We start from the raw sequence: 229,297 nt of genomic DNA on the forward strand, positions 1-229,297 counted from the left end.
GTGGTAAGCGAGACGTTGGAAAAGTATGTTGTCACTGTAAAATGTATGGTACAGAGTACGACTTTAAGCCCATATTTGAATGCTTATTCTTTTACCGTGTGGGAGCTGTATCGTATAAGTGAACTACGACCTTTAAATGGCCTATACTTACTGACTATCCATGACTAAACTACAATCAAACGTTCCCATCTCTCTCTGCCTATTCCCCATTGCTGAGGGGCACGATCCCTATTCGTATCCCTAATAGTAGGAGTTTTCTTGAGTTTTTTGGGTTCCGTACCTCAAAAGGAAAAACGGAACCCTTATAGGATTACTTTGTGTTCTGTCTGTCTGTCTGTCTGTAAAGAAACCTACAGGGTACTTCCCGTTGTCCTAGAATCATAAAATTTGGCAGGTAGGTAGGTCTTATAGCACAGATACAGGAATAAATCTGAAAACTGCGAATTTGTGATTACATCATTAAAAAAAAAATCTGTTTCAATTTTCAAAGTAAGATAACTATACCAAGCGGGGTATCATATGAAAGGGCTTTACTTGTACATTCTAAAATAGATTTTTATTTATTTTTATGTATAATAATAGTTTTTGATTTATCGTGCAAAATGTTGGAAAATATACCCGAGTACGGAACCCTTAGTGCGCGAGTCTGACTCGCACTTGGCCGGTTTTTTCTTTAGAATATATTCTTTAGTATGTGCATAACAACTTATATATAAAATTGTAAATATAATATTAATATAAAATGACTGTAGGTAATTACTACCAGATGCTTTTTGTACTTAAACAATTGAATGTTTAATTTTGCGCTCGGTAATGAAACGCTATTTTTGGACACTTACGTAAAATCAATGTTGCATTTAAAAGGTATTTCCGCTAGTCATATAGACTTAAATCCTACTTCTATAGAAGTAACGATATATTGGTAGATTATATACACGTAAAATACAATAATTGTGATATTTCTGGAGTATTCCAGTGAATAGATTTAAGATATTTTTTATGAGTGGTTCAAAACCAAAATTATTGAAATCAGGGTTCGAAATCTTATTGTATGTACTACGATTTGTTTTGTTTTAATTTTTTAATATATTTTGGAATGAAATTGAAGCAAATTGTATCAAAGCTCAGTGGCAAGCACACAAATGCGTAGTTTTAGTAAAAAATACTTTATGGTCATATAAATAGGGTCGTAAGTACTGTAACTAGTGTTAAATTTTTATGTAACTAAGATAGGTAGGTAGTTTTATACAATTTGTACATGAAAATCCTTCATAATCTAAAACAAAAGTATTTTTTTAATTAGCGATACCTAGATCGTAGATTAAAATAAATAAATTAACTTTCTTGAAACATTGTAAGTAGGCATTTATTAAATGATTAGGTAGTTGGTAAGAACACCTTTAGAATTAAGTTCTATATTATATTTTTTACGTGCACTTCATAGTATTATGAAAATCTATGATAATTGATGAATTATGAAATAAAATTGTTTTATATAAAATATATTTTTTTGTTTTATTTCTAAGGGCCGACGCAAATGTGGCGGAGCGCAGCGCAGAGCATGTCCGCGAAGTTTTCTAATCGCGTGACACAACGCGAATGTCACCAGAGAATGCGCGAGCACGCGCGGGCCTGCGCGAGTATCCGCACGGATGCACAATTGATTTTAGATATTATTTCAATGATGACAATGTCGATAATACTTTGACTGTGAAAAATGCTCTGCGCTGCGCTCCGCCATATGTGCGCCGGCCCTAAGAATTCTTCATATTACAGTATCAAGACTTAAGAGTGCATGAAGTATCTGCCTAGCATCTTTCATATATTATACTACTTACCTAGTGTCAATCTACATCGTATGTTCATTGCCACTTATAATTATGTACATTTGGGTATGATCAGTGGCGTAACAATAGGGTGGCAGGGCTGGCAAATTGCCACGGGCCCCCGACCCAAGAGGGCCCCGGCCCAAGAGGCCCCGAAATCCCAGACAAAGAGAAATTGTTTTCAAAATGCATGATAACTAGTTCTCGAATTTACAATCTATCAAAAATTTTGCGCTCGCTTCGCTCGCGATTTTTTATTGTATTAGATTACCGGACCTTCGTTCAAACCCCGTGGAAATTCTGATTTTTTGGGATAAAATACCTATACCAATTACAATGCAAGCTACCACTGAATAGTACCAAATTTTGCCCAAGAAGATAAGCCCTGAAAAGGTTTTATATCACACTAATATTATAAAGGCGAAAGTTTGTATGTGTGTGTGTATGTGTGTGTGTGTGTGTGTGTGTGTGTGTGTGTGTGTGTGTGTGTATGTTTGTTACTCCTTCACGCAAAAACTACTGGACGGATTTGGCTGAAATTCGGAATGGAGATAGATAATATCCTGGATTAGCACATAGGCTACTTTTTATCCCGGAAAACCAAAGAGTTCCCACGGGATTTCGAAAAACCTTAATCCACGCGGACGAAGTCGCGGGCGTCAGCTAGTATTAATATAGATTTTTGTAAATACAATTAATAAAAATTTCGCTCTCGCTTCGCTCGCGCTTTTGTTGTATTAGTTGTTATTGTAGTACTTACCCGGAACTTCATCCGCATGGGTTAACATTAATAAATATCCCTAGAAACTCTTTATTTTTCATTAGAAAAGTTGAGTGAGGTGCTTTAAAACATAACATTTTTTATGGCTGAGCTCGTTCATCTCTCGCTTTTTTATCTGTATTAAACAAAATAAATTGCGCTCGCGCTCCTATATCTTGTTGTTTTCTATCTTGCTGTCAAATTGAAACGGCTGTCCTGGCTACGGCCTTGCCTATGGCCATTAGTGGGATATGTAGGTACAATGTGTAATTGAGTGGCCCGTATGCTGAAACTCTCGAAGTTTATTAAAATTAAACTGAGTACAACGTGTCGATTTTTACTGATAGGGCCCCATTAAAAGAATTTGCCACGGGCCCTAGATGATATAGTTACGCCACTGGGTATGATATAATAATAAGCTGTGATAGCCTATTGGTTACAGTCTAATCGGAGGGCGGAGGTTCGATTCCGGGTAAGCACCACTAACTTTTCGGACTTACGAGCGTTTAAAAAAAAATTAAATATCACTTGCTTAAACGGCGAAGAAAAACATCGTGAGGAAACCTGCACACCTGAGAGTTCTCCATGCAATCCGCACTTGGCCAGCGCGGTAGACTTTCTCCTTCTGAGAGGAGACCTGTGCTCTGTAGTGAGCTGGCGATGGGTTGATCATGATGATAAGTATAATAACATAAATGCTACCTACGTCAAGCTCTTGGGCTGAGACCTATAGAGCGCAATTTGACTTTGCTCAGGCTTGAGACATTGTTAAAACGAGACAGCGTTATACCGCTGGATAAATCTGTCTCTTTTTAACTTAAGTCTAAGCTAAGACAAAGTGGACTCTATAGATTTCAACCTTGGAGTACCTACAAATGGTTGATAGCATAGATTCGAGGTTCTCGAATGTAAAGCAGAGAAGAGAGAACGAGATGTGTTCAGCAACCAATCAAGATCATGGATCTCCATTCTACCCTTTACAACGACCCATTTTACGCACGGTAACGCCCGGCAACTCGGTCGACGGCGATCGTTAGAATCTGTAATTTATATGGAAGTCGCCGTGTCTATGCGCACGAAGTTGAGAAAGTTCTTTTTTGATTTTTAAGATTTTTGTGAAAATTAAGTCGTTAACCTGCTTGTTTTTCGTATGTTTTAGATAGAACAAGCTATTTTCTAAGAATTAACACCAAAATGAAAGCGTTAAATCAAATAGTTTAGGAGTTATGACAGTTTGAATATGACCTTTTATGAACATCCTGTAATATGGACGGAAATAAATAAAACGATTTACGATAAACGATGCAGAAAATTGTAATTTTCTGCTAAATTAAAAGCCATATTATGATTGATATCGTAAATTAAAATGGCTGCCATTTCCACAAAGTTCATTAAAAAAAATCGGTAATCAGACACTGTATAATTTACAAATTCTAACGATCGCCGTTGACCGAGTTGCCGGGCGACCAGTCGACCGTACGCAATGGTTTTACTGAGGAGAACCAGCAAGAAATTCGGCGGTTGCTCTCTATAGTTCAAAGACGTAAGTACATACTTTACAAACCAGGAATCGAACCATGTAACCAAATTCCAGCCCTGGATTTCAAACACCCACTCATCAAGATGACTGCAGAAGATTTTTCGGCAACTGCTATAAGAGGTAAGAAAATGAGGGTAGGTAAATAAAAGAAGTTGTAAGAAGCTTAATCTATTTTTTATTTGTCGGTTTAACGTACAGACTTAAGGCAACCTCCCATCATCTCATGTCATTGGCACACAGAACCATCGATACATTACAATCGCCTAAAATCTCTTAATGGCAGAAACACATTCGCAACATACAACGCCACGCCTAATGACTCTAATCAAATCCTAGTATCTGTATGTTCAGAAACACACTACCAACATCCAACGTGACTTTATGTCGGTTGTTAATGATTTGGCGTTTCTGAGCAAACACTACAAGAAATCCATTTTAATAAGCTACTTTTGATATTTTACTTATCGGAGTAGGTACCTGCAGTCACGTTATATTTTTGAACACCGAAAAATTACTCTTACCTATACAGACAAGTGCAAGACAATTATATATTAGACCCTTTATTTCCAGTTTCAAACAACTCTAAGCGCGCATATTTTTTGCCATACAACTGTCAAAAGTGGCCTACTATAGGATTTGATTTGCGTTCGCGGCGTAGTATGTTGCAAATGTGTCTCTGACCTAACTGAGCATAAATATCACGTGACCACAAACAATATGGAATGTAAACAGTTTACACGAAACACAATGGAATGCCAAAATGTAAAATTACAATTACAAATAATCCATATAATAAGGCTCGGACCCAAGCGTCAAGCATTAACATCTATGAGGCTCTAGTAACTTTTTGGGTTAACGTTAACTGTGCGTAAATCGACCTCAATTATAAGATGTGAAACTAGACATTTACGCGTCCATGTCATATAGTTATTTATTTTTAACCCCCGACCCAAAAAGAGAGGTGTTATAAGTTTGACGTGTGTATCTGTGTATCTGTCTGTGGCATCGTAGCTCCTAAACTAATGAACCGATTTTAATTTAGTTCTTTTTGTTTGAAAGGTGGCTTGATCGAGTCTTCTTAGCTACGAGTATAATCCAAGAAAATCGGTTCAGCCGTTTGAAAGTTATCATCTCTTTTTCTAGTTACTGTAACCTTCACTTGTCGGGGGGGTGCTATAAATTTTTAATTTACAATTTACATCTAGCCTCACAGGAAAATCCCTAATTCGCTAGTGTAAACACATCTTTCAAAAATGACTTTGAGTATAGTTAAAGTTACTTGAAAAGTTGCTAGAGTTACTGACTAATACAGGTACCTACTGACCTTCGAGCTACGTAAATCATATCCACTTCAATTCTTTGTTACACGCAATGAAAGTTGAAAGGGGAAGGAGGGACCTAAACAAATCAGATATAGATTCAAATCCACGAAGACGCGCCCCACTCATGATATCTATGATGATGATATCTATAGAGGGCACTTTGACTTTACTTAGACTTATGTTTCAGTTAAAACGAGACAGATTTATGCCAGCGGTATAACGCTGTCTCGTTTTAACATCTTAGCCTGAGACCCAATCAGTTGCACCGTATTCACAATCATTACTAGGTCTCATTAGTAGTACCAATCAGATTATTGAAAAATAACGTGACCCTACATTATTCTGTAAAACGCTGCTCATTTTTCATACAAATAAATACGAAGCTTGGTCCGAGCCTTAAGGCCTGGAAAGACGTAAAATGCGACGGCAGAACGACTAATGCTTAGAACGAAGCAAAAATACTATAAATTCTGCCAATCACAGCAATTGAGACAGCAATGGATGCAGCTTTTTCGTAATCGACGTGCTGTAATATGAACGGCTTTATACAATTAATACTCGTGCCAATCAAGAATCGGATCTAAACGAAACCGTGATAATCATTGCGTCTCACTTATACACTACACTTGGACGTAATGTGCGAGCAAGACGCAATGGCGGCGTTAATCTCTCTCACTTACACACTACAGTACCAGTCTAGTGTGTAAGTGAGAGAGATATATTCTCTTTATTGGCACGAATAGGTACACCTTTAGGTCGTGTTGCTGTCGCAGTTTATAGCAATCCAAGCCATTTTTCCGCCATTCGCCAGTCCGTAACCACTCAAAACACTTGCCAGATTACAATATTAAATAAAAATATTTCAAGACTAGAGTTTTTTTTTAAGTAAACGCGCCGTGAATCTCGATATTATTTACAGTGTACAAATAATTCATAATATTATAATAAGTTTGTAATAAATTAGGTACAACAAGAAAAACGTTGACAAATCCATTATGACAGAGATTCGTGATTTTGTTACGTATTAAAAAATATAGATTGGGTACATTATAGTAAAGCAAAGAGGAAACGGTGCTAATTCTGCGCCGTAAAATTATACTTTACAGGTCTAAATGTAGTGCAATTTAAACTCGATATGAAAAGGATTTAACCGGTGAATTTAGTTTAAATATTCGTACAACCGAATTAACACCATAGTTTCATCCACAAATTGACACAATGCCAGCTTTTAAAGGTTAAAAAATTAATTAAGAAATGTGAAAGTCCGCTTGTGTATGATTTCCACATCATATTAAACTTCATTTTCTTTACAATTTAAAGACCTTTAAGTTGACCCTAAAGTCGAGAGCTACAGATTTACTTTTACTTTGCTCAGACTTAAGATATATTAAGATCAACTTAATGTAAAGTCTCAACAAAGCCAAAGTATGCTTTAAAATATCTCAGACTGAAATCTCCTAGAGCACACTTTGCTCAGGCTTAAGACGAAAGAGTTAAAACGAAACAGACTTATATTTCTGCATAAGTCTGTCTCGCTTTGACTTAAGTCTGAGACAAGTCAACGTACGCTCTTTAGACCTCAGCCTAACCTAAGCCTCAACATGTGACATACTATAGATGGCCCTCTTAATAAATTATATTCATAAGTAATCAAAAAGAAACTGCAAAATTGGCACAGAAGCTAACTTCACACCTACCATAAATAGTTCATACGCACAAGACAAAAGTTTTTATAATATTTTAAATAGGAATTTTAAATACTGTACTTAAATACTGTTAATTCACGACGAATTTCACAAATAATAATAAAAAAATAAAAATTATAAAAAATAATGGACGCAAACAATTACCACATATTGCACGTAATAAAAAATAAATAAAAATAATCTTTATATAGCGTGTTACTTTTACTGGCCTGGCCGCATAATAAGACCTGGTCAAACAAGACGCGATAGCGGCGCCGTGCGACGGAAACTGCTAACAGGACGTCCCAGTTCCCACTGAACGTTATAATCTCAGGTTTACACCAAAGAAGTTGATACTATATTACTTTTCGACATATCTTGACAGAAACATGTAAGTATAGTCCTTACAAAATGAGAAAGGTTCACCTTTAAAATAAGGATTAAAATGTTAAATTTGACACGACAGTTGACACAAAGCTAAAATGGCGAGTGAGTTCTAGTTTTGTACGCATTATACTATCATTATTTCAGACTATTTTGCCTCCTTCATAATATTGTTAACCACGTTGTAGAAATTGTTAAGAAATACTTATAATTATTTTAGAAGTTTTGGAAACGACTGCTGTAACTTTTTTCTAGTGTAAAAATCAGCTGAGGGAAAACGTCGTCACAAAATTGATAATAATAAATTTGCTAAAAAATTAGAACTTAGAAAGAATGTAGAATTGTAATATAATTTTTAAAACGCAAAATTATTATGCATCTACTGCAAAAAGAAAATAAACCTACTGTTTTGAAAATTTAAATAAAGAACACTTTTTTAAAAGTCTGTACATACTCTTTTTTACCCTCTCCGACTTAAGATATAGTTTATTGGAGCTACGTTTCGGTCGCGTCGCGCAGCCATCGCGCGTTGTTTATCCAAGCCTTAATTTTTGAAAATATTTTCAAAATCCACATATCCATGACGAAATCTCATTAAAATCGTTCCAGCAAACTTTAGGCACTGGTTTATTCGCTAATAATATCAAAGCTAATTTTAATATTTAACTTCCCGATATACATACATCTTATCGATTAATTTTGATCTCATATTTATGATATTAGGAGTACGTGAGAGTACGTTTCGCCCCCTTAGGTACTAATTTTTAAAAAATCAAATCACAGTAGCCAATCTAATCTAAATCTAATAGAATCTTTTCGGTAGCAAAATCTTACCTTATTTGGTTTGTTTAAGGGGATATTGCAGCATTTAACCGTCAAAATGGACCTGCTATCTAACCTGTTTAATTAACTACATATCTGTTCTTTTTTGTGGTACATACAATAACGGCCGCATTCACAATCATTACTATGAGGTCTCACAGTGCGCTCGAACGCATAGTGTAGGTTCCACCAATCAGATCATTGTAAATTGACGTGATACAGTCATCTGATTGGTGGAACCTACACTGTGCGTCCGAGCGCACTATGAAACCTCATAGTAACGTTTGTGAATACGCGTGTAAGTGTTATTAATTCATTTTACTTCAAGAATTAGCAATTTATTAATTACAAATGTACATGTAGTAATTACATATTATGTACTTTTAATTTTCGAGTAAAATAACTAGTTTTCTAAGAACAAGCATTTTAATAAAAAAAAAGCCTATTTTTCTCAATTTTCAATTACACGTAAGAAAAGTAGGTTAGTGTGAATCGACAATATTGTAGAAAATCATGAATAATTAAAATTGCAAATTTTATACCAATAAAATCTTTATAGAGAAGCTACTGTGACGATTTTGATAAAGTTTTCGGGTTACGTTAAGCGTAATATCAAATACAATTTAATATCATTTTTTTATAGCCGTCAGAAATACCTATGTACCTCGTGCTAGTCAAATCAACTTCTGATAAATTTTTGGATTAAGTACCACCAAATTCAACCAAAAATGGTGATTATTTCACAAACACAGTTTCAAACATGTTTTTAATCATGTTTTAAACAAAACTGCTTTGTTTTTTCTAACCCTGGTCCTAACCCACATGAGTATCACAGTACTTTGTTTAAAACAATGCTAAACCCTGGTTAGGACCTTTTTTCAAATAACTTTTTATAGTTCGATTGGCTATTATATTTTCTAGCTGACAGTAAGTAACACAGATACTTTTGACGTAGGTATAATATATGTGGATATGCAATAATCTCGACTAGGTACATTTCATTTTACTAGTGTACATTTTCTTGTGGGATACAAAAAGCTGCCTACGTTTAAACTACGTTCACTTTTCTCGATATTTTAGTAAAAAATATCATATTTCTATATTTGATCTTTTTTGTATTTTGTACAAAATGCATACAACTTACTAAATAATTAGATTTACACGATATAATGTTAGTTCAAATATACACACAATTGATTACACGTAGATCCGATTTGATAACGCCATTCGGCATTTTCGTCCAAAATATACATAGTGAATGGATACAATCTACAATGTGTACCAACAATATTGAGAAAACCTTCAACTTATTAACTCGTATAAATTCGCCAAACTAGTGCCAGCAGCAATCATTGCTTGATTAAAAAAAAATTAAGGTATGTAAGAAATCTAACAATAACATTCAAATTTACGTCAAGTTTTTAAAATATGGCGAACACTTGAAGATCGAAAGTCATTTTGGCGAATTTTTTCTCAAATATAGACAAAACCGATCGCCATTATCACATCAGATCGATTGTACACGTCAATAAAATCTACAGGATGTCTTAAAATATATTTGTACTATGTATAAATCAACGTAAAAAAAAAAAATTAAAAAAGTCGCATTCTATGACGTAACGTAAAAACAAAATGTCGGTTAAATAAAAAGCTTGTACAGGGCACGCGGTATTTACATTTGTACAATTATTATTTTGTGCCTAAAGTATGTAATATGCGCACACAACCGCGCAGTGACCAGGCAGGGCAGCGTGCTCGATTGCGGTAAAATGACAGCTGTCAATGTCAGGATCACCTCTTAAAAAAACTTTCTTTTATAAAAAAAACTTAGTTTTGAACAAAATTGCTAAGTTCTTTTTAGAAAAAAAAAACTGTTTTGTGTCCAACCCTGCCTATCGAATGCCTGTTCAGTTGTGTGTGAACAGATAAATCGGGCGACCCTGGATAACCATTCGAAAATCGACGCATTATTAAAAAAAAAAACTATGATTTAAACACAGTATAGCAATCTATATATCTTGTTTTCTGGTCTTCTTTAATTTCTGGGATCGAACGAATGTTGTAAGCTCTAGACTATACAATATTATGTAAAGATGACGAAAGCTACACGCGTTTTAAGAAATTGACCTACTATATGATTGCTAAACTGTGTTTTAAGGCTCTCACTCATCATTTGAAGAGCTCTTTTAATATCCGTTTAAGATAGTTAAAATATTTCTGCCGATACTTGAAATTTTGAGTACATTTGTTCATTTTCCGACAAAGCTTTTTTTTACTTTTATAGTTACTATAACGTATAATAGAGTCTCGACTATAAATGTACGGAACCCTCGATGCGCGAGTCTGACTGGCACTTGGCCAGTTTTTTCATACATATTGACATTTAACGCAAACTCAAGTGAACAAGTTTTGCGGATTCCCAATCGAGACTCCGGTTTACACATTAGACATGTCGAGTTTAATATTAAAATAATAATTATTCGATTTAGTTTTACAAATATACAAATAAACTACAAAAATATGAACACAACGTTTAACTGCCATTTAATTCATAAGGTCACCGTATTTTGATTAATTTTTAAGTTGAAGAATAGATCATAAGTACGTTTTTTTAAATAATCCTTAGGTACTCTTAACTTTTTTAATATACTTTTAAATTTATCGAATAAGTAGATTATTTGATATCAATTCCATAATTTTATTTTCATTTCCAAAATCGTTACGCGAATTTAAAAAAAGTTTCATCAGTAAAAAAAATATATCCCTGAAAATAATAAAAGTACATATTTGCCAAAAAGAACACCTTACTAAAATATCTCGAATATGGCTAAACTTTGAACAGTTTCTCAGGAAATAAATTATGCGAGGTAGAATTACTTTGCAATACAATTTAGTTTTTTAAAGGTTATGAAAATTGAAATAATCGAATTTTGACCATTTTACACTATTTTAAAAAAACTATCTATACACAATAAAAAAAATACGCACTGATTTATTGAGAATCTTTTTTTTAATGGTCAAAACCAACAACTATTGCAACGTTTGCGTATTTTTACCAAAATAATTTTCATTTTTTTAATAACTTACTAGCCGGATACCCGGCGTGTGCTACTGCGCTAAAAACTCTTCGCATTATTGCCTTTCTAATGAAACCTGTTTGGGGCACATTGGTTGCATGGTTTCAAGACAGGTAAGTAGAAAAAAAATTTGTGTTTTATATAATAAGAAGATTGACTAATCACAATGAGATGACTAAACTAATATACACTTTAATTTATCTCGAAACCTTACAACTAAATCCATTGCAAAGTAACACCAAATCCCCGCCAATCCACAACACAATAAAGTCAAAAGAACTCGCACTCACTTCGCAAATACATTAAAAGCCACTTCCAGCGTCCAGCACGTTCCGCGCACTAAAGACAAAAAGCGTTCCACGCTACCCGCGAACTACATTTCTAGATGGTGATCACCGATCATTGATTTCCCCCGGCGGTGATCATTGATGCTCTGTGATCATTGATGCGTGAAATTAAACTCCCAGATACTCATAGTAACTTACGAAGAATTGTAATGATCATTGTGATCAATGAATAATGATCAAGTGATCATGAGAATCCACAGATGGTGGTCACTTGTGATAATAATTGATCACTAAACTCCCGAAATCGTGACATAATCACTTTACCAGAGTTGTGATCACAGATGTGTAATGATCATAGCTCTTGAGATTGTGACTGATACATATAACAAATCTTCTCAGGTGATAAGCAACACCCTTCTTACGTGATCAATGATCATAGCATTGGGGCAATGATTGGTGATCGCAACGATTGCCAGATGGTGATCACCCTCCGATCATACGAGGTAGTCGTCGAACTTCTTAAGCCTTCGCTACGAGTGTCTCGACGGTCGCCTTTCAGTCCCTAACGCGTCCGGGCTGAACCGGACTCGGGACGCCGAACCACTGGACGCGTCCCTCGCGGACACATAAGAACTGTCTGTTTCACTCAAACTGTCCGGGGGTGTCGGATTGGTGGGTGTTCCCCCACCAGAACTCCCCCCAGAAGCACTCGTTTTCTTATTATACTTTTTAAGACTAGACCGTAATTTCGTCGGCGCTAATTCTAACCCCAAATTCGCCGGTCTCTCACTCTCTTCCTGAGATTCTTGTCTAAAATAATCTCTTGGCAACGAATAATCGTTTTTTCTGGGATACTCCGGCGTTCGGAACTCCTCCTTTCTGTCCTTGGGAAACTTTTCCCTGTACTGTCTTGAAGGGGAGAATTCTTCGGGATGGGAATTAGTTGCCGAGGAATTTGAGGGTGTTCGTCTGTGGGTTAAGAACTGGGGTCGATAGTCTGACGTGGGTTCTCTATAGTCGAATGAGCATTCGTCGTAGCCGTAGTAAGGGTGTTTGACAACATAATCGGCTGTTCTGTCGAAGGCGTAAGGTTCTGCACGATAGTAAAAATCCTGAACGCGATCTTGGGAAGGTGAAGGTTGGAAATTTTCTCTATAGTTATGGTATAGGTCTGCCAGATGGTCAGAAGTAGAGGAACTAGTCCGCCTAGGGGACGGGGTGGGTTGTGTAGAAGTATAATTGGTGCCAAGACCAGAAGTTCCGGAAAGGGGTTGGACAGAATGCCCGTAGCCAGATGAAGAAGATGGATGTGCATAGTGTGTTGGCGAGTCTGTAAACCGCATTGGTTTTTGTTCCTCGGCTTGGAGACTCGTTATCTGAAATGAAAAAAGGCAAGCTTGGAATTTACGTTCTGGACATTTTCGGTTTCGAAATGGGTCATAAGAAATTTCACAAATAGTTGCTGATGTGTCAAGATAGGAGTTGGTTATAACAATTTTTTCTAACCAAGAAATCGGCAGTCGCTCCCTTTGATCTAGAAAAAAAAGCTACAGAGAGCCAGACGTAGAGGGAAATAAGGCACTTACAGGAGAGCCAGTAATGGCGTTGAGGGGCGCCCGCAAGTGCCGCGTGGGTCCGTGGTAGGTGTTATGTGCAAATCCGTACCCCTCGTAAATGGAAGGGGGTATCACTTCCGTTTCTAATTCTGCCCTGAAAACAGAAAAATATAACGCACAAGATTAGAAAACTATGTCCACTAGTAGAGATTTATCGTTGTGTGACGTTTAGATTTCATCGTGCTCACCTGTGGGGCTGCAGCGTGGGATGCAGTGGGCTGACGTTGGACACTCTGACGTCATAGCCGGCCGCCACGCCGCCCAGTAGAGCGGCCATATTGTAAAGCACGAGCTCTATTATACTAGGCTTCTTGTATTTATAACCTGAAATGTGTTAAAAGCAAAGCTTTAGACAACACTAAAACAAAGAAAAGAGAAAAAGACATAACAGCCTATAAAAATAAACGGAAAAGGCGGACTTTTATGATTAGGTACGGTTAAAGAACCAATGTGTACCTACTTTAGTTTTTTAAGGTCTGATTTTCAATCTACAAAAAATTTATCTAAAGAATTTTGATGTTTTGACAGATTTTCTATTCAAAAACTGTTAAAACTTAAATTTATTCCTCAGATAAAAGTTATTTGACGATTGAACGATCAGCCCTAAGTTCATTTTACATTAATATATTCTGTGAGTTTTTTATTTGGTATTCATAAGTTTTTAGTTTTCGAGGCAACTCTGACAATACAGATGAGCTTACGGAGTTACAATGATATTCGTGAGAATGAATTATCGAAACTAATGATTCCAGAATTTGAACTTTTCGTTTTTAATCTGAATCAAAAATTTGTGTACTCAAAACGTTCATATTCTATCAAAGGCGAATGTTTTTACATCAAAAAGCTATTTCAACATTGTGCTTTCCACTTATAATTATTCGTCTTCTACATTTTTTGTAAAATGATTTATGGTGGAAGTAGTTTTTTGTCCAGAAACAAAATAATAATTTACCTCCAAAAAAAACTGTTGCCATCTAAAATTGTTGACTTCGGAAAACACAGGGAAGAGATAAAAAAACTATGGGATGATCTCACCTTCAGTGCTGTAGAGCGTGGGCATAGGTATCGTATACCTCGAGGAGGAACTGAGGGGGAATTCGGGCCCCCAGTCGTCCGGACTGAAGTCTGTGTAAGGAAGAAAACAACCTAGGTGAATGAGAAACATACCAGTTAGTGGACCATAGCTGTAGACGGGTCATATAGATATCTACTATCATGTAAACAAGACTATGACTCGTTATTAAGGTTCCATACCTCAAAAGGTAAAAAGGAACCCATATAGAATCATTTCATTGGCTGTCTGTCTGTTAAGGTGGAGCGCGCCTGCCTAGAAGGCCTTTCACTCTTCTTTTTCACGATTGTTCCCATCTTCCCCAAATACTTACTAAATACTTTGTGATGAAAAAACTGGTTGCCAAATATATTATAAAACAGGGGTTAGGTTTCTGGATACACAATTTTAAAATTAATGTTATATGTTTGATGCACAAAATCTTTAAGAGTTGGTAAGTACCACAACTCAAAAAAAATATTTTCAATATTTTCAATTTCTTTTTCTCCATCTAATGATGAGATCCCAATTGAAAATTTTACTGATATCAAAAGATACCAAAGATGTATGTTAAAATCCATAAAAAGTATTGATAATTCAATTTGAATAGTGCAAATGTACTAGGTTATTTGCTAAATAAATAAACGAAATTAAATCATCGACCTTAGTGTCTCTATTCAAGGCAACCGTAATTTTCGAAATAGAATTTCGAAAACTTTGTCCATTTGTTTACATGATCGAAAATTTCTATACGACCAGTACTTAGTGCGTGCTACGATGAGTGTGTAAAAATGAGTTATGTGATCACAAACATAGAGTTCAAAGTCATCAAGCAAATTTATTAAACTAAAGCTTTTTTACGTATCGTAAACACATAGCGAAGAAAAAAATTTTATCAAAAATTTTACTTAATATTAAATTAATAAGATATGCTTATTATGGTTAATTTTAAAACTGTCACATTTCATTTTTACATCGAAAGTAATAAAAAATTAAAATATAAAATTCACCTATTTTTGTCAAATAATATAACAAGAAACATAATTAATTGTAGGTTTATATTAATGTTATAAAAGTTTATGTTATTGTTAATACAATAACTTAAAATTTCAGTAAAATTAAATTTTCCATACAATTAAAACATTCTGTGAAATAAAATAGGTTAAAGTGGGACAAAAAATTACAATAAATATAATATATAGATTTAATAAATGCAATGATTACAATCAATCGGTTCATACATTTTCAAGTAACAAATATGCCCTGTTGGACACAGAATAAGTAAAAAAATCGTACAACAGAAAAAAATACACAAAAAAAAGTATTTTTAAAACTCGCCTATATAATCTACTGTTATCAAACTACATGCAAAGTGTGAAAAGGATGACTACGCATGCCAAACAGTTCATTCTAAAATCTAAATAATAAGCAACATAAAAAGCAACAGTATAAATAAATCAAAGTTTATCATACTTACATGTGCGAAAAAACTTTGGTCATGGCACTTTGTTTAAACTTCGGTAAATATTATTTTTTGTTAATATGTTCATTGATATAAAAACCAAAGATGCACAGTTACTGAATTTAAAAGAATACTCCTAAAGGTGATCCTATTTTCTTACACATTACATATTTTAGTGGAAAAACAAATCCTCCTTTTATATTATTTGTTATATTTTTTTTTCAAATATTATGTCACGAAAGTAATGACTTTAATTTATAGCTAACGTCTATATAGCCTAGCCTAATTTTAGTAACAAAATAAGGGCTAAATTATAATTTTAGTCTCTGTGAGGAGAACATTAGAAAACTGTATATCTTAGGTTTTTTTTTATATTTATCAATGTTTAGTTATTAATTTGTAGAAATCTTCAGATTTTTGCCTTTCCCTATTAGATAGCCGGAGTGAGATAAGCAAGCTGTTTTATTTATTTTTTTAATTTAAATTTTCAACATCTACCTTCACCGTTTATTATTTTTTTAATCATTTTGATTCTGTATTTCGGTTCTGTCTATGGCCAATTCGGAGGGTAGGTAGGTAATTCTATAATATTTTTTTAAATGTTAGGGGTAAGTTAGTAGCTATTAGATTAGTAGACCCATGTTAAAAGAATAACACCAGCGTAGATTTTATGGAAAAGGTTTATTTGATATATAAAAAAGTACTAATAATTATAACTATAGAGAACCAGATCACCAAAGAGTTTTCTTTCGTCTATAATCAATTTAACAATAGACAAATTACTTTTTTAAATATTTACTGCTCAGTCACCCTTATTGCCAAACTTTTTATTCAATGAAATTTTGTTGACACATTGATACTAATATCTGCCTGTGATTTGCCAGATTTTCGTTAATAATAGAAATATATAGTGTCAAAGTTATTAGGGCTCAAAGATTTATATAATAAATCAAATCGTATGTAATTGTAAATATTTGTAAATTAACTTCTTCTTAATCTTAATAAAAATCTTTGTAATTACTTTTTTACACCGACAGACAGCAGTCTGCAGAATATTTTTTTTTTTAGTAGTCTTCGATATTGTAGATGTTACGACCGAAAAACCGGCTCGTCCGCTTTAATATGAAGTGCGTTGATATTGACTCACTACATGTATTTAGGCTGTGGTTAAACAGAAAGACTATAAAAATGCATTTTACAGCCAACAGTGGAAAAATATCAGCGGGAGATGGAGATTGTCGCATTGATTGTGACAACGTTTGGCAATAGGGGGCTGGTCAATATCGTCTGAGCCTCTCGTTTTGTCAATTCCACCACCAGAGGAACTGTTATCGGATGTTACAGCGGATGTTTTGTTTTGTACTATCATATTAAACATTTTTTACCTACCGTTAAAAACTAGTTTTGGAAGCCTATAGGACTCATCTTAGAAAAAAATGTTAAAAGTAAAAAATAATTTGCACAAAGACAAATCTTATGAAAAAGGTGTGAAATAATGTGTGACGTCACTTGTAGTTGTAGTGTGACTTTACTTTTAAATTAAAATTTTATCATGCGCATAATAATATAGCCAGAATAATAATAGTGAAACGTGCTTCTTTGCCTAAATTATAAATTTCAATTTGTCTAATCTTTTTAATTTTTAAATTAAAAGATTGATTTGTCAAAATATCAAAGACAATAATTCATCGATTAAGTATATTTTTACAAAAATCATATAGACTTCCAAAATCATTTAATTATTACTATACCATTGTAAACATTTGAAAGCGTGTCGGGGGAAAAGAGTCGAAGCGAAAATTAACTAACGAATAAGTAAGTACGACAAATACATATATAATAATAATATTTGGACTTAATATAACGTATTTTAGCGTAACTATGAACTGAAAAGCATGCATAGCAACTTATTTTAAACTAAATATACGAAAATTCAGGCCGGAAGCAAACAAATGCTTACAATTTACAAATTATAAAAAAAAAACAACTGTCAAACTAATAATATAAAATACAGATACAATAAAAATACGATAAAAACTAATATGATTCTACGTAAAACGCACTCAAATATAAAACAAATTCGACGTATCACACAGCATTCATTTTTAAAAACAAAATTTAACCTAAAATATAGTTTTTCATTTTTTGTTTACATTTTAAAAACAGCCAATATTTAATAATTTTGTAAGCACTTTTGTGACATTATTGTGCGGTATAGTTTAAATCAATCAATTTCTAATGATGTCGTCTAGCATTCTAGAAACCTTTGGAAAAAATTAAGATGCAACATAAATAATTTTGGTTTAGACATAATCTAAACAAAAAAAAAATCCTCCTTTTTTGGAAGTCGGTTAAAAACCGTTGATACTCAATAAATTGTTAAATCCTTTTAAAATCAATAGTAACAATCAAATATATTATTTAACACATTAGTTTTTGTTTGGTTACTACTGTACATTTATAGTTTTTATCTTTACTTTTGTACTTGAAGAAAATTCATTAAAAAATGTTGTGTTTCTGTATCAACCGAAATTATTTACATCACATAACATTACAGCAAAATATAAATTTGAAAAGGCAATATATGTACTTACAAGGGTATGGCAGATTATCTTGAGAGGTTCCTTTAGTGCAGCGAGAAAACAAAACAAAAATTATTGAAAAAAAAAACTTTATCTAGGAATAAATAAGTTACTGTGCCATCGAAAAAGGTTAATAACAAACTTTTTTTGTCATTTTTTTTCTCTATTTTCTTGCTTGAACTAACCTTTTAAAACGCAACATGTAACTTTTTAAACTGGCAAGATGCAAAAGTTTATTTCAGTCCGCCTAAATTAACATTTCATTCAAGTCTTTAATAAGATTTTCTAACCTATAACTCTACGCTATAATATGCTAAAACACCAACCATTCTTACCAAACATTTCTAACACAGCAAATAGCCAATTTTTTTTTAAATTTCCGATTTTAAATCAAAAGATAAAATAATGGCGACATCTTGAACACAAAATATTATAATCTAAAAGTACTCAATCAACAATACATTAATACCCTTAATCTAAAACCGGATTTCAAATCGACAGACAAAACAAAAAGTAAGTCTACACCCAGCACAAATAAAAACTTTAAAAAAAATCTAGATTTTGAATCTTTTTAAGGGGGTAGAATTTAAATCACACCTAACTGATGCAAAAACCAATATTGGTACTAATTCTGAGCGCAACTAAATTTTAGAGTATTCGCATCTTTTTCATACCAATGTAATAAGAAAAGGACAGACAAGCCTAATTTAATTTAGAACAGTCAAACCTCGTGACTTTAGGTGCCAGTCGTGAGCCTATTAATTGTAGAGTGCACTAAAATTCAGTCTTTAAATTTAAAATTCATCTTCTGTCCTTTTTTAGCACTATTAAAAAGAAACAGAAAAAAATTTGAATCGACGCCATTATGTAGTTAATTTGAAAAGGGCAGTTCTAATAATCGTTTTAATTTTTTTACATTTTAATTATAAACACCAGGTCTGATGATGCAACCCGCAGTCGGGTTTTAAAAACTATTATAAATTACTTGTTTTAAATTCAAGTTTAGCATAATCTGTTAGTGCTTGCTTTTTTAAATTTTGTCTGTTGAATAGAAACCCAGTTCAAAACTATACCTAGTGAGATAAATGCGTTACAAACGGGAGATATTTTAAACGGGGAAGCTATGTTTGAATATAGACAACATTACGCCAATTCCTTTCGTATTTATACCGGTTGCAACTTACAAAGTAAGGAATTATTGCATTTCAATCAATGTTTTGGGGATATAGTCTGGGAGACACGGACAAAACACTGGTTCTAAATGCTACGACTAATTAATATACCTAAGAAAAATAAGTCTTTTTTATTTCTTTTTTAATCTTAAACTAATCTTATATACTAGTATCAAATCCTTGGAACTTCGAGTGAAAATAATTTACATTACACAAAATGATGCTTAGGGACGAGTAAGGTTATGATAGTAAAAGTATTTCATTTAGGGACTATCTATCTATTAATTACGTCACAGAAATTTTGACCCTATTTCTTCATGTTGCCTTGGTGTTGACATTGAAAACCGTTATTTTCAATAAAAATTACAAGTGTGGTAATAATTAATAAATAACAGAAAATGTCTTTCATCATGTACAGCAAAGGGCATAATATTATGTTTACAAAACTTAAACTGACCAAAAGTTAGCAAGCAATTAGCATTGGCATCCTTTTCAAAATATAAAAGGCTAGGAGTAAAATGAAAACATTGTTGAATGGGCGTGAAGAAAAAAGTTACTACGACAACCATCTTAGAACGTTATTCTATTGCGTGTTGTTCCGACGACAAGTGCAAATTAAAAATTTTCAACACCCCCGACCAGTGAAGGTTACAGTAACTAGAAAAGAGCTGATAACTTTCAAACGGCTGAACCGATTTTCTTGGACTATTCCGCGCCTACGATCCAAAGTATCTGAGTTTTCCAAAACATCATTTTCAAATAAACAATGATGTATATCTAGGCAACGTTCATCTTGACAGCTTGACATTTGTCAATTGACACTTGAATATTATGAACCTAAGGGTTATCTAACCTTCTTTTCTACAAGAAAACTAGAAAAGAGCTGATAACTTTTAAACGGCTGAACCAATTTTTTTGGATTATAGCTAAGAACACTCTCGATCAAGCCACCTTTCAAACAAAAAAAAGTAAATTAAAATCGGTCCATTCGTTTAGGCGCTACGATGCCACAGACAGATACACAGACACACAGATACACACGTCAAACTTATAACACCCCTCTTTTTGGGTCGGGGTTAAAAAGAAGTCCATACTAAGCGAGCGTTTTCAGGTTTGATAAAAAGTTGCTGATTTGACTAGTAGTCATCATCCCTATTATTAGTTTTAGGATTTTTCATAAATCAAGGTAATTTTTTTACGTGTGACGTAATTAAAATTGTTCCTTTTAAAGACATGCCGAAGTTTATATTGTTGAAGTGAATAACAGGGCAATTTATAAAGAAATCAAATGCAAATTGTACGAGGAATGTTAATAAAATGATATGTCTTTGATATGGCAACAAAATTTGTACATTCGCTTACTAATTCCTATTCAGTGTTCATGATAGGTTATACCTGTCTGTTCAGAGTTCAGATATTTTGCTAGTTTGAAAAGAGTTGATTTATTTTTTTAAATAAACGTTACAAATTAAAAAAATCAGAAACCTCCAAAAGATGTGATGCTATAGCTATATAGATATACTCGTATTTAAAAAAAAACTAATATTTCTTACAATTTTTTTGTAAAAAAAAGATAGAAGAAACAATAATAGTTCCTCTCCAAAAGTTTTGAGCTGTCTGTACTAGATTAGATGTCTGTCCATCTACCAGAAGTCATTCACCTATAGATATGATCAGTCCTATTCATGTGAAACCGGGGCAGATCGCTAGTAAAAAATAAAACAACTCTCTTCCACTAATCAAAATCAAAATTTTCAAAAAAAAAAACCGTCCTATTTTCTTCTAAATATTAAAAAAAAAACCTAGTCGTCCCTAAGCAACTCAGTTGTTTCAGAGGATAAATTCCCCGCCACCGCCAACAACCCAGCCAAGCTATTCGACCTTATGCTTTTCAAGAAGTTCCTCTTGACTTCCCCGCTTCCTTTACGACATGGGGGAGTGTCGAAGACCGTGTCGTAGTGGTGGGGTAAATCGGCGGTGGAGGTGAAGGTGGGGCAAAGAAGGAATCGGTTCTTGCGCGGTTCGTTGTCGTGGAGGAGGTCGTCGTGGCTGCCGGACCTCTTTTTCGCCATGTCGGCCTTCTTCGTGGTTCGTACTTGCGATTTGGACTTTCGCGGTTTTCGCTTCGTCTCCTCGATCGCGCCTATTGCTATGTGCCCTGTGCCCGCGGTTTATATTTATAGTAAGCAGTTTAATTCGTATTTTACTAATCCTTTGAGAGAAGCCTAAAGTACAGAATAGGGAAAAGTTAGACGGAGTTTTCGGGAAAAAGCATGTTTATCAGTGGGATCCTTGACAATCCTTGAAAGTTTCGTTTTAATCTATGTTACTATTAACTACTTGGTACTTAAACATCACGATAAAAGATTGCGGCTTTAATACAGCTGTTCTTTTAGGCGGGCATTTTCGGTGGAAATGTGATTATATGTGGCAGAGATAAGAATCTATGGCACTAACTACTTGGCACAACGTCAATAAAAGATTGTCAAACAATTGTTCTGTTTGGCGGCCATACTTTGGCCACCAAACAGAACAACTGTTACACTGTATAGTGACATTTGCACGTTACTTTAGTCTGAAAAAAGATCGAACCTACTCTAAATCGCGGAAGTTTTCAAAAATGCAAAAGGTTTAAAAGAGCAGAGGTTCCACTACCATAACTTAAAGTAATAATATTTTAATATTGTTTTGAGATTTTCATGGCCTGACTGAAAAGTCAAAACAATATTATACTACTATATACTATATACTATTTCATGCAGTGGTATCTTTCTACCTTTATCGGTCTATCTTTTCCCTTTATCTGCCTTGCTAAAAAACGTTGTATAGCGAATGAATAGTTACTCTTTCTGTCGTCAGTAAATTGACACTTGAAAGAAGAAGACAAAACACTAATACGATAAAGTAACTATGCAACTACTATACTACATTTACTAGGTATGTAAACATACAGGTTGATGGATTTTTAAACAGATATTTAAAATGGTTGCATACCCGTCATTATATCTAAAGGATTATAATATATTTATAATTTGGTTTCTAAAGCAAATGTTTAAATTTTTTACGAGTTAAGGCACCCATGGCATGTTTCCCAATTTTTTTTTAAATAGCTTGCAACATGTGATGTATGCCCAAAAGCGAGCAACTTATATGTTTACTATGAACACATATCAATAGACAAGTTAGAATATACAGCTAGTCGATCTAATAATTCATTAAATCCATAAATCATTTAGATGTTCTGTATAAATATTCTGAAAATTATTGGATAAAAAGATTAAGATACAATTCATATATATAGTAGTAAGTGGGTTATCATTCTTTGAGTGTGGTATAGTGTTCTACGGGTGTAGTGTGGAATATGGTGAGCTGTGAAATGTGGTATGGTATGAGTGAGGTAGAATTGTGTTGAGTATAGAGTGTGGTGTGGTGAAGTATGGACAGTGGTGTAGTGTAATACAGTGTGGTGTGTAGTGTGGTGAGGTGTAGATTGTGGTGAAGCATGCATAGTGGTCGATGTGTGGTGAGAAGTGTGGTTGGTGTCGATTGTGGTCAGGTGTTGAGTGTAAAGTGTGGAGAAGCATAGAGTGTGGTGTGGTGTGTGGTGAACTGGTGACACATGCAGTGGTTGGAACTTGGAGTATGGTGGAAAATGTGATTTTTAAATCAATATAACTTTTGGATATTTACATAGGTTCTTAACACCCGTAAGTGGTGTCGACTTAAATTATGTTGTCTTAGATGTCAAGTGTGGTATATGATGAAATAATATATGGAGTGTGGTTTAAAGTTTGTTCAGGTGTTGAGTGTGGTTGGAGTGTGGTGAGGTGTGGCATGGTGTGTACTGTGTAGTGTGGCGGGGTACCTGTGACGGGCGGCGAGGCGCGCGGCGCGTGCGGCGGCAGGTGCGGCGCGGAGGTGGAGGGGCGGTGCGCGCGCGGCCTCAGCGCGGGTAGAGGCAGGTGGGCGCGCGCACGCTGGTGCCCCGTCGACGGACCCCAAGTCTTCCCCTTCACGCCGTCCGCTGGCACTGAAACAAACATATTTTATTGAACTGAAACTTTATTACTATAGCAGATTTTTTAACTAAACAAGGCAAATTAACATTCCCTGGGTTGTTTAAATTAAAATTCGACTACATCTTTTTCAGACCCAGACGCGTGTCTGAGGGCCGGACTGTGAGGGTGTGCCGGAAGTCGAGTGGGGATGAGATCGTGTGTACTCACGAGCAATAGCCCTCATGATGGCGGGCGAGCCCGGAGGCGTGTCTGTAGCGACTGCCACCAACTGCTTCACGCTGGACTCGTCGTCTGAGGGCCGGACTGTGAGGGTGTGCCGGAAGTCGAGTGGGGATGAGATCGTGTGTACTCACGAGCAATAGCCCTCATGATGGCGGGCGAGCCCGGAGGCGTGTCTGTAGCGACTGCCACCAACTGCTTCACGCTGGACTCGTCATCTGAGGGCCGGACTGTGAGGGTGTGCCGGAAGTCGAGTGGGGATGAGATCGTGTGTACTCACGAGCAATAGCCCTCATGATGGCGGGCGAGCCCGGAGGCGTGTCTGTAGCGACTGCCACCAACTGCTTCACGCTGGACTCGTCGTCTGAGGGCCGGACTGTGAGGGTGTGCCGGAAGTCGAGTGGGGATGAGATCGTGTGTACTCACGAGCAATAGCCCTCATGATGGCGGGCGAGCCCGGAGGCGTGTCTGTAGCGACTGCCACCAACTGCTTCACGCTGGACTCGTCGTCTGAGGGCCGGACTGTGAGGGTGTGCCGGAAGTCGAGTGGGGATGAGATCGTGTGTACTCACGAGCAATAGCCCTCATGATGGCGGGCGAGCCCGGAGGCGTGTCTGTAGCGACTGCCACCAACTGCTTCACGCTGGACTCGTCGTCTGAGGGCCGGACTGTGAGGGTGTGCCGGAAGTCGAGTGGGGATGGGATCGTGTGTACTCACGAGCAATAGCCCTCATGATGGCGGGCGAGCCCGGAGGCGTGTCTGTAGCGACTGCCACCAACTGCTTCACGCTGGACTCGTCGTCTGAGGGCCGGACTGTGAGGGTGTGCCGGAAGTCGAGTGGGGATGAGATCGTGTGTACTCACGAGCAATAGCCCTCATGATGGCGGGCGAGCCCGGAGGCGTGTCTGTAGCGACTGCCACCAACTGCTTCACGCTGGACTCGTCGTCTGAGGGCCGGACTGTGAGGGTGTGCCGGAAGTCGAGTGGGGATGAGATCGTGTGTACTCACGAGCAATAGCCCTCATGATGGCGGGCGAGCCCGGAGGCGTGTCTGTAGCGACTGCCACCAACTGCTTCACGCTGGACTCGTCGTCTGAGGGCCGGACTGTGAGGGTGTGCCGGAAGTCTAGTGGGGATGAGATCGTGTGTACTCACGAGCAATAGCCCTCATGATGGCGGGCGAGCCCGGAGGCGTGTCTGTAGCGACTGCCACCAACTGCTTCACGCTGGACTCGTCGTCTGAGGGCCGGACTGTGAGGGTGTGCCTGAAGTCGAGCGGGGATGAGATCGTGTCCTTCTTGAGCAACTTTATCTTGCTGAATTTGCCTGCAAATTTAACAATGGTTTTACATAAATAGAGAATTGAAATAATAGCACGTTGTCTCACGATTTAAAAAGTTTAGTTAGTCAATATCTCTACTATCCAATGCAATCTCGCATCTCCAGCTCCCGCTCTTTCTGGCTAAGTTCTGTTCCAGCAGTGTTTGTTGTAACCCCTCAGAACATGCTAGAAGTTCAGCCACTCTAACCCTCGTATTTAGGCTATGGTCGATCTCCCGAAACTCCATTTCACGCTCTTTTTGGGCTAATTTCTATTCGTCTAGGTTTTGCTGTAACTCCTCAGATCATGCTGAAAGTTCAACCAACTCACCCTTGCGTTTATTGGGCTGCGGCGGCTGGCTATGAGACATGTTGCTCGCAAAGATCAGGATATGAAGCTCCCGAGCGGCGAGGTCGATCTCCCTCATCTCCAGCTCCCGCTCCTTCTGGGCTAGGTTTTGTTCCACTAGCCTTTGCTGTAACTGCGCCCGGGTGAGTTCCTCTTCACGACACCTTAGCTCCTGAAACGATCGTTTTAGGAAGGGTGTGTTTTGAAACATTTTAGACCAGTGTACATGGTATTTAAGCGTCGGCTCAAGGTCGGAAGAAGACCTACAACCCATAAAAAAATACACTAACGGAACTAGAATGAAGATTTAAAACGAAGCTTGTTATAGACATGTACAATACAACGAACCTCTAGCGTCAGTCAGATGTTTATTTGTAATGTATTGTGAACTTTTAAAAAATACAGGAATCTTTTCAATTTAGTTTTTAATGTCATAAAAATCATCAGTAGGTACTATATTTCGTTTTGCTGTTCTGGTTAACCCCCGTATAACACTCTGAATCTGGTCACAAAGCCTGGTCTACTTTGTCTACTTGGTATCAAACGTATATAACAAGCTTAGTTTCAAATTAAATCAAAAAGTATCAAAATAAACACTAAACATCAATAACAAAGCGAATAAACATGTTTAGCGAAAGTAAACATAAGAACCCAAGGTGACAACATGGTACACTAACCTCCTCTATTGTTTTGCATTCCTATGTTGCATTATGAAGGAACATACAGGCCCATATTAATAACAACGTTTTCATGTTAATCAAAACATTTACAATTTTACAATGGTATTATAATCAAACTAACTTATGCCCGCGACTTCGTCCGCGACTACACAAATTTAAAACTCCTATTTTAACCCTTCAAGGGTTGATTTTCAAAGATCCTTTCTAAGCGGGTGTCTACGTCATAATAGCTATCTGCCTGCCCAGCCCAATCCGTCCAATAGTTTGAGCTGTGCGTTGATAGATCAGATCAGTCAGTCAGTTAGCTTTTCCTTTTATTAGTACCCATAATATAAATGCGAAAGTGTTCTTTTTTTTTTTAATTACTATAGGTAAGCGCTTGACCACAATCACACCTGATGGAAAGTGATGATGTGGTCTAAGATGGGACGCGTTTACCTAGAAGGTGCCTATTCACTCTTGTTTTAAAGATACCCGGATTGTAATTGGTAGGAAACACAGATCGCGGAAGAGTATTCCAAACCTTAGCCATGCGTATGAGGAATGAAGACGTGTTCGTTTGTTGGTATGTTGGTTATTTATTTAACTCAACGGATTGACGTGATTTTTGCATGGGTACAGTTAAAAACCTAGACAGTGATATAGGCTCCTTTTTATTCCGGAGTATCACAGACTTTCCACAGGATTTTTAAAAATCTATATTCACGCGGAAGAAGTCGCGGGCATCAGCTAGTATATAAATATTTAAATTGATTTTCACGATTGTGGTTTTTCATAGAATATTTTCACTAAATGATATTCCACTACTATAATTACTTGTCAGTAAAGCTTTTTCTAATATAATGGAATAAGATGAAATTTTACATTAGGTACATATTATGAAAAATCTAGCAATAAAATATTTTCTAAATGTTTTTTAATAGCAAGAATTACTTTAATTAATTATTAATCATGAATATACCTAGCTGTCTTTTAATTCTCTCAATTCTATATTGGAAATTTACTATCCAAGAATAAAGACGGACGGACTTGATTGGTATATTCGCTTCCAAAAATGTTATTATTTAGTTTTTTGCTCTTACCTGCTCCTTTCTCCTGAGATCCCGTAGAACCTCCTCGATCTCCAGCCTCCATCCATCTTGCATGGTGTGGAAGGATTCGTGCGGCGCTCGCGTGAACTCTGACTGCCGGATCCTTTCCAACTGTTCCAGTATTTCCGGGAACATCGGCCGTTCCCGAGGGTTGGAGCGCCAGCACGCTGGAGGGAATAAATTTTTCGAAAATTTAGAGACAAACAATGGGTAAAGGAAATATGTTCAACACAGTTCTAGAAAACAAATTATCATAATTTATTATCTGGATAGTAAAATGTACACTCAATTTGAGAGAAACACTAAAGTTGCCTTCAAACTACGGAAATATAATATAATATACAAATATCGCTCACCCTACGTTTAAATGTCACTGTTCACACTGTTAGATGTAGTATATTACATCTAACAGTGCCAGTACCGGAGGGACGAGTTGCCTAGTTATTACAAAGCATATCAATCGATTGTGATTGTTAAGCAACGTTGACCCTAGTCAGTAACTGGATGGGTGACCGACTTCAGAGGTCCGAATTTGGCCTTACCGTTTACTCCGTGCCTCAGAGAGCACGTTCAGCTATCGGTCCCGGTTATTATCACTAACATAACGCTGATAATAATTACTGTTAATTAACCTAAGAGTCGAAATCTCGTTCTCTTAGTAGAGTTGTATGCGGAAGGACCATTATAGGATTAATATGGAAAGCGGTCACGACCCTCAGTATTGAGGAATACGACTATAGAGAGAGTTTCCAGTTCAATACTACGCATTCAAATAAGGTAAACATGTGATGAAAGTTTGCTACATAAGAGTTTAATATGATAGATACAAGGTCGAGGTCTCCCTCCTAAGCCGGCCTTAACTCTTTAAGTGACTTAAGAAATGCTTACGCAATGTGCATACTGCTGGTGAAATGCCATTATCTACTAATGGGGCAACTATGCAATACAATACTACGTTTGAAATAAAGTTCAATTCAAGGGCAAGGGAATTTCAAAGGTTCAAACGATTTTAATAGACAGCACAATATTCACCTTGGTAAGGCCCGGTTAGCACTTAAGATACTCAGATATTTAATCATAATCATCATGATCAACCCACCGCCGGCTCACTACTGAGCACTGGTCTTCTCACAGAATGAGAAGGGGTTAATAATCTACCATGCTGGCCAAGTGCTGATTGCCAGACTTCACACACCCTTGAGAACATTATGGAGAACTCTTAAGCAAACAGGTTTCCTCACGGTGTTTTCCTTCACCGTTAATAGCCTAGTGGTTAAAACATCCGTCTCCTGATCAGAGGTCGGTGGTTCGATCCCGGGCACGCACCTTTAACTTTTCATTTATGTGCATCTTAAGTAATGATGATGAACATGATGTTAAATTTAATAGATGACGAAATTTTTCTACGCCATTTATTAAGAATCTGTTTGCTCGACTTAACAAATCTCCCATTCACTCCGCTTAGTTGGAGACCAGGTTTTATTCGTACATGCTTCCAACCATTGACATCTAGTTCTTAAAGAATATAGCTCACCTTCCATCAGCACTCTCCAAGATTCGGGACACGTGCTGGGTATTGGTAGTGTTAGTTTGTTGACAGCCACCCCGTATGCCACAGCCATGGCGTTTATTCCTTTGTATGGCGTTTCTCCTGTGAGTAACTCCCATAGAAGCACACCGTAGGACCAAACGTCGGATGCGTGCGAGAAAGTTGAGTTTTTTATCACCTGGAATAGAAAGGGTTCGAAGGTAGTCGGAATTTGGGCAAATAGTTTAACTTTTACTTTATTTCTAAATTGTTATGTATTTATTTGTTATTAGGGTTGTTTCTTTCCTTCCAGGCACTTCGTGGAACCAGATGCAAGTACAGAAAATACAGCTGGAGGTTACTGCCGTAGATTGACATTTGATAGCCATGAGTATTACGATCGCAATAAACTGATTGGCTGATACTCTCTCACCATTGATTAAAATGCACTGCTGCAGCAAGTATACCATAAATTCAGCCAATCACAAAAAATGAGATTTTTTAAAATTCAGATACAAGTTAGCCCTTGACTGCAAACTCACCAGGTGGTAAGTGATGAAGTCTAAGATAAAAGCGGATTAAACATTTAGGGGTATGACAGTTTTTTACTAAACCCATACCCTTTGGTTTTTACACGCCATCATACCGCTAAATTGCTTGGCGGCACGGCTTTGCCGGTAGGGTGGTAACTAGCCACGGCCGAAGCCTCACGCCAGACCAGACCAGAGATTTAGAAATTACAAAATTCCAAACCCCTTCCGGAAATCGAACCCGGGACCTCCCACTAATAAACCACAGCGCTCACCACTGCGCCAGGTAGGCCGTCATCACCTGGTTAAATACTGGCCATATGTTCCGACGAATATATATATATTATATAGCGTTAATAGCATTTTTCTTTCTTACCTCAGGTGGCATCCAGGCATACGTCCCCGCCGCCGACATCCTCGTGGTCTTGTACACCTCCCGCGCTAAGCCGAAGTCTGTGATCTTCAGGGTTTTGTCTTCGAGCGTGTCGTCTGTTAAGATGGCCTCGCTCAGCAGAACTGAAAAGAATGAAATAGCCAACATTATAATTTATGTAGACTTCAAAAACAGGCTTCCATATTCTTCTAGCAGTGCATACTAGAAACATGGAAGGTAATCACTTCGTATGGTTCCGTGGAATTTCGATTATATAGGGGCAGACCTGTACGATCCCCCGGTGTACGAATATAAAATTAAATAAGCGTTGAGATTAGCCAGCGTTGGATTTTTATTGGGTAAGAATCACACAAAACCCAAATAACTGCAACATTTTAACCAAATCCTAGTAAGTAAGATGTCCCTGCGCCAAATTATCACCACCATCTTTTTTCCACGCACATACCTACAAACTGTGGAACAACACCCTTCGGCAGTGTTTCCACTGGATTTCAACATAGGGTTATTCAAGGGACGATCAAAAAATTCCTGAAAGGCATTGGCGGCTCCTCTAGTGCTGCAAACGTTCATTTATGTACGTAATGTTCATGGACGGCGGTAATCACTTAATATCAGGTGGCCCGCCTGCTTTCCAAATTGAAAAAAGGTTTTCAGTAATTTCACCGATAAAAAGTGGGTGGGGTAGCTTCTTTATAAAATCTTATTCGAAGACAGTTGCAAGACAAATATTGGAATTTCTCATTTCCAAGAAATTCTAGGAATAGGTTTGACCTTTATCAAGCAGCCAATTTCTTCAGCTGAAACTTTCATTGGAAATCGATTTGTGACATTTGGGTCAATCGCTAGAAGTTAGGGCCGAACTAAACATAGAAATGCTATAAAAAGTCTTTACTGGAACCCAATATTTGCAAGGTCTGCACTTTATTGACTTGTGCATTTTTATCTAAATAGATGTTGGTACTGTTTCTGCTAAGCAAAGTAAATGTTTCTTGACTCAATATTTAGGCAAATACACATACAACTTGTATTGCCTTGAGTCAAGAAACACAATCTTCTACAAGTTCGTGAGCAACTGAGTTTTTAATGTAAGTTTTCTGACCAAAGGAATGATGGAAATATTATTATGTCTAATCCAGGGTTCATTTATTTATCTTTTTGTGCACAGGAAGACAATACAAGATACAGAAGAAACTCTACGCAAGGGTGCAAAGACGATCTATCTACAAGACAACCTCAGATTTTCAGAATTTGTGAATGCTTTGTGTTATAATATGTAGATGCGTGATTCAGTGGGAATACAGCTTGTAACGGTATGACTGTGTTTCTATTCAAACCTCTCCCGAAAGCCTAGAAATAATACTTTAATGCCCGTGTTAGAGGCGCTGGGATAACAAACCCTTAGATCGGTACAACTGGTGATGTGTGGCACAACTTTCAAAGAATAAGCGTTTTTTATTTCTTTCCTTCTTCTTGAAGTAATCTCAATAGGAGCTTACAATTTCGAATAGAGTGCTATTAAGGAATATTTAAGTATTTTAAACGGTAGTATTATTCCATAATAAGCATACTTTTCATATTTGATCGCTTCCTCTACATATTATACGAAATCTTTAAGCCTATTATGTTGTTCTTCAAAAAACACTTAAAAACAGTTACGACTCCAAATACAAATAAGATACAATGTGGTTTCGTGGGCGATTAAATGGTGATTAAAACCATAAAAGCCCAAAGAAAGAGTGACCTTCGGGTGAACAGTTAAGCGCGCGCGCGTGTTTCCCGTACCTACATATTGTGACGTGAGCGGTGAACATAACTAACGGCTTTACGAGCGCTCCGCATAGGATCGTAAAACTGTGGTCGTCTCATTGAAAATTAACATCTTGGCGCTTTTTAATGTTTCAGAGACTATCGATTGACCACACGGAGGTCCGAATCGTATCCATACTGAGATTAAAAAAAAACCGGTCAAGTGCGAGTCATACTCGCGCACCGAAGGTTTCGTATTGTCCTCGCGTATTTTTTCGACATTTTGTACCTACGATAAATCAAAAACTATTATGCATAAAAATAAATAAAAACTTGTTTTGGAATGTACAGGTAAAGTCCTTTCATATGATACCCTATTTGGTAGAGTTATCTTACTTTAAAAATTGAAAATACTAATTATTATTTGTTCATTAATACATATTTCTTTTGCGATCTAACAACTAAAATTCATGGTTTTCGGATGTTTTCCTTTACTTGTGCTATAAGACCTTCCTACCTGGATTCTAGGTCAACAGGAAGTACCCTATAAGTTTTCTTTACAGACACGTCAGGCGGAAAGACAGACAAACAGACAACAAAGTGATCCTATAACAGTTCGGTTTTCCTTTTGAGGTACGGAACCCTCGAAAGCACGAAAAAAATATGTTAGATAGCTATTGTAATAATAATAAGACTATAAACTAATTATACATTATAATTAGGGTCAATTATCAGGGGGAGTATACCTCAAATATTTTATTTTTTTCAAGGGTTTGCATGTAAATATATTTCTTAACTGCAAACCGTCACTCAAAGTTGTTCTTATTATAACAAAGCTCTCCAGTACAAGTCAGCATAAAGTACTACAATATCTCGCGCGTGAGATCGATTCATACGTCCATCACGGAGTTGCACAAAGAGGCGACGGCGCCTGCCGGCTGTCCTACTGACAGCTGATCGTAATACTTTACATGGGACTAAGGCTGCTCCTCCACCAGAGATGTGCTATACAGCTATACTGCAGTTCACGACAGTTATAAAGCTTGTCGAGGCTTCACTTACATTGGCAGACGTCAAATGTAGATACTTAGTCTACTATTATAAAGGCAAAAGTTTGTCACGTATGTTTGTTACTCCTTCATGCAAAATTCAAAACCACTGGACGGATTTGGCTGAAATTCGGAATGGAGATTGATAATATCCTGGATTAGCACATAGGCTACTTTTTATCCCGGAAAACCAAAGAGTTCCCACGGGATTTCGAAAAACCTAAATCCACGCGGACAAAGTCCCGGGCGTCAGCTAGTAGTTTATGAAACGACTGTAGTGCGCGTCAGTTTGAGATGGCAACCGGGGTTGGTACGCCCCGCACGCTTATCCGTTGCGGATGAACGCCGGTGACGTGCGGGTGTGCGGGGCGTCCCCCCCCCCCCCCCCTCATACCCCGATTACCATCTCAACCTGTCGCGTACTTTACTTTAATAATGCACTCAACCGGTTTTTTAGACAAAGTACCTATCCTACTAGATACTAATCAGTACAGTAGACTACAAGCTAAATAAGTCCACCATGCAGTTAGTACTTGTCTCTCCTAAACGACAAGATCTTGTCTGAGAGGCATTTAGGGTATTCTCATTAAAAAGCTTTACTACGAGAAAAACGGTATAAGCTTGCGTTTGAAGTCAATCAAATATGTTTTCGTTATGTTTCAGTCCAAAAAGGCGTTTACAAGCTGTTTGGAACTGTCAGCTGTCAGTCAGTTTGCGATAATATCCGGTTTAGAATGTTGGCCATAACGAGAAACTGCATACTTCGTGTAGACTTGCCAATAAGTAGCAAATAGGTACACTTAGCTCCATAGCCATGGTGTTTACCGTTTATCATTATTCATTAAAGGTTTATAAGGCATCTGTCCTCTTTGAAATACCGCACCATTACCATACCTTGTTTGAATAAGAAACATACATGTAACTAAACTCGAGCCGACGTTACGTGAAAATAATGTAGTTGTATAGATCCTTGAAGGTGTAGTAGAATGATCCACTAAGCTGTCTAATCATATAATATAACAGTATCCTTACTCATCACTAGGTATAACTGATATCATGCAAAAGTTTGTTTGATGGTTTGTCCTTCAATCTTACGTAACGGAGCAACGGATCGGACTTGATTTTTTGTATGGATAAATAGGTATATTTAAAGGCCAGGAGAGTGACAAAGGCTATTTTTAATCATATATTATAATATATTATACAACTCGGATCAAATCTTTGGCAAAAATGTTAAAAAGAACAAGAGTTCAAGAACACTTTAATTACCCCAATGCATTGGTTTGCGCTTGATGAGAGCCTGACAAAAACCTAATGAGTTAAAATATACTAGGATTTCGTTTCAAGATTTTATCTCGTACAATGTGATTCAAATATTAGTTTAGTCGATAATTATCATGATTTGACGTTAAAGCGGAATTTACATTACGAAATTAGTGGCACGAAATTAGTTTCACTATATAATTTCATTATCAATTATTAATAAGACTAATAAGGTTATTAAGTCTTATTTATAAGACGTTTACACGTGCAATTGATAACCGTCTTATTTATAAGACGTTTACTTTACACGTGCAATTGATAATGAAACTAATTTCGTAAAGTGAATTCCGCTCTATAGTCACGTCATCCTGTGCAGTGGGCACAGAACTTTACACAGTATCTCAGCTTAGTCTTTTAAGATGTCACAGATTTCACAAGTCGTAACTATTGTTATGAGTATGGCCGCAAGCCAGAATGTGTTTATTAATGGTATGAAGATGCAAATAAAAACAGTTAGTGTTGGAACGTTTTAAATTGTGATACTCTTTGTTTCGGCATTTAAGCTTTAAAATAATGAATGTACTCAAATATTTTTAATGTATCTTCATTTGTGTTTTTGCTTTGAACATAGTTTTTGATACAGTAGCATATTCCGTTGTATGTACTTACATTTCATATTTCATCTCAAGTTTCCTGTCTATCGCTACTCTACAGGATATATATTTAGGAGAGTGAGAGAGAAACCGACCTCTAAGGTCTTCCTAAGCATCTTTGGCCCCTGGTTTGCTGTCCAAAAACTTTTTGGGAGGTTTTTGCGTCCATACTTTACATATGCCGTGCACATTGTATTCCAGTTTAATAGTTTTGACAGTATTCTAAGGGTTATTAAATAAATAAATAATGGTTTATTCGCTGGAACGTGTGTACAAGTAGGTCTTACATTCATTGAGTTACATTACACATTCTAGCAGGTATTGGTGTGCAAATAGATTAGTGAATCTTATATGTAACATTAAAATTATTCTGGTTCATTACAATATGATGAAATTAAATGTTAACATTTAGAAGAGAAATCGGATATTTTTTCCGTTCATACATTTTGTATGAAAACCCGTATTTTTTTGCAGTTAAAACTTAGTTTCCATGGAAATTCACACGTCTACCCATATTCAGTGCATGGGTTAATACCCATAAATAATGTATCCCCTGAGGATTTAATTCGGATATTTTAATCGTCTTGAAGCCTCCTTTTTGGGTGGTCACTTATAATCGACGCTGCCTTTCCAGTGCACAGAGTTGCAATCAATTATTTTTAACGATTTATATAAATTCTCCGCGTACCTTATAAGTTGCAACAAAATTATGGTTGATATATTACAGAGCAAAATCTGGAGACAAGAAAAATAATAACGTAATATTTCGATAAATTATTTATTGATATTGTTATATAACATAATTGATATGTTATAACAGATTCCAACGTAGTAGACGGGGAGGTCGGCGGAGACGGTAGAATTGAATGATCGATGTTCGTGGGTTACACGTATCTATATTCATACCATCGTACGAGTAAGTTACGAGAGCCGCGTCCCTTATCAACGTCTCACGCAGTGGAAGCGAAGTTCGGAAGCACGACTAGACGATCGTCATATACCTCACGATCGTCCCACAAAAAGGAAGGGAATGTCGGAAGTACGACTATGTAGAATTAGGAGTCCGGCAAGTGTCTCTATAATCGGAAAGCGCTTGCTGAAGCACTGTAGACTCGTGGCTTTTCCTGCATGTTTAGCAGTGGGAGGGCGGGTGGTGTATCCCTATCGCATGCTGCGTGTTGCACCATACAGATTTGTGTGGTTTAGCGGATTATAGTAAATTGAACTTTTGGTTTCTTGTATATCATGGACTTCCACAAAGTAACGCCTGCTTCTATACAATATTATTATGGTCGTAAAGTCGTTAATAAATCGTTCAACTCCGTTCCTAGACTTATTAAAGGCTTGCGACTGGGGTGGACCGGATCTATATCCTGTTCGTCTTCATATCCCGACGCACGCCGACTGAATTATTCATTACCTTCATCCGAGTGCAACGAGTCACATACCGAAAGGGAAGACGTGATCCCTTCGGTCTTTGCCCAAGAATTAACTTTTTTCTCCTGGAGCAGGAAATATTTCTTTTTAGGTTCAGTGTCTCCATATAAAAAAGGAACCCTTATAGAATCACTTGTTTCTCTGTCTATCTGTCTGTCAAGACCCGTCAAAAACTAGCTAAGGATAGTTCCTGTTGATCTAGAATCAGGCAGATAACAACGACTTATAAATGCAATGACTTATACTTGCTAAAATCAGAATCCTTCCTTTTGGCTTTGCCGTAGTTGGGTTAAAAAACGTTTTTCAAATCCTGGTTCCATTTGCCTCAAATTAACCGCAGCGGACTTTCGTGATCAATCAGACATCAACAACATGGCATCAAACTTAAGGGTGCTTTGAAGCCATTTATTTTGATGACAAAGCGGATTGTCTCAATCGATATACAGGGGGATTCAGAACAGGGAGATGGTGATAGTTCCCTCACAAAATACGCCAAACGGAAAATTGAAACTGTAGACTGCAAATCTTGCACAAATAGACTTTTAAAAATGTCTGTGAACTTACTTCTGGCTTGTCTCGTGTAATCTTAAGTTTTAGATTGGAAGCACTTTTTTTTTTTTAATTATCAAACAGGGAATGTTTAGCAAGTCTGCTTTTGACACAACGAAAAAACCACTTAGTTTTACGTTATGTGTGTCATTCCGTCTACTTATCAATAGGGTATGATAGTGCTTCCATAAAAAGTATACATTATTTATAGAAACACTAAGTAATGTTACAAGATTGTTATATTTATTTATTTTTTAAATGGGGATCGTTACAATTAGTTAATAGAGAGATGACTTCAATCACTTTTATACATGGCATAATATATATCGCAATTCACATCTTTTAAAAGAGCAACCGCCGAGTTTCTTGCTGGTTCTTCTCGGTAGGAAGGGCATTACGAACCAGTGGTAGATGCGTTTGACGATTCAAAGCACTTGTAAAAGTCTAATTGAATAAAAATAATTTGAATTTAAGATATTTTACCGTGATCGAGCCCCCGAGTGTCACTTTTGAAGAAAACTGTGTAAATCCATTATTTACTTAAAATTGCATGGGATTATCAAATCACCATATTTTACGTCCCATTCGCTTTCATAGTAAACGACAGATTTACGCTCAATTACCGTTAACTTGAAATGTTAACTTAGAGCCTCAGTGGAAGAATTATTATTATTGGCTTTTCAAGTCGCATTTCAAAAGTTCAATTGAATCGATTGTTATCGCTGATTGTTTCTGTTTTGATTGTATTCTTTAAAACGCACCATATAAATGATGATATTTATATGGTGTACTGCACTGTACTTTTTATTTTTTTAATTTGCAAGGCGGCCATTTTGAAATTTTTGTTATTTGTTATTAGAGCGGCAATAGAAATACACAATCTGAAAATTTCAACTCTCTGCCCATTACGGTTCATAATATACACACAGACAGATGGACAGAGGAGCTTTGTAATAGGGTCCAGTTCGCACACTTCGGGAACCCTAAAAATAGCAAAAATATGTTTACGATCCTTTCGAGGCTTGGTGTAGCGTGAATTCAGCTTTACTCCTGTTAATGATCCTTTATGCCACGCAATATTTCATCGTTAGTACATTAGTGCAGACTAAAAATCTAAAAGTACCCTCATTTGCTATAGAAATTAACTAAGCAAATATGACCTTTATTTCTCAGCAGTTAATACTCATATTAGCGTGAACTGCATGTTTGGAGGGTGAACGAGGAGTGCAACTTGGTAGACATATTGGATGTACTACAGGGGAGGATGGGGTGTAGAGGGGCATTGTTATCTTTTTTATTGGCAACGTAGAGGAATGTTCGTGCAAAGGGGTAGATAACATGGTAAGTAAGGTGTTTTCTACTTTGTACTGACTGTCATAGGAAACATTGTGTTGTTGTTCTCCAATTTAATTTTACAATGCTTTAGGGACAAGTGTAAATTAAAAATTTATTACACCCCCGACAAGTGAAGGTTACAGTAACTAGTAAAAAGCTGATAACTTTCAAACGGCTGAACCGATTTTCTTGGATGATAGCTAAGAACACTCTCGATCAAGCCACCTTTCAAACATAAAAAACTAAATTAAAATCGATTCATTCGTTTAGGCGCTACGATGCCACAGACAGATACACAGATACACAGATACACAGATACACACGTCAAACTTATAACACCCCTCTTTTTGGGTCGGGGGTTAAAAAACGATATGTTTACGGAAACCTGTAACTAATAAGTAACGCGTTTTCTTACTTATATTATAACTTTAAATGGCACTTCAGTTCCTACTTTAGTAGTTTGTTAAAATATCACTTAATAAGCAGAAGTTGTCAATGTTTTAGCGAGTGCCTCCTGTTTCCTTTATCCGTCGTCAAATGTTTTCCGAAGGTCAATGACTAATAAACTGCTTAGCTAAATAAGTACCACACTTATATTAAGCGTCTAGCGATTACTTAAAACATTACATGTATTTATTTTGCGTACAAATCAGTAGTTATTGCGGTATTTAATAACCCACAAGTTAAAAATTATGACACGTAGACTGCAAGTTTTTTTTTATAAAGACCTGAGTAGAAACGTGACTGAAAACAATTTTTCTTACAAAGAGTAGATCCTTGAATCTCTTCCAAAAGTCGTGATTATTTTTTTAATTTCCTGTAACGGTAATTTTTTTTTGTACTTTTTTAAATAGTACTATAAGTAGGGTGAACTTAAAATATAAATCAATGGAACAAAATTTAGAGAACTATGTAGATGTGCGTATCCAAAATATTGAGAATTATTAACACAAGAGCCCAAGACCTGCTGCTCAAAAGACCAAATCGTTCACGACCGCCTCAGGGAAATAGTCAAATGATGATGCTAAAGGAATAGAAAGGACGAGAATAGGATGAAAACATCTTTATTTGGAGCAAAAGGTTCAGTATTTGGGACATCGTTGTAGTCAGTTTATTTCCCGTAGCACATTTTATACATTGCAATAGGTATTGCCCATAAAATATCTTCTTGCACGAGGCGGCTGCTGAATTTGTTATTTTTATAGAGCAGTGCGGCACGGTCGACGTTTACGATCAGGTTTCAGGACCGAATTTAGGACTTCTTACTTTATTTTCGACTTATTTGATAGAAATGACACTCATAATAATACTTTTCGCCGAGTTTCTTGCTGGTTCTTCTCGATAGGAAAGGCATTCAGAGCCAATGGTAGATGCTTTTGACGATTCAAAAGAACTTGTAAAAGTCTAATTGAATAAAAATATTTTGAATTTGAAATGTCAGTTCAATTAAATATTCGACCAGTAGTAGGTACTTACCTCACACATTTCAGTAGATAGTTACTGACGCAAGTAACTAACCGGCTCCATGCGGCTGTTTACAAACAAAATGGTAGGTAGTCCATTCATTCACCCGCAGTGAAGGCATCGCCTTCACTAGCAAGCTTCCATATTGGGACGAGTTTCTTTTCAAGACAACTCTGACAAACACACGGACAAAGGGATTTATTGAGAAGTTTTACTGCTAATGAGGCAACGATTTCATATCTAAAGATCTAGAGTTCTAGAGTCTAGACGCTTATGTTATACTACTGTACTATTTCATACGAATTGAGTAAAGAAGATAAGTAGTTATAGTTCGCGACGGCAATCGGTGTATGTCCGCACTCGTCAACACCGGGTCAGCGAGGGTGTGCGGGGCGTCCCCACCCCAATTGCCATCTCGACCTGTCGCGTACTATAAGTACTTTCATAACAATAAATAGGTACGTACGACCGTACTTTATGTCTCTAAGGTAAGCTTACTTTCTAGAATTCCGTACCCGAAGGCCAATGGGATCCTTACTAAGTTTCTACTATCTGTCCGTCTGTCTATCTGTTAGTAGGCTATATCTCATGAAACGTGAAGAGCGTCTTGTATTTCTTCTGCCGTTATAACAAATATGGCGTCCATGCAAATTAAGAATAAATAAAAAGTACACAATCTTGTACCCTTAGATACGGAACCCTTCGTGAGCGAGTCCGGTTCGCACTTGACCGGATTTTTGCAACATTCTTTGAGGTCGCGCCGCGGCGCCCGTCGCTTTATCTATCGCCCGTGCCATAATCCCACGCATAGTTTGAATAATAGGCGCATACAAATAAGGTATTATTAAGTTATCATAAAATAATATGCCTATTGCAATATTATTGTCAATTATAAATTAATAATAATGAGAAACTGACTGACTGACATACCAATCTACAGTTCATACGTAAGTTGCTGGTCCCAATCCTTATAATGTCTGGATGTTTGTTGCTTGTGAAAACCTCAAGACGTCAGGCGAGTTTCCATCCTTATGTCGTCGACATTTCATCTACACCTGTGATCTACACGCACGAAACATTTTTGCCTATTTCTCACACGCATGGCTAAGGTTTGGAATGCTCTACTGCGAACTGTTTCCTACCAAATATGATCCGGATATCATTAAAACAAGAGTTAATAGGCATCTTCTAGGTAAACGCGTCCCATCTTAGCCCACAACATCACTTTCCATCAAGTGTGATTGTCAAGCATGTGCCTTTAATGAATTTAAAAAACGCACATGAAGGTTTCCGTACCATCGTACAAAAAAAAAACAATTGTTTTGACGTAAGCACAAATTCACAGTTATCGGATTTTCCCCTTTACTTGTGCTATAAGACCTACCTAACGTCCGAATCCCATGATTCTAGGTCACACGACAGACAGATAACAGAGTGATCCTATAAGGGTTCCTTATTTGCTTTTGTTGTACGGAACCCTAAAAATTTGAATTCTGTTTTTAAGTAATTTAGTAGTTCTAGAATGTATCTACTTAGTTAAGAAGTGAGAGTATCAAAAGGTTGGAACTGACTTCAACTTTTCAAACAACGCCAGCAATAAATCAGGACCCCGATAAACAAACAAGAAGCGGGGCGGTGAAACTTTTAAAGTGCTATAGTTTACACTGCAGTCATCGACATCGCATGCGAGTGAAATACTTGAGCGGGTTTTCATTAGACAGATCCGAATAATTTCCCGTGCCGTTTTAAAATAGAAGATAATCATCAATACTATTACTAATAATATTATAAATGCGAAAGCGTGTCTGTCGATGAAATTTGGTACAGAGTAAAAAACATCAAAGAAAATCAAAGAGTTCCCACGGGAGTCTTAGAGGCCCATCTGTTTACCCGATTCATATGTTTGGTACAGAGGTGGCTTGAGTCCAGGAAATTGCCATAGGAAATTTTTTATCCGGAAAAATCAAAGAGTTTCCACGGGATTTTTAAAAACCTAAATCCACGCGGACGAAGTCGCGAGCATCATCTAATTAAATACATATTTTTATGTAGACGCCGCGCCGCTACAGTAATAATGAGAACGCGCTATAAGCCAGAATCCTATTATGGGATCAAAATAAATTATTAATAAATAATCCAACGTACACCGTTATGGACAAACTGGAAGAATAAATTTAATGCAAAGATAACGTGGAGTGATAAGGTGGGTATTATACTGGCTTCCCACGGTGCGTGATTCTGCAGATTATCACGCACGGCCGACGACTACGGACAGCCACGCACCGCGCAAACGGCTCGGACGACGCCAACAATGCGACGTATAGCTACGCTACCACGGAGTACGGACGATACTCTTCCAAGGCCACGATGCGTCGATCTACAATATCAACTCCGTCGGTGCGTGATAATATTACGGACGGACATGGACCAGCCCGCACCGACACACCATACTAAGAGTATCGTCGGTAGTAGCGCAGACAAGTACTCGTCATCGTGTGAGCCTTTTGCGCGGCGCGTGGCTGTCCGTGGTCGCCAACCGTGCGTGATAATCCGCAGAATCACGCACCATGGGAAGCCAGCATTAAAATATATCGAGAGAACGTTGGCTATATTTAGATATTTGACAAGTGTTCTGTCACTTTTTAACGAATTAATTTGACTTTTGAACGACAGGAAAAAAACAGTCTCAGAAACGAGACATTTTCTACATAAATCAAAAATAATAATGTCTGACTAAATAAATCAATAAAAAGCTAAAAGTTAGTGAAACTGACTTGTAAGGTAAAGTTGACTTTACCTTGATTACAATATGTCGCACTTTTAGAATTGTAAACCTACCTTATGCCCGCGACTTGGTCCGCGTGGACTACACTAATTTCAAACCCCTATTTTACCCCCTTTGGGTTGAATTTTCCAAAATTCTTTCCTAACGCATGTCTACGTCATAATAGCTATCTGCTGCCAACAGCCTAATCCATCCAGTAGTTTAAGCTGTGAGTTGATAGATCAGTCAGTCAGTCAGACACCTTTTCCTTTTGTATGTAAGTACTAGCTATGCTCGCGACTCGGTTAAGACGTCTGCCTCCTCTTCAGGAGGTCGGGGGTTCGATCCCAGGTACACCTCTAACTTTCCGGAGTTGAAGGAAAACATCGTGAGGAAATCTGCATGCCTGAGAGTTCTCCACAATGTTCTCAAACGCGTTTGAAGTCTGCCAATCCGCTCTTGACTAGCGTGGTGGACTATGGCCTAAACCCTTTTCATTCTGAGAGGCGACCTTTGCTCAGCAGTGGTCAGACAACGAGATGATCATGTTAGTGATGAATACAATCCACTCGTATGTCTTGAGAGTTAGAATATACCGGTACATGTAAAAAGCATTAATTTGCATACACCCGACAGGTAGACACCTTCATAAGACAAAGGGCTCATTAAGATATTGGATCACTTTCAAGATGCGCCGCAAGTGTTTGTAAACGGAAATCGCGGTTCAACGCCCCGCGCCGTCTCGGATATTGTAAGCTTTGGCACGTAAACACTCCAAAATTGGATAAGTCGCGACGAATACGGACCGCTACGGATTCACGCCGTTATTGAGATCACGAGAATATGGCTCCTTTCGAAGTTAATAATAAGCATCACATGTACACTAGTTAGCCAAAGCCATATATTTTTTTTTTTAATCCCCCGATTTCAAAAACCGCAAACACTACAAGTTGTGGTTTTTTTTTATTTCACAATTTTTACTGGCCCCACTGAACTAAAATATGCTATGCCTAGTCAAAAACCTACTGTTTTCTAAGTTAATACACTGATCGCGAGTAATTTACTCTTATCCATTGCGGAGTCCTGTTTTCTATCTCCGAAGATATTCATCACATCTTCACCAAATTTATATGGGACCACCTCCATTGTTAGTTATTATTATGATTATTAAGTGTGACCTAACAAACAAAAAAAGGTTCATCAAAATGAATTAATATAATATTGACGGAGTTATCGTGTAATAAACATACAAAAAATATACAGTCGAATTGAGAGCCATCTCCTTTTGAACTTGTTTAAAACGCGTCATTGTCGCGAACAGACATTACACACACGCCCGTTTAGATATGTAGTTTGAACACCTTGAAAGCTTTTACATGGAAAGCGACGAAGGCCTTGCCCTAGCTACTGCTTAATTACCGAACACCTTTCTAAGAGCCGACGCCGATAGACGCTTTCTGTTGCCCTCCGGAAAGGTCGCTGCCCACTGCTTCGATTGTACTACCAGTTAAATAACTACAACAACATATTTATACTACTAGTACCTATTATAAATGCAAAAGTCCGTCTGTTTGTCAGTCCTAACAACCTCCCTGGCACAGTGGTAAGCACTGTTGACATATTAGTGGGAGGTCCAGGGATCGATTCCCGGCAGGGGTTTGGAATTTCATAATTTCTGGTGGTAGGAGGCTTCGGCCGTGGCTAGTTACCACCCTACAAAGCCGTGCCGCCAAGCTATTTAGCATTCCGGTATGATGCCTAGTAGAAACGTAAGTTTTCTACTTTTTAAGTAAGATTACTATACCAAGTGGGATATCATATTATAAAAGTGCTTTACCTGTACATTCTAAAACAGATTTTATTTTTATGCACAATAGTTTTTGATTTATCGTGCAAAATGTCGGAAAAAAATTCCCGAGTACGGAACCCTCGGTGCGCGAGTCTAACTCGCACTTGGCCGGTTTTTTATAGAGATATACAAAGTAGAGAAAAATACCTACTTTTCGCTAATGGCATTCGGTTGGTATATACCTAGGTACGTTTATAAATTTTCAAGCTGTGCCAGGCCGGGCGAGGTACGGACTATCAAGGTTACTTTGCTGCAGACAGCATTACGCTAGACAGTTACTAACTGGCTATGCGGATTCCTATAAAATATTTTTCCTAGATCTGTCCATATCCTATTTCCTAGATCAGATAATATAATGGGGGAAAACATCGTGAGGGAACCATGAGGGAACATGCATTCCTGATAATTCTACATAGGCGGTCATTCATCAAAGGTGTGTAAAGTCAGCCAATCTGCACTTAGCCTATAGCATGGTGAGCTGTTACTTAAACTCTCTCAGACCAAGGCACATTTGGAACTTTCGTAGCTTTAGTTTTAAGTTTACCTAATTAATTATATCACCATTACCTAAATTATCTCAGATGTTCAACAATTGACAATTAAAAAGAGTACAAGAGTTTATGGTGTCGCGATGATCAAATTGAAAACAGTGTAAATAAATTGGCTTTGACTTCAACCTTTCTCATTCTGAGACCCGTACTTAGTAGTGGGCCGCTGGTGAGATATGAAGATGATAGAACTTTTGATAACTACTTAGATCTTTTAGGCTGACATCTACCATGACTTTGTCCAGACTACTTAAGAGCCTGCTTCATCGAAGCGATAACTCGTTGATGGGTGGAACCTAACCAACCAAGAACCGTGACTAAAATAACCCGTTATTTAAGTAATTCTTACTATCAGCGAGAAAAGTATGTAGGTATGTATGCAAAGCATTTTGCGAGTAATCCTAGTTTGCCACAGTTTTTAGGGTTCCGTACTTCAAAAGGAAAAACGGAACCCTTGTAGGATTACTTTGTTGTCTGTCTGTCTGTCCGTGTCTGCCAAGAAAACCTATAGGGTACTTCCCGTTGACCTAGAATCATAAAAGACAGGTAGAGTAGGTCTTAAAGCACAAGTAAAGGAAAAAATCTGAAAACCGTTGTGGTTCACAAAAAAAAAGTGTTTTAATTTTCAAAGCAAGATGACTATACCAAGTGGGGAATCATATGAAAGGGCTTTACCTGTACATTCTAAAACAGATTTTCGTTTATTTTTATGCACAATAGTTTTTTATTTATCGTGCAAAATGTCGGAAAGAATACCCGAGTACGGAACCCTCGGTGCGCGAGTCTGGCTGGCACTTGGCCGGTTTTTCGGTAGGTAGTATAGGCACTAGGGTGGGGTCATTGTCCACAAACGGTGTCGCCAAGCCAGCGGTCATCATGACACGAGAGTTTTCGCACTCCGAGGCAAATTACGAAACAATCTCACCTAGATTTTATTGACTATTGTGATAGAGCTGATAAGTGGATTATTGCATTGAGCTTTAGATTTATTGCTATGCAGTAGAATATTTAAAATACTGAGGATTTTGACACATGTTTTCAGGGTTCCGTAACCGAAGGGTGCCAACGGGACCCTATTACTATGTCTCCGTTGGCCGTTCGTCTGTCTGTCTGTATGTTCGCGGGCTGTACCTTATGAACTGTAATCTGTAGTTGAATTTTCTTTTCACACAATTAAAATTTTAAAATAACTGCCATGAAAATTAAAAAAATTAAAAGTGAAGTATTTCTTGTACGATGGTACGGTAGGCTTCGTGCGCGAGTCTAACTCGCACTTGACCAAATTTAGTTCTGGTTAATTGTATCTTGCAACAAACTTATAGCTCGGTACATCATTTTGATGAGCAGTCAAAGGTGTGCAAAATAAAATACAGTTTTGATATTCCGGTGTGCCTAATATGGCCTATAATATCAAAACATCACACTGATAAATGCCTACAATCCCACCAATCTTTTGTTCTGACACCTAAATACCTATAATGATGGCAGTGCATGCCATAACAATTCAGAGTAACCTTTATAGGGCCATTAACCTTCTCAAAGGACAGCTTAAATGCGATTTTAATTTATTAATATTTTATTTTATTTTTTTGCGATGAAACCACAAATTCACGGTTTTCGAATTTTTTCCCCTTATATGTGCTATAAGACCTACCTACCTGCCATGATTCTAGGTCAACGAGAAGTACCCTATAGGTTTCTTGACAGACACGACAGACAGACAACGAAGTGATCCTATAAAGGTTCCTTAGGTATGTCCTTTTGAGGTACTTAACCCTAAAAACGGCAATATCACAGCTTAATGCAGTCGATTGCTTCCATGCATTCTTAGATAACTAGTTATGTCTATCCGGGATGCGAACCTGTGACCTCTTGGTACGGAAGCGAGCTAACCTACTCGGAAATAGAAAGTGGTTTGAATGAATCATCGTCACGATTTCTGGACCAAACTGAATCAGACACACAAGATTGATTTCGTAGTAAAAAGCACTTATGTGTTGGTGCGTAGCCAATTTTATTAATGGTCCACGGGGAGCCCGATGAGACATCTTGAAGTGGCCGGGATGTTTTGAATTAATCATTATGGGTTAACTGAAAGTATGTAATGTAAAGGAACACAACACAGAAAGAAGAAAACAGAAAAAACAATTGTATGCAAAGGCGGCCTTATTGCTCCGAACAATCTTTGGTGAAAGGAGAAACTAGGTGTGTTGGATAGTACTAACAAGCAATACACAGAATTTATTTAGTAGTATAATATATTGTATAATGTATAAATGAATAAAGGGTGAATTCTGAAAATAATTTACCTTTTTTTGGCCTTTGCTGTTTGGGCAAAATGTTAAAAACGTTCCGTAATAAAAACCACCTTTCCGATCCCATGAACGAAAATTTAGAAGGAGGAGCTGATGTACAGAACCAGAGTACGCTTCCGATCACAACACTTTTAACCCCCGACCCAAAAAGAGGGGTGTTATAAGTTTGACGTGTGTATCTGTTTATCTGTCTGTGACATCGTAGCTCCCAAACTAATGAACCGATTTTAATTTAGTTTTTTTTTTTATTTGAAAGGTGGCTTGATCGAGAGCGTTCTAAGAAAATCGGTTCAGCCGTTTGAAAGTTATCAGCTCTTTTCTAGTTACTGTAACCTTCACTTGTCGGGGGTGTTATAAATTTTTAATTTACACTTGTTGTACCTACTGCACAAAACACAACACAAGTAAAGTCTCAACAGCTTTTTGCTCTTCTGTACTTATTTAATTTGATGGACTTAATTATATTATGGTTGTGTCGCCAGCTCCTCAAATTATATTATTACGCGAAGAGTGGGTTATGTAAATGTTTGTACCGAGAACTAAATCTAAACAACACACTCAACTTACATGGTTGAGAATCTTTAAAATATTTATTACTAGCGCCCTGCTCAGCTTTGCACGGGAATCTTACTAAAATTTCGTAGGGATTTCAATTTTTTTTGAAGAAAATAAAATATAACTAACTAATATATAAATGTCACCAAGGAACAATGTAGCTTTCTAGTGGTCAAAGAATTTTCAAAATCGGTTCAGTAGTTCAAGAGATTACTTCCTACAAACAAACTTACAAACTTAACCTCTTTATAATTTATAATAAGTTTTTCTCTATTCCCTACTATTGTGCTAACCTTCCCAATTGAGTACAACCACAGTCACACCCCCTCAGTTTCATGCAGCAGCTACTTTCACCCTCTTTATATCATAGAATTCACCTTTATCGAATTATTAACATTATGTGCAATAAACATTTCCGAGGAATTTTAATGGTGTTCAATAAATTCTTCACTTGAAAAGTTCACTTGATCGCAAAGTTAGTAATATTTTTGAAAGGTATTTTAAGTGTTTCCGTTCATCGTTACAGATTACTGCAAGATTGTGATTTTATGTTAAGTACTTTAGGTGCTCAAAATATTGTAATGCCTGCCTATAGAAACGGTATATTATGATTATCGTAATAATACGATTATTTTAAGTCGATTTTGGCACTCATTATGCAGTAGGTACCTACTTGCGTGCACATATCAAACACTTTCCATGCAACTTTATATCTCCTTCCATAGGTTGCCTGGAAGAGATCACTAGTAGTGATAAGGCTGACAAGAACTCTTTGATCTGGTTCCTCCTTCACCTTTCTACTATCGCACTGCAAGGCATCGTCAAGGTCTGCATCCGTACGTAGTCGACATTCCTCGAACACGTACGAAACGATTTGCTTCCTCTTTCCTAATTCGAACCGCTAGGATATGGAACGCCCTTCCGGCGTCAGTTTTCCCTTCTACCTATAATATGGGTACCTTCAAGTCAAGAGTGAATAGGCAACTTCTAGGCAAGCGCGCTCCATCTTAGGCTGCATCATCACTTGCTAGCAGGTCTGATTGCAGCCAAGTGCTAGTCTATATAATTTAAAAAAAAAAAAAGGCTGGCTTTACACCCTAACTTGTGGTAAATATTCCGCAATGATTTAGTATGTAATAATAGGCGGCCCAAGACCGTGACATGTGGAAGTCCCTACAAGAAACGTATGTCCAGAAGTAGCATCTATCGGTCGTTGATGATGATGAATGAGATTTTATTTACTTACTTAACTACTATAGGTCATAATAATTGCAGAAATATTTGCCATACGTTTTAGCCATCAACTAGGTAAGTAATTAGGTTAACCATTAACAGTTAGATTATATTACATGCACAGATTAAAGCATTATGTAGGAACGGCATTCCGAACCAGTGGTAAATTATTTGACGATTCAAAAGCACTTGTAAAAGTTTATTTGAATAAAAATCTATTCTGTTCTATTCTATTCTATTGGTCGTACATTGGCCTCTAATCTTTAATACTATATAGTGTAGTTGTATGTTGTTATTGCAACTAACACCTAATTGACAGTGACGCAGGTTCTAGGAAAAAACGCACGTTTACTGAGAATATCAATATTCCCACGGCCTTAGGTGCCTCCATATACAATCGGATTTTCTGCATAATTTAGATTACTTAACCACAACATTTCTTGCACTCCTTATAACACTTGACACCTGCATAATTATCATCTATCAAAGCATTTAAATTATTGAGACTTAACATAGAGACATTAGAGTTAATTTCCATAATGAATATTTCAACAGCATTAGGTATTAAAACTTCAATAAATAATTCACCCTCCTCTTATGAGAGGAGACCCGTACTCAGTAGTGAGGCGGCGATATGAAGTAATTTAAAATCGTCATCAACTTACAAGTGAGCACGCAGTCCTTTCTCAAAATGAGAAGGCTACGGAGCAAGTGTGGATTGGCAGACTTTACCCACCTTTGAGAACATTTTGGAGAACTCTCGGCATGTACGCGACAGGTCGAGATGGCAATCGGGGTGGGGGACGCCCCGCATATCCCCTGCGCCAACCCGGTGGCAGCTAGCGCGGGCGTCGCGTCGTGCGGGTATGCAGGGTAGGACACATTCGCCTAACCCAATTGCCATCTCGACCTGTCGCGTAATATAGGTTCCCTCACGATGTTTTCTCTCCGGTGATATTTAATTGCTTCAATAAAACCCCATGGCCCCATCTGGGAATCGAATCCCAGACTTCCGAATAGGTGGTTGACACGGAACAAATCAAACCATAAGCGAATCCACAATAACCTAAAGAATTCTAAAAATCGACAAAAGGGGATTCAAGTTAGTATTTTTAGGTTAGATCTAATGCTGCGGTGCTTCGTTTATGGAGTGAAACGTGCAAGGTATAGGCACGCGTGTAGTAGGTAAAGTACTTTTATTTTATTTTATTTCAAGACAAATTAGTTATCCCTTGACTGCATTCTCATCTGGCGGTAAGTAACGAATGATGATGCAGTCTAAGATGGAATCGGGCCACCGGGTTTCATTTAAAATTGCATACATCACTTCTTGGTTCGGTTTTATAAAACAACCTCATAAAGAAGTCGTATTTTAACACTTATTCATACAGCTGGTATGTGGTATGCCAGCGGCAGGTGATTGTGAAGAATTTAATGAGGAGTTATGCAAAAGCGACAAATGTGAGGTATAGTGCGTACATTCTGAGAACTTACTCGCCATTTTTAGGGCTCCGCACCTAAAAGGAAAAAGGAACCTTTATAGAATCACATTGTTGTCTGTCTGTCTGCCTGTCTGTCAAGAAAACCTACTTTCCGTTGACCTAGAATCATGAAATTGAGTAGGTAGGTACTACTAGGTAGGTAGGTATTAAGCAGAAGCAAAGGGAAAAATTGGAAAACCGTGAACTTGTGGTTACGTCACAAAAAGTTTATTAAGTAAAATTTAATTTATTTAAAATTTCGATGAGCTATTTGAGAAAGGAATGTCTTTCGATGATGTTTCAACGGATGATTATACAAAAATAAAGAATGTTTAACTCTACCCGTGTCGGATTTCCCGAATGTTTGTACCTATCAAAGGAGATTATTATAATAGCATCGAACAAACGCGTGCGCATTGCAAATTCCATTTTGGATTACTTCAAATTGTATTATGTTGTAATGAATGGTACACGATAAAGTGATATTAAGGACAATTTTGCATGCCAGAAATGGCAGATTACATTGATAGTAATAGGTACAAGTAGATAGATACCTTTAAAATTGTTAACACCCTTTTTTTAAAATAAAATATTAGCCATGCTAATCATGACTAATACTCCCCTTTCCCCTCCAACTAAGCGTAAAGCTTGTGCCAGGAGTGGGTACGACAATAGTGCTACGGGTGGGGTTTGAATCGCCGACCTTTTGGAATTCAGTTGGCTCTTCAACCGTTGAGCTATCGAGGCTCTTGTCATGTTGTCATCATGCCTTATAGTTAGTTGTTACATGTTTTCGGGCAAAATAAAGGATTTATGATCCAAGTTTTGCATTGAAGTCTTCTTATAAATATCGGAATTTTACGAGCTCTGTTTGACATAGAGATAGGAACTCCTTTCCAGTTATAAAATTATTGTAGTACTAAGTTGGAAGCTACACTTCGCCTTCGGTCAGATTTTGTATGTGACTACCTAAAATGTGGTAACTTAGGTATATTTATGAAGGTTGCATATTTTTATCTAAGCTTGTAGTGCGTTATTTACCTAACTATCTACGTGACCAGCCACCGCTTACGATTGCAAACATAAACGTAATAAGTATTATTTATACCTAATTAACTTAAAATACCTATCACTGTAAATGTATGTCGGATAAGTAGGTATAACCATATGAGTAGGTACAACGTCATATTATCTAGTCTGTCATATTGTTATGAACACGTATGTTTCAATAATAAGCTTAGGAGCTATCTACGTAAGAATTGAGGGACGTGTGGCCTAGTTGTGAAAACGCTAATCAATCGATTGCAATGACTGAAGTCGGTAACTGGATGGGTAATCGGCTTTGGAGGTCCGAATTTGGGCTTTTCGTTTCCTCTGTGCTTTGGAGAGCACGTTAAGCCGACGCGGTCATTATTACTAAAATCCTACTAATATTATTAGTAAGAAAGTGCGTTCGTTTGTTTGTGTCCTTCCTTCCTTCTCGCCCTAACAATGTGAAATGGGTCAAATTCATATCGCCACGTGTTTATAAAAGGCAGAGAGCCGTGTAATTATCTCCTAATTATTATGATTTATGACCCACCCGACCCTGGTCGGGGTCCCAGCTGATCGCGAATCTTGATACTGCACGCAATATTTCAAAATTCAATAATAATAATACGTTTTGGCTTTTGACCACAGCTGTGCCCTGTTGCCAAGTGCGAGCTTATGTTTAGGACTTCATTCCCAGTGTCTTGTGGCAGACTTCGGCCGTGGCTAGTTACCACCCTACCGGCAAAGCTGTGCCACCAAGCGATTTAGCATTCCGGTATGATGCCGTGTAGAAACCAAAGGGGTATGAGTTTAACAAAAACTGGCATACTCCTTCAAGGTTAGCCCGCTTCTATCTTAGACTGCATCATCACTTCAGGTGAGATTGCAGTCAAGGGCTAACTTATATCTGAATAAAATAAAATAAAAAACCGGTTTTGGGAATTAGTTATTCTAATCCAGACTAGATGATGCCCTAAACTTCGTCTGCCTGGATTAAAATATTTTTATATGTTCGCATTCCTAATGCAACCTATCCCTGTATGATAATAAATGCCCGCAATTGAATCGCCATGGATTTCGGTTTTTGAAAATCCCTTGGCAACTCTTTGTTTTCTGGGACAAAAAGTAGGCTACATTATATCTTTCCCCGGGATGCAAGCTTTTTCTTCTTCACCAAATTTCGTAAAAATCGGTTCAAATTCAAAATATTTTTATTCAATTAGACTTTTACAAGTACTTTTGAATCGTCAAGAGCTAGTTCGGAATGCCTTTCCTACCGAGAAGAACTAGCAAGAAACTCGGCGATTGCTTTTTTCAAAGATTTGATATAGGTACTGGGCCGTGAAATACCGCCTGCGGGTCGTCTAGCATACACTTTCGCGTTTATAATAATCATCATAAATTCATCATCGTCGGCTCACTACTGAGGACGGGTCTCCTCTCAGAATAAGAAGAATCAAATTAAGTAGTATTAGTATGGATTATGTATGTGACTATGTACTTAACTTCTTAGGCGCATATTGTTTAGATGAAGCTACTCGTCTTACCTCACAGCTACTAGTCAAGACAACAAGGTATCAAGTTACTCGTAGGAAAATCCCCATGTTGACAGCGGGCCGCCACGCGACGCAGCCGCGACCTACAACGCCAAAAGGCGAGAGGAATGCAAGAAAAAGCCCCACCATGGACATAATGATCGCGACCGCCCACTAATTGACGGACTAATAGCATCTCGATGGGGTTTTAAGGTTCCCTACCCGAATGTGCCAGCGTTGTCTATTGCTAAGCCATGCGCTGTCCGTCCGTCCGTCTGTTCCGATATCTCAACTCTCTAGTTGAAATTTCACAGAATGTGTAGTTCTATTACCGCAATAACAACAAACAATAAAAATTTCAAAATGGTCAACCTGAATCTCAAAAAACCTAAAAGTAGGTAATTTTGTACGATTGTACGGAATCCTTCGTGTGCGAGTCCGACTCGCATTTGACCGATTTTTTTAACATCGCCTTTATACATGACTAACTGATGCCCACCACTTCGTTTGAATCCCGTTGGAACTTTGATTTTCTGGGATAAAAGTAGACTATATCACTCTCCAGGTCTTTTACTACATAACCATGCAAATCTCGTAATAAAATCTGATTTTTGATGAAAAGTAGCCTATCATCCGTCCCTGGGATGCAGGTCTTCTCGGTACCAAATAAATGATACCCTCGACTTCACCCACTCCGATCAGCTTTCCAAGCTTATAGTTACTTACCTTCCAAAGGAATAGTGCATTCAAGTGCACCAAATAGACAAGCCATCACCAAGTACATCTTTTTAAAGACCTTACACTGTACTCCTAGAATCTAAAAAACAGACAAGTAGGTTACCTACTTAACATTAAGAGAAATATACCTAGGATGTTTTTATTCACGACATTCGTAACGCCAAACAAATATTTTACAAAGTAGCAAAGATTTACACGTTTTTCCTCGGAACTATAAACCATCCGCGGATCATAACTTTCGAGGCATGAAATATGAACTTTTGAAATAGTAAATGGCAAACGTCAGGCGACATTAAGTGCCTTATTGCCATAATACTCTTTTACCCGACTGCACCAGAAGGAGAATGTTATTCGGGTGTACATGTTTGTTATATACATATACATACTTTAATTTCCTTTAGTTTACTTGTTAAACAATTAGTAAAATTATTAATAAAGTAGGTACTTAAGTATTTCTATCTGGACGGATTTTAGTTTATGAATTTCAACCTTGAAATATCAAAGGGTAGATGTCGGGTGACATTAAGTGCCTTTTACTCTTTTTCCGTACTTTTAAAACATAAATGTGGAGAGCAATATGTAAAATGAGAGTGGTAATCACGGGTAATCAACATTATTCTTACGCGCGCCGTTGCACAACCGAGTGTTAACGTTACGTACATTTTAATTTGGAAAATTAAGTTCAAGATTTACAGCATTCCAAACTTTTTTAGGGTTCCGTACCTCAAAAGGAAAAACGGAACCCTTATAGGATCACTTCGTTGTCTGTCTGTCTATCTATCTCTTCGTCCGTCCGTCCGTCCGTCGTATTTAGAAACCTATCGGGTACTTCCCGTTGACCTAGAATCATGAAATTTGGTAGGTAGGTGTAGGTCTTTTATAGCACAAGTACAGGAATAAATCTGAAAACCGCGAATTTGTGGTTACATCAGTAAAAAAAAATTAAAATGTATTTCAATTTTCAAAATAAGATAATTATACCAAGTGGGGTATCATATGAAAGGGCTTTACCTGTACATCCTAAAACAGATTTTTATTTATTTTTATGTATTTAATGTTTTTATGTAATGTTTTTAATTTTTATGTTTTTGATTTATTGTGCAAAATGTTGGAAAAAATACCCAAGCACGGAACCCTCAGTGCGCGAGTCTGACTCGCACTTGGCCGGTTGTTTTTTTTTTTGGTTGTGTACCAAAATGATAAAATATCAGTCAAATGCGAGTCAGCCTCGCACACGAAGGGTTCCGTACCAGAAAGTACGTGTAGTACAAGAAATAACTAGACATACACATTTTGTGAAAATTTCAACTGTATACCTACTACGGTTCATCAAGCAAGAGCATTTATTTGAGAAACAACCTCATCCCACTTCTGATTATTATCAAATCAGCGCAACATCCCGTCAGCGGGAGGCTGCGGGCGGACGACGGGAAGCTTTCAGTTGATTGAAACTGAAAGGGTGCCAAGGGAGGCCTGCATGTAGGGTTGCCATCTGGAAAATCTATAATATAGGACAAGGAGCTCAAAACCCCCGGATTTTATAGTGTAAAACCGGGGCTTAGCTGTAAATTAAGTAAATAGCTATAAGTAATTGTTATTACGCGACTGCGGCAAAAGAAGGGTTATGTATTTTAACCCTTCCTACCTGCGGGGTGTATTTTACCTATGTATAGTACGCGACAGATTGAGATGGCAATCGGGGTATGTTGCTGGGGAATTCCCCGCTCACTCGCACGTCACCCGCACTATCTTGCACCAGTGTGCCTAGTGGGAGATTTTTAACCTATTCGATCGCGTAAAAGTTAACTGCGTTTTGTATGAAACAGCGCCATCTAGTGACAAGAAGATGGCGCTGTTTCAATTCCATACAAAACGCAGTTAACTTTTACGCGATCGAATAGGTTAAAAATCTCCCACTAGGCACCCAGATTAGCGCGGGGGCAGTGCGGCTGTGCCGGGCGTCCCCACCTCAATTGCCATCTCGACCTGTCGGGATCTATATGTATGTACCTCCGTTCCTATGACCCCTACTCAATGGTTCAACCGATTTTGATAAATGATTCGTCTTAACGGCGCGAGTGTCACTGGGCACATACATTTCTTCAAAAATCAAAATGGCAGATTTTATGCACTTTATTCCAGAAACAAAATTATCCCAACCACACTCAATTCTCGTAACTCGCTAACTCTTTTCTAGTTTTTAGCTTGTTTCTAGCTAATCGTCGGCGGTCGGACAAGTGCCTAAAACCAGAGGTCACCAACTGCTAAAATACTGTGTGCAATAACTGACAAGTCAAGAGGTCAAATCTGAAATGCATTGAGTGTGTATTTTAATTTTGATTAATAGCTTATGTGTGGGAGCAGCATTATTTAAAAGCCCACGTGGGCTGAACAATGCCATAATGCCAGCGTTGCATAAGGGCCTTACTTGACATTGCAATGTGGACATACTGCCTTCACACTGTTTAAATAAACAGCTTCCAATTTTTAGGGTTCCATATCTCCAGATAAAAAAGAACCCTTACAGGATGACTTTCTCATCTGTCGGTTAAGACCTATCAAAGGAGTCAAAACTTATAGACTTCTTCCTGATGACCTAGAATAATGAAATTTGGCAGGTAGCAAGGTTATAGCACAAGGTATGTAGTATGGATAGATTATCATCATCATCATAAAGCCACTGTCCACCCATCGCCAGCCCACTACTGAGCACAGGTCTCCTCTCAGAATGAAAAGAGTTTAGGCAACAGTCCACCACTATGGTCAAATAGGGATTGGATGACTTCACACACCTTAGAGAACATGGAGAACTCTCAGGCATACAGGTTTTTTCACGATATTTTCATTAAAACGCACATAACTCCGAAAAGTTGGAATGCCTAGAATTGAACATCACTGCTATCAGTGTTTTATGGATGAATAGTTAGATAGATGGTAAGACATAATCTAGTCTCTGATGAAGATCCAAGAATGTCTTGTGTAAAATCTAGGCATTTGTACCAAGCAAATAAAATGACTAGTGATTACCATAAAAACAAAATTTTGGAAACTTCCCAAGTTCTTAATTGGATGAAGTATACTGAATTAATTAAGTAAAGTAAGTAAGTAAAATAAACATTAAATTAGGCAATTTTTTGCTTAAAGACAGAAACATAAAACCCAATCAAATAATTCATTATTAAATGTGATTAGGAAGTAGGATTTCGTAAAATAAACAAGTTTTAAAAATAGTTCATTATATCTTTACCTCATTAATGCTTGATAGATGGCTAAAATTAATACTTTAATTTAGTCCTGTCAATTCTGTTACTTGGATAACAAGATATAGTAATATATGTAAAACAAGTATTCCAATCTGAAGTTGCAACATGGCAGTTTGTGCAGGTCAAAGACTAACAATTATATACAGGAGTGGGCTGTGATGTTTGTTTTTGTATAATACCAGTCATACACCTTGTGTTCAGATCAGATTACTTGTTTTACACACACTATTAGCAAATAAGCCTCATGTGGGTAGGTCAATGGCATTTGATGAGTATCAATTTCTATAATTAACTAGCTTAACAGCCTGCAACTTTGTCTATGTAGACACTTTTATACCCCACTTTACCCCTTAAGGGTTGAATTTTCAAAAATCCTTTCTCAGTGGATGACTATATCATAATAGCTAGGTGCATGCCAAATTTCAGCCCGATCCATCCTGTAGTTTGAGTTATGCATTGATAGATCAGTCAGTTGTCTTGTCATTATATGTAATCATGTATTTAGATTACCTGCAAAGTCAGATGTTAAAGGTGATGTAATATATCAGCCAATAATAATTTTACATGTGTGCCTTTTTAGAACACAACAGTGGCGAAATGTTTTACTGTTTAATGGTTTATGTTATAGTGTGTTTCATCAAATAGTACCTATGGCGTTATGTTGGCTCCCCTGTCTGTCCAAGTTATTGGCACCATATTTGCATAATAAGATGCAGATTTTGTTTATTTTCATTTGATTTTCCTGAATGAATGAAATGAAAATCAAATGAAAATAAACAAAATCTGCGTCTTCTCATGCCAATATGGTGCCAATGACCACCCAACAGACAGGGGAGCCAACATAACGCCATAGGTACTACTCGATGAAACACACTATACATTGAACAGTAGAGTTTTTCAGACATTTTAGTCTGTGCATGTAAGGCCATTAAACCAAAAAAAAACCAAGTTTTTCTTTCTTTCCATTTTTTTATGGAAAGGAAGGAAAATTACATTGGACAAATTAACCAACCAGTGACATACAAAATGATATAATTCTAGGTTACAAATTGTAAGGTCACCGCTCAAAAGGGCTAGAACAGAGTAATTTTAAACACATTATTAAAAAAATGTCACCGCAGTACTGAAAGTTAGCATAACTTTTACCTGGACAGCAAGGCTGAACTTTTTGTTGTACAATGGGTGTCTCATGGATTTATGCTAATTGGTTATTGCTAAAAAAACTTATAGAAAGTTTTTATTTATATAACATAGACTATAGAGAATGACATATACTAAATCAACCACATTTAGAATGTTCGCATGGCAAATAAATAAATCAACAGGGCTCAAAAATTTAAATTTAGTAAGTACTTAATTAACTACCTACCTTATTCACTACCACAAGAAAGCTGTGAGAAGGATAGTTTTAATTGAGCTTCTTTGTGGACAATAAAAATTGGTATGAATGTGATAGTTTATCTACAATTTCTGAAATCTCAAAGTACTTACCATTAGAGCTTTTAAGGTCTCGATGGATGAGCGATATAGGTGCATCAAAATGGAGATAGGCCATCCCACGGGCAACCTGAATAGCCCAGTCGACGAGGATCCTGGGCCTTATCTTGCGCCCCGACAAGGCCCTATTCAACGGGCCACCTCGAGCATATTCCATCACCAAACACAAATCGGGCTTCTCTAAACACACACCCTTTAACGACACAATATTTTCATGTTGCAACATCCAAAACAGTTTGGCCTCCTGCAGGACACTTTCCTTTATCACATCGATGTCTTCATTCGCTAGCCGAGCAGTTTTGACCGCTACGACCTCGTCGTTCCAGTATCCGCGGTAGACCGTTCCGAAGCCGCCCGAACCGATGACCTCCTCGAGTTTCAGCTCCGAATACGACACTCGAGGAGGGTCCACGTCCCCGATCACCGACGTGACCGCCAGAGGGTCGTCCTCGGTGACGTACACGGCCGGGAAGATGCCAACGCGATCGCCGATTTTGCCCGTCCACCAGCCCTCGTCCCCCGAGATGTTGGCATCCTTGGACAGCACCTCGACGATCTCCCCTCTCCGAAGGGACAGCTCATCTTCCCCTTGAGCTACGTAGTCGTAGACGGCCGTAAACAGAGCGAGAGGCGGGCGGTCTTCCTCTGCCGCCATAGCCGAGCGGCCGGCCGCTGGCCGCGGCGGCATCACCCCGGCCGCGCCATCGCCCTCCTCCACGCTCAGGCGCCGCGACAACGCTGCGTTTTCCACCCACCACCGCACATAACTACACTCCACAACACTTGTCTTGCTTACGATCACCGTATTATTCCGCCATCTTTGTTTCCCACATCGATCATGGCGGTGTGTCCAAGCGTTAACGGAAACCACTCTTTCGTTGGCGCGATCGCGGCGATCGTTTTCGTAATTGAAGGATTATTGTTTGACCCGCTGTGATGATGTTAATTAATCTCCTCTCACCTATCAAATTATTCGATAGATGGACGAAATGACAACCATACCGAAGCGAAGTCAGTGACAAACTGTCATCTAGTGTTGCCTGATTTTAATTCTTATCATTTGACATGTCACAGATCTAATATTCCATGATGCAATCATTGCAATCTAATGTTTTATTTATTAATATTAATTAAACTTAGTGTTTGCTTATTAAATTTTTTGTGGAGATCACTGTTAACATTACGTTATTTATATTTCTATTATTGTAATCCATCATTACTTTTCCTTATTTTATTTCTGGTAACATAGTTTTAGTTTATGGGTTTGAGCATAGATGGCGGTAGCTGCTAATAGGTGGGCCCGTAGGTAGAGAAAGAAACAATTTGAATTCTTGCACTGCCATCTAGTTCAAAAATGAAATGGTAGCTAATTCCAGATTTATGCAAATGTTGATTATTTCAACATTTATTGTAATACTTTGAAGCATTGATTCAAACTAAATAAATTGTAATTTATAAAACAATATTTCTCTTATCAACCATTCTCTTTTATACATTAATTTCGTCCTTCAATCCAACCGGTCCCATGGTGTAATGGTTAGCACTCTGGACTTTGAATCCAGCGATCCGAGTTCAAATCTCGGTGGGACCTTCATGTTTTCCTTTTTGTGATTTAATTTTTTTCGAGCCAAAAGATTTTTTAATATAATTTTTAAGTACCTAGTAACTAAGTAAAGTATGACAAGTAAGAAATCTGAAAAGATTTTGATAAGTCGCGCGCTAGTTCTCTGTGGGTGTTGTAGGGATGCTGGGTAGGGAGCATTATTGATCGCGCGAAAATGGGATGGCCGTATCCATTCGCGGCGACCACCCAGCCCGCGGGACGTGGGACCGATTTTCAACCTCAAACCACGCCAAACGCCTTAAAATCTTAGTTAAATTAACCAAAATATCACTTAAATAGCCTACACGACAAGTTCGCGCACAATACATCGTAGAAAGCCTAATAGATCGCTAAACACAGTGCATTACAACCTTAAACCCTTAAAATGTGACATGACATAGTGGAAAACCAATAAAAGTTCTATCAAGACTCGTACAATACGCTCAAGAATTAAAGAAAATGGGAAATTAGCAGACAATCTGCGTCATTTCTTAGCAAATGTTTTCCAATCGTGATTTTCGATGCAGTGGATAGCATTTTCGTGCGTGTGAAAATACTATGGCCGATTCTTTACCACCGGGTTGATGTTTAGATTATGTTATTAATTGAAGACAAAATGTTTGTTTCAAATAGTTTTATTTTGAAAAGAAATTGGTTAAAGTGGTGCTGGCGGAAACGTTGGTATGACTCATAAAAATAACGAAGATAATTACAAAAATTTAAAGGCAAATAGGTTTTTTTTACCTAAATCGGTCAGTAGGTTAGGGTTTATTTTTGTAACCGGTCAAAATGAATTCGTTCAACGCCCCAACGACGCAAATCAATTCGATTGACAAAATGACAACGGTCAAATGTAAATCCGTGGATTTGGAAGGATATGTTATTATAGTGGTGCAAACGAAGGATAATAAAATTAAATTGTACGGTAAGTGATCTATTTACCAATTACCTAACCACTAGTTAGCTATTTCTACCTTTAGCAATTATATTTCGCTAAAAGTTCTAAGTTTCTTATTCATTGCCTTGTTGTGCATATCCACCTATTCTTCTTTTTTTGGTAGATAGGTATAATTATTCTTTATTCTTTATTCTTTATTTATTTGCATTCATGTTTTACATCATAATAGAAAAAAAAAAAAACAATTATAATATTACAACATGAAGCCCCGTCAGGGCGCTGCAAAGTAATTACATATAAATAAAATGTCACGTTAATAAAAATTAAAATTAAAAAATGTTATGTTATCTTTTTTCTTGTCCACCATCTCTACCATTTTAAAATTTTCAACCTTTTCTTATTCTCTGGTAGGTACTACCCTGAAAATTAATTTCGCTAACCGTAGTCTAACACTACCTATTATAAACAGAATTCGATTAGTAACTGGAGAACTACTGAGTTATTTGTAACTAAGTTAGGAATCGAAAAAAGAAAGATAGTAACAATTTTCCTGATTCATCTCCTAAAAGAAAAACCAGCCAAGTGCGAGTCAGGCTCACGCATCGAAGGTTCCCTACAGCTATAGTCGTATTTTTTGTCGATAAATCACGGTGTGTGCTATAAGACCTACCTACCTGCTTTTGACGATTCTAGCTCAATGGTACTCTATAGGTTTCTTGACAGACACGCCATATAGACAGTCAGGCAGACAGACGAAGTGATCGTACAAGGGTTAAGTACTTTTTTCCTTTTGAGGTACGGAACCCTAAAAACCTACTGAATTATTGGTTACTCTTTCGGAAAGGCTCATACCTAGGCCAGTGAAATAGAAACTAGGAATTCATTAGTAGTATTTTGAGATAAAATGATTAAAAAAATTAAATATGTACTTCCGAATCTAAGAGAGAGAGGCTATAGCTTAGCAGTTATGACGTCGGCTTTGTATTCCGGGGGTCGAGGGTTCGATCACGGACACGCATGTCTAACAGATGATACCCGCAACTTCGTCCGCGTAGATTTAGGGTTTTAAAAATCTTGTGGGAACTTTTCATTTTCCAGGACAAAAGTAATCTATCTGTAATAGCCCGTCCCCGGGATGCAAGGTATCTCTGTACCCGTAAAAACATTTAAATGGATGATCCCTTAAAAATACCGTGGGATCACAAGGATTTAGGAATGCAATTCTTTACAGCATCAGGGTTGAGGAGTTGGGTCCTCGAGGTCAACGAAAGTCTTTACTTGTAGGTATACCTTCAATATCAATTTATACAGACAGTTTCTAAATCCCATCAGCTTTGGGGGTCAGGTGCTCTGCAGCATCAGGATTGAGGAGTTGCAATCCAAATCTTTTATGGAACAATGTCGCAAAGTTTCATTTCATTGAAGTTTGGTAACAATAATTGCTCGCCAGTTTAGGTTTAGTTGTAGCCTCACTGACCGTTGTTACAATAACAGCCTGTATAAGTTTATTTATTACAGAGGAATCGCAATGTCAGTCTGTCCATTCATAATAATTAATGGCCTAGTGGACGTTCCATTTCCTCGCTTGGTATCGAAATGTTTTGTTCCCAAATAAAAGAGAAACTTACGGATATTGATAACTTCATTAATAAACTCACTTTCAATCAATCTGTCTGGTGTGAGGCTACGGCCGTGGCTAGTTACCACCCTACTGGCAAGGCCGTGCCGCTAAGCGATAGCGTTCCGGTGTGATGACGTCCAGAAGTATGGGCTTTAATGAAAATGCCATACCTTCCAGGTTAGCCTGCTTTCATCTTAGACTGCATCATCCACTTACCACTAGGTGGGATCGCAGTCAAGGACTGATGACTTGTATAGGAATAAAAAAAAACACTGCTGGTCCAAGATCTTCTTACAAGGTCGTGATCCATCCAGCTAGTGGGGGGTTTTCCAACGCTGGTTTTTCTGTCTGTTTCAGTGGATTATACCAAATTAAGCTTTTGGTTCCGCAAAGTTACGCCTGCTTCTATACAATACTTACCTATGTTTTGTTTGTTTATCCAGGATCACCATCGGCAGGCAACTGGGAGAACCTGGAACTGGCGGACGAAATTATGGACGTGAACGAAACCAGGCTCGAAGACATGACTCGGACTGAGGTCCTGAGTCACATACATGAGGTAGGCTTTGAATTTAGCGTATCTTTATGTCGTAGCGAAATCACATTGTACGGGAGCTGTGTGTGTATGCTCGACCGTAGCAATAGGGAAATTTCCCAACCGAGCGGTGTTGTGCTCGGTGGCGCCAGCTGGGCCGACGAAAGTACGTTGAAACTTCTATATATAGTGCAATTTGGTAAACGCTCTGTCATTGCGATTGAAAGTTGCGTGTTCTATTTTGAGTTTTCAATTAGGCTACCCGTGCTGCCATCTAGTGTTTCGAGCGTTGTTGATTCATTGAGTTTAGAAGCGACATCTTCTTGCGAATGTGGCAACCGCTACAACATAAAGCGTTAGGTTCTCTTGTGCAATATTTTTTTATCATTAGTGTTTCAATAGACTAGATTCGAAATCTGATCATCCCGACCACATGCAGTCTTACCTAATCCTATCATATTTTCGTGACGAACGAAGCAAGTCGGTCCGTTCAGTCCGTCCGTCAATACATTTCATAAAAAATGCTCAGTATTCTATGATATCACTAGATTTGTTAAGTTGAGTTGTCTTTTTAACATCTCCCGGGATATTCCTACTTAGGGATATAGCCATCCCCCGTCTTATGCCATTTCGCTACGACATATACTACATTACATATGGAGCGGTGAAAGCCTAGTAGTTAGGTCGTCGGCTTTCTTTTGGGGAGGTGGGGAGTTCGATCCCGGGCACGCACCTTTAACTTTTCGGAGTTATGTGCGTTTTAAACAATTTAATAGCACTTGCTTTTACGGTGAAGGAGAAAATAACTTGCCAGTGAATTCTAGCAGCAGATTTTTATCTTTAAAATGATGTTTCAGCAGATTTTTATCTTTGAAATGATGTTTCAGCAGATTTTTCAAATTCTTCTTTAAAATTAAATTAAAAAATTGTTTTAAAATTCTTCTTTAGGAGCCGCCATAAGTAGTCTACAGAATCTAATTAATTAGAAAATTATTATCTATGCTCTACAGTAGAGATGATTTTTAACCGACTTCCAAAAAAGAAGGAGCTCCTCAATTGGTCGGAATCTTTTTTTTTTTATGTATGTTCCCCGATTACTCAAAGACCCCTGGACCGATTTTTTTTTTGTTTGAAAGCGTATACTGTGCAGGTGGTCCCATATTTTGGTGAAGATCTGATGAATATCTTCGGAGATGGAGAACAGAACTCCTCAATGGATAAGAGCAAATTGCTCGCGATCAGTGTAATAGCTTAGTTAACAGTAGGGTTTTAACTGGGCATAGCATATTACAGTACAGTGGGGCCACTAAAAAGTGTGATTTTTTTTTTCAAATAATGTGTTTCTAAAAGTCACAAAATTTTCAATATAGGGGCCTTTGCTAACATTGTAATTATAGATTTACTCATTTTATCAGAGTTTAAATCAAAATACAACACCATGAGGCATTAAACAGGCAATTTGTATAGGCACAGTGTATCCAACTGGGTCTGGCTTAGTGCCAAGCGTAGGATATACGATACAATTCAGTTCACACCAGATGCGGTTGATGTTTAAAATATGAGCTTTCATAGTACAGCTACAATAAGATAAGTCCAGAGTATCAAGCCGAAATTTTAATGGTTGTCTGCCCGCAGCAGAACGATTTGCCCTCAGTAGTACTATCGTAACATATAGTTAAATTTAATAAATAGAAATGTTTTTTTTTTAAATAATAAAGAGAAATCTTAATTTTATATAAGAACAAGTCGACTGGAAAGCTGCTGTGATAGCCTAGTGGTTAGAACGTCCGCCTCCTAATCGGAGGTCGGGGGTTCCATCCCGGGCACGCACCACTAACTTTTCAGTTATGTGCGTTTTAAGCAATTATATCACTTGCTTTAACGGTGAAGGAAAACATCGTGAGGAAACCTGCATGCCTGAGAGTTCTCCATGTTCTCAAAGGTGTGTGAAGTCTGCCAATCCGCATTGGGCCAGCGTGGCAAACTATGGCCTAAACCCTTCTCATTCTGAGAGGAGACCCGTACTCAGTAGTGGGGCGGAAATGGGTTGATCATGACGACTGGAAAGATTATACTCGTACTAGTAAAAAAAAAAGAATAAAATTGATAATATTACTATTTAATAATTTAATAATAATGTAACATTAAAATTAATCTTAATTTATAATGATTATAACTGTCGTAGATAACAATTTAATGATTGTAAATTGCGATGCCCTGACAGGGCGTCATATAACTATACTTATTTAGCTTTAAGTTATATAGTTATTAGTACATGACAGCAATGAAACAAATAAATATATAAATAAATAAATAAAGTAAAGTAAAGAGAAACAGTAGTAATTCACTAGACCTAACGTAAATAGTATAGGTCATCCGTTCATGCGTCCATACTTATACATATAGTTTCCCTAACTTTTAAATAACTACAAACTTGACATTGGCTAATCAGTGTAAAGCCAGACGAGAAAAAAAAATACAGTACGGGCACAGAATATTATAATAGTACCTACTATACGGTACGGAGCTGTATGTGATAGCACAATACATACAAAACACCAACGCGGATTTATTACAAGACTTGTAGAGTCACAGTAAAGCCAGCTGGCTTTGGAAGGTAGCCAATACTACTATAGTTACCTACTAATAACTAAGAGTTTGCTATAAAGTGGCTAGCAAAAAGTAATTTTTGAGTTATCGTCAAGAATAGAATTACAAAACTGATGTTTTAAAAAAAAAATCTGAAGTCGGATAAAAGTCAGATACAAAAAAAGAAGTTAAAATTTATAGCTATCCTAATCTGTTTATTATTGTACAAATAGTACCCGCATGGTATGGTACCAAGAATATTGGCAGTATTTCAGCACTAAAAAGTCAGGTTGATCCTTTGCGCAAAAAATGAGCCCGCCCTCCTCTCACCAAATGAGGCAATTAGCCGCTGTAAAATGTCTCGTAAGAATAACGTAGGTATTTACTTAGTAATGATAAATGGATTCCTAAATTCATTTATCATTGCTTCACCAAAAATTAATTTGCTAGAAAGTTGGCGAAATTAAAATGATTACAAGTTGATCTCGCACGTCATTTGACGTTTTACACGTATCCAAAGTCAGCTTATTAAAAATTGCCGTGACTTTGGGAAAAATTCTACGAGATCATCATTAGATAAATTACGCTGAGTAATAAACTTTAACTTTTTTCAAGGAAATTGTGTTTAAAAACAAATTTACTTATTATAACTTTAATCACTTTTAGAGTTCCGTACGTCAAAAGGGAAAAAGGAACCCTTATAGGATCATTTTGGTGTCTGTCTGTCTGTTGTGCCTGTCAAGAAAACCTATACGGTAGGTACTTCTCGTTGATCTAGAATCATGTTTGGTAGGCCGTAGGCAGGTCTTATAGCACAAGTAAAGGAAAAATCCGAAAACCGCGAATTTATGATTATATCACAGAAAAAATTTAAAATGTGTTAATGAAAAAATTAATTTACTAAATCACATAGGTATAGGTAGTTGGCGAAGTCCGTCATTAACTTAAAAGTGTTAGACGTACTAGTATAGTATAGTATAGTACAGTATAGTATAGTATAGTATAGTATAGTATAGTAATATCATTTATGATAGTACGGAACCCGTCGTATGCGAGTCCGACTCGTACTTGATTGGTTTTTATTTCGTCAGGGTGACGGTTTTTAACCCCCGACCCAAAAAGAGGGGTGTTATCGTGTGTATCTGTGTATCTGTCTGTGGCACCGTAGCGCCTAAACTAATAAACCGATTTTAATTTAGTTTTTTTTGTTTGAAAGGTGGCTTGATCGAGAGTGTTCTTAGCTATAATCCAAGAAAATCGGTTCAGCCGTTTGAAAGTTATCAGCTCTTTTCTAGTTACTGTAACCTTCACTTGTCGGGGGTGTTATAAATTTTTAATTTAGACTTGTTTCTGCATTTTTTATTGAAATTACTTAGTAACTGTCGCATCAGAGAGTTATTCGGGGTTTCTGACAAGAATTAGATACTTTAGCAGCCTATATCTAAAAATGTACCTTGGAAAACACGTAAAGCCGTTATTCTTGCGACTGATCTGTCTCCGGTCGTGTCGAATTGCTGTTACCTTTGTAAGTAGATAATAATGATTTTCTTTTGTTTCAGTGCATATCTTCATGCGTCATCAAACTTCGTGTGAAGAGACGGAGTGAAACTAAACTATGTAAGTTTACATAATATATTATAATTATATTGTATTAATTACCTTAATTCCTAACTTTTTGCTGGAAATATAGAATCCAAGCCAAAGTTTTCTGATAAAAAAGGAAGGAAAGATGTAGAGTCAAAGCTTGAAGTTGAACTTTGACAGGGTGAACTGAGCTATACCTACGTCTAGGAAAAAAAATTGGTTGTCTGTAAAGTCGGTTTACTGACGATAGTTGAACGTAACAACAAAGGCCGATTGTGCTTCTTTGTCGCTCGTTCCGCGCTCTCGCTTGCACTTCAAGCCTTACATGGAACGCCTCAGAGCGAGGTAACGCCGCATGAGTCATGTTTTTTCGTGCGTGCAGCCGGCTCTATCGAATTATAAGACGTTGTCACGTCAAAAGACGTTGTCACGTCAATAAAACGAAATAAACTGAGCAAGTTTCTAAGTTCTAGTTAACTGAAACGATCGGACTGGTTGACTTTTAAAATGGGTTATCTATGGGCTAAATCATGGCAACTGAGCAAGTGGAAGGGAATATAATATATTTATACAGATAGTTGAGCGGTGCACCTTATGTAACTGTATGTCTGTACTATCAACGTTCATACTTCATACCTACGCTTCCCGTTTTAATGCAATCGCATTGCTCTTTCCTCCTAATGCGATTATAACTAACACGAATGGCTTCCATACTGTAAACTAAGTCACTCTCGTATTATACGTTTCAACTATGAAGGGCATTGCAATATTTCAAACTTGAACTTAATTTCGACATTTCCTTATTGTTCTTCTGATTTTTAGGTCCCCTTCCCTTCTAGATACCAATTGTACGGGACCCTATTTCTAAGCCTCCGCAGTCTGTCCATCTGCCTGTTTGTCAGATGTATCTCATGAACCGTAATAGGTAGAGAGTTGAAATTTTTAGAGAGTGTGTATTTCTATTGGCACAACTCTACAGATAACAAAAAATTCAAAATGGCCACGATGCTAATTAAAAAGTAGGCACATAAGTAGTGTTATAATGTCTTGTAAGATGGTACGGAACCCTTCGTTGACTTGACCGGCCTATTCTAATACCATACCAGCTAATACTTATGTAAATAGCGGGATACCACGACGAGTACTTATCATGTAAGTTTGCCAATAACGAAGTTCCGTGGCGATGTCTTCTCAATTGAAATTCATAATAGTTAGCTACCATCACAAAAATGTGAAACTAAATTCTTATCGACTTTAATACTTTATTGAATGACTAGCTGATGCCCGCAGCTTCGCCCGCGTGGATTGGTCAGATCCCCTGCAGCATCAGGATTGAGGAGTTGGACTCCAAATTTTTTATGAAACAATGTCGCAAAGTTCCTCTATCGATTAAAAAAGAAATGACGCAAATCGGTTCAGAAATCTCGGAGATTTCGGTGTACATAGGTAGAAAAACACAACTCCCTTTTTGAAAGTCGGTTAAAAAAGTAGCCTATTTTACGCCCTGGTCAATCCTCTACTTGCCTGTGAAAGTCCCGTCAAAATCGGTTCAGCCGTTCCAAAGATTAGCCTTTTCAAACAGACAGACAGACAGACAGACAGACAGACAGACAGACAGACAGACAGACAAAAATTTTAAAAACGTGTGATTCAGTTATGGTATCGTTCAAATAACCATATGAGCTTAATATGAGGTAGTTATTTCGAAATTACAGACAGACACTCCAATTTTATTTATTAGTATAGATATTTGTTCATAGTAATATGTAAGTGAACTGCTGTCGCCTACAGACATACAGAGTTTTAAGGCCCACCATCATCATCAGAAACCGATAGGTAGACGTCACGGCATAGGTCTAATGACTTGACTCACTACTGAGTACTTAGTACGGATCTCCTCTCAGGATGAGAAGGGCTTAGATTTTAGTCCATAGTCTGCCACGCGGTCCCAGTGTGGATTGGCAGACTTCACACACCTTTGAGAACATATGGAAAACTGTCATTCATATGCAGATATTCTCACGATGCTCAAGCTAAAAGTTAGAGGTGCTTACCGGTCTCAAACCTACGACTAGGAGACCACTAGGCTTAAAGCTATCACTTCACACTTTATTAACCCCCAACCCAAAAAGAGCTGGGTGTTATAAGTTTGTTATCTGTTCGTGGCATCGTAGCTCCTAAACTAATGAACCAATTTTAATTTAGTTTTTTTTGTTTGAAAGGTGGCTTGATCGAGAGTGTTCTTAGCTATAATCCAAGAAAATCGGTTCAGCCGTTTGAAAGTTATCAGTTCTTTTCTAGTTACTGTAACCTTCACTTGTCGGGGGTGTTATAAATTTTTAATATTTTACACTTGTTTATATACTAGCTTAAGCCCGCGACTTCATCTGCGTGGACTACGCAAATTTCAAATTCAAATGGTTTACACCTTTAGGGATTGATTTTTCAAAAATCCTTTCTTAGCCTTAGCTTAGGATGCCTATGTTATTAGCTATCTGCATGCCGAATTTCAGCCAGATCACACCAGTAGTTTAAGCTGTGCGTTGATAGATCAGTCAGTCAGTCAGTCAGTCGGCTTTTCTTTTTATATAATACAGATACAGATTATTAGGTACTTTGTAATAGGTGTGTCTTTAAACGGCACTTCTGTAAATGGCTAGTCTCAAATCCAGTAAAACAAAGAGAACTTTTTACTGCGACAAAGTTCCATAACCTGTGAAGAGTTATGTAGTTAGAACCGTATCGCAGGTGGTTTGTATTCGCGGTATAGTACGGGCTACGTAGTCGCCGGTCATACGTATAGCCTTTGAGGTTGCTTGGCCGGTGTTGTCAGCGGTATTGGGCTTGCCTCGTTAGTGGGTTTGTTGAGTAAGCTAGACGGTGAGGAACTTTCCAGGACGTGTTCCTTAAAAGCCTTATACAGTCAAAATCTGTTAAAAGGACCACGAAACGTTAATGTTCATAAAGGAATCAAATAAAGAGTGCTGGAGAAAGGGTTGCCACCTGTCACTTCTTGATTTACGAGTTACCAGCATCAGAAATACGGGTTTTAGATTTTTTTACGGGAACACTGTTCTACATAGATTTTTTTTAATAATTATTGTTCGAAAAACAGCTTTTTGCACGTTAACTTAAAATTACATAATTTAACGTCTTGTAATTCCGCCTTAACAGTATCAACATTGAGTCGGTTTCGACTACGTGGGTTGGTCCACGCATTGCCGCACAAGGAAAATTTTCTTTCTACTGGACAAAACGTCAGGGTTTGGTTTCACCAGCCACCTCCAGCTGAATTTGGAAATAATACGGGAGCTTCATTTACCCCGTATTTTATTTTCGCAATTACACCCGTAATTCTCTATCATCATACCCTGAAATACGGGGTAACCCGTACAATACGGGGCATCTGGCCATCCTAGCTGAAGAGTACGCTTACACTTACACTTCCAACAAGATTCCTATTAGAAAACGAGTAAAACTAAATCGATTACGCAGCAACACCGTTCAAAAACCTGTGTGAGCGAGAAACAGCACCGGTTTGTCGACTGTCGAGTCAGCGTTCGCGAGTCGCGAGTCAGTGTTACTTTAAATGAATATTATTGTTGGAGACCAGTGTTTTGTGAACAATACTTGGGTTTACCAGTGGTGTGTGATGGTCACTCAGTGGTCAGTGGTGGAAAGTTGATGGCCAGGTCGGGGTGATTGACCTCCTGGTCGCGGCGCTCGCTGCATTTTGTAGTGCTCTTCACAGTTATAACTTAATGCTCTAAGTAAGGTATAGAGGTATTTAAATGTTCTTTTTATTTAATTTAATTAGAGACAATATTATCGTCGTAAATTTAGTTTAAAATACTGCAGTAGATAGGTAGCTGTACGTATACCGTTACTTATGTGGCAATGAGTACCTAAGCAAGTATAAATAGATTTAGCTAGACCACAAATAAACCTAGGTAAAATATAAAAAAATACTTGTATAACTAGATTTACTAAGACCACAAATAAAGAATAGATACACCTAGGTAATAAGTAACTAGACTAACTGAAATCGCATCTACTCGAAACACAAATCGAACCTACACCCCATTTTGGGGAGCAATTAATTGCTCTACCAAGCAACTCTACCACTGGGTCCAAGCATCCATATAAAAAAATCGATACTTATGCCCTACTTTTAACTACCTAATGATGCCAAGTTTTTAACATACCTAAGTATAATTATGTAATTGATAATACCTACTTAGATACTTATTTATTCGAATTAAGTACTACCTATCTATATATCTAGACTATTTTCAAACATTAGTCGCTAATAGTAGAGTATATATAGAAATCTTAGGCTATAGCCCTAGATTGTAAAAGTTTTATCAAGTTCTGTTCAGTAAATTTTTTGAACAAACAAACTTTGGTCATTAAACTAAACCCATATCATCTTCTTTTAACCCATCGCCTGCCCACAGAACTCGGATTTCCTTTCAAAATTAGAAAGATTTAGACCATAGCACACCACACTGGCCAAATGCGGGTTGTCATACTTCATACACCTATGAGAAAATCATGGAAAACTCTCAGGTGCAGGTTTTCTTACGTTTGTCAGTTTTCCTTCGCCGTTAAAGCAAGTGATACCTATTTAAAACTTAAACTTAACACTTAATTGCTTAGGCAACTCCGTAAGTTAGAAATGCAAGCCTGGAATCGAACCCCCGACCCGCCCGACTAGGACGCCGACCACTAGGCTATCGCCGCGTATCATCATAAAACTGTGGTATTTTAGGTAGGCATTAAAATAACGAGATTCAGACACCTATAGGCTGACATTCAGAAATGTATAAGCCTGTAAAAAAGACACCTATTAATTAGCTCCTATAAAATATAATTTTAAATCTTCAAGTCTTTGATCACAAACGAATTCAACGTTAGGTAGGTACGTATCTACAATTAAAAGTTATCTTCAATTAAAAGTTACTGATACCTACCTAACAAAAGCCTTGGAATTACGGGGCTGTACTCGAAGTTCGAACCGGCTTAGCGAAAAAAACCAGCCAAGTGCGCGTCGGAGTCGCACACAAAGGGTTCCGTACCAGAAGATAAATCTAACACTTTTATGCAGAACACTGCAAGTTAACGACGGACTGCGCCATCTACCTATATGTGATTTAGCAAATATTTTTTTCATATACACTTTTTTTTTATGTAACCACAATTCACGGTTTTTGGATTTTTTCCTTTACTTGTGATATAAGACCTACCTATCTGCCAAATTTCATGATTCTAGGTCAACGGGAAGTTGACAGACAGACGGACAAAGTGATCGTATAAGATTTCCTTTTTTCCTTTGAGAAACGGAACCCTAAAAAATGAAAATAATAATATCGACATGATGGCAAAAACCAGTCAACCTTGGCTCGGGGTCCGACGGTTAAATGCGCTTCACATTTGTTGGCAACACCTCGTTCTCACGTTCGGTGTTGCTTGGTGTTGGTAGTTATGCTGTGGTCGTGACGTCAGAGCCCCCTCCATCGAGACGAAAAAGATGGCGCTAGGGCGAGGACGTGGCGTGGAACGACAAGCTTCAGTTGCTGTTTGCGCTCCGACCGATTTACATTGCATTATACGGGTTGATTTTACTATCTGAGAGTTTAATTGTTAACATCAGAAGTGTGTAGTAACTTACGCTTTGAGGAAAAATCGGTCGAAACGCAAACGTACTTTTCCACCTAGAGGTCTTCAAGTGCCAGGACACCGTCGGCCGCGATGGAAACGTAATAAGGTATCTCGTAAAGATACCGAAACTGTGAGTACTTTGAATAATTATTAAAGATTAAGTGAATATGGTTTAAATTACTAAATCGTATTCTCAAACTTTTGTATATTCAGGTGAGATAATTCGTTACTAAACTAAGTTGAAGGTATCAGCTAAAAGTCTGGCACGATTTAATATTGCGTACAGTCTATAAGTGGCCCTCGTGGGAATAGTGATCGGTAAACGAAATTGTCTTTTAGTTCCAAATTCAAAGGAATATGTTTTTAAAATGGTTAATTTTTAGTTTGTTCGAATTTTATTTTGGAACTAAATGTTAAATTCACGTTTGTCCCAACTTTTTTTCGAACAAAATATTATTTAAATTATAGTGGGTCAATTATTATAGTAGCTTCAGTAATATACGTCCTTAGAAGATAATAATTTAAAAACGTGTGACGATTGAGCTAGTTATTTACATAGAAGTTTTTATAATAAAAATATTAAACATGTGGGTAGACGAACAAGTTAAAATGTTATAGTGGTAGTGGTAAAAGTAATCGAAGAATGTCTTAGGTTAGTCAAACTTCACAAGTAAAATGTTAGCTCAGAGATATAAATCATGATAACCAATCCCGAACTCGTATACTGAAATGAAATGAAATTTATTTATTTGCTGAATATCAGTTGTTGAGTTCAAAATTATAACTAAAGTAGCGATCTTCATATTCTACTTCATAAGCATGCAAATATTTAATACTCATCAGGAATAATCCGTACAAATAATCCTGATGAGACCAAAAAGTGAATTAATTTCTATGGTAACATGTCTCTTAATTAAATGTCAATATTAATATTATAATAATAAGTTATTATATTAATTGTAAGTAAATGTTACATAATATATGGGGTTAAAAAGTGTATATTTTTTAAACATGTCACGAGGCGTTTATAGATACTGGAAGTAGTTGTCCGCGCATATCAAAATCGTTAGTAAAGGGATTTCAGTTTAAAAACATTTATTTATCAATAAAGAGCATAACAGTCTTTTGGATATCAGGAATTACAGCTATTTACATTTACAATGGTAGGTACTTACGCACATGATATCAAGTATCCATTTTAGTACTTCATATTATCTACATTGAATAATTGTGTGGGTAAGTAATAACATCCATACGTTTATAATACTATTTTTAGGGAAGTTTTCGTAATTGTTCTTCTTTTAAAGCATAATTGGGAGTGTATATATCCTGTTATTATTTTCCTGATAGGAATACAAGTTTGAAGCGCGTACGAGTGACTTATATTTAGAATTTTCGTATCTTTATAGAGGTAATTCTTTATTCTTTCTTTATTTGCATTCATGTCTTACATCATAAATTAAAAAAAATATATCATAATATTACAACATGAAGCCCCGTTGGGGCGTTGCAAAGTAAAACATATGTAAATAATCAAAGGTAATATTACAATTCTTATGAAATATGAAATATGAATAGCAAAAATTATGAATTAATTATATGGTCATTAAATAAAAATAAAATAAAAAGGTCACATATAAATAAAGATTATGGGAGTTTTCAAATTATGTCCTATTATAACTAATCAGACTTTAAAAAAAAAGTACTTACAAATAAAAAGTGGTTAACAAAGTTATCACAATCTTCTTATATCGTATTATCATATTATTGAGGTATATTCATTCAATAGTTCATGCACACTGTAGTAACATTTTTGGATTAGCCATTTTTTTAGTTTTGTTTAAATATTGTTTCTTTTGTTTCATCTATTATTATTGCTATACAGGTTATTTAAATCAGTAAATATTTAAAAAAGAGGCTTTGTTGCAGTTTTAAATAAGTACTGTACAGGTTTACCTTAGTGCTACCTAAGTAAATAATTAATTAGATAGATAATAACTTTAAATTATTACAGTAAAGATTATTTACATATGAAGTTTTAGTTTTATTTTTTTATATTCTGCGTGCTCATCGACATAGGCATCCCCTTTTCGATATACTATTCAATATACAATAGAATAGAATAGACTAGACTAGAATAGAATATGATATAATAATTCAAGTAAACTTTTACAAATGCTTTTGAATCGTCAAAATAATTTACCATGCATTACAATATGATGATTGACTAGATCGTTATAATATTAGGGCGTACTTTTGGCATACAAGATGAATAATTTTACGTAAGGTTTCTATTTAAAGATAAAGCTGAATTTTTTTTGTTGATACAAGGGTTTTTAGCAGAATTACAAAAAGGTAATAAAAAAAAAAACAAAATGTGTTAACATTCCTTTTGATTCAATTGCGTTAAGCGAATTTATTTTTACGTTATAGGTATGTACCTATTGGGTACTAGGGAGTAATAACTTGCTTGGACGGAATGTAACAGAGTGATCCGATTTGGTTTATCCCCGAGAAAAGTAATGTAATAATGTAATAGTAGACTCGTATACACATTGACCTCTGAAAGCATTTTAGCTATTTTTTGTCCATCCAAACAGAGAACCGTTTTGTATACATGTACAAGTCGATTAGATTGAACTAGAACGAAGGTAAAAGGATTGTACATTATATTTTAATAAAATAGACACAGACAGACTAGTAACGATGAAAGTAATATTTCTCTTCAGAGTTAGAACTATTGCCTGTAGTCTGTTCAATTCAAAAGTTTTGTTGCATTTGTTGGGTACCTGCTTCAAAAACAAATAATAATTACGGATTGTGGTGTGTATAATATGATAATGAAGCTTTATTTAGTTTGTAAAGTCATAGTATATCATTAATAATGCAAATTAGAATAATATTTAAAAAAAAATAACTATGATTTATGTTGGTAGTTAATACCTAATATTACAAATGTGGGTAAAAGCTTCACATTTGCGTTGAACAAAGAAATATTCTTGTCCGGATAGCTAAGTGGGTATTATTAACTTGAGAAATTCTCATTTAAAAGATTACAATAAGAGGGTAGACAAATGCAACATTTTTATGCTCTCAGCTGCAATTCTGTGCTATAATCAGGACAGGCCGAAAATAATGAAGAGTGACAGTAAGAGTATATTGTGCGAATAGGAATATTAGATAGCATACAGTGGCAGTAGATGAATTCCCTGCGTGAATGGACAGATGAATGAGTTAAAAAGAAAGTCTTGGTTCTGGCAGTGGCATGCATCGGTGTCGCTCATAATCCATGACTCTCTGTTTATCATTTTTAATTAGCCTAATAATTATTTGAGATAGCGTAATTAATATTTGCTTATATGGAATATGAAATACCAATTATTATTATTGTTTGATACTAGAGTAATTCATGAATTAAAATAGTTTGTGGGTTATAAGATTATATTTGGTGACCAACCCTCGTAATTAATAATGCAGTGAACTAGCGAAATCATTAATATAACTGCAGTTAAGATATTGATTAGTTTAAAAAGTGATAGTTTTAGTATGATAATAATTATTTAAAGTTAACTTTGATAGCACCAGCTTTACAATCAAATGATCCGTTTATAATAATAAAGCATTGATAGTTAAAATAAAATGGATGAGATCAAATATGATTCTTATGAGATCAAATACCTTGTATTATGGTGAACTAGTCACCGGTGATCCCTTGCGTGGATGCGCGGTAGATAAAGATAATGTGGTGATTGCATACGTGGATGAATAGTGTCGGAGCACTGTGTGGGTGCACGATGCTATGGCATTGAGTATGTGTTCAGAATTTAGTAAAGGATTTTGAGATTTAGTAAAGAGGTATGATCTGATCTTAATCGTGAGTGCTAATGCATTGCTTCTTTAAAGAATATTCATGGAGTATTAAAAACCGTGTTGGCAAGGCTACCTTGTGTATTATGTTGAGTAATCTATTTAAAATTAAGTATGTATAGCAACATAATTGATACAGCGAGCCGTGATAAAATTTTGGAAGATTAATTAGTTGGAATATTGCACCATGGATATAAGATATCACACTGAGATACGAAGCTTGAACTTTGATAAAATATTCGAAAGATAATTGGGAATATTGTACCATGAATATAAAATATCACATTGGAATACGATGCTTAAACTTGAAGGCGAACTTGGTACGCTTAAGTGAGTGAAATGCTCTTTAAGTGCAAGTGGTCTTCAAGTGATCTTCTACGATGCTTGACCTTGATGGCGAACTTGGTACGCTTAAGTGAGTGAAATGCTCTTTAAGTGCAAGTAGTCTTCAAGTGGTCTTCTATAATGCTTAGAACTTGATGGCGAACTTGGTACGCTTAAGTGAGCGAAATGCTCTTTAAGTGCAAGTGGTCTTCAAGTGGTCTTCTATGATGCTTGGAACTTGAAGGTGAACTTGGTACACTTAAGTGAGCGAAATGTTCTTTAAGTGCAAGTGATCTTCAAGTGGTCTTCACCAACTTGGTACGCTTAAGTGAGCGAAATGTTCTTTAAGTGCAAGTGGTCTTGACCAACTTGCTGCATTTAAGTGAGCGAAACGCTCTTTAAGTGCAGTTGGTTTTCAACTACGACAAATCTGGTCCCCTAAGTGTGGCAAAGTCCCTTTAGATGCGGTTGTTTTGTTCTTTCAATTGAAAGCTGTTGTTGTGATGAGTGATAACGAATGGACAATATTCCTGGATCTTACGAGTACATAGTGGAGGTGTCTTGTTAAGTTGCAAGCTGTCGTATGATTGTGAAGTGATAAGTGACAATGAATGGGCAATATTGCTTAGGAAGTTAGGAAGGATCCTTACAAGTAGGTAATGTGAATCAGGTGTTAACGGTTGTTTATTTTGCAGTAATTTTATCCCGACTCGTGGGGTGCCCGGGGCGGGCACCATGCAGCATGGCCGTGTTGGCAACACCTCGTTCTCACGTTCGGTGTTGCTTGGTGTTGGTAGTTATGCTGTGGTCGTGACGTCAGAGCCCCCTCCATCGAGACGAAAAAGATGGCGCTAGGGCGAGGACGTGGCGTGGAACGACAAGCTTCAGTTGCTGTTTGCGCTCCGACCGATTTACATTGCATTATACGGGTTGATTTTACTATCTGAGAGTTTAATTGTTAACACATTATGGTTTTAATTTTTCTCCTGTAAAAGCCTTGAATGACATTCCGCAGTTTTCTGGCCAAAACCACGAAAACGTTCAATGGCATAGGAATTTTTGTCATTGCAGGTAGGCAGATAATACCTCCGCTGAAAAAACATGTTCACCTTTTAATAATTTTCCTGTAATGTGGGATTTTTCGATTTCGAATACATACCTATTTAAGCGCGAGTCGTTTTTTTTTTATTATTCATCTTTAAAATATTTTAGGCATAGGTAACCAGTTGTTTAGGTACGTGGCAATACAACTACGTTTTCCTGATGACTGATAAAACCAGTTAAAACGCATGAGTCACGATCATTATTAATACATAGTTGTTCTGTAAGATTAATCACTGTTGTTTGTTGTGTAATGGAAGGCTTTTGCCGTGGCTTACTACCAAGCGGTTTAGCGTTCCGGCACGAAGTCTCCTAGAAACTGATTAGGGGTAAAACCGGAAAAACTGAAGTACCTCGTCAAAATCGGCTAAGGGAAGGGGCTTTACGACATTAGTACCTACGGAAGTATGAATTAATATGGATATCTTTATAGGATCCCTCAAGATAAATAAAACCAGCCAAGTAGGAATCAGACTCGCGCACCGAGGGTTCCGTACTCGGGTATTTTTCGACATATTGTACGATAAATCAAAAACTATTAAGCTTAAAAATAAATAAAAATCTCTTTTAGAATGTACACGTAAAGCACTTTCATATGATACCCTACTTGGTATAGTTATCTTACTTTGAAAATCGAAAATACTTTGTTTATGAATATATTTTTTTTTTGGTTTTCGGATTTTTACCTTGATTTGTGCTATAAGACCAACCTACCTGTCTAATTTCATGATTCTAGGTCAATGGGAGGTACCTTTTAGGTTTTCTTGACCGACAAGACAGACGGACAGACGGACAGACAAACAACGAAGTGATCCTATATAGGTTCCGTTTTCCTTTTGAGGTACGGAACTTTAAAAATATAAATGCCGCTCTGAGAAAAGATTGTATTGTTTTAATCCCCATGACTCGCAATTATCTGAGTCACAATTTGACGTAACGGCGAGATGCGTAGTCACGCCATGTCATTACAGCCATTCGACACATAACTGCTCCTCCACATCGCGGTATATTGTTTGGAAATTACCTTCTGGGTTTCAACTCCTAACGGAACAGCGATATAAACCAAGATCTTTTTTCTTTATTCTTTCTTTATTTGCATTCGTCTTTAAATGTATCATCACTTGCCAGCAGGTCTAATTGCAGGCAAACGCTAGTTTATAAATTAAAGAAAACCGGCTGTTCCGTACTCGGGTAATTTTTGCAACATTTTGCTCGATAAATCAAAAACTATTATAAATAAAAACCTGTTTTAAGATTTACAGGTAAAGCCCTTTCCTATGATACCCCACTTGGTATAGTTATCTTACATTGAAAATTGACACATATTTTAATTTTTTTTAATGATGTAACCACAAATTCGCGGTTTTCAGATTTATTCCTGTACTTGTGCTTATAATACCTACCTACCTGTCAAATTTCATGATTCTAGGTCAACAGGAAGTACCTTATAGGTTTCTTGACAGACACGACAGACAGACAACAAAGTGATCCTACAAGGGTTCCGTTTTTCCTTTTGAGGTACGAAACCCTAAAAATAGTCTGCTAAAAGTGAAAAGATTGCGCTAAAGTACACCACAGAGCACTGCAAAATTTTGTAACACAAGTCATTACAAAAACTAACTTGAGAAATTTAATTTAACTTACGCCAGACGCTGTACAGACTAAAAACAATCTCAAACAAACTCGACGAGCTTAGCAGCGCAGCGGATCGATTACTCTTGCAAGACAGAAGGCGTGGGATTCATTACTTGCTAGGCCAGTATAGGAAATGATCATCTTTAGTGAAGGTACATACTTTGATATGGCTGGCTTAGAAGCAATGTCAGGTCGTAAGGCAAGTGTGAAGAGGCTTCTTCTAGGCTAGCGAGCTGCTACCTAGACCTCATCATTGCTTTTTAGGGTTTCGTAGCCAAATGGCAAAAAACGGAACCCTTATGAGGGCTCTCTCCGTCACTCGTTTCATACAATCGTTGTTCCAATTTCATTTGAATATTAAGCAACCAAAGTCCATGAAATTTTGCAGACATATTCTAAAAACTAATATCTATGTCTGTGGTTTTCCAGATTTCTGTTAAAACTATCGGTTTCAAAGTTACGCGGTCTTAAAAAATTTCATACAAATCTTTGAGCCCCTGTAATTTTAAAACTACTTACATATTTTTAGAAAAATCTAAAACACCACAGACACAGATTTTAGTTTCTGGAATATGTCTGCAAAATTTCATGGACTTTGGTTGCCTAATATTCAAATGAAATTGGAACTACGATTGTATGAAACGAGTGACGGAGAGAGCCCTGTTATTATTAGGATTATTAGTAACATTAAACTAGATCTACCTACTAACTAAACCGACTTATTGGAGACAAAACCAGGCAAGAATCTCCATACAGTTTGATATTACATATACGAATATCTATCTATTCCAATTTTTTTCTCGGTAGGTAGTAAGCCAAGTAGCCCCAAAGAGAGTAGATTATTTACACGCCCCTTGAATAAAATAACAACATATGCATTTTCATGAAAACACCGTAGAAGAAGGCAGATTCCACAATATGCATGAACGTGGAATAAATGAGGATTGCACTTACAGAAATTGGATTTTAATAATGACTAAAACAAAACATGTAGGTAGATAAAATAGATGGGTCAACGTTATATGGAGAACACTTCAAGATTCTAGATCCAGCATCGTTTTAAACTGAACGTTGACACTTGATACTTATGTCAGTTAGTTAGTTTTAACTTTTCGATACACTACACTAAAGACTAAAGAGGTGTTTGTAAGTAGATGAAGGGGGTAATTTCCGGAAATAATAATGACCCGATTCTAAAAATTCTTTGATTGATAGATTGCTACATTTTTACAAACAGGCTGATTGATTGATATAACAAAAATATTATAGATAAAACGAAACAAAAGCAAGACAGAAGAATTAATTATCAATCTTTAAAAACAAAAGCAAGCGTGTATATTTGGAGACTAGACTCATAATTCGGTAACACCTTTTACTTTTTGTACCATGTACCGTTTTGTGGTTCTATCAGCTAAGGAATGTATACCTGACCACACATCACGTAATAAACGAGACACGATGATTTAACCTTTAAACTTTAATATACAGAGATTATATTTGCTTGTAGGATTTATGTGGAAGACTGTAAGGAACTGGTTTCGAAGTTAGCAGAGCACTAAGTGACCAACATTAATTTTAAAAGCTTACAAATTTGAACTTTACAGGTCAAGTAATAAAGTATAATTTACGTCAAGGCATTAAATGAGATTGTTTTCTGATAGTGCTATCATTATCAGCAAGCGTGAAGGAATTTATGTTCTATAGTACTAATGTTAAAGTTCATATCGTTATGTAAATAAAAGTGGTTTTTAATCTTAGATCCTTAGGAGGTGGGTATTAAAATAATATTATCATAGCTTGTAAATTGTAATGTTGGGGTTTCAATGAGGTCTTAGTTTAATTTGATTTTTATTTTCACTTATGTAAGTAGGTGCCTGTAGTACATTATACTCGTAGATGCTTAGTGGTTGTCTTCGGGCTTATATCGTCGGGGTATCCGAGATTCAATCCTGGGCACGCACCTTTAACTCTAGGGATTATGTGCCTGTGTGTGATAGAGGTTACCATGATGTTCTCAAAGATGTGTGAAGTCTGCCAATTTGCACTTGGCCAGAGTGTGGCGGACTATGACCTAAACTCTTCTCATATTGAGAGGAGACCCATTCTCAGTAGCTTTTCTTTTATGTATCAATAAATATATCTTCTATTATCAGTATATTAGTCTCTAACTCTCTACTCTCACTTATCTGATAAACTTGTATTTCCCGCAAGCCTATCTATAACTTTCGTACTTAATTAATGTTTTATTAACAGTCCTATCAAATCAATCCGATGGAACTTTCTGAAGATTTTGCAAGTTATTCCCAAGTTGCGTCTAAGTTAATTCACTTACAATTTCGGAAAGTTTCATTATATGTCTACAACTTTTGTCTTATAGCCTTCTTCACCTTATCACGATGTCTGGTGGGAGAATTCGATCGTGGTTATTAATAACTCTTTGAAAAGGCATTAAGTACCTTTGCGTGTGACTGAAAATATCTGGAGTAGGACCTGTTTCATTTTAATCAGGTAAAGGCGAATTCTCCAAAATTCCACAAGGCAATCAGAATCAATACATGTACGAGTATAAAGAAGAGTCTCGATTCACGGTCTTATCAACGCCCAGCCCAAATTTTGAAATCTAGAAAGCTGAAATTTTCGACAAGGTGTCTTTTATAATTTAGACAATAAGGTAAGACTGGATTTTTCGGGATCGGAATGTAGACAAGGTATAAGGGTGGATTTTTCGAAATTCGGGATAGGTAATTAACAGGATTTATATAAGTTATAATCAAGCGAAGTCGGAGCGGGTTAGCTAATTCTCAAAAAGTGTTGCCGGTAACAGGTAATTAATCATGTGAAAAGTTTGTTACCCGGCCATTGACAAAGCCTTTCTAAAGGGAAGGCAGTTGAAAGGCCATCTTTTGAATTCTGGGCTTCTTCAGGTAGAAGGCAGGTATCATTAGTCGTGAACGACAAAAAGGGGTGACGATTTGGTTAAAATAATTTGTGATTAAAGATAATGAGACTATGACCGTTGCATGGAATTTCGTTTTTAACCGACTTCCAAAAAAGGAGGAGGTTCTCAATTCGTCGGAATCTTTTTTTTTAATGTATGTTCCCCGAGTACCGAAGACCCCTGGACCGATTTGGAAATATTTTTTTTTTGTTTGAAAGGATATACTGTGCAGGTGGTCCCATATAAATTTGGTGAAGATTTGATGAATATCTTCGGAGATGGAGAACAGAACTCCTCAATGGATAAAAGCAAATTGCTCGCGATCAGTGTAATAGCTTAGTAAACAGTAGGTTTTTAACTGGGTATAGGATATTATAGTACAGTAGGGCCACTAAAAATTGTGAAATAAAAAAATTTCAAAAGAAAAATAAAACCGACTTCAAAACCACAAACACTAAAAAGTAAAAAATAACTTTTGTTTAGCTACACGTGTAATGTACCTAGGTATGAAGTCGGGCGAGCTTCACTCTTGGATTTCTAATTTTGTTTTAATATGCTCGCTCGACTTCATACCTAGGTACATTACACGTGTAACTAAATGTAATTTTTCTTTTGAAAATTTTAGCCTTTGGGTGCGGAACCCTAAAAAGTGAGAACACGAGCCCGTTTAGTAAGTAAATAGAGGATAGACGTTGCTTGATGTTGAATTCTTCGAAAATGGACTTGTGTCGTGTCGTGTTGTGTGTGAATACCACATCTCGAAAGCGCCTATTCTTTTCTCCTCACTTGGTCGCAGCATCCACATCTCCGAAGCGTAGAGAACTTTTGACTAGACGGGTCTTAGTGGTTTTGGTTATGTTTCGGTTCCTCCATATCTTTTATCCTTTAGATAAATTTTATTTAGGCTTCTAGGTACCTGTAATAAAGCGATCATTATTGTATTATTACCGGAAAGGGCGGGATTCGGTCAGAATGGCACGGATTGTGGATGGGTGCGCCTTTATTCTCTAATCCCCTTTGACATGATCTTTTACCTTTATTAACTGGTTTTACGCATTATGATCGCACTGCTGCTGTGGGCCGTGGACGTCTACATTATGTAGTGCATACATTGTGTTACAAAACCTAATAAAAGATACTCGTCTTAGATTTCTAACAGTTCTACGTATAGCTACTTGTATAGATTACAGCGTTGCCAAGGTAGTTTTATAACTTTCCTAAGGTTTCGCGTCTGGGAAGCCTTAAAACATTATCAAATAATATTTGAATTCTCAGACTGCCCGTGTACCCGTTTTAAAAGCAATAGATTTTACAATACATGAGATAACGATTACCTCAGTTCTCAGACCAGTTCAGACTCAGTTGAATTTGAAAAAATATGGGAGATTTATTTACCCCGTATTTTTTTTACGCAATTACGGGTTTCTGTATTATCATACCCTGAGATACGGGGTGACCCGTAAAATACGTGGCATTTGGCAATACTATGTACGAGTATATGTCAAATGGTGCAGATATTTCCCTGAATGAGCGAGCTGCGGTGCCTATATCGGTATCTAAATGCGCAATTAATGACTGCATTATCTTCCCTGATTGTTATTCTGTCTGTGTGCTGTGATAAAGGGTCTTACATACGGCGCCTTTAGTAAATACTTAGTATATATTTTTACACAACTGCTCAAAAAGAGGAGTGTAATGTTTTCAGGGTTCATGTATTATGTTTCTTTTCCATTTGAGTTTTTTTGTTCCACTTCAAAATGCCCGAACAGATTTTAAACTATGGGGTACCTATTGTTACAAACCTTACATCATCCCGAGTGACTATAATTTTTTTGAAAAAAACTTATTCACTGTGGCAGGGCAGTCGTGTTTTTATAATATATATTTTTTTTTCATCTGAAGGAGATATTATCTTAAATACTTGTGGCATGCTCTCTTAAATCTGTGCCAGGGGTTATACAAAAATGGCCACCAAAAAGTAGCCTGTGTCCTTCCCCGGGATACAAGCTGTCCCAATACCAAGTTTTGTCGATATCAGTTAAAAGAATGGGCTGTAAAAAGCAAACAGACATTCTTTCGCATTCATAATAATATTAGCACAGTTAGTACGGATGATTTTTTTCGGTTTTTTTTTAAATCTGTTTGAGTAGTCTGTTTTCTAAGGGCACTTTTAAGACTCCCTAAGAATATTTGCTCCTTCTATATTATGAAAATATGTTTCAGACCATTTTTTCAAAGTTTTTAAGTCTCCATTCATCGTTTTGATCTAAAGACTGTAAGTGCACACTTCAACCCGTGTTTTAACTTTTAAATGACGAAAGGTGTCAAAAATTAACATCAAGTGCCCGTGTGAGAGTGCACTTATACATTTAATATTCCTCGTGAGGGCGTTACAATACCTACATTAGTCAACGCTTGCCTCATTCCCGCATTAAATACCACACTCGATTCTGATCACTATCGCTCGTGATATAGAGATTATAATCCCTTGTATAATTTTAATCATTCATTGCCTAACTTCCGACTACTCTATTTGTTTTGTCCATTCTATTTTCTACCTTATTACAGGAGAATTTAGGTTTATTTGCGAATAGAATGGCGTTGTTGCAAAAGATTTGAGTCATTTCTCTGGCAGTCCAAGAATTTAGGGTTGCTGATTGAATATGAATTATCAAGTACGTACCTAGTTGAGTACTTTAGAAGATATTTGCTACTTATAGGAAGGGATTTTCATGAGTTATTTTGATGGGAAAATATCCCCTTAGTGTATTTAGTCTGTAACTTCAGCAAGTCTTCGGTAAGCAAGCTTTTCAGTCTCTGAATAATTCATTCATTCTAGAGAAGTAGCCCCTGCGCACTTCGCAGCACTTTCCATACAGACATAGTTTGGTGCTCATTTGAATATTAACTAATCAGACTCAATGAAATTTTATAGACACGCCTACACGCTTTAGAAATAAATATGTGTGTCTGTAGGTTTCTGTAAATTTTTAAAATTCTGGCGGGGCTCTTGGTGTCAAATCAGTTTAACTAGTGGGAACGAGCGAAAATCGCAAGGTTGGCCGTGAAAAGGTAACGTAGGTAGGTAGCTATACCTTTTCACGGCAAAGGTAACATTATACCAACTAGCCTACAATAGTACAAATGGCTATGTTTAATAAAATCATGCGTTTGAAATTTTTTACACTAATATTATAAAGGCGTATGTGTGTATGTGTGTGTACTATGTATGTTTGTTACTCCTTCACGCAAAAACTGCTTAACGGATTGGGCTGAAATTTAGAACAGAGATAAATTATACCCTGGATTAGAACATAGGCTACTTTTTATCCCGGAAAATCAGAGAGTTCCCATGGGATTTTTGAAAAACCTACATCCACGCGAACGAGGTCGCGGGCATCAGCTTGTCATAGATATAGTGCCCGGCAAACAACTTGAGCATTGACGCGATTGGCTGGCGAATGGTGGGTCCACGCGGTTGGTTGATACATCGACTTCGCTTCGCGGATTCCCCAACTTTCTCCCACGACGCTGCTTCAGGTCTAAGTTGTTTGCCGCGCACTATACGTATGTATTTCAGTGCTCCCTCTACCTATGACCTAAAGAAAGAAAGAAAGAAAGAAAGAAAATTAGTTTATTCATCTTGTGTGTACATCAACAAGTATAGACAAACTAAAGGGAGCTATATTTTGTTACAGTATCAGACATCGGGCACAACATCATCCAAGATGCCTTCCTCATCGCGGTGGAGGAGCAGGCCAGGCAACGCTTGCAGCGGCTGTCGGCGCTCAAACGGATCACGCCGGTCGACATGTCCAAGCTCTCTGTAGAAGTAAGTTCATCATCATCGTCATCATCATCATCATCGAGGCGTCTTCCTCATTGACGTAACTATTTGGTACAAATAGATATCTAAGTCTTGTTTCCAACCCATTTCCCCCCCACTACTGGGTACGGGTCTCCTCTCAGAATGAGAAGGGAGATCTATCTAAGTCTATACATACTTATAGTACAATAATTATAGTAGTTTGTGTTTTGCTTGATTGCTTGTCCTTCCTTCACGCCTTAACTAAGCAACCAAGCGACTTGATTTTTGGCACAGAGATACTTAGTTGAAAGGACGGAGAGTAGCATAGGCTACTTTTCATCACGAAAAATCGGCGGGATTTTCACAAACCTAAATCCACCCGGACGAAGTCGCGGGCATCAGCTAGTTATATGGATTATATCGAAGTTAGCAAGTACCTGTAACATACATTATATCTAGGTGTCTCTGTAAGCATCAAAGCAAGTGTTTAACTCGGTGTTTGACAACGCTGCTTTGTGGGACAAGCCTCGGTCGAGTATTGCTCACACTTGAGTGCTGAGATGAGCATTACGTACCTATATAGAAGGTATATGATCTGTTATAACTCATAAGTAGGTAAATGTTACTGTCAAAACTCTTATCCTGTCAAAACTACTTTTAACTGCAAAAAATAAATCTATTTGACTAATGAGTCTAGTACTCTTGACTAAAAAATATCAGTCAAAACTAAAAAGTGGTTTCAAATCTGAGTTCACGCTTTCGTATCTTTCCTATCCCTAGAGTATTTTAAATAGGCAACACCAAAAGACTCGCTTCATTGCTACTTCATTCTGCTTCACTCAGGTCACTGATTCACTTCATTCAGGACTTCCTCCGCAAACTTCTGGCTTTGCGCTTTATCTAGGATTCTAGGGGTAGAACAGACAAGACTGCGTGGAGTCTGAGTGCTCTAATTTCGTTGTGGGCCGCATTCTACTTAATTTTTAACCCCTGACCCAAAAAGAGGGGTGTTATAGTTTGACGTGTGTATCTGTGTATCTGTATATCTGTGTATCTGTCTGTGGCATCGTAGCTCCTAAACTAATCACCCGATTTTAATTTAGTTTTTTTTTTGTTTGAAAGGTGGCTTGGCTTGATCGAGAGTGTTCTTAGTTATAATCCAAGAAAATCGGTTCAGCCGTTTGAAAGTTATCAGCTCTTTTCTAGTTATTGTAACCTTCACTTGTCGGGGGTGTTATAAATCTTTAATTTACACTTGTATAAGCTACAGTTATTAAATTATTTAAGTATTATATTTATGATCATTTATTCTAGCAAAGAGTTTGGCCAGAATTTTATAGTCTAAATTTACTTTAACCAACTCTGTAGTAACACATACAGGCTATATTACGCCGGGCGGGGTGGTACAATAGCTCAGAGATCGATAAAATTTAACGACCAATGGCAATCGTGACTGATGTTTCACGATTTTAAAGATTAGGGTAGAACTCATAGAAGGTTTTGTTTTGTTTTTACTTGCGATGCCATATTTATGAGTATGCAATTATCGCAAAAGAAGTGGTCCAATTTTAGGTCCTTTGATTGTGATCATCGATGATTGTGATGCTTAGAATGAAAACCCAGTTGTGATGTGTCTTTGGCGGTACCTCCGTAGACCACCATGTTGCAAATTCAGATTGGATTACTTATTTTGCAAAGTGTCCCATCAGTTAAACTAAAGAAAAATGTTTGCGCTCGCTTCGCTCCACTTTTATTTATGACCAATTTAGAAGGTATTTGAATCTAGTAAGTATTCATCCTACAAAAATTCGTTTTTTTTTTACTGTCATCAAAGTATTCGCTCAAAATGTACATATCATAAAAGAAATGAAAGGCTTCGATTAGAGATACTACCACGGGCCATTCCTTTACTGTCTACAGAAACGAAAAAGGTTTTTTTTTGTAGCGTTTTATAGACCACTTTGTTCAAATCGAGAGCATGATGTAGATAGGCGATCAGCAGTTACAAAGCTCGATGCTCTAGCTTCATAGGTATAGTGCGCGACAGAATGAGATGGCAACCGGGGTGGGAACGCCCCGCACACCCGAAATGGGTTAGCACGGGGGCTGTGCGGGTGTGCGGGGCGTCTCCACCCCGGTTGCCATCTCAACCAGTCGCGCACTATATATTATATGCGAGTAAGATAATATAATGTTTATAACAGTTGCACATTGTCACATTCGCCCTGATTGTGTCACGGACATCTGGCACGTATTATTTATTACGTTGTATTATCTGTGAGTATGGGGAGCGCTTTCGCACTATCCGACTCCGACCCGATATCGGATAGTCATCGATTCAACCGCTAGACGTGACGACCTTGGACGACGACCACTAAACGATAATCCACGTAGAAGCCGATTAGGTGTAACAATATAGTTAAAACTGCCTTAATTGTACCCTTTCCAGGTTAACCAGGCATAATATTATGTACTTAGTTGAAATATTCCCAACTGATTTGAAAATTGGATCATTTTAACAACCCGAAAACGAATATGTGTTTAAAAGCAAATCATTAAAATGATTCCAACAATAACACTGTAGGTAAACTGTAAACAAACAAGAGTTCAACGGAACGCAAAAATTAATCCATTGTTAGGAACAATGGTTTTTAGGACATAAATTGCAAACCTTTTTTCAGAGGAAATGCAAAACAGTTCGCGAAATCGTACACTTCCTGCAATAACAGGCGAGCGCGGACAGTGGCGAAATATTCGAAACGGCTTTTATGAAAAAAAAATCAAGGCAATAGTGAATATGCATCTTCTATACTCTATCCGCGCAAATAAGTTAGTATAGCGCTATCTCTGTTACGTAATCCCATACAAATGATAGAGACAAAAATCTCAGTCGGGGCTAAACATTTTGTGTCACCAACCAATCACAAACGAAACTATGTATGTTTTCTTTTTGAAATTCGGATGGTTATTGAAAACATTATTGAATTGAATTTCGAATGTTTTTTGAAAGCATTTTCGAATTGAATTTCGAAAGTTTTTTAATTGGGTGGTGACTCAAATGGTTAACGCGCACTGACATTTTTGTCTCTATCATTTGTATGGGAGTACGTAACAGATTGAGAGCGTTGTAGGTACTAAGTTGTTTCCGCAGATAGAGTATAGGCAATTTCACTCTAACTTACACCTCATCTTTGCTTTCTTTAGGCATGATTGTGGTCAAGAACAGAGATTATGTCGTTCAGGGTAGCTACCTACTACAAAATTATTTATGCCTGTCGAGGAAAAAGCCTATCGTGCAAAAAAATAAATTCTCATACATATTTTCATTAGCCGTGACAAGTCACGTTTAAAATGCTTCAAGTAATCACAAAAACTCCAACTCAAATAAGGAACCGTAAAATTATCAGAGTTATGTCCGCTTTTTGTGACAAAAAGCTAATGGATTTACATGGCCGCCATGTTCGAAGTTAAATCGCTCGTAAAAACTGGAAGGACGGACATGACAGAAAGAATTGGAGCAACAAGTGGTCTGCTGATGTCCACAAAATAACATAAATATGATAATAATATGCAGCTGTTTCTTTAGGAGTGAATTAAAACTTTAAAGTTTAGATTCTCGAGTTTATAGCTAAAATAAACTCGCTGCTAACTTAGCGTTAATTTGTCTAATCATGGATATCCACAATATTATTAATGCGAAAGTGTGTCTGTTATCTGTATTCCTACAATCTGTCTGTCTGTTCGCTAGCTTTTGCAAGACCTATCCGTTTGACCAATTTGGACGGAATAGGTTCAGAGATAGATTTCAACCCGGGGACGGACACAGACTTTTGTCCCAGAAAATCAAAGAGTTCCCACGGGATTGTTAATAGTTTTAGAAAACCACAGACATAGATAATATTATATAGATATGTATCTGCAGAATTTCATTCAGAGTTTGATTGGTCAGTATTCAATGAATGAGAGCCAAATTATGTTTGTTGGAGTACACTACGAATAAACTCCTCTTATGTTCAGCAATAGTGTTATCGATTTTTTTTTTTTTTTTTTTTTTTTTTTTTTTTTTTTTTTTTTTTTTTTTTTTTTTTTTTTTTTTTTGTTTATCTAAAAATATAAACTACTGTAAGATAAGTTATAATTGTTTAATATGATGTTGTTCATAATGACTAGTATATAATTATATTGTAAAATAACCAAATGTGAAATGAAGAGAGAAAATAAAAGGCTTATTATTATTATGTTCAGCAATGTATGTCCACTGGTTGATATTATGACGAGGATGAAAATTGATAATCGAAATCTTTCCGGTCGGAGGCTACTCTTTTACTGTGGATTAAATGCAGTTTAACATAAGCGGTTACATTATTGATGAATATATAAATCTGCAAAGGTAAAGATTCTCTGCAGGTCTTTTGTAATTATAATGTGTTAAAGATTATAATTCCTGTGTAGTAAAAAATATATTTCTTTTACAGTTAAACAAGAGGAAACGTACGCAGCCAGAGAACAAGGAACTAAACGGGTACATAGCAAACTCCACAGTCTATGTGACATCCATAAACGAAAACGGTGCAATCGAGAGTAAACCAACTATATCCTCACCGAAATCTCAACCAAAATCGTTACAGGCGAAACCAGCACCACTCATAGCGAACGGTATACAAGAGAAGAAAGAAATCCTAGAAAACAAACCCGAGAAAATTGACAAAGTCGAACCAGAGAAACACGAAAAGGATTCGAGTGAGAAAAGTGTTAAAGTGATCGTTGAAAGTGAAGTGAAGGAAAGTGAAGTGAGAAGTGATAAAAGTGAAGTGTGCCTGAGCAACGGACGGTTCGAGAAACTATTGGGAGAACAGCCTGATCATAGGATCAGGGCTACTGCTGTTGTTGAGAGTAATAAGCTTGGACCTGGAGAAAAAGGGTGAGTTTTAGAATATAGAGAAATTCTCAACTTCTTTTTAGAACTTTAATTAATGGTACTTACTAAAGTAAATCAGATTTGTCCAACCAGTTTTATAAGTGACACCGATCTTTTTTCGACGATTCTTGTTAATCAAATTAGTATTCGAAACTTAATCATTTCCGCATTCACAGTTCATTTAATTTTTAGGTAGTAAGTATTAGGGTTATCACCTCTTCGTGCAAGAACTATGAATTTGGACGTCACAAAAAAATTAAAACTACGTTTCTCAAAAATGTTATAGATAGTTCAAGTAGTCTAGGAAGTAATTCTCTTTTAAGGTTATTCAGTAGTTTAAATTAAATTCTTATTTTAATTTCCTACACTGATCCTTTAGAGCTGTTTAATTAATTAGAAGTATAAATGAATCTTAGATTGATTGCCTAAATTGCCAATTAAGAACGCGAAATTAAACTGAGTTAAAACCATAGTTAAGAGAAAATTAAATACTTAAATTGCTAAAAATACCTCGAGATAGGTAACTAATAAAATGATATTATGAATGTCAAAGATAAAATAATTGGTCAGACATATCTGCTTGTTTGAATTGTGATCCCGTTATGCGGTCTTCTGCATAGCTTTAGGAAAGGTGATGATGTATCTTTCGAGTTATTCCCATCTTCAGTCAAATTCTGTTAAGTCTTTAAAACTCTGATAAAATGTGGCGAATGTAATCACTTAACACCAGGTGACCCATCTGCTCGTTTTCTCGCTATTTTTATTTGTTTTAACGTGGCGAACTTCAGTTTTCGCCACGATAGGGTCTTTCGGAGAAGGAACCTAAGTTTCTAACGTCAAACTTAGGCTACCAATGTAATGCCGGGTGTGTGAGCTGGCTTCGCAGGCAGAATCCATTGCCCCTGATCTCTCTCCGGTCATGTTGGATTGCCGTCTCAACGAACTATTACAGTTGTCGCTCCCATAGAACTGTATTTTTTGACAGATAATAGCAAATTGAACTTAATTTTTTTCGTTGTGTATTCGTTTAGTTATTCCAGTACATATTTACGTATGTGACGCGAGCATGCGCAGTGGCGTACAATTAAATTTCTTGTTTGTCCGCGTATTGTTCTCGCACCTGTGCGGGGAAAGGCATAAAGGTTAACTTTTTGCTTCTGTTTGCATTTGGCGCGATCGGCGACAAGCATTGAACCAAATTGGTACATATAAAAGAGCTATTTCAAACGAAAATCTGTTTTATGAAGCTGTCAAAATTAGTATAACATTGGGCATCAACAAGGACAGCTCGCGAAATTTTTTGTTCAGAATGACCCGTCTAGTGATGGTTCAGATGGATCATTCCGGACAAAAATTGTATTGATTTTTTACGAAAATTGAATGGGCATCTTCAAGTAAAGAGTAAAAATAGGTAACTTCTAGGCAAGCGCGCTTTTTAGGCTGTAAGTCTGTAAATTTAAAAAAAAAAGTGTGGTAGGTACATTTCACCAGACTGCACATTGCGTGGGTTTTAAAATCCTGTGAGAACTGTTTGATTTTCCGGAATGAAAAGTAGTCACTATTTCACTCTCCAGGTCTTTAACTAAATACCTAAGTACCCCATGCGGAAAACACGTCGATCCGTTGCTTCGTTGCGATTGATGCAACGTGATTGAAGGACAAGCCAAAAAACCAATAAACCGACGAAGACGAAACCAACAAAATTTCGAGATTTCGCATATATAGGGTAGGGATATGGGTAGGGATGATGACGATTTTAAAGAATCAATAAGGACTGACGAAAAAATTCCACGCGGCCAGCACTTAGTTAATATTTTGTAAGTATAAAAATAAGTCATGGCCGAGTCATTTGTAGCTTTTGCATCTTCAATAGAACGAGACGTCAAGTTATTTATTATTAGTATTTTACTTAATGGTCTCAAAATTACTAGTCATGTTAGGAAAACCTAATTAGGTAGACTATTATGTTTGGAATTGGCTCACTGGCCTTTAGGTATGTATTCAAATTTTTGTTACAACTGTCAGCTATTGTACCTGCCTAGCTAGTTTTGCTCTGGGTTTGAGTAGTCTGTGTAGATGGTCTAATCCTGTTGTAGACAATCTCTAAACTAAATTGACAGGCCTAAATCCTTTTCCGCAGGGAGGATTTTCCAGGATTCCGTTAGAATGTTTTGAAATCCTTCCGAGTGGGTGATAGAACCTACATGCAAAATTCTGTCAAGTTTCTAGATTAATAAACGTAAAGGATTTTAATTAGTTATTCTAGATCCACCGGTTTAGGCTGTGCGTTCTCTGTTAGTCAGTCAGATGAAAAAGTAAGAGATGATTATTCTAAGATATCAGGATTGAAATTATCTATTTCTTCATTATGAAAATTCCATAATCATAATGTTCTTATCATAGACGCATAGAGACAGACTCATAAGACGTATTCAACGTAACCGCCGAAGCGTGGCCCCAGCCTTGTACGTGATGATACTGCTGCGTCGACAGGTAAACACCGCATTCTGATCTAACACACGACTCGGCTAGGTTCCGTAAAGGGATTTAAAACATCGGTGTTTTACTCGATACCTGAATCGATACATCGACAAACAGACCCATAAGACGTAACAACGTAACTCCTGGAGCGTGACCCCGCTTTGACAAAGCTGGGGTCCCAAATGTGCGTGATGTAATGTTATGTTGACAAGTAAGCACCGCACTTTGATCTAAAACACGACTCGGATAGGCTCCGCGAAGAAAATTTAATATTCCAGAATAGACAATCCTTATCTTATGGCTGAAAGCCGAAGTGACCCTATAAATTATTGTAAATGTAAAAAAGTGTGGCATCCCATATCTAGCATACTTAGGTACTATGTAAATATGTAGTTCTATTATATATCTATAACAGATAGCAATAAGAGCAGGTAAATAGGTGCAATTATAGTAACAAAAATGTCAATCAGAAGGATGTTGAGATACTTACAATATTTCTAACAGTAGTGTTTTTTATTAATGAACCACTGGTCTGGGTCCCTTTACAAATCATGTCCTATCATTTTTATTTGAAAAGACAAGTCCTTATGCCAGTTAAAAAATCATTTTCGAGAAGTTTCGGAAATAACTATACAAAGGCCATCATTAAATTATTAAAAGAAACAGAACAAGTTTAAAAAAATAAATTTATTAGAATCGAGGTTTAAATTGAAAATGCAAAGCATCGAATAAGTTGTGAAAGTATCGGTTCCAATATAAAATATTCGACTTGTTTATCGATACACATTACTGATGATACTTTTTGCGGATCTCTAAATGCAGTCTGTCAGCTATCTACTCGTGTGCTGTCAGTCTTGCCATCAGTCTTCTGGCAATCCCTCACGACACTTGTCGCTATTTCAAACAGTAAAAAAAACACCCCGTCTATCCGAGAACGCAGGGTTGTTTGATACCTGTACCCCACCTGCGTCGGCGCATCGAGGCCCGGTTTTTTATACCCGTCTCTTTCCCACGTGAGCGCAAGGTTGCTGCGCTCTTCTCACGTTTTAGAATTTTTCAAACTCGCTCGAGCGCGGACGCGTAGATCGATACGCGTGTGATCCTGTGTTTTTTAATTAAATGTGTGTTTAAAAAATAAAAACAATTGTTCTTTATTGTGTGTGTGTGTGTTTTTGTGTCGTGAAATGTGTGTTCTATAAAGAAGTACATTACTCAGGATGCATTACAAACTATTTAAAAGGTAACGTATTTATTCAATTGGAGTTAGGTGCTCGTTTTAACCAATCGTTTTAATTTAATCAGTCAAATTGCGTACACACTAAAGCCTATAAATGTGTATGGTACCATTACATATTTACTTATCTGCTTTCATTGAATACTTTGTTATAACCAATTGTTTTAATTTGATGGCTCGGATTGCTTAGGTTTACTTACTACAACCTATAAAATACTCGTAGGTATAGATACCGTTACATCTTTATTTACGTGGTTAATTCATTGAATATTTACGCTTATTCATGAATTAGATTCCTCGTCAATCAAGATAGCAAGACGGATAACGACCGGTTTTAGAAAATCTCGATCAAGTTTAATTTCAAAGGAGAATCGGCCATTTACATTTCTACGGCCAATTATGACGGTTTTAATGAATAATTTGCGTCGATCTCGCTCCCAAATGTCGATTTAAGGGTATTAAACGGTGCCGAGACTTGTGTCCCTTGGATTTCTATTTCGTGATGGGTCATTCCGTAAAGATTCGATGAAAATTTTATTTTCTCACAACTTTCTTGGATGTTAAAGTAAAATGATAGATTTGCGGTTGCAGTTATCTATTATTGAGCATTTGTAAAGCAGTTTTCTATATTTTAATTAGTTTTAAGTGATATTTTGAGATGGTGATAATAAAAACAATACCGGGCTGAGTTTGTCATGGACTTCTCAGACCAGTGCACGTTTATTATTGAACCTTAGTTTCACTTTTACTCTTAGAATAACCACCCGACTTTTACTTAATAATTTTCACCAATATGATACTACTATTTATTGAACAAATGACATCCATAAAATGACTAAACTTGGTAAAGACTACCTAATTAAAATCTTCTTCCTAAAGTTATTTTTGACGATTAGCACTCAGCATCATCGTCAAAAAAACTAGAACTTAATTGCTCTTTTTGTTGCATAGTTAATTAGCAGTAAGTAAGCTAAGTTATGCAGGCATTTAAAATAGTAAATTACCTACTTAATAGTGGGTTATTCTCAGAATTTATAAGAAACTGAGTAAACTATTTCATTAAATGACGATTCTTCCATTGCAGTTTTCTCTATCCGATTGTAATTTGTAACATCAATTTGCGGTATTGCGGTATAGATATCTTCTGTTTGAATCAAAGATGCTTATTAGATGCCTTTAATCTTGGGTATAGGACAGTCATCGTGACTTACTTTTTTTCCTCAGTCATAGAATGGATAGAATAATATCTTAGGGACTAGGGAGGGTCTTTATTTTTAGTGAATTAATTCATATATCATCATCCTTTCACTGTCTGAATATAGGCCTTTCACAAAGAGCGCCACCACACCCGGTCCTCAGCCTTCCTCATCGAACCACTTCCCATCCGTGTCGCGGTCCTTATTATATCGTCAGTCCACCCTGCTGAAGGGCGTTCTGCGCTTACCTGTTCGCGGTCATAACTATAGAACTTTTAGAATAAACTTCTTTAGAGTCTCATTGTTGAAGGTCGTGACCCCTTTCCATAAATCCTATAATGATAGTAGTTCTCTTGGGACAATAATGCGGTGGGTTCCTAGATACTTCCGCATAAGACTCGACAGAATAATTTTCCTAATTTTGACAATTAGTTAATAGATTAGCCCGGGACAAAATTTTAGCGGCTATTCGAAAAAATAACTATTCTCGGTAGGAACGATATTCCGAACCAGTGGTAAATAATTATTTGACGATTCAAAAGCACTTTTAAAAGTCTACTTGAATAAAAATCTATTCTATTCTATTAAATGGGGGTTTAATAGGGGCTTATTCAAAGCTTATTCATTCATTACTTCTGTCAATTTTATCACACTTCACACTATCACACTATAATATTATAAAGGCGAAAGTTGTGTGTGTATGTTTGTTACTCCTTCACGCAAAAACTACTGGACGGATTTGGCTGAAATTCGGAATGGAGATAGATAATATCCTGGATTAGCACATAGGCTACTTTGTATCCCGGAAAACTAAAGAGTTCCCACGGGATTTCGGAAAACCCAAATCCACGCGGACAAAGTCGCGGGCGTCAGCTAGTAACCAACTACATTTGCCCATTTCGCTACTTTTTATTCCGCTTTATTAACAATCCCGGGGGAAAAGAAAAAACAAATTCCACGCAGTTAGTCGCGAGCATTGCAGCTAGTTAGAAAATATAACAACAAAAACAGCCACAGGCTTCTCGGCTGGGCACTGTAAGCAAGACAGCAAGAGGCAAGAGCCCAGTTTGCCGAGGCCCGGTAATTGCAGGGCAGGCGTTGTAAGAGCTGAAACACTAATGACCGCCCGCGGCCTCTCCCACAATCTTACTCACGAGTCACGACCTGTTCCAACGACAATGTTATGAAACTTTGATGCGATAATCGCATTCCTTTGTATAGTTCGGTTTTCTAAGTTTCCTTAAAAGATAAACTAATCCTAGAATTAATCTTCTCGGAGAAATGCATAAGTGACACGATTTGCCCTGCGCGGCGTTTTTAACTCCCGATCGAAAAAAGGGGTGTTATAAGTTTGACGTGTGTATCTATCTGTCTGTTGCATCGTAGCTCCTAAACTAATGGACCGATTTTAATTTATTTTTTTTGTTTGAAAGGTGACTTGATCGAGAGTGTTCTTAGCTATAATCCAAGAAAATCGTTTCAGCCGTTTGAAAGTTATCAGCTCTTTTCTAGTTACTGTAACCTTTACTTGTTGGGGGTGTTATAAATTTTAATTTACACTTTAAACCTAACGCTTGGCTACAATCAGATTTGCTGGCAAGTGATGGTGCAGCCTAAAATGGAGCGCGCTTGCATAGAAGATGCCCATTCACACTTGACTTCTTGAATTTTAGTCCAATTAAATTGAAGGGACTGGCCCGTCCCGGCTTCGCTCGAGTGGATTTTTTGAAAATTGCTGAAGGGGTGGAAATTCCAAATATTCCTGGAACACGTAGGTAGGTAAAGTTGCCAATACTAGATGATTGAAGAAAAAACTCAATTCACGCGGATGATTTTGCAGGCATCAGCGATCATAGTATTTTTAACCGACGGCATCCAAAAAGGAGGAAATTCAGCCGGTTTTTAAATAACTATGATAAATTAAATACGCTGGCAGGTTTATTTTTATTTAATGATGCCTACTCTTTTCATTGAATTAAAATAAAACAAAAACCGTCTAGCCTTGATAGGTTATTGACAGTGTACCTATACAGTACAGTAAGCATTCTAGACTCTAGAATGGCTCCAAACTAATTAATTCTAGGAATTGAGTGTTTAACTTTCTCTTTTATCGGTTCTATTTGTTTTTTCAGCCATAATATCACTTCGATTTTATCTCGCCAAGTATTTTTTTTTTATTAAGAAGTCACAAAATACGGTTCATAAAGAAATTGATCTTTAGCAAAAATGTTACAACAGGTTATTATTCACTGAAGCGTCTAGAAAGCGTTGAGTGATTTCGGCCGGTGAGTCCCACATACCCTTCCCCAGCTGGCTGGCTAGCTGGTTGGTCTACGGCTGGCTGGTTGGCGGAAGCCAACGGGAGGGATGCGTAAATGCATTACCCAGCGATTAAAAAAAAAAAACTAGAAGGCGATGCCAATAGGTACTAAGTTGGCCGCGATGGGAGCAAACAAAACCTGTCAAGTGCGAGTCGTACACGAAGGGTTCCATACCATCTGTGCGTACCATCGTAGAAAAAACACTTTCGATTTTCTCGTGATGTAACCACAAATTCACGAATTTCGGGTATTTTCCTTTATATTTTGTGCTGTAAGACATTGCTAGTTGCCAAATTTCATGATTCTAGGTCAAATTGATCAAAACCTATAGAGTATCTATAGGTTTTGATGTCCTTGATGGGTCACGGCAGACTCAGACAGAGAGACAAGTAAGACGTCCTATACCTAAGGTTCTCTTTTTCTCTGGAGATATGGATTCCATGATTCCTAATAAAAACTACCAAAAAATAATTGTAAATGTTTTTTTTTTTTCTTAAAATTGTATGTAATTATCCTCAAAAAGGATTAGGGCCGATTTTGGTTTTTGGATAATCATGGTAACTAGAAGTCAAAGTCCTTCTGTCCACGTTGGTAACAATTTTTTCGTAACCTGGTGCCTACGAAATAAGATTAATATTTACTTACTTATACCGTGAGAAAACATCTTAGTTTCAGATCTTATGAAAAAACAGATAAGGAAACATAAAAATATAGCCCAAGTAGCTAATAGCTGCGCTGGTCTCCAGTAGCTTCAAGGTCAATGTAATTAAAAAAATAAAAAAATTCATCATTATTCTCATCATCATCTATAGTAGGTAGGTATTACTTCTATTCTACGAAATACTTTCAATAATAGGCTTCAATACGAAACAGGTTTTTCTCTTCTGTGAATTAGATATCACTAGTCACCAGTAATATGCGAAAATCCTTATGTCGTTGACATTCCATCTACACGCACGAAACGTTTTGCGTCTTCATTCCTCATACGCATGGCTAAGGTTTGGAATACTCTTCCGCGATCTGTGTTTCCTACCAATTACAATCCGGGTATCTTTAAAACAAGAGTGAATAGGCACCTTCTAGGTAAACGCGTCCCATCTTAGACCACATCATCACTTTCCATCAGGTGTGATTGTGGTCAAGCGCTTACCTATAGTGAATAAAAAAAAAATGTGTTGGTTTGTCTTTCAATCACGCTGCAACGGAGCGACGGATGACGTGTAACTCGTATTGTATGGGAATAGTTACAGATCTGGAGAGTGACTTAGACTACATTTTCCTTTATCCCATGAGAGAGAGGGAGTTTTTCAAAGTTGCAGTCATTTCATTATGTAAATAAGACTAACTTATACCTAACCTCATTTTTGGATTAGGAAAAGAAGATATACTATTGTCTATTTGAGTTTACTCAAATAGGTTAAAATATGAGGTAAGTACCTATAGTAGGTACTATAGGTACCTACGGCATCGGGGAGGGAACGCCCCGCACATCCGCATAGCTCCTGCGCTAAACCAATGCGGGTGACATACGGGTGTGCGGGGCGTCCCCCCGCCTCATACCCCGATTGCCATCTCAACCTGTCGCAGACTATAGGTACTCATGCATGAGCGTGTTTAACACGGTAATTAGCTAACAAAAATGAGTAATTAATCTTTATTAGGATTAATTAAGTATCAATTAATTAATAATTAAGTACTTAATTAATTACCAATTAATTAATCCTTCCTACATTAAAGTATTATCAATATCGCTGATCGTTTTGTTTCTACTTAATTAACAAGCAAGAAACTCGCCGGTTGCTCGTTTACTGCGTTTATCATTATATGATGAATGAAAAGGGATCACGACCCTCAGAAATGAGGAATACGACGCAGTGAGAGAATGATCGTCTGCTATGCATAAGGTATTTTGGATTATTCTTTTAAACTTCGGAAATACCAATTTCTGAAGAACCGGCTCAGATAAGACGTATTTTCTCAATCTCAATACTCATACTGTAAAGACGGAATTATAAGTAAAATGTAATTTTAACTTTAAGTTAACATTAATAGATTTTTATATATTTGTTTTACAAAATGAAGAGCTTAAAAGCTGTTTCTTAAAAAATGAAATAATATCTATGTAAAAACCCTGTCTCCCGTAAAAAAATGTATGCCCGTATTTTTGATGCTGGCCACCCGTAAATCAAGAAGTGACAGGTGGCAACCCTAGAACTGCCAAACGAGAGAAAAAAACCGTAGACCTAGTGGAGATCTTCAAACGCTGTGCTTTCCAGTCTGAAGTCACCATCCTGGCATCAACGTTAATGTTTATGAATGAGAACCTCACGGCTAATGTTTATGAATTGTCGAAAGGCTTTCACTTGTAAATTCCCAAGAATCCGTCTAGAGTCTAGACGCACGTTAAATCGATAATTTCCGGCGTTTAAACATTCCCGAGCTGCGAGAACGAGGCACCCATAACAAACCGTCTCAAAGGAAAGTATCAAAACTGACATTGTCTCCCTTTTGAACATAGGTATTCTATGTGTATAATATGAACTCAAAGAGATTTAAAGAGTAGAGCGGTTATTAGGAACGCATTTGACCACTAGTACACATAGTGACACTAGTATAAAACTCAAAATTTAAAAACCCCCGACACAAAAACCTCTATAAGAAAACTATAAAAGAGCTGATAACTTTCAAACGGCTGAACCTATTTTCTTCGATTATAGCTAAGAACACACTCGATCAAGCCACCTTTCAAATAAAAAACCCTAAAAAACTAAATTAAAATCGGTTCATTCGATTAGGAGCTACGATGCCACAGACAGATACACACATACACAGATACACACGTCAAACTTATAACACCCCTCTTTTTGGATCGGGGGTTAAAAATAAAAAAATTGTACCTACAGAAGCAGGCGTTACTTTGCGGAAGTCCATGATAAGCCGATCCTTTTTAGCGGGTTATAGCCAATTAAGCTTTTGATTCTTTGTATGAAATGAAAATTGTTACGTTGGGAGGAACGGCAAAGCCAAAAAGGATGACTTTTGGCTTTGCCGTAATCGGGTAAAAATAGACCCGAGATTTCGTGACTTGTTTTTTATTCCTATCTAAAGGAACTATTTAATATCTTTGGTATTCTGTATTGGTATTATTTCGAGAATCACCCACCGCCCGCTTCGTTTCACAAACGCCGTAACTTATAGCATCGTTAAGTGAAAAAGTGATTTATGACGAGAGTGATAAAGCATATTTTTCATTTTCTTTTATCGCTCGAGATCCGTGCTTATAAAAACAATGGGTGTAGTCGAGTGTTCTACGTCGAGTAACACGCCTAGGACTTCAGAGAAGACACGGGGTTACGTCCAAAAGAAAAAATCTGTCAATGCTTAGTAAAAAAAATTAAAAAATGTTTGATTTGCATCTCTTCGGGCCGGTTTCATAACTTCCAGATAAACTTTATATCTAACAAATTTTGACGTTATAACAGTTTTTGTAATGGGAATCTGTCAAAATGACTTTATCATCCGTTAGATAAAGTTCACCTGGCAGTTGTGCAGTCTATAATATTACTAAAAAAACCTTAAAATCCTTCGCTATGACGTAAAATAGAAAATAGTAGATCAAATACTTAGATTCAGTTACCCGATGACTCCTTTGTACGGAATGTTTTCAACAGTGTGCATTGTTTTTCTTGTATTAAATATCAATTAAGTAGATATACATGATACATAATACTAACTATAATACTAACTATCATCTCAAGCAAGCACCGGCCATCTATCTATTGAGCCCGGGTCTCCTCTCAGAATTTAACGTCATAGTGAACAAGTGTCAATTAAAAATTTATAACACCCCTCGACTAGTGAAGGTTACAGTAACTAGAAAAGAGCTGATAACTTTCAAACGGGTGAACCGATTTTCTTGGATTATAGCTAAGAACACTCTCGATCAAGCCACCTTTCAAACAAAAAAACTAAATTAAAATCGGTTCATTAGTTTAGGAGCTGCGATGCCACAGACAGATACACAAATACACACGTCAAACTTATAAACCCCTCTTTTTGGGTCGGGAGTTAACCGCACCCATAGCTTCTTGCCTTCTTCCCATCGAAGCCTTGTTATTTTTAGAGTATTCTGTATTCTACAGGCGTATAGATTTCCCGCGATATCGTCTTAATATTCGAACAATGTCAGATAATACAATCTTGATTCTGGAAGCGTTTTGGAAATTATTTCTCGCTGTACAAAACTTGCTTGATAAACAAAAACGAAGGGTGTACTTAACTATATACCTACTTAACTATAAAAGCTAGGTATCTAGGAATCTATCAATATGAACACATAATAATATTGAAACTATATAATTATACATATTTATGTATAATGTATATAAAGAAACTGACTTTTGAAAAGAGTAACTGCTTGGCTGGCTATTCTCAGTACAATCTGCATTTTGCTTTTTTAACTTTCGTTTTTTTTTTCTTCTTAAAACGTATTTCAGATTTGCTTTCTGTAATCTGGTCACATGTGTTTCAACTTACAAGAGCTTTTAGCTGTTGACACATTCTAATATGTACCCTACTTGGGTAAAGATTTATTAGTTACAAGTGTAAATTAAAAATTTATAACACCCCCGACGATCCAAAGTATTTGAGTTTTCCAAAACATCATTTTCAAATAAATAATTACAATAATTATGTATTTAGGCAACGTCCATCTTGACAGCTTGACATTTGTCTATTGACATAATATTATGAACCTAACGGTTATCTAACCTTCTTTTCTACAAGAAAACTAGAAAAGAGCTGATAACTCTTAAACGGCTGAACTAATTTTTTTAGATTATAGCTAAGAACACTCTCGATCAAGCCACCTTTCAAACAAAAAAAACTAAATTAAAATTGGTTCATTCGTTTAGGCGCTACGATGCCACAGACAGATACACAGATACACAGATACACAGACACACAGATACACAGATACACACGTCAAACTTATAACACCCCTCTTTTTGGGTCGGGGGTTAAAAATGCCTTTCTAAGTGTTCTTAAAATTGCATTTTTTAGAATTATCTTTTTGCCTGCATTCAATTTGGTTCAAGTTGCATCACTTGATTAACCCAATGGGTCAAAACAGCGCCAAGATGGCGATAAGTAAGCAAGCTAAAAGTAAAATCGTCAAACGCAGATCCAGCTGCCAGTGCCTACTACTTACCTGCCAAACACGAGAACACAGTTCAGGACAGAGGGAACTTGTAAGTTGTTAACTCGAAGCGTCACTGGCAGGCGTCAAATGTGCCTACATATGACGCTAGGTAAACCTAAGAATCGCCTATTTCTTTAATTTCACATCACCAAAGTTCACAACCAGGGAACTTCTAACAAAACGTCGAGGCTTCGACGTCACTGGCAGGCGTCGTAATCATTCATCGACGTCATTTGACGCAACTGGTAGCTCTAACGCAGTCCTATTTTTCTTTGACTTAACGTCACCATCATAGACATACAATTTTCGCTTCGCTCAAAGACTGACAAAGTGAGGGAGCGAGAGTAGTTAGATAAGACACACTGCCGCGAGCGAAAGCGAGATAGCGAAACAAGATGCCGATAAGTCATTGTTTACGTGAGTATCGGTCCTTATGAGTTCGGCCTGTTCCAAGTCGAGGTGATTTTTTGCATTTACTAAATAATTTTACGATTAAAACGTAAAATCTATGTCTTGCCACCATGGTGTCTTGTTCAGTGAGCGAATGTGACGTTACAAGACGTTATAATCCGCGTAAATACACGTTTCACAGGGAATTACTGATTATTTATACTAATTGTTTATAATCATTATTTCATCATTTGTTGTTTGAAAATTAGGCAAAATAGCTATTGGAAGCTTAGATGATAGGTTTCCCTTAAGACTTATCATCAAATTACATTGCTAAATGAAGAATTTTTGGATATTTTGTGTAAAATTTAAAAACGTTTGTTTACGATAGGGATTGACAAAGTAATGACGTCACAAGTATCGATAGTCGATAATCGTGTCTACCGGTAGGTTTGATGTGATAGGTTTCATGTGATGTATGTAAAATACAATATAAAACACTAGGTACTTTCCAATAAAAGAAAAGAACGAAATAAATATTTTCACTAATTTTTATTTTATTTAGCGTGACTTAGATTTCATATACAGGGTTAAGGGTAACCCGTACATTACTGTATTTAAGTGCTTATCGGGGAGGTCATTAGCTATGAATTGAGCGCCATATATACTATTTATTTTTATTAACTTGTCACTTAGACATTATATCAGAGTGTTATTGTAATTAATCAAATTAAATTTACTTGCACCCATTAAAAAAATAAAGGTGGAAAACCAACAAATTCCGGTAATTTATATGAAAATCCCAAAAATTGCTCTATTTCTCAAAAAAAGATTTTTTTAAAACGTCTTTTAATAGTTTTCTATCGAAATATCAATAAAAAATGTTATAAGGGGTTTAAATAACTATAAGTATCTCAGAATTCATTAATAAGTTATTTATATAAAATATTAAAGTCATTTCATTAATAAATAATAATCTGTTACCTAGCTTTAGCTTTGTTACTATTTGTGTATTTGAAATGTATTTGATTTTTTAAGATTATAAGATGCTTTTTACTTCACTTCGTTAAACTAACTCATTAGTGTCCTATGATTTCGCCAGTAAGACTATCGATAATACAAATGCTAAAGTCAGGACAACTCTATTTCACGCACACATTTACGTTTCATTTTTTGTAACACCGTTAATCTGACACTGTTGGTCTTGTAAGTCTTTGGTCACCATAGTAGCCTAATATACATATCGTCGTTTCAGGATAAAACAGAGGTTCCCCTCACTCTGGTTCTCTGACGTCAGCCATAGTACGCCATAGCCAAATATCACACTAATATTATAAAGGAGAAAGTTTGTATGGGTGTGTGTGTGTGTGTGTGTGTGTGTGGGTGTGTGGGTGTGCGTGTGTGTGTGTGTGTGTGTGTGTGTGTGTGTGTGTGTGTGTGTGTGTGTGTGTGTGTGTGTGTGTGTGTGTGTGTGTGTGTTTGTTACTCCTTCACGCAAAAACTACTGGACGGATTGGACTGAAATTTAGAATGGAGATAGATTGTACCCTGGATTAGCACATAGGCTACTTTTTATCCCGGAAAATCAAACAGTTCCCACGGGAATTTTAAAAAACCTACATCCACGCGAACGAAGTCGCGGGCTTCAGCTAGTTTGACATAATATCGATTCGTGATCAAACCGAGAATTCTCTCACTCTAGTTCACTCGACAAAAAGTCCAAAAGTTCTTCGTCCGCAGTTAGATACGTCATCGCCGAATTCGGCCTACCTGAGCGTTTTTTTTGGGAATCTCCAACGATTACTTGGGAATGCGGAGGTTTTGGCTTTTTTACCGCCCGAGTGCTTTGTTTGATCTTCCTGGCGCGGCGTTCGTGAGAAATGCTCGCTTTTATAGTTTCCAGGTAACGTTTTGCGAGCTCATTGTTCTTTTAACCTATTTTTGTTTTTATGAATATCTTTTCTTCTATGTTACTGAAGCTGTTTCGGTTTATCCTTGATTAACTGTTTCCATTTTTCCAACCGTTAAATTCTGTTTAAGTAGTTAGGTACATCTTGTAACGGTTGTAACTTGTTACTTTACTTTTCATCATCATCATTATCATCATCAGCCTGTGGACGTCCACTGTTGGACATAGGCCTGCTCAAAAGAACGCCACCACACCCGAGGAGCCGTCCTCATCCAGCCACTTCCCACTAGCCGCTATTAAATATCGTCGGTCCATCGCACTTCGCTTTTATTATTTGCCTATAGCCTAACTTTAATCTAATCTATCTAATCTACGGGATCCTGAATTCGCACCCAGGTAGGTACGCGTCCTAAATCTTCGAGCGTTTTAAACGAGTAGGTAGGAAGGTAAATATCTTTAATTTTAAAGTCACGTGTAATAATTTAAATATTGAGCATGTAGACCAAACTGTATTCCTTGGTGTGGTAATGGATAAATTTCTAAATTGGAAACTTCATGTAGACACTCTTTGTAAAAAATTAGATCGATTTGTGTACGCTTTATACAAACTTAAGACAGTGACATCCAAAGAAGCAGCTCTATGCGCATATCATGGCTATGTTTCCTCTCTTCTACGTTACGGTCTCATCTTATGGGGACAATTCCGTAGATGTTATAAGAGCTTTTCGGGTTCAGAAAAAATGTATTAGAGCTATATATATGGAGCAGAACCCCTACAAACTTGTAAGCCACTTTTTAAAAGCTGCAAAGTATTACCTCTCCCGTGCCTCTATATACTCGAAGTCTCTGTTTTCGTACATAAACACAGAAATTATTTTCCGAGTATGGCTGACACAATATCAAGGTCGAATAGATTTCAAAATAAACTTGTAGTGCCTAGACAAAGAATTAATTTATATCAAAAAAACGTATACTGCATGGCCATACGAGTGTACAATAAGCTACCGGAACGCTTTAAAAAACTCAATATAAGCCATTTTAAATCTAAACTTTTCAAAACCTTGTTGAATAGGTGCTATTACTCGGTAAATGAGTTTTTTGAGGATGATATCAATAACATAGTTTAATATTTTGTCACTTTGTTTTGTCTCTTTCTATTGTAATATCTATTATTAATGAAATTTGAAATAATGCACTTGACTATATATATAATTAATGAAATTTGTAATAATGCACTTGACTCCTAATTCTGTTTGACATTAATTTAAATTTATTTTGTTATCTTAAATATTTGCACACTAATAATTTAGTAGAAAGTTAAGGACTCTAATCATAAATTTCCATCTTATTGTACCAACTTTCTCGCAAATAAATAAATTATCTTATCTTATCACTTGCTTTAAAGTGGTGAAGGAAAACATTGCATCGTGAGGAAACCTGCATGCTTGAGACTTTGAGAGTTCTCTATATTGCTGCCAATCCGCACTTGATGGACATTGCTACGGCCTAAAACCTTCGTATTCTAAGGGGAGACCCGCGTTCAGTAGTGGTTTTTTTGCATGATTTGGTTTATCTGAAAACAATGAACCAAAAGTTAAATAAAGAGAAACGCTGCGCACGTTGTCGCGAGGTCTAATTTTAACTAATTCACTGATTTCATAATCCAGGGCTTTCTGGGCCCATAACCTGTTGATTTTAATGAAATAATTATTAAAAATTATATATGCCAATGTAAGCGTTTAGAGGTCACAAGGGAAAGGCCATCTGCCATAGATACAGTGCTATGTACGAGTAAGTGAGTACGGGTAACTTCAGAGGCGTCAAATTTTAATTTTAATTTTAATTCCAACATGCATATTTACTTACCAACCAACATATGTACTTAATTAGAAATTTATAACACCCCCGACAAGTGAAGGTTACAGTAATAACTAGAAAAGAGCTGATAACTTTCAAAAGGCTGAACCGATTTTCTTGGATTAAAGCTAAGAACATTCTCGATCAAGCCACCTTTCAAACAAAAAAACCAAATTAAAATCGGTTCATTAGTTTAGGAGCTACGATGCCACAGACAGATACACAGACACAAAGATACACAGATACACACGTCAAACTCATAACACCCCTCTTTTTGGGTCGGGGGTTAAAAAATAATAATTTCAAGTTCCTACAGCATACAATATCAATGGCCACCATAATTAGGCCATAACTCATAACTTTACATAATCCCGCGTAACGAAGCTAAGGGGCTTGATACGAGAAAACTTCCAACATAAATAATGAGCTTCGAAAGTTAATAACGTTAACAGAGCTCTCTCCGTCACTTACTCCATACAATCGTAGTTCCCATTTCATTTGAATATTAAGCAACCAAAGTCCATGAAATTTTGCAGACATAGTCTAGAAACTAATATCTGTGTCTGTGGTGTTTTAGATTTTTCTAAAAATATGTAGTTTTAAAATTACAGGGGCTCAAAGATTTGTATTTTTCTTTAAAAAAAGGCCCAACTTTGTGCTCGTTTTTCTAGACAACGAAGCAATTTAATGAAATTTGGAAAAACCACAGACCTAGAAAATTTAATGAATATTATGTAGTAAAAAAATTATCGTTATATATTTTATATTGTTATAATTATGTGGGAACTACGAAAACCAGAAATTACACCCAGAAATCTTGAAAATTTCGTGCTGTCTCGATTTGTGCAAGCGGGGTGGTGAAGTGCGGGGGACGACACGTGAAACTGACAGAAACTGACAGTCTAAACACACGGGCCACATTTAGACTGCACCCAACTCCAAACTTGTCGATAGGTCTAACTAAATACACTGGTACATTTCAACTTGCGTTAGACGTATGCGTTACCTACTCAGACGTTGCCTGTAGATAAAAATATGTCTCATGTTTGCTGGCAATAGCGCATGCATCAAACCCTGCAAGTTGCAACTCTCTTGCAACCTATTCCTCACGCAATACGCACAGCTTTAATATTATAATTTTTGACAATGTATACTATATGTAATGCCATATCACAGGTCACTCTCTGATTTATTGCTAACAATTTACTTCCAAATGCAAAGAAATCTAAGTGTGTTGAATTCACACTGCCCAATACCAGGACCTTAAATGACATAAATTCATTGATAAATAATCATATGTTGAAAATAAAGGAGAACCCTGTGTTTCTCGGTATAATGTTAGATGCAAAGCTTCTATGGAACACCCACATATCAACACTTGATGGTAAACTCAGCTCTGCTGCTTACACTGTTAGAAAAATTCGACAGGTACTGACGTGGAAACTGCAAAAATTGTATATTTTGCTTATTTTCACTGTATTATGTCTTACGGACTCTTGCTATGAGATAAAGCGGTAGATATTGAGAAAAAAATGTATTACAGAAAAGGACAGGACGTGCAATTTATAATTTAAAACCGCGCGCTGCCATACAATAAAAATATAAGGAAATAAGTACCTTATCTATTATCTTATAGTAGCTTCTAAATATATTTACAACTAGCTAATGCCCGCAGCTTCGCTCGCGTGGATTTAGGTTTTTAAAAATCCCGATCCTTTCATTTCCCAGAACAAAAGTTGCCTCTCCGTAATAGCCCGTCCCCGGGATGCAACTTGTTTCTGTATCACGTAAGAATATTTAAACGGATGATCCTTTTCAAATCCCGAGGGATCACCAGGATTTAGGAATGCAATTTCTTACAGCATCAGGGTTGAGGTCAACGACAAAGTGTTTACTTGGTATAGATACCTTCAATATCAATTAATAATCGACACTTTTTAAATCCCATTAGCTTTAGTAGTCAGGTCCCCTGCAACATCAGGGTTGAGGAGTTGGAATCCAAATTTTTTATTGAACAATGTCGCAAACTTTCTTTATCGATTAAAAAAACTACCCAAAATTACGCAGTTAGGTTACCTGCCAAATTTCATGGTTTTGAGTCAACGGGAAGTACCCTAGAGGTTTTCTTGACACACACGACAGACAGAGAGATAGACAACAAAGTGATCCTATAAGAGTTCCGTTTTTCATTTTGAGGTACGAAACCCTAGAAAACGTAGGATCGGCATTCCGAACCAGTGGTAAATTTTTCTGACCATTCAAAAACACTTTGAAGTTTACCTAAAAGTTTACAGGAATAAAAATTTATCATTGTATTCCATTCCATTTCATTCTATTCCATTCTGTTCAAAGATAAATAGATAATAAAAATATTTGTCACCGAAACAATAATTTACGATACATCAACCAATATCAATTTAACTGATGACAATCTGACTATTACCAAAGTGAACGACTACTATAATATCTATTATATACGACTAACATAATATGTATTATAAATTGTGTGCCGTTTGCATTCTCACTAGGTTCTCATTAAGTTTGTTTTATTTGGTTAAACTTTCTGGCATTTATATTGTTATGACGTTTAGTTGGCAAATAGACTCTTTATTGGCTGAAACTCTAAAATTCAGCCAATCACAACAAAGAAAATATTGTAATAATGATTGATGCAGCTTTCTGTAATTGAAAACAAAATATTTGACATTAACTTGAATGTGACAGTGTTTTCCGAATAGGGTTGCCAGAGGCCCCGTATTTTACTGGTTACCCCGTATTTCAGGATACAGAAACCTGTAATTATGAATATAAAATACGGGGCAAATAAAACTAAATATTTTTAGGGTTCCGTAACTCAAAAGCAAAAAAGAACTCTTATAGGATCACTTCGTTGTCTGTCAGTCTGTCAGTCTTTCCGTCTGTCCGTCTGTCCATTTGTCCTTCTATCCGTCTGTCATGTGTTCATGAACAAATATTAGTATTTTCAATTTTCAAAGTAAGATAACTACATATATCAAGTGGGTTATCATATGAAAGGGCTTTACCTGTTCATTCTAAGACAGATTTTTATTTATTTTTATGCATATTTTTTTAATGCATAACAGTTTTTGATTTCTCGAGTAAAATGTCGGAAAAAATACCCGAATACGGAACCCTCGGTGCGTGGGTCTGACTCGCACTTGGCCGGTTTTTTACAAATTCAGCAGGAGCTGGCTGGCGAAATCCAACACTGACGTTATGTCCAGTAGAAAGAATATTTTCCTTTTGCGGCAATGCGTAGCCGAAACCCACTCGATATTGATCATGGTCGTAGCCAAGGCGGCGGGGCTTGGTTTGAGGATGTAAGCCTTTTTTTATACAAGTTAGCCCGTGACTTTAATCTTTTCTAGTGGTAAGTGATGATGCAGTCTAATTTCTTGGCCGTTAGGGCCATACTAACCATATAACTAGCCATGACCGAAGCCTCCCACCAGACCAGAAATTTCGAAATGGCGACTGCGCCTGGGAAGCCGTCAAAAACCTAAGCCTAAAATAATACTTACACTATTTCTTGCATTTGCTTGCCAATTTTTTTTTGGAAATATATCAAACATTTCGCGCTCACTTCACTCGCGCTTTGAATTTCTATTACTTGGTGTAAACCCCGCAATTTCGTTTGCATGAATTTAGATTTTTAAAAATTCCGTGGGGGATTTTCCGGGCTAAAAAGCCGCCTAAAAAAATGTCTGGGATGCAAGTTACCTCTGAATAGTAAGTACCAAAATTTTGGTAAAGAAGATGGGCCGTGAAAGGGTAACAAATAGATAGGCAAATAGATATACTGTCGTATTCGTAATATTAGTATGGATAGGAAGCTTTAAAAATAAAATCTTGCTATGGCTACACTCGTTTCCCTTTCACTTTAATTTTTTCTGTATTGAACCAAAAACACTTACGCTCACTGCGCTCGCGCTTTTTTATTGTTGTACTTTATCTCACTGTCAAATTGAAAGGCGAAATTCCACTAACCAGGTAATTAGCCCATAAAGTTGAGCGAATGTTTTTTCCTCATGACAGGATTCAGTTCCGGCCCTAATAAAACCTCTCCCGCAATCGATTCCTGGCTACGGCCATAGTATTGATACTGTGAAGGTGGAATTACAAATTAAATGTAATTTTAAGTTGAAATGAGAAGATTTTATGCATGAAATGTATAACATTTTGCTTTACAACACTAAGAGTTTTTAAAAGCTATTTAAATAAATAAATCTTTTATTTAAAACCACATTGCAAACACAGTTCACCAATCAAGATACGGCAACATACAGAGAAAAAATACAAAACTTATAAATAAACTGAAATATCTAAATAGGCTTTCCATGCATTTCAGAGAGAACCACCGCCTATATATATATGCTTCAAATACTTCAAAATTTCAAATTTCTTCAAATCTAAACCCCGTATTTTTGATGGTGGTAGCCTGTAAATCAAAAAGAGCCAGGTGGCAACCCTACTTCGACCTAGACAGAATGAAAAATTGTTTTCATTACTCGGTATGCCTACTGCCATAGTGTGACAGAAAGTGTGACGGTAGTTGTGACCTCTGATTGGCCGACTCTCTTTCACTATTTGCTAAAATTGATGATTGCAACAACAATTTTTTCTTTTTTGTAATCGAAAACAGAACACGGACGTCAAACAGGTTGACTAATTGCAATCATTTCTGACCGGCTAACATTGTTCCGCTAGTGGCTCAAACTCACTGTCGCAGCAAAAACATGGTAAATTCAGCCAATCACAGCAATTTGAAATTTGGTTATCACAAATGTACCGATCTAGGAACCGAGAATGCACGAACCAGGGCAGATAGAGATGAGAACAATAATATCATACGTAGGAAATCGACGGGGGATCGTTGGCAAGGATAGCCTTTATGCGATAATAGTACTGTCCAACTTGACACTGAAGACGTGAACGATTTGTAATACAGTAAGCTGTATAAAGCAACGTACATTGCGAATTCTGACAAAAAACGGTTAAGTGCGAGTCGGACTTGCACACGAAGGATTTCGTACCATCGTACAAGATATAAAACTATGTAAGTATGTACCTACTTTTTAAATATTTTTTAGTTCCATGGCGGCCATTTATGTTGCTATAGTGACAAAAGTAATACACACTGTGAATATTTCAACGCTCACCTATTCATGAGATACAGCCCGCTGACAAACAGACAAGGCTAAATCCTATAGAGGTATGTGTTTGACTTTTATAATGTAGTGTCGCTTTTTCTTTCCATTGAGTTGCAAATCAGAACGATAATAAAGAAGTTTTCTCTTCAAAAAACGCCGCGTTGGATCTTTGTCATTGCGTGACGCTGCGGTGACGTTGGGTCTGAGCCTTAGCATCGTCCTCAGGCGATACCATAACATTCCAGGAAAAGATTAAAGCGACGCTGGCACAGTAATGCGGTAAACAAAGCTCTTATCGGTCGCCCGATGCCGCCGAATAGCTCAGGTGTTACTCACGTAGGCAAACAGGCACCACAGTTGAATAAAATGAAAATACACCTAAGTATATTACCAAAATCGTGAATTTGTAAAATATGCCTGATGCGCCATCTTGTTCTTTGGTAGAAATAAAGTACGCGTAACAACCAATTTGCGAAACCTACCTACAATCAGCAAACAAACGATTTGATTTAAATATTATATCTCTAGATACTTTTTACTTTTTACTTACACAATTAACTTCATATTTATGTTTTAAAAATTGGAAAAAGTGGTCCAAATTCTTTGCGCCCTTTACGCTTTAGGTGATGTACTATCTTCAATGCACAATTGCGCATGAGATGTAGACCTTACATTGTTAGGTGTACATCTCCTGAGGATGCTCCAGTGTCGGAGCGAAACGTGCTTTGGTCATCGGTTCTGGTGGATTTGTGTGTGTTGCGTGGTGGCACTTGGGGCTTGTTTGGTGGCTGGCTTATCCTGCATGTTTATGGAAAAATGCTCCAAATTCTTTACGCCCTTTACGCTTTAGGTGATGTACTATCTTCAATGCCCAATTGCGCATGAGATGTAGACCTTACATTGTTAGGTCGTACATTCCCTGAGGATGCTCCAGTGTCGGAGCGAAACGTGCTCTGGTCATCGGTTCTGGTGGATTTGTGTGTGTTGCGTGGTGGTACTTGGGGCTTGTTTGGTGGCTGGCTTATCCTGCATGTTTAGCAGTGGGAGGGTGGGTGGTGCTTGTTGTACCATAGAGATTTGCCTTTTTTGCGTATGGCAAATTAAGCTTTTGATTCTTTGTAGGTCTGAGTATGGCCCACAAGAAATATTCTTAGCTGGTACGCATAGTACGTTGCACTATTCAAGGATCACACCAATTTGACCGTTGGCTCCGTTCACCTGACACCGAGTTGCGTTCCGCGACGCGACGCGTTTCGACCTGCGATATTCCTTACAACCGCTTCGGGAAAATCAGACTGTGACTTGTAAGACGCACGACGCGTAACTTGAGAGCTATGCCTAGATCGCCTAGTTTCTTTGTAAGGTTTCTTCACCTATTTATAGTATACGTACGCTGCAGTACACAGAATCTACTATTGTTAGGGTTCCGTAGGTACCTCAAAAGGAAAAAGTAGACTGATCGTCATTGTACAATTAACGCACCGAGACATGGCAGTACCTTCTACTAATCTGTAAACAATCAGTAGGATAGAGCATCATCGTTGTCAACCGATAGACATCCATCGCAGCGGCCATGGGGGGGGGGGGGTTCCTTCCAATGCTGCGCTTACCTGTGCGAGGTCACCATTCCAGCACCTTGAAATTCCAACGCCGATCGGTTTTTCGACACATACTACGACAGATAGTAGTAGTAGTACTTAGTAGTAGAACTGATACTTTGAAATTATACTTTCTATCATTGTTGTACCTATTCTACTCCCTTTACAACCTCTCGCACTACCAAGGGTCACTGGTAGAGATCTCTTATAGAGATAGATGCTTCCCTGTCCACTGATTCTTTTTTTTTAAATTGTTAAGCACAACTTTCTGCTAGAAATAAAAAAAACGCTAAATTCGCTCGTATTCGCCAATTATAGCGCTCACAGGCGGGTGTCGTAAAAACAAACAATTTCTGATAAGTTTCATATTGTTTTGAAACACTGCCGGACAGTACAATAGCAAAGCTTACAAAAAATATTGATGTCAAGATTTAACAATTGGCCAGTGATTGCCAATATTTTGATAATAATTCAAAGGTTAAATATCAAATATTTTTAATTGTGTACACTTTATCTTATACGAGACATAGCCTAATGTTTATAAATATAAGTAACAATTATTTATTGAACAAACTTTTACTCATAGTATTAGCTCAGGATACATAATTAGTTCATCTACTGGACCTACTGATATGGTTAAATCCTTAATTTATTAAGAGTGCATAATTATCTCAAATCTCAATGAATGGGTTCTGTATCTATTACAATTTAGTCGACATTTTTTTCTGGGTTTTTATCAATATGTTTTTTACAAATTCTTGCATAATTGTATCAAGGTATTTTTACGGTCATGATCACAGCTGTAACGCAATACATGAAAATATTAAGGTTTTTCATCTGTTACGATATTAAAATAACCTTTTAGGTAAGTATTATTTTTTATTATATCCTCTACCTTAACGTTGCCTGGAAGAGATCGTTATTTTAGCGATATGGCGGTATGCCTATTGTGCAAACATCATTTTGTTATAATCATATTTCTATAAGAGTATTTTACTTTTTATTTAGAGTAAGTTCTTGTTCATGTTTATTCAAAAGAATTTATGTACACAGTTCTCTCATGTGTAATTCTTATCTAAATCTAATAATAAATCTCACCTAATAGACAATAGTGCATCAATTATTTATTATTATTACAGCTACTTTACGTACCACAAGCGTTAATCGGATTAAATAAATAATGTATATGAAACTGGGGATTGGGATGAAAATATATTTCCATAAGCGGCTTGCACTGATAGTTTGAAACGCAAAAAGTGGTACTGTTCCAACTTCCTCCACAGATAAAATATACAGTAAATTATTGAGTTAATACTAGATTTAAAATTGCACCCATCGTGGTTGCGTGGTAGATCGCTTTATAACAATAAGGCCGCCAATTGTAAAGCGTACTTTCATTGTTTTATGTTTATTTTATTGTTTTTTCGCATTTCTCTTTTGGTGTAGTATACAATACAATAAAGCATATTTCATTAATTCATCCATTATCTTATTGCCATTTGATCCAACGCCGGTTTACTAATTGAACAGGGATTTCCTCTCAAAATGAAAGGTTTACGATATTCCTCCATCTTCTGTTCTCTATCCTTTACTTCTTCCATGATGTAAGCTTTCCAATTTCAAAGCTATCCATCCATCTCTTGTAGGTCTTCTTTTCAGTGGTGTTTGTTATGTCGGTCTCAGTACTCTTCTATTGGGTGGGGATTCTTCGCACCTACAAGGTGCTATGCTGGAACGGTGACATCGCTTTGGAAAGTGCAGCGCTGGAAGACCCCTTCAGCCCATCAAACGAGTCGCAGAGAGCACTTGGATTCAGATGACGCAAGACCTTGGCGTGTGGAAATCCTTACGAGAGACCTATCTATGTCCAGCAGTGGACACTATCGGTTGATGATGATGGTGAAGATATTTGTATTTCCAAAAAATGTTCGGCTTTTAACTGGTTGAAGCTAATGATATTTTCAGAGGAATGTGTTGTCGTATAGTTCCTTGCCTATCAGGAAGAAGTGCGTGCCTAGCATTAGAATCCGCGATCTCTTGACAAACGTGGCACAACTAAAATACCATAGAATACTAAGATTTTCATTTATTGTCCACGACACGATACGACTTAAGACGAAACGATAATGATGATACGATATCATAGCTTCCAGCTTTTTGTAAAGTATGACCTATACCTACTTAACGAACTGTCTCCATTGATTGTTGGTACAACAATGTAATGTATTGTCTTAGTTCCATATACGGTGCGAGTACAGTTAGAGACATCTTAGATTTCTCAGGGTGGAAGGCTGAGGAAGGTCATTGCTCTGTCTTAGAATAGGTTTCCTTCACATTAGTCAATGACCTTGAATAAGGCATTTAATCCTTTAAGCCTAAAATGTGGGGACATTACTCATACATCATAATCGTAATTAACCCATCGCCGGTGCACCGTTGAGCACAAGTCTCCTCTCAGAATGTCCATCTATATCTATTCTATATACATATAATAAAATTGTAGAAAAGTGGTGTCTGTACAATGGAAATATATAAAAAAAAAGTAGCAGGGGTTGTTATTATATCGATGCCAAACCCGAAATTGTAATTAATTTTTTTTTGTCTGTTTGTCTGTGTGTTTGTGCACGCTAATATCAGAAACGGCTTATTCGATTTAGATACGGTTTTCACTAATATTTTTTAGTAAGCTTCACTTAACATTTAGTGTTTATTTCATGTCAATCGGTTCATAAATAAAAAAGTTATGTCAATTTAAAGAATCACGGCGAACATTTTTAACGTACAGAGTACGTACTACACGTCTCGCGCCTGAGCGTCCGTGGCTATATAAAGCGCGGTCACTATTCCACGCGAACGAAGTCGCGGGCAAAGCTAGTAACTAATAAGAATAAAATAACGGGTTTGCCATGGTCTACCACGCTGGCCACGTAATAATATGTAGTTCTTCCTAATGTTTTCAGTATGTGAAGTCTGCCAATACTAATTAGCCAGCGTGGTAGACTATGGCCAAACCATTCTGTTAGTCATTTGGGATACTCTCATATTGCATGAGGAGGGAATGAACACAGTTTATTCTTTTGCTGGATCATCGTTCCCATTTGTTACTGTAAATCATAAGTTCAAATGAAGTTACTGAGTTAGTTATAAGTTTATTAATGTAAAATGAATGTGTGAAAAATGAAAATAATAACATTATACTTATATAAAGAGACTGCTAAAATCATAACCCTTTCTTTGCCGTATTCGGGAAAAAATAATAAATAAATAAATAATAATGAACAATTCTTAGTATGAGATAAGACCCGTGCTCAGTAGTGAGCCGGCGATGAGTCGATTATGATGATGATGATTGTATTACGTAAAACAAATAGAGAACATAAGAGCGTATGCATGCACTGCCGTTGCGTACCGTGCGTAGAGAAATTTTAATGCTGACAGAAGAAATTTTTCTGTCTACGGATTTACGTATTAGAAAGAAAGCATGGTACTTACGGTAACGTTCACACGGAGAAAGACGGCGTTGGAATTAATTCGTCCACTTTCTACCTTTCGTCGGTTAGTTGTCAGTGACATCTGTTACACAAGCCTTTGTTCCAAAACGTGCTTGCACTGAATTTTAACCATTCTATTCTTTAATCTGTGGCGTGTCGTTTTCGTTCCTTTCGTTTTCTTTAACCGACTTGCTGAACTTAGTTAGTCTAAATTAAATAATAAATAATAAAGCCGAGTTTCTTGCTGGTTCTTCTCGGTAGGAACAGCATTCCGAACCAGTGGTAGATTATTTTGACGATTCAAAAGCACTTGTAAAAGTTTAATTGAATAAAAATAATTTGAATTTAAATACATAAAAGGAAAAGATGACTGACTGACTGACAGACTGACTGGTCTATCAATGCACAGCTCAAACTACTAGACGGATCGGGTTTTTTTTCCTGCAGATATTTAGCTATCATATATGACGCAGACATCCGCTATAAAAGGATTTATGAAAATATAATCCCTAAGGGGGTAAAATAAGGGTTTCAAATTAGTGTAGTCCACGCAGACGAAGTCGCGGGCATCATCTAGTAATAAAAAATTATTATAACATCACAAAACTACAAAATACCAAAATATTTTGCTCGTCCATAATATTTATAAACAAAACCTTTGGACTTTAAAGAATCTGCCATACAAGCAACTGAGCATGCAAAATATGCACTGCGTATTATAACATGCAAACTTGACTATGACATAATAAACATTCTAAGTGCAGCGGCATTTTTGCCTGGAGTGTGCAATGCATATGAAGTTTTGGTCAAAGTAGCGCAAAATATTAAATTCCTCGTAAGTAATATGTAAGAACCTATAGTATACGCGACAGGTCGAGATGGCAATCGGGGTGGGGATGTCCCGCACACCCACACAGCCCCTGTGCTTATGGTGCGGGGCGTCCCCCCGCCTCATACCCCCACTGATGATCTGCAGCCTACTAGGTGCCAATAGGCCGAATATAGACCCCATTTTGGACTTCTTATCAGCTCATTTAGTTTTCTTAGCCTCTAGCTGGTTTAGATGGTCTAGTGGTGTAGGTATAAACGTTGAACCTCATATTTGGGGTCCAGGGTCGCTTCTAGATAGGACTTCTGATTTTTCGGAGTTATCAATAAGTAAAAATCTTATAGGTATAATTTAATTTTTTTATCACTAGCTGACGCCTGAGACTTCGCGTGGATTTAGGTTTTTCAAAATCCCGTAGGAACTCTTTGATTTTCCGGGATAATAAGTAGCTTATGTGTTAATCCAGAGTATAATCTATCTCCATTCCGAATTCCAGAAAATTCGTTCGGTAGGTTTTGCGTGAAAGAATAACAAACATACACACATACACACAAACTTTCAAAAAACATAAATCGTAAATCGTTTATTTTCGTATTTATAATATTAGTGTCATAGTGTGATACTTTGAAGTAAAATAAGCGAAAACATCGTGACAAATCCTGCATGCTTGACAGACTCCCATAATATTTTCAAGGGTGTGTGCCACTGCAATTGGCCAGCGTGGCCTAGATCCTTTTCAGTCTGAGAGGAGACCAGTGGTCAGTAGTGGGCCGGTGATGGGTATTTCATGATGATGTATTAGGAGTGCGAACTTTACTTTTATCTATAACTTAGTGGAAGAGACAAATCTGTCGCAACTTGGTGCTTTAGCATAAAACAACCTTTATTGTACATGCGACCCTGTAGCATGCCGAAATTGCTCTGGCGTAAATGAAGCTTTGGTTCTACGTAAGTAACACCGGGTCACAAAAATTTAACAGAAATATCGGGTGCGTGCTCAAAGTCCAAAAAAGCTTCACCTAAACGAATTGCAGCCTAAATTAAACCTGTCAAGCGAACTTGTTGATAAATGGGCGACATTCAGAAAGGAAAGACAATTTCCTTCTACCCTACAACACGGCTGAGGGTAATCTCGCTCAGGATGAATGTAAGTGGAAATTTAATTCGCTTATCCATTTTGTTACGTTTGTTACGCTTTCATTTTGAGCATTGGTGCAATTTAAATGGGAAATCTGGGGCTTTTGGTTCGTCGATTTGCGTTAGGTATGACTCTAGGATCAAAGAATTCCTTTGTCATCATTTCAACCCATTGCTGACCCACTACTAAGTACGGGTCACTCTTAATGGCGTAGGCCATGAACTATGCTACACTTTGACTTTCCTCAGAAACATAGAGTAAAAACGAGACGCACAGATTTATGACAGTTATAAATCTGTCGCATGTTGTTGCTGCGGCGTAAAACGGACTTTATTTTTGTGGCATGCCGCAATGTCGCACTAAGCTGCTCTGGCGTAAACGAAGCTTTAATTAGAATTCCTACATGGGTAACACCGCAATTACACAAAAATTGAACAAAGATATTGGGTGCGTGCTCAAAATCCAAAAAAGGTTCACCTAAACGAATTCTAGCCTAAATTAAACCTGTCAAGCGAGCTTGTTGATAAATGGCCGTCATTCAGAAAGGAAAGACAATTTCCTTCTACCCTCCAACGGCTGAGAGCAATTTCGCTCGGGATGAATGTAAGCGGAAATTTAATTCGCTTATCCATTTTATAATGCTTCCCCTTCATTTTGAGCATTGGTGCAATTTAAATGGGAAATCTTCTTTTTGCGCTCTAGGATTTAAGACTTCCTTCAATCAATCAATCAGCCTGTTTGTGTCCCTGCAGGCCTACCCAAGGACGTGCCAGCGTCCATGCTTCAAGTTCGTATTTTGTGCGGCTTATTGATCGAGCAATAACGAATTTCTAAAAATCCTTTCTTTATGGGTAACTAGCGACCCGCCCCGGCTTCGCACGGGTGGATTGAGTTCTACAACTTTTCTATAGAAGTCAACCATACATCTCTAACCATTTAGGCAGAATCGTTAACGTACGGCAGTTTTTTCGACGCCTTACTCCACTATTTTCACTACCACGAAAAATCCTATCTATTTTCCGGGATAAAATATAGCCTATACGGATTCGGAAGAATCCCTCTAAGTAATGGTAAAAGAAATTTTGAAATCGGTCCAGTAGTTTTTGAGCCTATTCAATACAAACATACAAAAATACAAAAATACAACGGTTTCCTCTTTATAATATTAGTATAGAAGAGAGAACAGAACAATAAATGCAAAATTTCATGTTTCTAGATCCAGTGATTGCTATAATTAAGTTGAAATGGCCGTCAATAAAGAAGTCGTAAGAAACAAAACTTCGATGAGAGAAAGAGCAATTAAAAATCTCACATACCTAATAACCTACATATAAGGCTGACATGGCTATGTCAATAAAAACACTTCCCACCGCGTGGAACGCACGATCTCGTACATCGCTCATCGATTGACGTTTATTAGTTCAAATGATGATTAAGATTTCTTTGTTTTTTCTGTCTGAGATTGATGAAGATCTCACAGGATCTCACCTTATTATAACTGGTAGGTATACCTGTCAAATTAAATGAAATGAATTTATTTATTTAAGATAGGAGAGCATGTGCCACTTATATGTTAAGACCACCGGTTCGGAAAGTACATTCTTCTGAGAAGAGTCGGCAATAATTCAGCAACTAACCTCAACTAAACTCAACTTTAAAAAAAATACTATAAATGAACCTATCCGGCTGACCAATGAGTACGGGTCTCTTCCCAAATGCTATAAAATCTCTTTCTGCAGGTTGTATCTGCTACATACCATTACCTTTTTTAGTTTTTTCATATAGGTACGCTTCAAGCCAAGAGCGAATAGGCATCTTCTTAGCAAGCGCGCTCCATCTTAGGCTGTATCATCGCTTGCTAGCAGGTCTGATTGCATCCAACCGCTAGTCTATAAAAAAAAAGCTTAGTTACAAAAAAAAGGAACCCTTAAAGGATCACTTCGTTGTCTGTCTGTCGCGTCTGTCAAGACCTGGAATCAAAGCCTATAGGGTAGGTACTTGGTACTTCCCGTTGACCTAGAATCATGTTTGGTAGGTAGCCAATGTCTTATAGCTTACAGTACAAGTAAAGGGAAAAGGATTTTAGTTTTGTCCTATGGTACGGAACCGTTCGTGTGCAAGTCCGACTCGAACTTGATTGGTTTTTCATTTCATAAAAAATGCGAATTTCTTAGAAGGATAATGCCCACAAAGCATCCCATTAGTTGATAAGTGATAACTTATACATCCCTCGTTATGCAGCTTAGCAAACCTCTGGTGAAAAGGCTGCCTTATTATAAAGGCTTCCCACGCGTTGACGCGCCGCGCCTTGTTCTGGGTGTGCCAAATGCCAATATTCAATAAGCGACGACGCGCCATTGTGATTTTAATCCAACTTAAACCCATTACAGTTCATGGCATGGCAACCAGTACAATGGCGAAGGAATATGTTATACATTTGAGTGGCATAACATGTATGCCGGCGTGGCTCGTTGAATACCTGGGTAATCCATACTAATATTATAAATACGAAACTGTGTCTGTCTGTCTGCTAGCCTTTCACGGCCCAACAGTTTAACCGATTTTGATGTTTGGTGCTTGCATCCGGGAAATTGACATAGGCTACTTTTTATCCCGGAAACTCAGAGATTTTCCACGGGATTCTAAAAGGCTCACCCATTCAATCAATTTATATGTTTGGTATAGAGGTAGCTTGCATCCCGGAAATTGGCATAGGCAACTTTTTATCCACAGAACTTTGGCATGCAGTTTCCTCACAAGGTTTCCTTTAAGAGCATAAAGTAAAACATCGTGAGGAAACCTGCATGCCTGAGGGTTCTCTATAATGTTATCAAGGTGTGTGAAGTCTGCTAATCCGCACTTGGTTAGCTACTGCGCCTATGGCCAAACCTTTCTCACTCTAAGAGGAGACCCGTGCTCAGTAGTGAGCCGGAGTTGGGTTGATCACGACGATGATGATGATAAAATCTCTTTCATTCCCAACCGAACGTTTCCGCCCGCATATTCATTATTTAAAACGCAGTTAAAGCGTGTATTACGCCCATAAAACGATACTTTCATATATGTACTTTCAAATGATACGCGATTTTGCATGTTCTGTTTATATAACCAAGCGTTGGAGATTAGATTGCCTTTTTAATTGTAGCAGGTTCGCTCTTGATGGCGGTTTCACTTGATGGTCAGTGAGGATGCAGTGATATGAAAGTAAAGCCCGGTGCTGACTTGAAAAAGACCGATAAATAATAATATATACTTAACAGTTTATAATTTTTTTCGGTGTAGAATAAAATGGACTGACAAGGGGCTGGCATTATAGTAGGCCAAAAGGAGGGTTAGGTATGTGTTTGACATGTATGTATGTCTGTTCTTATGTCCCCTCGTAACTAATCAACAGCTCAACCAATTTTGATAAATGATACGTCATTAGATTCGTCTTGATGACGCGCGCGCGAGTGCCACTGGGTACAATAAATTCTTAAAAAACCAAAATGACGGATTTTATGCGTATATATTCTGTTTTCTGCTTATAAGACAGCTAAACAGATGACCTGATTAGAAAAATAAGATCTAGATAACAAGAACGAGTACCTAGGTATCCTACTTAATACCTATTGTGTTTTGTTTAGTTGTGAGAAACAGCGCGATGCTATTGTAAGGGAAATATGAGCATGTCTTCTGAGACATCTTTATGCGGTACGGACATACTTGGATACTATTCATATTTTATAATTATAACTCACGATAGGTAGAAATATCTTCTTGTGAAATTGTAATGCACTGAGACTTGAGAGAGGTGATAGCCTAGTCAGATAACCTTCTCGTGTGCCTGAGTGTTGCGGGTAACAGCAGCGCTTGGACCGGTGTACCCTGGTAACAAGGTTAAAAACTCTTCATGGGATATTGCTAGCCATAGATGATTGAACTGGCAGGGAGAGGGTGCTGTCCGTGCGTCCCTCTGAGTGTCTCGAGCAGAGGGCGCAGTAGATGCACCAATGGGGCATAGCTCCAGGAGCGGTGCGTGTGGCTGTGTTGGGTGGTGGATGATGAGTTTCATCACCCATCCAGTCACTGGCTTCCCCACCGGTCCCTCGCCTGTCTAGTTTGATGATGGGCGAGGGAGATGTGCCTTGTGCTCCCACATCAGCGGTAGGATGGAACTACGTAAGGTTTTTAGTCGGTAGGAGTCCGACATAACCACAGTGCTCCCCCGTGGCCGGTGGTATCCATGACGGATTTTCTTTACGAAAAAAAAGTGATAGCCTAGTGGTTAATACGTTGGCATATTTCCAATGGGTTGGAGGTTCGATCCCGGGCACGCGTTTCTAACTTTCGGAGTTATGTGCGTTTTAAGCAATGAAATATACCTGAGAGTTCTAAATTTTTAGGACGAATTTTTTCAGATAAAATCGTCTCAGTAATAATTGTTTGCTTAACTGCGAGACATGCATGGCTGAAGCCCAGCGCTGGCGGTGGGCAGTGACGCGTGGACGGCGGAAACGAGGCAAAAAACATTCACACATGAATAATTCATCACAAACGCTCATCATCCGTGAATCGTGACAGATTACAAGTTTTTTTTTTGGAGTAATCGTCCAAATCGGTAATTGCAACCTAAACGTGCTTATTAGGGTTCCGTAGTTAATAATGTCTGTGTGTCTCTGTCTATATTATGATTAGATATTTGCTATTGAAATTTTAAAAATAATACTTCACATGACAATCCTATGTCGCTCTTAGGTATAACGAAATTGGTATGTCGGATGTCGATTTTTTTTTTTATCACATATTATAAATAAAATGATTAAGTAAAATAATACAATATCGGTACTCACATAATTAATTGTTAGGCAATTTTATACCGTGTATTTGGTATTTATAATATGTACATATATACCTACTATTGTGACCTGTTTTGGTTACCCAATAAAAAAAGTATAATTTTCTAAGCGCATAGAGCTCCATTTCTTGATACATTTCTCGTCTAATTGAATGCACTGAATAATGTAAAGGGCACTTCAATTTCTATCTAGCTAATGGGAACAGCGGGCTCGCCTGCTGCTTGCGATAGCTTTATGAGAACGAAATGTCTGAAGGAGACTCAGTCAAAAAAAATTGGTTTATTGAGTGGTACCAGATATTTTAAAACATTATGTCTCAAGACAGTTTTTGGAAAAAAACTATGGCTTGAGAAATAATGACTGGCAAAGTTTTTGTCAACTAGCTTGGATACGGAACCCTACCTGATGCGTAGTGACACGTCCTTGACCAGTTTTTTATATGTACAATGTACATATAAAAAACTAATAATTTTTTAATAGTTTTTTATATGTACAATGTACATATAAAAATATGTACATATTTTCTAAGAGCAAAGAGCTCAAAACCTTCGTACATTTCTCGTCTAATTGAATGCACTGAATAACTGAATAATGTAAAGGGCACTTCAATTCTATCTAGCTAATGGGAACAGCGGGCTCGTCTGCTGCTTGCGATAGCTTTATGAGAATGAGATGTCTGCTGCAATTAGGTCGACGTGTTCAAGGGCCTGCACTAGAGTTGCCAGAATTTTTTAAAATTCACTACGCACCATGACCACGATCAGATAAATGGGAAGTGATAATGTAGCCTAAGATAACGCGTTTAACTAGCAGGTACCTTTCACTCTTGTTTTAAAGACACTCGAATTATGAATTGATAGGACTCTTGTTTTAAAGATACTCGAGTTAGGAATTGATAGGAAACACTGATCTCGGAAGAGTATGCCAAACCCTAGCCAAGCCTTGCGTATAAAGAAAATGTTGACGCAAAGCGTTTCGTGCGCGGAGAAGAAATGTCGATGACTTAGGGGTGGAAATTCGCCCCGGAACCCTCAGTGCGCGAGTCTGACTCGCACTTGGCCGTTTTTTATTATAGATAAAAAGACAAACTATTGAGTACAATAATTTCTTTATTTTAAGCATTAGATATCTCTAGAGATTATGCAATAAGCTTTGTGCGTCGGTGTTGCTAACACATAATATATTATATCTATCGTGTGGATATGTGGCAAGTGTTCAGTACATTAGTGTACATGCAAACTGCAGGATGCAATTACTGGATGCTTGATTAATACATCGACTGCTTGTGCGGTGAAATTACCCAACCAAGTTATACCTATAGGAATATTTTGGTAAAGGGTTATTACGGCCGAAATTACCTAATAATAAAATCAACCCTATCTTGAAACCAAGGAACACTGGTAGAGATCTCTTGAAATAGAGATAATTGCTTCCCTGTCCACCTTTTCTTTCGTTTTCACTTTATTGTTACAACTAGAAAGTTGTAACGACAAGAAAGTGGTACCTACACATAAAAATAAAAAGTCCAGTAAGTGGTGATAGCCTAGTGGTCAAAACGTCGGCCTCCTATTTGGGTGGACGGGGATTTTATTCTGGGTACGCACCTTTTACGTTTCGAAGGTATGTACATGCGTTTTATACAATTAGGTACCTAAATATTGCGTTACTTGCGTTTAATGCTTTTTAAAGGTGAAGGAAAACATTGTGAGGAAAACTGCATGGCTGAGAGCTCTTCATAATGTTCTCAAAGGTGTGTGAAGTCTGCCAATCCGCACTGGGCCAGCGTGGCAGACTATAACTAAGTATGGCCAAAACCCTTCTCATTCTGAGAAGAGACCCGTGCTCAGTAAGGGACCGGCAATGGGTTCATAATGATGATGATGATGGTGGTGGTTGATCTGTATTTATAAAAGGAAAAGCTGACTGACTGATCTATCAACGCACAGCTCAAACTATTGGACGGATCGGGCTGAAAGGTATGCAGATATCTATAATGACGTAGACAGATTTTTGAAAATTCAATCCCTAAAGGGATAAAACAAGGGTTTGAAATTTGTGTAGTCCACGCGGACGAAGTCGCGAGCATAAGCTAGTAAAATATAAATGGGATAACTAAAGTAGGTAATCAATACAGGGTAGCAAAAATAGCTACTTATTGCAAAACTTTTCGCACGTGTCTCGAACTCAGGCCAATTATTCGAAGGATAAAAAAAATATTTTTGTTTATAGTTCGAGTGGCTACCTAGCTAAAAATATAATTTTTCTCAAACGTTTGTACTAAACCAAACAATAGTTATTACCTACTCGTACTGGCTGATGCCCGCGACTTCGTTCGTGTGGATATAGGTTTTTAAAATCCCGTGGGAACTCTTTGATTTTCCGGTATAAAAAGTAGCATATGTGTTAGTCCAGATATAATCTATCTCCATTCCTTTCAGCAAAATCCGTCCAGTGGTTTTTGCGTGCAAGAGTGACAAACATACACACATACACACAAACTTGTAGCTTTATAATATTAGTGTGATAGGTAAATATTAATTGTTAAATCATTACTTCATTACTCATTGCACTGTGTCGTAAATCACTAATTATAGGTACGTAATGTCTACTCACGTCACACTGTTACCGCGTTGTTATCTATTGTAGTACTAACTAATACTAACAAACGACTTAAACGCAATATTTAATTAATTAGTCAGCCGACATACCTGTCAGAAGGACGCGCGCCATTGCAAGCCGATCTGTGCCAACACTCTAATAATGTTCTAATAAATTAAACTGGAAATTCAAACAACCAAATTATGCGATAAATACACGCTTTTATTAGGTTTTTTTTATTCTAGTGTTTTTTTTACATAAAATGTTCCTCTTTTTCGTATCGTTATACTTGTGAGGTTTATATATTCAAAGTCCGAATTATCACTTTTTATAGTAGTGTTTTTTTTTTTTTAATTTTATAAAAGGTTCTTTTTAAGGTGAGCTTTTGTGTTGTGAATTGTGAGGTGTAAATATTTTTTTTGGTGAACGTGATTGTGATAAAAATGCTGTGTGTATGTAATAGGAGAACTTAATTGAATTTTTCTTAAAGGTTAGTATTTTTTAGTCAGCGTACCTACATATTTAATTATGTGTCTCCTTTTCCTAATTTGTACGAGATCATCGTGTTTTTTTTTTGAAAAATCCACACGAGCATTCTTATTTCAAAAATTCAACGTTCGCTTCTGGTCCTTCAATTTTTTTTTTTAACTAAGTTCACAAGAATCCATAATAAGAGACTAAAAAGTAAAAAAATCATATTGGAAAATGGCGCCATATAGCGGCCACATGAAAGTGATGTTTGCAGCCCCATACATCCAATTCTATTCAGGCATTTAGAAGACATGGTGGAATAAAAAGATTTACATACATACACCCTGATAATCTTACACCTGGCAGTCGTGTAAAAAGAGCTGTTAAAGTATTTAATTTTAAAAAGTACTTTTTCCAAAATTAATTTTAGCTACTTATTTAAAGGGCTTAGTGTCAAATTAGCGTTTTTGTTTGGTTTCACGATTAGAGTAGGTATTAGCCAATCCAATTATGCGTTAATTCTATTATCTTTGACATGACTCATGTAAATACCTTTTTGCCAGATTTATTTACATTGCTGCGTAAATCATAGAGATAGTATATAGCGTAAATACTAGGATTTGCAACTAAACTACAGTTCAAATTATGGCTATCCTTTTTCGCAGGAAACATTGTGAAAGGTAATGACATATAGCTAATACATACATCATTTAAACCTGTCATTTTAGAATCTGTAGCTGTTGTGGGATATGGATTATGGAAACACTTACTGCACTACTTAGGCGGGATCAATACACATAATATGAGTGTGTCAAAAGCCAAGTTCTATATCTATCACAAAACAGTAAAATAGATTAATTTAAAAAACACAATAAGTTTCAAAAACATGAGTGTTTTGTTATAATGAAGATATTTCAGAGAGAAGAGTTAATCGAATGGCATATTGGCCTTCTTTTGGAATTTACCTATTACCTAATACCTAATATTACTAACCTATTCACCTTGGAAATTCCCAAAAACATTAGTATCACAAACATTGTGGAATATACAATATCGGTACCATATTATACTGTATTTAAACAATACATACTGCAAACAACGATTTATAAAGTAGTTTGTAAGCTTTGACCAAATATAATTGGGTTTGTACGGAACCTTAAAAGGACAAGGCCCAATTCGCACTTGACCGGTTTTTGCACTTTGAAATTGTCTAACTCGACTATGTTACTAGGTAGTAGGTACTCATTTAGCATCGAATTGATAAAAACATCAATGACAAACAGCCACATCACAATAAATGATATAGAGAGAGAGCCAGCGAGGGCCAGACCTTCGTTATTTTATAAAAGCTGAAAGTTAATCTGTGTATTGCCCCCAACATATGGAAGAACGATCAGTGACTATGAAGTTTCGAGCATGGTGGCTTTGGGTGATAACAGGTAAAAACTGTGTAAAAAATCTTGCGTCAAAGATAAAGTGCATTTTTTCAAATATTGTCTTCGGAATAGTATTAGAAATCATCCATTGCCAGACACTTAGAGTCATGGCAACCCCCTGCCAGACACCCTTAAAGTTTAAACGTTTAAGGGTGGCTGGCAGGGGATTGCCACGCGGCCACGATCACAGTCATAGTCATAGTCGATGATCGTTTTCCCTGTGTTGGGGACAATACGCAGAGAAACTTTCAGCTTTTATAAAATAACGAAGGTCTGGCACGCGCTGGCTCTCTCCCTATACACGATAGGTTGTAAAAACGAGTAATTCAGGTTCCACCGGAAATGGACGATTGGTGCGTGACTCTATTTCCGCGCCACACTGCCAATAGGCCGAATATGGACCGCCTTTTGACCACTTATCAGCTCAATTAATTTTTCTTCACGTAAACAAGGAACCAAAAGCTTAATTTGCCATAAAATAGAGTAAAAGTAAAATATTCTTTATTGTACACCAACAAGACAGTAATATATAAATAACATTATAGATTTATGTACAAAAGGCGGCCTTATCGCTAAAATAGCGATCTCAGGCAACCTTAGGGTGAGGAGATAATAAAAATTAAAGAAAGTGGAAGGGGTGTACTAATAAAATAAAGCAAATAAATTGTATAAATATAAAAATAATAATATAATGAGTTTTTTTAGCAGATGATAGCAAAAATGAAGCTTTTGGTTCCTTGTAAACTTATATCATGGACTTCTGCAATCTAACAATTATTCTGCTTCTATACAACAATTCTTCACGGCGCGGCGTTGGGAGCGATGAGGCGTGCTCGACCATAACAACTAACAATAGGAAGATGTGTCTCCGAGCTGGGGTTGTGGTCGGGAACTCAGGGACCTAGCTGGTCCAATCGATGCGTTGCATTTTATTTTCGCCGTCACAGTCACCGGGTGGTGAAAGAATTACTAATAATTGGATTGCAATGGCCTCCTAAGGGTCGGGCCCTAAAGAAATTATGTATATAATATATTAATGGAATAATATGTTACATATGCATATAAATAGCAGCTTAATAGAATAAAGTAAAAAACTAAGGCTTTAGCATAGAATTTATGATCACAGTACAAAAAAAAAACCTGTTTCATGACTATCGGAACAGAACAAGGTTAAAAAAATAATGCCGTGTTAAGCTATACAAAGTCTCCGATAACCATGTCGAAGGGTTGCCAGCAAAACATACATTTAAAAAAAAAAGGGTCAGACCACGGCTTAGGTCCACGCGGATGAAGTCGTAGGCATAAGCTAGTAAAGTACTAAAAAGGTCTTTGGGTTTACCGTATCTACTTAAGATCTACTTTTGAGTCCTGTCCCAGATTGCGCGCATAGTAAATATTTTAGAATTTAGAATTTATTTTTACTCTGTATTCAAGCGACACGTGCAACGTTATGAAATAGCCATTTTCTCATGCTAATGTGAAAGCCAACTTCATTCTATTTCCGTTTTCCGGTTTCCGCGATGAAAGCTTGTTTCTGTATCACTAAAATTAAATCTAAACAATGCTTTGAGTGTATTTGCAAAGTTGCAGTTTCTTTGAAAAGTTTTATTTTATGGTTTGGGAAGTACTTACTTTATCTACTTATACTTATAATCTAAATGAGAAGATACCTATCAAACTTTAATTACCAGCGAGATACCCGTGGGAGATAATATGAGGAATTGTTAAAAACTCCAATGTAACAACCCTGTAAACAGCTGATTGCGGAAATGAACTCGTAAAAAACTTCTGTGAACTCGAAAGATCGTTTGAAGTTTTGAACGTTCGTCAAGTAACAAAGACAACGAAAGAATCTATGGCACTAAGACACTAACTATTTGGCTATTTGGTACTACACACCTGATTTGTCATGTTTATCAAACTAACTGTAGATCAAACAAGCGATGTGGGAATCCCAAACACGGGATGTTTCGACGGACGCTGCTACTCGCTGTACAATGGGCATTGTAGTGGTTCGTGTTATGCATACATGTTGTACTCATAGAATTCAAAGTGAAGAAGACATCGAACTGCATGTTGCCACTGATGTGATTACATATGGATTCAAAACATGGTTTTATTTCTTATCCTTGATTGATGGCATTCCCAAAGATTTTATTTGTCTACCAAAGAATGTTTTCTTTTTGCTGTCGACAACGCACGACCACGGCATTTGTATTGAATCTTACTCAAGACGATGATAGCACTAAGCACCTATCTTGTTTCTTTCTTTTTAGTTTATTTTATATTAAAAAAAAAGGCGGGCGATTGGTTGTAAAACTCCATGTCAAATCATCTACAGTACCTTGTAGTATAGTACCTGTGTCGGGGTTACAATATTATCTGTGATAATTAAAACATACACGGTTCATGTGTCGCTAGTCATGTGAGAGGTATCATTATGCGTTGTACTGGAAAACAGTACACGCAGAGTACACAAACAGTGTTTGATTACATTTAATTTAATTACATACAAACTGTTATCTGATAGCAGATTGGCATTGTTGTAGTTATTAGTAATTGGATAATGTCCGCGACTTCGTTCGTGTGGATTTAGGTCCCATGGAAACTCTTTGATTTCCCGAGATAAAAGATTCCTATGTCAATCTCAGGGATGCAAGCTACTTCTGTACATTTCATGTAAATCGGTTTAACAGATGGGCCTTTGAGAATCCCGAAAGAACTCTTTGATTTTCCAGGATAAAAAGTAGCCTATGTCCATCCTCGGGATGTTAATTATCTCTGTACCAAATTTCGTCAAAATCGGTTTAACTGTTGGGCGGTGAAAAGCTAACAGACAGACAGACAGACAGACACACTTTTACATTTATAATATTAAGTATGGAAGAATGAATAGCGTTCAACGTAACGCTATTCGTCCGTCCGTCTGTCTGTCAGCAGGCTGTATCTCGTGCTGTACCATCGCTTGAGCCAGAAGGTATTTTAACTCTACAATACAAAAACTCTACAACTCTCGAATATTCTACGTTTTCATGTGTCAATAGAGACACCGGAAGTAGGTACCCCGCAGACTACACACAATAGCTACCTGCCGGCTATAGAGAGGCGACAGGTAGTGGCTTTTGTGTGTTTATCTTGCTCACCGATATAAATGTACCACTAGATGCGGCGGTTCATAGTGACAACATGTTCCGGCGAACATCGGTGTCCACACTCCCGTCAATCGTAATCCGTAGGGGTTTGACCACGCGAACGATGCCGCGGGAATAAGCTCGTTCGAATAAAAGTTTATTCCGCAAATTAACGCCCGATTCTATTCAAAAGTTGCACAAGTTTGCAAAGTTTCAAATCGACACTAGGTAGGTTCTATAATAAAATTACTAGAAGTGGATAAAAACTAATTTAAAAACAGATTAAATCGACAACAATTGCACTTCAATGCCATTGCAGTTTATTATGTATCTGTCGAAGCAGAAAAACGTCGTTATCTGCCCACCAACAATAAATTCGTTATTCGATTAACCGCAGCCCGCAAGCCGCGGTCCGCGGAGCGATAAAATCGGAAAATCGCTCGATTGTCTCGCTCAGTCGAATAGCAAATTAATCGAGAACATCCAACATGAATTTGAAAATATAAAATGTCGTCTGGTTGTAAATTTTCATACAAAAAGCGATAACGTTTTTCTCCCCGTAAATGTAGTCCGATTGTCACAAGTTTTAGAAATGTTGTATACAAGCAGGTAGATATGCCTAATAAATCACTATGAAATATTAAAAGTTACGAGCGAATCACACTATCACACTAATATTATAAAGGCGAAAGTTTGTATGTGTGTGTGTGTGTGTGTGTATGTTTGTTACTCCTTCACGCAAAAACTACTGGACGGATTGGGCTGAAATTTAGAATGAAGATAGATTATACCCTGGATTAGCACATAGGCTACTTTTTATCTCAGAAAATCAAAGAGTTCCCACGGGAATTTTAAAAAACCTACATCCACGCGAACGAAGTCGCGGGCATCAGCTAGTAATCCATACTTTTAGACCGAAAAACTTTCTTGAGTTTTTTTTTTTTTTAACTTAACTAAACGGATTTCTCCTACGGATGTCCTTTGATCACTAAGTACAGAAACTCCAAGCATAGCTCTCCCCATCGCCCGCTGAGTGCAGAGCTTTCTTACGAGGCCCATAGTCAGCGACCATGTCACGGATCCATAATATTAAGTCATAACTCATAACAGCTGGCAACTGGAAATATTAAATTAAATTATCTCAATTAATTTTTTTACTTTAGACTAGCTGATGCCCGCAGCTTCGCCCGCGTGGATTGGTCAGATCCCCTGCAGCATCAGGATTGAGGAGTTGGACTCCAAATTTTTTATGAAACAATGTCGCAAAGTTCCTCTATCGATTAAAAAAGAAATGACGCAAATCGGTTCAGAAATCTCGGAGATTTCGGTGTACATAGGTAGAAAAACACAACTCCCTTTTTGAAAGTCGGTTAAAAAAGTAGCCTATTTTACGCCCTGGTCAATCCTCTACTTGCCTGTGAAAGTCCCGTCAAAATCGGTTCAGCCGTTCCAAAGATAAGCCTTTTCAAACAGACAGACAGACAGACAGACAGACAGACAGATAGACAAAAATTTTAAAAACATGTGATTCAGTTATGGTATCGTTCAAATAACCATATGAGCTTAATATGAGGTAGTTATTTCGAAATTACAGACAGACACTCCAATTTTATTTATTAGTATAGATAAAGCACAGATAAAGTAGGCATGCCATGCAGATAAAGGACACGGGTTTAAATGCCCGAGTCCAGCTATATCTCTGACTCGTTTTAACTGTTAGGCTGAGATTTATAGAGCGCACTTAGACTTTGCTCAGACTTAAGACACTGTTAAAACGAGACAGCGTTATACCGTTGGCATAAATCTGTCTCGTTTTAACTGAAACTTAAGTCTAAGCAAAGTCAAAGTGCGCTTTATAGATTTCAACAATTAAGTCTGAGCGAAGTCAAAGTAGGCACTATGAATAGGTCTTAACCTTAGCATTGCGTCGATTGGTAAGTGCCAATTTGTTATCGAGTAAAAAAGTTCGATCGCCTTAAAAGCTCTGCGAGTTATTTAATTTAGAGAAAATAAACTGTACATTGGCAACACTGTGAGCCCTTGAGCAACAAATGGCTCCCAGTTAGACGCAAGGGTGACTCTGTGAAGTGAAAATGGTGGACTTTTCCACTATTATTTACCTTTTTTACCCCCGACCCAAAAAAAGGGGTGTTATAAGTTTGACGTGTGTATCTGTGTGTCTGTGTATCTGTGTATCTGTGTATCTGTGTATCTGTCTGTGGCATCGTAGCGCCTAAACGAATGAACCGATTTTAATTTAGTTTTTTTTGTTTGAAAGGTGGCTTGATCGAGAGTGTTCTTAGCTATAATCTAAAAAAATTGGTTCAGCCGTTTAAGAGTTATCAGCTCTTTTCTAGTTTTCTTGTATAAAAGAAGGTTAGATAACCGTTAGGTTCATAATATTATGTCAATTGATAAATGTCAAGCTGTCAAGATGGACGTTGCCTAAATACATAATAATTTATTTGAAAATGATGTTTTGGAAAACTCAAATACTTTGGATCGTCGGGGGTGTTATAAATTTTTAATTTACACTTGTCAGCTAAATAGGAAGAATCCAAATAACCGAAAGGTTTTCAGTTCTTCTTCTGGGCAGGCGCGTTCCATCTTAGGCTGCGATCTACATCATCAGTCATCACCCACTATTTGGTATGATTGCAGTCAAGCGCATGTCTATATGTATAAAAGATGTATAATTAATAATATCACTTACCTTACTCAACGATCTGACTGCTCGGCACCAAAAATTAGATATTTTTAGTATGAGTATCTCTGAATTTAACAAAACATGTATACATTGTAACGTCTGACTCAGTATGCGTTTTGGTTTTACTGTAAGCATGCTGAGATATTATTATTAAATAAATCAATAACAAAAAATTATGAAGCAGCTCCGAGTATGGCAAATAATAAATGTCGATGATTTTATTTTGGCAAAGTGATTTTGTTATCAATCTAAAAATCATTTTATATTAGGTCGGTATTGGTGTCGCAGCGAGATGGCATAAGACGAGAGTTAGCCAACTCCCTTAGGGATATGGCTAACGCCCGGAGATATTAAAACGACAACTCAATTAGACTATTTCACTAAACACGGAATTAATTAGTAGTACCATGGGACGGCAGCCGATTTCAGCTTTGTGCAATATGATTTTCTTTCGGAATAGCCTTTCAGCTTTCTGTACATTTAATCAATAAAACCGGCGAAGTGCGAGTCAGACTCGCGCACCGAGGGTTCCATACTCGGGTATTTTTCCAACATTTTGATCAAAAAGTACTATCCATAAAAATAAATAAAAATCAGTTTTAGAATGTACTACGTTATGTAATGTAAAGACCTTTCATTTGATACCCCACTTGGTATAGTTATCTAACTTTGAAAATTGAAACACATTTTAATTTTTTTCAATGATGTAACCACTAATTCACAGTTTTTGGATTTATTCCTTTACTTGTGCTATAACGCCTACCTAACTGCCAAATTTCATGATTCTAGGACAACGGGAAGTACCCTTGTAGGTTTTCTTGACAGACACGACGGACGGACGAACGGACGGACGGTCGGTCGGACAGACAGACAGACAACAAAGTGATCCTATAAGGGTTCCGTTTTTCCTTTTGAGGTACGGAACCCTAATAATATCAAGACTTGTATAACATGTTGTAGAAGTAAAACTGAGGATTAAATGCACACTTCATCAATATTATCATCAAGTAGGAAAGCCGTAAAAGATTATATTATTTACTAGCCGATGCCCACGACTTTGCCCGCGTGGCTTTAGGATTTTCGAAATCCCGTGGGAACTCTTTGATTTTCCGGGATAAAAAGTAGCCTATGTGCTGATCCAGGATATTATCTATCTCCATTCCAAATTTCAGCCAAATCCGTCCAGTAGTTTTTGCGTGAAGGAGTAACAAACACACACACACACACACACACAACATACAAACTTTCGCCTTTATAATATTAGTTATTTAAGTAAGCAGTATGGCCACCAGCAGTCGGGATTTGAGTTTATGTGTTCCACTGAAATTGGGAATATTGTGAAGGGACGATGGTACAAAGGCGAAACTGGTAGCGACTAGTGATTAGAGACTAGAATTTTTTAGGGTTCCGTATCTGAAGGATGCCAACGGTGAACGGGACCCTATTACTAGGACTCCGCTATCCGTTCGCCCGTTTGTCTGTCAGTGGGCTGTATCTTATGAACTGTAATAGGTAGACAGTTGAAATTTTCACAGAATGTGTTGGATAACAGACAGACAGACAGATAGACAATGAAGTAATCCTGCAAGGGTTCCTTTTTCCTTTTGAGGTACGGAAACCTAAAAAATTCTTAAGTCGCTAGCGTTTATGATTTAGACCGTACGATTTTGCCGTGCGTTTTATTCTCACTCGGAGCTGTAAGAGCAACTTGAACGGATAAGCCGCGCTTGTATAAGCGGCTTTATTTCATAACGTTTTCTCGACTTGCCTGAGAAAACAATCATGGAGTTAGGCTCTTGTAATGAGAAATCAGACAAATTACATTCACTTTAATAAAAAAAAAAATTGCCAGTTTGAACTATTTTTTAATAGCTGGCGCACGACACTTCATCCGCGTTGATTTAGGATTTTCAAAATCTCGTCGTAGGAACTCTTTGATTTTCCAGGATAAAAAGTAACCTACATGTTAATCGAGGGTATAATCTATCTCCATTACGAATTTCAGCCAAATCCGTTCAGTAGTTTTTGCGTGAAGGAGTAACAAACATACACACATATATGTATATACACACACACTTTCGCCTTTATAGTATTAGTGTAATGTAATTTTATTCTCTAACGCTTATAATTTGGCCCACAATATTTTACCGTGCGTTTTATTCCCACTAGCGGAGGTTTAAGAGCAACTTGCACAGATTAGACGCGGTCGTATAAGCGGCTTTATTTCATAACGTTTTCCCGCCTTGCCTGAATAAATAACTAGGGACTTTTGTTTTCTGAAATTTTCGTCATTCTGACCTAGTTAATTTTGTAATTCAAATTACTTACATATTTTGTTGGTACTACTAAATCTATCTAAATATATGGCAGGGAAAAGCTGACTGACGGACTGATTTACTAACTTACTGACTGACTGACTGGCTGGCTATCGGTTTTTCAAACTATGTGCCCTGCCCATTTCGCAACCCGTTGAGCTATGTTGGTTACTCTGGTTTTTATACTGAACGAAACAAAACGATCAGTAGATTTTAATCTACATATACTTACTAATAATATAAATAGCTAAAGTTTGTTAGTTTGTTTGTAGGGGGTAAAATTGAACAACCTAACCGATTTTCAAAATTCTTTCACCAGTACAAAACTAGATGATTCCTGAGTGACATAGGTTATATTTTATTTTCAAACAATTAGAGTTCCCTTTGAAAATAAAATTATAATAAGCTACCCGTGCGGAGTTGGTCGCTGGTAGTAGATATTTAGTGCTCGTTCACACAGGCTGCGTAAGCGTAGACGTAGCGCGTGCCGTTGCGTTGTAATGTATGGAACTGTATGAAACATGGCATACCGCTTGCGTGGCGTGAACGTTCACGCGCGTCACTACGCACGTGTCACGTGTACGTGCCGCATACGCAATTGGTGTGAATCGGCCATTAATTCACGTACCGTATGCAGCTATTAATGCAATATTATCATCATAAACCTACATTGAATCGCATTATTCCTAACTACCCAAATTACAACTTCTCTTAATTAAACCTTGCATGTTACGTTAAAGATAACATAAAAATTCAAATTCGGAATGATAGAAGCCGTTACATAAAGCGGTGCGCACACTGCGGAACGCCTTCACCGCGCGTCGCCGCACGCAGTGGCATCTTCAGTTAAACCGAAAGTCTAAAACAAAAACCGAACAGTAAATGTTAGGGAGAAGACATAGAAAGTTACCTGCCTAGTAACAGAATACATAATTATACGTACGAGATGTCACACTGATTATGTCTGAAAATGTGAAGAAAAGTTCTGATTGCAACCGAATTTAAGAGTATTCGCATCTTTTTCTTATCAATGTACCTACTAAGAAAAGGACAAACTTTAATTTAGAACTGTCAAACTTCGTGACTTAAGGTGCCAGTCGTGAGCCTATTCTTTAAATTATGTAGAGTATTGCTAAAATTTAGAGTATTTAATTTAGAATTCATTGATCTGTTTTTCTTTTGAATGGTGCCAATATCAGTGTTCATAATATTTTTTTTTCAAATTATCAAATATGGAATGTTTGGGAAGTCTGTTTTTGACACAACAAACAATGTGAAAGTGTGTTTGTTTGTTGGTTGTTGGTTTATCCTTCAATCACGCCGCGACGGAGCAACGAATCGGCGTGATTTTTGGCATGGATATTGGTAAAGGGTTATAGTGTTGAGTTTTATGATACACTTTCTAGTCTCTAAATTATGTTTTTTGACCCAGTGGTCCTGTATGCAGATGGGAAAATGTCTTATATCTCCTTTCTATAAAAGGTGGCTGCCTTGCTGATTATAAAGAAGGCTTTGCAATTGTGCATTTTTTTTTGTCCATGGAGTCATGCGCCAAGAAGAGGGGTGTATCACTATCGCTTCCTCAGTGTGATGTAGTAAATCACTTACAGTACAATTTCTGTTTGCTTCCATAATTGTGGTGTTGATTTAATATTGTCTGATTAAAAGTGATTTTGATTTCGTGAGTGTACGTAGGACTTTGAGAATGTTAATATGGTTTTTTAAGTGTCTAATTTTTATCCTGCTTAGTCTGTGTCGGCGTTTGCTGGCGCGCGTGCTCTGCCTTTTTGGAGTGTTTTTTTTTTTGTTAAAAGTGGCCGGGTTTTGGGTTTTACTCGTGTTTTTGGTGGTGGAACTGACTGGGAAGCGCTCTAAAGGAGCGCCGCGCATGTGTCGGCGAGCGCCGGCACAGACTTATAGTTTCCCTAACTAGTAAATAACTACAAACTTGACATTGGCTAATCTTTGTAAAGCCAGGCGAGAGAGAAAAAAATATATATATTTTATCCATGAAACTGTGATGTCGATCTCCTATTCGGAGGGATCTGTGGTTCGATTCGATCGAACCTTCGAAATTCGAACTGTGGTTGCACCTAGAACAAATTAAATGTACCTACATAGTAAATATTCATTCATTTTAAACTTTGTAGGTAACTTGATGTAAATCGTTGGATATGCAAGAGCCAAGAAACTCACTTATCTACTAAATTATTAAGTCACTAGCCGTGTGCCCGGTGGTATTTCCCATCATCCCCTATTTAGCAGTCTTAGGGAATATTCACACTAGCAGCGAATCGAAGCAAAACTCTTTACTAGGGGTAGGGAGTAGGAACCCTGAGTAGCTGAGTTATGTTAGATAGATAGATAGAAAACTTTATTGCACACAAAACAAGAAAAAGACAAAACAAAGAAACTATAATCTAAAAATTGAATGCAAAGGCGGCCTTATTGCTCAAAGCAACATTCCCCAGGCAACTTTTGGTGAAAGGAGAGACTACAGTATCTGACAGATCAAGATGTTAATCGGGGTGGTGACGCCCCGCACACCCGCACAGCCTCTGCGCTTACCCGATACGAGATAGTGCGGGTGTGCGGGGTGTACCCCCGCCTCATACCCCGATTGCCATCTCAACCTGTCGCGTACTATAGGTGTGTTGAGTGTTGTCTAGGGTGATATGTTAAGCGTGTTACAAAATTTATTTTCTCTACTTAATCTTCCTTAGTAATGATAGACTTCTATCAATATTAAAAATTACTTCTCCATGTTTCCAGGCCCCGCAGGCGGTCGGGCTCCAGCATAGTGGTGATAGGTGCCGAAGAGGAGAAGCGCCCGCCCCCGGATGACGAACACGACATGCTCACCATGCTCCCTCTCACCTCCGACACCGGTAAGACTCTATCTCTTTCTCCTTTTTCTTCTTCGATCCAGCTCCGCCATAGTGGTGATAGGCGCCGAAGAGAAGTGCCCACCCCCGGATGACGAACACGACATGCTCTCTCTCACCTGAGACCGGTAAGACTCTATCTCCTTCTCCTTTTTCTTCTTCGATCCAGCTCCGGCATAATGGTGACAGGCGCCGTCTGAGGAGAAGTGTCTGCCCCCGGATGACGAACACGACATGCTCACCATGCTCCCTCTCACCTCCGACACCGGTAAGACTCTATCTCTTTCTCCTTTTTCTTCTTCGATCCAGCTCCGCCATAGTGGTGATAGGCGCCGAAGAGAAGTGCCCACCCCCGGATGACGAACACGACATGCTCTCTCTCACCTGAGACCGGTAAGACTCTATCTCCTTCTCCTTTTTCTTCTTCGATCCAGCTCCGGCATAATGGTGACAGGCGCCGTCTGAGGAGAAGTGTCTGCCCCCGGATGACGAACACGACATGCTCACCATGCTCCCTCTCACCTCCGACACCGGTAAGACTCTATCTCTTTCTCCTTTTTCTTCTTCGATCCAGCTCCGCCATAGTGGTGATAGGCGCCGAAGAGAAGTGCCCACCCCCGGATGACGAACACGACATGCTCTCTCTCACCTGAGACCGGTAAGACTCTATCTCCTTCTCCTTTTTCTTCTTCGATCCAGCTCCGGCATAATGGTGACAGGCGCCGTCTGAGGAGAAGTGTCTGCCCCCGGATGACGAACACGACATGCTCACCATGCTCCCTCTCACCTCCGACACCGGTAAGACTTATCTTTTTCTCCTTAATTCTCTTCTGTTCAGCTGAATCTTAGTGGTGATAGGCGCCAAGTAGGAAAAGCGCCACGGTTGTTCATCATGCTCCCTCTCACCTCCGACACCGGTAAGACGCTATCTCTTTCTTCTTCTTCTGCCTTCTGTCATCGTGGTTGTTATTTATTCTCTACGAGATCAAAGGTGTTGGACTACTGTATTTCTCTATACTGTGCTAGTAGTACCTATGCATAGAGATTGCCCGTATCAAATCTATTATTGAGGAGAAAACTGAGATTTCTGTTCGTACGACAAATTGGTCGGTTTCGAAAGTGTTGTTCTCATATTAATAACTGCAATTTGATAAGCTTTCAAATTTTATTCGACAAATTATTCGCTTTATTTCTCTACATTCATAAAACCATCATAGTTTTATTTGTCGAACCAAAATCAATTCAGAAAATTTTACATAATTATGTCATCGTTACTGGATTCTGAGAATTCATAACACATGATGCTGAGGAAACCTGCATGCCTGAGATTTCCCATAATGTTCTCAAAGGTGTGTAAATTAGTTTTCAAATCCGCACTTGGGTAAGGGGGCGACTATGGCTTCTCATTCTGAGAAGAGGCTGATGATGTGTCAGGATGACCTGATATAGCCTGAACAAGATAGTTGAAATCTCCGGAAACAGCGCCATTTCAGTCTAGTCGTATTTGTTCTAAAATCTAAAATTTATTGCAGTTATACCTATTCTTTTGCGTCTGAGATGAATGAAAAATTATAATGAGACAGTCCTTTTAAAGACGGGCTCGCGAGTATTAATTTAATAAATTGGCATAGCGTCGTGCCCCAGGTGACCTTCGCGAAACAATGGAGCAAAAAACGAGCAAAAATTGTGTGCTGTATTGCTAATTATTGTTTTTTTCTTGCTATTTGGGTTTATGAATAAACAGGTTCTTACAACTATTATAATCCGATTAAATGCATATTTAGTAGGCTATTATATTATTATTTAATCTGTACTTTCTATGGCACCAAATAAACACTTTTTCTTTATTTATTTCTATTCGCGAAATTTCACTGTTGTAATCTCCCCCCGGATCATTAGAATTTAAATCTTACCCTTTGTTTGATAGTTTTAGTACCCATCGTATCAAATATGGGTTTGACTTTTATGAAAATTATTGTTTTGTAATCCTTTTCTTTTCCTTCCTTCTTTTCCTTGGATCCTTTGGAGTCCTTTCGTATTACTTAGGTATTTTCTCTTTATATTATGTGCATTAATACTTCTTGTCGGTTGACTGTGTAGTCACTGACTGTCTAGTCTATGCAACTCTAACCGATTTCCCTTCCTTTATCTAGATATTTAAAATAACATTTTTTTTAAATTACCGTTTGTAAAAATACTCTGTTTACTTTTATGCCTTTATCACATTTATCCTTAAATTCCGGTGCCACCTGTTGTACATTTCAAAACATTTCTTCCACGTTCATTTTTCTGAATCTAGTTTCTAACTTTATTTTATTACTGACGAATTATTTTTCCTCGTTCCTACTACCTACTACTACCTAACCTACCTACTACTTCTAAAAAGTTCATGATTTAATCAGGGTTATATAGTTATTCTAAACAATGTAATCACACTAATATTATAAAGGCGAAAGTTTGTATGTGTGTGTGTGTGTGTGTGTGTATGTTTGTTACTCCTTCACGCTAAAACTACTGGACGGATTGGGCTGAAATTTAGAATGGAGATAGATTATACTCGGGATTAGCACATAGGCTACTTTTTATCCTGGAAAATTAAAGAGTTCCCAAGGGATTTTTAAAAAACTACATCCACGCGAACGAAGTCGCGGGCATCAGCTAGTCTATATTTAATTTTGAGTTTTTAAATTTCTGCCAATACAGGCTTCAGAAATCGTAGAGGATAATAAATTTTTATCATCATTATCATCAGCTTTTTTGAAGCGTGTCTTTACTGTCTCCTACTCCTCTCCTCTCTTCTTCATCCAGCTACTTCTCGCCTTCATTTGAAAGTTATCGGTCCAGCGGGCTAGAAGTCTTTCTATGCTGCGTTCATAGTCTCAACTCTATAACGTTTGCCCCAACAGCCATCGGTTCTGCAACAGACATGACCTACCCACTGCCACTTAAGCATGCTAATCCTTTCATTTCATTTAATCCTTAAAAATAACTTCAAAATATCTTATCTTTATAAATCCAAACGGATACAGTGTTCTAAACTGCATAATGTGCATTTAATGACGGACGTAATTATTTATTCTTTAATCTATTGTTTCCAGCATCGCACGATGGCCGTATAAAAAAACCTACCGCAATTCCTTGATAAATGTCTTTTGCTGGCGTAAAATGATGTCATAGCGTTCTTTTTGTTTCATTTTATTCACGCGATTTTCATTTTATTACAAGTTTATTACTTAAAAATTTTGAATTTGCACAATTCGTGATTCAGCGAATTGTACGTAAATAGGTATCTACGTACCTAACGACATCTACTTGTAGGATTTAAAGATTTTTATTTTTATACTAGATTTTTTCATTTCATTCATCAGAACGCTTTTAAATAGTAAATCATTAGCTCAATATTATTTTCATAAATCTCAGGGATACTCCTCAATAAAACTTTGTTTGCAAGAATTCATAATAAGTATTAGGTACTTAAACCTACTAATAAAATAAAAATCTGATATCTTTCTGTTTCTGCTAAATATCCGTGAAAGTAAAATTTTATATGCGGGATCAAGACCTTATCATTATAAATACAGATTTATTCACATGATTTTCATTAATTTTTATCACTTTAGCACGAATTTCAACTTTCAACTGAGGATCAAGCTTGCTGTCTAATATTTATCTGGGAATTTGCATTTTTAACAAATCATTATGTTATATTATGTCTATTTAGTTTTCTAATGTTAAGTATATAAATCGATATGCATACTGTTAAGATTTCTATTTTTAAATGTTAACATAAACTTTAATCATGTATTTAGAATATTACGGATATACCTACATAATATTATGCATAATATTCTCAATATAATATGTATTGAGGACATAATATACATTTGAGTGGAGGCAAAACATGTTTCTTGGTTCTTCTGATATTACGGAAATAAATTACCTACATCTGGCACTTAGCTAGTCTTAAATCCCCAATATGTAGTTTTAGTTGTATCTCAAAAACTTGCAGCAATGTTTTGCTGCCTTGATAAAGTCACACTCTAGCACAATATAAAGAGTGACACAGTAGTCCGATGCCTTTGTTATCGTGGAAAATGACGACCCGACGACCCTTAATATAGGGTCCTAACTACGTAGACCAGTTCGGGTCCCTCCCTTGTCCCGCACTTACCTCACGATTGCTCTACCTAGACGGCTTCGTCGAACCTCTGTATGTAATATCATCTCCATAGTCTGCGGCTGGAGGGTCAAGCTCAAGTATGATGATGATTGGCTGCAATATAAATATTTAACTAAAACTCACGTGATTAGTTGAAGTAGGCCCGATTAGTTTTGAAATTAAACCCATCTGTGGTCATTTTTCAAAAAGCTTGTACCTATATCACTCACGATAGTTTGAACGCTATATGATTGCTGCATTCAAGTACAAATCTGCTTTTCCGTCATTCCAGGCCCCCATCGCGAGATGCCGGTGGACGTTCCGGACAGCTTCATCGCAAGGAACAAGACGCCGCCCCGCTACCCGCCCCCGCGACCCCCTCAGGTACGCCTCCGTACCAGGGACGACGAACCGCTCCTCTCGTCCGGCGGCTCCGGGACCTCCTTCGGCAGCAAGCAGAGCACCGTCCTCCACAGCACCATACACACATCCGGCCCGAGCTCCGACGGTTCTGGATCCTTCAAGAACAACAGCACCATCGAACTGCTATCCCTACCCCAAAGCTCAGATGGTTCAGCGAGCTTCGGCAGTAAAAAAAGCAAAACATCCTCAGAAACAGAAACGACAAAATGCGACTTACTCTCAGAAAGATCTGAAAGCGTCGCGTCAGTGACGTCGAACACTATTCACAACTTAAGCGACCATAAGATACAGCTGCTAATTTCTAATGGAGAAGATTCTTTGATAGACTGCAGGGAAGGAGTTACGTATTCAGCTCGTACTGATTCAGTTCTGATCAGGGAAGCCGTATACGCGTCGTACAAGCTTCCTCCGGGGTACGATACGACGCCCGTGCTGCTGGGAAGGGAGGTGGCGGTAGACGTGCCCGAGAGCTTCGTGCAGATTGTGAAAACCACCCCTAAGTACCCCGGTACCGCGGACAGAAAGAGCGTACTGTTTCAGGTAAACACAAGCGCATGCTTCATGGTGTCATCGGTTTGGGAACTGGAATTGGGTTTGGTATAGATTTAGTTTGTTTTGGGTACTAAATAAGGGGCTTACTTTTTCGTGTTATACCAAGATCTATTTGCGACTGAAGTGCTGGCTATATACGTCAATTGGTATAGCGGCTTTTAAATCTTCTAGGGTACCTAATGTTATTTACCTATGAATATTGAAAAAAAAATCTGCACACAAAAGATTATGCCCGCTTGTTATCGATTAATTCTGAAATTAAAGATATGACAATTAAATGATCTTGGTATAACCTGAAAAAAACTCAACGTATTTGGGAAATGCTGGTAAGGTTTTGGGTATTTTTGATAAAAAAGAATTTCGTTAACAGCAATCTTGCTTTTGCAACAAAAACTCTGGCTCATTAGACAGAATTCGTCTTATTGACGTAAAAATAATAGTTTGGGTGCTTACAATTTGACCACCTTCATGTCTTTACTATAATATGGGCCATCCTAGTTTTGTTAACTGAATTCTTGTTTTTCATCATGCATAAAAAATTGGGTAAGAAATTATAATCACTAACAGTATTTATACCATCTCATCGTTTCAACTTTTACCTATTGCCTACTAACATGCTGTATGTTTATGGGATATGTCTAACTACAACCCCTATAATATTATAGAAAGAAATAAAGCTCGATATCTTCCGAGAAGAATCGAGGTTGTTTTGTCAGGTTCGTAACTAGTCTATTTGTAGAATCAAATAAAGGTGATAAATAAGATACGGTTTTGTTAGGAATGTAGTATTACTGTCTCCCAGATCACTGTCCTCTACCTAAACTGTTGAATCTATTTTGATTGACCCACCATACAATTCTATAAGGGCATTTACATAATAGGTACCTATGTAATCGATTCATAATTTGAAGAGTTATGATTTTTTTACACGTCTGCCCAAATAAAGGACTGCAATGTTTTCAGGGTTCATTTATGTGAGTTCATCCCACCATAACTTCTAAATCCATGAACAGATTTAGAACTATGGGGTATCGTTAGAATCCTTACATCATCCCGAGTAAGACTAGCTATAATTTTTTGAAATAAATTTCAATATTGCGGCTTTATAGCGCCATTTTGATTTATAGAGTTTATTTTATTTATATGAAAAAAAAACTAGGCCTCTTTTGTTTAAATTATAATTAAAATTGGAAAATATCGAATAGGTAGGTATACCGTATAATAATATTATGTTATAATTTAATGTTATGCACAAGTAACTTTCATCGTCTTTTCACTTTCATTTTCATCATTAAATTACGCTTACTGCACCGAGCTCTCTGTCCGCGGTAATTACACAGTAATAAAATAATAATTACATATTAACTGAATATAAATAATTTTATTATCAGATTAAATTAAAAAATAGGTACCTACTACCCGATTTAATTATTAAATTAATACAGTAATTGTGAGTCTGAAATGTCTGAAATAAAAAAATTAGTACCACTTACCTACATTTATATTGATAGTTATTTGATGAAGCCTAAAGCTACTAAGTAGCAGTTATAACTTACGTTTTAAAAAAAGTGTAACATCTCGTAACATCATTATCGAAAATCTGTTTGTCTGTCTATAACGACCATTAGAAATGATTTTTTAAAATAATATATTATGTAGTTTACCATAATCAAAATATATTATTGTCTTCTTAATTTTTTTTTATCTTGTTATATGTTCCATATATTTATAATATAGTTATCCTACTAATTAATATTGGTTTCTATTTTCTTTCAGGACTAATGGTGTTATATTCCTTTTTCCAGGTTCTTATAGATAGCAAATATACATAAATAATTTATTATAATATAACATTACCTTAAATATGTAATATTATCTATCCAACATGACATGTTTAGTTTATATTGTAAACTGATTTTTAAGAATAGATTTTCAAATTAATAGCAAAATATTTATTAATATTTTATACTGCTTAAAACAATTTTTTTTCTAATAAGAAGCTAGAAATTCTAAAAAAGTCAGTTATCGATAAGTTTGGCTGCATTTGTCGCATGTTTTGCTAGATATATTATATGCAATATGTATTTTGATGCTGTAATTTCTGGATGGGTAACATAGATGAGCATGATAAAGGGAGTCTAATAATATATTGTATAAATTAAGATTGATACAATTTACTACTTTTTATAGGAGGTCCTTGCCCAGTATTCTATAGTAAATGAGTAATAATTAGGTACCCAATATCTTCTGTATTTATGTACTTATAATAAATAAATAATTTATACTCAATTCTTTGAGGTATTCAAAGTTAAGGTTTCCAATAACTCGTTGGTGTACCTATTTAAATTTCAATAATTTCTTTCTTAGGTTCTTTTCTCTCTTAGGTAGTAAATTACAATATTTTTACCGCGACTTTGTTCGCGTCGATTCAGGTAGGTATTTCAAATAATATCACATTTTTTTTTACAAAATCCTATTTTAGTTGTGGTTTACTTGGAGGGAACCTACAAGCTCCCTTGATTGTCAGTCAGTCAGTTTTCCTTTTAGGTATATTACACGAGTTGAACGAGTTATTGGAAACCGAATTGGAACCAGATGCCTTATTGTGTAATGCGTCCATGTATATCGATGGTTCAAACTAACAAAGGAAAAAGTTAAGCATAATGTAAGCTTTACTAACCTTATTATTATTTTGAAGCAGGTTGTAATAGTATTATGGTAGTACTTTAATACCTACTTTTATGAATTAAATTACGAGCATTGTTATCTAGAACTATTCAAAGTGACCCATGCTCAGTAGTGGCCCGCCGGTGAGTTGAGATGATGATGATGAATCCTGAGAAGATATAATCGCCTGCGAACACTACGAACTTAGTGCTATAATAAAAGGCTTACAGACTCGTAATAAACTATGGCTGGTCGGATTTTAGGCACCGGCCCGCGGTTCCTAATCTCAGAATACATAGTATCAAAGTTTGGAGACCACTGCAGTAAAATCATTATCTCATTAGGACTCCACTGGTAACGCAACCACTGGCGTCCTAGTGAGATAGTGCCCTAAACGATGGGCGATAAGGCGAGAGCATATTTTTGGTCAGGTCAGCATTTTAGTACTCAATAATATAACTCAAAATTTAAAAAACCCCCGACACAAAAACCTCTATAAGAAAACTAAAAAACAGCTGATAACTTTCAAACGGCTGAACCGATTTTCTTCGATTATAGCTAAGAACACTCTCGATCAAGCCACCTTTCAAACAAATAACTAAATTAAAATCGGTTCATTCGTTTAGGAGCTACGATGCCACAGACAGATACACAGAAACACACGTCAAACTTATAACACCCCTCTTTTTGGGTCGGGGGTTAAAAATATATGTAGATACCTAAGCCCTTCCATATGGATCAGTAGGTCTGTCGTTACGTCTAACCTATGTTACATATCCAGCAGGTGAACGGCAGTGCGAGGGGCGCTCCAGCGGTGCCGCCTCGCGAGGCGCCTCGGGACGCGCCGCCTCGCCCTCCCGCGCACGAGATCGCCAACCTCTCCAAATACCAGGTAAGTGTAGATTTTTAGGGCCTTAGAAGTGGGTTCTGGGGTCGCCGGTGGGACATGAGTTTTGATTTATCGTTATTCCAACAAAGAGGTCTTTAAATACAGCTGGTATACGATAGCCGATACAATACAAGGTGTGTGATGTGAATGAGATGAAATCGTCCGTAACATCCCTGCAAGCTGAGGTTAGAACCGAATATGTATGTATGTATATACTTTATTGCACCACAAAACAAATGTCAGGTTACAAAAAGAAAACTTAAAATGTAGGTACAATAACTTATCGCTAAATAGCAATCTCTTGTCCAAAAATGGACAGTGGGAGGTAGGTGGGTGGGTGGAGTGCGAACATGTAGGATGTACCAAAAAATAATGAGCCTCGTAGCGTAATACCCGTGGGAGATATGAGGACTTCAAGACTTTGCTTAAAACTCCAATTGACAGGGTTGTCACATTGGAGTTTTAAACAAAGTCTTGAAAACAGCTGTTCGCGGAAATGAACTCGTAAAAAACTTCTGTAAACTCGAAGAACCCTTTGACCGTTTATTATCAAGTAGCAAAGACTACGAAAGACTCTTATAGCAATAACTATGTGGTACTACTAGATAAATACCTAATTGTCATGTTATATTCAAACACGCTCTATAAAAAAAAATTAATAATTTCAATTTTTTATTGAATATTAAAAATACAGAATACCACGACGCTAAGCTGAGTATAATAAAAACAGCGCAAGTTTGGCATATGGATAGCTTACAGGCTGGAGAAGGAATAGGTTCCAACATTATAAGTCCATGGTTAAAGGACGTCCTCTGCAAACGGTGCGGCCAGTATTCCTATCATCAGCATGAACTCATCGCCGGCTCATTACTGAGCACGCGTCTTAACCTTTGCCTAGACTGGCTATCACTTAATCTATTACAACTTAGTACAAAACGATGTACTGTATGGTACGATGGTATTAGGCACTAACGTACACGAATTTACAACAGCAACAGAATGTACCTACTGAAGTTTTGAAATTTTTATTGAATAATATTTGAAAAATGCTCTAACCTAGTTAATTAAAAGTTCATCGAGTATCGGCATTAAACGCCCAGGCCGTGCATACCCACATCGACTAACTTTAGTTTGAAAATAATATAATTTTTTAAGGTAAACCTTACTTACTAACTGACCAACCCGGCGTTACTGGGTTATGGTTATGGTTTCTGAAAATCCTTCCTTAGTGGTAGTGGGAGTATATGTTATCGAAAGCGTGTCTGTTCATCTGTCTGCTAGCTTTCACAGTGATTCGTTTTACCTACCGATTTTGACGTTTCGTACAGAGCTAGTTTGCATCCTGCGGACATGGCTACTTTTAATCCTGAAAAATTTAAGAGATCCCACGGGAATAAAAAACGGTCAAGTGCGAGTAGGACTCCCCGGGTTGTAAGCTCGCGCGCCCGCAAGGACGCGGGAGAGGCACGTCCGAGGCAATGGCCTCCTGTATGCGGGATCTACCGCCTGGCGTGACTACGCCAGGGTCCTTGGGTTGGCCCTTGGGCCTACGGGCTTCCTCCCTCAGTGAGGAAGAGAGAGCTGAGAGCGGTCCTCACGCCGTCGTGGTCCGACCTTGCCGGGTAGAACCCGCTTGTGGGAAGCCCAGCAGGGTGGTCGACGTGGAGTAGGACTTGAATACGAAGGGTTGCGTACTATCGATATAACAATATGTGCAACACTGCAAGTTAATTACGTACAGTGCCATCTATGATGTGATCTGCTAAAGTAATTGTTCGTACCATTTTTTTATGATGTTACCACAAATTCACGGTTCAGATTTTTTCAGACAAACAGATTTTTTCCTTTACTTGTGCTATAAGTCATTGCTACCTGCCTTTTATGATTCTACGTCAATGGAAAGCACCCTATAGGTTTCGATTCCCTAGGCCTTGTTTGACAATCACGACAGACAGACAGAATGACGAACTGACAGCGAAGTTATCCTATAAGGATACATTTTTTTTTGAGGTACGGAACCCTAATAAAACCCCACGCGGGCGAAGTTGCGGACATTATCTAGTTTAATAAAAAAAGTCATTAGTTTTATATGTACAAACGAATTAGCTTCACTGTCTGTGTGTTCATCCAATGTGTTTTCTATTGTGTTTGTCCGCGTTCGTCGTTTCCTGCCCTTTGTCCGGCCAACTTTGTGGACTGTGGGCGACTTCCATTTTATGCATAAACTGGGTTATTGTATTATCTATGCTGAGTTCGTTAGCTTTTAACAATTACCCGGCTAAAATGTAACTGCAATTTAAATTTCAAACTTGAATTATGTACATTATAGTGAATTTTGTGTCTAAAATACAACTGAAATTTCAATGTTTGTTAAATAAATTGCATTATAATTTAACAAAGTTGAGTTTCATGTAACTTTTTAATGTCACACATAATTTATACATGAGTATAGCCGTAACAATACTGTGTACGTACTGAGTACTGTGGAATCTACTCCCATCGACGGTGTTCCCACTAGATTACAACATGGGGTTATTTAAGGGGCGGAACAACAAATTCCTGAAGGCCGGCAACGCATCGGCGCGGGCGGTTCCTCTGGTGCTGCAAGTGTTCATGGGCGGCGGTAATCACTTAACATCAGGTGATCCGCATGCTGGTTTGCTCGTTAATTTTTATTTCAAAAAAATCAATTAAAACTTGTAATGGAAATCACTCACGATAGTTTAAACGTTAAATTTTTTCAATAAGTTTACTTTTTTTGAAAATAGAGACATCACCAATATGTCTTCTGAGAGCTTTTTCTTTCCGACTTTTCAATATTAATAATCACGAAGCTTAGGTTAGGTTTGAACCTATAACCTTTGGGATATAAAGCTCTTTTACCGTTGGTTTATCCAGGTTTGCTAACGAACTCTGACAAAACAAAACTAAAAGTCGATCTCGAACTAAACGAGAACCAAGTAGAATAAAGCATTATACTGCTCGGTCCAATGACTAGGTATTTAATTAAAGTTATATTTTAGTTTGGATCAGTTATGGTTACCATTCTTTGTGATTCCTTTGGATTAGTCTTTTTTACCGAGTTTGAAAGTAATAATTCAGTCTAGTTGCGCACCACCCCGTGTATATTGTCTTCTTTCTCCAAAGGTTGTCGCCAAAAGCGATAATTTGCATGCAATATAGTTCTGTACATAATGATCTGTTTCTTTTCTTCTGTTTGCTCTTTTGTGTGCAATAGAGATTAGAGAAAACATTAGAATCGACGCCAATGTGATAAATCAATAAATTGTCAGGTCTAAATCTGTGTTATCAGTGCTATCCTTTTCCGAGGGAGTGTTTGAATTATAGCAATATATTTAGTAGATACTGTCATTATAATTTATTTGAAGATCGTGTTGTGATTGTGTGTGACCTGGTCCTCATGATCCAATGATAGTATAATATATATACGGATATGGTATATAATATAGAGATAGGTATAAACTGCAAAGTCGTAGAGAAAATACCCTGTTCCGTGCTAGAATCTAGAAAGCGGATTCGAAGTTTGCATCTCAACGTTCTATACCTATCCGATTATTCGTACATATATGGCGATCCTAGTTCTAGTTTTGTACAAAGTTTATATATACGGAACCAGGCCAGCCGTGTTTGCGAGCGATCGTCGAATTTCACAAATCCCTGAATGGCTCGGATGCACGTTAGTTTGGTAATTGAATTTTTGAAATTGACGCTTTTGATTGACCAATAGTTAAAATAACTAGTATGAATTAAACTGATTGCGAATTGGAGTATCGTGTTTTGTATAGAAGGGCTATATTATGATGCTTTCGTGATAACCTCTGCCTGGACAGATTTTTTTTAATTTCATGGAGATTCTTTGATTTTCTGGGATTACAAGTAGCCTATGTCACTCTCCGGGTCTTTAATGTATATCCATGCAAAAAATCTTGCTCCGTTGCGACGTGATTGAAGGACAAACCAATAAACTGACGAACTAACAAACAAGTTACTCACTTTCGCATTTATAATGGGTAGTGACTAGATTTTGCCCGCGACTTCGCATGAATTGCGGTTTTTAAAAATCCGGCGGGAACTCTTCGACTTTCCGGCATAAAAAGTAGCCTATGTCATTCATCTTTTTTAAAAAAATACTTATCTAAATACATGCGGACGAAGTCGCGAGCATCGTTTAGTAACAAATAATTGATAGATAGAACCTTGATCGAACATGGATGAAAGTTAAAAAGTTAGAAATTATTTAGGAATTAGATGTGAATGTGGAGGCATGTGGTAGACACACGTTCTGGAAGTCTCGGCGCCTTTGACACTGGCTTGGAATTCCTTGAAGTAGGTGCTTACCGCTTACCTACTCTACAACCCACTTTTGGGATAAGCATCTCGAGCGCTACATGCAACTTATCTTGTGTTACTTGAAATAAGGTAAGAATAGAACATTATTCTAGAGAATTAAGTTTTTTTTTTAATTCTATGGTTTTCACAACGACAAATATTATTATTTTGAGTGTTCCATACTCGAAGGGTGCCAACGGGATCCTATTACTAAGACTCCGCTATCTGACCGACCATCCATCCATCTGTCTGCCTGTCTGTCAGCGGGCTGTATCTCATGAACCATAATAGGAAGAGACCTGAACTTTTCACAGAATGTGTGTTTCTGTTGCCGCTATAACTAAATACTAAAAATTTCTTGTACGATGGTACGGATCCCTTCCTGTGTGAGTTCGACTCACACTCGACCTATTTATAGAATGAACGTCACCCTATACCTACTAGATTTTTAGTCCTTTCTGGGGTTTCGTTCAAGATAAATAAGGAACCCTTATAGAATCACTTCGTTGTCTGTCTGTCTGTCCGTCGCTGAGCATCATAAGTTTATAAGAACATAATCTGGACGAGTCTGCGAGCGATCAAGTTTCGCACGAGTTGCTCAAAATCGGCGTGCGTATGTCCTTTTACGTATTAAACACAAAATATACCAATTCTTTTCAACTTATTTATAATTCTGTGGTAGATACGTATAAGGCAGTGTCACAGCTAATAACAAAGTAAATAACAATACAAATGAACATTCAGAAAACTGCTCGTTAATAACAGCAAATTTGCAAAACATTTCGCATTAATGGCGACGGTGTCTGAATTTTAATTACTTAGAAAAGAGCGGTTTATTCGTAAACGTTTATTGTATGACAGTTGGGGCCACTCGGAAAGTTATATTGGGTCACCTAAATAAGATAAATAGGTATCTAGAATGCTAAAATTAAGGCCGCTAATAAAAATTTGTACTTCTATTTTGTGTTACTTTTGCGTCTCTCTTTTTTATAATGGTGTAAAATAAAGAACACTTCATTCATTCATTTAGGACTATTATTATATTGTTTGTTGTTCTAGATCTAAAACTAAGCTAGATATCGATTTATCTATCCTCTGAATCATTAAATAGAAATAGTTAAGTGATATTTCTTTTGAAAGTTATGACCCTTGAAACCGAATCGAAATGCATTTTACCCTAATGAGGCAAAGTGCGTAGATAAATCATGTAAGTAACTACGAAAATGCAAAACTATTGGCTTTAGCAAACTTTATTTAACAAGATATGTCGCTCTGTCGCGAAGTGGTTGAAGGACAATCCAAACAAACCAACAACCAAACACTTTCGCATTTGTGATATGGGTAGTAATTATATCCCACTAAAGTTCTTCGCACACTACATAGCACTCGACTCCGGTTCCTTTCCGACTCGACTCACAGTAAAAGCCTTATATAGTTTCGAATTGTGTACCTATTGGCTGCTACAGCGTCAACGGGTAGGGCGACGAGCGTGGAGCGCCGCCTGGGAGTTAGCCAAAAAAATATAATTGGAGAGATCGGGAGGCAACGTTCTCCTAAGGGTGCTTTCTGTGGGGTTGGGTCACGGCTCATGCCTTAGGATGACGTTGGGATGTGTGGATTGGTTGGACATGCCGTATGCCTCCGAGGTCGTGGCATGAGTCCACATCCGAGCGACGTTAGAAATCTAGGAACTCGTCTTCGCCCGCAAAGACGCTGAAGAAGCCTGAAAATGTGAGCTTTACATCATCGTGTTCCTTGTAGTTGAACTAGAAAAAGTGCACAAAGCGTGGACCTATAATATACAAAGTGAAGTCGGAGTAAAGTTGGCGTCGAGTCTGTTTAGTGTGTGAAGACCTTTAACAATTTTCCTTTTAAAAATAATGCCCCAATAAATGGGGGCTCTATAAAACCCGTAAGCAATTACCGGCCTTTAATTCGCAATAAAACTCTCATTTGTAAACAAACTTCGCATACTCCAAATAATATAAGTGAAATGAACAAGAAATAACTCCAATTAATTTCCGAATTACATAGAGATTTAAAGGAGAGTGCTGGGTGTAGAGCGGACAGTAGAAATATTTTGATATGTAAGCTGTTATTGGTATTAATTTGGCTGTACATAATCTCTTAACTAAATTGGCAGGCCAAACAAAGTGCTGTCTGTCTCTTTGTGACTGTTCAAAAGGATAGAATTAGTTTTAGACTGTAGTATGATGAAAGCATTTGCGCTAGCACAAAATTTCTAGTTGTGTCGCCGTAAAAAAGTTTTTGATATGTTACTTTATGTGAAGAATGTCATTAAACCCTATATTTACTTAAAAAGATTGGCGGCATTGGTCGTCAAATCTACTTACTGAAATAGATCTTATATGAACCATTCCAAACTCTTGTTTGTATATACAACTGTCTGTATTTGCATTGCATTACGTATGTAAAGAAAAGCTACCCAGGCACTAGTTAATCTACCACTACCTAAACACTGCAGTGAAAAGCAGCCAAATGGCTTATGCCCAATAACTCTTTTTTTGGCTTAAAAGTTTAACCGTTCGTCCTTTCTGTGACTGTGTTTCAATATCAAAGCCCGAAAGTCGTAAACGAAAGCTTTTATGCGTAATAAAGCCTCGAATTAAAGCTCATTATGCCTGTTACGAAATACGAAATATGATTCTGATTTAGACAAGCGCTTTTTGTAATTGAAACATTATTGAAACAATCTTTACTTTGCCAAAAACCATGGCTTACAAAGTAAACTTTGCAAGCTTCCATTTATCTGTATATTCAAATGAAATGAATAAAATCAAATGGTATATATAGATTTTGGGCAAATTTTTCATTCACCAAATTATGTTTGACAAGAATTTTATAGAGCAAATTCCCAAGACTGCCAGACGTTACCTGCTTATCTGAGAGAAAAAAAAATGTGTGTGATTATGTTGAGCTTTCACAAAGTTAACCTTATAGCTAAATATCAACAGATTTTTCTGTCGGAACTGGATCCCTAGAGACTCCGACTTATAAGACCCCAACGCTAACCACTGCGCCAAAGAGCTGTCGTAATAGAGGTATCCATTTTCTGTGGGTAGAAAGCCCTTTGGAAAGGGTACTGCCCTTTGGCCCTTCCCTCGATATCTCACAAGTAAAACAAGTATAGTAAAACATAGATATCATATTGGATCAGTAGATTCATTTGCCTGGAGGGTTATTCCCTTGGAAAGATAACCATTTCATAACTATTTGCTAATTCATCTAAAAAGTTTTATTTTTATGAGAACATTTTACTGATTTCGACCAAATTCCCTGGTTCCATCTTTGAGGAAATATATAATATATCAGTACATAATATCTAATTCAATGGGTTCCATTAGTATCTTACCGACTCTTCTCAGTAGAATTTTCTTTCCGAACCGGTATTCATTTCAATTCACGAAACTTCGAAAGTCGGTTTCAAAACATTTTTTGGCACGGAGAGTTTATGTTTGACCATTGTTCTTATAAAAAACTCGATACTTAAATATTATGCAAGTACCTATCAGATTCAGGAGATCCTAATATTTTTGGCAAATAAATATGCCTCCTTATAGTGGTAACAAATTCACAGATGAACACGGATGGGCAGAAGGACTGGACGAAACTACAAGGGTTCTTTCTTTTACTACAGAACCCGAAAAATATAGAATCGGCGGAGAGTCTTCAAAGCTCCGATAAAACGTTTTTCTTTTTTTGTCGCAATCATCAAAACAGATAAATCATAGCGGTATCGTGTATACAGAATAAAAATTAAGTTGAACCAATTATGCTAATGGGATAGGTACCAAAGAATATTATTTATTTATACATTCGGGTCTCATTGAATGAGGAGAAGAGAGTGCTTCGAAAAACTAGGTTGTGTTTAAGGCGGGTCGCACATTGACCAACTAGCATCGCTTGAGCAACTTGAGTGAAAAAAGCGGTGGTGGAGTCCTGATACTGCATTATTTTCTACAATGTCATGACTCTACTTTTCATGTTATTTGTAAAAGTAGCGTATTAAAATCATTGAGGAGCTGGTGAACAAAACAGTGTGATTAGTACACTTCTGATTAAAATACTTTTTTCTCTAATCCGGATATTTTTGGCCCATACAAAGAACACATTTCAAGCACAATTGTCTAAAACTGTGCTATAATTGAGTTCATAGTTCATGATTTCTATGGAAATGGTAACAGTTAAGTTTCAACAGCTTTCATTCAGTTTTCCTACTCCTGTAGAATTTTATGTAATTAATTATTATTTTATTATATATATTATAATTAATTAATTATTTTTGTGCAATTACAGCAGTTTGTTCACCAGCTCTTCGATTATTTTAATACGCTACTTTATACAAATGAAAAGTAAAGTATTTATTTCAGGTAGAACAACTTTTCCCACTTATGATAATATTATGTCAGGACTTTATCGCCGTTTTATGAAGCAAGTGAAGTTCTACTGAGAAGAGCTGGTAAGAAAGTTGGACATTAGTTCCACTTATTAAAAAGCAAAATGTAACAAAATGTTAGATGTACAATACATATTATAGTGTAACTATTGCACTATTTATGGGCTGCTCAATGCAAAGCCGATTGCTTTCATATGTCATTAAGTAAATTGTAAAATAACCACTACTTAAAAAATGTTGTAGAACACAGTTTGAATAATTTATGCAATGACAAATACTTTCTAAATCAAAAAATTATCTTAAAAAATAAACACCACAAAGGATTCTACAGCTTGGGTAGACGATAGAGTAGCTTAGTTAACTTGTATTTAAAAAAATACTGAACAAGGTTATGTCTGCCAATACTTTTTGTTTAAAATGACCAAAGTAGTTTTACGTTTAAAAAATTCAATAATAATCATCAATGCTCGATAGAATTTCGAACGACATTCAAGCGACGAGCGATTGATAGTAGCCAATGTGCGGCCAGCCTAAAACTAGGTTGTGTTTAGGGCGGCCGGTCGAGCGACTGGCGGAAAGTCGGAAACTGGTATACGCCAGTATGCCGCGAAACCTTGCGTCGAGTCGACGTTCGTGTATTAAAAAAAAGAAAAAGTTAGTGTTAGATTTCCCTCCAATTCCCACTTGACAGCTGTGCGTCAGTGCTAAGTCCATTTTGAATGTGTGTTCTTTTTTCGAATATGAATGGCTGGGTGCTTTATCATGTCGTGATTTGTGATTGAGAAATGTTTATGTCGTGATTTCGTGAGCGTGTTAATTATTGCTCTGTGCCGAGAATTTTACGGCAGGTTATTTATTATGACAAAAAATATATAATTCTCAATTATATAGAATTCAACTTAAATTGAAATTTAACACATCTGAAATCTGAAAAAAAAAAATAACGAAATTGAGATGGTCACTATAATGGTAGGTAGCCTAGTTGTTAAGCGTGACCTCATCCAAAGAATTTTGTAATTTTCAAGTACTTAATAATAATATCGACACCTCCCACGTAAGTTGTTGTATCCCCAAAACTACAACTTTTCAGTAGAGCGTTTTGAAGATATAAATTGAAATTAAAGCTCCATTTTTCAATATATTTTTGTGAAATTCGGTATTTAGTTATAGTTTACAGTACTTTAACATATTCTGAAAGATAATTTATAGAAATACTTCACATTTCTGAGATTTTGTTCATACAACATTTTACGGCGTGTTTCATCTTTGTAAAATGTTGTATAAGATACTTACAACAAATTACGCTGGAAAAAACGGGTTGAGTGTCATCGTATGTGTTAAATACAACAGTGTACGTCGTTTAAAATTTAAAAAAAATGTAGTATGTATAGTCCGATTCATCATTTTCAACCAATGGATGTCCACTATTGGACATAGGTCTCTTGTAGGGACTTCTATATGCCACGGTCTTGCACCACCTGAATCCCGTGGCTCCTTGTGACTCGTTTGATGTCGTCTGTGCACCTAGTGGGATTCTGTCAACGCTGCGCCTTACAGTGCGAGGTTCCAGCACCTTGGGACCTCAACGTCTATGGGTCCTTCGAATTATGTGCCCCGGCCATTTACACTTCAGCTTCGCAACCCATTTATGCCGGTTACTCTGATTTTCCTACCGATATCCACATTCCAGATTCGATTACGTAGAGAAACTTCAAATATAGCTCTCTAATTGCCCGCTTAGTGACTCTGAACTTTCTTATGAATTCCATTATAATATGGGACCATATTATCTCGGATCCATAATATGTCATCACTGGTAACACGCACTGTTCGAAGACTAATTTAGTTTCCGTACGCTGCCGCCGAGTCGGATTCGTTGGCTGACCTGTTTCTTGAAATTGCACTTACCTACCTGGTCCAGGTACCTGTTCCAGGCTCACAATTTTCTAAAATTTCGAGTGCAGAACCCTCAACGATTACTGGGTGGGCCGAGACATAAGAATTAGACATAATTTTCGTCTTACTCATGTTCATTTTCAGGCCCATCTGTTGTGAAACTTTGCAAAGGTCATTGAGCTGTAAATGTAGAAACTCTGGGAAACCTAATGAGGTTTCCCAGAGTTTCTGCGATAGTGACTATGTCATCGACAAATCGAAGGTGAATTTCTTTTGATGTTAATGTCAAGTTCATTCCAATCCAAGCTTAACCTTATCTTTAAGCTTGGATTGGAATGAACTTGACGTCTTCCAAAGCAGCGGTAAAGAGTTTCAGAGAATTACGTCTCAATGTGCACTCTGTCACTGCAATTGGACTGGCCTAGTCTGGTCCTATATGTCGACTGTCATGGTGTTTTCGTATAGGATTCTAGTTCAGCATTTGTATGAACAGGCAGTTGTTTTAGCATCTCAATAGCGACCTTAATACAGCCCCAGTTTCCACCAAATCAAAAACTTTCTCATAGTTAATAAACACTTAGCAAAGAGGCAGATTATTATAATAGCCTTCAGTTATATTATGCATAACATGTCTCAGCTTATGAATGTGACCTATAGTGCTTAAGCTTTTTCAGAATCAAGCTCGTTAGGGATGCTGAAAGTCATCGAACTTATTATTGTGACGATTCATAATGACTTACGATAACAACAGCTTATAGACATGGCTTAGCAGCGAGATGAGTCTATGACTCTTCTTGAGTAATGTTTGTAACTTTGTAATTTCGTTATGCAATGAACTAGATTAATTTGAATATAAGATTCACTAACCTTTTGTGCCTACATTGCAACAAATAAACCATTACTTATTATTTATTATTGGAAAATCGCTGAAAGACCTTAAGTACTGGTTTGCCACCCGCTTTCAGGAATTCTACTGTGATTCTGATATCACCGAGCGAATTTTTATCCTTGAGTTCTTTGAGAGCCATACTTATCTCGCATAAACTGGCATCTGGGATATTTTGGGTATAGTGTCCCGTCAATTTAGTTCTGGGATCTTTAGCCAAATCTTCAACAAGTCTTTGTATTGTGGTGTATAACTGTCCATAGAACTTCTCAACTTATTTCAAGAGCTCAAGTTTAGCTGAAATGAGGTGTTGTCAGTTTTTTGTCGTATCAGCAGGCCCTGTTTAGTAGACAGATCTTTCGTGAATAATTTTGAGTTCCTGTTCCGCTCTATGGTATCTTTAAAACGAAATTAAAGATCCATAAGTCACGTGTTTGTACAATAGAGATCTGCCAGTAGGTAGGTGCATCTGCTGAAGACTACAGTATCATTTCTGGCCTTTTTCTGGCCATGAGCTTTAAAATCATAAAAAATATTTGTTATTTTTGGACGATAGTCCGTAAAGAAATTGGACTCCACCACCTGGCAGGTTCTACCAGCCTATTTATTGGAAAGGTAGGCTCTGAAATAATATATTGTAGTAGTGATTTTTTTGTTAATTATGTATATGGTAACCTAGTGGTATGATGAGCCGATTAGTTATTTCATTGACTATCATAGGTTTACGTCGCCATCAAACTAAATTTTAACATAGTTTTATTGTATACAATGTCGTATGTAAGAAAAAAAACAATGTCATAGCAACGTAAAATATAGCATGTAATCATACAACAAAATTTTGAGAAATAAATACCGAAGTAAAATGTTGTATGTATCACTTAACACAAAATTTATTATAATTCTGCAACGTAAACAGTTGTATGTCATCATACAATACTGTTTTTGGGTGTCCTCAACGACGTAAATTGTTGTATGTAATCTATACAATAGTTTAGCTTGGCATCACTATTAAATTACTAAAATACGATAATGAAATAAAAAAATGCAAACACAACCGTGACATATCAGTGTTTTGAGTTACAAACATTTCATTTGAATTCCGGCGTGATCTGTTGTATCTGTTACATACGAGGCGCAAACGTGCGACTTCACCCCACATAAAACGTTGTAAAGGTCGATATGATATTTTACGTCGTCCTCGTTTGAAAAATACAACATTATACGCCTCATAAGTACTTTAAAAAACAACATTTTTAGGATTTTTTTTAATTGAACATATAAAATAGATAAAAATAGACATTGTTATGTAAAAAACGCAAAATGGCAATTTTGTGGCTTACAACAACTTACGTGGGAGGTGTCGATATGTTGCCCGCTTTGTAAATAATTAGTTTGCAGAATGCAAAATACCTACCTATTTCTGGGTTGAATTTCGTAGTTCATTTTAGCGGCTAAGCCGTAAATATGTTACAAGCTTACGTACGATACAAGATAATGTTATAATGGTACTTACTATATTATATAACGTTTTATTGGTGTTGCGGCTTTATAATTTGCATACTTAATTTCTTTTTAACCCCCGACCCAAAAAGAGGGGTGTTATAAGTTTGACGTGTGTATCTGTGTATCTGTGTGTCTATGTATCTGTGTATCTGTGTATCTGTCTGTGGCATCGTAGCGCCTAAACGAATGAACCGATTTTAATTTAGTTTTTTTTGTTTGAAAGGTGGCTTGATCGAGAGTGTTCTTAGCTATAATCTAAAAAAATTGGTTCAGCCGTTTAAGAGTTATCAGCTATTTTCTAGTTTTCTTGTAGAAAAGAAGGTTAGATACCCGTTAGGTTCATAATATTATGTCAATAGACAAATGTCAAGCTGTCAAGATGGACGTTGCCTAAATACATAATTATTTATTTGAAAATGATGTTTTGGAAAACTCAGATACTTTGGATCGTCGGGGGTGTTATAAATTTTTAATTTACACTTGTTCGAATTTGAAATTGAAATTTAACATAATTGAAATTAGAGCATAATGATTTTGAAATTTAACTTCACCTTTTTGAAATTTATAATTTGCATATGGAATTACTTTTAATTTTATTTTATTAAACCTACCTAGTGTCACACAGTCATCGTTGAATGTATTGTTTTGTCATATTACTTATCGATTGTAGGTGTATTACCTACGTCTCGTATGTACACTCCATAGAGTTATATTATTTATTAGAGGTTTAAATAAGATACACAAGCGACCCGCCCCGGCCTCGCACGGGTGCAATATACCTATTAATGTGGAGTGATTCTGTAGTAGTCCTAATAAAGAGGAACAATTCCATCATACATAATTAATTGTTTGTTATATTTCAAAAGAATCAGTCACCGATTAAAGTTCTCAGTCGGTTTGATTTCTTAATGAACAATTATCGTCATATTTCAACAAATTAACACTAAACAATACGTAAAAGTCTTCGTCTTGAATCACTCTATCTATTGGTGAAAATCTCATTAAAATCCGTTGCGAAGTTTAAAAGATCTAATCGTACCTACCATAGGGGCAGACGGACGAAAGCGATTTTTGTTTTGTACTATGTAGAGAATAGATATATACCAGAAATATAGCATCCATAATTCGAGTAGTAAGTACTACGCATTAGACGGGTCATTCCGAACAAAGCTACAACTTCCTGAAAAGTTGCTTACAACTTCCTGATGTTAAGTGATTACACGAACATATTTTGTAGCACCAACGGAACCACCCATTCGTTGCCGGCCTTTTAGGCATTTGTTGATCATATTAATTTTGACATATTCTTATAACATATTCGTTCGAAATAGCTATTTTATAGGTACCTACAAATTTAAGTACTTATGAGCAATTAAATAGTAAGTATCAGCCAAGAGATGATTGTGATTATCATAATTACTGCTGTCAAACTGCGGCGCGGCGGTCATCCCCCGGGATTTGATTGCGGTCAAATAACAGCTATTTACAATGAAGTAATTGCCTCTGATTGGCCGACTCTCTTTCACTATTGGCTGAAATGCAAACGGCAGGCTTAAACGGCTTAAACGGCATCATCACTTACCACAAATGAAAATGTAGCAACCTTAATGCAACTTTTCCGAGTACATGAGGTTTGCTCCTCCAAAAGATATTAGGGTATCTCAATGGCACGGCGCGAGTGTGTGTTTGTATTTATTTATGACAATTAGCCTTTATTCTATTCACGCGGCTGTTTCGTAAGGTCAGCCTCCATGTCTCAATATACCATTGTGACATTCAATTCGAGTGAATAGGTTCGATATGTGTTTTGTTTTATCTGACAATCGCTACCAAATTATTAAGTGGGCTCTACATTCGCGACGCGAACGGCCGCGAAAGCCCGCGACAACTGCGAATCACGAGTGTTGATGTTGTTCACGCCTTCGCGTTCGCGCTTCGCGCCTTTCCCCGATCAGTATCGGTTATTGGTCCGCGACAAAGGGTTTCGTCCATAGTCACGAACAAGACTGCGAAGATTTGCGAGTGTGGAGGGACACATTTCACGCGTGGACCGCGGCATACATTCACGGCGTGAAATAACGGCGCGACTTCACGTGCGAGTGTAGAGCCGGCTTAAGTTAAACTTATAAAAACGAATAAGTACACCCATAGCAAGGATTTTTAGAAATTTCAAATGTCTTCGAACTTAAAAAATAAGTCTAAACCGTGAAGGTTAAGGCATTCACTAAGAAAGCATTTTTTGATAATTCCACCTCTTTAAAAGGATGAAAATTTGAATGGAATTCCGTTATTTTCAAGTTATATTGATTTAGATTTCGGTTAAAAATGAGCAAATACCAGTTCCAGGTTTTTAGAAATCCCATCCCTAAGGGATTATTCCGTAAGAAATTCCACTCTTCTAGCGATGGTGGGGCGAGTCAGTTAGTACAGTCATAAAATAGATGGTAATGTTTTGTCACGGATAAATTATCACCTCAATAAAGATAAGAATTTCGACAATAAAACTTAGTTTAAAGTTTCCCGACCAATATTTGTCTCAACTCAGAGACGCAAGTTCGCTAAGTTATCACCATAAACTAGTAAATTCATCCGAATTGCAGTTTCCGGTCCCCGGGGAAATTCATACAGCTCGGAAAACAAGGTTAGGTATGGGTAACATTGATATGTACGTATTTACCTACTATTTATTTCCCATTTACCGGTAATTTACTGCAACCACTTGAATGTAGATTTATTTACTTACCTACATGTTTTCTATTTTTATTTTATTGTTTGTTAGAGTATAATAGGCGTGATAGCCTAAATGTTAAGATGTAGTCCACCTATTCGGGAGGTCGGCGGTTCTATCCCGGACACGCACCTCTAACTTTTCGAAGTTGTGTGTTTTAAGCAGTTAAATATCACTGGCTTTAACGGTGAATTAAAGCATTGTGAGGAAACCTGCATGCTTGAGAGTTATCCATAGTGTTTAAAGGTGTATGTGAAGCTTGGCCAGAGTGGCAGACTATGGCCTAAACACTTCTCATTCTGAGAGGAGACCAGTGCTCAGTAGTTGGGCTAGCGATTTCTTTTTTAACCCCCGACCCAAAAAGAGGGGTGTTATAAGTTTGACGTGTGGGTGTGTGTATCTGTCTGTGGCATTTAGCTCCTCAACTAATGAACCGATTATAATTTAGTTTTTTTTTGTTTGAAAGGTGGCTTGATCGAGAGTGTTCTCAGCTATAATCCAAGAAAATCGGTTCAGCCGTTTGAAAGTTATCAGCTCTTTTCTAGTTACTGCAACCTTCAATAATTGTCGGGGGTGTTATAAATTTTTAATTTACTTTTGTAGCAAATCTTTTTTAATTTTGCATTTTACATGCGATTAATAAATGAAATATTTTATCTAATCCGTCAGTTCGTTGTCACTTTATGACTTGTTTTTCTACCACAAGCAGACTCTACTTACTAAGCTATTTTATTTATTTAGAAATCAATGCACATATCTATACAGGAAAAAATACACTATCAATACACTAAAGAAACTGTACAGAAAGTTGCAAAGGTGGTTTTATTGCTAAAGCGATCTCATTTTAAATATTATCTTATTTTATATATTTTAGCCCCAACACAATTGCCGATTAACCAAAAATAAATACAGGAATAAAGTATTTCAATTTCAACCGCTTTAATCAATTAAAACTGAATTGAAATTTTAAGTGCATCGTAATGGTATATCTACTGGATCCAGATTTAATTGAACTTGATTAATTTTGGATTTATTTTTAATTCATACTTAAGGTCAGGTGGGGTAAGAGGGACGCGGGGGGAAGAGAAACTGTAACTAGTAAAAAGAAAACTATAACGGCGAGCTCTATGGTCACTACGTTGATATAACAGTATTAGGCGTAGTTCATATATTCTTGGATAAATGGTGCTACAACACGGCAGATAAGCGAGTAAAAGAGAGAAAAAAAAATCAGTTGTCAAACTAAAAAAACCAAGACCTAGCGGCGTTCCTTGTTTGTGTTATTAAAATATTAAAAACATCAGTTTTGCGGTTGATTGCTATGGTAAGTGTAATTATTACGTTTAATCTTTATTTTCTACGTATTGTATTGTTTGTAGTGTGTGTTTTTAGTGCTTTTTCGATGTCAATAAAAACATAACCTTCAAAATGGCAAGCTGGGAAAGAGGAACGGCTGTACTAGGTTAAGAGAAACATATGTTCCTCTTTCCCGGTTTCAGGGGGTAACAAACATTTTTAAAATCCACTAAAATACCGGCTGACTTTTTAAGTACTGGCCAAGATTTGTAGGATAAACCTACCTATGAATATGAACAAATTTTTCTAAATAAAAAGTCAGCTGTCCCATACAAAAGTATCGATCAGCTGTGACCAAAATGTATGAAATACTTAGTAGATTTTTTTTCGAGTACGAAAGTTGGTCCCATACAAAAGGTTAAGGTTTATCCTACAAATTTTGGCCAGGACTTAAAAAGTCAGCCGGTATAACACGTTCCGTAAATAGCCATGATTTGTTTAACTGTTTATTTGTTACAGAAAAAGCAAAATGCCTCGAGCTTACGAAAGAAAGACCGATAGTAGTATTTCACTACGAATGTTGTTGTTTGTGACAGTATTTTTGTTGTGATACATTGTTGTTTACAATTACGCGTATAGGCCAAAGTGAGAAAAGTTCAAAATTGTTAGAAGTTTGTTTTGTTTCTTACGAGTTAATTTTTTAAATTGTAATTAAGTAAAGAAATTTACTAAAACCATATCTGTTTTTAGAATACATTTCTATCCCAACTATTCCGACCAATATTATAAATGCGAAAGTCTGTCTTTCTGTCTGTCTGTCTGTCTGTATGTATGTCTGTATGTCTGTCTGTCTGTCTGTTGCGTTTCCACGCCTAAACCACTGAACCAATCTTAAGAAATTTGGAAGGTAGGTAGCTTGACACCCGGGGCTAGGGGCATAGGCTTCATTTTAACCGATCACGGGACACTAAAGGGGGTCATGTTTTGAAAAATTGTGCCAAGCGCGATATAACCAAAACGCGGACGAAGTCGCGGGCGGAAAGCTAGTTTTTAATACGTTCATTTAATACCAGAAAAAGTTTAGCACCTCTGACCTTACCTATATGTTCCTGTTACCCCAAATTTCGTTTTTGTATGCTGTCAGCCTAAATAAGACCTTATTTTAAACGAGGTAAGGTTTTCATTCCCTTAACTCAAAAAAAAATTTAATACATGCTATATAAACACTTAAAAACACGAGTTATTACTTAAAAGTATAGAGTGTTCCTCTTACCCCAAATCTCGGGTAAGAGGAGCATTTTTATGATCTAGCTTTGTTGCTAAATTGTGCCGTAATTATACGAACAATCTAGTTCTGTATCAAAAAAAATGTTAGTATATTTCAAAAGCGAAGATTTGTTTCAATTAATATCGAAATAAATGTATAATTTTGATAGCTGATGGCCAAAATGTTCACAAACCAGTAAAGTATGTTTCTCTTACCCCACTTGACCTTATATTATTTTATATTAAAAAAAAAAATTTATATTTTCCTATCTACTTGCCTATTTATTAAAAACAAAGCTTCCAAAAAGAAAGCTTACAGTCTTGCAATATTATTTACATTAATAATAGTTTATAATATTTAGTAGAGAAAATAATCCATACTAATATTATAAATGCAAAAATGTGTCTGTCTGTCTTTTCACAGCCCATCCTTGGGCCGTTTGTAATAAAGGTACAGAGATAGCTTGCGTCCCAGGGATGCACATAGACTTTTTTGTCTCAAAAAGATCAAAAAGTTTTCAAGGGATTCTCAAAAAAACCTAAATCGACGTGAGCGATGTACGCACAAAGCAAAAGCATAATATTTCGTATGAGCGACGCTCATATATATAAATATTATGCTTTATTTATTAATCGAACCTTATTGAACTTCAACTTCATTAATTAAATAAATTAATGCTATTGGCTATACAAGCTTTTAATACTAAGTCAATGGTTAATGCGTTAGATATCGCGTAGCCACTCTTTATCCATTTGGAAATCGAGAAATAATTCCCTTTGAATTAGACGTTGCTTGCTCTTCGAAATTCAAATTATTCTTTACTCAAACAGGCTTTTACGTATCTACTCTCTTTTGAAAGACCCGTTTGAAATGAGTTACACATTTACGTTGGAATACCTAGCTTGTTCTGAAAATGGAACATCTAAAACAAAGTAGTCTTAAGGTAAAGTACCTGCCTATTGAATTTTAATTCCGTGGAATTCTGACTTTTCTTAATGTTACCAGATATAAAACAGTTCCCACAAATTAAGGTAATAATTAATAAAAATAAAATAGGCTGTGGCGGCGTAAATATCAACATTTTATGTAGGAGAAAAAAAAATCAACAATCCAGACCAAGAAAGGATGCATAATATTATGTCACAATTTTTTAAGGATTTCCACTTTTAAAGAAATCCCTTACGAGTATATTAGGTACGGCTTATGGCTCTTTTATATTGACAGGGGTTTAGGGTAAAACCGGTGGTTACCCTGGTTTTCATACAAATAACCCAATGGCTAAAATGCCATCTGTCAGAATTACACCCTATTAAAAATCAGATTATAAATTAATTTACAAATTTTCAAGAACATACTGCATATTATGCTATGATCATGATCAATTATAATTATGCTTATCTAAAGCCGAAAGCCAATTTAGAAATTATAAAATTTTAAAAAGTTCCTGCCGGGAACCGATTCCCGTACTTGTCACTTTAGATCACCACTCCGCCAAAAAGGTCGTCAAAACATTTTATGGTAATTTAATTAATTAATGCAAATCAAAAATCTGTTTACCTAACAAAAGTTAGTTACGTGAAATGTAATGTAGGTAACCTACGTACTTAAACTAATATTTTAACTGGGGTAATTAATTCCACAATGAGGCAACATACGGCGTGAATTTTTAATTAACGTTGGCAATTTAACATGATGTTAAATTGACGATTAATTTTTTTGAGCCTTTGCATTGCACACACCGAGTATTACTTTTAACTAGAATGAGCTTTTACAGGTCGCTAACGTTGCTAGAATTCGAGCGTCGAAACGCTTTGACGTCAATGCAAAATGGTTCTTAACTTCCTTGTTTATAGTTCAAGTATGTGCGTACAGAAACACCTACATACACACACACACACACACACACATATATACTCGAACTAAAAACAAGGAAGTTAAGGACCATTTTGCATCTTCATCCAGCGCTTCGTGCGGAAACATTGTAAAACATTACAAAAAAAAAAAATTCTACTTTAAAACAATCTCGCTGAGGTTCATTTCACTCTGACTTTATAGTATTTTGTCGATCAACCAACACTGACGAAGACATACTAACCCTACTGTTTACCTTTGCATATGTTAACAAATCCAGTTTGAAGAGCATTTGACGCGCGTGTTCTGTGTGCGGAAATATTGGCTTAGGGCCTACGCAGACGGGGGACTTTTTCCGCGGGGGGCATAAGTCCCCGAAACGTAGATATACGGCCGCATTCACAATCATTACTACGAGGTCTCACAGTGCGCTCGAACGCATAGTGTAGGTTCCACCAATCAGATCATTGTAAATTGACGTCATACAGTCATCTGATTGGTGGAACCTGCACTGTGCGTTTGAGCGCACTATGAGACCTCATAGTAACGTTTGTGAATACGGGTGAAAATGTCCATGGTTCAATACACGTGATGTGCGATCATTTTGTTTACCAAAAGCGAAAAAATTCTCGAGCGCTCAACGCGGACCAAAAACTATTGTGTGGTTGACGCGCCTTGGAAAGTTGGTTCTATTTTTTTGGAGCTCCTCCATAATTTTCTGTCGATGTCCTCGGGTATTCGGGAGACCTTTTACCTGACTGAGGCGATGCCCAAAAAAGAGCGTTTGTTTGACCTATATGTATTTAAGTATGTACCTTCTTCTCTCTGGGCTGGTTTCCGCACTTAAACGTATCCGTCTGTTGTGCGTGCTAGTAGTAAGTATGTACCTATGTCCGCTCGTAACTACTCAACGGCTTAACCGATTTCGATACGTCATTAGTTCGATTTGATGGCGCAAATGTCATAAAATACTTAAAAATAAAAAAGCGGATTTTATATGCTCAAATGTGCGGGCTGAAAAAGATGCAGCGCAAATCATAGTCGGGGGTTTTGAAAACTTTTTAATTTATTTTTGTACGGGGTACTTTTAATCCCTCATGTACGTTGTTTGATGCAGTTGTAAGCGATCTATTTTGACGAACAAAAAGTACTCCGAGAACTTTCCCTCGTTTGTGCAGGCCTTTATACAAAGGCATATACTCGATACAGCTGCCAAGTAACTATGTCAAGATAATGTCAATAAGCCACAAATTAATGGGACAGCCCTCGAAGGCATTACCTTCTAATATTTATTAAATGTCAAAGTGGAAGAGGGTGATGAGATATCGCCTATGCCTGCTACAAGTGACTTTCAAGCAGTATGGCTTTCCATATTTTGTTTGGTGTTTATCTAAATATATAAAAAAAGGAAAAGCTGACTGACTGACTGATCTATCAACGCACAACTCAAATTACTGGACGGATTAGGCTGAAATTTGGCATGCAGATAGCCATTATGCCGTAGACATCCCGTAACAAATGATTTTTGAAAATTGGACCGTCTCGACCGATGAGTGCGAAACTCCGACCTTATGCACATTTATTGACATTTATTGGGCTGAGTGCAAGTCGGTTTTCAGTTTTATAGAAAAACTTAAATAAGTTGCTGCAGGTGTTTTCATTTTCTCCAATAATAATTGAAATAGAAACATAAAATTGCCATCGCTATTTTTCTGTTAGCCATTGATTATTATAAACGGATATGCCACCGTTGGTATTCGCGCGCAAAAAACGGTCCAACGCCTGCAGTATGTCCCAACGCACCTGTCTTTAAAACAGGTTTTTATTAATTTCATTAATAATTCTTTAGGGCGTTTACAGACTAACGTTTTTTCTGCGCGTATAACGCATTTGGACGTAATTGTAGATCGCTGACTTATTTTTTTTAATTCTTATACAAGTTAGCCCTTGACTGCAATCTCACCTGGTGGTAGGTGATGATGCAGTCTGAGATGGAAGCGGGCTAACCCGGAAGGAGTATGGCAGTTTTTATTAAACCCATACTCCTTTGGTTTCTACACAGCATCGCACGGGAACTCTAAATAGCTTGGCGGCACGGCTTTGCCGGCAGGGTGGTAACTTGCAACGGCCGAAGCCTTCGACCAGACCCAGACTAGAGATTTAGAAATTATAAAACTCCTGCCGGGGATTGAACCGTGGACCTCCCACTGATAAGGCTCCCAATTCCGATTCGTGGCTCGAGAAACGGCTCATGAGATGCGCGTGTGACAAAAGGCGCGTGTACGTGTGTAACAAAATCGCTAATCTTAGACAGCTCTTAGGCGCATAGCACACGCCCTGCCAGCAGCGCAAGGAGGGCGCGGCGTCTTCCTTGATTTCAACTTAAACTAAGCTTTATTTTACTTTGGCATAGCGGAGCATATAAACCCAAGAGCGCGTCACGCGTCTTCTATGTTTTGTTTTCAGTATACTCCATGTACCTATCCTCGTACCAATGTTAACGGTTGGTATACCGTTGTAGCACAGAATATAATATAATAGTACTATAAAGAGCTGAGTTAGGGTAGTTATAAAAAGACTCGACTGCTCTGGCCCTTATTTTCCATATCGAATGCGGGATGCCTATCAACTTTCTCGAAAATTTTTTTTTTACAAATTAGGTTAACTTTTGGTAAGAAAATAACACTGTTAACTTTTTAAACTTTTGAAGATTAGTATACTTTGATTCCGGTTTGCGAAATGAAAGTAACGTATAATATTGCAATTTCTGCAAAAATAAACAAACAGAAAAGCGAAAACTTTTATTTCAGAAAGATCCTACTAATTTTGCTTGTTTTTTATACATTTTCGTTTTTTTTTTAACTATCGAATGATACTAATGTCTATTTAAATAAAAAGATAAAAAATATGTCCCCAGCCTGTTAATTTAGGTATAATAGGTACGCGACAGGTCGAGATGGCAATCGTGGTATGAAGCGGGGGAGGCCCCGCACACCCGCACTTCACCCGCGCTCTCCCGCACTGGGTTAGCGCGGGAGCTGTGCGGGGCCTCCCCTCCGCGATTGTCATCTCGACCTGTCACGTACTATTTGTCTACGGATTCTTTGTAGTTTGTATTTGTCTCACATAACCAAGAAAAGAGCTCTTCGTCACACAATATGCAAAACTTGTACGGCGAAAATTACTTTTTAGCTTTCCTATACGACTGCAAAGTTTTCAGGAATACTGAAATTCATCTTTGTTATGAAGTTAAATAAGCAATCTTGTGGAGGTCCACTGTCAGTATGACTTAAGAGGGCTCTCTCCGTCACTCGTTTCATACAATCGTAGTTCCAATTTCATTTGAATATTAAGCAACCAAAGTCCATGAAATTTTGCAGACATATTGTAGAAACTAATATCTGTGTCTGTGGTGTTTTAGATTTTTCTAAAAATATGTAGTTTTAAAATTACAGGGGCTCAAAGAATTGTATGAAAATTTTTAAGACCGCGTAACTTTGAAACGGAATATTTTAACAGAAATCTGGAAAACCGCAGACATAGATATTAGTTTCTAGAATATGTCTGCAAAATTTCACGGACTTTGGTTGCTTAATATTCAAATGAAATTGGAACTACGATTGTATGAAACCAGTGACGGAGAGAGCCCTGTTAAGTAAGTAATTGAACTTCAAGTAAGAGTTTGAAACTTTTACTTTCAAAAATGTTTCTTTAGTCTTTCTGTACAGATCTTGATACAACTTGATAGAAATAACAAATTATTATTTATCTAAATATACCTATAAAGGGAAAAGCTAACTGACTAACTGGTTTATCAATGAACAGCTCAAACTACTTATCGAACGGATCGGGCCAAAATTCGCACGCAGATGGCTGTTATGACGCCAGCATCCGCTAAAAAGGGTTTTTAGAAATTCAACCCCTAAGGCATACATTATAAACATACAAAATGTGTAACCATAAATACAAACCTACACAGACTGCTAAAATCATAACCCTTCCTTTTGGCGTTGCCGTAGTCGGGTAAAACATTGCGTCCAAGCAAAGCTCAGTCGCTCAGGTAGGTACAGTGATCTTGCTCTAAGCTGTAAGCAGCCTTTAACTATTTCTAAGGTCAGTTCCCAGCGAGCTATGCTTGTTAGAAGGTTAAAACGATCGTTAAGAAATAACTAGCAAGCACGTTTTTAGAATTTTTATAGTAATATTGAAAATGTCGACGGCGGAACCTGACTTTTCTCAAAGCTTTTATCTAGTGACCTCTGTAGTATACTTGATAGACCGACTAGCTGTAGGCAAAAATTGCACTCAAGACTTGATGAAGTCAGTCAAGTTTTAGACGTTTTGATATCTTGTTTTAATACGAGTTTTCCCGCGGCTTTGTTCGTCGTTTTTCAAAGATCTTGTTAAAATCCTTTCAGTGAAGGTCTGCGTTATCTATACCTACCTACTACCTACCTATATTTACCTACGAGTACATATAAAATCTCAAAATTTGAGACCTTTGAGACTAAGCTCTACAATGATACATCAGTCAGCTAGTTTCTCGTCTTCTATAGATGAAAACTCTGGAGATAAAGAGAGGAAAATAAAATGTTAACAGAAAACGCTGAGTAAAAAAATTAAAATAATTAACTAACTCTAACTAGCTTGAAATGTAAGGAATGTAGAAATAGAATTCTATGCCAGTTGTCCCTTTTAGCTATGTGAGTCTAGTATTTATAACGGCCGGTTTACAATATTCAAGTTGCTGGATCCAGTAAGGTCATTCCAGATCTCTTACAACATATTTTTCCTCATCACTAGAAGTTGTGATTCGTAATTTGTTTCATTAAATACATAATGGGAAGGATTTTGTTGAGGTAATTAGTAATTACGCAATGCGAGATGTGTTCTCTTCAACAATTCTTCAGTGCTTGAAGATCAAAATCTTCACACTGTGCGTGTTACCAGTGATGACATAATTAATATGCATTCGAACAGGGTCACTAACTATGGGCCTCATAAGAAAGCTTAGAGACATTTACTGACCCACCAGTTTGGCGAGTAAGAAAATGTAAGAGCCCTGTAAAATTAATTCGAATAAATAAATAAATAAATAAAAATTGGGAGAGCTAGGCTTCGAGTTTCTCTTCGTGATCAAATATGGCGTGTGGTCTATCGGTTGATAATGATGAAACGTCCACTGCTGGACAAAGGTCTCTTTTAGGGACCTCAATGCGCAACGATCTAGCGCCGCCCAAACGGCTCCTTGAGATCCGTTTGATGTCGTCTGTCAGCCCTAGTAGGGAGTCTGCGTTTTTTTTAGTTTTTTTAAATTTATTGCATGAAAATCTACAGCTAACTTATTCTAATACATTTAAAGCTAATTACACAAATATTGACAATTGCAGATTTTCTCTTAAAAAATTACAATTTATGTAAGTTAAAACATTATAAGAATGTGTGTGCGCGAGTGTGTGTGTGTGCGTTTTCCGGCGCGAGATTGCCATTCTAGTATGTTGGGACCCCAAAGTTACTCTGGTTCTCTTGCTCAGATTGGAATGCTCTTAGAATAATGTAAAACGGCCATAATAGTTCTAAGTTAATGAAGCCAACATTATGTAGCAATTGTCGACACTGCGCGGAGGACTGACGAGTTTGTACTAATGGAAACTTTAGTACAATTTACTATTATGCCTTTGTTCAGGGTAACCTTGTAGGGCTGAAATTAAACTACATGTGCTTTATACTTGCTTGAATTTAGCTCGTTTGTCGTAATTAAACCTCCGACTGTCTATGGAGCAGACTATTGCTCGGACTGGAAGAGTTCGAAATCTGGCAAACCATAGACACTAGAATAGAGTTTCTAGAATGTGTCTAGAAAAAAATTCATTAAGTTTGATTGGTTCATTGGAGGTTGGAGCATTCAAATGAAAACTAAACCACGTTTGTATGGAGTACACTACGAAAAACTCCTTTTAAATTCTAAAATGTAGAGCACTGAACTGATCTATGTACTAATAAATAAATAAAATAAATAAACTTTTATTTCAGGCCATTAGACCCATAATTGTGTTAGTATGACAAATAACTTAAACTATGTTAGTAGGTACTTATTTCTAGCTTAACAACTAATTCTATAACTAAAAACTATAACTAAAAAGCCCGAGGGAGCCTCTTGGCGCCTATGTGCGCACCCCCCCAGCACCTCCAGAGAGGACTATCTAGTTTCCTGGCCAATGCGCTGAGAAGAGTGTTGGTACTACTCATTAGCCTGCGCATCATGGACGCGGCACGCTTGCGCATGATCGCGTAGAAATCATCCACGCGAGCATCCGCAAACATTGCCGACGCACTGCAGTGTCGAGGCTTCCTCAACACCGCTCTCAGCACATTGTTATATTGAACACGCAAGGCACTGTAGGTCCGCTGCCTGTAGTCCGTCCACAGACTGCACGTGTAGAATGACTGGCAGTAAGCCCTGAATAAGGTCAGCTTTACTTGCCCAGTACAGCGCGCAAATCTGCGGGCTAACATATTGCCTCGGACCGACAGAGCCCGGCGCTCTCGTTCCATGTCACTATCATCCCTCAGGCTGTCGGTTACTACATGACCGAGATACTTGAACTAATAACCAAAGACAGTTTGTTTTCTGGAGACACATTTTAACAAAATAACAAAAAATAATATTTATATTAAATACATACACCGCACCGGCCATTTTTTTACCAAATATTGCTGGTTTTGCATTAATAGACAAGGGACATTGGCCAAAGTTTAAACTTAGGTGTGACTTGCAAGTTGCAGTACCTACACAATATTGTAGCGTCCAAAATATCTTGCGCTCAAGATATCCGAGGCCACGAATGAAGGCTTTAACCCGCTATTACGTAACGTCTGACGTAATCATTCTGGGATACTATCTACTAAGTATCTATATTCTATATAATACCTATAGGTAGGTAGATACTCTAGCGATGCTCTAGCGGCGTTCAAGTTATGCGGAACAAGTGAAGAAAGCTAGCGGGTTAAGTTAAAAAGAGTTCGCAGATATTTTTAGGGTTCCGTACCACCTCAAAATCTAATAGAATCGCTTTGTTGTCTGTCTGTTTGTCTGTCCGTCTGTCCATCGTGTCTGTCAAGAAAACCTATAAAGGTACTTCCCGTTGACCTAGAAACATAAAATTTGGCAGGTAGGTAGGTCTTATAGCACAAGTAAAGGAAAAAATCCGAAAAACGTGAATTTGTAGAACTACATCACACAAAAAATATTAAAATGTATTAACGAAAAAATTAATTTACTAAATAAAATACAGATGGCGTAGCCCGTCATTATCTTGCTCTAACTTGTTCTACATAAAAGTGTTAGATATATCTTGTACAAAGGTACGGAACCCTCCGTGTGGCTATTGATTTCTTCCTTGGATTTACTTAAAAAATATGCAGTGACTGTAAAATTGTATCCGCTTATTTTTTTCTATCGGTACCGTATTGTACAAAAAGTGTCGAATGATTATAAAAAGTAACTTCTGTGACATTGCTGTTCGCCTTGGCTGCTGGACCTTCCTTCGAATGAGTCATGCTTTTTGCCTAAACGTAAAAAATACTATTACTTTGGTACTATACTGGGTTACGTTATACTATTACGTGGTTAACTGTTGGTAACTGTTGCTTCAGATATAATAAAACCGGTTAAAAGTGAGTTGGACTGGCACAAGAAGGTCTGCATATCATCGTACAAGATACAATCCATACTTCCATACTAATATTATAAATGCGAAAGTGTATCTGTCTGTCTGTCTGTCTGCCACGTTTTCAGAGCCCAACCACTGAACCGATTTTAATGAAATTTGGATCCCGCCTATAGTCGACGTTTTATCCCGGAAAATCAAAGAGATCCTACGGGATTAAAAAAACTGAAATCCACGCGGGCGAAGTCGCGGGCATCCTCTAGTATAATATATTTTAGATGTTTTTTTTATTTGCAAGGCGGCCATTTTGAAATTGGCCAGCTTGGTATGTTATTATTAGATGTTAAAGCGGCAATAGAAATACACACTCTGAAAATTTCAGCTCTCTATTTATTACAGATCAAGAGATACTGCCTGCTGACAGACAGACAGACGGACGGACGGATAGACGCATGGACGGTCAGTGGAGGCTTAGTCGGTGGCCCAGGGTGAGAGCGGGTGGGCGGGTTTTATTATTAGTTCAACAAATTGGAAGGCAGACGCGCGGATGGTGTCTTTTTCGAGAGCGGGTGCCGAGTGGCACCTACAGTGCGTTTTTGTACCTGCTCTGCTATGTGTATGATCTAAATATAGTATTATACCTACCTACAATGTTGTATTCAATGTACTTATTTGTTAACCTTTTACCTTTAATAGGTTCACAAGTTTTGGATAATAGAGCAGATCAGAGTGAAGGTTTGATGGAAAGTATGGCATAACGCCCTCTGTTCGCCTCGCAAGAGTACCCGGTCCCACCTGGGCCGCCCGCTTACTATAATAATAGGGTAAAGGGTTCCGTTGGCACCCTTCGGTTAAAGAACCCTAAAAATACTATTACTTTGGTACTTTACTGAGTTTATTACGCAATTAAATTATACAGCTATTATATGGGTAGATAACAGTTGCTTTAGAGTTTAGATATAAAAATATTCTATTGCCAAATATGGTTGAAGATATGCACTGATAATTTTGCTGCTTAAATAATAGTCGACCTTAATTTTAGCTCAAATCTGATAACAGTTATGCTTAGATTTTATAGATATAAGTTATTTTTCCTTATTTAACATAAAAGTTACATAAATTGCAAATAACTTAACCGAGAAACACATAACCGACGCGCTTTGTGAGATTTTAAGGCTGAGATCTGTAAACGAGACAGATTTATGTAGAGACGTAAATCTGTCCCGTTCTATATGCAGACAGATTAAAGTAGTTAGATACAACAATCTGTCTCGTTTTAACTCTGTTTTAAACCAGATCCACTGCGATATTTTGAACCAATACAGTAGCGATACAACCGTAAAAAGGTCGCGAATGCGATACAATAAGGTAAGCGATCCATCGCAAGAAGGTTTAAAGAGTTTATTTTCTCAAAAAGAACAAAGCTTCACTATGAGAACAATTGTACATATAAATACAGAAAAAAACATAATCTTAAAGCTACGGTGACTTTATAATAATTCAAAACACGTTATATTCTAAGTTAACAAACTATATATCTATCTATCTTATTCGAAATTTTAGTCGAAAAACCAGAGTTCCTACGGGATTTAAAAAAGAAACTGAATCCTCGTAAACAAAGTTACGGGTATCATCTAGGATTTATACATTAGAGTTAGACCAAGCAATAAGGGCCAGAGAAACGTCTTGCAATCGTTGACGGCCTGCAAAGTAAGCATGCGTTGCCTTACTTTTCTTTATCCTACTGAGAATTGAGTACAATTTCTCCTTCTAATTGTAAGCGACCGCCCACAGATTTGCTTGGCGAAAATGTAAGTCCTCTTTATTCCCTACTAGCGACCCGCCCCGGCTTCGCACGGGTGGACATTTATTTTTTTCTATTTTCCGGGATAAAATATAGCCTATACGGATTCGGAAGAATCCCTCTAAGTAATGGTAAAAAAAAAAATTTGAAATCGGTCCTGTGTTTGAGCCTATTCAATACAAACATACAAAAATACAAAGGTTTCCTCTTTATAATATTAATAGATAAAAGATAATAGATTCCGTGCGAATTTCGGAAAATCCGGTCTTATTCTTTGTCTACATTATAAAGAGAACTTTTGTGCAAAATTTCAGCTTCCTAGTTCCACAGGTCGGTGCATGGGCTGGGTGTTGAATGTTGATGAGTCAGTCAGTGAGTTGGGACTATTTTTTTTTTAAATATAAGTAGATATTTAAATTATTGACAATTGAAGTGGCAGCGCTGCTTTGTACATCCATATAAATAAACTGCAATTATAATACAAACGAAATAGCGACTGCATCGCTACACCCGCGCGGCCACTTTACGGCAAATTTGAAGGCGCCCTAAGAGACACTAGTTGTCTTACATGTTTTTTTTAATATCTAGTTTTTAGTCGCACTGTTTGAATGGCGCAATTTGCAACATTTACATCTAATTAAGCTAATTGGTGCAATTGTTTAAACTACATTGATTAGCAAACTAATTAATTTGCATAATTAGATGGACGTACTTTAAATAACTTAAACACTAAATAGCACTATGTGTACTTATACAAAATGTTACTATGTGAGAAGTCAGTTAGACAGTTTTTTAATGTCGAGAAAAAACTCGAAAGAACATTAACTACCCATTCTACTCCCTTTACAACCTCTCGCACTGCCAAGGGTTACTGGTAGAGATCTCTTATACAGATTCCCTGTCCATCTTTTCTTTCTTTTCTATTTATTGTTACAACTCTCTAGCACAAATAAAATATAAATTAATTAAATAACATAGTCCAAAGTAATAATAATACTATGGTAACTAATATGTAGGTCTATAAAACAACAGTAAGAGAACAAAATATTTAGGTATTTATGTAAAAAATCTAGTCTCAAGCTCACTTTTGACAAAAAATGTCTGTTTGAGCTCACCGGATACATTTATGAATAACTGTAACTGATTATAAACATAGAAGAATCCGGATGGACTTACGTGTTAGTCGACGTAAGCCCGACTAGTTTCCATCTGGGATCCTTTTTCGTAGGGAAAAAGGACCCCAGATGCGTCGCGGTTGAGACTTTATAGCTGATGACGGCGACTTCGACCGAGTGGGTTTAGGTTTGAAATCTCGTGGGAACTCTTTGATTTTTCGGATATATGCCTATGCCACTCTCCTGATCTTTATTACAAAAAAAATCACGCCAGTGCTCTGTTGCACCGTTGTGGCGTGCTTTGAGCAAAAACCAACAAACGAATACAATTTTACATTTATAATATGGGGAACTACCCATATTAAAAATAGTGGGTAGTGATAATATCACTCACGATAGTTCAATGGCATGTAATTTATTGTAAATTGCAACCTATTGGCTCTTTTACCACTTCAATATTATAAATTCTATGATCAAAGCCTGTTTACTACAGAGTATCAAGGAAATATCGTGAATAGAAACAACCATAGTAGGTCAATACAGGTTGGGCCAGAAACCGGTCCCGGGCGGCTCGGCACACTTGTTGCGTAGACAACTGTACGAATACTACAGCATTATGTGATAATCGACTAGCAGACTAGTTTACCCACCCCAGGCTTTGCTCGGGCAAAGATAATATACCTACAGACTCGTATTTCTAAACAGATGATGCTCGCGACTTCGTCCGCGTGAATTAAGGTTTTTATAAAATTCCATGGGAACTCTTAAATTTTCCGGGATATAAGGTACTCTACATCACTCTCCAGGTTTTCATCTATATCCATGCAAAAAATCATGTCGATCCGTTGCAACGTGACGTTGATGGACAAACCAACAAAATACCTACTAACACACTTTCGCAGTATGGATAAATCTAGAATGTCTTCGTAGATAGTCTACACAAACCTAAAAGGATTAAGCTGACTGCACTGACTGACTGATACGAGTATGTCAATAAAGGATTTTTAATAATTCAACCCCTAAGGGGGTAAAATAGAGTGTGACGCGTTGGGTAGTGCAAATTAATCGATTTTTTCCCCATAAAGTCACAGTGTCACTAATTGCAACTTTTTATCCATTGTAATTTCCAACGAGTCACACTGTATGGGTCAACTTGATGGGGAAAAACGGGTCACACTTTTATTTGGTGTGACTCGTTGGGACCCATTGTAAAGCGACGGTACTGTCAATAAAAGAATACCGTGTATAAATAATACAGTTGCGTCATCAATTGTTTGAGTTAGAATCGATAGGTACGTGATGTGGGAACGTATGCCGATACACGCAAGTTTCGAAGAATGCACTTGAGTAACTTCTTTTCGTTACATAAAGTTGTGATGATGGTTTCGTAAATGCCACTTAGAAATAAAGACACGTTTATTTGGTTAAAAGAGGTGATAACCTAGTGGTTAAAACGTAGGGTTTCCTATTCAGTCGGCCCGTGAGTCAATCCCTCACACACCCCTTTCCGAGATAAGTGAGTTACAATTAAATTATTACTTGTTTAAGAGCGAAGAAAAACATCGTGAAGAAACCTTTATGCCTAAGACTGCAATTACACCTATAAGTTTTACTCACGTAAGTAGCTTACGTGGTGAACTTACGACACTCTTTATTAGAACTTAGAACTGTTGTCAATTAATAACGTAAGTCAATTACTAACTTACGTGAGTAAAACTTACAGGTGTAATCGCTGCCTAAGAGTTCTCCGTAATGTTATCAAAGGGATGTGAAGTCTGTCAATCTGCAATTGGTCGAGCGTGGTGGACTATGGCTTCAGCATTTCTCATTCTGAGAGGAACGTTTTAGAACATTATGGAGAACTTTCAGGCATGCAGGTTTTCCTTAACCGTTAAGCAGGTGATATTTAATTGCTCAAAAACGCACATGACTCCGAAAAGTTAGAGGTGTGTGCCTGGGTTCGAACCCCTGACCTCTAGATAAGAAGGCAGACGTCTTAACCATTAGGCTATCACGGTTTATCTATTGATATGCAACGTCGCAAATATGCCACACGTTGTTCTTTTTCCTAGACCACCACGGTTTTTACCCGACTATGGCAAAGCCAAAAGGAAGGGTTATGATTTTAGCAGTCTATGTATATATGTAGGTTTGTATTTATGTGTGTTCCACCTTAGCACCTAAACTATTGAAACGATTTGAATGAATGAGGTACCTATCAATCGTTTCGTTATTATGGTCCGGGTGACAAAGGCTACATTTTATACGAAAAATCGACCTGACAGATGTTACATCTAACAAAGTGGGGGTCTCCAAAAATTTTTTTGCTATTGTATCAAGCGGGATATCAAATGAAAGAGGAAAAAAAATTGACTTCATAAATATAAATATAGTGCAATGTTAAAATACACTAGGCGACTGAAACACAATTTTATACCTATCGCTATCTATCGGCGGTTCGCGGGCAGTAGTTGGGTTTTTAACCCCCGACCCAAAAAGAGTGGTGTTATAAGTTTGACGTGTGTATCTGTATATCTGTCTGTGGCATCGTAGCTCCTAAACTAACGAACCGATTTTAATTTAGTTTTTTTGTTTGAAAGGTGGTTTGATCGAGAGTGTTCTTAGCTATAATCCAAGAAAATCGGTTCAGCCGTTTGCAAGTTATCAGCTGTTTTATAGTTACTGTAACCTTCACTTGTCGGATGTTATAAATTTTTAATTTACACTTGTAGACTTTTAGTGCTGTTTAACTGTATATGTATAGAATATCATAAATTATGTATTATTATTTATTACGCAATTAATGTTGTGCCCAAGGTAAATATCTTGTGCCATCTGTACCATGTTTCTCATTAACACGATTAGATACTACAAGATAATATGTCATTGTAAATAATGTATGTGATACATATAACGAGAAAACATGTACATCCAATGCATATTAACAACGTTCATTGGATATTATTACGTATTTGTTATATATTTTATCGATTGTCGTTAAATTATCACTATCCATATTATAAATACGGAATTGTGTTTGTTTGTTGGTGTGTGCTTCAGTCACGTGGTAGTCAATATTATCAATATTGTAAACAGTGTATTTACTCAGTTTTTAGGGTTCCGTACCTCAAAACGAAAAACGGAACCTTATAGGATCACTTTGTTGTCTGTCTGTCTGTCCGTCGTGTCTGTCAAGAAACCTATCTGTACTTCCCGTTGACTTAGAATTATGAAATTTGGCAGGTAAGTAGGTCTTATAGCGCAAGTACAGGAATAAATCTGAAAACTGCGAATTTGTGGTTACATCATTTAAAAAAAAAATGTGTTTTAATTTTCAAAGTATGATAACTATACCAAGTGGGGTATCATATGAAAGGTCTTTACGTATATATTCTAAAACAGATTTTTATTTATTTTTTTGAATAGTTTTTGATTTATCGTGCAAAATATTGGAAAAAATACCCGAGTACGGAACCCTCAGAGTCTGACTCGCACTTGGCCGGTTTTTTTATAATAATTACCCACGACCTTTATGTAGAAGTACTTCGCTCTAGATGGGACATTTCGGACAAAAAATCCTCAATTTAGTCGAAGAATATTCATAAAAGAAAATGGTTCTTTTCCATTATGTAACATGTTATTAGTAACGCAAACATGAAACTAAAGCTCTATGGGAGCTTGCAGCTTTCAACTCATGCACTGGTGACTCCAACTAATAGAAGTCAAACACTCTTTACTACGCGACCTACAGTCTGAACTTATAACAACTTGAGCCAGCTAAACACTGGGCGAAGGAAAATATCGAGTTTCTCAAAATCCGCCATTTATTCGAAATTTCTTCATAAAAGACAAGTGTAAATAAAAAAATTATATCACCCCCGACAAGTGAAGGTTACAGTAACTAGCTAACTAGAAAAGAGCTGATAACTTTCAAACGGCTGAACCGATTTTCTTGGGTTATAGCTAAGAATATTCTCGATCAAGCCACGTTTCAAACAAAAAAAAAACTAAATTAAAATCGGTTCATTAGTTTAGGAGCTACGATGCCACAGACAGATACACAGATACACACGTCAAACTTATAACACCCCTCTTTTTGGGGGGGTTAAAAAGGTTTTTCAGTATGTAACATGTTAGCAATGCAAACATGCAACCAAAGCGCTATAGAATTTGCAGCCCTCACTTAATGCACTGGTGACTCAAACTAATAGAAGTCAAACACTCTTTACAGCGCGCCCTACAGTCTGAACTTACAGTTTGTTAAGCTCCGTACAACTTTGTGTCAGCTAAACAACAGACGATGGAAATATGACGAAGGTTTCCCTGAAATTCGCTTAAAAAACCGATAGACGTCTACTGCTGGGCATAGGTCTCTTGTAAGGACTTCCACATGGTATTGCGCCGCCTAATTACAGCGGCTCTCTGCAACTCGTTTCATGTTATGCCCACCAACGCTGCGCTTTTCGGTACGAGGTTGACATTCTTGCATCTTGAGACCCCAATGGCTATAGGGTTTTCAAACTGTGCGCTTTGCTCACTGCCACTTCTCTTCCTGGCATTTACCTAAAATCCTCCATTTATTCGAAGTTTCTTCATAAAAGAAAATGTTTTTCATTATGTAACATGTTAGCAATGCAAACATGCAACCAAAGCGCTATAGAATTTGCAGCCCTCACTTAATGCACTTAATGCACTGGTGACTCTTACTAATAGAAGTCAAACACTCTTTACAGCGCGCCCCACAGTCTGAACTTACAGTTTGTTAAGCTTTACAACCTTGTGTCAGCTAAACAATGGATGATGGAAAAATATCGAGAAAATTCCCTGAAATTCGCTGAGAACAAGATTTTCTTCTTGTATTTTGGAAAAGAAATCTTAAGCTATTGTTTTTTTAAAGATATTAAAGGGTAAGCAGAAAAAATGCGGTGATAGCCTAGTGGTTGAAACGTCGGCCTCCTACTCGGTTAGTTGGAGCTTCGATCCCGGACTCAAACCTCTAACTTCAGAGTTGTGTGCGTTTAAGCAATTATATCCGTTGTTACGAGGCAGACTATGGCATAAACGTTTCTTGTTCTGAGAGGAGACCCGTGCTCAGTAGTGGACCGGCGGCGATAGGTTAATAATGATGATGATACATATTTGAAAGTTATTCTGCTGTTGTAGTTTATTATTCTAGTCAGCTATTCCTTTTAAGCTATTCTTGCACGAGTTTAATATGGTTTGCATTGAATTTTTTCAGCCCGCAAATTAAAGCACATAAAGTCCGCCATTTTGATTTTTTAAGAATTTAATGTACCAGACACTCGCGCTATCAAGATGAATCTAATGACGTATCATTTATCAAAATCGGTTTAGTGGTTGAGAGGAACGGACATACAGGTCAAACACATAACCCTCCTTCGCAGCAGTCGGGTAAAAGTAAATGGTGTGGTTCTCCGGTGAAGTTCTTTATCGGATTTACGAGCCATTGAGCTGTTAGGATTTAAACAAGGCGAAATTCGAAAACTTTTGCACTCAGCTTTAACTTGAACTGTCGAACATCTCGGCATTTCCTCGTATAGCTCTATTAATAACTTTATGTTCGGTTTTGATTTTTATAAAAGTTTAACGATTTTTATAAAACTTCGATGTGGTTATTCAAAGTGGAAAAAGTTTATTTCATTCAGGTATACAACCCAATACAATAAGTTATTCCATCCAGATACTACCCATATTATAAATGCGTTGGTTTGTCCAAAAATTATATCGATTCGTTGCTCCGTTGCGATCACATCGCATAATCGATATAATTTTTGCATGGATATAGCTGTTAAAGACCTAGAGAATGATAACCTGCTTTTTATCTCGGAAAACCAAAGAGTTTCTGTTGGGTTTAAAAAAATCCACGCGGACGAAGCCGAGGGCATTAACTATAGTTAATTAGGTATATTAGTGAACCAATGTCCTTTCTGTTCTTGAAATAAAACTTGCAACACAAATCAATAAACACACATTCGCATTTTTATAACAGTAAGATTTTAATTAGTAGGTGGTAGGATTTATGAAACTAAATGCATTATGAATGCACCCTTTCATTGTAGTGTAATCGAACAAGTGCGTATGTATGGGCATATTATTCAACACTACAGGAAGCAGGAAGTACGTGACCGTTTGTCTGTCTCTATGGCGACAACTCCTAAACAATGAATGGTGAATCAACCTCACTCATACTTCCATGCTCCTAAACAATCAATGGTTAGTCCCGTCGTTGTCACACATAGCGCCAAAGTACGTAACAAAAATAGAAGCGTGCCTATTATTATAGTTAAAACTTGTTTATTGATTACAAACACACAAACATTCCCCCATTATTAATTAAATAATTATTAATTATATTAATTAATATAAATTAATATTCTTTCTTTCTTTCTTTATAAAGTTAGTATAGATAAAGTAGAGCTTTCTTGATAAGAAAGCGCTTGGAACTAGATTTTTTCGCACGATAAAAAAAAAAACGAAACATAATAATATTATAAACTTAATAATTTTAACTAATACTATAAATACTTAAATAAAAATGTCATCCAAAGCACTGTAACGAGGCAGGGCGCCCAGAACGCTGGCTGCGTTACCTCGTTGAATGGCCAGACTGATATGCTGACCGAGGTAACTGCCAGACCTCGGGTCACCCGTGGACTCCACGAGACGGAATGACAGTTCCTTAGAAAAGGATCTGGCATCCTCTCCCCATGAACCCATGGTTTTCACCCCAAAACACATAAATATTAAAGTATCATCACATCACATCACACTTAATATTATAAAGACGAAAGTTTGTATGTGTGTGTGTATGTGTGTGTGTGTGTGTATGTTTGTTACTCCTTCACGCAAAAACTACTAGACGGATTTGGCTGAAATTCGGAATGGAGATAGATAATATCAGGCTACTTTTTATCCCGGAAAACCAAAGAGTTCCCACGGGATTTCGAAAAAACTAAATCCACGCGGACGAAGTCGCGGGCGTCAGCTAGTTTTCCATATTTTCATAATTTGCACCTCTTGGCCCTTTCCGCCTTAGTGGCTGCCACTCCAGCCGCCACGGAGGTCACCTGTACTTGAGACAGCGAAAATGTATCAACACACGTGGATTATTTCTTGGATTTAGGGAAAGGGTTGGTTAATTCAGAAAGTAGGATTTATCTATTATGAAAAGATCTCCGCTCCTAGCGAGGCTAATTAGCTTAACCTAATTAAGTGCTAGACCTTTGAGTTCTGCGAAACGTTGACTTAAAAATTTCCTAAATGTTTAAAAACTACTGAGTACGAACATTTTGAATCTTTTTATCAATTAATTAATCGTATTGAGATAACCTTTACCCTATTTTGGGTTACGGATTTTCCGTGCATGTATCTATTCGGGTATAACCCGGGTTATGTTACCAGGGTACACCGGCAAGCGCTGCTGTTACCCGCAACACTCAGGCACAACTCAGGTTACCTGGCTGGTACCCCTTATCTATATGACCTAAACTAGCAAGTTAGTACTTGATAGTTGAGTCTAAAACTAATGTAGGATAACCCAGTCTATAGATAGTCTACTTTAATACGTTTCTAGAGTGAATATCGGCTGAATAGACGAATACCAATATCGGGAATGTGGTACATGTAGCTGAATGCAATATTAAATTCCAACTTTCCCGGACGAGATATTGAAAACTATTGAACTCATATCATAAAGTCTATTTTACCCTGGCTGACTTAAAAGATAAATAAACCAGTTGTTTTGCACAGAAATATACGTGAATGCACGCCGTATAAGATTTACAAACAAGGAAATCTTAGTACCTACTTGTTTTAATTACAAAACTTCTTGATTGCCGGACACAGAGTGTTAAATCGTCGCGAGACGGGTCTCCTCTTAAAATGAGAAGTGTTTAGGCCAGAGTCCACCTCGCTGGCAAAGTGCAGATTTCCAGACTTAGCACACCTTTGAGAACTTTAAATGGTCAAATCTCAGGCGTCCTCACGATGTTTTCCGTCCCGTTAAAGCAACTTATACGGTACACTATGATTTGCTTAAAACCGCTCGTTTCTAACTCCGAAAACTTCGAGGTGCGTACCCGGGATCAAACTTTGGACCCCCGAAGAGAAGGCCAATGAAGCCTATCTATCACTAAGTTTGGAATTTCTTAGAATAGAATAGAATAGATTTTTATTCAAATAAACTTTTACAAGTGCTTTTGAATCGTTTAATAATAATAATTTACCACTGTTCCGGAATGCCGTTCCTACCGAGAAGAACCAGCAAGAAACTCGGCGGTTGCTCTTTTCAGTTGATTCTAAATAAATTGCGCTAAAAAGCTAATTTTCCTCCTAATAGTCCACTTATCCTTGAGAACCTAATTTCGTATTCAGTACGCATTATATCACTAATATCCGATATCGATATTCGTCGATTATTCGATATTCTCGTGTGCTACTTATCGAATCGTATAATGCATTTGTATAATCGATTTATTTTTCCTCGATTGCTTTGCTGTGTACTGTGTGCGTATTAAGAATACATAATGCTGTTTTTGCATAGTAGTGTAGATTTTCATAGTGGCGGTCATGGGATTTGTCTGGGGGGCGGTTTCGGTCCTGGCCAGTTACCACCCTATCGGCAAAGTCGTACAGCCAAGCGATTTAACTTTCTGGCACGATGCCGCGTAGAAAACGATCAGGGGTATGGGTCTCTCAGGCATACAGGTTTCTACAGGTTTCTTCACGACGTTTTCCTTCACCGTTAATTCAAGTGATATTTAATTGCTTAAAACGCACATACTTACAGTCAAAGTCAAAGTCAGAAGGATCCAACCCGCGACCCTACGAATAAGAGGCCGACGTCTTAACCACTAGGCTTACTATCACCGATCCTCAACTATATAGTAGTAGTACATAGGTATATATCAATACTAGCGACCCGCCCCAGCTTCTCAAGGGTAGCTTATTACAATTTTCGCAGGGATCTCTATAAAATAATGCCTATGTTTCTCTGGAATAATGTAGCATCCTACCGGTGTTTTTTTTTTCGAAATCAGTTCAGTAGTTCCAGAGATTACTTTCTACAAACAAACTAACAAACTACCTCTTTATAATATTATAGGTAATTTAGTAAGTAAATAATTGAATTAGATTATGAGTCCTCGTGTAAAACTGAGTAATAACTATAAAATTGAATAAATTACGTATAGGTTAATCCTAAGGTTATATAACCTTAGGATTATGTACACATAATGTTTTTAATTTATTACCTTATTTTGTGCTTAGCTGCCTTTGACGCAATTTCAAATGAAAAACTGCGCTAATTGGTTAGATTGTTTCTTTTTTACCCCCGACCCAAAAAGAGGGGTGTTATAAGTTTGACGTGTGTATCTGTGTATCTGTCTGTGGCATCGTAGCTCCTAAACTAATGAACCGATTTTAAATGTGTTTTTTTTTTATGTGGCTTGATCGAGAGTGTTCTTACTTCTTAGCTATAATTGAAGAAAATCGGTTTAGCCGTTTGAAAGTTATCAGCCCTTTTCTAGTTATCTTATAGAGGTTTTTGTGTCGGGATTTTTTTTTAAATTTTAAGTTATTTCTTTTACAATCGTTAAAGTTTAAAAACTTATGTGCGATTATAAAAGTTGTCACTTATAAGCGATGAAAGTCGTAATCTATCAATACTTTTTAGATGAAATTCACTAAAACTTACCTAAGATAGCTGTAATGTCCAGCTGTGCAGTTTCAACCGCGCTTTGTGTAGGTTGAAGGCCTTTAGGCATCTTACGACCCATTCACTTAATTTCGTCATCAAAAAAGTATTGATAGGTTGCGACTTTCGCCGCTTACAATTTTTACAATCGCTTGTAGGGTTGTCACGTATTTTGACTGTAAACGGTACCAATAAACTTCTTAGCGTATCTTACGAATTACGACTCATTTAGTGCATTTCATCGTCATAATGATAAGTATTGATAGAGTACGAATTTTCACGTTTACAACTGTTATAATCGCACGTAGGGTTGTCACATAATATTTTTACTGTAAACGCTTTAGAATTTTTAATTTTACATTTTTTTTTCGTTTTAAGTGTCAACCCTACCGCGAGCTCAGTGTTGTGCTTATGAGCTTAACTCGTTTGTTCTGTCTTCTTTAACAACTTAAAGTATCATGACGGGCCAAGCTTAGACTTTTTAACAGGATTTTAATTAATACACTTCCCTTTAGTATTTTTATGAGGCAGAGGACTTATACTTTTTGTTCGAGGGGCTTGCTACGTACATTTACACACGTACGGATTTCTAAAGGTGTATTTACATGTAATAGCTTAGTGGTTAAGAAGTCGGCTCTTATCAATTCGGGGCCCGAGATTTGATGCCAGACTAAAAAGTAAAAAATCCACTTTTAAAAAAAGGCGCCATACAGCCTTTCATATGATACCACACTTGGTATAGTTATCTTACTTTGAAAATTTAAACAATTTTTTTTTTTTTTTTAATGATGTAACCATAAATTTACGGTTTTCGGATTTATTCCTTTACTTGTGCTATAAGATCTACCTATCTGCCAAATTTCATGATTCTAGGTCAACGGGCAGTACCCTATAGGTTTTCTTGACAGACACGACGGACGGACAGACCGACAGACAGACAACAAAGTGATCCTATAAGGGTTCCGTTTTTCCTTTTGAGGTACGGAACCCTAAAAAATTATAGGCAACACTCAGGATGACCACCACATACATAGAAATCTGTTCAGTCATTTAGAACATTTGGTGGAATGAAGAAACTCAAATACATAAAAATTATGTAGGTACCTACACTCCTATTTATGGACAGTCCTGTAAATGAAAAACCTTTTTTTACATTGCCGCCATCCCTTTTCCATTACAATCAAAAACAAATAACGAGTGTTTTTCATACTTTATTTTACATGATTAATTATTTAAAAAAATACCTTCAGAGTTTCAGTAAACTCACCCGTATTAACAAAAGGAGTGGGCGAAAATGGTCCAGGGTAAAGTTTTGGAACAATATAGCGTTTCACCCTTGCTGGCAAGAATGTTAATTAAATTTTTATGCCCCACTGTCCAGCTCGATGTGTCTAAAACCACTGCAGACTTCGTTTGAGCACTAGTTTCCTAGAATGGTTGTTGCCATAATACAGCATTGGTGAAGGAAAACAAATAGGATAAAATATAATAACTTCATCTTATATTAGTTTAAATCAAAAAGAAATCAAATCATCATATTCAGTGAAATTCTTATGACTCCAAGTAGGTAGGGTACATTATATAAGTTGGTCGACTATTACTCGTTAACTTGTAAAGTCTACTTAGCTGTTATAGTTTCCTTTTTAACCCCCGACCCAAAAAGAGGGGTGTTATAAGTTTGACGTGTGTATCTGTGTATCTGTGTGTGTGTGTATCTGTCTGTGGCATCGTAGCGCCTAAACGAATGAACCGATTTTAATTTAGTTTTTTTTGTTTGAAAGGTGGCTTGACCGAGAGTGTTCTTAGCTATAATCTAAAAAAATTGGTTCAGCCGTTTAAGAGTTATCAGCTCTTTTCTAGTTTTCTTGTAGAAAAGAAGGTTAGATAACCGTTAGGTTCGTAATATTATCTCAATAGACAAATGTCAAGCTGTCAAGATGGACGTTGCCTAAATACATAATTATTTATTTGAAAATGATGTTTTGGAAAACTCAGATACTTTGGATCGTCGGGGGTGTTATAAATTTTTAATTTACACTTGTACATATTTACATTAAGTACCTATCTATACATGTACTATTACATATTACATCCAAAAGGCTTCAAAATACATTTTTTCCGGGCAGTAGTATCCCTGTCAGTTAATTTGAGTTTTATTTCACCGTGATCGCATAAAAAGGTCCTAGGTAGGTAAACAACTCACTACGGACTATAAATAAAATTAGCCAAAATAGCCATGTACGAACTTAGGACCCAGTATTACGGACCCATAAATTATTCCGAGTGGTATAAAAAAACCTTTTATCTGCCGTTTCCAGGCCCTTTACGAATAAATAAAACGTATGTATAAAACCCCGTATGTCCGTCTGGTAACCGTTAAACGTGAAAAAAGTTAGCCTCAGCGTATACGGGTTGTTTACGATGGGATAATCCACTTACGGGTATTTGAGACTCCAAAAGTACCTAAAAGGTCACAGTATGTTTATTGTTACATAAAGATTCTAATTTGGTTTGAACGAGTCTATACACACTAATATTATAAAGGCGAAAGTTTGTATGTGTATATGTTTTTCACCCTTTCACGCAAAAACTACTGCACGGATTTGACTGAAAGAAATGTATACCATAAGTCCATACTGGCATTAGGAGTTGTTTATTTATAAGTGTGAAGTGGTTATAATAAAAACAATATCCGGCTGAATTTATTGCGCACTCTTCTCAGGTTTGGGCGCGTCTGGAACCCTCGTAGCTTTAGTTTTAAGTTTGCGTGATCGATTATTATCACCATGACATCATTTTCTTACAAACATATTTGACAATCAAAAAATGTTTAATTATACAGAGTACGCGACAGGTCGAGATGGCAATCGGGGTATGTGGTGGGGAGACGCCCCATACACCCGCACCGAGTTCAACCTGTCGCATATTATTTGGTATACTTGGAATACAATCCAGAACCCAAAGCCAGAAGTAGGCCTCATTCGCACGAGAGCTTTTTTAACGTCCGTTAAAAAAGCGTTCAAATAGAACAAATGCATTCCCAAGTAGGTATCTGTTCACACGTCAACGGTTTTTAACGCGCACTTTGTATTTTCTCAATGTCAATTTGTATGCTCAACGCCTGGTCGAATGAATTCAATTCAATTCAATTCAAAATAATTTATTCAATTAGACTTTTACAAGTTCTTTTGAATCGTCAAAAGCATCTACCACTGGTTCGGAATGCCTTTCCTACCGAGAAGAACCAGCAAGAAACTCGGCGGTTGCTCTTTTCAAAGATTTGATATACAATATTATGCCATGTATAAAAGCAATTGAAGTCCTGCGCATTGCTGGAGCGAATTGCAGGTCAGATCCACGCTTTTTTATCATTTACATAATCTTCGATAGTATAATATGCTTTTCTCAGGAGCATATTTTTGAGGCCTTAGAGTCTCTATTTTGTGTTGACAGCGATGAACTTTTACCTTTGAGCGTGCTCTATCTTTTTTCGTACAGCTATTTTCGATTGTTTTATAGAAATAATAGCTAGTTGTATTCCTGTAGCAATAAAGTCTAACAATAGATCAGCCTATCTCGCGAACTTTCAGTCTATTTTTAGAACGCGCCCGGTGTCACGAATGGCTGCCAACAGGTGCGGCAGCTGGGTCTTATGGGCTATCTAGGTTACAGATGCATTACCTAACATAGCTGTGCGAACTAGGGTTTACAGTTCTTAGTATTTCGCTCCATGCAAGTCTCGTAATTTACCCGATTCCGCTAAGAACAATCTTGTTTTTAGGGTTCCCTACCTCAAAAAGAAAAACGGAACCCTTATAGGATTACTTTGTTGTCTGTCTGCCTGTTCGTCAGTCCGTCTGTCATGTCTGTTATGAAAACGTGGAAAAACGTCGAAAAAAAAAATCCGAGTACGGAACCCTCAGTGCGCGAGTCTGACTCGCAGTCTTGGTCGGTTTTCACGTCTCCCACGTATTAGGTATCTAGCCTATAATAAATTAATCCAAAGAATGTAGACAAAGTCATAGTTAGAGAATTTCTAACAAAACGTCGATGCTTCGACGTCATTGGCAGGCGTCAAATGTTAGTACATTTTACACAGGTAGCCCTAAAGTAGCCTTATTTTTCCTTGATTTTACGTCACCATAGCCTAATGTTTGACATAATGTCGATTGGGGTTCAAACCGAGAGTTCCCTCACTCTGACATAGTAACAGAAGTGGTGGAAGTTGTCACGTAGATGACTAATGAAGCATCAGTGCACGGTACTGCAATAGCAGACGTATTTGCATAGTGTTACAGTTTAATTTACATTGGTTTTGATGCTAGAGATAGCAGCTTCATTATTTCGGTGTGTGATTATCAGGTAGAGCTGGAAATCAATGACGGGTCTTTGCATTAGTATCCCATGAAAGCCCATACCATTATGTAATTGGTGAAAAGGATCCTGACGATTACTGAGGAATACGATGTCTTGGTTAAAAAACCTTCACACGTATTTGATAATGCTATGCTACTCGTATAATGCATAGAGATTAGAGACTTGTTTTTATCTCTATGCTATAATGCTTTATGACGTTTTTATTTTGAGAATTCTTTTATCTAGGCAAGTTCCGATTCGCCCGTGATGAATGCCGTCCATTTCGCTTGCAAAGTGACGTATTTGTGCAAGAGGCAAGCTTTTTAAAATGCTAGATCGGAATAAAGACATGTCGGTCGGCAAAAAGTTAAACTATCCCATTTTGTAAGACATCGATAGAAAAGTTTAGCTGATTTCGTGATATCAACTTGACAGATTTTGTGTGATAAGAACTTAAAAAGCGAGCTCAAAAAGAAAAGTTTTCTCTTCTTTGTTTAATGCGTGTTTTTTTTGACAAAGAACTCATTTCAATTTTTTTTTTAGTGTAGTGTTAGAGAGGTCCCATTTTTATATTTTCTAAAGACATAACAAAAATTTTGAAAAAATACAAGTTACTGTTTGAATTATTTTATGATAATGTTGGAAATCGTCAGGCATTTTGATATTTTTAAGGAAACTGAACCAAAGAGTCTTGAAACAATACAAGTTTCGGTATGAATTAATTTATGTTAATGTTGAGAATACAAAGCATTTACTTACATTTACTTACATTTACTTACATTTTGAGCATTCGCAAAGAACCATATAAAAATAAAATATTATACCTTCTCCTACCTACTCTAATAACTAGAGAATATATTTTTAAAGAACACGGCAAGATAAAAAGTCTTGATACAATAATGTGTCCCCTGTGTAATCGCATAGCTATCTATTTTTACTTATCTTTATTTTCTGCATTCACAAAGAACTATAAAAATGGAAATATTTTTAAATTGAATTTTAAAAGATGTAGACTACTATTGTTGCATTTTCGGAGAGCTCGCGGTGGGTTCTGCGGAGGTGCTTTTTAAAAGCTGAATTTTGTTCTTTTAGTGGTATCCCTAATTGCTGAGGGCCGTGACCCCTTTTCGTTAATCACATAATGGTAGAAGTTCTATTGGGATTATAATGCGGCGGGTGCCCAAAATCTTCCGCATACAACTTGACTAGGAGAACGAGATTTCGATCCTTAGGTTTTACAATATTATTGAGCTGAACAGTACAATTACTAAAAATTCTAAAAATTTAAAATTATATTAGCTGTAACGCTGTGGATTACAAATAAATGAATAAAATAAGAAATAACAAAATAAATTATAAGCAGAATACTCGTAATAATGTGTTTCAGACTTAAGTACATATACCTTTTAATAATATTATAAATGCGAAAGTGTGTAGCTGTTGGTCTGTATGGTACCTTTTTATGGCCCATCCGCTTTACCCATTTTACAAGGTACAGTGCTTGCATCCCGGATCCTTTTATCCCGGAAAATCAATGAGTTCCCAAGGAATTTTCAAAAGGCTTGGAAGATCTAATTTTTCTTATTCAGGTAACGAAAACTAATAAGTATCTATACTCTGTAATCTGTCACTGTTATTCTTTTACAATATAGAAGAAAAGAAGACATTTTAAATTGCCTGTCGTAAAACACGGATTTGAAGTAGCACCAAGCTTCCAAAAAGCAAGCTGGGTGGTTTCAAAAGCAGCTCTTCAAAATATTCCACCAGCTTCCCAGCTATAGATAATGTCACAGTTGCACATATCTGCCGTTTTGACCTAAATTGTTCCGGCAGTAAGTGGGTAGGTATTTGAATGCGTGCTAGAATGGCCCATAAAGACTGTTGGCCTCCCCTGCATTCAGCTCTTTATGTATACCTAAGTACCTATCTATGCGTATTTTGCCGGGGTGTTCTATTTTTAGTTTTACCCACGACGGAATGGTGACATTCGTTTAGGGTTGAAGGTTGTGTGTGTTGTGTGGCTGTTTGTTTGTCTGTTTTAGAGTTCCGTATTAAAAGTGGTAAAAAAGGGACCGTCATTCTATCTGTTCGACTGTCAGTCTGTCACACTTGTTTATTTCAGTATCTAACTATTGATTCTATCAACTTGAAAGGAGGTTTTATATAGGTAATGCTTATAATTATTATCATTACAATTTATATCAAGGAACTTGGCTGGTTTTTTTATTCGATGGATAGTTGTCACTTGTGCCACGGCCGAAGCCTCCCACCAAAAAAATTACTGTATTGTTTACCGGTTTATTTAAGCCTTTCAAAAGCCTGTGAAAATGCAGCTTAAGGTGAAGCGGGAGCTCCCCATTTTTTAACCATTACATTGGTGCACACAGTCACAACTGGTGCACTATTGGTGCAGTGGTGTTGAACACAATCTTTAAATTAAACTTGACACGTCTAAAAGTAATGCTTTCTCGATAAGGAACGTTGTGAAAAGAACAGCACTACTTTTAGATGTGATAGTATAGTTATCTAACCAAGTTGGTACCCTTGTAACAAACTCTATCTTTATTATTTACAAAATTACACTAATACACTTAAAATCAAGGTTCATATAAATTAGGTAATTAATTTAGGTTCTTATACAATTTTTAAATATAAACGCAAAGACAATATTTTAGTACGATCAATTACCAAACATCTAGATATTATTATAATTTAAAATAACCTTGAAAATAATTTCGTATACTTAAGTATCACCTACAAAAATAATAATGCCGCAAACGAATCGTAAGACAAAACGAATTTGCATATTTACCGATTCGCTTAAACTCTTTTGTGTTATTAGAATAGAAACACAAACCGAACCGAACGCGACACTATAAAATACCTCCGTTATCAACATCACAACTCGACGGAACAATATCTGCCGTGACAAACTCGAGGATCGAGATAGCCAGCCTCTGATAACACAGTGTTTGATGACTTATGTGGCCGAACACACGCCATTTTTACATATTTTTATCATAAAAAAAGTTTATTGTGCAAAAAAACGCAAGTGCCTATTATAAACAACCCTTTTTTCTGTGAAAAAAAAAGTTGTGAAAATTCCCGAAGTGATAACTATAAACAACCTTTTCCGTACAAAAAAGAAGTTAATATTAGATAAAATATCAACCTTATTCATATCAAAAAAATAGAAGTAACATCCCAAAGTGCCTACTGGAAACAATATTTTTCCTGTGTAAAAAATCCAAATTGGTTACGCTTTTAATAACATTTTTTCGAGTGCGAATATTTTCCGCGGAAAATGAAGTTTAAGTTGTGACAGATTAAAAATACATTAGTTTTAAAAACAGATAAAAAATATAGTGGTAATTTTCATAATTAAAGGAGGCTTTGAGTGCTTTGTTTTTATAGTGGGTATATTTAACAGAAAGAAATATTGCAGAGGTGTGTGTTTTTTTTAATTAAGTAAATGCAAGTGTGGGATAATGACGAGAATTATTCAGACTTTGAACGCCTATTTACTGGATACCTCAAAATGTTGCATGTCTGTGGAGAGGTTGAAACACTTTTGCTTATGCCGAAGAAATGAAGATACCGAGGTAATCTTCTAACTTATCACAGGTGATAGTAGGGAGATAGTAAAGTCATCACATAATTTTTGGTCCATATCTATTTAGGTTTAAGAATTTTGCATTATACATTATGCGTCACGCAACACTGGATGAAATCAATATGATAATTGATAACAATAATCTATAATATACAATATTATACTCGTTATCGAGTGTAACCTTCACAACAACAGATGTTAGGTACTTGTAAACAATATTGACTCGACATAAGACTGTTTCCACACATGAAACATAACTCTGATACTCGCGATGTTATTTCGATATTTTGAAGGGGATAACGCCCGCGCCAGGTAAAATTGAATCTGAACTGAGATTACTGAACACAGAGCTAGGTTTTTGTAATTGTTTTACATGTAAGTTTTACAGCTTTGATAATTTTTGAATAAAACAGACAGACATACAATGTTATTCGATCCGGTTTTGAAAAGCTCGAATAGAGGTCAGCCTTCTATTCGAAAGGTCTGAGTAGATGAGTAGTGGTCGAAGGTATGGAACATATCCCGATTGCCATCTCAACCTGTCGCGTACTATATCGTATATCTTTTAGTTTCTGGCAACAATTTTGAAATAACATTTCCAAGGAACTATGTACCTATGTAGTGTCTTGAGTTTCGTATATCAAAGTTAGGATACGAGATAATAATCTCAGATATCGATAAACTTTATCGACGTCGCATTCTTGGTTATCAATATCCCAAACGGAATATACAATGATGATAAGACGTTTATAAGAAAAACACAATACTCTGTCATTTTGGTTTTATTAACCCCCGACCGAAAAAGAGGGGTGTTATAAGTTTGATCTGTGTATCTGTGTGTCTGTGTATCTGTGTATCTGTGTATCTGTGTATCTGTCTGTGGCATCGTAGCGCCTAAACGAATGAACCGATTTTAATTTAGTTTTTTTTGTTTGAAAGGTGGCTTGATCGAGAGTGTTCTTAGCTATAATCTAAAAAAATTGGTTCAGCCGTTTAAGAGTTATCAGCTCTTTTCTAGTTTTCTTGTAGAAAAGAAGGTTACATAACCGTTAGGTTCATAATATTATGTCAATAGACAAATGTCAAGCTGTCAAGATGGACGTTGCCTAAATACATAATTATTTATTTGAAAATGATGTTTTGGAAAACTCAAATACTTTGGATCGTCGGGGGTGTTATAAATTTTTAATTTACACTTGTTTACTTAAGTAGCATACTTTATCTAAGGCTCTTAATATATAAAATGAAAAGCTAACTGACTGATTGAGTGATGGGTATTGCCGATGGTATTCGTGAAACTCGTAATAAAATGTTAATTCACGTTTACGTGCATGAAATTAAAATGAAGAAGCTACGTACGTCGTACATACTCAGTAATTCAGTGCTAGTTGGATGTGGGGTTTCCCAACTCATTTTCCTGATTGGCGTCCTTACGAAACTATCAAGAACTTATCAATATTCTAGACTGTTACTTGCATTTGCCTTTGAGGTTTGTTAGCAAGTCGTCCCGTACGCAGCTAGTCCCATTCGCAACTCTGTGACTGTTCAACCAAATGATTTCAGCTATGACTCTCTCATACATTAGGTTGGTATGCCTATTCGGAGAACATAGACCCCTGCTGTCAATTAGGGCTGCTCTCCCAATCTTCGGCAAATAGTTGATTGCTTCACAGGCATGCCGACAATTTTCTTTTGATATTTTGCAATCTAGCGAACGTTTGTAAAAGGCGGATTTATATTATTTGCAGAATATAGAGAGAGACACATTAATCCGACGTCTTTGATCTTGTAAATGACGACCAAGACGACCCTTTAACATAGGCCCCTAACTACGTCCAGGAATGGTCCAGGGCAGTTTGGATTGCTCTTTGTCCTGACCACAGATCACTTCTTTTATCTATGGTCCTGACTTGCCGCACAACTGCTCTGTCTAGACGGCTTCATTAAATCTCTGTATATTGTATGCTTAGTCTGTGGTATTTGTCGGCGAAGAAGACATTATTAATATTATGTTGTATGGACATATAAATCACTATACCCAGTCATACAGATTAACCTGTTCATACAAACCGCAGGGCCTTGAAAGGGGCACAGTGGCGAGCAAATTAACTCAGTGTTGATTTTAAACCTAGGTATACCTACCTTATGTTCAACGAGTAGGTGTACTCTGTATGCTCAAGCTTGACTGTGTTATACATTAAACGTATAATTTAATGTTACATCCAAACGAGTTTTTTATTAGGTTACCGTTCGTTTTATTACATTTTACACCATCGTCGGATGGGTTTCCTTTTGTTTTTGACGTCTATAAATAAAAATGCTGAATTTGTTATTTTCTTCTTGAAGACTAAAGATACAGACAGATATATAGTATAAACTAAAATTATCACTACGATATCACTACAAGTTAAATACTTATTTATGCACTATTTTAAAATAAACCTTTTTGACTTTGAAAAGTCGTACCTAAGTACGACTTGACAGACGAGCTTGATGACCAAATCATCGCTGGACCCCTACTGTCAGAGGTCTCCTCTCAGAATGCCATAGTCTGCTGGTCAAGTGCGAATTATCAGATTCCACACACTTTTGAGAACATTATGGAGAACTCTCGGGTATCCAGGTTTTGACATTTTTTTTTTATCACCGTAAAGTAAAACTGTATTTAATTGCTTCAAACGCACAAACTCCGAAAAGTTAAGAGGTGCGTGCCATTTCCTACTGGTTATAGATTATGGACTAAACTTCATTTTAACCGTGCACCAATCTCTGTTACGGTTTGATCATCAAACCAATTCGATACCGTTATTATGGATACAATAATATTAACATAAACTGTAAAACACAATAGAAGAGTTCGAGATTCCGTTTTTTTAACGAGCTAGCTCTTAAAACATTCTAATTTGAGAGATAAAATCGGATTTAGTTGTAGCAGATAACATTGTAAAAACGATAGTGTTAATTTACAATCATTTTTAGGGTTCCGTACCTCAAAAAGAAAAACGGAACCCTTATAGGATCACTTTGTTGTCAGTCTGTCTGTCAAGAAACCTATAGGGTACTTCACGTTGACCTAGAATCATGAAATTTGGCAGGTAGGTAGATCTTATAGCACAAGTACAGGAATAAATCTGAAAACCGCAAATTTGTGGTTACATAATTAAAAAAAATTAAAATGTGTTTCAAATTTCAATTTTCAAAGTAAGATAACTATACCAAGTGGGGTATCATATGAAAGGGCTTTATCTGTACATTCTAAAACAGATTTTTATTTATTTTTATGTATAATAGTTTTTGATTTATCGTGCAAAATGTCGGAAAATTACCTGAGTACGGAACCCTCAGTGCGCGAGTCTGACTCGCACTTGGCCGGTTTTTTTTATTCGAAGACAAGTTGGTAAAGAGCCATGTATGATGTAGCCTAGTGGCTAAGACGTCAGCCTCCTATTCGGGAGGTCGGGGGCTCGATCCCGAGCAAGCATCTCCAACTTTTCGGAGTTAAATATCACTTGCTTTCATGGTGAAGGAAAACATTGTGAGGAATCCTGCATTCCTGAGAGTTATGTATAATGTTCTCAAAAGTGTGTGAAGTCTGCGAATCTGCCAGCGTGGTAGACTCTCATTCTGAGAGGGCTTCAGAGGAGGCCCTCTCAGAATTAGAGTCTGAGAACGAGGTGCTCAGTATCAGCGATGGGTTGATTATGATGATGATGATCTACCTCCAGAGCATGAAAAGCGTGAGTCAAAAAAAATTTTGGTTTGACCCCTTCGAATGATACCTTGTGAAATAGGTATTTTAAAAACATTATGATGTTTTCTAGACAGTTTTTTGGAAAAACTACTGTTTAAGAAATAGTAACCTCCAAAGTTTTTAGCATGTTGTTTTTTGCAACTAGCATGTAGCATGGCTTCGAAACTTTACCTTCGACGTCTTTTCGAGGTATTCGACAATTTTTTTGGAGTTTTCAATTTACATTCACTGATTTTCACGTAATTTGAATATTCCGCCGCGAACGGTGGCTTCGCTGTGGCTTATCGAATGAATTAGATTTAACCTTGTACCATCGGAATTACATTACCCTTATCTTCGGATTTACTATTCTATACTTAACTATAGGTATCTAGTGTTGGCAACAACTCGTTCTCACGTTCGGTGTTGCTTGGTGTTGGTCGTTATGCTGTGGTCGTGACGTCAGAGCCCCCTCCATCGAGACGGAAAAGATGGCGCTAGGGCGAGGACGTGGCGTGGAACGACAGGCTTCAGTTGCTGTTTGCGCTCCGACCGATTTACATTGCATTATACGGGTTGATTTTACTATCTGAGAGTTTAATTGTTAACATCAGAAGTGTGTAGTAACTTACGCTTTGAGGAAAAATCGGTCGAAACGCAAACGTACTTTTCCACCTAGAGGTCTTCAAGTGCCAGGACACCGTCGGCCGCGATGGAAACGTAATAAGGTATCTCGTAAAGATACCGAAACTGTGAGTACTTTGAATAATTATTAAAGATTAAGTGAATATGGTTTAAATTACTAAATCGTATTCTCAAACTTTTGTATAGTCAGGTGAGATAATTCGTTACTAAATTAAGTTGAAGGTATCAGCTAAAAGTCTGGCACGATTTAATATTGCGTACAGTCCATAAGTGGTCCTCGTGGGAATAGTAATCGGTAAACGAAATTGTCTTTTAGTTCCAAATTCAAGGGAATATGTTTTTAAAATGGTTAATTTTTAGTTTGTTCGAATTTTATTTTGGAACTAAATGTTAAATTCACGTTTGTCTCAACTTTTTTTTTCGAACAAAATATTATTTAAATTATAGTGGGTCAATTATTATAGTAGCATCAGTAATATACGTCCTTAGAAGATAATAATTTAAAAACGTGTGACGATTGAGCTAGTTATTTACATAGAAGTTTTTTATAATAAAAATATTAAACATGTGGGTAGTATACGTGACGAACAAGTTAAAATGTTATAGTGGTAGTGGTAAAAGTAATCGAAGAATGTCTTAGGTTAGTCAAACTTTACACGTGAAATGTTAGCTCAGATATAAATCATGATAACCAATCCCGAACTCGTATACTGAAATGAAATGAAATTTATTTATTTGCTGAATATCAGTTGTTGAGTTCAAAATTATAACTAAGTAGCGACCTTCATATTCTACTTCATAAGCATACAAATATTTAATACTCATCAGGAATAATCCGTACAAATAATCCTGATGAGACCAAAAAGTGAATTAATTTCTATGGTAACATGTCTCTTAATTAAATGTCAATATTAATATTATAATAATAAGTTATTATATTAATTATAAGTAAATGTTACATAATATATGGGGTTAAAAAGTGTATATTTTTGATACATGTCACGAGGCGTTTATAGATATCGGAAGTAGTTGTCCGCGCATATCAAAATCGTTAGTAAAGGGATTTCAGTTTAAAAACATTTATTTATCAATAAAGAGCATAACAGTCCTTTTAGATATCAGGAATTACAGCTATTTACATTTACAATGGTAGGTACTTACGCACATGATATCAAGTATCCATTTTAGTACTTCATATTATCTACATTGAATAATTGTGTGGGTAAGTAATAACATCCATACGTTTATAATACTAGTTTTTAGGGAAGTTTTCGTAATTGTTCTTCTTTTAAAGCATAATTGGGAGTGTATATATCCTGTTATTATTTTCCTGATAGGAATACAAGTTTGAAGCGCGTACGAGTGACTTATATTTAGAATTTTCGTATCTTTATAGAGGTAATTTTTTATTCTTTCTTTATTTGCATTCATGTCTTACATCATAAATAAAAAAAAATATCATAATATTACAACATGAAGCCCCGTTGGGGCGTTACAAAGTAAAACATATGTAAATAATCAAAGGTAATATTACAATTCTTATGAAATATGAAATATGAATAGCAAAAATTATGAATTAATTATATGGTCATTAAATAAAAATAAAATAAAAAGGTCACATATAAATAAAGATTATGGGAGTTTTCAAATTATGTCCTATTATAACTAATCAGACTTTAAAAAAAAAGTACTTACAAATAAAAAGTGGTTAACAAAGTTATTACAATCTTCTTATATCGTATTATCATATTATTGAGGTATATTCATTCAATAGTTCATGCACACTGTAGTAACATTTTTGGATTAGCCATTTTTAGTTTTGTTTAAATATTGTTTCTTTTGTTTCATCTATTATTATTGCTATACAGGTTATTTAAATCAGTAAATATTTAAAAAAGAGCCTTTGTTGCAATTTTAAATAAGTACTGTACAGGTTTACCTTAGTGCTACCTAAGTAAATAATTAATTAGATAGATAATAACTTTAAATTATTACAGTAAAGATTATTTACATATGAAGTTTAGTTTTATTTTTTATATTCTGCGTGCTCATCGACATAGGCATCCCCTTTTCGATATACTATTCAATATACAATAGAATAGAATAGACTAGACTAGAATAGAATATGATATAATAATTCAAGTAAACTTTTACAAATGCTTTTGAATCGTCAAAATAATTTACCATGCATTACAATATGATGTTTGACTAGATCGTTATAATATTAGGGCGTACTTTTGGCATACAAGATGAATAATTTTACGTAAGGTTTCTATTTAAAGATAAAGCTGAATTTTTTTTGTTGATACAAGGGTTTTTAGCAGAATTACAAAAAGGTAATAAAAAAAAAATGTGTTAACATTCCTTTTGATTCAATTGCGTTCAGCGAATTTATTTTTACGTTATAGGTATGTACCTATTGGGTACTAGGGAGTAATAACTTGCTTGGACGGAATGTAACAGAGTGATCCGATTTGGTTTATCCCCGGGAAAAGTAATGTAATAGTAGTAGACTCGTATACACATTGACCTCTGAAAGCATTTTAGCTATTTTTTGTCCATCCAAACAGAGAACCGTTTTGTATACATGTACAAGTCGATTAGATTGAACTAGAACGAAGGTAAAAGGATTGTACATTATATTTTAATAAAATAGACACAGACAGACTAGTAACGATGAAAGTAATATTTCTCTTCAGAGTTAGAACTATTGCCTGTAGTCTGTTCAATTCAAAAGTTTTGTTGCATTTGTTGGGTACCTGCTTCAAAAACAAATAATAATTACGGATTGTGGTGTGTATAATATGATAATGAAGCTTTATTTAGTTTGTAAAGTCATAGTATATCATTAATAATGCAAATTAGAATAATATTTAAAAAAAATAACTATGATTTATGTTGGTAGTTAATACCTAATATTACAAATTTGGGTAAAAGCTTCACATTTGCGTTGAACAAAGAAATATTCTTGTCCGGATAGCTAAGTGGGTATTATTAACTTGAGAAATTCTCATTTAAAAGATTACAATAAGAGAGTAGACAAATGCAACATTTTTATGCTCTCAGTTGCAATTCTGTGCTATAATCAGGACAGGCCGAAAATAATAAAGAGTGACAGTAAGAGTATATTGTGCGAATAGAAATATTAGATAGCATACAGTGGCAGTAGATGAATTCCCTGCGTGAATGGACAGATGAATGAGTTAAAAATAAAGTCTTGGTTTTGGCAGTGGCATGCATCGGTGTCGCTCATAATCCATGACTCTCTGTTTATCATTTTTAATTAGACTAATAATTATTTGAGATAGCGTAATTAATATTTGCATATATGGAATATGAAATACCAATTATTATTATTGTTTGATACTACAGTAATTCATGAATTAAAATAGTTTGTGGGTTATAAGATTATATTTGGTGACCAACCCTCGTAATTAATAATGCAGTGAACTAGTGAAATCATTAATATAACTGCAGTTAAGATATTGATTAGTTTAAAAAGTGATAGTTTTAGTATGATAATAATTATTTAAAGTTAACTTTGATAGCACCAGCTTTACAATCAAATGATCCGTTTATAATAATAAAGCCTTGATAGTTAAAATAAAATGGATGAGATCAAATATGATTCTTATGAGATCAAATACCTTGTATTATGGTGAACTAGGCACCGGTGATCCCTTGCGTGGATGCGCGGTAGATAAAGATAGTGTGGTGATTGCATACGTGGATGAATAGTGTCGGAGCACTGTGTGGGTGCACGATGCTATGGCATTGAGTATGTGTTCAGAATTTAGTAAAGAATTTTGAGATTTAGTAAAGAGGTATGATCTGATTTTAATCGTGAGTGCTAATGCATTGCTTCTTTAAAGAATATTCATGGAGTATTAAAAACCGTGTTGGCAAGGCTACCTTGTGTATTATGTTGAGTAATCTATTTAAAATTAAGTATGTATAGCAACATAATTGATACAGCGAGCCGTGATAAAATTTTGGAAGATTAATTAGTTGGAATATTGCACCATGGATATAAGATATCACACTGGGATACGAAGCTTGAACTTTGATAGAATATTCGAAAGATAATTGGGAATATTGTACCATGAATATAAAATATCACATTGGAATACGATGCTTAAACTTGAAGGCGAACTTGGTACGCTTAAGTGAGTGAAATGCTCTTTAAGTGCAAGTGGTCTTTAAGTGATCTTCTACGATACTTGACCTTGATGGCGAACTTGGTACGCTTAAGTGAGTGAAATGCTCTTTAACTGCAAGTAGTCTTCAAGTGGTCTTCTATAATGCTTAGAACTTGATGGCGAACTTGGTACGCTTAAGTGAGTGAAATGCTCTTTAAGTGCAAGTAGTCTTCAAGTGGTCTTCTATAATGCTTAGAACTTGATGGCGAACTTGGTACGCTTAAGTGAGCGAAATGCTCTTTAAGTGCAAGTGGTCTTCAAGTGGTCTTCTATGATGCTTGGAACTTGAAGGTGAACTTGGTACACTTAAGTGAGCGAAATGTTCTTTAAGTGCAAGTGATCTTCAAGTGGTCTTCACCAACTTGGTACGCTTAAGTGAGCGAAATGTTCTTTAAGTGCAAGTGGTCTTGACCAACTTGCTGCATTTAAGTGAGCGAAACGCTCTTTAAGTGCAGTTGGTTTTCAACTACGACAAATCTGGTCCCCTAAGTGTGGCAAAGTCCCTTTAGATGCGGTTGTTTTGTTCTTTAAATTGAAAGCTGTTGTTGTGATGAGTGATAACGAATGGACAATATTCCTGGATCTTACGAGTACATAGTGGAGGTATCTTGTTAAGTTGCGAGCGTCGTATGATTGTTAAGTGATAAGTGACAATGAATGGGCAATATTCCTTAGGAAGTTAGGAAGGATCCTTACAAGTAGGTAATGGGAATCAGGTGTTAACGGTTGTTTATTTTGCAGTAATTTTATCCCGACTCGTGGGGTGCCCGGGGCGGGCACCATGCAGCATGGCCGTGTTGGCAACAACTCGTTCTCACGTTCGGTGTTGCTTGGTGTTGGTCGTTATGCTGTGGTCGTGACGTCAGAGCCCCCTCCATCGAGACGGAAAAGATGGCGCTAGGGCGAGGACGTGGCGTGGAACGACAGGCTTCAGTTGCTGTTTGCGCTCCGACCGATTTACATTGCATTATACGGGTTGATTTTACTATCTGAGAGTTTAATTGTTAACACTAGCCAACGTAATCTATTCAAATTAGTAATGACGTCACTGATGTCCTTAGTATGCCCCTATGCGCTAATTAACTGAAGATCGCATACCTAGTTTTTTTGTGACAGGATTCAGGAAAGTGGTGCTCATAGGATAAACTTTTTCTTTTAGTTAGTAGAATAAGTGTAGTCCTTAATATTAAGGACAAGTCGCTTTATAGGGTTGAGTGAAGGTAAAATAAATCAAAATACTTAGAAATGTAAAACCTACTTGTATCTAGCTCTTCTCATTTTATTTGAGCTTCCTTGAAATTATTGATATTATTACTTCGATAATACGTAAGTATTTATTGCACGTTTGCTTCCGAACTGTTTATTATTTATCATCGAGCTACAATTTAACCTAGGCACCTACATGAAATTACAATTTTCAAAAACTGAAGATAATGAATTTATATAAGTTTATATTCTACTTTTAGAGTTTTAGAAAAGAAGTTTCAGAGTGTAAAAATGCCCAGCCATTCATATTCGAAAAAATAGATCAGTAAAAATTTCTAGTGCAATGATAGTGTGTCAATACCAAATATGGTGTTCTGTGAAAAAGTTGAACGTGACTCGTGAGTGATCTATAGATCGTGATCCATAGATCATGGTATCGTCCTCACCGCGTGCGCAGACGCGGTCGCCACACGACGTTGACCCAGAAAGGATAAAGGCTTATTCGGTAAGTTGTAAACAAGTTTTGCTTTGATGTCGCCACTCCTTATAAGATGGGGCCTAGTTTCTTAACTGACGCAGAAAAAATATTTCGATTTTATTATCCGATTAGGGTTGCATCTCCAAATGATTAGCTGTTTTGGATTTTTCGCAAGAAAAATAAATCAATCCCACTAATATTTTAAAGGCGAAAGTTTGTTTTTGCATGTGTGTTTGTGTGTGATTGTTACTCCTTCACGCAAAAACTACAAAATGGTTTTGGCTAAAATTTGGAATGGAGATACATAATATCCTGGATTAGCACATAGGATACTTTTTATCCCGGAAAATCAAAGAGTTCCCACGAGATTTCGAAAAACGTAAATCTCATCCGCGTGGATTTAAGTTTTAAAAAAATCCTCTGGGAACTCTTCAATTTTCCGGGATAAAATGTAGCCTTTCTCCGATGCAAACTATATCTTTACGTTTCTTCAAAATGAGGTTAAGCTGTTGGGCCGAGAAAAAGTAACAGACAAACGGACACACTTTCGCATACAATAATAACTATGGCTTATTTTAGACAAAATAAATCAATACTAATATATTCTAGCCTAAAAAAAAACTAAGCGAGGGGGAAATGTAATCACTTACATCCATTAAGTCAATTGCATAAAAGATTTCACACGGACTGGCTTGAAAAATATAAGGAAGAGAACAATAGCGCCGCATTACTCAAGTGTTATTAAATAATGTGATATAACCGCGCCTCCGCGTAACAAATACATAAACGTGTATGTATGAATGTCTACTTGATTAAGAATGTTGAGGCAATTCGAATATAATAGGTTTTTGTTCTATTATAATAATAAATAATTAATCTGTACAAAAAATCTAAACTCACGCGGACGAAATCGCGCGTAAGTAGTAGAAGTTTGATTTTTACCCGACTACGGCAAAGCCAAACGGAAGGGTGATGATTTTAGCAGTCTATGTATGTATGTTTATATCAGATTCTGTGTGTTCCACCGTAGCGTCTAAATTTCTGAGGTGATTTCTATGAATGAGGTGTCAATCAATTCGTTATTATGGTCCGGGTGACATAGACTATATTTTGTACGAAAAAAAATCGACCTGACGGATGTTCCATCCAAAAAGTAGGGGTACCCAAATTTTTTTTGCTATTGTATCGAGTGGGATATCAAATTAAAGAGGAAAATATTCTGAGTTCATAAGTATAAATCACACTAATATTATAAAGGCGAAAGTTTGTATGTGTGTGTGTGTGTGTGTGTGTGTGTGTGTGTGTGTGTGTTTGTTACTCCTTCACGCAAAAACTACTGGACGGATTTGGCTGATGTTTGGAATGGAGATAGATAATATCCTGGATTAGCACATAGGCTACTTTTTATCCCGGAAAATCAAAGAGTTCCCACGGGATTTCAAAAAACCTAAATCCACGCGGGCGAAGTCGCGGGCATCAGCTAGTATAGTATAATGTTAAAATACACTGAGCGAAGAAAAACAATTTTACAATATGTGCTATTCTATCCATCGGCAGTTCGCAGTTAGTAGTCGTATTAGTGTTGGTTATGTAAATAAAAAATCGTTCAAGTTTTCATAATTGGAGCGACTACGGAACCCTACTAACTCATGACCCGACCCGTACTTGACCGGTTTCCTGTTTACGTCATCACTCGAGTCTACTAGAAGCGTGCAAATGAGTAAAAATGTCATTACAGCCAAGCAATTAAGCTTAACGTTGTTTAATTGTCTGCAAAGTGGAATAAAGTAAGCGTTAGAATTTTTTATATTACGCACAATATACAGTACCTATTGTATCTGATTGTCTTCAGCTTGTGGACGTCCATTGTTGGACATAGGCCTTCCTTAAAGGGCGCCTCGACACCCGGTCCTTGGCATTCCTCATCCAACCACTTCTCGCCAGCTTGATATTATCGTTGGTCCATCGTCCCACACTATGCTTGCTTGTATACGCGATCTTCATTCATGGACTTTCCGGCTCCAACAGCCATCGCCTCTACGACTGGCATGGCTGGCCCACTGCCACTTCTGCTTGCTAATGGTTTGGGCTATGACAGTGACCTTGGTTATCCTGCAGATCACCTCATTTCGGATTTTATCTCTCAGGGAAACTACAAACAATCCTCTCCATAGCTCGCTGAGCGACTTTGAATTTGTGGACTTGTAAATTCTCGTTCTGAGAGGAGTCCCACCAGTGGGCCGGCGATATATTAATCATGATGTATACCGAAGTCCGAACGTTACAGGTAGGAATTTTCAGTGAAAATGTACCTCCTACGGTAAAAAATGTAGGTAACTAGCGCGGTGGGATGAGAGTGACTCGTGAAAAGAGACCGTTTTGTCGCGTTTGAACAACTCTGAAAGAGCTCATCTGCAGTCGGTTCGCTAATTAACGGCTTACCAACTACCCGCGACTAAAGAAAGGTTTTTGATGACAAGATAGCTCTTGACTGCAATCTCACCTGGTGGTAAGTGATGCTGCAGTCTAAGATGGAAGCGGGCTAACCTGGAAAGGGTATGGCAGTTTTATTTAACCTTTACTGCTTTGGTTTCTACACGACTTCCTACTATATTCGAGACAATTCAGAGTCGAACCTGACACCTCCGACAGCACTCATCACTACGCCAGAGTGGTCGTCATCTAAGCTATAATTATTACAAGTAGCGTTGTGAGTAGTTTACAAAATTAACGTCATTGTCAGTATGCCAATTTAGTAAGCGATTTGCATTTAACTACAATGCAACTAGCTACGAAGTTGCATTTTAGCTAAAATGCAACAAACAAGTTGCGAAAGTTCGGCTTACGTGGCAACCTACCTAATTACTTTGTTGTAGTTAGGCAGAGCCTCGCTTTTGTTAGGCAAATTTAATTTCGCGAACACGACTTGCTCGGGACAAAGAGCGAAAAAACTTGCGGTGAAAAAAAACTAAGTACCTCGTTTGTATAAAATAGACGCTCCCTCTACTATGAACCTGCGCTTTGTGAAAATTATGAGAAAGTATGAATATAAATTAAGGTAACTCGGGTAGCTACCCACTAAAAAAAAGCCACCAAAGAAAAGTATTATTTAGCTCCATATAATTATCTCTGTCGTATCCATTGCTGAGGGTCATGACCTTTCCTTAATTGACATGGAACAGAGTGTCTTCTACAGTGAATACGACTGAAATCTAAAACCATAGGAAATACAGAAAAATTGACTTAGGTCTTTTTTGTGAAAACAATTTTGGGATACTTAGTCAATTTTTTGGGCCACAAAAATAAATAAAATTGTTAATTTTTTTTACGCTAATCCGTAAATAATTACTAATTCGTAGCGTAAGGTAGTGTTTCCATATCCACGCATTTATTCGCGTTAAATTAAAAATGTGACTGCACATTTTAAATCAATAAACTTTTTTTGCATTCGCCCTGATTTTTATGGTGAATAACAAGTGGTGTAAGTATATGAAAAATATATGTACCTATGTTGGCTGTTAGGTATTTGCCTAGCCCATCTTCATTTTGAATAAATCAATAATTGGGAAAGTCTGAAAACGACAGCCACCGGAAGTTCAAATCACGAGCGAATATTAAAAAGGCGGCGAGAAATTCTCGGATATTACAAATCAGAGATGGATGGTGCAGGTCTTTTGAATACTGACAGGTTCTGATTTAGCGTTATTTTTAGAATTTCGTTGAAAAACAAGGAACCCATATAGTTTCGTCCAGTCCGTGCGTAAGAGCTGTAGGTTGAAAAGTACCTTTTGAATCTTTGCTAGCAAAAAATGTGGTATTTCAAATCTTACACAGTCGTACGTCTTATTTTTCAATACGACTGTTATTTTTGCCGACAAAAACGCTTTACATCCATACACCCTACATTATATCAAAGTTATTTGAATGTTTAATTTCCACGTCGCCTCTGCACCTCTCAGCCCGAGGCCAGATTCCATTACAGGCTCGTTACGAACGCTTTGTGCTACGGTTTCGTTACCGGGAACTACGGGGAATGGAATATGGATATCGGTTCACCTAGTATAAGTTCGTTTTCGACATAGATATGGTTTTCGAACGGAAAACCTTTCAAAATCTAACGTAGGGACTAAAAAAAGGTCAGTTGAAGTTCCGTAACGAAAAACTCGTCCGAAAAACTCCAGTGGCCAGAGTGAGGTTCATGTTAAATAAAACCGGTCAAGTGCGAGTTGGACCCGCACACGAAAGGTTCTGTAACATCGTACTTTTTTTTAATTTACATACCTGTCATTTTGAATTTTTTTTATATTTGTTATAGCGGCAATAGAGTTACGCTTACATTGAAAATTTCAACTCTCTACCTGAGATAGAGCCCGCTGACAGACAGAGACAAACAGACAGGTGGACAGCGGAGGCTTAGTAATAGGGTCCCGTTAGCACCCATTGGGCACGGAACCCTAAAATCTGGTCAAGTCCACGTATGTTAGTTGCTAAAAAACTTTGACAGTCATTATTTCGTAAACGTAGGTTTTTCCTTAAACTGTTTATGAAACCTTAATGAATTTAAATACCAATTCAACGAGGTTGCTACCCGGGAGTTACCCTATGGCCTTTATGTTTCATCTATAAACGTCACATTAGCTAAGTCCTTTTATTATCCTCAGTTATTAATAGATGTTGAAAACTTTATAGCTACACAATGGATCTCGGTCGATCATCATATGTATAAATAGATAAATAGCCTAGAAGACGCATTGTGTGGAAAATCTTTCTAAACAATACGACTTCTAGCATGACGTCTCTGGTGAAGAACCAGCCTTACTATCCCGTACAATGACCTCCACTACAACACTAGACCGGTATTTCATTCACCGAACAACGCGCTGCAACTCGCGTAAATATATGCTTGTAATTTAAATAAATAAATAAATAAATAAAGGTTTATTTATTTGGTTTGAAGAGAACATTATGAAAGCGATAGCACAACCAATATATTTCGACCTGTCATTTTAGTTTAGAGATTGTGTCGATTCTAATGTTTTTCTCTGAACTAAATTTAGAGTATCTGCTGTCTTTTTCTTTATAATATTGCCAGAAAACGGATAATTAATTTTAAATTTAAAGACTCTAAATTTTGGTGCACTCTACAAAAAGTACACGACTGGCACATAAAGTCACGAGGTTTGACAGTTCTAAATTAAATTAGGTTTGTCTGTCCTTTTCTTATTGTATTGATAAGAAAAAGATGCTAGCACTATTTGTTGCGCTCAGAATCAGTACCATTGTATACCTACAACAGAATTAATAGGTAATATTGACAAATTGATTTTGACAGCTTTATAGAAGACGATTTTTGTTCGGAACGACCCATCTAGTGTGTAGTACGTAAAGGTCGTTGGTCCCGCATGTTTGTATTTGTACCTATCTATACGTTAAGTTCCTATATACTTTACACCATGGCATGACATCATATAGTATGCCACTTCAGTTAGCAAGAAACTGCAAACAACGCAAGGTCGGATGTTATTTTAATAGCGTGTTGCTAATCTATCAATACATAGACAGCAGTGGCGTGTACATAGAGGCATAAGAGCACTGCTTACCCTATTTCTGCTTATGAAAATGCAACCTCTAGAGAGGTAAAATAGGGGTTTGAAATTTGTGTAGTCCGGTCGCGGGAATAAGCTAGTATTATAATATAAAACCATGTCAAAATAAATGAAGATAATAATATTGTAAAATTTAAAAAAAACCCCGACACAAAAACGTCTAAAAAGTCAATAAGAAAACAAGAAAAGAGCTGATAACTTTCAAACGGCTGATCCGATTTTCTTGGATTATAGCTAAGAACACTCTCGATTAAGCCATCTTTCCAACAAGAAAAACTAAATTAAAATCGGTTGATTAGTTTAGGAGCTATGATGCCACAGACAGATACACAGATACATAGATACACGCGTCAAAATTATCGGGTCGGGGGTTAAAAAAAAACATTTATATTTAAGGATTCCTTCTATTCGTTACAGCTAATAACCGGTATATACACAAAACAATTTATCCCTAGGGACGTTTCAAATTAAACGGGCGACGTCAAAACGTCCAAGGCCCGCGCTCAATTTGCAACACGGTAGTTATTGAGAACTGATCACCAGTATTTGTTACGAGCTGTGGCAACCCTATTTTGTAGTATTGAGTGGTTCGTTTTGAAACGGAGACCGAGGATCTATAAAGCGTACTTTGACTTTGCTCATACTTAAGTTTCAGTTAGAACGAGACAGATTTATGCCAGCGGTATAACGCTGTTTCGTTTTGACAGTTTCTTAAGTCTGAGCATTGTCAAAGTATACAGGGTGGAATTTTGTAATGCCACCTGAAGGGAAAGTACTCTTAATACTGTAGATAGAAAATTTTACTCAAAGAAAACATCCCTTTATTTTTGAATAGAAAATTTATTTAAGTATTATTTATTTATTACTAACATTAATCTTATAAATATTTACATGTTCTATTCTTTTTTATTTATTATTATTATAAGAAAACTGCATTCAAAGATTTTCGAAAATTCGCTTGCCACACCCGGGAATCAAACCGACTAAAATCTAAAAATTACAACCTGTACTTTTATTGCATAGATCGTTAGGATCAATTATAAGGATCAAATCTCTCCAAGAAACTTGATAAATTAAAGGAAAGGAAAACCATTGAAAATTAAAACACTCGCATCGAAAGTGAAAAACATATCAACCGGTAAAGGAGTGGACTGAAAACCGGAAGGTCGACGGTTCAAACCCCGCCCGTTGCACTATTGTCGTACCTACTCCTAGCACAAGCCTGACGCTTAGTTGGAGAGGAAAGGGGAATATTAGTCATTTAACATGGCTAATATTCTTTTAAAAAAATTGGTTGTCTGTAAAGTCGGTTTACTGACGATAGTTGAACGTGACAACAAAGGCCGATTGTGCTTCTTTGTCGCCCGTTCCGCGCTCTCGCTTGCACTTAAGCCTTACATGGAACGCCTCAGAGCGGCGGCGTTACCTCGCGAGGTAACGCCGCATGAGTCATGTTTTTTCGTGCGTGCAGCCGGCTCTATCGAATTATAAGACGTTGTCACGTCAAAAAAAAATAAAAATATTATGTCTCCTTCACTTGGTACTTCCAGTGTCTCGGGCTACGTTCACGTGGCCTCTTTCCTTCCTATAAGCTGAACTCATTATTTTCAACAAACTGCACATAAACTCGAAACTATGAAGTAACATAATTTTTTCTCTTCTTTCCCAGGAGCAACTCCGTCAGCGAAAAGAAGCAGAGGAACGCATCGCGGCGCAGAATGAGTTCCTCAGGAATTCTCTCCGCAACTCCTCCAAACTACAAGTGCTAGCCAACGAGCCTTCCAGCACCGCCTTCGTCAATGACGCGTATGAAGAAGATGCCAGTGATGAGGCTTCACAGCTGTACGCGCTTGTTGGTGAGTACTTTAACAGGGCTCTCTACGTCACTCGCTTCATACAATCGTAGTTCCAATTTCATTTGAATATTAAGCAACCAAAGTCCATGAAATTTTGCAGACATATTCTTGAAACTAATATCTGTGTCTGTGGTGTTTTAGATTTTTCTAAAAATATGTAGTTTTAAAATTACAGGGGCTCAAAGATTTGTATGTAAATTTTTAAGACCGCGTAACTTTAAAACCGAATATTTTAACAGAAATCTGAAAAACCACAGACACAGATATTAGTTTCTAGAATATGTCTGCAAAATTTCATGGACTTTGGTTGCTTAATATTCAAATGAAATTGGAACTACGTTTGTATGAAGCGAGTGACGGAGAGACCCCTCTTAACCATTCATCGTCATACTAGATGATGCCCGCGACTTCGTTTGCGTGGATTTAGGTTTCTCAAAATCCCGTGGGAACTCTTTTCTCGTTTTTCGAACTATGTCGTAACTCATACCCACCACCACCAATTTCACAGAAATTGGTGTACGCGCAGAGTGAACTAGAGTGAAGAAACTTTCGGTTTTGAACCCAAATCAAATACCTATTAGGTTAGTGTTGACGTAAAATCAAAGACTTTTTAAAAGACCACAATTATTATTTCCTAAACCCATGCGTGAAATCAAAGATAATACCCTACCTAGCGTCTTTAGGTTTCATTTGACGCCTGCCAGTGAAGAGTCGACGTTTTGATACAAGTTTCCTGTCGGTACGGTTTCGACATAACCCAATTATTATTAACAAGTGTCAAGTCCAACCCTGGGGCAGGGTGTTGCAAATTAGTTCCGCTCCGCCTAGCAATATTCCATCGACTAATATTAGCTCTGACTCATATCATCATGATCAACCCTTCGCTGGTCCACTTACAAGCACGGATCTCTCCTCAGAAAGAAAAGTGTTTAGGCCACGGTCTGCCATGCTGGCCCAGTGCGGGTTGGAGAACACTGAGGAATTCTCAAGCATGCAGGTTTCCACGCGATGTTTTCGTTCACCGTTAAATAAGTGATATTTAATTGCTTAATACGCACATAACTCTGAGTTAAAGAGAATGTGTATCTACCAATAATAATAATAAATAACATGACAAAGAAAAATTAGAGGTCCGTGCCCAGAATTGAATCTCCGATCTCCCGAATATGAGCCGAACATCTTAACCACTAACCTATCACAGCAGCTGTCGTATCCAATCCACTCAACTTAATGTTAAGCAGAAACTGGTATACGGGTTCGATATAACCCAATTATTAACAAGTGTCAAGTCGAACCCTGGGGCAGGGTGTTGCAAGTTAGTTCCGCTCCGCCTAGCAATATTCCATCGACTAATATTAGCTCTGACTCATACCATATCACAGATATGCACTGTGCACAAAGTTCAACTGAAGGCTAATAAATTGATTGAACAATTTGAACACCCAGTGAACGAGAAAATTGAATTTTGTTGATCTTTTGTTGATTTTGACTGTTTGACCGGAAAATGTTTATGTCGGAGGTTTGCACTAAACACTCGCACTCGATCCAAAAATAAGAGAAATTTTATACTCTACACTAATATTATAATGCGAAAGTGTGTCTGTCTGTCAGTCTTTCTGTCTGTCTGTTAGCTTTTCACGGCCCAACAGTTTAACCGATTTTGATGAAATTTGGTGCAGAGTTAGCTTGCATCCCGGAGACGGACATAGGCAACTTCTTGACCCGAAAAATAAAAGAGTTCCCACGGGATTCTTAAAGGTCCATCCGTTTAACCGATTTATATGAGAGGTAGCTTGCGGAAATTGATAAGTTAGCACTTGATTGTTCTGATCTGGCGATACATAATGATAAATTCTAAGGTGGTAGCGGATTAACTTGGAAGAGACGTTCCGGAGCTACGTGATCGAAGGACAAACGAATAAATCTATAATATGATAGTAATAATAATAACCATATAATAAGCCAAAGGATTTACAATTACATCCAAAAAAAACCTAGTTGAATAAAAAATATCTTCTTCTGTTCCAGATTACCAAGAAGTATGTGCAGCGTTATCAAGGATACAGAAAGCGCTTGCGTCGAGCGGCGAAAGCGCTTTAGCAGCCAGGGTCGCGGGAACGGCCAGCGTGCTGCTATGTCCCGCTTTACGGACAGCTTTGGCCACCAGGTCTGCTGTGCTCACGGCTACCACGCACAAGCGACCAGGGCTATCGCCACCACAGACACATCGGGCTACTGATCGATTAAAAGATGTAAGTAACGAAATTTAAAAAAATTGATTGATGGCATATATCTTGTTTGTAAACGTTTGAATAGAGCTATATTACCGCACTTGTGCGATAATAACATATTACCGCACGACTTTTGTATGTGATTAACTGTGCGGTAATATTTTTATCGTACATGAGCAGCTTAATTTACAATTTTGACAGTGGCGGTATAATAAGCGCAAATATATTGAAAATCATATTAAGTATTATTAAAAACAGTAACTATACTACAATATATTCTTGCCACATCATTCTCAGTAGGTTCAAATTTAATAGCATTTTCCGTTTATCCACTCTATGTATGCTCGAAAATGTGTGCTTGCCTAGATTCCACCTTAGATAGCAAGTTATTTTTATTCCTATAGACGAACATACATTTCCGAATATAGGTACTTTGGATGGCTGTCTTAGGATGGATAAATGGAATAAGCCCGTTCAACTTATTGAAATGGTGGTGTGGCGTGGTAGAATCAGACATTTCAAAATGCCTATAAATCCTAAAATATATTATGTGAATTTATAGTTTTGCAATAAAAAAAAAATAGTCCTCTTTGATGTTTATCTTTTATTGATTCCAGTGCATAGATGTACTAGGATCGCATACAGCGTCGGGAGGAGAAGCGTCGGCGCTAGCGGTGGAACTGCTGTCCATACTGGGCGGGCTGGAGCTAGAGAGTCTAATACAGGCGCACGACCAAGCGGCCGCCCTGCTCGACCCCACCTGCTTTACGAGAGGGAAGAGAAATAAGGTACCTTCATTTAGTACATTCTGATACGAGGGCAGTAAGTGGGTTATTACAAACGAGCTGACATTGTAAGCCCGAGCCGTAGGCGAGGGTTTACCATAGTCACGAGTTTGTAATAATAACCTTAACGCCTGTGTAATATACGATTTTTTTCAATACAGTTGCTCGTAAAATGCACTTTCAATGCTAATGAATATGGCTTGTAAGGGCGTTTGTGCACTAATTCGTATTCATTACGTAGAAAAATCGATCAAATACGAATGAGCGCACACGCGTATGTACGTTTTTCTTTTCGTACTTATTTTTTTATTATCACCGTTTGACGACTTTTTAATTAGAAAAAAATTTAGCATTATTATTATGTTTGTAAATTGGTAATTACGTGGTTCTAATTTTACTCAATGTTGTTGCACAATGTTTTTACGTGACTGACCATAAAAAAGGAGTTTAGCGTTTTCATGGTTCACTATAGTAACTCACTTACATACAGTAAGTGAGTTACTTTATTCCACCATAACTTCTAAATGCCTGAACAGATTTGGGCGTATGCGTATCGTTAGAATTCTTATATTATTTCAAGTAGCACTAGCTATAATTTTTTTGAAAAAAATCATATGGTGGCTGAATAGTGCGATTTTCAAATATGAACGTTTTTTGGCAGGGCATTCGTGTTTTTTCATTTGTTTAATCATCACTTTTTCTATTCTAGACTGGCTTCAACAATTACAAGGGCGACGACAAGTACCCAACGCACTCGCCGGACGACCCGAGTGAAAATATCAAAATTATTAAAATAGAAAAAACTAATGAACCACTTGGTAAGTTCAAATCTCCACATATTTGAAAACGACTATTAGACCGTAGGGACTTCCAGATGCTGCGGTCTTGCGCCGCTGCAATCCAGCGGCTTCTTGCGATTTTTTTGATGTCGTCTGTACACCTTGGCAGCCAACGCTGCGCTTCCAGTACGAGATCGCAATTTGAACACTTCAGGATCCAACAACGTCAGTTGGTTCTTTGAACTATGTGCCACTTCAGCTTGCAACCCGTTGGGCTGTTTAGTTTACTCTATTCTTTTACGAATCACCTCATTTATGGTTTGATCACGTAGAATGTAGAGAAAATCCGAGCATTGCATGCTTCAAAAAGAGTAAATAATGAGCTGAATTTATTTTTGCCAGGTGCTACAGTAAGAAATGAAGGCGAAGCAGTAATCATCGGTAGGATAGTCAGAGGAGGAGCGGCGGAAAAGTCAGGGCTACTGCACGAAGGTGATGAGGTATGAACTGCCTTTTATATACATTTATTTGCTCTTCTATAAACTAGACTAGACTTCACACTTGGGCAACAAAAATATTACCTCACAATTATTACCTAACAAACTCGTGCGGTAATATTCATTATCGCACTAGTGCAGTAATATCTAAAGTGGCCACCCAACGTGGCCACATCCTTATATCATGTTTGAATGTACCAAGTGATAAACCAAAAATATTTCTTCACGTTCTACCACAAAACAGCAAGAAACCGTACACGTGAGCACTTATGACTATGGTCGACATCCAATCTACTCGTATGAAACATTTTTGCTCAACGTTTCGTACCGCTAACTAATAAGGTGTAGAATGCCCGTCTGGTATCCGTGTTTCATACCAAGTATAATGTCAATACTTCCAGGCAAGAGTTCATTCTTGGCTTAAACTTCTAGGCAAGCATGCTTTAACATAGACCTCATCATTGCTTTTTATTAGACATGATGATTGTCGTCAAGCGCAAGCCTATCTCCCAATTTAAAAAAAAATATTTATATATTTAAACGCGTTATTTAAGAGCGGACTTAGGTTATACAGTGTTCTAAGAAGTATTTATTCGTTTCTTTATAGCTGTTGGAAGTAAATGGCGTAAGCATGCGCGGCAAATCAGTGCACGAAGTATGTCAGGTGTTGGGCGGGCTGGCGGGGACCCTCAGCGTGGTGCTGGCGCCGCGCGGCCGACCTCGCGCACCACCCGCACACCGCGTCCTGCACGTCCGCGCGCACTTCGACTACGATCCTGAGGACGATGTCTACATACCTTGCAGGGAGCTTGGTGAGTACACGTCTCTAGATTTTGGTTTGTGACTACCAAACCGATTAGGAGTATGGGTTAAAAAAAACTGGAAGGGTTCCGTACCATCGTGCAAGAAATAACATTATTTTTGTGATGTTACCACAAATTTCCGGTTTTCAGATTTTCCTCTTTACTTGTATTATAAGTTATAAGATATTTCTACCTGTCAAATTTCTTAAAAGTCTGCTCTGAGAGTTGTGGTCAATGCCTTGTTATAAATTCTACCTCCACGATTCTCAAACTAAAGGCTTTGTTTGCCAAATTGTGGATTGGAAAAACTATTTTTCCTAAATGATTACACAATTTAATTAGATAATTCTGTTCATTCCAGGTATCAGCTTTCAAAAAGGTGATGTGCTACATGTGATAAGTCGCGAGGACCCTAACTGGTGGCAAGCCTTCCGTGAGGGAGAAGAGGATCAGACCCTCGCGGGACTAATACCGAGCCAGGCCTTCCAGCATCAGTGAGTGAAATTGATTTCTCTCTAGATTTTATAACGTGTCCTCCTATAAAAAGTGAGTCATAAGTTTTTTATGCAACAAGTGCGCAAAGTAGAATATTATGGTCGAGGCGTAAGGTTTAATAATATTTTAATTTTGTGTGTTGTAATTGTTGTTATTTGCTTGGGTGTTAAAATTTGTGCCTCGACTATAATTTTCTACTTTGCACACTTGGAGCATAAGCAATTATGGCATTCTCTATTGTTTTAGATAGTCGTGTTTGAAAGTAATATTACGAGGGTTTTGTTTATAGACGCGAATCGATGAAGCTATCGCTAGCTGGGGAAGCGGGGGAGGGCGAGCGGCGCGCGCGCAAGGGAACCACGCTGCTGTGTGCGGGGCGCGCGCGGCGCCGCAAGCCACGCAAGCCTACTAGTGAGGCGGGCTACCCGCTGTATGCTGCGTCCGCGCCTGATGGTAACTGTTCTCATTCATTTTTTGAAATAAAACTTCTTTGTGTACTTGAAAGTAACTCAAATATTAAAAAAGAATGGTTGTTATTTAAAAAGGTCATCAAACAACACAGCTGTTTAGATAGTGCTATTTTTATCGCGTTGTTAGTGCATAGATCTTCGCCGCGAACCCATCGGCGAAGCGGGCTACCCCATTGTATGCAGCGCCTGCGCCTGATGGTAATCATATTTCATTTATTTATCGCTAAGTAAACAAAAGGGCAATAGCTAAAATAGGTGGGTTGAAAAAAACTTCTGACACATAGTTGTTATTTTCAGATTACGAGCAAGACGAGATCCTCACATACGAAGAGGTAGCGCTGTACTACCCGCGTGCTTCCAACAAGCGGCCGATCGTCCTCATCGGGCCGCCCAACATCGGCCGGCATGAGCTTCGGCAGAGGCTGATGGAGGACAGCTCTAGATTCGCCGCGGCTGTGCCTCGTGAGTGTATTTTAAGTGTTCTAAAAACATCAAAATTTGAATTTCCATCTATGTAGACGAGTTTCTATTACTGCTAAAATATAAATTGGATATACTTACTTAAATGTAAAATGGTATGACAGATGAAGAGTACCTTCCATAAGTGTTCAGAAAATTGCATGGTACTTAAAAAAGAAAGCCGAAAATGTTTAATTATGTTGCAAGTGCGCAAAATAAAAATAATGTAATATGATGACGATACAAAAGTATCTACTTAAAAGTTTAATTGAATAAAAAATACTTTTATTTATTTATTACTATTTATTTATCTCCAGTTACATTAGTATCATACATAGGAATTAGTAATATATAATATTTATAAAGTATGTAATTTTTAAAAATAGAAACAAGAAGAAAGTTCAAGACAGGTTTTAACTTCAAATTAATATTAATAAAACAGCAATCATACAAAATTGTTTTAAGTTTTTTTTAATTATTACGAAAAGGAACATCAGCCTAGAATGCAGCAAGTGTACTGATAATGGTAATGGTAATGAATGTTATATTAACAGATACGTCTCGAGCCCGCAAAGACCACGAGGCGGCGGGTCAGGACTACCACTTCATATCGCGCGCGCAGTTCGAAGCTGATATCCTCAATAGAAAGTTCGTGGAGCACGGGGAGTACGAGAAGGCTTACTACGGTATGATCTATTGCTTTTGCTTATAGCTTAGCTTTCATAATCCTGTTCTTCAGTCGCCCACTAATCTTAGCCGTAAATTTGTTTTTCATCACACTAGCTCAAAAGGCTTATTTTGTCGTTCGAAATCGGCGTGGAAAAGTTAATTTGAACTGCTAGCGTGGAAAATTCATTCGAAATTCGAACGTAACGAATTTTACAGCCTTGCATACCAAATAACTGTTTCATTCGCATTAACTCTGCGCAGTAAATATGCCCCTCTACCACGGAATAGGTACTTAATAATGTCAAGTATTGTTCCCTTGTATTTTGATAAACGATAAAAACGTAGGGTATGGTAAAAGAAAAATTATAAGTACAATGCACTGAGCCTTTCTTCTTGAGCCAAATATTGAAAATATGTGTTACCTTATTCCAGGTACTTCTCTGGAAGCGATACGAGAAGTAGTGAACTCGGGCAAGATCTGCGTACTCAACCTGCACCCGCAGTCGCTGAAGATCCTTCGCAATTCCGACCTCAAGCCTTATACTGTGTTCGTGGCGCCCCCTAGCTTGGAGAAGCTGAGGCAGAAAAAAATAAGAAACGGGGAAGCTTTTAAGGTAAGACCTTTTTTATTTAATATCACACAGTATGAACACCGTTAATTGTGTAGCAAGTGTGCAACATACCTGTTACGGTATTGTATTAGTCTGTGATATTAGTCTGTGTAATATCCTAATGTCATCTGTCACTTGTCACTTATCGCTGTCTTGATATAATATCTGTCTGTGTCGTGTGAATTGGGAATAAAGTCAAATCCAAGAGCATCCATCTTTTATTATATATAAACCAATGAAATAATACCTTTTTCAATAAAGTTAGCACAAAAATACAACATTAGGTATGTAGGTACACCAGTATCACCGTACCGCGGGTACATAGAAGTCTTTTATTATAAGCAATACGTATCCAGTAGTTATTTAAAATTTCAGTATGGGATTTTCACCTCTATATTCTTACGACATGGTACTTTCTATAAAATGCTTCTAAAAAAATGTGGGAATGGTGGTCACATATTTAAAATGTTAATTACCGCACTTGTACGCTAATAGATTATTACCTACCGTACGTTTCCTATGGCCAACTGTGTAAAAGTATCTAAAATACCTTAATAATATCGATAGATATTAAATAACTATTATGGACTTGGAATCGTTTAAAAATGCTACGCTACATTTATTGCATTAATACGCTATAGATAAGATTTCTTTTCTTGTACCTTTTGATATGTAATTTTACTTAGTGCAAACAAAAATAGCTCGCTCAAAATATAGGCAGTAGGCACCAATTAAAAGAAGTATTTTAAATTTTAACCAATTCATTACAATCTACAGGAGGAAGAGCTGAAGGAGATTATAGCGACGGCGAGGGACATGGAACTCCGCTGGGGCCATTTGTTTGACATGATCATCATTAACAACGACACACAGCGCGCCTACCACCAGCTATTGAACGAAATCAACAGTTTAGAGCGAGAACCACAATGGGTCCCCGCGCACTGGCTCAAACAGACCTAGCGGGAACCCCCCACGGCTGCATACATCGCAGCTCAAAGACTGAACCGAGTCCAAACTCACCAGCAAAACCTTCAATGTAACGTGATAAAAAATAAAGTCGGACGTGATGTGATACATAATACAAGTTACTCGTTTAACACGAAGGAAATGCTCGCGAAACTAATGTTTCTCTTCGAAATGTTTACGCAAATGGTTTTACATTTGCTGTTTTACTTTATAGACGCTTGCAATGTTGAGAGGGACGTTAGTTTCAATGGTTTATTACGGATTTTTAATGAGAGAAAACGTAGGGACAGTGTTAATGATCGTAATTGTGGAGCCGTAGAGAAAAATATAGAATTTAGTGATGTGTTCTCAAATTTGAATGGTGATTATTACGAGGCCCGTTGTAAACGTACTTCTGTTGCATGATATTTACTTTTATAGTTGAAACACTTGTGTCTATGGGGAAAATTATTTGAATCTTCAATCACAGAGGGCGCTATCTGTTTGTTTCCTGGCAAAAAGACTTGATTATGAAATGTGTTCTTTTAACAATGTTGCACCTACCGTATTTTTAAAAGCTACCAATTTTTATAAAATACAAAGTTTATTTTTTACGCAAATACAATTTCGAAAGTTAAATTAGTTATAGTATGCATAGCAATCACCAAATCTTCTAAGATAATTCTAGACTAGGTATTATAATATGTTCTTATTTTGAGAACAAATATTTACCGCCCTCTAGATGGAACTAGTATAACAAGTCTTCCCCATAGACAAATTTTATTACTTGAGCAATATCAAAAACACTTCCAATAAGTGCTAATACTTATATTTCAATAAACTATAACTTTATGTTTCATACTATTTGCAATATTATTGATTGGATGTGCATATTACTATAAAAATAGTTAGCAAATGTATTTTTTGTACTTAATAAAATTTTATTGTGTTTTATCTGATTCGGTAGTTGATGGTAGTCGGAAAAAATAGGATGTCTTGTTACAAAAAAATATCCAGGGGTTTTTGTTTAAGGATTTTTTTAGTAATCTACACCGAAAGTGTCTAATGATTAGGTACTTCTATCATGATAGATGATCATGATATTTCTGTAGAGTTACTTTTACTGGTACAAAAGTTATCGTTTTCGAAATATTTTAACAAAAAACTCAACTACCGAATTCGAAATCCTGGTGATTGTTTAAAATAGTTGGTTAATGTAATCACAGTTAAATAAACGCAATATACTCATGTACTTAACTTTTCAAGAATAATTGAATATATAAGAATTTTTATCAAAGTATTCAAATTATTAACTTAAATAATCTTAAACAAATTATTAATTATGATAAATTTTTATATTATGTACTCTTTCATTATTTTAAAAGTAAAAAAAATGCAGTATTATAATCAAAAAGTAAATTTCAATAGACAATTTACAGTTATTAATTAATATTGTTTCAAATTATAATAATTATATAATTACATGTCAGTTATGAATACCTATATATCTTGTGGATTTATTTTACGTATTTAAATGAAACTGCAATCAATTAATTTTAATCAATAATTTATTTATAAAATATTCCTTCTTAATCTTTCGAATAAGGCCGTAGCTAGAAACATAGTTTTAAAAACTTGACATACTCAAGTACATAAGAAAAAATGCTGTGAATATAAGACTATTGTTTTATTAAAAAAATAATATAACATTATTGTCATAAGTAAAACACCTATTTAGGTATATCAGGTTAAAATAGATCAAATTTCCTCTACAGGTTTTAAAACCCCTCCGTATATTAATTTCTGACTACGGCCCTGTTTTTGTTCATATGGTCTAAGCCTAATTTTATGGATATTTTATTCTCTTTTTTTATTTACATACCTACATCACTGAACTAACAATAAATTGAATGGAATTTATAATTTACGACTTATATTATAGAACTATTTAAGAGAACTATTTAATAACTACGAAAGAATAAAAACAATAAAATATTCTATAATTGCCAAAACTTTTTACAGTAGGTAGTTATAAAAATAGGTATTTTTCAAAAATTTCACCATTAGCTAGCCTTGTCGAGGGTTTATGAAAAAAATTTGGTCCAAGAGCTGGTAGGAAGTTACTTCAATAAAGTTAAACATTGTCATATCTCGGGTTCCCAGGCCTTAAATACAAAAAAGCCGGAAATTTTGCACTTAGAGCTGAATTTATATTATTATTATTTATTATTTATATGTATTATGATTTGTATTTTTTGAAATAGCCAAACGTACTTTTTTTAAGCGAGACATACGTTTTTAAAACTGGACATAACTTTTATAGTAAAAATAACGTTGGGTTTTTTATTACCTATTAAATTAATACAAATAATCACATGTTTTTTTACAAAATTAACCAGTTTTTACCAACTGCAATCAATAATCCCGTCCTTTCATTATACGTTGCGATTCGTAAACTGACAAAAAGCCAAACAAAAACCACATAGGTACATATTCCAAAAGTGTAAATATTTGACCGCACACTATCGTAAATAACCAAACATGTCTGGTTTAAGCCTAGCAACCTTAGATAAGTCAAGATTTCTACACTTAGGCAAAGTAAAGGAATTAATTCAAAGTGTTTGAAAAGTGCCTCTTTTAAACCCACCATCTCTTCGACTAAATCGGCGGTAGGAGTTCTAATTGATATAAAAAAGAAAATAAACTAAAAAGCAGTTACTAGTGAGTAGACGAAGCAATATTTTAAACCAGTATAAATACGGACACCGTAAATTAAATAATACGACATATCTAATTTTTATAATATTCCTATTTAAAAGCAAACATTTTTGCCAAATTAAATCTCCTTTTTGTCAAATTTACCATTTTTAATATCTACATTTTAGATCAATAGAATCTTTAACGTTTACCGCTTTTAACGAAGAAACCTAATTTAACAACATTTAAATGATCTTTTTTTAACTTGGCAACACCAGCAGATTGTAAACATTAGGCCGGCTATACACTCACGCCGAGAAAATCTGAGACTTCTCGCTGAGATTTTTCGATTTGAGTTTGAAGGACATTCTAGTTCTCGCTTTTCAACCACGATCCTTTGTATTATTAGATCGATGTAGGACATAAGAACCACCTTCAAATACCTTCTACACTCGCGTTCTTGTCTCTTTTCTAGAGTCTAGAACTGACTTATAATTATTATCGACTGAACAAAACGTAATAATATAAAATTTGGTAGAAATATTTATTTATCAGTAGGTACCAACATTCTAAAATTAGGAACTGTAAAGTGTAATTTATTCGCACATGAAATGTTTTTCAACCTTTCATCAAGAAACTAAAAAAATAACGACAGAAAAAATATGGCCTTGGCGTTTTTTTAGGGTTTTTTTACCTTTTTTAATAGTTCTTCACAGTCTTAGCAATTGTTACAAAATGTATTTTGCTACAAAAATGTTGCCAAGTTATAACTATAAAACAACCTTGTAAACTGAAATAATATAATTGAACCAACAAAATATTTGAAATGGACTTTTAAAGTAGCATCAAGCATGCATTTAAACTAAGACACTTTTTACATTTACCTTGTATTTAAGTAGATAGAGTTGTGCATTCCAAATGATTTAGTGCCAAATAAAATGAAATAATTACCACACGAATAAACCGTGGTATCACGATATTCATTTTTAATAATCACAATTTTTAAATTTAAATAAGTAATATTTTATAACTATTTACTTTATAAACCTGTGTTAAATTTCTTATATCGTGTGCTGATTTTGAGGTATCGTGTTGTAAACGTTTTTTAAATATTGATCGAGGAAAAATATTTGTATTGTGTATGTAAGTTGTTTGAGTATACTTATAATTATGTAGCCTGTGGAGGTGCTAAAATGTGTACACTAGTTTTGTTCTTCATTTTATGTATTTAAGTTCAAAGTGCGGGCGAAGAGGTACTTGAATTTTGCATTAGGTATATATGCAGTATTCACGCAATGAAAAATCCTCAAGTATTATTTTCGCCAGCTTTAATTTTAATGTGGAATTTGTCGAAACTTCACAGTATTGATATTATTATATAATTTATACATAGTCTTGTACATAAAATATATTGACAACTGAATGATAAAATATAAATACCATGTTAATAGTGAACAATTTAATGTAAATAATAGAGTACCTATTAAATTTAATATCAGATACAAAGTTTGTTTTATTGTCCATTGAAAGATGATCTGAGACTTCAATCTATCGCCGACTTAGGGCCGGCGCACATATGGTGGAGCGCAGCGCAGAGCATGCCCGCAAAGTTTTCTAATCGCGTGACACATTCCGTGAATTTCTACCAGAGAATGCGCGAGCACGCGCGGGACTGCGCGCGGATGCGCGAGTATCCGCACGAATGCACAATTGATTTTAGATGTTATTTCAATGAGGACAATGTCGATGATATTTTGACTGAAAAATGGTCTGCGCTGCGTTCCGCAATTTGTGCGCTGGCCCTTACATATACATATGTACCTGAGCCAAATTTGATAAAAAATATTTACTTACTAAAAAAGTAATAGCAACCTTCTGAGTTTGTTGGTAGCCAACAGGCATAAACTGATTTAATAATCAACCTTTGCGGGAAGAAATGTAGTAAAAGGCATTTTGTCAAAACTCAAAAACGAGTTTTCGACTCATGATAAAGTCGAAAACTCATTTTCAACAATATCATTCATCATCAATTATTTTCATCATCATCATCATCATCATTTTAATAATTTATTCCTATATATCATATTATTGTGTCTGCCAAGGTTGCCAAGCAACTTTCTGAGTGCAAAGATTTTTTTTCCAATTTGGCTCAAGTATAATAGCACAGTTATAATAGTTAGATAGGTACCTACTCACTACTGAAAACAGGTCTTAGAATGAGAAGTGCTTATGAGATCATAGTCCAGTACCTACGCTAGCCAAGTGCTGCAATTTTAAATCAAAAATAAAATAAACAGGCTCTGTATACAAACTAGGTACATAATATCTACTACTAAAAATCATTTTACGGGATTATGCCTGCTTATAGTCAGTCTAGCGGTATGGTTCGTTATTATACGTCATTTTGAAGGATCAGTGTTCCTTACACAGTAACCCCCCCCGTCTACGCACTGCCCGTGTGGCATGGGAAGAAGCGAGGAACGGAGACAGAGACGTAGTGTGGCTGCGTTACTCGCATGTTCCTCGTTCATGTCTATCGCTCCATATTTTGTCCAATAAAAAAGATTGGAAAATCCAAAAGTGCACACTTCGAGTGCCTACTTAATCAAAAATTTATTATTGTTGGCTATATGGTCTCAATCATAAAAAACCGGCCAAGTGCGAGTCAGACTCGCGCA

The 229,297-nt window shown here is 36.9% G+C and overlaps 2 protein-coding genes, 4 long non-coding RNA genes and 1 other non-coding gene across 12 annotated transcripts; 3 read left to right on the top strand and 4 right to left on the bottom strand.

Moving 5' to 3' along the window:
* Positions 1-7,585: 7,585 nt before the first annotated feature.
* On the bottom strand, positions 7,586-59,037 carry LOC123873363 (mitogen-activated protein kinase kinase kinase 11-like). The gene is made up of 11 exons (XM_045918198.1): positions 58,018-59,037; positions 29,700-29,839; positions 28,800-28,992; positions 27,257-27,432; positions 25,477-25,666; positions 24,981-25,151; positions 23,452-23,616; positions 14,355-14,465; positions 13,508-13,643; positions 13,290-13,413; positions 7,586-13,079 (listed from the first exon to the last, which is right to left on the bottom strand). The coding sequence occupies exons 1-11, from the start codon at positions 58,709-58,711 to the stop codon at positions 12,234-12,236; spliced, it is 2,946 nt and encodes a 981-aa protein (XP_045774154.1). The 5' UTR covers positions 58,712-59,037; the 3' UTR covers positions 7,586-12,233.
* A 505-nt stretch (positions 59,038-59,542) lies between these two features.
* Trnaq-uug lies at positions 59,543-59,614 on the top strand. The gene has a single exon. It is a non-coding gene; the product is annotated as a tRNA-Gln (tRNA).
* A 215-nt stretch (positions 59,615-59,829) lies between these two features.
* LOC123873358 (protein PALS1) lies at positions 59,830-225,994 on the top strand. 6 transcript variants are annotated; one of them, XM_045918187.1, is made up of 20 exons: positions 59,830-60,551; positions 62,589-62,704; positions 66,829-66,886; positions 86,078-86,211; positions 90,663-91,108; positions 140,189-140,304; positions 144,753-145,423; positions 148,884-148,994; positions 214,992-215,178; positions 217,207-217,430; positions 218,027-218,197; positions 218,904-219,012; positions 219,376-219,473; positions 220,078-220,282; positions 220,635-220,767; positions 221,058-221,221; positions 221,536-221,700; positions 222,252-222,383; positions 222,799-222,980; positions 223,755-225,994. In XM_045918187.1, exons 1-20 carry the CDS (start codon positions 60,416-60,418, stop codon positions 223,935-223,937), a joined length of 3,741 nt encoding a protein of 1,246 aa, XP_045774143.1. In that variant the 5' UTR covers positions 59,830-60,415; the 3' UTR covers positions 223,938-225,994. The 6 variants fall into 6 exon arrangements, with proteins under 6 accessions (XP_045774143.1, XP_045774147.1, XP_045774148.1 ...); XM_045918191.1 differs by having other exon boundaries at positions 144,753-144,844; XM_045918192.1 differs by lacking the exons at positions 222,252-222,383; positions 222,799-222,980; positions 223,755-225,994 and adding an exon at positions 221,392-221,436 and having other exon boundaries at positions 221,058-221,177; positions 221,536-221,644.
* On the bottom strand, positions 69,848-79,968 carry LOC123873395. Its single transcript, XR_006797685.1, has 3 exons — positions 79,954-79,968; positions 70,292-70,296; positions 69,848-69,928 (listed from the first exon to the last, which is right to left on the bottom strand). It is a non-coding gene; the product is annotated as an uncharacterized LOC123873395 (long non-coding RNA).
* On the bottom strand, positions 119,620-138,575 carry LOC123873390. Its single transcript, XR_006797681.1, has 3 exons — positions 138,473-138,575; positions 133,344-133,347; positions 119,620-119,630 (listed from the first exon to the last, which is right to left on the bottom strand). It is a non-coding gene; the product is annotated as an uncharacterized LOC123873390 (long non-coding RNA).
* Positions 158,408-172,267, top strand: LOC123873386. The gene is made up of 3 exons (XR_006797677.1): positions 158,408-158,418; positions 159,141-159,148; positions 172,125-172,267. It is a non-coding gene; the product is annotated as an uncharacterized LOC123873386 (long non-coding RNA).
* On the bottom strand, positions 175,273-178,137 carry LOC123873388. The gene is made up of 3 exons (XR_006797679.1): positions 178,119-178,137; positions 176,761-176,770; positions 175,273-175,408 (listed from the first exon to the last, which is right to left on the bottom strand). It is a non-coding gene; the product is annotated as an uncharacterized LOC123873388 (long non-coding RNA).
* Positions 225,995-229,297: the final 3,303 nt, after the last annotated feature.

Source organism: Maniola jurtina, chromosome 16 (genome assembly GCF_905333055.1).
Source record: "Maniola jurtina chromosome 16, ilManJurt1.1, whole genome shotgun sequence".
In the NCBI taxonomy this organism is placed as follows: domain Eukaryota; kingdom Metazoa; phylum Arthropoda; class Insecta; order Lepidoptera; family Nymphalidae; genus Maniola; species Maniola jurtina.

What these genes read in the sequence shown, in the direction of transcription:
- LOC123873363 (XM_045918198.1), bottom strand. Translation starts at nt 58,711, where the DNA reads ATGCCGCCGCGGCCAGCGGCCGGCCGCTCGGCTATGGCGGCAGAGGAA. An exon ending in TTGGAGAGTGCTGATGGAAG is followed by an intron (nt 27,433 to 28,799) that starts GTGAGCTATATT and finishes TATTCCCTCCAG; the next exon opens with CGTGCTGGCGCTCCAACCCT. An exon ending in GCAGCCCAATAAACGCAAGG is followed by an intron (nt 25,152 to 25,476) that starts GTGAGTTGGTTG and finishes TTAAATTTGCAG; the next exon opens with GCAAATTCAGCAAGATAAAG.
- LOC123873358 (XM_045918187.1), top strand. Translation starts at nt 60,416, where the DNA reads ATGAATTCGTTCAACGCCCCAACGACGCAAATCAATTCGATTGACAAA. An exon ending in TCCTGAGTCACATACATGAG is followed by an intron (nt 62,705 to 66,828) that starts GTAGGCTTTGAA and finishes CTTTTGTTTCAG; the next exon opens with TGCATATCTTCATGCGTCAT. An exon ending in GAAAGAGCGTACTGTTTCAG is followed by an intron (nt 145,424 to 148,883) that starts GTAAACACAAGC and finishes TTACATATCCAG; the next exon opens with CAGGTGAACGGCAGTGCGAG.